Consider the following 288,358-nt stretch of genomic DNA (forward strand, 5'->3'; position numbering starts at 1 on the left):
TGGCTTTTACATTTTTTTAATTGGCTATATAGTGGAGGGAAAAAAAAAAAAAAAAAAAAAAAAAAAACCCTTCCAAAAAAGACCTCGTGTGGCTCACAAGGCCTAAAAAGTTTATGGCCTGACCCTAAAAAAAAACACAAGTGTGTGGATCACTTCAGAGTGCCATCTTTTGGTAAATGGTATTGTTGAACACAGCACTACAGCACAGAGGTGGGTGGCTTCCTATTTGTGTTTCTTTCCAAGTCAAAGGAAATTTAAAGATGATTCTCAGAGCAGGGGGCGGGGAGTGTAGCTTGATGGTAAATATACTCCATGCCCGGGCTCCATCTCTAGGAAAAAAAAAAACCATATTAGCAACAGAATAGGAGCCAGTAGAAAAGAGCAACTGCAAAAACAAATACAAACCAGCAGACAAACAAAACCCCAGAAGACAAGAGGGATGCTAGGTACAGGTGAATGGTCCAGGCAAAGGGTCTCAGAAACTCAAGAACAGAGGGTAAGAAAAACCTTTTCTTCTATTTATCTTGGGTTCAAGGCTAAGGTCCCCGTGACAACAGACAGACCAACAAAAGAAAAACATGCAAACTCAATTATAAGTTTTGTAGGACCTAAGCACCTTCATGGGGGAAATGACTCATACAGTTAAGTCAGCATACTTATGTTTTAATGTTACTTGTGAAGAGTGGGCAGTTGTAAAGTAGTGTAATAAAGCTAAATGTATGTCTAAAGACCACACACTAGGAAAACTGGGCAAGGCCTGTTTGTTTGGATTCTCCTCTGTGCCCCTGGGTGGTCAAAGGTGTAAAGAGAGCCACTGTCACATGACCATCTTAGGAACGGCCTCATATCCAAGGGATATGATGCCTTCTTCTGGCCTCCAGGTGTGTGTGTGTGTGTGCATGCACACACACATACGCACACACACACACACACACACTTGCAAATATACCCAGGTACGTAAACAAAAATAAATAATATTATTTTAAGTAAGAAAGAAAATTTAGCAGAATGAAGTTAAAACTGAACCTGAAAGAAATAAGAGTCTGCCTATTAAAGAACGAGAAGAAAGGACAGACACCCAGAAGATTCTTGACAGAGAAACATTATCACACAGGGAAAGTGAGTACAGGGCCCCAGAGAGGCAGAGCATGTCCAGAACAAAGAGGCTGTAGCATGTGGTGTGAAGGGAGAATTCCAAATGTAAAGCCAGACAGATGGGCATGGGCAAGCTACGGCAGGCCATGGAGAGGCAACTTCCTTCAAGCAGACCTGACACATGACTGAGCTCCATTCCGTACAAAGGCACTCACAATCAACACTTCATCCGTGGCTTTCCACCCACACTCAAGCCCCCTAAACAGACAGAGTCCTTTGTGCTTCATGGTATATATACTCAAGTTAAGTAGAAGCTAAGAGAGCCATGTGTGCAATTTTAAATACTTTCTGAGCCTTCCCCTCCCCCCCAAAGGTCTGAGATCCTAGAGTTTTGTACTGAAATCCAGGGCTGCAGAGGGAAAGGGGCAACCTTGATTTTAGGAATCTGAGGGAGAGACTCCCATGAAAGCAAACTGGGTACTACAAACCTACATGACAGGAGCCAAATGTGATGGAGCAGCCTGTAATCTTAGCAGAGGGGGCAGAGGAGGGAAGCCTGCAAGACTGAGGTCATCCTGGGCTGTATGAGCAGACTGTCTGCCCAGGGAGTGGAGGGAGCCAGTGGATGTTTCTGTTTTGATATCCAAATATCAACGGGGTCTTTGCAAAAATGAATTGGAGGTGTTCAGAGCCACCTCAGCCCCTCCTGACTTCCCACAGACCTCTTGGGCAAAGTTCAGGGAAGAAGATTCCCTTAGCTTTCCCCTCTGCAGAGCACAACCTCTCCCACGCTCTCAGCCCCTGCGGGGAAGAGTCGCCAGGTCCAGGTGAGCTTTCTTGTTGACATCAGCAGTGATCTTTCAGTGGGGAGGGTCCTGAGAAAAAGCTGCCAGATAAAAGAGAAGAAATTAATCTGTCCCCTAGACAGGGCCAGCCTCAGCTGCCTGAGAGCTTTGTCTCCTCAAGGTTCCCAAACATTTGAGTACGCTAAGTTTTATATGGTACAGTTGGGGGGGGGGGCACAGAATTTTAGACAGTTGGGCAGTAGGAGCCTCTTTCACAGCAACAGTCTACAAATGAGATAATAGATAGGAAAAAGTGCATTAATTTTTAGCCACAAAAGGTAGTTACTCCCATAGGTTTCCTTAAGTAAATTCTGACTCCTTTATTGATTGATTGAGTGATTGATTTAATGAAAACTAAAGGGGAAAATTGCTCTCATATGGATTGCTGAGGTGCCAGGGCCACCTAAATGTTATCATTGAAGCCACCAAATTTAGCCCTACCCCCTCCTCTTCACTGCATCCCTTACCCCCCTCCTAAAAATATCTCAGAAGAGACTTTTCAGTGATTTTATTTTTATTTCATGCATCTCTCATTACTTTTCTCTAAGAATGGACAATTGTGATCCCAGAGTGAGGATTCCGGAAGCTGTGTTTCTTCTGTATGCTCTAACTCAGAGGCAACTGCTGAGAGTTTGGTTTGGTTTTCTAGGGCTGCATAACAAATCACCACAGCTGGCTGTTTAAACAACCCCTGATTGGAGCCCACAGTTCTACAGGTCGCTAAGTCCCAGCAGTGACTCCCAGAGCCTGTGTTCTGGGTCTCACAGCATGACACCAAAATGCCAGCCTAGGGCCTGGGAGAGAGTCCCTTCCAATCTCATTCAAATGGCCAACATTTAGTTCAGTGCAGCTACAAGACTGGAGTCCTGTTCCCTAGTACTGTCAAATATGGGTCACCAGGGAGTCCTGCTGGCATATGCGCCTCCCCCATCTCCAGGCTAGGAGCACATCCAGCTTCCCCCTCCTGTCAGTTCCTCTGACTTGCCCTTTTTCCAACTGTCAATAAAATTGTGCTTTTAATGTACTGGTGATTGGATTAGACCCACCCAGATAACCTCCTTTTGATTAGATCTAATTGAACTGATTAGTAACCTTAAGCACATCTGTAAGCTGTTTTTTGTTACTTAACGGAATAAATGGGTTTCCAGGCCCTTGGATTAGGACAGGAAGTCTGATTTGTGAGAGTTTTTCCTACCATAAGGGTATGAGAATATATACAAGAGCATGGGGTACAGGGTAAAAGGGTCCTGCCTCTGCAGCTTCATTTAAGCTTCCGGGTGTGGCAAACCCTGACTCGCTGGGCACCTTATACACAGAGCAGACAGAGCTGGTGCCTCCTCCTCCCACACACAGGTCCTGGGCTAGTCCTCGCTAGTCCTGGGCATGTCTGATGCGTAAGCCCAGCAGTCACACTGGAAAAGAGATGACACAGAGAAGGGACATCATTCTTTGTCCTTTGTTTTTGTTTTGTTTTTCAAGACAGGATTTCTCTGTATTGCTTTGAAGCCTTCCTGGAACTTGCTCCATAGATCAGGCTGGCCTTGAACTCACAGAGATCCTCCTGCCTCCAATCTTGGTTTTTAAAAAAAGCTATTTCTGGGCCAGTGAGATGGCTCATTGGGTCAACGCACTTGCTGCCAAGCTTGACTTCAGTCTGACTTTAGTGTCTAGGTCCACGAGGAAGGAGGGACTGTCCCTGTGAGTTGTTTCTTGACTTCCACATGCCCAAACACATATATAAATACATAAATATAATTAAATTAAGACGGCATTTCTCCTTCCACAACCTCATCCTGCAGATCAGTGGTCTCCCAGCCTTTGTGATGCTGTGAACCTTTAATATAGCTCCTCATGTGGTGGTGACCCCCAATCTAAAATTACTTTCATTGCTACTTCATAACTGTAATTTTGTTATAGCAATGGACTATAAGTCTGATATGCAGGATATTTGATATGCACCTAGATGAAAGGGTTATTGGACAACCCTAGGGGTCTCAAGCCACAGGTTGAGAACCACTACCTTAGAGCCTAGACTCTGCACTGGGACAAGGGTTCTTGAATGACAGTACTTGTTTTGTTTGTTAGCTGTTGTTTTTACGTGTGTGTGTGTGTGTGTGTGTGTGTGTGTGTGTGTGTGTGTATGCACAACTCCCATGCACCCCAAGTGTGAAAGTTAGACAACTTGTAGGAGTGCGTTTTCTCTTTCTACCATGTAGGTCCCAGGGATCAAACTCAGGTTCTCGGGCGTGGCAAGCACCTTTACTCACTGAGACATCTCACAGGCCCTGTTAGTTTTTGAAACAATAACTCTTGTGTCCAGGGATAGCTTCCAACTATCCATCCCATGGAGGATGACCTTGAACTCCCATTCTTCTGTCCCTAGCTTCTGAGTGCTAGAATTATAGATGTGTGCCTTGTGCTGCTTGGTTTATGAGCTGTGAAGGTTGGAACCCAGAGTTTTATTCCTGTGAGGAAAACACTCTACCAAGGGAGTTGAATCTCAAGCCCCTTGTTCAGGTTTTGGTTTTTGCTTTTGTTTTTGTTTTGTAGTGTTTAAGTAACTTTGCTCCATAACCTAGGCTGGCCTTGAATTGTACATGTACCCAGGAGGATGGACACCTTTTACTCCTTTTGCTCAAGCTCCTGGGTGCTAGACTGTGGGACTGTGCCATCTTACCTATACTGAGGGTCTGTGGTCTCTCAGACCAGTAATCACCACTCTCTACCATCCATGTCTCCATCCCTTCCCCTGTCTTGTACAGGAGCAGGCAAAGGCACGGGGAATCTCTGTGAGTTCAAGACCAGCTTGGTCTACAGAGCTAGTTGCAGGACAGCTAGGGCTGATATACAGAGAAACCTTGTCTTGAACACCCCCCCCAAAGTGAATTCTTTCTTCTCTGTGAGCAGGTACAGCTAGCCCACTCCCCACCACCCCACATCTATTTCTCTCCACAGGTTTTTCTCCTGGTGTGTAACAGCCATCCACACAACTGAACAGTGTTCAGTTGAAGACAGCAGTGAATGAATGAAAACCATGGTGAATGAGTCATCTACGATTTTAAAAATCATCTATTATCCCAAAATATCAGTACCTCAGGCCCCCATCTAATTATAGGATCCATTTATCCATATACTCATTTATCCATCCTTGGGGATCCAAAGATAAATATGAACAGGATAAACATTTTTACTAGACTGTTAAAGAACTTGTGCTTATTAGGGAAACTAGGACATTTCCTTCCTTTGGGATAAGGTTTGCCAGCCCCAAACATCTTTTAAAAACCAACATCCAGAAGTACAAGCTACTGTCAAATTTAATCATTAAGACTCAGGGTCTGCCAAGCCTAAAAGTGGTAGAATTCCTTTCTTTTGTTAAAAAACAGCATTCTCATTGTTTCCCACTCAAAGAGACACTTAAGTTTGCTTCCCACCAGGTTTGAAGCTGGTGCCTAATGTGGCTGAAAGCGCTTTGAGCCCAGAGAGGAAATCCAATGCCCCAGGGCTGGGGGCTGAATGGCTGCCTTGTTGCCTAGGGCCTTCTCTTTTGTCTGCCTGGGATCTCAAATGACATGTTTGGACACAAAGCCTCCTAGGTAGAAATGACTACATTTGCCAGTGCTCCTAATTTAGACCTTGGTTTATTATTTCAGAGTCTTTTTTTTTTTTTTTTTTTTTTTTTTTTCCATGATTAGATTCAGTGAGATTTTGCCGCTGAATCATGACCCTCGTTTTAAAAAAAAATGTGTTTATTGTGGTGTTTATTAGTATGCTTGCTCCCCTCCCCCACTTAAAGTTTCGTCTGACAGAGAGAGCTGTCTGGGCCTCCAGCGAAGATTTCACCTTCCTGCTGCCAAGGTCATTTTCCTAACCTCCCTGAGATATTCATCAAGAGGTCTTTAAAACTGTTCTGTGTGACAGGAGCAAAGTGGAGCCGGTTGAGAGGATGGGTGATGGGGGAGGCAGACTCTGGGGAGCTGAGGGAGAGAGGCCTCAGACCAACAGATTAAGTGGTTCCTGAGCCATGCACGACAAGGTTTGGACCAAGGGACTCAGGAATATGGGAATCGCAATTTTTTCGTTGGAGACGTGGTCTGTGTTCCCCACTCAGCAATCATGTTGTATTGTGTTTATTCTGGGATCAGTCGTGATGCTCTGGCCTCTGAGGTCTCACTGACTGCACTTTCAGCAGAAAATAGTTAAATATGACGTTACCTTCTGTCACCTTTTTACCACTGTAGCCCTTTACCAACAACTAAAAGGCTGAGGTGCCTGCTGACGTATCAAAGTTGATGCTGGCAACCAGGTTCTTCCAGCATCCCTCAGTCCATACCTGTTTTGTTTTTTGTTGTAGTTGTTTTTGTTTTTGTGTTTGTTAGTTTGTTTGTTTTGAGACAGGGTTTCTATGTATTGTTTTGGAGCCTGTCCTGGAACTCCCTCTGTAGGCCAGGCTGGCCTTGAACCCACAGAGATTCGACTGCCTCTGCCTCTGCCTCCAGAGTGCTGGGACTAAAGACATGTGCCACCAGCACCAGCTCAGCCCACACCTGTTACAGGGTCCTCCTAGCAGGCATACCCTGCACCCTAACTTAAACTTCTGCAGCTGGGCTGCCCTTCCCCATCCTGCTCTTCCCTATATAGCCCAGCCATTTTGCTTAGGTGGCCTTTTGCCTTTTTTTGGCTCTTTTTGGTCTCTTGGACTCCTGGCCTCTTGGCTCCTGGCTCTCTCCTCTTCCTTTCCCCCTCCTGTCACAGGGCCTGGCTCAGTTTGCTGGTCATGCTCAGTCTGAACCCTCCTAGGTGCCTTTGTCTCTGGCCATGCTCTCCCTCTTATCTTCTGTAAACCTTCTATTCGACCATACCTGAAACAGTCATGTTCTCCTTTTATTTCTTTTATTCATTTGCCCACTCAACAATGATGCTATTTTGTTGTTGTTTATAATACTCTGTGATCTTGTTGCTCTGGCCTCTGAGCTCTCACTGGCTGCAGAAAGATGCCTTTCCCAGGGATAGCCAGTTCTTGAAAGTAGCATCTAGCACACCTTTAGCAAGTACACTAACCAAAATAGATCCCATACAGGAAGCCACCTTCTCTAACTGGCTCTTACACTCCCGATGACTGGTGACAGCCCCCATACCTGAGGGCAATCAAACCTGCCTCTCCTGAGCCTATCTACCCTACTCAGACTCCTTGCCTGCCCTTCCTGTGAAAACCACTGGTCCCAAGTCTCCCGTGGGCCCAGGTGGTACTGCACCATACCTCCTGTTGCTAGGAAACCTTCTTTGCTTCCCCAGAATCCCTCATATCCCAGGCTAGCTTCAAATGGCTTCTGTAGCCAGAAGATGTCTGTCTTCATTTGTTTTCTAAGGCTATGATAAAAGACCATGACCACAAGCAACTTGAAGAGGAAAGAGTTTATTTGGCTCACACTTCCCCATTATGGTCCACCATGAAGGGAAACAAGTGAAACAGCAGGACTTCAATCTAGCTGCCAGAAACCTGTATTTGAAAGCCATCTTATCAAGCAGTAGAACTGTCATCCTGGCTGCAAATGGGCTGAGTTTATTCTGTCTTAGGCCACAAGCCACACACTGGTAGGCAGCAGAGCTGAGGCTGAACCTTGTTTTTTTGTTACTACCGAAGGGCAACCCAACTCTCATCTTTTTGTCTCCTAACCTGCTTTTTCTTTTCTTTCCTTGCCTGCTTTTCCCCTCCCCCCCTCCTGAGACAGGGTTTCTCTGTGGCTTTGGAGCCTGTCCTGGAACTCACTCTGTAGACCAGGCTGGCCTCGAACTCACAGAGATCCACCTGCCTCTGCCTCCCAAGTGCTGGGACTAAAGGCGTGCACCACCAATGCCCAGCTCCTGGCCCACATCCTATAGCTGTCATTTTATAAGGTGGCTTTTCCTCAGTTCTGTTCCAATATGTCTCTGCTGCCCACCAAATCATGTCCAGATTCAAGAGATGGAGATTTAGGGTGTCATATGTCCTTCTCTCTGCTAAACATGGCAGTCATTAACCATCGTCATCAAAAACAGTGGAGACTCTTAGGAGTGAGCATGGTGGCAGTCCCTCATGGGAAGAGGGGAGGTCACTAAGACCTTGCTGCTCCCTCTCAGCAGTAGCTTGCTCTGCCTCAACCTGTGTGGTCTTGGTAGGTGCTAGAGCAGTGGTTCTCAACTTGTGTATTGTGATCCCTTTTGGGGATCGGACAATCCTTTCACAGGGGTCACCTAGAACCATCAGAAAACACAGATATTTATATTATAATTCATAACAGTAGCAAAACTATAGTTATGAAGTAGCAACGAAATAACTTTATGGTTGGGGGTCACCACAGCATGAGGAATGGCATTAAAGGGTGGCAGGACTAGGAAGGTTGAGAACCACTGTGCTAAAGTATATATAGAGGCAAAGGCTACCTGAGGGAGGGACTCCTGTGTTTTCCAGCTGTGAAGAAGTCATCATGCATGCTGAGGCAAGGCTTTCCAGGTGGGGCTGCTTGGAGTCCCCTAAGCTCCCGACGTAAGCCAAATTCTCTGGTTTACCATGCTAGAGTCAGGTATAATTCTTTGGGTCTGTGCCCCCCACAACTCCTACCTGCCCTGGGGTAAATGGATACTTGTTTACATTTTTCAGGAAAAGTACACTCAAGGCCTTTAGTGGTAGTTCAAAACATCAGTGGGGTCTGCAGATATCAGTATTCTTAAGCTGTGCGAAGTGGGGCATCCTGAGCTTGACATGGTCTCTGAATACAGACTGTTCACTTTCTTAGTCAGGATCTACGGCTACAGCAAGAGAAAGACTGTAATATAGAGAAAGATTTAGTCAGATGACAAATTACATGGTTCAAAATATGCATGCAGAGGGCTGACAAGATGGCTCCGTGGGTAAAGGAGCTTGCCACAAAGCCCAAGAACCTGAGTTCCAACCCCACATGGTGGAAAGAAAGAACCAAATCCCACAAGTTGTCCTCTGAACTTGACACGTGGCCCTACCAAACACAAGTAAGTAAATGTGAGTTTTAAAAAATATCCAGACAGAGAAACTGGAGGAGACCATGGAGGACTGGGCAGGACAGAAGATTCAGGTTGAGACGCTGAAGGAAGGAAAAAGATAAGTGAGTGGGGATGTGGCTCAGCATGGATAATAGCACACTGCATAAGCCTGACAACCTGAGCTCAACATCCCAAACCCACTCGAAAAGCTGGATGTGGTGGCCGGTCCATGATGCCAGCACTCCTACAGCAAGACCGAAGCCAACTCAGGAAAACCAGCCGGAACATACAGGCCGTGCGGTGGGAGCATCTCATAGCCAGGACTTCATTGTGATTTGCATACGCGGAAGGAAATGCCCTCCAACGTTGCAAATTTTATCTTTTTAATCTTGGGAAGCGTGGCAGTTGGATTTTAAACGATGAGCCTGTTGTGAGAGTAAAAGTGTGTGGAGGACAGGTGATGGTGACAGTCGCTTTTAATCCCAGCACTTGGGAGGCAGAGGCAGGTGGATGTCTGTGAGTCTGAGGCCAGCCTGGTCTACAGAGTTGAGTTCCAGGACAGCCGGGGCTACAGAGAGAAACCCTGTCTCTCTGTTAACTGGAAGTTATATTATAGATGGCGTAATTTACAATAGAAATAGAGTTTAGAGCAAAGAACAAGAGCTCGTTTCTCATTTGTGCAAGAGGATTGGGAGGGGGAGAAAGAAAGAACAGTGGGGGAATCCAGAAACACAGAGTTGGCTTGCGGACCGGGCTGTGCTAGGGAAAACACTTGGTGCTCATGAACCACATTGAGCCTCCTTCCGAGTTAGCTCCCAACTTTTCTTTTCCCCATTTCCTATGCGATTTTCTATGCATCGCATTCCCAAGAACGGCATAAGAGATGCCAGAAGTTTCCTTGAATAGAACCGAGAGGAACATATAACCCAGCTCTAATGAGAGCCCTGGCTGCCTTCCCTAGAGATGATAAAATGCTCCCTCTAGCCAAATACAGGGAGGTCTCATTCATTTTCTTGGGTAACACTGGAAAATAAGTTTCTTCATTTAAGTAAGATTTCAGCCACATCTATCAGGGTGGCTGCTTGCAAAACAAACCACAAAACAGTGTCCGTGAGGCTGTGAGAAAAGCCACTGTTGGGAATGTTGGGAAACGCTGATTAGGAATCATTAGTAGTGGCCTCACTGGAAAGCCACTCCCATGTTAGGTACTTCAGAGGGCTGGAATACTGGGGTGGGAGGTGACTGGGAATAGAAGGGGCCATCTTGCCTCATGTATTACAGTAGTGCAGGAACCACTGAACCATGGTTCATAACAGGCAAAATCTGGGCCATCCTCAATGCCTGGCAGTAGGAGGATGAGCGAGGAGGCTGTCATGTATTCATACAGAGGAATGAGACCCAGCACCAGACACAGATACAACAGGTAAAACGTGAAGGAATGCTGAGCAAAGGAGGTGTGACTTGGTGTGACCCATGTAAGGATTCAGACATTATGCTGGCCTGCCCCTGTCACCTGGCAGCATGCTCTCAGGCAGTAACCTGGTCAGTCCAGGGTTCAGTAATTGCATAGTCTGCATGCACGAAAAAGGACCCCTTTAAGAGGAAGACCCCTTCCTCTTGCACACTCTTTCCTGCCTTCTTTTCAGCTCTCTTTGCCACTCCCCCCAGCTCTCTCTTTCCGCTCTCTGCTCTCTCTTTCTGGTCTCTCTTTTCGGCTCCTCTCCTTTCCATCTCTCTTCCTTGCAGTTCCCCTGGGGCAGACACGACCTTTCCTGTCTCCTCTTCCGTCCTCTCTCTGTCTCTTTACCTCTTTTCCCTTTCCTTTCTTCTCCTTCCCCTTTCTAATAAAACTTCTCACTTAAGCTCTGTCTGCCTGGCATGTCTGACCTTTTGCCTCGGTCACCCTCGCCCATCATGGAATCTGCCAAGGTCCCCCTCAAGCTTTATCATAACAATCCACCCATGTAAAATTCCCAAGCATTCGTGGGGGAGCTCAAGGTACTGGGAGCTGGTTTGAGGGGAACATCGCGCTGTGCATATGGTGCACAGGGTGGGGTCTTGGCCTGCAGGCAATAATCTATTTCCTAACTGTTGTATATTGTTGTAAGGTGTGTTACACGTGTGTATTCTGGAACATTTGTTGGACAATGTAAAGATGTGTTGCTTTTGTTTATGCTGCATTTGTTTAACTCTGTGAAGCTGGCTGACTGGCCAGAAGCGTTCTCTCCTTGTTCTCTCTTGATCATTCTTCTAGATTTCTCCTTCTATGTTTTTCTCTGTCTACCAGCCCTACCTATCCTTGCTTCTGCCTCTCTATTGGCAGTTCAGCTCTTTATTAGACCATCAGGCGTTTTAGACAGGCAAAGAATCACAGTGATATTGAGCAAGGGAGACTTGACCTTGATGAGCGATGACCTGTATTGGTTGATGAATAAATGTTGATTGGCAGTAGCCAGGCAGGAAGTATATATGGGTGGGGCTACCAGACTAGGAGAATTCTGGGGAGAATTACCAGAGAGATACCATGTAGCTTCTGAGAAGATAGGACACCGAGAATTCTCTGGTAAGAAAAGGCCATGTAGAAACACATAGGTTAATAGTTATGGGTTAATAATTACGAGAGAGCTAGCCAGTAAGAAGCCTAAACCATCAACCAAACAGTTAATAATATAAGTCCCTGTGTGTTTATTTGGGGCTAAAGGGCTGTGTGACCAGATGGGACATAAACTGTCATCTATATAACCTACTGTCACTTTGCCTGTATGAAGTTCCCAAAATGGAGCAGGAGAGATGGCTCAGCCATTAAGGGCACTTGCTGCTCTTCCAGGGAACCTGAGTTAAGTTAGCACCTATACCAGATGATTCACACTGCCCTTAATTCCAGTTCCAGGGGATCCAGTGCTACCTCCTGGTCTCTTTGTGAACCTTTACACATAGTGCACACATTGCCAGACATAGAAATAAATACTTTTAAGACTTTCAGTAACAAAACTAAGCATTATTTAGGTTCATCCCTAGGAAGAAAGTGACTGTGAAATTTAATATAATGGGATAGGGGAAGTAAGCAGTTCCTTTAAAAATTACCATTGTCAGCATGGCAGTGGTGGCAAATACATTTAATCCCAGCACTCAGGAGGCAGAGGCAGGAGGAGAAGCTTTATGAGTTCAAGGCCAGCCTGCTCTACAATGCAAATTGCAGGACAGCCAGGGCTACACAGGAACCCCTGTCTGGAAAAACAACAACAATAATAAAATTAACATTGTCATATGACCTAACAGATCCATTTCCCAATGTAATCAAGGCAGGGATTCACACAGGTACTTGTGGTGTACTGTAACAAATCTTTCTCTGTCCTACCAGCTCCCAAATAATGATATAGAGACTTATTATTTACAAAAGTCTTGCCCTTAGCTTAGGCTTGTTTCTAAGTGTTTTGTTGTTGTTGTTTTGGTTTGGTTGGTTTTTTTGAGACAGGGTTTCTTTCTGTAGTCCTGGCTGTCCTGGAACTCACTCTGTAGACCAGGTTGGCCTCAAACTCACTGAGATCTGTCTGCCTCTGCCTCCGAAGTGCTGGGATTAAAGGTGTATGCCACCATCGCCTAGCTATAGCTTAGGCTCATTTCTATCTAGCTCTTATAACTTAACCCATTTCTATCAATTTACATGCTGCCACATGGCTATGGCTTTACCTCTCCTGCTTCTGCTGCATCCAGCTAGTGACCCGCATTTCTTCCTCTGTCCTGCCTAGCTATTGGCCATTCAGCTCTTTATTAAGCCAATCACAGTGTCACATCTTCACACAGTATAAAGGAATGTAACACAACAGTATATGACAGGTCTTTCTTGTGTTATCACTGTGTCTCTGTATGGCAGGTCTTACCTGTGTCATTGCTGTGTCTCTATTCCACTTTATGAGCCTTTGACAGTCTGTCTCTTCATGCTGTCTGCTGCTAACTGATGTTTAGGATGTCTTGGGGGCTTACCTTTTACAAAGAATGGCTCAGTAGTTCCTAGACTTTGGTAACAGGCAGACAAGATGGTTGATTTTTACCTCAAATCTGCCTCCTTGTGTTAAAAATTCCTAAAGTACACCAGACTGCCTGAAACAGAGTACAAGCTGATCCTACATTCAAAACAGCTGGACAAAACAGCCCTACAGACTACAGCTAGGATATCTGAATCTTCTTCGAATCCCCCAAGACAGCGCCCCTTACCAGCAGGAAGTAGTTTGGAAAGAACGACGCCCAAATTCCCAAATATTGTGTATAAATGTTTGTTTTCATTTAATTGGACTTTGTTATATAAAATTAAATAAAAAATTATAAAAAAAAATTCCTGAAGTAGGTGCTGCTTTCTGAATGGGTCTTACTGTCAGTTCCAAATCAATGTCTCCCTAAGTTTCTAATGACTGGACTCATGCATTAATCATGAAGAGAGAACTAACTAAAAACACAAATTTCAGGATCCCTACCCCAAGCCTCACAAATCAGACAACCCTGGGAACACACCGAGAACTTTTTTTTTCTTTCTTTCTTCCTTTTTAATGCATTGATGTTTTGTCTTTATGTGTGTCTATGTGAGGGTTGTTGCACCCCCTGTCTGGAGTTACAGACAGTTGTGAGCTGCCATGTAGGTGCTGGGAATTGAACCCAGGTCTTATGGAAGAGCAGCCAGTGCTCTTAGCCACTGAACAATCTTTCCAGCCCGGGAGGCCTTTTTTTTTTTTTTTTTTTTTTTTTTTTATTCTTTATTCTTTATTCTTTTCTTTTCTTTTCTTTTTTTTAAGTGCTCTGATTAACTCCTGTCCACCAAGAAGCTTAGGAAATGCCCTTTCTTACATCCGGGTTACATTTGCTCTATCTTTTCTGAAAGTTTATCTCATCTACTAACTCACTCCTAAGCACAGCCTCACCATGGTCTCTACTAAGCTGCTCTCCAATCTGATGTTTAGCCCAGGCTGGTCCCAGACTCACAATCCTCCTGCCCCAACCCAAGTGCTGAGATTAAAGACCATGCTTCCACACCAGGCTTTGTGACTCTCTTTCTCATCCCTTCTCTCTCTCTTCTTTCCTTCAGAAATGCCCCTTTTATCCCAGGCTGGCTGCAAACTCACTGTCAGGCTGAGGATGACCTTGAACTTGTGTGCTTCCTGATCCTACTTCCTAAGTTCTGTGGTTATGGGTGTTTCTCACCAAACCCTACTTGTGTGGTGCTGGAACTGAACCCTGGGTTTATTGCATGCTAGATAAGTGCTCTGCCCACTGAGCTACATCTCAGCCATGACCTGTTTTCTTTATTCAATCAACTTGTCTTTAAAATGCCTACATCTGTTGCCTTCATTCCCCTGACTTCTACTCAGTAGTCTACCTTACCTTCATTGCTCTCATCGGCTTCATTAAGTTTCCAGAAGATTCTCTACTTTGACCTCTCTTTGGCCTTCACCCTCTTTTACACTTTGGCAGCATATGGCTTTACTGTCTCTTGCCCTGGCTTTTGGAGTAATTTCTTTATCAGATCCTTACCTTTCTTGTGCACTCACTCATCTGTGTCCTACTTAAAAAAATGTGTGTATACACATGTGTGTATGTATTCATATACACACAGAGATGTATACATATGTATACATATACATAGAGTATGACTATGATGTATGAATATGGAAACACATGTTCCTCAATGTGTATGGTCCGAGGACAATTTTCAGGAGTTGGTTCTCCTCCTACAATGCTTTAATGCAGGATTTCTCTTGTTTCTGTTGTGCTGTATACTTCAGGCTAGCTGGCCCATAAGCCTGTAAGCTTCCAGGCCACACTAGGAATGCTGGGGTTGCAGATGCATATCCAGCTTTTTTATGTAGGGTCTGAGTCATCAGGCTTGTACAGCAAGCATTTTCTTTTCCCTGCTGAGCAATTTCACTCACCTATTTTGTCCTACTACTTCTCTCTTGCATCTTACAAGTCTGGCTGTCCTTAGGGTTCCCTTCTTTGGGATTTCACTGATGGGAGATGCCAGTGTGTATATATGTTTCTCATACTGGTTAATGAATAAAACACTGTTGGCCAATAGAAAAGGAAGACAAGAGGGACTATGAGACAAGGAAGAAGTAAGTAAGTAGGGGTCAAGATGGAGAAGCTGGAGAAAGCAGAATGCCGGCCGGCTCCCCGGTAAGAGAAGACCACATGAAAATACATAGATCAACAGAAATGGGTTAATACTTAAGACAGAACTAGCTGATAAGAAACTAGTACCTGGCCAACAGAATTATATCTAATACAGACTCTCTGTGTGTTAATTGGGTCTGGCGCGGCTGGCGGGACCAGACCAGCGGCGAAAGGAAAAACCATACTGCTTACATTTCACTTTCCTGACTAATATAAACTACTAGCTTAGGGGCACACTGCTGAAAGAGGTTAAGTCTCGAACACTATTGCCCATCTGGCAGGTGTTCCTTTTGTACTGTCCTCTGACTCTGCTTCTCCTTACAGTAACTGACAGTGGGTCACCACTGTCAACAGAAATGGGAGGTCTGACCAAGCACACCGAAGCTGAGAAGCAAGTTGTATGTTTTGCTGATCAAATGCAACTCTGAGGATATTTCCATCCTCCTCCTGGGATAAATGTCATTAATCCACCCAAGTGAGTATGTGTCACTACTCAGACACATTCGGACAAAAACCTGGATAGAGCTGGGTGTGGAAGTGCACACCTGTATAATCCTAGCACTTGAGAAGCAAAAGCAGGAGGATAACTGTAAGATCTCGGCTAACCTTCTCTAGCATCCCTTGCTCTGTCATCTTTGTGATCCCTGCCCCTCTCTGCTCTGGTCACTCCTCCTTACAACTGCAGCTCTGGTCAGGCCATCCCTACTGCACTCCCATACTATCAATTAGCTGTGACATGTGGAGTATGCACAAGGGTGCCAGGGATTTGAACTCAGGCTGCCTCACTTTCACAGCTAATGTTCTTAGCCTCTGAACCATCTCCTTGGCCACTGCAATAGCTCTTTAACTAGTTTTCCAGACTTACTCTTTGCACCAAATAAGGGCAAAGTGTAATCTTTGTTGGCCATTGACTTTCCTTCCAGAAACATAGATACAAAGTCAGTCAGCCCTGTGCTCACAAGGCATGAGTCGTCATGGCAACAGAACAGGTCCAAATTCTTGTCACCATCTGATTCGGTTCCTCTCTTACCATCTTCCTGCCCCCAGCTTCATCCATAATCCTTAAGGGCTTTCTGACTCAGCGCAATAGCAAGCCTCCACATCCTCACACTTCTTTCTCCTTCTTGGTAGTCTGCCCTTCTTTGCCAAAGGAAACTGTATAATTCTCAGGTCCCATTTCCAATGTCTCATTGGTTAGTCCCACATCACTAGCTACCCACAGTTAATGGCACCCTGCTTGGATCCAGCATATTTGTTTGTACCTTGGATGGCCTTTGCATAAAGAGCTGGCAGCTTGCTTTGAAGGAGGCTGTGAGCAGCATGACTATGCTGAGTGTCTTATGCAATGGCCAAACTGTACCTCTCAGCAGCTAGCATGGTGCCTTGAATGGAGAGGCAGAATGTTTGCTAAGTTGAAGTGTATTGCAGATAAGTAACTGGATTTAGAAAGGGGCAGGCATGCTTCTAGACTCAATAAATTTAATATAATCACATTTATGAACACAGTCTATAGAGTAAAAACTTACTGGAGGAATTGGGAATATATTTTAACACAAAATAACCTTCTGTGTTCTCTGCCTATTTGACATATCCTTCCCACTGTGTGCCCACCTTTGTGAGCCTGCCCTGCAGAGGGAGATGCACAGCATCAGAAAAGCTGATATTCTCTATGAGATTTTCTTTTCTTCACCTCCTTGGCACAGGGAATTCCAATTGTTTAAGAAAGGAACACATTCTGGATCCATTTCTAATGTAGCTTTCATTGCTTTGAGTTATTGTTTATTATTGCTTAAAATTTCTTTCTTGGGGCTAGAGAGATGGCTCAGCAGTTAAGAAAACTGGCTGCTCTTCCAGAAATGTTGTGGAACATTTGTTTAACTAGGCAAAGATGTATTACATTTTTTATGTTGCTGAATATTACTTTAACTATGTAAAAATGTGTTCCATTTGTTTATGTTGTGTTTATTTAATGGTGTAAAGATGTGTTGCTTTGTCTGCCTAAGGTTCCTGATGGGTCTAGTAAAAAGCTGAATGGCCAGTAGCAAGACAGTAGAGGGATAGGCGGGGCTGGTAGGCAGAGAGAATAAGTAGGAAAAGACATCTAGACTTGAGAGAATGAGGAGAGAGAACGAGGGGAAAAGGAGATGCCTGTAGCCAGCAAGCCAGGCAAGCTGCCAGACATTCAGACATGGAATAGGACCTACAGAAGGAAAGAAAGGTAAACATCCCGGATGCAAAACTTGGATTGTTGTGGAATATTCCTTGATACTGTGTGAAGATGTATCACTGTGATTGGTTTAATAAAGAGCTGAATGACAATAACTAGGTAGGAAGAGGTTGGGGGGTGCATTTGGGGACAAAGAGGACTCGGAGAGGAAAAAAGACAGGGTCACTGGCCATACCAGAGAAAGCAACATGAGCAGTACAGAGAGATGAAGCAAGAAGTCACACAACAGGCTGTAGATTAAAGTAAATGGTTAATTTAAGTTATAAGAGCTAGTGGAACAAGCCTATGTTAAGGTCAAGCTTTCATAACTAACAGTAAATCTCTATTATCTGGGAGCTGGTGGTTCAGAGAAACTTGTTACAATAAATGAAGAGAAACAGGTTAAAGTAAGTTATAAGAACTAGTGGGACAAGCATAAGATAAGGCCAAGCATTCATTATTACTAATAAGTCTCCATGTTTTGATTTGGGAGCTGGTTGATTGGTGGCCCAAAAGAAAACCTAATACACAGAGAACTCAAGTTCAATTCCCAACACCTACATGGCTGCTCACCACTATCTGTGATTGCAACTCCAGAAATTCCATCAACACCTTCACACAGACATGCAGGCAAAACCAACAATGCACATTAAAAGAAATTCTTTCTCCTGAGTTGGACAATCACTGTACCTACCTCACAAGCATTCAACATGCTGCACTAGGTTTGCATGGACACATGGGTGCATAGATAGAGGATGAGTGACATCTCAGATGAACTAGTATGCTTCTTTCCAGCTATACAGTCAGAAGGACATGGCTCAATTTCCAGGATAACCGGAAGGGCCCACATGCCACAAACCAGTCCATTTCTACTGTAGCCATACATCAGAGTCATTTGAGGGATCTGTCCAGAGAATATAAACTATAACCTTAGGGGGAGGGGGTTCTCAATTGTATTTCTAAAATCCCTCCTGGTGATTATAATACATACCCAGAGTCCAGAACACTGCTAATCATGATGTATACCTGCAATCCTACCATTTAAGAGGTAGAGAGAGGAGAACTATGCAAGTTCAGGGCCAGCCTGGTCTGCCTATTGAATTTGGGGACAGCCAGAGCGGCATAGCAAGCAAGAAGCTGAGTCACCCTGCAACTCCCCCACCCCACGCCAACCCTAACCCTAACCCTTTTACATTGTTACTCTTTGTTTTGTTTTGATGTTTTTTCAGAAGCACATCTCAGAGGTTCCTCTCTATCTCAGAATGTAAGAATGGGCTCTTTGAACAGCTTCAAAACATCCCCCTGGATGGATATAACTTAGGGTCCATGGTCTTTAGTAGCACTCAATAATCTTGTTCGTACAAATATTGCTGAAACAAATATTCACTAGATTGGCTTTTGTCAGACCGACACAAGCTGGGGTCATCTGAGTAGAGGAACTTTAGCTGAGAAAATACCTCCATCGGATTGACCTGTAGACAAGCTATGAGCTGTTGCCTTGAACATGATTGATACTCACTGTGGGTGGTGCCACTCCTGGGCAGGTGGTCTTGCGTTGTACAAGAAAGCAAGGTGAGCAAGCCCGTAAGCAGTGTTCCAGGTTGCTGCCCTACCTAGGTTTTCTTAAATGATGGTCTGTGACCAAGGCAGGTAAGCCAAATAAACCCTTTCCTTCCTGAGTTGCTTTGGGCTAGGTCTTCATCACAGAAATAGAGAACTGGCTAGAGCTGAACAGTTGTAGTGCACGTATTTAATCCCAGCACTTGGGAGGCAGAGATAGATCTGAAGGCCAGCTTGATCTACAAAGCAAGTTCCAGGAAAGCCAGTGCTGTTACACAGAGAAATCCTGCCTTGAAAAACCAGTGAAGAAACGGAGACTAGAACAGTTATCGTTTTGCATAAGCATATATGTGCCTATAAGATAAAGTCCTAAAAAAAAAAAAAAAGATAAAGTCCTACAAATACACTTAACAAAAAAAAAAAAAAAAAAAACCATGTTTAATTTGCTATTTGTAGTTATGGTAAGTATTTGACACTTATTACTAAACTGCCCTGTGAGGACTTCCCAAATCCAAGTTTGGAAAGAAATTTGGGGGGAGGGAAAATGTGCTTACATATTAAAGACACATGTACTAGGTCACAGTTCCTGTACTTGGGTTTAAATTTCAAAAAGTGAGCAGAGAATACAAACACGGATTATCCACAGTAGCCAAGGCTCCCAATGTATTTCTCCATAGCAATCATTGGATGGAAATTCCTAGTGCCTCTCCTGACAGCCAGGATCCTTGATCTTTCTAGTCATTGTTCTCAAAAACTGCTATGGGCGAGCAGTGCCCAGGGAACTTGGAGTGCTTCTGCTTCTTTCTGAAGGAGCTTCTCATTTACAAAGACAAGAAGCAAAGAATGGAAACTTTACATGCAATTATGTTCTCCAGGATGGGAAGAACTTTCTAGCCCTAGCAAATCTTTACTTTGAGGCTCTGCCAGGAGCTGAAAACAATACAACCAAGCATTGGATTAGAAACACACTCTTCTACAATGGCGAAGGATTCCTGGAGCAAAAAAAAAAAAAAAAATCCAAAACAAAACAAAACAAACAAACAAAAAAAAAACCAGACACTCTTTTGGGAGGTCTTTGCTTATACATAATGGGAGATTTTACTGTACAGCCTTCTCTTCTGCTTCTGTTCTAAATCCTTGGTCCTCCTCCCAGTCTGATAGACAGAAGTAAAAACAAAGCTAAAGCATGGAGCTACAGAGGGAAGCAGAATTCTCTGTTTCTCTCCCTCTTCTCTCTCACGGGATTTTGTTGTTGTAGGAGGGATTGTTGTTTGGTTTGGTTGATTTGGTTTGAGATATGACTTTGTTGATCCCTTGTTGGTGGGAACTCATCATGGAGCCCACACTGGCCTCAAACTCACAGCAATGCTCTGGCTTCAGCATCCCAAATACTGAGAATATAGATATGCACACCACACCTGGCCAGAGTTTTCTTTTGACTATGACATGGTTTTTTGTTGTTGTTGTTTTCCCTTTATTTCTTTGCTGTTTATCTATTTGTTTGTTTGTTTGAGAAAAGGTCTCACTAATCTGTAGCCCTGGCTGGCCTGGAATTTGCTATATAGATCAGACTGATGTCAAGCAGAGATCCGAATCTGCCTGCTTCTGCTTCCTGAGTGCTGGGGTTAAAAGTATGACAATGACATGTTTTTATAAAAGCTGTCAGGACTTCCTAAGAGAAACAAACCATTAAAAAAAAAAAGTGATTTTCATGCACAGTGAGTTCTCAGAGATTTCTCTATTTCTTGATGAAATTCAAGCATCTGTCTTTGAAGAGTTTATCAGCTGAAGGTCTTTCATAGAAAACAAAGTGAGTCACAAGAGGGAGTCAGAAGCGGTCTTTTCCGTGCCACGAGCATCTTGTGGACTCAAGAGCCCTAAACAGTATAAACCTGAAATTCATAGCTTTGGAGGCTTAGAAAGTGCTTGCAGGCTTCTGGGACTGAAGATAGAGTGAAATCTCACCTAGCATGCACATGGAGCTCAGAGAACACACTGAGAAAAGTGGTTCTCTTCTATGTGGTTCAAGACTCAAACTCAAGTCTTTAGGCTCCTTTACCTGCTGAGTAGTCTCTCTGGTCCACCCTTCCATAATGATTAAGTTAGGAAGAATAATAAATCTCATTCAAGGGATAAGGCACTTTAACCACATGGTGAGTGACCAGTCATTAATATCTAGATGCTCAGCTGGGACAGAATCGAGCAGCTATGATGTCAAATCCAAGGTTTGAGACCTAACTTTCTAGAAGATCTTGAAGTGATCCAAGAAACCCAATGGAGATCCGACTCGAAAGGCCACACATTCCCTACCATACTCTCATAAACACTCCGAGTAGTTATGCATGCTCTGCCCAGGCTGTGGGTGCTTCCCAGGTCTGGATGTTTCCCAAGGTCATGTATCTGCAAGCTCAGGCCCACTTCTGCCGAAACCTGTCCTCATAAGGAGACTCACTGTCTCCTGCCTGGAAAATCACTAAGAGATCACCATGCAGGTGGATCTGGCAGTCCCGTCTGTGCTGGTTGGTGGTGAACACTGTTCTTGGGATGTCTTGTTGCTAACTCTGTTAGCCCTGTTTGGTGTGTGTTTGTGTGTTGACTTTTAGACAGGATTTCTCAGTATAGCCCTAGCTGTCCCAGAACTCACTCTGTAGACCAGGTTGGCCTTGAACTCAGAGATCCGACAGCAGCCTCTGCCTCCCAAATGCTGAGATTAAAGGTGTGCACCATGTTATTTCTTTATCCCCTGATGCATTGATATGATATGGGAAAGGGCTTCTAGATGAGAAACTAAACTTCCCTTCTGGAGTAGTGAAGTTCTAAAGGGTTTGGAATTACAGGGACCTGTGTAATTTCTGAATTTGATCCCAGGAACCCATGTGGTAGAAGAGAACCAGTTCATACAAGTTGTCCTCTGAGCTCTACCTGTGCTACTTGGCATTTACACACACAGAGAGAGAAAAAAATCAAGTAAATAAACATAATAAAAATAAGTTAGGGGTGCTAGAGAGATGGCTTAAAGGTTAAGAGCATTGAGTACTCTTTCAGAGGTCCTGAGTTCAATTCCCAGCAACCATATGGTGGCTCAAAACCCTCTGTGATTGAGACCTAGTGCCCTTTTCTGGCCCACAGGCATACATGCAGACAGAACACTGTACGTAAATAAATAAAGTAAATTAGGAATTGCCGGACTAGGGAGATGTCTCAGTCGTTAAGTGCTACCTGCTGCAAAAGCGTGAGGACCTGAGTTTAGAAGCCCAGTGCCCATTAAAGAGCTGGGCAGAGTGGCACATATCCGTAATCCCGCACTGGTGAGACAAAGACAGGCAAGTCCCTGGAGTCTGCTGGCCAGCCAGACTAACTGAAATGGTGGGTTCATGGTTCAGCGAAAGATACTGGCCTTGAAAAATTAAAAATGCAAATGAGGAAGATAGCGAGTGAGTGTTCATCTCTGGCCTCTGTATCCCCTTGCACGCTCATGCACCCACACTTCAATGCACAGGTGTATATGTACACACGCATAATATTACACACACACACACACACACACACACACACACACACACAAAACTGGGAATTAACCCATGAGTGTACCTTTCACATCTAACCCTGTACATTCCTTGGCTACAGCTGCACGTGCCCTTTATCCAACTCTCACACCAAGCCAGTGTTTCGTCTGCCCTAAGTCATCTAAGAGCCAAGTACCAGCTAGCTGTCACTTCTTCAACCCAATGCCTGCTGAAATTGCTCAAACACTCTCGCTCAAAGCTGGTTACCATGCCCTGCCTTAGCCCTTGGAAAAACCCAATAAAGGCTCTGCCTCCACACTCAATGCCCTGGAGTTAGCTCTTCCGGTAGCCAGGGGTGGCCTTGGTACCTGACAGCAGGCATTTGTGGCATAAAAAACCACTCATTACAACCAAGTCAGGCAAGGCTTCTTTACTTGAACCCAAACTGGTGGACATCAGTTCTAACTGAAAGGGTAGCAGAGATAGAAAGGCCGGCTGCTATTCACAGGGCCAAGGAAATGGCAGACGCTTGCCGGTTTTTCCTAGTCCATCAAAGTTTGGTGATTGCCTAGTGGTCATGGTACAGTTCCTCTTCTCTATTTACACTATTTGTTTGCTTATATGCTTATTTAGAGATAAAGTCTTACTGTGTAGCCCAGGTTGGCTTCTAATTCACTTCAATCCACTGCCCCAGCCTCACAAGAACTGAGATTACAGGAATGTGCCATAAGGACTGGTTTAAGGTTTTCTTGTGTGCAAGCATTCTAGCCTGGACATTTACAGGCCAAGAGCCATGACTCATCTCAGGAACTGTTGCGTGGCTCCTGGTGTTGATGCCATCCTCTTTCACAAACATCCTGACCTGGTTTGTTAGGGCCTTAATGATAAGGCTGAGGGACTGTCTTTGCTTGAGCTGTTAAGAAAGCACAGAGTATGGTGCTCATATCAACAGCAGTGACAATGGTCAAGTTAAGCTTGTAGCACGCTGGGCATGACGGTTCAAGCCTGTTAATCCCAGCTCACATGAAGCTGAGCAGGGGCATCACCCTGAGTTATATAGGTCAGCCTGTGCTATAAGGTGAGATCCTGTGTTAAAAACAAAAACTGTATTGTAGTCTCTGACAAAATGTGCAAGTGTGTGTGTGTGTATGTGTGTGAATTGTATGTACTTGTTAGTGTAGGTGTGTGTGTGTGTGTGTATGTGTGTGTGTACAGGATGTATGCATGTATGTGAGCACAGGTGTGGAGATCCACAGCTGATATCAATGGTCTTTCCTCCATGTGTGCTTTTTGAGATCGACTAGGATCCCTGGCTTCAGGGATCCACCTGTCTCCACGCCACAATGCTGGAGTTACAGGCATGTGCTTCCATACACAGTTATTTATGTGGGTTCTGGGTATCTGAACTCATGTCCTCAGGTTCACAGGGCAGACACTTTACCAGCTGAGTAGTCTCCCCAGCCCTTGGAAATGATCACTGTGTCTACGTGTAAAGCTCAGAAGAATTTGACCCCAGGGTTAAGGAGCAAAGGGAAGGAACACAATATAAAGACAGATGCCGAGCCTTTTATGTTATTTTAGTCATTCATCAGATGCTATCTGTAGGTTACAGTGAAAAGCCAATGTTTATCAAAGGGCTACTTCAGGTTCTGAGATGTAACCTAGGCAACTGTTACCATAACCCACATCAGAGATCTTATCTCCTGCACACCAGTGGGAAGTCAATAATGTATTGCCCAGCTGTGGGACCTCCAAAATTAGGAATTTTCAGGTCAAGAAAGAGCAAATGCTATGATTTAGCTTTGACAGGTTGATATTGAAGTTGGTTCTAGAACTTAACAAGGGTGTTTCATGGCACAAGGATCTTCTGGTTAATAGTTTTTCCTGCTTTCTTCAGGCAGTTGTGTGGCTGCCTTGAGCCACACTGATTTTAACTTGGTTTAGTCATCTAGGCCCCCTTGTCTGTAAACATGCTATTGAAAGTATGCTTTCAGTACAGTTCAGGAAGGGTCCCTTGTGTCCCCTGTGGTCCCTAACTCTTTCAGCACAGTATGCCCCATTATAAACTCAAGGGTAGGCATTTCTAACACTGGAGATGTTGCTCCGTTGGTAGAATGCTTGTCTGGCATACACAAAACTCTGGATTCAATCTGAGCCATGCAGAAACTTGACATAGGGCACACACGTAATTCCAGTTTGCAAGAGGTAAAGGTAGAATGATCAGAAGTTCAAAGTCATATCCAGCTACATGGTGATTTCAAGACCAGCTGGGCTAGCTGAGACAGATACCACACAAGATTATTTTATGCTATTGGGGTTTACAGGTTGCTGGGGTTGGTGGGCAGTTGTTGTTTTAAGAAAAAAATCAAAATTAAATACTGTCTGGCTTGATGTGCTTTAACCTGAGCATTTGGGAAGTAGAGGCAGTAGGATTTCTTTGAGTTTGAGTACCAGCCCTACTTATATGATGAATTCCAGGCTAGTCAGGGCTATAAAATGAGATTCTTCTCAAGAGAGTCTGGAGACTAGACATCCTGATTTAATCCCGGAGGAACTGATTTGGAGGCTTCCTCAGAGTGAAATGGATGCTTTCTCTGGTTCTCTTTTATTTGGTCATAGCAATGCTTGACCAACATAATGCACAATTCAACCTTTTCCCATTCATTGGGGGAACCTATAAACCCCAACAGCATAAAATAATCTTGTGTGGTACATGTATCTGTCTGTGGTGTGTTCATGGCATGTATGTGTACAGGTGTGCCCACTCATTTGTGCACCTATGGACACCAAAAATCAATGTTAAGTGTCATCCTCTATGGCTTTCTGTCTTTGTTTTGTTTTTCCAAGACAGGGTTTCTCTGTGTAGCCCTGGTGGTCCTGGCACTCACTCTATCAGGCTGGCCTTGAACTTAGAGCTATGCCTGCCTCTGCCTCTGGGTGCTGGGATTAAAGGCTTGTGCCATCACCACTTACCTTTTTTTTTTTTTAAAAAAGTACTAATTTATTTCTAGAAGAGAGAGAGTGCATGGGTGGTGGGTGCATACATGCCATAGCACACATACGGAAGTCAGAGGACAACCCATGGGAAGCAATCCTTTCTTTCTACTGTATGGGTTCCAGGGATTGGACACAGGTCATTAGGCTTAGCAGCAAGCACATTTGCCCAGTAAGCCATCTTACTGTTCTTCTATCTTATTTCTGTTATTGTTTGTTTAATTTGTTTGGGTTGTTTTAAGGTTTTATTTATTTTATGCCAGATGGTGTTGGTGTACATCTTTAATTCCAGCACTTGGGAAGCAGAGGTAGGCACCTCTGAATTCCTGGCTGGCCCATACGATCCACTACTTCCATTGTACTGAAAGTACTGGAGTTTCATGTACTACCATGCCTGGCTTTCTACACAGGTGTCAGGGATCCAAATTCATGTCTTCGTGCTTGCTCAGTCGGCAATTTACCCACTGAACCATAGCTGTAGCCCTAATTGTTCTTTAAAGAGCTGGGTGTTAGTGGAGCACACCTTTAATCCGAGTGCTCTTGGGAGGCAGAGGCAGACAGATCTCTGAGTCCAAGGCCAACCTGGTCTACAGAGTGAGTGCCAGACAGATAGGACTGTTTCACAGGGAAACCCTGTCTCAAAAAACCAAAAGAAAAACAAAAACTTTTAAAAAGAACTAAGGTAAGGCTTGGTGATAGAATGTTTGCCTAGCATATGTAAGACCCAGAGTTTGAGCCCCAGCTCTGGGGGAAAAAAAAAAAATCATTTTGAATATAAAGTTGTTCCTATTAAAGTTTTTTGGTTTGTTCATTGGTTTTCTCAGTCAACATCTTGGTGGATTCGTGGAACTGCAGAGGTCCAGAACATTTCCGGAACCTGTTATAAAGCAGACTCCCAGTACCTAGCAAAGTTTGCTCTTCTCATCTTTCCTAGCAATAAAAACTTTAATGGTGCACATAGCCACCCAGAATGGACGTGATTCCTGGCTTCCCTGTGGAGCAAGCAAAGTCAATGGACTAAGTTGGGGCCAGCGGGGTAGATGAATGTGAGATCCCTGGAGTTCACAACCCTTCACTTTGTTCTTCTTTTTCTCTGTCTTGTTTGTCCCTTCCTTACTTTCTTCCAGTTGGAATATGATGTCACTGGAAGCACTGGTCCCTAAAGATTTTCCAAAGCAGACTGATAGTGTTCAATTTGTCTGTTTTGTTAAGCAACTGTTATTTGGAGTTTTCTTTCACTTACAGCCAAACCAAATCATTATTACTAATTCAGTGGCAAGTGGTGTAGATGGAGCCATGGAGGAGGTGGCACTTAGGGACAAAATTAATAGCTGTATGGCTTCACTGAGGCTGCATCATATAGGCAACGAAGACAACACTTTGTAAAGTGCATGGTTTTAATAATTTCAAATCGTTTCTTCGTTAGATCTTCGCAGTAACTCCCTAGGTCAGAGAGATGAAAGGACCACAGGGATACCTCTAAACTGAAGCCTTCCTCCATCTGCTTGAGGGCCTGGTGTGTGTGTGTGTGTGTGTGTGTGTTGTCTGTTCATTTGGTTTTTGGTTTTTTTGAGACAGGGTTTCTCTGTGTAGCCCTAGCTGTCCTAGAACTTGCTCTGTAATCAGGCAGGCCTCGAACTCAGAGATCTGCCTGCATCTGCCTTCTGAGTGCTAGGATTAAAGGCATACACCACCACCACCCAGCAGACCAGCATCCTTATAAGAAGAGAAAGATACTAGGGATTACACACAGAGGTGAGGCCCTGGACGTCTACACCTTGACCAGGGACATCAAGCTTCCAGAGTTGTGATAAGGTCAATTCTGTTACTTAGGCATTTATTTTGTGTAGAGACCTCAATTTGAGGATATGGGGACTGTATAATTCTGTTCAAGACATAATCTTGGCCTCTCCTCTGCCAACACTTGGATTGTAGCCCCAGGAAACAACCTGCTTCCTCATGGAGTCTATCGTGACTACTGACCCTACTGGACACAACTCCCAAGATCCTGCATTACCACTATATGAAGACAAGTCTCCTACCAGCCCAAGGCTGGATCCTGTAGGTGCTGAGGGCTGGGTCTAGAGAGAGATTTCAATTGGTTGAGTGCTTGCCTACTGTGCATGAAACCCTGGGTTTGATTCTCAGCACTGCATAAAACCGGGCATGGAGCCGGGCAGTGGTAGCACACACCTTTAATCCCAGCACTTGTGAAGCAAAGGCAGACAGATCTCTGAGAGTTCAAGGCCAGCCTGGTCTACACAGTGAGTTCCAGGACAGGTAGAGCTGTTACACAGAGAAACCCTGTCTCAAAAAACCAAACAAACAACATATACACAACACACACACACACACACACACACACACACACACACCACTTGGTTTAAATGGCAGGTGATTTCAGGTGATTTGCACGTCAGAGCCAGTCTGCCCTGTTCTATTCTAACAGTATTTTGGAAATTTGTTCACTTTGGAGTTTATATGTTTATATATGCAGGCTCTAGGAGGATCAGAGTGAAATTTTGTTTGCTTTGTGACATAATCTTGCCCCGATCCTTCTGCCTCAGACTCTCAAATGCTGGATGACAGGCGTGCATCACCAAACTCACACCACACTTGGCTTCAAGCATCGTGCCATTCATTTTCTGTTGCTGTGACAGACACCATGAGCAAGACAGTGTAGAAGAAGAAGCACTGGGCTCACAGAGGCAGGGGAGACATGGCAGCAGGCAGCCAAAGCAAGAAGCCTAGAAAGCACACCTCTTCCTTCAAGCACGAAGAAAAGAGAACAAATTGCATGTGGGGTAAAGTTATAGACCCGAAGCCTGTCTCCAGTGATGTCCCTCCTCAAGCAAGGCTCTACCCCTTTAAGCTTCCTTCTTCTAACTGTCCCAAATAGCACAACCCACAGGGGACCGAGTATTCAAATTCAAGAGCCTATTGAGTACATCTTTCATTCAAACCACCATCTGGGGTGTTTTTGTTTGTTCATTATTTGTTTGAGACAAAGTCTGACTATGCTGCCTAAGTTGAATGGATCCCTCCCTGGATTCATGAGCTGGAGCCTCTTCAATAGGTGGTACTGCAGTCAGAGACCACCATGCCAGGCTTGAAGTGTTTCTGAATTATAGAAAATGTCGAGCATATACAAAATTCTAAAGCACGTTGAAATTTCATGTATTATCTGTCTCCCAGCTTCAGCAATGATGGATTCAAGGCAACATTGAATCCCCTCTCCCTGCTTCCCTTTGTCCCAAAATTATTTTGAAGCAAAAACTCAGACCAGATTGTTTCATATGCAAATATTTTGACACGATTCTCTAGAGGACAAGAAATACTATTGATCTTTGTTTACTTCTACGTTGATTGGGTTTTCGTCAACTTGATGTAAAGGAATCTCTATCAGGTTGGCCAGTAGGCAAACCTGTGGGTTGCTGTCTTGACTGATGATTGAGGTGGAAAAGCCCAGCCCACTGTGTATTGTGCCATCACTGGGCAGTCCAGAGGGCTCTAATAAAGCAGGCTGAAGCACACCTTTCATCCCAGCACTGAGGAGCAGAGGCAGACGGATCTCTGTGAGTTTGAGGCCAGCCTGGTCTACAGAGCAAGTTCCAGGGCAGCTAGGGCTGTTACACAGAGAAACCCTGTCTTGAAAAACCAAGAAAGAAGAGGTTGAGCAAGCCAGTGAGCTGCATTCCTCCAGGGCCTCTGCCTCAGGTCTTACCTTTAGGTTCCTACTTGTGTTCCTGCCCTGACTTCCGTTCATGATGGAGTGTGACCTGAGAGTCATAAACTGAAATGAATCCTTCCTAACCCTAAGTTGGTTTTGATCAGTGTTTATCACAGCAACAGAGAAGCCTAACAAGGACAGTTTGCTTCTTTGGGCCGCCATAGCCTGTGAGCTATGTGAGAACCTGGCTTCAACCCCTTCCTCTTGTTTTCATGGAGCCAGGGCTGGGGTTTGCTTCAAGCAACATGCTCAGACAGAGAACCCAGCACTCAGGGATTCCCTGCTGTAGTTGCTATCTTTGGAGTTTTAACTTTGGAATTAGGGCTTTGCATTTTCAGTTTTTATGATTATATTTTTATTTTGAGTGAGTATGTGTGTATGTTGGGGGGGGGCGGGAATGCATGCCACAGCATGTTGGGAACAACTTTCGAGAGTCAGTTCTCTCCTTCCAGCATGTGGGTCCCAGGAACTGCATTTAGATAATCCGGCTAGGTGGCAAACAACTTTACCTGCTTGAGCTCCCTATTTATTTTCATCCTGTCCTGGTCTTCAGAAGTCATGTTTCTGGTTCTGGCTGTAGCTGCTCGTGCAGTAAACAGCTAACAGGCTCTCAATCAAGGGAACTAGCACACTCTGGGTTTACCCTAAGCTGCCCCATCCTGCTCAAGGGTGGCACCATTGTCCTTCCAAATGGGTAGATCTGAAGCACAGGAATTAGACTGGAGATATAGCTTAGCAGGAAAGAGTGTGCCTTGCAATGTACGAAGCCCAGGGTTCCATGCCCAGCACCACACAAACCAGAGGCAATTGTGCCCACCTGTAACCCCAGCGTTAGGTAGGTGGAGGCATGGAATCTAGAGTTCAAGACCAACTTCCGCTACACAGTTAAGTTCAAGGCCAGCCTGGGATACATGAGATCAAACCTCAAAATTAATTAATTGAAATATAAAACCTGGTATCATTTTTGTCTCCTTCCTCTCCTTCAGCCTCCCATGCCAGTTACTGTCATCTCCTGCCAGCATCTGTGTAAGATGAACAGGGAAAGAGACAGTTTTGAGCTGTCTTCGCAAGGCAAGCTCTCTATTTGCTCAGGTTTCTACTTGCTTGAGCGGACTCCGAAGTTGTGCCTTAGTTTTTGATTCCCTCAGGTACTGGTGGTTTATTTGGGAGGTAGCTCCAGGAAGCACTGTGGGTTTAAGGGGAAGTGAAACAGGGAACATAACGGAGTCAGTAGTGTGTGCGCCTTGTGGTTACCTAGTTACACAGCTGGGGGATGGGGAGGTCTCGTTCTCCTAGGAGACTATTAAGGCCTCATAGAGGATTGTCCTCTAGACGGAGAGGAAACTAGAGGATGTATCCACCCACTCCTGTGTCCTGTTTGGTTTATTGGGGTTTTGCTGGGTGGTGCTAGGGGTTCATAACCGCAAAGCTCACATCCAACCACTGGGCTACCCCACCAGGCCCCTAAGGCCTGCGTATTTGTGTTGCTCTGGGGATCTTAATGCAACTTTTCCATCTGTGTGCATGCTAGCCACATGCTTCAGGCTGGGAGGCAAAGGGCCTGAAGCAAGAAGCCATAGGGAGGCTGAGGATGAACTCAGTTGGTAGAGTTATGACTCCCAGAATCCCATAAATTGGTTGTGCAAAACCCCAGCATTTGTGAAGTAGAGGCAAGGGGGTCATCCTTGGCTACATAGCAAATTTGAGGATATCCTGGGCAACATGAAATCTCGTCTCAAACACTGAAATCAAACCAAAAGAAGGCATTGGACACAGGGGAACCGTCTCATAGATCCGAGTGAGCTTCCGTGGGCTGAAACAAAAGGGAAGACCCAGCATCTTCTAAAGAAGGACGGATGTCAAATGCAAGACAACCCCATCTCTCCCCTCTTCTAGAACTCTTTTCAGAGACTCACCTGCATCTGCCTCTGGAGTGTTGGGTTCAAAGGCGTGTGCCACCACCGCCTGGTTCTAGAACTCTTTGAGGTCATAACTTTTCATTTCTTTTCACTGGCCATATCCTGGGTAGAGCCAGCAAGTCTCCACCATTTGCCTCTTACCAGTATGAACAGTGGGACCAAGGTGGCAAGGAGATAGTTTAGATATTCATTGGAGGTGGCAAGGACGAAGTTTAGACCTCCGCTGGGAGCGTTTCTTTCTGGACTAGAGAATATTTCCCTTATCTAGAAAAGGGTCCTGTTGTGTTTAGCCCCAGGAAATTCCTCCACTAGTCAAAAACACAACTGAGATCTTTGCAGGACAATATGGAGGAAATTGCAATTTTGTTCACTCCTTTGTCTAGCTAAGAATGTCTGAGCCATTCCAGCATCCCTCTCATAAGGAAAGAGTTGGCATTCACTTTTACTAGATTTGTGCACACTCAAAGCAGGTACCATTGCTGACTGGAATAGTCTACATTTATCAGAAAACAAGGAAGCTGTTTTGGAGTTTTTATTTTATTTATTATTTGTTTGTTTGGTTGGTTTTTTAAGACTGGCTTTCTCTTTGTGACAACACCGGCCATCCTGGAACTCTCTTTGTAGACCAGGCTGGCCTTGAACTCACAGCCTGCCTCTCTGCCTCCAGAGTGCTGGTATTATGATTTGGGGGACGTTGGCGGATTCCATAGCGAACGAGGAACAAACATGCCAGGCAGAGTTTAAGTGAGAAGTTTTATTGGAAAGGATAGAGAGGGGGAGGAAAGAGAAAAGAGGTAAAGAGATACAAAGACCGAGAGAGGACCGAGAAGAGGGAGACAGGAAAAGTCCTATTTGTCCTAGGGGGACAGTGGGAAAAGAGAGTGGGAAGAGAACATAAGTGGACAGGAGTCTGTCTTTTAAAGGGGTCCTTTACACCTGAGTGTAGATAGTTCTCATGGAACCTTGGGCTGACCAGAGTACTGCCTGAGTGCATTCTGCCTGGTGACGAGGCAGGCCAGCGTAATGCCTGATTCCTTACAGCTGGGATTAAAGGTGTGTGCCACCACGCATGGCCTGTTTGGGAGTTTTTAAATGGTAATTTTGCTGTTTGGTTTGAAGACAACATCTCTGTTTCTTTTTTCTGTATTATTTGCTTGTTTACTAAGACAGGATCTGGCTGTCTAATATAGGTCTGGCTGATCAGGATGGCCTCAAACTCACAAAAATTCACATTCCTCCTCTCCCGAGTGCTGGGATTAGAAGCATGTTCCTGACTTTAGGGGGGGAATATTAATTACATTTATATATTTATTTTTATTTATTTGCATCCCCTCCCCCAAGTGGGAATGGATTTCAGGGGACAACCTTAGATAGTCATCCTTTCTTCATACCTGGTTGGTTTCAGGGATCAAACTCAGTTCAGTGTAAAAGACAAACAAAGCTGTGCCTGTTATGCAGCACCAGCGATCAAATCTGGGATCTCAAGCAAGTAGGAAGTCCTCTTACAGGGAGCCATCGCCAGCGCTAAGATTTTGTTTCCTGCCAAGTGTCTTTTCTTTCTGTGTGTAGGTGCCTCTGGAGGCCAAAAGAGAGCAGCAGACCCCCTGCGGCTGAGTTATAGGGATTTGGGAGTTAACGATGAGGGAGCTGGGACCCAAACTCTGGTCCTCTCCAAGAGCAGCAATCGATCTAGCCAGACAGCAAAGCAGCTGTGGCAGATGAGCAAGCAAGGGCGTTAAGGTGAGTGTCACATCTCTGAGTTCCTAAAACACCTGCTGGGACGAAAATGCTGGACCCGTCCTCAGCTAGTGTGGCTCAAACCTGTGGTCATTCACACCAGTTTTGTTTTTTGGTTTTTTGAGGCAGGGTTTCTCTGTAGCTTTGGAGCCTGCCCTAGCTCTGTAAACCAGGCTGCCTCTGCCTCCCGAGTGCTGGGACACACCAGTTTTTGTAAAGCTAAAATGTGCTGACTGTACTGTGCCACACTTTTGGAGTTTCAGATGAGTTGTGTGCATACACAGATGACTTGTGTTTTGAGCCAATGGCTTTCTAATGAGCAACATACATGTCACCTCACAAGAAGAAATTGAAGGTGTCTCATTTCTGGGACATTGTTAGATTTTTTTGCCTGGTTAAATTCAATCTTCAGCTATATAACTCATGACACCACTAAGAGACCCACATTGTATGATATATTGGGCAGGACAGCCATGTAAAATATTCTATCATGCATTTAAATTTTTTATCACATTTATTCATTTGTTTGTTGGCCATGCCGCCGTGCGTTCGGGCATGCGTGCATGTACGCATGTGTGTAGACAATTTAAGGGAACCAGTTCTCTCCTTTTCCATGTGTTCTATGGGGATCAAACTCAGCTCTCCTGGCTTAGCAGCAGATACTCTTATATTCTGAGTCATCTTCCTGGCCTCCATCATACACACACCATTTTTTTTTTTTTTTTTTTTTTTTTTGTCATGTCAAGGTTTTTCTGTGTAACAGCCCTGGCTCCCTGGCTTTCCTAGACTTTGTAGACCAGGCTGTCCTCAGATCCGTCTGCCTCTGCCTCTCTCCCTCTGGAGTGCATGTACCACCAACACTGGGTGCCAACTAGATTTTCTTAGAGGTGGTGTTGAGTGTTAGACACATCAGGGCAATGAGAGGTGAACAGAACCTTTAGGAAGTTCCTGGGAAATGTTTTCTTTTCCTGATGAAAGGGAGCAATCCCTGCTTCAAACTTTCCCCTTTGTCTCTGTTCAAGAGGGGACGAGAGGTTTGCAGCTCCAGCAGCTCCTTTCAACCCGGATAGGGTTCTGGGCCCTGCCCTGGGCGTCAGTCCTGGTTGTGTGCTGTCTCCTTTAGCTTGGATTATGTTGCCTGCTAGACAGAATTACACTGTTGCTGACCTGATGTGAGAAATTTAGAGGGGCTAGAATTACCTAACACTGTAAATATCCCAGAGACTGTCATAGACTTTACTGTCACAGGCTTCAAAATAGCTCCAAGCTGTGTTGCAAGCTGCTCGCCAGGACAGCCAGCAGACTCACCCATAAGGGCAGGACTTCTGTGTTTAGAGAGGGATTACAAACCTCTGAACTGGTCTGGTGGGCCTCACGACCATCCCATGGCCCTTCTGAGCCCTTTTGAATCAGACCTTGTCATCTAAAGAAGGGAAGAACAAGCAAATACATGGGGTTAAAATGAAAAAAAAAAAAAAAATTTTTTTTTTTCCCCTCTAGGGTTTTTAAGCCAAGTTCTGAGGTTAAGACTTGTTAGTGGGGCCCACCTGCTATCCTTTTAAGCAGATAAAAGACTGCATCCACCGTGGCCCCTTGCACTCTCTTCCAGTCCACTCCCCCCACGCCAAAGCCTATAATTAAAAAGGCTCTTTTCAGACTGGGATACAATTCAAGCACCATCATTATGAAAGCTCTGCCCCGTTTCTGTGGTTACTGACAACCCCCTTTGTGCAGATCTCATTAAATCAAACCAGGGATTCCTGATTAGGGGATGTGCGTGTGTGATAATTTCTTGCAAGAAAAAAAGCTATGTTGCTCTAAGAAATAATGTTGCAAATACAGGTATGACACCACTTTGGATTGGAAAGTAATATTATTTCTCTTGCTGGAGCCGCTAACAAATCAACCATGAGAAATTGATAATGGTTTTTGTCACCGTGCCCTTTCTCTGCCCTGGCAACGTTCTCTGTCATCACTGAAAGGGAGACATACAGCTTTCTCTGAAAAGCTATTTTATTGCCAGGCCTTTACAGAGATAAATGAAACTTTACTTTCATCCTATACATCTTGGGTTGTTAAGAGTAATTTACTTCTCATAAAGAAAATGACTCTTAGTCAAACCATAAGCAATAGCAAGTTTTCCTTAAACCTTGAAAAGTGGAATGTGGGTTGGGGAGACTGTCCCGTAGGTAAAGGCGATCGATACCATCAAGCCTGAGAACCTGAGTTCTATCCCTGCTACCTGCATGGTGGAAGGGGAGAGAACTTCCTACACGTTGTCCTCTGACTTCTACCTGTGCTAGGTGGCACACGCGCATGCACACAAACACACACACACACATACACACAGAGGCATGAATGCACATGCATGTACAAAATCAAATGTAATTTCAACTTTTAAATTGCCTGGTTTGTGTTAGCTGCTGTCATATTTTCCCACCTTAAATTTTTGCCATCCTAGAATTTCTAAAGTCTTTGTGTTATTTTTCTTGTCTCTGAAACTAAATACCTGGGAGAAACAGCTTGAGGGAGGAACAGTGTGTTTTGGCTCATGGTTCAAGAGACATAGTACAATGTGTTACGGGGAAAGGGACAAGGTGCCCCCATCCATTGGCAGCAGAGCTCAGGCAATGGATGGTTTGCATCTCAGTAGTAGCAGACAGAATACAGAACACTCTGGCTGGAACCAGACTCATCTACAACCTTCAGGACCAGCCCTCCGTGACCTAGGTAGGACCTAGTCTCAGTTTTCATGACCATCCAAAATGCTGTCAACAGCTTGGGACCAAGTGTTTAAACACCTGAACTTGTGCATATCATAGTCAAATGAAAATCTGGATGTGACACGGTGGTGCACACCTTTAAACCTGCTGGGGTAGAGGCGAGAAGATCTCTATGAGTTCAAGGCCAGCGTGGGTTACAGAGTGAGCTTCAGGACAGTCAAGGCTACACAGGGAAACCCTAGCTCAAAACAAACAAACAAATAAAAAAGAACTAATTAACTCATTTTCTTCTTAATAAAAAGGACTCTTCCTTATCATAAAATTCCTGAATGAGCTGGGTAGTGGGGGTGGTGCATGCCTTTAATCCCAGCACTTAGGAGGCAGAGGCAGGTGGATTTCTGCGAGTTTGAGGCCAGCCTGGTCTACACCAGGCTACACAGAAAAACCCTGCCTCAAATAAATACATAAATAAAGGCTCCTGAATGATCCCTTTGGGAATGCCAGGCCTACTCCTGACAGAGATGTGAACCAACCTTGCATTTCAGTCTCTCAGAGTCTTTGTTCTGCTTGAACCAGGGCTCTTCTTTGCTTCGGAACCTAGTCTTAGTGGCTGATCAAACCTCCACAGAGCTTCACTTTTTTTTGTTTTTGTTTTTGTTTTTTTAAGATTTAATGTAAATGAGTGCTCTGCCTGCATGTATGACTTCATGCCCAAAGAGAACATTAGATGCCACTATAGATAGATGACTGTGAGCCACCATGTGGTACTGGGATTTGAACTTAGAACCTCTGGAAGAACAGCCAGTGTTCTTAACTGCTGAGCTATCTCTCCAGGACCTAGAGGACTTTATTTAAACATTTAATTTCCACAGACCCATTGCTCTTTAAGGGATATTTGTGTTCTGCCTCTGGAAAATTCATGATTCATGCTTGTTTCTAATTTGCACCCATTTGCTGCAGTCAGTCACAGGAGGACATGTAAAGAAAGAAGGAGATAGCCTGTTTAAGGATGATGAGTGTGGCTTGGAGTGGAGCTCAGTGGTAGAGCATTTGGATGCTGAGTTTGGTCCCCCAGCACTGAGACTGAGGGTGAGGGATGTCAGGTGTGATGATAACTTGGGAAGCTGAGGAACTCGGGGTTTGCAAAGAGTTCAAGACCAGCTTGGGCTATACAATAAGTTTCATTGTCCATAGCTCTCTCTCTCTCTCTCTTACACACACACACACACACACACACACACACACACAGAGTTATGTTTATTTTGCTGTGCACCTTATTACAAACCATGTCAGAGCGGAGCACGGTCCACAGTCCACGAATGAAACTGTGTGAGAATTCTGAGGCTGTGAGAAAACTCCAAGTGTCTCTAACAGTGTCTTGCAACCTTGGAATGTGCTTCAGTGCCCCCCCCCCCAGGTGTAGCCAACAGGAGAGGGTTTAATTTAGATTACCCACCATTATTCAGATTGACCCATTATTATTCAGAATGATGTTTGCAAGCTCGAGTTGTCCTCCTGGCTGTATACAGACTAAACTCACATGACCTTGCCCTTGTGACTGTATGTATGAATTTAAGTGAACTTGGCTTTCATGACCTTGCCTAACCCTCAGAATATAATTTGTCTGATGCTCTTGAATAAAGATGGCGATTACATGAGACTTTAGTTTAGGCTCTACTCTCCCAGATTCACACTGCCCAATAGAGTGGCAGCAGCTTTCCTGAATTTTTTTTTTTTTTTAATTGTATGCCACATGTGTGCAGGACCTACAGCAGCCAGAAGAGAGCATCAGATCCTCATATAATGTAATATGATATAATATAAATTCTCCTGGATTTATAGGCAGTTGTGAGCTGCCAAGTAGGTGCTGGGAACTGAGCCCGGGTCATCTGCAAGAGTGACAATAGCTCTTAAATGTTGAGACATCTATTCAGCAACACTCCCCACAGGGTCTTGGTGTGTCTCAGCTAACTGGAACTCACTGTATAGTCCTGGCTAGATTGGAATTTGGAACTATCGATGGGATTACAGATAGAGGCCACCATGTCCATAGCCTGCTGCTCCATTTGTCTTTCCTGGGCTCTATGCTTCAATGTGTCCTGCTTCTGGGTGGCTCCCAGCCCTGGCACCATGCTTGGCAAAAATGCGCTATGATGATGGCATCCTCCTTCTCCATCACAGGGAGTGTCTAGAAGTACAGATGCCCAAGCAGGGCAAGGAGGTGCACGCCCATGCTTCCAGGACTTGTGACACTAAGGCAAGAGAATTGAGAGTTGGACGCCAGCCTGAGCCACACGGTGAAAGTGCCTTTTAAAAGAAAGCAAAAATATGAAAAAACAAAGAAGCAAAATAAAGAGCCATACAAAGGTGTTTTAAAAAGATAACATGGGAACGAGAGAGATGGCTGCATGGTTCATAGCATTTACTGTTCTTCAGAGCACCCCAGTTCAGTCCCCAGGACCTACATCAGGTGGTTCACAGTCTGTGTGATTCTAGCTCCAGAGGATCTAACACCTCTGTCCTGCACAGTCACATCACATACACACACACACACACACACACACACACACACACACACACACACACACACACTTTAGAAAATAGATCTTGCTGGATGAGGTGGACCCACATTTAATCCCAGCACTTGGGAGGCAGTCTGAGGCCAGCATGGTCTACAGAATGAGTTTCAGGACAGCCAGAGCTACACACAGAGAAACCCTATCTTGAAGAACCAAAATAAATAAATACAACAATTTTAAGGCTTTTCCCAATATTTTTGAGGCTGAGGCAGGTGGATTTCTTGTAATTTTGTGACCAGCATGGTCTGTACAATAACAAGTTCCAGGCCAGCCAGGACAGCATAGTAGGACCTTGTCTCAAAAGAAGAAATAAAAATTTGCATAGATGCCTGAGAATCTGCAGCTTTCGGAACCTGATCAGTTGCACTTTGCAGAATGTTAGCCACCTGGTAGCCATCTTCTGATGGAGATAAATAAAGCAGGCTTTAACTCATGAACCAGAAATATCTTTTCCCTGAATAAGATGGTGAAGACCTGGAGAGACGTTTGGAGGCTTAGGGTTGGAGGGGGAAAGTGTTGGGCAAAGGGAGGAGGGAAGAGGGAGCAGGAGGGAAGAGAGCAGGGTTGCAGGAGCACATCCTCCTGATTAGCCTGGGGACGATGAATATTTATGAGAGTGGCACTGACTGTTTTGCAGGGCTTCATTTGAATAATCATGAATATGTTTCCATGCATTTGCACCTAATGGGATGGTTTGCAGTCTGTACAGAGCCAGGGAGGGAGTGGGAGCAAGAAGACGGGATGCAGCGGAGTCATCCCCCCCTCGACACCTCGATCTGAGTACTCCCCTTATCCCAGCCATGCTGTTCACCTAGAACTAGGTGGGAAAATGTCTAACATTGTGTGCCTGGTGCCTAGGAATGAATAAATGGATACATGGATACTGGCTGCCATCTCTACTGAACCTCTTTTGCCCAGGAAGACAAGGGCATCTGGGTGCTGCTGTCTCCTACTCTGGTCTTTATGGTTTCCAAGCTGATACATCGGAATTTCAGGGTTATTGGATGACTTTTCCAAGTTCACCAGGCTGTCTGAAATGAGTCAAGGCCACTTCTCAGGTCTCTTCCAAGGGTCTGGGTTGGGTATGTCCCCTCTGCTGGGGTCAGTACTGGCCTCTATCTATTGTTCTGTCATAGTTGGTAATGAACTGCCTGCCCCTGGCACACTCAGTAATAGAACAGTTGGGATGTTAGACCCTTCAGTTTGTTCAGTGTTTTGAGAAAAGCAACCATTTATTCCCTTTACCCTCAGTCCTGCATTAGTTTTCCTGTAGCTGCAATGAAATACCTGACCAAAGCACCTTAATAAGGAACAGGAACAGGAGGTAGTTAGTCTCATTGTATCCTCATCAGTGCAAAGAGATGGTGCTGGTAACAGGCTTGCTCTTCCTCTTTATTCTGCCTGTGGCTGTCCCCCACCCCTGCTCCCCAGCTCCTGAGACAGGAACACTCAAACATTCAGAGTACATGTTCTCTTCTCCACTTTCTGGAAACACAGTTACATCCAGAGATGTGTTCTTTCCATGGTCATTCTATACTCCATCAAGTTGGCAATCAGGATTAAGGATATCAGGTACCAATAAGGGATGATGCTTGTTTTGAAGGAATTGATGCCAGGAGAACAGGGTGGTGTGGGCAAAGAAGGCAGAAAGATGGGAGCATGGCTGTGTTCCCATGAGCTGTTCCGAGGGAGGGAGCAGCTGAGGGCAGAGGAGGAGAACTTCAGTCTGCACGTACTGGAAAGGAAAAGCAGATGAGAAACCTCCCACAAAAGGCATAAACCAGAAGGAAGCCAACTTAGTTATTTTCTACAAAACATCCAGGCATTATTTTGGTGGTAGGGCATGCCCAGAAGAGGAGAGATCATCCTGTGACTGTAGCTAGTGGGTGTGAGTCCAAACTGCAGTTCTAGCCTTTTCTGATGCTACGGATGTTGGGCAAGCACCAGTAGCCTTCCAGGCTCCCAACTCCACCCCAAGCTGGGCTGAAAGGCAAGGAGTGTAGGCCAGGGCCTAGCACAGATGCAGGCCAACACGTGGGAGCTATTATTAGGCAATCCCTATGGGAGGAAGCGAATGGCAATGGACTTGCCGGCTCCACCGGAACTGGAGTGGGGGAGGCAAGCCAGTGAGTCAGCTGTCATGGCATCCTTCCTGTGCCAGGCCACACCTGCCACATCAGCCTGCCCCTCCTGCCTGGGAAAGTCTACATAGGAGTTGCAAAAGCAAGATTCCAACCCGGAGTTTGTTTTCCCAGATCCCACACTAACCCATCCCCCTCTTTGGGTTTACATTTTCTTTCATTGGCCATGATAATACCTTCAATTACATCATTGTCTCCTCTTAGTTGGCCAGCAAGCCTTTGTCTTTTAAGGATTCTTCAGCTCTCATGGGCCTTGTGCACTAGGATTTTTTTTTTTTTTTTTTTTTTTTTTTTTTTTTTTTTGCAATTCATCTGTAAAGAACCATGTTTCCAACCTGTCTCTGAGTGCATTCCTCCGTGGGTATCTCAGTCCGGATGGTCCCATCTGGGTTCATCCAGAGGTCCATGTATTTGAGTGACTTTAGGTCAATTTGTTTTTACCTGAAAAAGTTACATCTCATTTTCCTAAACTAACGTTAGTGCATCCATATAGGAAAGTTGTTGTTCTCCCCAGTGTATGCCAGGCTCGCTGGCCCACAGGATTCTCCTTTCTCCAGCCCCCATCTCATCATAGGAGCTCTGGGATTACCCTTGCACTACTTGATTCAAACAAAGGTCTTCACGCTTGCATGGTACCTGTTGACCCATCTCCCAGACCTAGTTTTGTCTTTCCTTTTGAAATTTTATTATATTTATTTGGATTACATGTATTTACTGGGGAGTACCTAGGCGTGGCACAAAGAAATGGAGGTCAGTGGACACCTTGGGCGGTTGGTCTTCTTTCTACCATGTAAGGATCACGCTCAGGTGATGGGATTTGGGCAGCACAAATCCTGTCCTCACCTGCTGACACTGGTTCCAGTTGCCTTTCCTGCCTTCATCTTTCCGAGCCCCGTGCCACTGTTGGGAAGAGAACAATCTCTAAAAGTCCCACAAAGAAACGCACAAAGGAAAAGTAATTCAGCAAAGCAATTTCTTTTTACAAAATGGTTGTGCCACAACACACACCTGGCAAGTGAGCACGCCCAGGCAAAATGGCTCTGTCTTTTATCTCTGCTATAGGTGGTAAATTCATCTCACTTACTATTGGCAAGAGCTAAGGGTTACAATCTGATGCAACCAGCTGATCAGCACAAAGGGGAAGGATTCAGGACATATGGGCTAGTAGTAGAAAACAATGTTTTTCACACCACCATGCTGCTATGGGCTTTTGAATGGGGAGCTATCCTCCACATAGAGTATAGAGTCTATGAAGGATGAAAATAAATTAGCCAATCCCAGTGGTTCCAAATAAGTGCAACATCAGGGAAAGAAGGAGGCAGAGTGCAGCGGAGCTCCCAGCATCTGAGGTGAGCTATCCCAGTGATAGCTTCTCTGTTGCTCCTGGGAAGAAGTAAGCACCACATGACATCGCTGAGCTATAGCTACAGGTCTTCTCAGAGCTTTGTTTTTATTTTATTTTATGTGCATTGGTGTTTTGCTATAGGTGTCAGGTCCCCCGGAACTGGAGTAACAGACAATTGTGCGCTGCCATGTGGGTGCTGGGAATTGAACCCAGGTCCTCTGGAAGAGTAGTCAATGCTCTTAGCTACTGAGTCATCTCTCCAGCCCCTTTTCTCTGAGCTTTTTAAGACAAGGACTCACTAAGTTGCTTCAACTGGATTTAACTGAAATCACTCAGTAGCCCAGGAAAGCCTTGAACTTATGCGTAGCCTTCTGAGCTGGAATTACAGGTCTAAGCAGCCAGGCTTGATTGACTCAAGGCTTTTAGACCTAGAGATTCAATTCAGCAGGAGACATGGGATCACAGCTCTTGCTGCCTAACTTGACTGATACGGATGTATGTTGAGACATCTACTGTGTCTGAGCTGCGCATGTCTTAAGTCCCAGCACTCAGGAGGCAGAAGCAGGCAGTTTGAGGCCAAGCCTGGTCTACAGAGCAAGTTCCAGGACAGCCAGGGTCACACAGAGAAACTCTGTCTCTGGAGAGAGAGACAGAGACACAGAGAGAGACAGAGACTTATTGTCTTGTTTCTTTTTCTGTTGTTTGGTAAAATATCCTGACAGACACACTTAAAGGAAAACCGCCTTGTTTCAGTTCACAATTAAAGGGTGCGTCCATCATGGTGATTAAGTCAAGGCCTCAGGAGCTAGAGACAGCTGGTCACATGACATCTGCAATCAGGAAGCAGAGAATGATCAACACACTGCTACTCAGCTTCCTTTCTTCATATATGCAGCCTTGGATCCCAAACAGGGGCTGATGCCACCCACAGCGGGCTGTTTTTTCCATTATCAAGTAACACAAGATAATCCCTTGGATATTTGTCTAGAGAGACAGTGAAAAAACAAAGAGATATTCCCAAAGAGAAAGTAGCAGTGTTTTCCCAGCAAACCTTGACTTTATCCTCACTGTTACAATTCCTGGAAGCCATGGACCCTGTTGGGCATCTGTTAGGAATAGAGGCGGGGATGTCAGCTGCAAACTGATTCAAGATGGCAACCCCAGACTTTTAAGTTATTCCTTTTGGTTCTTGCAAACTACCATGTTTCCATGGCTGTTCAGAAAGGGGGAGCTAGGGCTAGAAAGATCTAGAAAGATGGCTCCATGGATGTGGGTAAAGGCAGTTGCCCTAATAAGCCTGACAACACTTGTAAAGATGAGGGGAGAGAATAGACTCCACAGAGTTGTCTTCTGACCTCTTCTGACCTCTATGTGCACCTTAGGTCTTGTTTACATCCCTGAAGAAGCTAATGAACCAAAAGATGTGACTTGGGGAGCTGGATAAGGAGTTCTACCCCATCTCTAGTTCCCTACCTTGAGGAAAGTGGCTAAGAGTAGAATGCTATATCTCGCAGGAGTTAGTTAGCTGACTAAATAGCCATGAATGATTGGTAGAATATTCCAAAGTCCTCCCAAGTAACTGAGGAGTCCAAGCTGACAATACTGAGTTGTCAGAACATTGGCTGAGACTCTCCTAGTTATCATCTCATGCCCACAAATGTTTTAAAGGCTAGCTGTCAAGGAGAATGTCAAATGGTCACCATTCTCTTTCATAGCTTAGAAGAACAGAACATCTCCATGCCAGAAATACGGAGGTTCTAGGTGAGAATATTCAGCAAGGCAAGATGGAGAAGAAAGGGGATCAAAACCATTTTCATGGCAACTTGCTGGCTCTATTCTGTCTTGTGTTGATGGAACTGTAACTGTCCTTTGCCTGGAGTTCAGTTGTTCAGTATGTTCTGGTAGTAGACCAGAAAGCAATACTTGTGAGTCCTTGAAATCTCCATGACAACTGGGAAATTTCTGAGGAGACATTGGAGGCTAGAAAGGAATGTGGCTTGGATTGTTTGGTTATTGCTGTTAACTAGGCTGGTATGGATTGCCTTCTACATTCTACCTTCAATCTCAACATTTGTGGGTGCTAACCAAGCCTGATGATGCCCAACACTAGATGACCGGGATTTATAGCAACAGATCTAATATACCATGTTTGCATCCTCACAGTTTGCCTTCAAGTGGGAGAGAAAGGAATTGAACACAGACTATTTCCATGACAACAAAAAATAAACAACAAAGAACCCAAGATGACTAGTTCAATCGGAATTTCAAATAAACAATGGATGATTTGGGGGGGAGTATCATATAAGTATGTTCAAGGTTTATTGAAGTCCTGCTGCCTCTAAAGTACTGTGTAGCCAAGGTAACCTTGGACTCCTGATCCTCCTGCCTTTTATGGTATGGGCTGTTTATGTGTTGCTGGGGATTGAACCCAGAGCTTTGTGCATGCTAGCAGAACACTCTGCTAACTGAGGGACATCCCTATATGCCTCTGGCTCTTGAGTGCTTGGATAATGTATATGCATCATCATGTCCAGATGCATTCTGTTTGGCTTTGCTGTGCAAAGCTTGGTCCTGGAGCCTCCTCTTTGCTACCAGTGTTTAACTGAGCTACATTCTCATCTCACATTTAATATATAAACTGTGGTTATCTAAGGGCTATTTGATGAAGAGCAGTTGGGTGAAAACTGTATGATAAGAAATCACTGTAAAAAAAAAGGGGGGGGGGAGGGTGCTGGACATGATGGCCTTTAGTACCACTAGGAGGCAGAGGCAGGCAGATCTCTGTGAGTTTGAGGCTAGCCTGTTCTACTGATCCAGTCTCAAAAAACAAACTAAAACAAACCCAAACACCAAAAAACCCAACAAAAAAATAAACAAGGAAAGAACTTGGGTGGGAAAAGTGGCTTCCTTAAAACACACTGACTTGGAGGCTGAGTGTGATGGCGAAAGACTTCAATCCCAGCACGCAGGAGGCAGAGGCAGGAGGCAAAGGCAGGTGGGATCTTTGAGTTCAAGGCCAACCTGGTCTACAGCGTGAGTTCCTGGACATCCAAGACTACACAAAGAAGCCCTATCTCGAATAATTTACAAACAAACAAAAAAAGGACATTGACTTGGCCAGGTACAGGGCTAAGGTACTAAGGAAGCTGCTAGAAGAAATGTGAAGGGAGGAAGAGATGGGAAGAACAGTGTGAATGGCCTTGAATGACAAGTTGTGGTGGAGCTGGCGGCCCCTTTTGGTCCTCCTGAGCTGTGCAGTGGGGGAACACATATGTTACTTGGCACCTCACCCGTGTAGGATTAGAACAGAGATCAAAATCTAAACCTTCAGATTTTGGGAGTCATCAGATGAAATCTGAAGCCCTGAGAGCAAATGCATTCCTTTAAGAAGTACAGATTTAGGAATGAAGAGAGCCAAAGATAGAACCTGCAGCAAAATTTGTATTTCAGAGAGGAATGCAGGAAATGAGCCAAGAAGAAAGGCTGGGCAGGAATAGCCTTATGGAAGGAGAGAAGATGTCACAGAAGCTAAGAAAGGAGAGACAGGAGAGGGCCTTCCACAGGCATGCAGTGTCCACCACTTAATATTTCATCAAGGAAGCTAGCCATCAGTGGCCAGACTGTTTACCTCAGGTGCCAAGGGAGAGGGGCTGTATTCCTTTTTATTTAAAAAAAAATGTTTTATTTTAATTATGTGTAGAGATAGGTGTGTGTGTGTGTGTGTGTGTGTGTGTGCTCAGTCATGTATGGATGTGGGTGTGGGTGTGGTCTTTGTGCCTGTGTGGGGTTTGCACACATGTGCATTGCCAAGGAGGTGCCAGGAGGAGGGTGTCACATCTCCTGGAGCTGAACTTGCATGTGGTAATGGGTACTTGAAACAAAACAGTACCTGATCTTAACCTCTGAGCTGTCTTATCAGCCACTGTATTCCTTTTAATTTAGTAATTTATGTTGAGAACATGGGAGTCAGGAGGACCATTTATAAGGGTAGACAGATGGGCAGCATCAGCAAGGGCTTATTAAAGATTCCCTCTGCCAGTATCCTAAAGATTGTACTTGGTACTGGATAGGAGTACTTAAAGGGTACCTAACAGGTGAGTATGCCCTATATATTTTTTCTTTTTGTTGTTGTTGTTTATTTTTCAAGACAGGGGTTCTCTGTCTTGGAACTCACTTTGTAGACCAGGTTGGCCTTGAACTCACAGAGATCCTCCTGCCTCTGCCTCCCCAGTGCTGGGATTAAAGGCATGCACCACCACTGACCGGCTATATTTTCTTAATATGTTATAGTCAAATTGACCTAGTATCTGGGACAAACATACTCAAAGGTGAGAAGCTTGGCATGATGGCTCATGTCAGTAATACCAGCACCTGGGAGGCTGAGGCAAAAAGCTTGGTGTGAATTCAAGGACTCTGTTTCCTGAAACAAAAACAGCTGGGGGAGGTAGCTCAATAGGTAGAATACTTGCTTAACATTTGTGATGCTGAGTTTTGATCCAAGCACTGTACAAAACCAGGTGTGGTGGCTCACACCTCATCTGTGGTCTAACACTCGGTTGGGGGAGGCAGAAGTAATAATTTTCTACTACACAGTGAGTGTCAGGCCAGCCTTTTTTTTCTGTTCTGAGACAAGGTTTCTCTGTCTAACAGGTCTGGCTGTCCTGGAACTCACTGTGTAGATCACGGTGGCCTTGAACTCTCAGAGATCCACCTGCCTCTGCATCCTGACTGAGTGCTGGGATTACAGGTGTGCACCACCACCACCCACTGAGATCCTTTCTTAAAGAATAAGGAAGGAGAGATTGGGGGTAGGAAGAGGAGGAGGGACAGAGAGGGTGAGAAGAGGCATTTCCAAAGCAGGTGGCCCAAGAAGCCCTCCACACATGGGGACATCCAGACTCTCCATGTGTCTGCTTAGAAGATGTTAAGGTGTTGTCAGTTACTTTTCTAAGTGGTAGGATTGAATGACTGATTCAAAACAAAACAAAACAAAAAAAAAAAAAAAAAAAAAAAAAAAAACAGCTGAGGAAAACCACTGCCTCTCAGCTGGCTTTACTTTTTCATTTTCTTTTGTCCAGGCCTTAGTCCACAAAATGACAGGTCCACACTTAGTGTGTATTCCCAACTCCAGTTAGTCCTCTCGGGAAGCACCCTCACAGATCAAGACATGGGTCTGTCAGTCCCCTGCTCTAGTTTCTGTTTTTTTTTTTTTTTTTTTTTTGTGGGGGGGGAAGGGAAGTGGGTTGGACAGTGCCGTCTTATGAAGTCCAAGCTGGCCTCAAACTCACTGTATAGCTAAGGATTTCATCCTTCTGCTTCTTCCTCCCTAATTCAGGGGTTACAGACTGCACCACCAGGCCCAGTGAGGCTAAGTGATTCGGCAATGGAAATTAACCATATTAACCATCACACATCTGATTGCCAGCCTGCCAGGATCTAGAATCACCAAGAACTCCAACCTCTGGGCGTGTCTATGAGGGAAATTCTAGGTTCGGTTGACAGGGTAACTCATCCATGTTAGCTGTGAGTGGTACATCTCATGGGGTGTGGTCCTGGGTACATAAAAGGAGCGGTGAGCTGAGCTGAGGACCAGAGATGCTGTCTGCCTCCTGCCTCAGGCTCTGCTTTCTCCACCATGACTACTCTGATACTGAGCCAAAAGAACCTTTCTCTTTCTTTGCCACAGAACAGAGATTTTAGGGCAGCTCTAGAAGTGCCTTGGATGTTGTGCAAGGGGTTCAAATGTATCTTTTACTGTAAATGGGGTTTCTTGTGAGAGTCCTAGAAAACTGCAGGTTTATAGCTGAGAAAGGAGAAAAGCTTACATGGTTCATTACTGTGTTAACACTTTCTTCTTTCTAAAAACAAACAAACAAACAAACAAACAAACAAACAAAAAACCGGCTCTCACTGGGTGGCCTAGAACTCAATCTGTAGATTAGGCTGGCCTCTAGCTCACATTGATCCACCTGCCTCTGTCTCCTGAGTGCTGGATTAAAGGTATGCAGCACCATCTCTGGCCCTTATTCTTTTTGAGACAAGGCCTCTTGTTACTGGCTGACCACAGAACCCCAGAGATTGTCTTCTCTGTCCTCCATCCCCACAAGCCTCAGATTACAGACATGTGGTACCAAACTCAGCTCTTATCCATGCACCAGGGAACCAAACTCAGGTCCCCCACGCTGTGAGGCAGCCACTTTGCTGACTCAGCTATTTCCCCATCTCTTGTTACCATCCACTGTTTCTAACATCACCTCAGCCCGTAGTGAGACCCCCAGGGTGGGGATGGGGAGCCCAGAAATAGCCAAGGTTTCCTTAGAAATATATGGCTTTCATTTAATAAGACCTAAAAACAGACTTCAAATATTTATCAAAAAGTTCAGCAGAAAATTATGATCATCTTAGCCACACACATACATACATCTATCCATCTATCTATCTTTCTATTGATTGTTTTTCAAGACAGTGTTTCTCTGTGTAGCCCTGGCTGTCCTGGAACTCACTCTGTAGACTAAGCCGGCCTCAAACTCACAGAGATCCACCTGCCTCTGCTTCCTAAATGCTTAAAGGCATGTGCTACCATTGCCTAGTCCTCGTCTTTTATCTTTAAAAGCTAGAAGAAAAAACAAAACAAAACAAAACAAAACAAAACAAAAAGCTTCTATAGAGGCTAATCTAATGCTCCAAATGACTACTTTAGAATGTCAAGCTAATTGTGATTGCATGGAGTTGTGGAGAGTGGATGTGTATGGGGGAATCCAAGGAGATCCATATGTCATCATCTCTGTCCTTATAGGTCTCTTGTCTCATGGTGACAGAATCATACGAAACTTACATGCCATGTAAAAAGGCAAACTGTGTGTTTAGAGAGATGGCTCAGCAGTTAAAATCACTGCTGCTGTTCCAGAGGAACCAGGCTTGATTCCTGGGACCCACATAGCTGCTTACAACCATCCAGTTTCAGGGCATCTGACACCCTTCTCTGGCCTCCACAGGAATCAGGCTTCTCCATGGTGTACAGACAAAATGCATGAAACAAAATTAAAGAAAAGCAACTTAGGAGTAAGTGTGTTGGGGGTACTCCAAACCTGAGAAGCAGGGAGGCCTTCTCTGAATGACATAACATTTAGACATGCAGGCATTAGTGGACAAAGCCAGAGACTTTCAGAAAGAGGGAACAGGAATGGCATGTATAGACTTGACAGCAAGGAGAAGTATGTCACATTCAAAGACCACAGTGTTTACCAAGCCTGGTTCTCACAGCGTTCAGAGGATGAGGCAGGGGAGGTCTTGGAATGGGCTGCATGATAGAAGCCCTTCTAAATTATGTTCACAGAGTCTTATGAGGAGCAATGCAGAGGTCTGAGCAGAGGGATGGTGGGATGTTGGCCTCAGAAAGACTCCCAGAGCATTATTGTGGATGGAGTACACCATGGAAGCTGGCCAGATTGAAGAGGTAGAGACCTGGCGGTGACTGGATCTAAATTGCCCTGAGGGGCTGGAGGTTGAGAGTTAGGCCATGGAATGTAGGATGATGATCAATTGTTGGGGATGGTGGTGGTGTAGGGTTTCTCTCAGCCTTTGATGATGGGGTGGATCAGACACTTTTAGTGAGAGCTGCTTCTGAGGAGTTATGCTGGTGAGGGCCTTGAGATACAATTACCTAGAAGGAAAGGATCAAACAAACAACTGTAGACCACATTTGTGGGGGCATGCACAAGGTAGGATTAGAAAGTTCACCCCCAGTACTGCCCACGGTGAAAGGTCTCAGTGGATAGACAGGGCTGTGGAATTAGATGGCTCTTGGAACGAGGTATGGTCAAATATAGACAGAGGGCCAAGTCTTCCTAGCAATCCTTACGCTGACTTTGGTTTCTCTGGGGAATGTATCATATACCCTTGTGCCTAAGGACCGTCATTAAACAAAGACTGAGACCATTTGGAGTGAGTGACCAGAAGTCAGAATTCCCAGAAGTGTCTAGAGAGCTGGCTCAGGGGCTAAAAGTGCTAGCTGTGTAAGCCTGATGACCCAAGTTGGAACCGTAGAACCTACCTCAAAAGCTGGATATTGTGATGTGTATGTGAAGGCCCAGCACGCCTACAGTGAGTGGGAGGCTGTGTCAGAAGAATGGTCAGAAGCTTGAGGGCCAGCTAGCCTGGAGTATACAACACAGTACAGTGGAAGATATGAGAGACCCTGCCTCATCAAGGTAGGTAGAAGGGGAACAGACTCATGAACGTTGTCCTCTGATGCTTACACTTGTGTATGGACACTCATGTCTCTTCCTCCCTGCACATTCTTGGCAGCTAGAGGTTGAGGTGTACACCCCGAGGAAAACAACAAAACCCTACAGCATCCAGGCCAGTGGCAAACGATCTTAGTTTTACTGGGAACATATTTGCATACTTTAATGAGTTCATGCCACCCATGGGATGCACAGAACACTGACATCTGCAGATGGTGTGGACATGGACGGAGGGAGAAGGCAGGATGGTTAAGATGAAGATACAACATGGTACCCAAGCCTCATCCTCACTGCAGGAGACCCACTTACAAGATCCTCTCTAGAGAGGAACTGACTCCAAGGCTTGAAACCCGGGAACCAACCCCAAGGCTTTTAGCTATAGGAGTGTGGTGGGGTGATGGTGGTAGAGGGTGGGGTCATATTCAAGGGATGGAGTCCCATGGTGTTTTCTTTCCTCAGATGCTTTCTCAGCTTTTTCCCTACTCCTAGACTCAATAGTTGGAAACAAGCTGGAGCATGGGTTCTTGCTATGGGAGTCAGGTGGAAAGGGTCAGAGGTCTCTGGTTCTCAATAGAGTTCTTCCCACCACTGTTTCTGAGCAGAATTCTTAACTTTCCCCCAAGTCCTATCCTTCTGGCTTGAAGGTACAGCTCACAGACACCACCCCCTTTCTCCTGTCACTACCCCTTTCTTTCTTTGACTAAGGCCCAGCTAGCATCAATTTACCAGACAGGTGGAGTTAAGCATTAAGGTATTTAGCCACTCCTTAGGACCTAGGAGGTCATTCAAACACTTAGGAGCCCCCTAAGTGCTGCCCAATGGGAAGGAGCAACCCCGGCCCCCCTTTCAGATCTTCTAGTAAAAGATCTTTAAAGCTCCGGAAAGGGAAGGAGGTGTTCCCACAGAAAGTCTGAGGTCACTAACAAAGAGCAAGTCTGGGATCTGTTTTTCAGTCCAGGTCTGACGGATAACAATGACAAACTGGTGATGACTTCTTTTGTGTGTGGGGGTATGTTTTTGGAAATATATATTAAAAGAAAAATCCCAACTCTATCAACTTTGCTGTTCTTAATAGGAAATGCTCCCCGACTTTGATGTGACCATCTACACATCTGCTACAAATCACTAAATTACTATTCTAGGGCAAATACTGAAATGCTTCCTTTAAAAAGAGGCTAACAAATGGTACATGTTAAATGCTCTACAAACTACACATACCTAGGCCTATCTTGGTTTTGAATTTAAAAAAAAAAAAGTGCAGCTCAAAACCTGCAGCCGCAGTTGAGGAGTTCGCCTACCAGGCCTTTGATGCTGAGATAAAGAAAAGGCTTTTCTCCCCACCCTCCTCCCTCCAGGAACACACCTTTTGTGTGCTCTGCCTAACAAAGGAATTTCCCAATTTCAGAGTGGAAGGAGGGAAAGTATAGTGGCTACAGGCTTTTACAGAGTCAGCTTCCAACCACAAAGGATTAAATAAAAACAAAAAGTAGAAAACGAAGCTGGGATTCTCCGATACACTGGAGGGAACACCAAGGCATTCAGTGTTAGTAATAAAAACATCAATAACAGAATCCCAAAGGACTTGGGATTCTTTTAGTTTCTATCTGGCATGAGAAAAGGGTATGTTTTCTTTGTCCTGTCCTTATCAACTGTATTCAGACAACGGTTTTACTTCTTCTTCTTTTTTTTTATAGTCAAATTACTATTTTATTGCTGCCCAAAGTAGAACTGTATATAAGGATCTTACACATGTAGAATATTCTAATGTACCTTTTTATAGTGGTTGTTTTGGATGAGCTTTCGTGTCCCCTCACCCCCAACTCAGAATCTGGTCTCTTCAGCTGTGTAACTCAATGGTTTTGCAAAATGGGTTCAAATGGCTTCTTTGTTTTTAACTATCGGTTCATCTGGCCAAGAGGTTTCTCTGAAACCCTCATTGTAAAAATAGAAATGAGAGAATTTGCTAGAAATTGTTATCTTTTACTTTTTGGTTGTTTCTGGCTTAAAAAGCAGATGCAATGTTAGCTAGCTCCTTCCTGTCTTTTGTTCAAATTCCCCCAGCCAAGGGTTGACCAAGATACTGGGCTTGACAGATCCCTGCTCACAAAGTTTTTGGCATTACAAATCTGTGGGGCAGTTGCACAGCTGGATTCCTAGGATAAGCAAGTTAGACTTTGTTTTAGGGGGCACAACTCTTGTAACCATTTAAACGGTGTTTCCCTAAGCTTTCAGGGCTATGTAGGGAGTGGGGGAGGGGCAGGAGAGCACTATTAGTACCTTCCTATGACATTTGCACACTCAAATTCTATATATTGGGACAGGGCGCTAGCCTATCAGAGTCTCAGGTTAGCAGGTCCTTGTATTCTCTTCAGTGCACATAATTTTTTTTACATGCATATTAACAAGGGCCTACCTTCAGAAAAAGGAAAAGGCTTCCTTTCAAATGAAATCAAGTCCAGGGATGAAACTCAACACACAGAGTATGTTGGGTGGCATTGTTCTCTGGCTCCAAGAAGAGGAGAGTTTCAGTTTCATCGCCTTGTAACACTGGCAAACATGATGCTGTCTGTGGTTGGCAAAATCTGCAGGCTGCCTAGGTCTTCCCAAACCTGGGCAAATATGCATTGCACCTTGTGTGCATCACGGCACAATTGCCGGTTGAAACTAAAGAACTCTCATGTGAGACAATAATTCAAGTCATTTGCATGGAGAGCCTCAAAGAGCAAAAGATCTTTTACAGTGTACATCCTACAGCGCCCTATCGCAGAGAACAATGGCTTCCTCAAAGGAAGTTAGTGCAATACTGAGATTTAAAAGGAACACTTCTCTGTACACTTTGCAGACATCCACCAGCCTGTTTTAAAATAAAGCACACAAGAGTTCTTCTGCTGGGATTCTTCACGGCTATTCCAGTGATAGTGTTGTCTTCAGAGCACAAGCAAGCAGGAGGGGAGCCCTTTTAAGGAGGTAATGGTGGCAGCAGCTCTTTTTTTTTTTTTTCAGATCCTTCCATTTTGTTGTACTTCCAGTCAGCACAATTAGCTCAACATGGAGGTTTCTCTTGTTTAAAAAAACAAAGCAAAACCCAAAACAACAAAAACCCTTCAGTGTCGAGCTCGACTGTGCACAATGTGCATTAGGACATAGGGCTGGAAAACAGCATACTTCATCTGGCATAGAAGGAAAAGCTGCATCTCCTCGGATGGGTTACGATTTTCTCCCTTCCTGGCCTTTGGCTGGGTTCTGTATGTATGTTTTTGCCTGTGTTCTGTAAGCCATGACCACCTGCTGTATATACAACTTGTGCGTTACATTTGTGCACCATTTCCCTTATAGAACTTAAAGACCCAGCTATTACATCGTGTTTACTCAATATCATTCCCCCAGTTTAAAAAAAAAAAAAAAAAAAAACCACCCTACATGAACCGAACATGCCATGCTTCAATCTGGCCCTAGTGGCTTTTTCTCTGAAAGCAAAACGTGTGTCTTTTACACCAGGGCTTTCTCCCCACCCCAGGGGTGTCTTCCATTCTTTTGTGGCTCAGTTTAAGGCGAAAAGGGCTCCAAACCACTAACTAACAGAAGGGAGCCCTTTCTTCCACCTCTTGGGAGAATCTCAGATTGAATTTATCTGAAGATAGCTTGCTCTCTTCTTACTTATTTGCCACCATTACGAGGAGGACAGCACAACCACCACCTTGGCTTCAAGATCCTGGGTAGAGAGGCTCACGGGCAATTTTTTTTTTTTTCCAACCATCTTTGGCGAGGCCTTGCTTCCTTCCACTCCAGTAAGTCGCGGCTTGGGGCCATGGAAAAGGACTGGGTGAGAGTCTCAAGTGTCGTTTGAAAAAGACAGCAAAACAGCCCCCGCTCGGCCCCGTCCCCAGCACCGCCACCAGCACCTCCGGGCCGGGCCGGGCCGCCGTGAACCCGGGCGAGGCGCCGCGGGCCGGTGGGGCGTCGCGGCCGCGGGCTTCGCGCTCCGCCGCCCGGCTCAGGCTCCCTTCCCCCACGGCGCCCCCTCCCCCTCGCCGCGCTCCCTTTTGTTCGCTTGCCGCCCGGGCGGCCCGAGCGCTAGGCCCCGGCGTGGCCCGGGCCGAGCCGCCGCCGCGCGGCCTAGAGCCCGCGCCCGGGAGCGGGGCCGGCGTCCGGGCGCACGGCGAGGCCGCGGCGGCGGGGAGCCCCGGGGCGGCGAGGCCCGGCTCTGTTCTCGCACACAGACCCCGGCGGCGGGGAGGCGCGACACGCCCGTAGCATGGAAGCCGCCGCCGCCGCCGCTCGCACTGCAGCGGGCGCAGCAGCAGCAGCCGCCGGCGGCGCGCGGAGCAGAGGTCGCCCGAGCCGCGGCCCGGACACTCGGGCTTGAGCGCTGCGGAGGCCCGCCCGGCCAGGGGGTGGGTGTGCGCCTGGGACAGGGGGCCGCGGGGGTACGGGCGGACGCGGGCGGGAGGGGGCATCGGGCCCCTCGTGCCACCCCGCGGGTCACGGCGAGCGCGAGGCTCAGGCCCCTTGGCCTGAGTGCGGCGGCCTGTCCCACCCTGGCCTTGGGGACGGCCGGCCTTCGCGCCCAGCCAGCTTCTTGAGGGGGGGCCCGAGGCAGGGCCGGTGTTGCTAGGCCCCACCGGCTCCAGAGGGGGCCACGTGAGCACGGGCTCGCCTCCCCCGCCAGGGCTGGTTGTGCACAGATGATTTTCCCAAGGCCTGGGTGCCCCCACTTCCCTGCTGCCCCTTGACTCACTTGTCCCCTAGCGCCCCACACCTCACCAGTGTACTACCCAGAGGTGAAGGGGTTTGGACTTCTACCCCCCCCCCCAGGTGCTTGAAAGAAGAGAAGGTTGGAGGAGGAGGAGGAGACTGGGGGGGCTGCTTGCTGCTGGTGGTGACAGGACTGGGAGAGAGAGGAGAAGGACGGAAGGGAGGAGGGGGCTGGGTGGGGTGGGGGTGACAGGCAGAGAGGAGCCTGGTCAACAAGCCAGCACCACTCTGCTAGGAGGCCAGGCCGGCTCCTGCAGCCGACGCATCCTGTGTGAGGAGACACACATAGATTGCTTTCTTGGGGGCTCTTTGTCAGCCACCAACACAGAGAACACACACTGACACACACGTACACAAAGATCTGAGCCAGGTTGTGGGAGGTAAGTGGGGGAAAGAGAAGGAGGGGGAAACAGTGTCTGCGGTGGGCTTTGGGGTGGAGGGGAGGGGGATGAGCCCTGCGAGGCTGTGGGGGGCTCGTGAGGTGAGCATTTCCAGGGTTCTCTGCTTGTGTGGAGGGGGCACACACAATGACCTTTCCCTCCTCAGGAAGCCCTAAAAGGGAGAGGCAGCCCCCAGCGAGCTCTCACCCCGTGCAAATGATTTTCAGGGACTTGTTGGCAACTCAGCGAGGGTTGCCATAGCTTTTTTATGTAGGGTGACCAGAACCGGCTGAAACTGGTTTGAGGCAGATCAGCTCCTGAACACAATGCAGTCACTGAGCTACTACAGTGGGATAGCAGCTTCCTCCCTTCATGGCAGCCAAAACCAGAGGAACTTGCAGGAAGGTACCATCCCAACACAGTATGTAAATGCACACTTAGACACCACACAGCACTGGTACGTGACTAATGGAACCCTAAAAGAGCCTGTGTAGAGATGATGGGAGAAAGGTGCAGGTTCGCAGGATCTCAGATGAGCTGGGCTTTTCCTGCCTTTTGCTCTTGCTTAAGGGATGGACAAGGAGCTGAGATTTATGACCCTTATTAAAGAAAAAAAGTATGTGCCTTATTAGGGTGGGGACACTTGGTTTGTGCAGTCTCTCTCTGTTTTTAGGGAAACAACCAGAATGAACTGATGGATTTGTAATGGTAGTTTGTTACTGGAGAATGCTACTTTGCATGCCTTTTTTTTTTTTTTTTTTTCTCTCTTGCAGGCTATGTTCTGTTTTGTGCTTTTCCTTTTAGATGCTACTAAAGGGTGTTGGGGATACTTGGGACTATTATGAAGGCCAAAAGGTAACAATATTGTTCTAGGAAATGAGCATAAATGTGTTCCAATGATGCTGTCAGCCATACATGCTGTCTTTTTTTTTTTTTTTTTCCTTGTAGGCCTGTTGACTGGGGCTGCTTTTAACCCTTTCATATTTGCAGAGAATGCAACCGTGTGACAGTAACTGAGCACTGGTCCAAAGTCTTTTCAAAAGGTCAAGGTTCACAAGGTGAGATATGCTATTTTTAGCATGAATTTAAATACTAATTTGCACATCCATTCTGACACAGACCGACAGTGGATTGGTACCCTGGAGAGGAGTGGGGTTCAGAGTGGAGACCAAATACCTTTCATGTTATCCATGTTTAATGGATCTCACTGACATTTTTGATGCCGTTGCTATCAAGGCGAGATCTGAATGCCTTCATTAAATCGCATGTGCCTGGGCATTTGAAAGCGTCAGGCCTGGAAAGGCTTGTTCAGAGGGTGGTAGGCGGCTGGGCCTTGTAGAGAATGCACTGGTTTTGCTGAGAGGCAGTCCACATGGCACATTTTGCCCACAATTGTAAGAAAAGGAAGGGCTTCACCAAATCCAAGTAGCCCAGCCAGCTTTTTAGGATTTGAGGAGCCTGGAGGTAGATTCCTCTTTTGTTCATCCCTCACCTCTCCTTTTTCATGCTCTCTGTGTTGACCTGAAAGGTTTTTCAGTCAAGTGGTGGAATGTCTTTTATTGATTTTGGGGGACTGTCGACAACGAGTTTCGCCATTGGATTATCTGTGACATATATTTTTCAGTGTGGAATACTAGCGAAGGAGTAGGAGGAACCCAGGTCTGTCCGGTTTTATCTGTGCAAAAAATGACTGTTAGCTTGCAGCTTTACTGAAGGGGGGGTGGTGGGAGAAAATGTCTAATGCTTTACTGCAGTCAGAATTGGGCTGGCAAAACAATGTAAAGTAGAGCTTGGAGAGGAGAGGCAAGGAGAAAGGAGAGGAGGGCAGCAAATTAGTGAAGAACAAAGGCTGTGGGAGCTTCCAGGAGAACACTAAACATTTTGCCTTGGGGTTTCTTGTGCAAAGAACTGCAACTTCCCCAAACAGGAAACCAGTCGCACCAGAGTCAGGTCCAATATGATCTCAGCAACAAAGCTGGTTTTGCCTTTCTGCTGTGTTGGTAAAAGTACAGTCAAGACGAGCCCATGGGAGACCTGATTGCAAATATATTTTCTCTTTGAAGTGCGTATCATGTTCCTCTCCGGCTTCAGCAGACTAGTCTATTCAGAAATGCAGAGGATCTTAGAAATTGGTGAAGTTGTGTACTGGCAGTGGTGGGCAGTCTATCAGCAGTGAAGGTTGTTAAGTATGCAGGGGTTTTTATTGTTGGAATTGTTTTTTTTTAATTTATTTTTTGGAGGGGGTGCAGCAGAGTTGTCTGTGTTAGCAACTGGCAAAAGGGGGGGGAGACTAGAGTGCATGGTTAGCTTGGAATACTTTATGTAGTATTTAATAGAGATAAATGTGATCTTAGACGGATATACCAGCAAATAGCTTCCACGATGAAACAAGGTTCTTTGTAAATCACTGGGCAAAAATTGGTTTTCAATTCCACCTCATTTTCGCCTGGTAGAGTTCTGCAGATGATTGTGGTGGAAATAATGCTTGCCGAGCATATTCCAGTCTATACTGCATGGTGTGTTGGCCCCTGCATTTTTGGTGCCAACTAAAACTCAGATGGCTAATGTGATAAGCCTTAATTAGCTTAATACAATAAGCTATTCTATCATGTAGTCCTTCATTCCTGTCTTTCTAGGGGCAGGGGTTTTTATTTATTTACCTTTCACAGCTAGCCCTTTGCAATGACTGTTTCTTGAGAATGTGTTTAAAAAGCCCTTTTTAGGTACTGCATGTCATGGAATGTTCTGGTCTGATGTAGTAGTCTCTTGGTGGTTTTTAGCTTTGTTCTTTCCCCTCCCCCCACCAGAAGTCTCTCCTGAAAATAGCATTTGTTTTGCATTTAGGCCAGTCTTTCCAGCTGCAAATGCTATTGGAGGTTGGGGAGCTGGTTCTCCCAGGCAGCAATCATGAGCTCATCTTGGATTGGAGATGGCCTCAGGTGTTGATCTCACGCTGGGCTGTAACAAGGTAGCAGGCTCAGGTCTCTTGTGGGGGAGAGGGACCCAGAGCGGTCTGAAGAATAAGCAAGGGCATGTTCCTTCCTGAGAGCCAGGAGGGAACACCGTGGCACCCATCCTGGAGCTACAGCTGGCGCCTGCCTGCTGTTTTCCTGAGGCGGTCTCTGAGGAGGGCCTTGGGGCCTTCCCTGTCTGCAGCAGGAATGTGCGGGTTTGGCGAGAGCACACTGGAAAGAGAGTGTAACTGGGTGGTGAACACTTGCTTGTTTTCATCCTTTGCCTGAAATTGAGTCATATTTTCCATGTTAAGGAGCACTCAATCCAAGGTTGTTGATTTTTTTCAGTTCAGTCCAACCTGGTTCAGGATTTCATTCTGTGTTCATAGTCTCACACTTTCCTTCCCTCCCGCCCTTCCTCCCACCCTCTCCTCTTCGATCTCAAGCACCTCCACCCACCTTGGAGATGGGGTTTTGATATATAGTCCAGGCTGCACTCAAACTTCATCCTTCTACCTGGATCCTGAGTGTTGTGATCAAAGGCGTGTGCCACCACACCCAGGCCAGCCATGTGGCTCATTTTTAAGGACAGTCTAGGAAGGAGGTATACCACATTTAAATGGATTTTTTTTTTTTTTTTTGCTTATACGCTTATACTTTTGACTAGGCTGAGTTCCAGTGTCAGGGTTTGGCCCTTGCCCCCCTTTCTTTGAAATCCTTCTTAGCCTCTGTGTTCTATGGGTTTGGAGTAACCTTGCTCATGTCCTTGGTAGAAGTCAGCCTTGCTGAGTACGGCTGGTGCAGAAGGTGCCCTGATAATGGGACCTTCAATGGAAATGGTAGGACAAGGTGACAAGGATCTGAAGGACATTTGGGCCTGCTGCTTCCTCAGCCCACAGAGATATCCCCTTCACTTCTCCAATTGCCCTCACAGGCAGCAGCCCAGATGTTAAGTACACTTCAGGGATGGTCACTAATCAAGGTATGGTTAAAGGATTTAAAATGATTCATTTCTACCCAGTGACATTAGTTCAGTGTTCAGTTTGTTAGGTTTTGACACGGATCTCGAGCCATGTATGAGTTGATGTGATCCATGCAGATGGAACTTTTGCTGCCCATTTGAGCAAACTCTCCCCCACCAGAGCCCCTGGCACCACTTCCTGGCCATATTGGGTTTTCCCAGGATGTCCTATAAATGGCATCTTCAACTTGGCAGGATGGACCTGGATTGGTCCTTATTGCTTTGTGTATCAATTCTTGATTCTTTTTATCGCTGAGTATTATTCTACCGTATGGATATACCACAGTTTGCTCATCCTTTCTCTGGTTGAAGAACAGTGTGGTTTCCAGTTTCAGGTGATTGTGGAAAAAAAAAAAAAAACTACCACAAATATCTGTGTCCGGGTTTCTGTACCGGCCTTTTTTGTTCTTACTTTTTGAAAATACTTGGCATTATTTGGTACATGTGAATAAATTTGAAGTTATAAGTGAAATGAATTCAGCTCACTGTATCATACAGAAGAGGTTCGATCTTGACAGCTGCAGTTAAGACTTCCCAGAAAAGAGAGACGGTGACCGTGAAGACGCTGGAGAGACGATCTTGATAACAGAGCACTATAATGGGATGACATGCTTTATCACCCTGAACTAATCGGAATTAGCCAAAATGGAAACAAAAAGCTGCAAGTGGTAAAACAGCCTTTTATTTCTTCAGGCAATTATTTTTTAATCTCAAGACTATTTTGGCATTTTCATTTGTTTTCAGTCCAGTGAAACATCACACAATAATAGAATTGAAATTTTGGAAAATGATACTGAAGATCTCCTTTGAAATCTTGCTTGTCTATAAATAGTTTTCTTAAAAAATGCTGGTTGTGCCTACCATTTGAAGTCATTGGATACCTTGTAAGGAGGTGAATGTATTTGGGCATTGTCATGGCAACAATGGAATGGAGAAAACAAGTCCTTTTTGTTGTTGTTGTTGTTGTTTTTTCTGGAGACAGGCTCTGTGGTGTAGCCCAGACTGTTCTGGAACTCATTATGTAACAGGCTGGTCTCTAGCCTTTAGTGCTAGGGTTTTTTCTTCTTGTTTTGGTTAAAATCCTTTGAGTTCATAAGGGAGGAAGAGAGGGCTGAGGATAAAATCACTTCCTGGGTCAGGAAGAATAGACCAGGCAGTGGTATTACTGAGGGAGGTGAGCCCAGGAAGCTGTCAAGCCATGCAAGTGTGAGGGTTCTTGCTGCCAAGTACAGGAGACTTCATTGTGTTTTGAGCAGCAGACATCTTGCCAGGTTCTGGGGATATGCAGAGGAAAGGAAACCAGAGAGCAAAGAGAAGAGGTACCCCACAGAGCTGTCATAGAACTGTGACTGACCATTGTGGGGGAGGGGGAGAGCCCTGAAGGGGTGGCTTTGCAGTTGAACCTGGAAAGCCTGTGAGTGTGTGAGGCTGGCTGGGGTTCAGGAAGAGCATTTGAGCAACAGAACAGTCATAAGAAGGTAGGCAGAGAGCCTGGTAGGCATGTGGTAGCCATATCGATGCCCAGGAGGCAGAGAAGGGCAAGCAAGACTGATCAGGATCTTTCTGGACAGTCTCATGATATGGACACCAGTATTAGCAGAGAGATTGAGCCTTCATCCCAAAAGTCTTGTGGGAATTCCTGCGAACGGAATGGAAGCTGCTGAGGCTAGAGGCAGGGAGATCAAATGGGTCACCTGCAGCAATTTAGGGGAGAAAATCTACCACTTTACCTTGAAGGCTAGGCTTGTGAGAATGGAGTGGAGGAGTAGTTATGCATGGGGCCAGTCGCATGTGGTGGTACCTGTCTGGATGTGGGATCCTGAAGGTAATGTGTAGTTTTCTTGGCAGCTGGTCCTTTCAGTTTTGAGGTGACCAATACAGAAGGCAGAAGAGATGAGAGCCCTGATGTGCTAAATTCAGGTTTGGGCACAGTTGCCTGGGATGGGGCCTTTTTCTTCTCAGCTCTTTTGGTGTGGCTAACTGGGCTAGAGGTCAGGTTGGGTGGATGGCAGCATCACAGCTCTCAGTGGAGGAACCAGTTCTAGACTACCTGCGTGTGCCTAGGACTCAGAGTATTGGACCTTCTGTTTTGTAGGTGTTTTTCTATTCATATGTACCTGTGAGAAAATGAGACAGTTGTCCTGGGCAAAGTGGAAACAGGAAGGAATAGACAGATGCTTTTGTCTTCATGAACTTTGAAAATAAGAGATAAGCAAGATGAATCAAAAGTGAGACAAGAACAAGGGATTAACAAGAATCTTTAATAACAGGACGGAACATTTGTAACACTAATAAAGGTTATTTAAAACAGAAATTGTTTATTTTCTGAAGTTTTCAGTTTAATATTTTCAGACTGTTGACCTTTGTGACTACAACCTTGAAGAGTGAAGTCACAGATAAAGGAACACTATTATCACTATGCTAGCAAAGAACAGTGGTAACAGGAAGACAGGTATGAACAGTTTAGGGCTCCCTAAGATAATGGCTTGTGCAAGTAAAATCATGGAGTGGGCTGCAGAATTTAAGATGCATTGTTTCAAAAAGCTGACATATAGCTTAGTGGTGACATGCAAGAAGTCCTGATTGCCATCTTTAGCACCGAAAAGGGAACAGTTGGAGAGAAGAAGATTTAGGAAGGTGCAAAACAGCATCCACAGTTAACACCTGCAGGCACCCAAGCATCTGGTTGGGAATTTTGTTGTTGTTGTTTGTTTGTTTGTTTTTGATACAGGGTCTCACTCTAGCTCTGACTATCCTTGAACTCACTGTATATCAGGCTGGCCTCCAACTTGTAGATGTGCTTGTCTCTGCCTCCTGAGTGCTGGGATTAAAGGCCTGCGCCTCTATGCCCTGATTTTATCCAATGAGTTTTAAGTTTGGATGATTTTAACTAATGCTGTAGCAATGAAATGAGCCATCCCTTTGGACAGTGAGGAAACTGAGGCGAAGACTCTGGCTAAAGGATCCCAGATCAGGAGTGGTGTTAGAGGTAGGACTTGCGACAGACTCCCTACCACATGGGTAGTGTTTGGGATATAATAGCTCAAAGCAGGATCCCCTAGGCATAGTAGGTGCCACAGAATAGAGATACTGAGCTGCAGAGGCTGGTGGGTAACTGTCCCCTGAGCTGCTGAGGCTGGTGGGTGACTGTCCCCTAGCTGCTGACGCTGATGGGTGACTATCCCCTGAGACTGCAATGATGAGTTCGGAGATACACCAAGAGCCTTCCTTACCAGTCAGCTGGTGTTCTCTGTACCAGAGCAGGCTCTAGAAATAGCACACTGGAAGGACGGAAGTTCTCCTGGGCACAAATTGGAAACTAGAAGGAATAGATGTTTTTGTCTTCATGTGCTCTGAAAATAAGAGAAAAGCAAAGTGAATTGAAAGTGAGACAAGAGTAATCCAACCCTAGAGAAGCATAGCTTAGAGAATTCTCTGAATCATCTTTTTCAGGCAGGACGTTCCGAGAGGGGAGAGCAAGTTCTGTTTAATCGACACATGCAGACAGAAATACAATTTTAGAGAGATGCCGGCTGGCTTTCTTAGCTGTCATGCGCCTCCCCACTAAGGCTGCTGTCTGCTTGCCTGTGTTTTGGCCCCACACACCAGCACTGTATGGTTTTCCCTAAAGTTGATCATTACACCATTACATAACTGAATTTGTGACATGTAGAACAGTCCGGGAGACCTAAAGAGAAACAGGAGTCTGCTCAACTTCACCCTTTTCTCTTTGAGACGTGGACTCATTTTGGAGGCTTGAATCTTGGGGCTAGTAATGGGCATTGGTTTTTGTGATTTCTCTTCAAAGGGATAGATTGTAGGGCTCTGAATGCTAAGGCAAGAGTGTTGAAAAGCTACATAGATTAGATCATTCAAAGCCCACTGCTTTAAAGGATATCATTACTGGACATAGTTCAGATATAACTTATACTTTTTGCCTCATTTTTTACAGTTAACCCAGTAGAGGGTGGTCTTATCAAGTAGTTTAGAGCAGGTGGGATCCGGAACCCAGCATCTTGCCACTGTGACTTTCTAATGTATCCCAGAGTCTTATGTTTTGCGGCAGGTATATAATTCTGCTCACATTTGAAATTTATATCCGATGAACCTGAAATTAAGCCTCCATGGGGACTCTGGTGAGATGAACTTTAACTGCGTAGTCCTGAGTGGTAAGGCCATGGAAGAGTTGAAATGCCTTTGTCAAATTCTCTGAGATGTCCTATTTGTGCAGTCCTCCGTGATACAAACTTATGTTCTTCTCTAACTACCTGAAGCTGCTTCCTTAAAATCCAAACCAGACTTTCCCCAAGTGTGATTATGTACATTACAACAGGGTACTTGGTAAAGGCAAGTGCGAAGTCCTCCTTCCCCAACATGTGGCTGGTACTCTGTGTTCCCTGGTCTTCCATTTGAAGAAAATGATGTTGTTTTGTACTACTTTGGAGAATCTTGTGCTTCTGTACCTCATCTGCAAGAAGACATTTAATTTTGACAAAAATACAGAGAATATGTATCATCTGCTTGTGTCTAGGGCTTCAACTACAGCTACCTTATGTATGGTTAGAAGTGGTTAAAACAGGCAAGATGATGGTGTGCATGTCCCAACTTGGTTGAACTTTCATTTTAGTTGGAGTTAGACCTTGTATGACACCTGTTTTCCCTCATGGAACATCTCAACTAATTCATTAACTGTGGTCAAGACCTCTGTTTCACCTTGAAACAATGAAACTTGTGCACAAAAATATGTCAGCTTTGCCTGCAGTCTGGGCATTTAGGAGGGAGAGGCAGGCTGATCTCTATGAGTTCCAGGCCAGCCAAGGTTACCTAGTGAGGCCTTTAATAATCCAAAGCGACAGCTTAGCAAATGTCTTCCTCTGGAGTTCTCTTCACATATTTATATACATGTTCGTGCCTGCACATGAACCATAAACATAAGATGAACCTGGAAATTGGGCTTGGTGTACCTGCCTGTAACCCTAACACTAGGGGTTGAGGTAAGTGGAGTGGGCTTGAGCTCATCCCGTTATATTTGGAATTCATTAATAGCCTGGGCTACTTGAGAGATAGAGAGAAAAAAAAGGTACATGATGTAAAGGCCTAAACGAAATGTGAACTATCTCCTTAATTTTTTACATTGGTTATATAGCGAACGAATAATATTGTGGTTAAATATCCTTATACATCCTGCACACAGTCTGCCCACATCCCACAACTTGGTATTCAGATTAATTTTACTCCTCTCCTGTTTGTCTCTCAAAAATACTACTATTAGGAAATTTGAAACTACATATGGTTTCTATATGTTTCTTTTGGACAGGATGGTCTAGGCTGTTGGGTGGACATCTATCAAAATAGTTTCAGTGATGTAACTTCTGGTGCCTTCCATCCGTGTTTATTTAGTGGCCCTTTGTTTGGAAAACAGTGAGTAGAATGGCTGGGTTAGTGTCCCCTTGTGAGAGGAGTCTGCCCTTTCCATGTTCTTAATTCATCCCTTGGTTATGGGGTCTGCACAGCTACACCTCAGCGCGGGTTCCAGCATGGGAAGGAAAGCACTGCTTGCCATAGTTATAGGTGTGTGCTTCATGCCTAAGACTGATGTCCTGGCCATCCCTGTGAAGACTCAGCAGGAAAGTGACTAGCTAAGATTGCACTGTTCTGCTGGCTGTGGTGGCATCCACCTTTAATCCTAACACTTTGGAGGCAGGTAGATACTTTTTTTGAGTTTGAGGCCAGGGTGAGTTCCAGGACAGCCAGAGTTACATGGTGAGACCCTGTCTCAAGAAAACAAAACAAAACCCAAAAAGATTGCACTATGCCGAAGTGATGAATGTATAGATTTGAACTTGGGTCAAGTTGTCCTGTACTCAACACACCCTCCCCCTACTCCAGGCACTACTTCCTCCTGAATTTGCATGTAAAATCTCTTGCTTGTACATGCTGGTCTGTAGCTGTCATTCATGGCTGGGTTCCTGTCTAGTTGTCTAAAGTCACTTGTCACACTTCAACTGATACACAAATAATGGAACAATCTTGTTAAAGTATTTGAAATTGTGTGATTGAACCCAGGGCTTGTGCTTACCTAGCATTCACTCTAGGAATTGAACTATATCGTTTTTGAGACTGAACTGTAGTCTGAGCCGGCCTTGAACTGGTGGCAACCCTGCCTCATCCTCCTGAATGCTGAAATTATAGATAGGTGCCACCACTCCCAACTCCCCTTTATCCCTTTAGCACCTGTAGTCTGATAAGGCAAAAGATGTTATAGGGCTGTCAGGCCTTAGGCCTGAGCAATGCCTGCCAGTTTAGTTGGCTCAGTGATTTGGGATCTAGGAGAAATAAGAATTCAGAGTCTATATTCAGTCACCATTTCTGTCTCTGTCACTGACAAGGAATTGAAGTGATTGATGACTTCTGAGAGTGAGCTCCTCCCCTCCCCTTCCCCTTCCTTTCCCTTCCTCTTCTCCCTTTCTTCCTCCCCTCCTCCTCTTCTCCTTCCCTCCCTTCTTCCTTCCTTCCCTCCTTCCTTGGACACAGGGTTTCTCTGTGTAGTCCTTGCTGTCCTGGAATTTGCTCTGTAGACCAGGCTGGCCTCAAACTGAGATTAAAGGCATGGACCACCACTGCCTGGCTAGCATGCTTGTTCTTGTCCTCCTTCCCTTCCCCTCCACTGCCCTCCTCCTTTTCTACAGATGCTTTTTTTTTTTTTTGCAGTTAGCCTTCTCTTGTCTAGTTAGCTCTTCTTGATACATTTACGATTCAGTGCTTTCTAGAGAATACACAAGAGCTAGAAGCTGTCTTTGTTTAGATCCTGGAAAAACCATTATGTGAACAAGTCCAGTGGTAAAATGAGCTACATGTGTATTTTTAATATGTTTAAAGTTTTAATTTATGTGGATGTGTGTCCCTGTGGGTTTGTGCACATGCACGATGCCTGAAGAGGGCATTGGAGTTGCAGCTACAGCCTGTAATGGGACATGGGTACTGCTGTTCCACAGCAGGCATATGAAGATCAGAGGACAACTTTGTGGCATGTGTTCTCCCGTGGCTTCCTTTCATGGGTTCTAGTTTTCTGAGCCATCGCACTGGCCTAGAAGGTGCTCTTGCCAATGTATAAGAGTGACATTGTGGTTGGCTGCTAGAATTTCTACGAGTAGAAGTAGATTTCTTGGTTCATCAGGTCAGTTCTAACCTCCAGCATAGGCCTGCTGCACAGTAAGTAGATCTGACTTAAAGGTGACTTTTACAGCTTTGCCTTAACTAATTTCTGAACCATCAGAAAAATAACTTAATGTGGGATGTGGTGGTACATGCCCTTTATTCCAGTACTTGTGAGGTAGAGGCAGGTGGATTTCATTGGATTCATTTGGCTGGCTCCAAGCCAGCCAAAGCTATGTAGTGAGACCCTGTCTCAAAACAAACAAACCACACATACACACATACACACACACACACATACACACACACACAAACTTCCCTATGACAAAATTGAATTTTCTTCTTTTGTAAAACTCTTCTGAAATGTTCTCTTGGGCTCTAGAGTGAAGGATGCAAAGGAGGAAAGGGTTCTGAGGAAGATAAGTTTGTGGAATTGTGAAGAAGGAATTTGACAAGGAAGGGTGATCCAGAGAGAAATGATAGAGATAGAAACTGCCTGCCACAAGAAAATGTGTGCAGCAGGTACTGAACATAGCTGCTTTCTACGAGAAAGGTTTTGCTCAGAGATGATGAAAAATGCCAGGTGTGGAGGTGCATGCCTGTAATCCCAGCACTCGGAGGCAGAGGCAGGTGAATGTCAGTGAATTGGAGGCCAGCCTGGTCTACAGAGAGAGTTCCAGGACAACCAGGACTGTTGCACAGAGAAGCCCTATCTTGAAAGAAAACAAAAGAAGAAATGATAGAGCCGGGAAAACCAGTTGGAGCCACTTGGTTTCTAAGTTGTTAGGGTGCTCAGCATCTCTGAAGGGTTGGTGTCTTTCAATGGCATGCATAAGGAATTGAGGCTCGGCAGCATTAGGGATGAGGTTGTGTTGGCATCAGACCCGCTGTTCTGCTCACCTTCACCTTTGTTCAGGAGCTGAGCTGCCTGAGCTCTTTAGTTTGGAACTTGAGTCTATGTGCAGCTGGGTGAAGGCCCAATGCCTGTAAATCACGGTATTCTAAAGGATGAATGAGAATGTCAGGAGCTTGAGGCCTGTTTGGACTAGAGAGAGCCCAGGCCGTCCATGCCATCCTGGGCTACAGTATGAGGTTCACAACCAAAACTGAGTCTGTTGTCTCTACTCAACAGTATAGTAGGGCAAGTGAGATGGCTCAGAGGGTAAAGGCCCCAAACTGCATTCAGTCTTTGATGGAAGGCAGGAGAGGACTGACTCCCACAAGTTGTTCTTCTACCTTTACATACAAAATAAATAAGTGAATTAATAACAATAACAATAACAACAACAATAATAATAAAAAAACCATGCAGGAAGCATTTCACCTGCAGTGTTAGCTTCACAAGGGCACGGCTGGTGAGTAGTGTCTTGTCCTCAGGTGTTGGAGGCAGGAGACTTGGTGGAGTCACTGGAGGAATTGTGTGAACCCATGTTTAGGGTCTAGCATAGGCACATCAGTGTATATTGTAAGCCGTTCTTATAGAGTCTATTTGTATGTATGCATGCTGGGATCCTCATAGGCATTTACAATATCTAGTAAAGTCCATGTCTGGTGATCTGGCCATTGTTTGTTTGGGGGAATGATAAATACTTAGTTCTGCACTTGACCCTTTCATGGTTTTATCGAGACAGGTCAGAATTTACATTGTTCCTTTAATCCTGAGCATTAGGTTATCCTTGACTCCAGCTGGAGTTTCAATTGAGCTGTAGTGTCTTTGGTTACACTGTGCTCCAGTTTCAGGTCATTGAGGGTTGGAACATTCTTCCTCTGTTTTACTTCTCAGAAGATGTTGCCAACATGTCTATTTGGTAAGGGGTTTTAAGGACACTCTTTGTTACCCCTGGATTGCTGGGAATTCTGGTGGCATCTGCCTTCATATTGACTGTTTGGAGCACCACCACTGTGGCTTAGTTTGCTCTGGGACTCTCTTTTTGCTAGAATCCCCACACTGGCCCTTTGTTCTTTTCTGCCTTTGCTTTCCAGTGAGGGTTTTACTGTATAGCTCTGGCTAGTCTTGAACTCCTGATCCTACTGCCTCTGCCTAGTTGTGTGTCACCCAGCCTGGTTACTGAACTTGTTCTCTTGTTGGAGTAACACATTTAGACAGTGCTGTGTTCTGGGTACTGTGGGCGAGTGTCTACTTGGTTTCTTTTCTTGCTATTGTTTAGACTTTATGTGATGAGTATGGCTCTTTGCCTGCATGTGAGTGCACAGTGGGTGTGCACATAGGCCAGAAGGAGTGTCAGATCTCATGGGCTGGAGTGACAGACAGATGGTAGTAGGCTGCCCTGCTGGTGCCTGGGCCTTCAGCAAGGTCAACCAGTGCTCTTAACCATTGAGCCATCTCTCAATGGTTGGTTTCAGTTAACCCTCACAAAAACTCTTTTTAAAAAGAGTACATTTTTACTAATTATTTGAGAATGTCACACAATATATTTGATCATATTTACTGCACTCCTCCCAGAGTCAACACTACACCTTTAGATGCACAGAATAACTCTTAACAGTTAGGTGTTCTTATCTGTATTGTATATTTGTGGATTTTTATTTTTATTTTTTTAAATTTTTGAGACAGGGTCTTGCAATGTAGCCTAGGCCAGCTTTGAATTTTTAGTGATCTTCCTGTCTCAGCATCCAAGTGCTTGGATTATAAGTATGCAGTACTGTCCCTGCCCTCTACTTCTTCCCCTCTGGTAGGGAGCCCATGGAAGTAGACATTGGATCCCCTGGGACTGGAATTTACAGGTAGTTGTGAGCCACCCTGTGGGTGCTAGCAACCAAACCCTGGTCCTCTGCAAGAGAAGCCAGTGCTCTTAAGCCCCGAGTTATCTCTTCAGATCTAGAATTCTCCCATGTTTAACAAGAAAAAAAATTTAAATTTAATTTTCACGTCTTTATTTTATGTGTGTGCCTGTCCTACTGTGCATGTGGAAGCTAAGGAGAGCTTGTGGGAACTGGGTCTTTCCTCCTCTGTAAATCCTGGACTTGGATTGATGGTGGCAGATGCCTTTCCTTAGTGTTGAGCTGCCTCACTTTTAAATTAAGATTTAAACATTGTTAAATTGTAGCCTGGCAATGGTGGCGCACACCTTTAATCCCAGAACTTGGGAGGCAGAAGCAGGGAGATCTCTATGAATTCAAGGCCAGTCTGGTCTACAGAGTGAGTTCCAGGACAGACTCCAAAGCTTCACAAAAACCCTGTCTTGAAAAACAAAACAAACAAAACTATTAAGTTGTAAAAGCGTATGAGAAGACACAAGTATGAACATCTTGGGAGTACTGGCTTCCAATCGGGACCTGTGGCTTAGATAAAAGAAATTCAGAAGGTCTGTTCAGGTAATAAAGGGAGTTACTTTGAAGCTGTCATTTCTGCACTCAAAATATCACTTCTAATTTAGGAAATCTAATTTTACCTCCAAGTAGAATTGTGGAGAAGCCACTAAAAAGCGCATATGGCATTTATAGACAGCAGAGGATTGCATCCAGAGTCTGGCAGTGTGTGAGCTCCCTCCTGGTTCAGAAGTGTGCTGTTGTCCACTTTTGACTTAGTTTGAAATACTGGAATTGACAAAATAGGTTTTATTAACTCAAAGGCAGTGCATATGGATGTATGAGGAAACTTAGGGAAAGTTCCATTGTTTTCATTGTAAAGCCACTTGAAGAGAATCTGGAATGGACCAGGTGACTAGTGCTTGGGAAGTGGAGGCAGGAGGATTGCCTCAAGTTCAAGGCTGAAAGATGATGGCTCAACTGACATGTGTGTTTAAGGACTTGAGTTTGGATCCCTGTCTTCCACATTAAAAAGTAGAAATGCTGGGCACTGTAGTGCACGCCTGTAATGATCCTGGTGTTGAGGAGGCGGAGACTGAAAGAGGTACCTGGGGCTCAGCAGCCAGTCAGCACAGCTGACTCTGTGAGCCCCAGGTGTAGTGAGAGTGGGTGACTGAAGTCACCTCCACACTCGTGCCTGTACACATGAACTCCCCCACACATATGCAAGCACGCAGAAACACATGCACACGGGATTAATGAACTTTTCTGAAGTTTCTTTATGGAAACAGGCCTAGCCCAGGCCCGTTCAGTGTGTAGAACACAAAGAACGTGGTCTATCTGTAGAAATAGAGATTGAACAAGCGCACCATCACCAGAAGCTGTGATTGAAAGTCCTGCTGCTTCCCTTTATGTAGGAAGAGTTTGGAAGCATGAAATTAGTTTATATAAATGAGCTTCCTGTTTTGTTTTAGTCTGAGTCGAATTCGTGTCACTGCTTCTGCCTGAGCATCCTAAGTGCCACCACAGCTGCCTGGGTTGTTTGTTTGTTAGTTAGTTTTAAGTTTTATAAGGACACAAAAGGAACTTGAAGAAGCTAAGTACTTCTGATCTATGTGCTTACAAATGGCTCATGTGGGGCTTTGTGTGGCCCTGCCTTTAATCCTAGCAGAGACAGGCTTGTCTTTGTGTTTGAGGTCAGCCTGGTCTACAAGGAGAGTACCAGGCTAGCCAGAGCTACTTAGATCACGTCTCATAAACAAAACACAACAGACATGGTTCAGATGTGCTGTAGCTCAGGGTTAGAATACTGGATTGACAGGTCTGTGAGACTCACCCAAGTCAGTCTAAACACCACAAAAACAGGATGGTTAAGATTGTAAAGGTTTCTGGGCATGGTGGCTCCCACCTTCAATCCCAGCACTGGGGAGGCAGAAGCAGGCAAAACTCTGTGAGTTCCAGGACAGCTAGAGCTGCATAGTGAGACCCTATCTGGGTGGGATGGGGTGGGAGAGAACAAAACCAAAAAGAAAAGGAAAGAAAAGAAGAACAAAAAATATAGTAAATGTTATTTGTATTTTACCATAGCTTATGCTTTTTTCTTCTTGTTTTACTGATGGAAATTTACATAATTTTTAGTGTTTTTCTATTTTACAAATAACACTGTTCCTCAAATATTTCTGTATAGATGCTCTCCTTTTTGAATTTAAACAATGCCCTTGTACCACAAGATCAGTGGCTTGTTACCCTGATGTAAATAGGGGTCCTTGCTGTCCATTTTTCTTTGGGACTAACTAAGAAAAGAACATTTCCCCCCCTTTTCTGGATTTTAAGAATTTATTGGTTCCAGAAGTTGCTGGAAGAGAAACTGCCCCATCATAATCTCCTTAGCTGAGGATTTTCTTTAATTAGCTAATGAACTCAGTGAGTCTGGGCAAGTCCTGCCCTGTACACTTCTTACTGGTCCTATGCCAAGCATGTGCAAATGTGGTCTTTCAGGTACGGTAGTTCATGGAGGCAGGATGAAGGACCCTTGGGAGAGCACAGTTATCAGGTATTCATGGCTGGGATCTGTGTTGTGTTCCACAGCATGTTAGTGAGGAACCTGGGGCCTGGGGCAGACCCTGGACTTGACTCTGCTTCCATGCTGTAGTTTGGTATTAAGTTCTTGTTCATCTCTTGCTCTCCCCAGTACTGGAGATTAAACCTAGGGCCATCCATATGTGTAGGAGAATCATAAGAAAAGGCTCTGCCACTTAGCTGTTTTTTGAGCTCTCTCTCTCTAATTTTTGAGACAGGAATTTCACTAAGTTGGACTCACTCAGTAGCCCAGGCTAGCCTCAAACTTAAGATCATTTTTTTTTTTTCCTGAGTAGCTGAGATTTCAGGCTCTCACTCTTCTCTCTGGAAGATCAGCAAAAACAAACACTCAATGCTGAGCTTCTAACCCCTCAGCTGTAAATTCTTAATGCTGTATTGAGCTTTTCTTGCAGACTATTTCCCCTTGAAGTGCTAACCTGAGGGTAATCTTATGCTTTAAATTCATTGTTTTCTACAGGAAACCACTGGAGAGGTATTTTTGGACACTGTTTCTTCAATGAGTAGATATTGCCTGTTCAAAACCCTTTGTCTCACAGCCAGTCAGCACAGTTCCATTTCTGAATGGAGCAGGAAAAGAAAACCTGTCAGGATGATGCTTACTCTGCCACTCATGGGCTTTGGGTGGGTGCTGTGGTCTGAAGGGCAGGGTCTGGCCTATCATCTTCCATCTGGGCTGTGACATCTGCTCTGGCAGGCATGCTCAGGACTGCCTCCTTGGTCCCCAGGCTTCTGGGGCCTGGTGTTGGAGATCAGTCTAGGGGAGCAGCTGTGGTTGTACTTCTTCCTGAGGAAGTGACAGGCAAGCCCCAGACTCTGGGAAGCTTTACCCCTGAGTTCCCCTGGGGCTGGTGGGGAGTAGAAATAATATGCAAATAGCTTTCTTTGAAGGCTTGGAAGGCCTTCTTCAAAGCCTCCGCGGTTGGGTCAGTGCTTGGCTTTTCATTATCTCTGACTGTTCTGCTCAGCTACTTTCAGACAATAGGAAGAATTGGACTTTGTGTCTTTTTGTAAAGGAGTTCTGTGCTCTGATAGAAGTGTTGAAAATGTGTATTTTAAAAGAAAGGAACTTAGTTGGCTAATAGCACATAGCCCCCACAGAGTATTTTCTGTAAGCAGAGTCTTAGTGAAACCACAGGATGGTTCATTAGAAGGGAAGCAAGCATTTTGAGACTTGGGTGTGCCTTTTAGAAATTACTAATCAAATCAAATATTAAATTGATATTCTTCATGTGGAAGAACCCTCAGTGAACTTTAAAGCTGACTGCCTGCCATACACTCCCTGATATTTAAGATGAATAAGAAATTGACTATTTCTATTTCGAGTTTTCTTTTCCTGCTTCTATATATGGAGGATCCTGTCTTGCTTCTCTAATTTTTCCTGCCTTTCCCAAGCATGCTTAGTAGTTAGCACATTTGAGTTGAAAGCTGTGAGGTAGAGGTGGATAAACTCACCATGGCTACCACAAGGAAAGAGGCACCTGTTTCAGGTGGACCCCAACTCAGCAAGTTGTTCATCCATGGAGGGTACATATATCCACACCCCTTCTGTTTTCTGTAAAATGAAGTTTGGGGGCTGGTGGTGGAACCCAGCACTTAAGTTGTTAACTTGTACCTTTTCCCTAAAAGGGACTTGCTCCAGAAGTGGAGCAGGTACATCCGAGAGACACTGTGCTAGCTATTTAGGTACCTGTCCTGCTTCTCTGCCAGTACCTGGGCTGATGCAGCCATTTGCTTTTCTTTTACCCGAGGGCAGTTATTCTGTTTATGAACCCAGATTATTCCTGACTTTTTCAATATTTGCTTTAAAGTTACAGGATTTATCTATTTTTGTTTGTATGTGGGTGAACACATGCATGTGGAGGTCAACGGACAATTTGTAGGAACCAGTTTTCTCTTTGTACTATGTGGATCTTGAGGATTGCTTGTTTTTGACCTTCATGTGTGGCTGAGGTCTATGAGCAGGTCTCTAGGTAGGTCTGCGGTAATGACTGTGAGAAATTGAGGTCTAAGGTAGGGAAGCAAGCTGCTTGTCTAGTGCTACCTATATTCCCTCTAGCTCCTGGGTTTCAAAAATTGTGTATGTGTGTGCTGTATGATCATTTGTGTGTGACTGCCCTGCTGTCATCCTCCTCGTTCTCTTGGGTGTGTGTGTGTGTGTGTGTGTGTGTGTGTGTGTGTGTGTGTGTGTGTGGTGGGGGGTGGGCAAGCTCTCTCACTGAATCTAGGCTTCTCACTGAATCTAGTGCTTCTCCCATTTCTGCCCTCCATAGCACCAGGGTTACAGGCATGGGAATGACATGTTGCTTTTTTTCAGGTGTTTTGAGGATTTGAACTTGTCTTCATGCTTGTATAGCAAGAAGTCATACCCCTACTGAGCCATCTCTTAAAACCTCCAGCTACTGTCCTGTGAGCCCTCTCTCCAACTTGTATTTTTTCCTCTTCCTTCCCTTCTCCTCTCTCCCTGAAAGCTAAATGGCTCCTCTCTTTCCCTTTAAAAGGGACCTAAAACTCCTGTGCTTATGAACTTTGAAAAACATCACCAGATAAAATGTATCACGTTTTATAACCAAGGTTAAAAAGATATCTAAAGCTGAGTGTGGTAGCATACACCTTTAATCTCAGCAATCAGGAGGCAAAGACAGGTGGATCTCTGTGAGTTCAAAGCCAGCCTGGTCTACTGACTAAATTCAAGGACAATCAGGGCTATGCAGAGAAGTCCTTGTTTCAAAAATCAAACAAACCAAAAGATGTCTCATGGTCTGTTTTTGCAAAAGTTTTAAGGGTTTCCTATTAGGAATCACTTAGACTAGAGGTTCAGTAAAATGCTAGCTGCCATTCCCACACCCTTCCATTTTCTGCTACTGGTGATGAAACCCAGTTCTTCTGTCAACCTTTTCTTGACTGGGAAGTAGTTCATTATTTCCTTTAGGACATTTCCCTCAGGCTAAGATCCTTGAGGAGGGAGAAAATGCCAAAATGTCAGGCTCTACTCTGAAGTTCAGAGTGCATGGTCCCTCAAGATGGCTTTTCCTCAGGCTGTTCCCTGAGACATGCTAAGCTTAAATGTTGGGTCTTTTGTTTTGGGTTTGGTACAATGCTGGGATTTAGACTCATGCATGCTAGGCAAATGCCCAACCATTTAAGCTGTTTCCTTAACCCTAAAGGTCATGATTTACAGGTGAGCTTTTTTTTTTTTTTTTTTTAAAACCCAGACAGGGTTTCTTTGTGTAGCTTTGTAGACCAGTCTGGCTGCCTGCCTCTGTCTCCTGAATGCTGGGATAAAAGGCATGAACCACTACCACCCAGTTCAGGTAATGAGCTAATTTTTAAAAATGTATCCATTTTCCTAATCTTTCATTTTGTCATGTGAGTTAAAAAATATAAATCTGGATTTAAAGCAAATGTATGAAACTCAGCACTTTGCTAATTGTTGGTTGGTTTGGTCTTTTTTTTTTTGTTTTTGTTTTTGTTTTTTTCTTTGGAAGAATTCCGAGGAAAGGTTCCTTGTGTTAGCATGTCTCCCTTTGAAAAGGCTTGGGGTCTGAGTCTAACAGGTGCTCTGGGATAACTGCTAGTGTCACATCCCCACGGAAGAGTGTGTAGGGCATGGTGGAAGCATTCTGACATCCCGAACTGTGCCTGTGACACGTGGATGAAATATAAAAACGGCTGTGATGCAATCCAGCGCTCGGGACTGAGCAAGGAGGACTGTATTTAAGGCTAGCACTGAAATGAAGAGAGGTCCTGTCTCAAATACAAAGCAGCAACACAGAGTTTGAGATGTTAAGAGTTACACAGGTATGCATATTTATGCTCATGTATGTGCTCAGAGCTCTCTATCCCAGATGTTACCACAGCCTCTCACATGAATTGGCATCCACTAGGCCTTTTGCTGGGTTTTAGAGTATTGGCAAAGCTCACATTGTTCATTGGCTAGGCGGTCCTAAATCGGGGCTTAGAAAGGGTGCAGGATCACCCAGGCTGCAGAATGAAGAGGTAGATGCGGGTCCTGTCATAAGCAGTGGAGAGGGTGATGTATGGCTTGTGGTTTCGAAAGTGCTCTATGCACATGGCATCATAAGGAGCGGGCCCATCAGATAACTGCAAGCAAGGCATTGCAGCTTATTGACATAGATAGCACTTTCTGATTTGTACTTCAAAGGGGGAGAAAGAATAATTAGAAGTTTCTATGAACTGCTTTAGACACCTGTGACTATTTCCCTATTATTAAGTTAATGGTTAGCTTTTAGAAATGAGGTAATTGAGAAGCTACATTCATTTTTGGGCCTAAATACTTACTGCTTAATATTTTGATACTGTGATCTAACTACCTGTGAAATGGTATGTGGTGACCTTGTTTATACTCTAGCAAATAAAGCTTGCCTGAGGATCAGAGGGCGGGGCTAGCCACTAGTTAACCGTAGAGGTCTGGAGGACTAGGTCTTAATAATACAAGTCAGATATGGGGTTAAATGCTGAAAGATCAAAGGGATAAACGAGCCACACTTTACCTCCTCAACTTCCCAGCCAAAAAGAGACTCCTCCCGGCCATATCACTTCCTGTCTGTCTGTGGTTAACTAGTGGCTAGCTCTGTGCTCTGATCTTCAGGCAAGTTTTGTTAGAGTATAAACAAGATATCACCACAATAGTTGCTTTGGTATTTGTCTATGTTACACATATATTTGTGAATGATATTTGTGTATGTCTGAAGGGTTTGCCTTGTGTTGTTAGTGTCATAAGCCAGAGAGTTGTGATTCTATAGGGAGAATGGCCCCTGCCTTTACCTGTAGATCCTTTGGGTGATACTTGGTCCTTTAGGAACACCAAAAAAAGTGTTACTTGGGTTGATGGCCTGTGATTGCAGTCTTTGGGAGTGGGATAGAGGATTTTGTCTCCAAGTGTCTGCTTGTTGCTCTGCTGTCCCATTTTGGCTTCTCAGTCCTTATGTATTCATTGTTGTTCATTTTTTCTTCTTTGAGACAGTCTTGCTGTATAGTCCTGGCTGGCCTGAGACGCACTATGTAGACCAGGCTGGCTTTGCACTTGTGGCCTCCCAAGTGCTAAGACTACAGGTGTTCACCACCAAACCTGCCCAGTCCTGTGCACAGATGTGTGCCTGCGTGATTTTCATCTCACCATTGAGAATGGAAAGAATTCCTCCTGTCCAGGAGTTTACATAGTAGAATGATGAGTAGGTACTATTCTTACTGTTCCAGCCAGGAACCCTTTGCTCATTCTGGGTATTAGAGTTGTAACTTGCTGGGTGCATGCATACCAACCTCCTTATTCCTCCCCAAGAAAGTGATTATCATTGACCCCGTTGAGCTTTGGTCTCACTCTTACTTTTAGAAAGTGATTATCATTGACCCCGTTGAGCTTTGGTCTCACTCTTACTTTTAGAAAGTGATTATCATTGACCCCGTTGAGCTTTGGTCTCACTCTTACTTTTAGAAAGTGATTATCATTGACCCTGTTGAGCTTTGGTCTCACTCTTACTTTTTCATTAGAAGCTAGCTTCTCAGTAGATTTTCAGGCATTCCTTGGAACTTTATGAACAGAACTGTCCTACTAGCTACTCCCCTCCCCCAATTCAATTTTGTCCCTTATTTGGGCGTTTTAGAAGCTAATGTATATATACACCAAGGCTTTAATAGCCCGTTGAATCCTCGGAGCCTGTGGCCTTTTAAGTATTATAACTCAGGGCCAGAGAAAAGGATTTGTTCATGTCAAGAGAATTGCTTGAGCCTTCCCCTTCCTTCTCCCTCTGGATGGCATGAAGGCATTGGCAGAGGCTTCTGTTGGACATTTCTCTCTATAAATGGTTCTATGGTTTGACCCATACTGGCTTGCTCACTTTGACCTATCCATAGGATGCCAGACACAGAAGGTATTGATGGCTAATACTGAGCAGTTGCCAGGTCTTCTTGTAGAGACCTGGCTGCTTCTGCCATGGTGTGTTTGGCTGCAGACTAGCAGACCTATTTCTGCAGGGTGGTATTTTCCCTGCCCTTATTAGGTTACTGTTGCTCTGTTACTTTTGCTCATGATGAAATGTCATGAGTTTATTTGATTTACTCCTCCACAGCCCTGTTCATCACTGAAGGAAGTCAGGTCAGGAACTCAAACAGGGCAGGAACGTGGAGGCAGGAGCTGATGCAGAGACCATAGAGGGGTGCTGCTTACTGACTCATCATGGCTTGCTCATGATTTCTTGTGGAGTCCAGGACCTCCTTGCCCAGGGGTGGCCCCACCCATAATGGACTGGGCCCTCCCCCATTACTCACTAATGAAAATGACCTGCAGGTTTGCCTACAGCCCCATCTATGGAAGCATTTTGTTAATTGAGGATCCTTCCTCTCAGATGACTAGCTTGCATCAAGTTGACCTAAAACTAGCCAGCATACCTCCAAAGCACAGTTTAGCCTGAGATGCCTTTAGAGTGAAAGGTCAGCTAGATTTGCCAAGCCTGTCATCCCTTAGCTCTTTTCTGCCCATCAGCCTGCACATTGAAACTTTAGAAGATCCAAAGGGGAGTGGAAGAAGACTTGGAGAATACCATTAAGAAGGCAAAGGGTGCAGGGCTGGAGAGATCACTCAGCAGTTAAGAGAATGACCAGGTTCAGTCCCCAGCATCCATCCAGCAGATCACAACTTGCCTATTCCTGTTCCTGATCTTGTGTCCTCTCATGCTAAGCTGCAAGTTTGTACCACTGTGGTTGGCAAAGCTCAGCCTCTCTAGGCAGATGCCCTTTTCTTTATTTTTTGAGATGTTAAGGAAAACCATTTCCTCCCCTGTATTAGGTAAATGAGCTATCACTGAGCTAGGTCTGCAGCTCTGGCTGTTTTCTGTTAATTTTTTGATTTTGAGATAGGTTTTTTTGTTTTTGTTTTTGTTTTTGTTTTTGTTTTTGTTTTTGTTTTTGTTTTTGTTTTTGAGACAGGGTTTCTCTGTATAACAGCCCTAGCTGTTCTGGAGCTAGCTCTGTAGACCAGGCTGGCTTCGAACCCACAGAGTGCTGCGATTAAAGTTGTGTACCACTACTACCCAGTTTGAGACAGTCTTATTGGGTAGCTGTGGCTGGCCTCGAACTTAATCCAGTGGTCTCTGCTAGTGGTGTGCCACTATATGGTCCCACTTAGTGTGTTTGGTTTCTTTTTAGATAAACTTGGTGTTTTTGAGACAAGGTTTCTCTGTGGAGCCCTGGCTGACCTGGAATTTGCTCTGTAGACCAGGATGGCCTTGAATTGACAGATCCACCTGCTCTCTTCCAGTGCTGGGATTAAAGGCGTGTGCCACTACCGCTCAGCTAACGGATGATTTAACTGTGCAGTTTTTCTGGGCAATAAATAATCTAAAAACACTTAGATTTTTATAGCTTTCCCTCCTTTCCCACCTCCTTCCCTTTATCACCTCCTCCCCCCCCAAAAAAAACCTTCATTTGGTGAATGGGTTTTAAATGCATTGAAGTTGGGAGGGTAAATACGTCTAATAATCTTTTTTACATATTCTTTTTCTACATATTAATGAAATTTAATTTTGTACCCTAAAATCTATTTCTGAGGTGAATCAGGTACTTAACATTGTTTGACAAATAGCAAAATTTGTTGTCAGTTTTGAGACAACACTCAAGGGGGTAGAAGGGGTTAATTAGTCATGGTTGGATTTGCATTTGTGCTAGGAAAAAACAAAAGTTCCCCACTGTGTTTTGGATGGCTGAGGTTCATAAGCAGTGTCTTTTAAGTGTTTTATACGTTAGGTATCTTTTCAGCACATTGTTTTGGATAGGAATAATGCATGCATGGCTATTAAAAAATGAATAAAACATTCCATTTGTAATTCCCATAAGTGGTTAGTTAGCTCATTGTCTTGTCATTCTTCTGTTTGGATTTGATTTTGATGTCCCTGTGATAAGCCTGTACTGAAGAGGAGGAAGACCGGATGTTCAGCCATCCTCTGTCTCTTACTATGTGTCCTGGAATAAGAGGCCTCCTCTGCCTCATGTGTTAAGTAAGAATCATAGGGACAATGACAGTAATAGTCTGCCTGCCAGCTTGGTCTTCATATGACCTGGGGCAAGAACACAAATGGAGAGCAGATGGCTAAATATTTAAACAGTGTAATTAAATATTTAAAATGAACATTTAAATATTTAAAAGGTATATACCATATTCCTAAATATTTAAAAGGTTTAAATCATGCTCTGTTTGGTTGAGCCTGGTGTCCATCCAGGGGCTAGAGCCTCCTTCCCAGGCAGCTCCCTCCATGCTAGGGTCTAACTTCTGATGTCCTTAGGCTGCCTGGATCCCCATGAGCTGGAGTGGCTGTGGATCAGCTGGTCAGGACAAGCCTTCCAGGGAGCCTGGATAGCTAGAGTTTCCCTCAACTTCTTGTGTTTTCTATACCTTGCACTTCAGCCCAAGCTGCATCTCCATAGTGAGCTCCAGTGTAGCCAGGGCTACATAATGACACTCTGTCTCAAAAGCAAAACGAACAAAATACCCCCCACAACAATTCTCCTCCTCCCAGAGCCAACCCCCACCCCCCACACACAATGAAGATAAACTCTGAGCTTGAGGTGGGTGGATTGTCCAGAACAGGGTGGGAATCTGTTTGGGCACATTTCCCATGTGTGCTTGGTGACACCTAAACACCCCTTACAACTGTGTGTGCGACTAGTTGGACCAGAGTGCAGAGAGGATTGTGCCATGTGCTGTGTTGCTTTGTGTGCTGGGCTGTCAAGTTACCAGGTCGGGCAGATAAAGAGTACAAGATGCCCACATGAACTAGAGGTCACACTTACTACAAAGACCTTATCTGAAGTGCTCATGTCTGTGGGTTCTTCTGCATTTTCTCTGGTGGCAACATCCTGACCTCTTCAAGTTGGCTTTGGCCATGAAGCTATTCTTTAATTTCTGTGATATCCTCCTTCCTGTACTTTTTATTTTCTAGAATACTCTAAACTAGCTGTATTCAACTGCCGATTTTCATCCATTTTCCTTCCTTCCTTCTTTCCTTCCTCCCTCCCTCTCCCTCTCTTCCTCTCTCCCTTCCTACCTCTCTCCCTCCCTGCCTTCCTTCCTTTTTAAGAAAGGGTTTCTCTGTGTAACAGCCCTAACTATTCTGGAACTCACTCTGTAGACCAGGCTGGCCTCACAGAGACTGTGCTTGACCATCCCTGGCCACCATTTCCCCCTCTTATTGTCTGTTATTTACTTTCCTATTGCTGTGATGAACCATCATGCCCATAGCAGCCTGTAAAAGGAAAGGTCTGTTTTATGGTCCCAGAAGGATAGACTCCTTCACCCTCACAGCAGGAATCATTGGAGCAGTCAGGCTGGGGCTGGAAGCTGAGAGCTGAGGGTGCATCTTGAACCACAAAGAGGGAGCAGAGAGAGGAACGGGACATGATTGAGTCCTTTAACTCTCACAGCCTGCCTCCAGAGATGTGTTTCTTCCAACCAGGCCACATCTCCCAAGCCTCTGCAAACAGTGCCACTAACTGGGGACCAAGTGTTCAAGTGCCGAGCTACGGGAAACATTTTATTTAAACCCCACACTGCCCATATTTCTTTTAGGGTCCACTCTCAGAGACCCAGGCTTCTCTGACCTAGTCGTCGCCCCTCCCACTCCCGTTTTATCTTTCATTTCTGTTATTTTCTTCAGGGGATACTATTGTGTGTGCACTATTAGTCAACATCTTGGAGCATTTGTTCCCTTCTCTTTCCTACCTTTTTATTTCCATCTGATGTTCCCTGGAGGCTCCCTCCTGTTGATCATCAGTTTCAGGGACTGGGCTGTGCAATCCTGCTGGGAGCTGCACCCACAGGTAGGCTTCTCTGTGGTATCCAGGAACTGGGCCCTCTTACCTGGAGGAAACATGGTATCTCTTCACCAGAGCTGTGTTTCCTAGGATCTAGGAGATATTTTTGGTTCCTGCCATGGCTTTGGCTTTTGGGGAAGAAATGGATGGTGACTTCCTATGTTCTTTCTCTTTTCTTTTTCTTGTAGGGCTTCCTTGGCTTTGGTGAGCTAAAGAGTCAGTCCTCTCTTTACTCTCTGCTTGGGAGCAGGAATGGGCTGCCGAGTCCGTTCCAGTTCAATCCATTTCAACTCTCAGTCCCACTCACTTCCTTCTTCCGTACTTTGTTCTGGGATTAAAGGTGTCTGTTGCCACACCCAGTCTTGTTTATACCTTTTCTCTATTTAGTTATTTTTTATTTTTAATCAAGCTATCCATTTCCCCCATTCCCCTTCCCTCTTTCCACCTTGTTTATAACAACAACAGCAACAGTTTTCAGTATACTCTTGCATGCGTGTATGTCTGTCTTGCCTTTGGAGGCCAGTGAGGTACTGGAACTAGAGCTACAAATTGGCTGAGCTGCCATGCGGGGGCTGGGAATTGAACCAGGTCCTCTGCAAGAGCAGCCAGTGCTCTTAAACTTGTTTATGTTTAAAAAAAAATTGTAGGGTTTTCAAGAGGAACAAGAAAGTAATCTTGAGGGGTCCCATTGGTAAGAAGAAGGGTGCGAAATTAATCAGTTGTTACTTGAATGGTTTAGAACCCATTTTTTCTTTATTTTATCTCTTCCTTACCTTTTCTCCATTTTCCTTTCCCATCTCCTTTCTACTCCTTCCCTTAGTTAAAGTCTCTCTCTCTCTCTCTCTCTCTCTCTCTCTCTCTCTCTCTCTCTCTCTGTGTGTGTGTGTGTGTGTGTGTGTGTGTGTAGGTGTTTTGCCTACATTTGTGTCTGTGTATTGTGTGTGTGCTTGGTACCTGAGGAAATCAGAAGAGGGCATTTGATGCCCAGGACTGAAGTTACAGACAGTTGTAAGCCACCACGTGGGTGCTGGGAATTAAATCCTGGGTCCTCTGAAAGAGCCGCCATCTCTCCAGTCCCATTCCTTTAGCTCTTTTCCCTTCCTTCCTTCCTTCCTTCCTTCCTTCCTTCCTTCCTTCCTTCCTTCCTTCTAAAGGCAGGGCCTTTCTGTGTAGTTGGGGGCCCAAAAGGAACTTGCTGTGTAGACCAGGGTGGCCTCAAACTCAGAGAGAGCTAGCAGCCTGCCTCTGCCTTCCAGATGGTGGGATTAAGGCCTGTGCTACCATACCTGACCTCCTTTAATCTTTTGAGGCAGGGTCTCATGTTGAGCCAGCTGACTTTGAACTCACTATATGTGTTTAGCTAAGGCTATTATGAACATTTAGTCACATGACCCCTTCCATTGCATTACAGACACACGTAGCACTGCTATGCCTGGCTTTAGACATGGTTACTTATTTCCATGGCCCTTTGCCCACCTTTCTTGGGAAAGAATGTTGTGGTTTAACTTTGCTTGACCTAGAGCTCCTTGCCCTTTCAAGCTCCCCGTCCTATTTATAACATCCATATTCTTACGAGTTAACCAAAGCCCATCCTTTCTGTGGATTGCCTTTATTTTAACCTTGTGTCTTTTTTTGTTTCTGGAACCATCCATTCTCAAATCTCTGTAGACTCCTCTGGGTTTAGACTGTCAGAGTTGCCCAATTCTGATGCCCCTGATAGTTCTGAGGAATGGTCAGAGATTTTATGAGTGTTCCTTGGTGGCATTTGTCTGATGCTTAGGCTAGACACTGTGCTTCTGGGAAATAATGTGTCATTCTTACCGGAAGAAGACCCTGTAAATGTGACTTGTCCTGCTCAATGTTGACCTACCTTGGTCACCTTGCAGGGTTGTGTTGACAGGTATCTACACTGTATGTTATCCCTCTTCCCCTTTCCTCTTTCCATGCTGAATTATTTGGAAGAAAGTTATTTAAACATGGGTAATTGTTTTCTGTAAGTGGGTTTCAGTATTTATGTTATTTATTTATTGGTAGTTTTATTTGTTTTTTGTTTTGTTAGTCCTAGCTGGCCTGGAACTTGCTTTGTAGACCGAGCTGGCCTTGAACTCACGTGGAGCCATTATGTCTTGCCTCCTTAATGCCAGTATTAAAGGCAAACACCACTGTGCTTTGTGTTTTATTTTTATTTTTTGGTAGTGCTGGATATGGAACCTAGGTTCTTCCACAGGCTGTAATTCTGCACAGGAGATAAGTCAACTTTGAAAAATTAGTGTTGTAGCCGGGCAGTGGTGTTACACGCCTTTAATCCTAGCACTCTGGAGGCAGAGAGAGGCGGATCTCTGTGAGTTAGAGGTCAGCCTGGTCTACGAGTGGGTTCTCGGATAGGCTCCAGGTCTACAGAGAAACCCTGTCTTGAACCATGTATGCACTAGGGATGGGTGTGTGTGTGTCCATGCATGAGATGGAGGTCAGAGGACTACAGAGAATAACTTCTAGGCTTCTAGGCATCGTTTCTCATCTACTGTGCGGTCAAGAGGTTGAACACAAGTCAGCTGGTCAGGCTTGCACAGCGTGCCCTTTGACCTGCTAAGTTATTCTGACCTCATTTACTTTTTCCTTTTACTTCTTCAGTCATGTGGATTCATGGCTTCTTAGTGCATACTTGGGACATGTTGCCTTGTCATTCTTTGTGGTCCAAGTTGGTGTTGTCTTTTGTGTTCCCTATGTAAGTTTTTTATTTTTCATTTGGGAGGTGGTGGGTTTAAGTACTGTTTAAGTGTGTATGAGTACTTTGCATGTATGTCTCTGCACCACACAAGTGTCTGTTGCTGCAGCTTATGGGACATTTGTGTATTCTGAAGGGCTATGTCTCTGTAAATTCATAATTTAATCATGGTTTAGGGGCCGCAGAGATGGGAGCTCTACTGTGCCCACTGTCTGAACATCATCTTCCTTTTTTCTGGTTTGACTTGGTGGTCTGGTCCTTGTGTTGCAGCCTTTCTGGTCTCTGCCAAGGCTCACATGGAATTTCCCCTGGTCCTCATTTCTGGTCTCCCAGGATGTTGTTTGTGCATCTCTCCTTCTTTTGCTCAAAGCCAGATCTGTCATTGGGCATCATAGTCTTGGTCTAGAATGTGGTCCTGATTGTTGGCCTGGGTCCTTCTGTGGTTATGGGATGGATGAAAAGGGTATTGGCCTTCTTGAAGTTCTCTGACCATTGGTCCTAGTTTGAGTTTTGTTTATTGCCTTTTGGTGTATGTGTTCAATCATTACAGATTCCTTCAAAGACCATTATCTATCTCTATATTCCAATGTATGCTGTTATTTCCATTGTTTATTTTTACTTTATGCATGTGGATGTTTGTCTACATATGTAGATATGTCTCATGTGTGAGCCTGGTGCCTGTGGAGGTAAGAAGTTGGATCCTTTAATACTGGAGTCCCAGACAGTTGTTAGCTGCCGCGTGCTCAGAGCCCTCTGCAAGAGCTGCCTCCTCTTGACCGCTGAACCATCTTTTTAGCCACCATGTTTTTTACTTACATGTGCTGGGACAGTCTGGCTATATGGCCTAGGTTAGCTTCAATTTCCTTTTGTCTTGGCCGCCTTAGTTCTGGAGATTACAGTGTGGGCTTACCATACTCAGCTTACTTAAAAAAGAAAAAAAAAATCCTTATTTTTCAAGTAAAAGAGTTTGGTTAGGAAGTCAAGGAGTGAAACGGGTACTGGAGTGGACTCTTGCTGGAAGGGGTGCTGGGCCCTCTACCTGCCTGCTGTGCATGTGTTGGTAGCTGGGACATTTGAGTGTCCCATCCCTTTGCTAGGGTTTGTTCACAGATGCTCGAGGCTACATTGCATTGATGGGTGGTGAGAGTATAGACTGGCATGCTCTACTGAACCTCGGAACTAAGGAAACAGGAAGTACATCGTGTCCATTCCCAGAACAAATAATCCTTTTACAGCCAATAAGCCAACGCAAGGAAGAAGTTTTAGCTTTTACAAGAATTACATTTATTTATTCATTTTTTTGTGTTTATGTGTGGGCACACTGAGCTGTGGAGGTTCAAGGACAATTTGCAGGATTTGGATTTCTCTTTCCACTATTCGGGGCCCAGGGCCTGGGCATTGAACTCAGGTCCACAGGCTTGCATGCAGGGCGGATGCCTTTACTCACTGAGCCATCATGGCAGCCTAAGTTTAAACAAATAATGATCTGGACATTGAAATATAAGGCATCCTTTGTGGCCTTCAGCATTACCTAATCAGCATTTGGAAGTTGGGGTTCAAGATGCACTGAGAATAACTGATGCACACTGGCAGTATCATTTATATAGCCTTTTGTGAAGTCATTTTAGTATTTGTGTATGGGCCTGGATAGATGGCTGACAGTGCAGCCCACATCAGGGAGCTCTTGGCATTCCTCTCAGGAAGATTCATAATGTTCAGGAGCACAATAGAGGCTGTGAATGAGAGCTGGTGAACTCAGAAAATTCAGCATGGCTTTTATAGATCTCAGTGTCTTTGTGTAAGCCCCAAAACACCCTTCAGAAAGGAGAACCCGAAAGCCTGACTGAGGGTTCAAGTGCTTTCCTAGAGAAGGTAAATGTCATCTGCAAGGCACAGGTATGGCTTGAAGGGAAGAACAGATTTAGGGTACACAGGAGCTGCTTATGTAAGCCAGAGAGCTTGGTGTAATGTCCAACTGGCCATTGGTAGGATGGCTCATGTTAGAAGGGCTGTCCACAGCAAGGTGTGAGAGCCTGTGAGATTGCTGGGATGGTGCCGATTGTTAAGGTTGCCTTTGAACAAGGAGAGAGAGGCAGTTGAGAGACTGGACAGACAGACTCTTGAAGTGGGAGAAGGTCAGGTTTCCAGAAAGGTTGAAGAACTAAGCAGGCCCCTGGCAGTGGTATGAGGCTACCAGAGGGAAGCATTGCTGGAAGACAGAACTCTACAGAAAGGCTATAAAGATTCAGAAAGATTGGGGCAGTAATAACAAAGACAAGAGACAAGGGAACGTACACACACATTGTGCCAGGTTTTTTTCAGTGTCATGTTGGGGATCACACTAGTCATCTCCCCTCCCACTCACCCCCCAAACTAGGCTCTGCTTTACTCCAGCCCTTTTCTAACTGTGAGACACTGGCTGTACTTTTTTTTTTTTTGCAGTAGCTCTGCGATGTAAATCGGCTATCCCTGTCTCAAGTAAATATTTGACATCAGAAATGTTTCAGACTGGAACTTCTTGGGTTCTGTGATATTCATGAACTATGCTGGTTTGAACACCCTCATTAGTCAGCTTTGTACTGCTGTGATGAAATACACAAGAAACTGGATGTGATAGGAACAAGTCTCATTTTGGCTCATGGTTTAAGAGGTTTTTGTGTCCATGGTCCCATCACTTTGTTCTTATGATGAGGAGGAACTTCACAGCAGGAGCATTGGGGCAAAGCCACCAACCCCATTGTGACCAAGAAGCAGAGAAAGAAACTATCATGACCCCAAGGACACACCCCAATGACCTAGTTCCTCCAATTAATTGTCCCACCCTGGAGGTTTCTGTCCCCCTGAAAAAGTGCCCCAGCAGGGGGCGAGTCCTTTCCACATAGCCTAAAGTTTCTCCTACCAGGTGGGGGTGACTCCTCCAACACTTACAATCTAAGATAATATATTTCTAACCTTAAAACCACCATCCCGAATGTGGTCAGCAGCCAGTGGGAATCAGGTGAGATGAGCGGAGGAAGCCGAGGAAAGCCCACTGGAGCTGGCATTCTGTGCTTCCTAGACACCACGGTTAGCCTCTTCCTTGTGCTTCGGCTACCATTGACCCAGCGGAATGAATGGATGGAGTCCAAGACTGTGGACTAAAACGTAGCTTGTGCAGAAGAAACCGTTCCAGTCTTTTGCCTGATGGTGAAAGACGTGGAGGGGTCACGCGTGTCTGAATTTGTTAGTGCCGCCTTGGGGGACAGCCTGGGAGGTGAGGAGGCCATTGGCTTGCAAACTGAGACTTTTTCTTTTTCAGTTTTTGAGACAGGGTTTCTCTGTGGCTTTGGAGGCTGTCCTTCAACTAGCACTTGTAGACCAGGCTGGCCTCAAACTCACAGAGAGATCCACTTGCCTCTGCCTCTGCCTCTCTGCCTCTGCCTCTCTGCCTCTGCCTCCTGAGTGCTGGGATTAAAGGCGTGTTCTACCACCACCCACTAACTTTTTCTTTTTAGAGTGAATTTTACTCATAGAAAAGTTGTAGAAATAGTTTCTATTGTACCCTTTACTCAGTGCCTTGTATTAATAGTAATACATTTAGTAACAGCAGACAAATGTAATTGTGTACTCCTGGTAGCTGTACTCCAGCCTTTATTCAGATTTCACTGGTTTTTCCACCAACCAGAGGATAGCATCTGCACTGGGTCCTCTTTTTAGCCTTGCAGTCTACAGTTAGGATTTAGTTTGGTTTTCCAGGTGACTTAGATCATTCTACTGTGGTCATACTATTCACTTGTGATAGTCAGGGTTTCTCCTTCTCCTACTCATTCTTGATTTTGTTGTTGTTTAGTTTTGTTTTTAGAGACAGGGTTTCTCTCTGTAGCCCTGGATGTCCTGGAACTCACACTGTAGAACAGGCTGGCCTTGAACTCACAGAGATCCTCCTGCCTGTGTCTCCTGAGTGTTGCTATTAAAAGTATGGGCCACTACCACCTGGCTTGATTCTTTTTTTTTTTTTTTTTTAATTTGCAGGGTATGAACTGTATTCTAGCTAGTTGCTTAGGTTTTAACAGATGTATAGAAGCTTGCTTCCATTACTGTGTCTCTGGAATATATAACAGTTTCATCATTTCCTCTTCCCCAAATTTTCTTATACTGGGTTTTCTGGAGAGTGAATTACCAAGGGCTGTGTTGGGGTTGAGCAATAGAGATAGAGACAGCTTGACAAGGACACAGGGGACACAAGTCGTGAGTTGTCAGCTGAGGCAGGGAGCCCTCTCTGTGCCAGCAGGTCTGGTGACAGAAGGAGAAGGGGGACAAGGTTCACAAGAGGACTGACCCGAAAGACCAACCATGACATTTCACTAGAGGCAGGAAGTGCCTGGGGAGCTCCTGCCTGATGACTTATTTGAGTTAACAGTGGAGAGACGGGTGGAGTCCGGAAACGGGAAGGATTAGAAACAGCCTTTTCTGTGGTAGGATGAGTTAATAAGGAAGACAGAAAGGGACTTGGCCCCACGTGGTCTTCCTTTCTCTGTCCTCACCCAGCAGCTGGAAACAGCACAAGAGGCCTGTGCTTTCAGTGGAGGAGGGGAGAGACCCTTAAAAAGGGCCGGAGGGCAAGTGGGCCCAGCATTGTTGACCTCTGGGTGGGCTAAGGTTTGTCTGGGCCTTTGCTTCTGTGGAAGGTATTTTCCTTGCTGTTCCTGAAGAATGGGTAAGGCAGAGCTTGTCTGTAGAGGCTTGAGGGAAAAGTAGATGACTGCAGGGAAGGGTTTGGGGTGATGAGTGCCTGTTTCCCAAGGTTGTGATTAATGTCTTTAGTGAGCAGCCCTTTGTGTGTTTCCTGCAGCAGTTTGAAGATCATGTCTGTCAGGGTTAAATCAGGGATGTAACTAAGGAAAAGCTGTACACTGCCTGGGCAGTTGGTATCACCTGACCTGTGGCCAAACCAGTGGTCCCTGAGGAGAGGCAAACTGACTGACTCGGTGTTGGGCTGGCGTTAGAGACCAAAGTCAAATAGAAGCAAGAGCTTGGTTCAGTAAACAGTGATTTCTTTCCTTTTTTGATGGAAGACATGCCATGTGCTTATCTCTGAAAACCGTCACTTGAAAAGAGATTGGGGGTGGACAGGAGCTCAGATTTTCCTGGTGGCGGGAGAGGAAGGGAGGGTGTAGAGAATGTGGGTACACTGTTCAGGTTTTGGGAGGAATTAGGTAAATTTGAAACCTTGCATAATATAAGCACGTGCTGTTAAGAGCATTTTACAGCTGAAGGAGAATGATAAAGCCATGTGTTAGGCTTGTTGGTTTAATTTGGTTCCTCTGAAAATTCAGTGGAACAGAGAACCATCATGATCACAAAGCGCTAACAGGAGAGTAATGGCCTATGTGGTCACTGTTTTATGGGGAGTTTGTAGAACCTGTGAACAAGTCAACTAAATCTCCCTCCCTCCCTCCCTCTTTTTTTTTTTTTTTTTTTTTTTTTTTTTTTTTGAGACAGGGTTTCTCTGTTTAACAGCCCTAGCTGTCTTGGAACTCTGTAGACCACACCAGCCAGGAACTCTCAGAGATCAGCCTGTCTCTGCCTCCTGAGTGCTGCTGGGATTAAGGGCATTCGCCACCGCCACCACAACCACTGGGCTGAATTTTTCTTTCTTTAAACACCACATTTATGAGCCCGGCATTGGTGGCACACACCTTTAGTCCCAGCACTGGGGAGGCAGAGGCAGGTGGATCTCTGAGTTTGAGGCCAGCCTGGTCTACAGAGTGAGTTCTAGGAAAGGCTCTAAAGCCACAGAGAAACCCTGTCTCCAAAAAAAAAAAAAAAAAAAAAAAAGAGAGAGAGAGAGAGAGAGACACTCCTCTCCCCTTTTCCCCCAAAAATACCCCACCACAGTTATGGTTTATAGTAGTCACTGACTTTCATTAAGGGGAATGTTAGGTTTTTTTCATCATGTGGGGAATCTGACATGTGGGTGCTCTTTTGGGAGGAAGTCAGAGGACAACATTGTACATGCTGATTCTCTTGTTCCATGCTGGCTCCAGGGACCCAACTCTGTGGCAGGCTGGGTAGCAGCCACTTTTATCCAATAAGTCCTTGTTCATGTTTATATGTGGCTGGATCTAATGATTTAGTCGTAGGATGTCCTGAGGCTTCTAACCTTGATTTTCTCTAGCTTTTGCCTGCCCTCTTCTCTCTTTCCTTTTGCTTCTTTCCTTCCTTCTTTGATTTATTTTTGAGGTAGGGTCTCAGTATGTAACCCTGGTAGACTGGAGCTCACAGAGACCACTTGTCTCTGCCTCTCAAGTTAGGGAGTGAGTGAATGGCTTTGTTTTGAGCTTGGGTCTCTTGAGCTAGACTGGCCTGATCTCGATGAGTCTGCTGTCTTTACTGACAGAGTGGCAGGATTATAAGCAGGTTCCATCATGCGCTATGAACATTTTCTAGTTGGGAACTGCAAAGCTGCTTTTATTACAGATAAAAAATAGTGTCTTTTTTTTTTTTTTAATTGAACAGTTTTTTTGTTGTATAAACAGCGTGATTACGGAGTAAATAGGTGTTTTTGAAGTTTTTCTTTTGAAGATTTTCCTGTAATTCCAAAGGCTTTAGTAGGAAAGGAAACATGTTGGCTTTTTAAAAATGTAAACTTACCATTTTTTTCCTGGCATTAAATATTAAGTACAGTGCTATTTTATGGGTATTTATAAATAATTATGGGTATTTATAAATAAATGACCATTGGTTTGTGTGTTTATGTGTGTGTGTGTGTATGTTTATGTGTGTATGTGTTTATGTGTGTGTGTGTGTGAGAGAGAGAGACACAGACAGAGACATGACAGGGTTTAGAGAGAGAGAGACAGACAGACAGACAGAGACATGACAGGGTTTCATCTGCCTGCCTCTGCCTCCTGAGTGCTGGGATGACTCCTGAGTACATGTGACACCATGTTCAGCCGGGTCATTGGTCTTTGTAAGGAAGGCACATGATTTTCCTTAAAAAGGAACACACCCATAAGCATACATATGCAAGAAAATGTAACAAAAGTTAAAAAAAGGCAGAGATTTGTTTTTTAAATGATTTTAAGCAAAATAACTGGTTGTTAAGGTGGTAATGCTTAGGTGAGTGGAAAGTGAAGGAAACGGAGAAGGAGGCTTCCCCTTGGTAACAAGCAGTTTCCCCTCTGAGCTGGTAGGACATTTGCTTTTGCCTTCCAGAATATAGGGTGATGAGGGCAGTGATTGTGGGTGTGAAAAAACATGTTTATCAACCAAAAAAGAGGTGTGAAGTTACAGAGTGGCATTTATTACATTACTTATACAACCCAGAGAGGTGAGCCTGCCTGCCACAGGGGTCTCGGGTTTCAGGTGGTGACATACTGTCCATTATACTTGCTTTGCCTTTTTATCTTAGCATTAAGCTTGGTGGAAGTGAGCCGATGGTAACAAAGCTTTAAGTCTGCAACATACAAATCTTTTACTGTTCCCAAAAGAGGGTGAACTATGTGAAGGGGACAAGAAGCTGGGTGTGGCTGCTTCCTGTGAGGTCAAACCTTCTCTTCCCCCTTCCCCCATCCCCTGAGAAGGGCCCAGTCTGTGTGTGAGGTTGTCAGACCTTAGCTGTGCTTGAGTTTAGTATGTAGGGAAACATGGGGAATGTGGGGACAAGTTATTGATGTCCTTTGGAGTGGGTGAGGTGGGTCCCTTACGTATAATAGGAGAAGGGAATGATGACAGATTTGATTCTTAAAAAGACGCCTAAGAACACCTGCCACAGTACTTGTGAACACCTGTCAGTTGCTTTGGTTTCTCATGGTGACCTTTTATCATTTCTTGTCATTTTTCTGTCTTGGGCCTGTCACCCAGTGAGTAATTGAAATATCTCCTGCTGTTGTTGTTTCTGATAGACAACGTGCAACTGTGATGTCTCTTTATGACATCATCATAAAGAAAGGTGAGACACAAATCTCATGAAGAAAGTGAGATACTTAGGACCCAGCTACCACTGGAGTTGACTACGGCTCAAGTCCTAGTGTTTGTTCTTTTAAAGATTTGTCTTTCAACCATGGTGCTGGGTGGAAGGGGGTGGTTCATGATTCCGCTTTTTTTTTTTTTTTTTTTTTTTTTATGGGTGGCATTGGGTAGATATCAACCTTAGCATGCTGCCCATGAACCCCAGCCTGATTCTATGTACTGAGCTTTCAAAAAATGGAGACCTAAAACATACAGGTGCCTGGTTAGTGGAGCTTCATTTCGGGGGTTCAGTTCACAGCAGCAATGTGATGCTTGGAGGTAGGGGTGGTGCCATTTAGGGGCTGTACTCAAGGGGGTGGATTCTTTGATATGGCCACGGTAGATGTTTTTCCGTCCCCCATTTTGCAGTGCCATTTAGAAAAAGTGGCAACCACAGGCTTTGTTCCCGTGGGTGACTTCTCAGGGACATTTTAATGTCAGGCTTATTACTCTTGGAGTGTTTCTGTTTCTTGGGTGCAGCCTTTTTGTTGGGGATGTGTCATTCTTTGTCTGGTCTGGCAGTAAAAATATAGTGACCATAGTTTGCCTGAAGGTGAGGAGATCACAAGGATAAAAGTCCCTGCATCTTTCCCAGCTGTGTGTAACTGGGATGGTTTATGCTTCCACACCCGTTGAACTGGTATTTGTCTCTTCCTCAACAGAGGATTTCCCCGAAGTCTTAGTGGTAATATGCTGAGAGTCTTTTGAGTCTTTTGAGCTGTGGCGTATCTGAGGCTTAGGGTTTTCCTAGACCTTTATTCTCATTTGTGTTGCATTTTACCTTAATCCCAAGATTATTGCTCTCCTCAGGTATTTGTGACCTTTTATGGGGTATGTAAGAAAACTGTTAAATACTAGCCAGGTGGGCATCGGTCACTCCCGCCTTTAATCCCAGCAGATGGGTCTCTGAGTTCCAGGCCAGCCTGGTCTACAGAGCGAGTTCCAGGACAGGCTCCAAAGCAATACAGAGGAAACCCTGTCTCGAAAAAGAAAGAAAACTGTTAAATACTTGAATAAAATGTGGAAGACAGTGTCTCAGAGACCTGTAGGGTAGATTTAAGTGAATACTAGAGAGAGTACAGGGGTGAGTGCCTACAAGTCCTCTAGGCTGATTGCCCATCACAGGTTCCAAATCAGCCTCAGCCCCATTCTCTTCTGACTCCTTTCTTCCTGCTTCCCTTTTCTCCTTTCAGTTTTCCTTCTCTTCTTAACTGCTTGCCCTTACAGCTGAAGGAAGGGCCACGTCCAAAGACCCTGTTTATTTTTCGGTTCAGAACTAGTGAGTGGCAGAGCTGAGGCCAGGCACTCACTCTGTTACAGATCTTGTCTTTGGTTCCTGATGTGTGTGTGGCTTGTTCATTCTTTAGCATTTATGATGTAAAGATGAATGACACATTGCCAGTCTTCAGGAAGACAAATGACAGGAGACAAGTGTACACATGGTGGATATGATATACCAGAACATAACAGAGCCCCAAGGTGGAACTGTCCAGGTTCAGAGATGGGGGTGCCTCCAGTCCCACTTTCTTTTTTCCTGAAGAACGACCCCAGCACGGCATGTGTTTGCATTGATTTCATCTCTGTAATGGCTTAACTTGCCTTTTATTCCCTAAAACTCTGCCTCCTACTCTTTTTTTGACACAGCAGGGAAAGCTAGAATTAAAAATGGGTGGGATTACTTCCTTAGAGATTAAGAAGAAAACAAATCCCAGATGAATGTAGTGAACACTTGTGGTGGGTTTATATGTCCATTTCATTTTTCTGTGGATGAAATTTGAAACTTGCAGTTGTTTTTATTGTCACCTTCCGTTAGTGTATCATCCCAAAGCTGATGGTAAATGAAATGATCATTATTAGTGTTAATTGCTGATGGAATTCTTTTCCCCTCTTTAACAGAACATCTGATCAAATTCATGACCATGGGGGATATGAAGACCCCAGACTTTGATGACCTTTTGGCAGCATTTGATATCCCAGATATGGTGGATCCCAAAGCAGCGATTGAGTCTGGACATGAGGACCATGAAAGCCACATCAAGCAGAATGCTCATGTGGATGACGACTCTCATACTCCGTCATCCTCAGATGTTGGCGTCAGTGTCATTGTGAAGAATGTTCGCAACATCGACTCCTCTGAGGGAGCTGAAAAAGACGGCCACAACTCCACAGGCAATGGCTTGCATAACGGGTTTCTCACAGCGTCCTCTCTTGACAGCTATGGTAAGGATGGAGCAAAGTCCATAAAAGGAGACATGCCTACCTCAGAGGTGACTCTTAAAGACCCAGCATTCAGCCAGTTCAGCCCCATCTCCAGTGCTGAAGAGTTTGATGATGATGAGAAAATAGAGGTGGATGACCCTCCCGATAAGGAAGACACACGGTCCAGCTTTAGATCAAATGTATTGACTGGTTCAGCTCCCCAGCAGGACTACGACAAGCTGAAGTCACTCGGAGGGGAAAACACAAGCAAGACTGGAATCTCTACATCAGGCCATGTAGAGAAGAACAAAGTCAAGCGAGAGACAGAAACAAATTCCATAGGCCTGAGTGTTTATGAGCCCTTAAAGGTCAGGAAAGCAGAGGATAAGTTGAAGGAGAACTCTGAGAAGATGCTTGAGAATAGGGTCCTTGATGGCAAGCTGAGCTCCGAGAAGAATGACACCAGCCTTGCTGCTGTCACATCTTCTAAAACAAAGTCGTCCTCCAAGCTCTCTTCGTGCATAGCTGCCATCGCAGCCCTGAGTGCTAAGAAAGCTGCTTCAGACTCTTGCAAAGAAGTCATGGCCAATTCAAGGGAAGCTTCTCCATTACCAAAGGAAGTGAATGACAGTCCCAAAGCTGCCGACAAGTCTCCTGAGTCCCAGAATCTCATTGATGGCACCAAGAAAGCCTCCCTGAAGCCATCGGACAGTCCCAGGAGCATATCCAGTGAAAACAGCAGCAAAGGGTCCCCATCGTCCCCTGTGGGGTCTACCCCAGCGATCCCCAAAGTCCGTATCAAGACCATCAAGACCTCTTCTGGGGAGATCAAGAGAACAGTGACCAGAGTGTTGCCAGAAGTCGACCTGGACGCTGGGAAGAAGACTTCTGAGCAGGCGGCATCTGTGATGGCATCTGTGACATCACTTCTGTCATCTTCAGCATCAGCTGCTGTCCTTTCCTCTCCCCCCAGGGCACCTCTGCAGACGGCCATGGTTACCAGTGCCGTTTCCCCTGCAGAGCTGACACCCAAACAGGTCACCATCAAGCCGGTGGCAACTGCTTTCCTTCCTGTGTCTGCTGTCAAGACGGCAGGGTCTCAAGTCATCAATCTGAAGCTCGCTAACAACACGACAGTGAAAGCCACAGTCATATCTGCTGCCTCTGTTCAGAGTGCCAGCAGTGCCATTATTAAAGCTGCCAATGCCATCCAGCAGCAAACCGTTGTGGTGCCAGCATCCAGCCTGGCCAACGCCAAACTCGTGCCAAAGACTGTGCACCTTGCCAACCTTAACCTTCTGCCTCAGGGTGCCCAGGCCACCTCTGAACTCCGCCAAGTGCTAACCAAACCTCAGCAACAAATAAAGCAGGCAATAATCAACGCAGCGGCCTCCCAACCACCTAAAAAGGTGTCTCGGGTCCAGGTGGTGTCATCCTTGCAGAGTTCTGTGGTGGAAGCTTTCAACAAGGTGCTGAGCAGTGTCAATCCAGTCCCTGTTTACATCCCAAACCTCAGTCCTCCCGCCAGTGCAGGGATCACGTTACCGATGCGTGGGTATAAGTGCTTGGAGTGTGGGGACTCCTTCGCCCTGGAAAAGAGCCTGACTCAGCACTATGACAGGCGTAGTGTGCGCATCGAAGTAACGTGCAACCATTGTACAAAGAACCTTGTTTTTTACAACAAATGCAGCCTCCTTTCCCATGCCCGAGGGCATAAGGAGAAAGGAGTGGTGATGCAGTGCTCCCACTTAATTCTAAAGCCAGTCCCAGCAGACCAGATGATAGTTTCTCCGTCTAGCAATACCACTTCTTCCACCCAGCAGAGCTCTGCGGGAGCCGGCACACACACTGTAACGAAAATCCAGTCTGGCATAACTGGGGCCGTTATTTCAGCGCCTCCAAGCACACCCATCAGCCCAGCTATGCCCCTAGACGAAGATCCCTCCAAGCTGTGTAGACACAGTCTCAAATGTTTGGAGTGTAATGAAGTCTTCCAGGATGAGACGTCTCTGGCTACACATTTCCAGCATGCTGCAGATACAAGTGGACAAGTAGAGTATCATTTAAATTTTGGTGTTTCGGTGATGAGTCTGTAGCCATAAGTACTCCATCAGATACCTTGAAATTAGGGGTGGCAGCACAGTTATGTGGAGGGCTGTGTGTGTGTGTGTGTGTGTGTGTGTGTGTAAGTGTAAGCAAGCATGGGGAAAAGATTGTTTTCATAGTATGGGTGAATGAAGTGTTGAAATACAAGGATGATTTTTTTAGTCAGGTAGAAAGTGTACGCTCTGGTTGAATTATGTAGGTAATTGTTCAGGCATTGGAATATATAGTGAAAGTCTGAGATTTAGCGGTAAATTTAGAGTATCATCCCATCATATTGAGTGTTTAGTTTGGATTACATTGGCACAGTGTGAGTTTTTACTCATGGTTTTAGAATTTTGACAATTACTGGTATGTATAACTCTGACATGACTTACAAACATACCCACCAGGCACCTACTTTAAGGCATGCCTACTTAGGTATTATGGTTCAATAGCATGTCAGTAGTGTTCATGGCAGTGGATTTTAACTGTGAATTAGAAACCATCTGGCACAGTAAATCTTTGTGTCTTTGCAGCTTTTTTGAGATGAGGTACAAGGTGCTGTTGGTGAAACATATTTTATAATTTGCATCAACTCATTATCTTGCTCATTTACTTTCTCCATGAAGCAACATTTGTCGAATACATAGTTTGCGTAGCAAGCATTCCTAACATGCTGAGTGAAATAATTCCCAAGTAGAGAGATCATGGTATATATATTGTTGGGTGAGAAAAGCTGTTTGGCTCAAAGGGGGTGGGGGGATCTAGGTTGAGCTCCTGTCTGAGGCACCTCAAAGTCATGCATCTCAAGGTCATGAAGGTCCACTAGCAGGCAGACTTTCCTTTGTTTCTCCCAGTATTTTGTTAACTCTGAGCTGTGGTCAGAAGCCTGAAACTGTCTCTGTAATTTTTCAATGTCAACTGCTGACTTCAACTATTTGTAGGATTGTGAGTTTGGGAAAAGAAAAGATAATCATACCTGTTTTGTTGTTGTTTTGTATATCCCCCCCCCCCCCCCCGTGTTTTCTGTCTAGTTGAAGTAGAAGCAATGAGTTTTGGCCATATTTTTGTAGATGTGGGTGTTTCATGTATCCCGGGAGAGGATATGTTGCCATAGCAGCTATGGCTCTCAGAGCATGACTTAGTAATGATAGTTGGGTTCTGTCAATGCACATACCCCCTTATGTTCTGACCAATTCCCCCTAAGGGCGTTCTTCATCATATAATAAAAGCCTCAAAGCCATGTCCTGAGTGGTTTGTGCTATTGTGTGCCAGTGAACAATGGGGTGGTGGGCCCGGTCCTGGCCCAGAGTTTGCATACTGTCATGTTTGTGGGTTCTGCTGTTGGAGCTGCCACCAGTTAGCCATTTCTTTGGGACCTGGAAGGACATGGGTAGAGTAGCACCCAGTGCTCCCCAGCTTTTGTTCTCAGATAAAACTTTTCAGGATTGACATTCGGGATGGGGTCAAACAGCTGTGAATCACTCTCCCCTGGGGGAAAGAGATGACTCTCGTTACTTGATCATCATTTTCCTATATTTTGCTAGGACAAGTAAAACCTGTAGATCACATACATTACCTGGAATGCAAGGGAATGAGTCATGGCAGATGTACTTAAGTAAAACATGTATACCCTTTCTCCAGTTATGCCTAGGCCACCCGCCCAGCTCCCCCAAGAGCTATCTACTTAGTAAGCTTTTGCCAGCTGTGTAGCCAGCTCCTCAGGGCTGGTGTCAGTGCTGCCCTGTGTTACACTCTCCTCCTGGCACTCACTTTTTTGCCTCGTTGCAATCATGGCCTGGATGACCTCCAGTACAGTCTCCAGTGATGCATACATGGAGGGCTCACCTGGTCAGCGGCTAGGGTCTGTGCTAGCTTTGCACAGTTTGAGCCACTTTAAAACTTTTGCTGAAGCTGGAACAACACTGTAGCCCTGTAAATGGAGTGGGAGCTTGGGTGGTCCTCCACCATTGCTAACATAGCAGCAGAGGGCGGGGCTGCGGTGTTCGAGAAGGGATCAGAGTTGTTATCCACATTTTAGCTTGACAGCCACATGAATTTTAATCTCAATTCAGGAAATACCTAACTATTGAAATAGTATCCACTTTGAGAATGGTACTTAAAATTGTTTCTCTTAGAAAATTTGGGGGTTAGACCAGGGCGCCTCTAGTACCAAAGGCTTTTCCAAGCCCGTTTCCTGTTCTCTGCTATGTCCATGGATTCAAAACCTACTTACATTTTCCCATTAATCTCCATACCCTTGGTTATTTATTGGTGGATTGAGAAACAGGATTTCTTCATAGTTGTAAAAGCGCCCTTGCTCCCATGCCCTAGCATGCCCTCTGGAGCAGCTTCCCAGTGGCATCAAAGCCCGGGCTTTCAGCTCTTCTTGGGCCCCCTCCCCTGCATGTTAGTCTTAGTTAAAGACTCATCCCTAGTAGATTCCTGGGGCGACCCTGCATCTGTTAGATGCTGAAGGTTTGAAAGTTTCCTTTGAGGGCCCTCAACAGCAGTGGCTTACACCGTGAGTGTGGCCTTTCAGTTTGGGTTAGATGGGCCTGGAGAAGGGGACACTGCTTCTTTGGTAGCAGGGTCTTATTTCTTTTATTATTTTGATATAATTGTCAATTCATGTAAGAAATATGAGAAGTTCTATGCATACACTTCATTCAGTTCCTCGATGGCAATTGCTCACAAAAACAGCACAATATCACAGTCAAGACATTGACATCAGCATGGTCAGGCAGCACAATAATAGTACCCTCATGAGAATAGCTCTCACTGATACTCTGCTGTGTCCCAACCCCTGGCAACTGCTACCTGTTTAGATTTCTGTAATCTTGCCAATTCATGAACCTTAAAATAAGGCTTGGCCTTTTTCAGTCAGTACAGCTCCCTGTGAAATGCACCTAAGTTATTGCCAGTATCGTACAGATGATGTCTGACTTTGGATGCTGTTATGGTCTCAGTAAATCCATCATAAGTTGAAAGTATAAGAAAATACCCAAGACAAGACTAAGTATCCTAGCTTTGAGACATAGCACACCATGGTGTGTTGGTTGTTTGCCTTTGTGATTGTGTGACTCCATGGCTAACTGCCCAGCTTGCGCCTGGGGAAGGTCAGGATTCAGGGTTCCGAGTGTGCTTTTACTGGGTGTATTATTTCCCCACATCCGTATTCTGAGCCAATCGCAGGTAGTTTGGGACCCTCTATAGCCCATTCCATTTCACTGCTGTGTGTTAGTGTAATCATATGCTTGTACCTTAGTTCTGGGTTCTTTTATTTGTTTGTTTTTAATTACAAAAATGTTGGGTTAAAGAGACGCCTTAGCAGTTAAGAGCACTTGCTGCCCTTCCATAGGACCCTGGTTTGTTTCTCACTCACATGGCCGCTCACAGCTCTTTATTCTAGTTCCAGGGCATCTGATGCCCTCTTCTAACCTCTGTGAGTACTGCACACATGCAGTACTCATACAACACGCATGCTGAACACTCATACACATTAAAATTAAACATTGAAAAATGTATGTGTTCATGTACATGCGTGTGCATGCCATCACAGGGTTGGCATCTGATGCTTTATGTACACATGCATGTGTTTACCTCATGCCTGCCTGGTGCAATGTGGGTGCTAGGGATTGAAACTAGGTCCACTGCAAGGGCAACAAGTGCTCTTAACCAGTGAGCCACTTTCCAGGCTCTCCACTTGATAGTGTGTGTGTGTGTGTGTGTGTGTGTGTGTGTGTGTGTCTGTGTCTGTCTGTGTCTGTGTGTGTGTGTCTGTCTGTCTGTCTGTCTGAGACAGGTTCTCTGTATGCAGCCCTGCCTGGCCTGGAACTTGTTAGTATTCCATCTTGAACTCAACAGAGATCCACCTGCCTCTGCCACATGATGCAAGGATTAAAAACGTGTGCCACACTGGGCGGTGGTGGTGCAAACCTTTAATCCCAGCAGTGACAGGGCAGGCAGATCTGTGAGTTCAAGGCCAGACTAGTCTACAGACTGAGTTCCAGGAGAGCCAGAATTGTTGTTTAGAGAAATCCTGTCTTGATAAAGCAAACAAAAGAAAGACATGTGCCACATGCTTGATACCCTATAAAGGATTTTAGTTCTGTCTCACTTTGTGTCTGATCCATTTTGAGTTTTTGTATTGGTTTGACTGGGTTGTGTGGTTTTCGGCCCATGCATGTCCCCTTCTCTAGCATCAGGTGTCGAAAGGCTGTCTTTCCTCTGGGAATGGTGTACACCTTTGTCCCATGTCACTGTGGGGCAGCTTTTGGTCTGTGTCCACCTCTCTCTCCATACACCCAGGCTCATGATGCATACTACCGTCAACAGAGTAGACACTTCTCTCTCAGGGTGCCAGGCTGGCCTCGAACTCAGAGTGACTCTACCTCATTGCCTTCCATGGGGATCAGGAATAGCCTCATTTGCATCTCCAAAGCAATCATGTCAGCCCTGTGATAGGAACCATGTGAAAGGTAAAGGTAGTTTAAGGGGAGAAATTGGCATCATTGTGTTCTGAGTCTTTTAGTCCAGAAACACAGCCTCACCGCATTTATTTAGGTCTTTAATTGCCTTGTGTGTTCCAGTGTGTAAGTTCTGTTCATCTTTTGATAGGTTTTGGTTGTTTGATCAGTTGATCAATCAGTGTTTGTGGTAGTGGGGATGAAACACAGAGCTCCAGATGTACTTGAAGTTCGTCTAGAAATTTATTTTAAAACAATATAATTTTGGTGTGCACAGATTCATTGATATATGTAGAGAAATTAATTTGTTTATTATTGTATATCTTGCGGTTCTCTTGAACTTACTGGTTTCAGAGTTTGAGGGGTTCAGTTATTGGCTTCCCAGATATGGGAATAGCCACACCCCACAGAGTACGCATGCTTGGTCTGGCTGCATGACCCTTTTGCTGTAATGTGAATATTACTTTGTTGGGCTCCTTTGCATCTGTATTCATATAGATTTACACCCCCTCCCCATTCTTGTCTGGCTTTGGGTAGTTTGCTAATAGCTTTGTAGCGTGAACTGAGAAGTGTTTCTTCTTCCCCTGTGTTCCGTAGGAGAGCAAGTAGAATTGTAGTTAGTGCCTCTTTAAACGTTTGGTAGGATCTCCAGTGAAGCCATCTGGGCCTGGGGATTTCTTTGCACACTTTCCATTCTCACTGGGCTGGTGAAGGGGCTCGTTTTCTTGTCCATCTTGCCTCCCCCTCTTTTGACTCTATCTGGGTCCGGCCTCTGGGACTCATCACAGTTTCAGGAGGTGGGAATTTGGCATGGCCTGGCAGCCACACTATTTCCTGGAGGCTTGGTAGTCACCTAGGTTTCTGTCCCTGCCCTGACTCGACCCTAGAGAGCAGGTTTTGGGGTGGGGGTTTGTCTTCACTCTGCTTCACTAGTTACTCCCGTCTGCGTTGTGAGGTAAGCACAAATGCACATTCTCCCAGCAGGTTCTTCACCTCAGGTCCTTGGCCAGCCTGGCTTCTGCTCTCTTCAGAGTCTTCCAATGGGTAGCTTTTAGGTTCCATTTTTCCTGGAAGCAGAAGTTGTTACACATTCCTCTTTCTTGTTTGTTTTGAGATTGATCTTGCTTTGTAGTTCAGGCCGGCTTTGAACTCAGGATCCTTTGCTTCCCAGTTCTGAGATTGCAGGAATGCACCAGTCTGCTCTTTGTCCTAGTTTTGAGGCTGGGTCCCTCTATTAGCTAGTTCTGGCTGTCCTGCAACTTGGCTATGCTGATGAGGGTAGCTTTGAACTCACAGAGAACCACCCTCAAGTGCTGGGATTAAAGGTGTTCCCTTCTGGGCTTTGTGTCCTGTCTTTAAGGTGAGGTCTGGAATCTTCTGTTTCACCTGAGACTTTCCAGCAACTCTTATAGGTGAGAGTAGATTCCTGTTGGTTCTCTCTCTCTCTCTCTCTCTCTCTCTCTCTCTCTCTCTCTCTCTCTCTCTCTCATTAGATTAATAGTTTTTTGATTAGCATACAAAGAAATAAATTCACTGTGTGGTTTTTTCAGTTCTGGTTGGGTTTTGTTGTTTCTCTATAGCCCTAGCTGTCTTAGAACTCACCCACTCTGTAGACCAGGCTGGCCTCAAACTCACAGAGATCTGCCTTCTCCGCCTCCGTTGTGCTGGGATTAAAGGTGTGTGCCCATGCCAGGCTCTCTGTTGTGTTTATTTGCCCCCTTCTTTGCTTCATTCTCCTCCCATGCTTATCCATCTCCTCCTGGCAGATGGTCCTCCTCCTCCTCCTGTCACATGTGTCCCATTTGGGCTTTGTCTTTGACTGGCCATTCTCTACGCAGCGTCAGCCCCGTCTTCCAGAGACAACTTCCTCTCTTCCATCTCATGGCCTGTCAATGCCCCCCCCCCCAGCCTTTCTCCTCAAGTCTCAGCCATTTTGAGTAGCTGAGCCCCGATCCCCTTCATTCTTTCTCTTCAGAGCTGGGGATGGCAGCAGAGCCTCCTCCATATTAGGCAGTCTCTCTGCCCCAGTGCCGCACCCTTTCAGCTCCTCTTCTCTCTTACTTTTTGTCTCGTGTATTTTTAGAACAGACCTTGTGTTTCCCTGTTCTCTGAACCCAGAAAGACTTTCTTCCTGAGAACACTGCTGTGGCAGGGCTGACCACGACTTTCCACTGAGTCCTGCTTTCAATGCTCAGCCTTTGGAGACCGGACCCAAGTCAGCTTGTGACATTTGCTGAGCTTGTGTCATGTTTTATGAATACTCTATAGGAGCTGGTGCCACATTCAGTTCTGCCTGGTAGTCTGGGAAGAGCTAGCTTGCCATGTAGAGCTTGTGTATGCTTCTTTGCCTAACACTGCTCATGTCTACACTTGAGTCGTGGGATCTTACCTTATGCTGACAGGTGATGTGGTCCAGGAATCCCGGCATGTGCTTGGGTGGGCTGTATAGCGGAGGGAGAGGACGGTGTCCCCTCACTGTAGCCTGGAACCAGGTAGTGCAATGAAAATGGAGCTGTGGGTAAGCTACACAACTTACACACTTGTGCTCACATCACAGTCAGACACTCTTACACTCACATGCACATTCACGGATTCACACTCATTCCTGCGCTTACACAGACACAGACGCATAAACTCCTGTGCTCACAGACATTCTCAGGCTACATACAGTCTGGGGCTTTTTTCCACTGCCCGATGCCTAGCACCTGCTTCAGGCACCTTGAGGAAGGCGGTGGAGAGAGGCCAGAGAAGTGCTCCTCTTGGGGAACTGACCAAGAGCTACTATCTGCAGGTTTAGTAATTGGTGCTGAGGTACACTGGGATGCCATGCTTCACCTCTTAGTAAAACATGGCTGAATTTAGTCAGCAGCAGGCTGGAAATGCATGATGTAAGCTCCCAGCTGTGTGAACATCTTTTCTTTCTATAGGTTCCACGTTTCGGTATGCAATTGGAAAAACAAACTTCCAATTAGTGGCAGAGCTGGGACTTGGCAAGTGTCCTTCATTGCCAGCTCATCGTCTCTCTCTCCTTCATTATGTTGCTGCCCTAGGACACAGAAGCTTAGGACCTAGAGATGGAGACCCGAGGAACCCAAGAGTGGACACTTGGGCTTGCACCTCCACTGTCCCCAGGAGTGCAGCAGGTGAAGAAAGTGTATCTGCTTGCTCCTCACTTTTCCAGACTGATTACTCATTTCAGTTTCAAGAACTTTCTGGGCATTGAAATTTTTCTTTTTAATATTTAAAATTACATTATGTGTACAGTATTGGTGTACCACATACATGCTTGATGCCTACGGTGGTTGGAAGAGAGTAAAGGATCTCCTGGAACTGGAGTTACTAGTGGCTGTAAGCCCACATGGGTACTTTTAACTATGGAGCCACCTCTCCAGCCCCTCTGAGCAATTAAAACAATTATTTTAAGTTTTGGAACTGATGAGATGGCTCAGCAGGTCCTGCCACATGGAGCTTGAGGATCTGAGTTCCATCCCTGGGACCTACATACTAGAAGGAGAGAACCAAACGTGCAATTGTTCTCTGAGCTCTACATGAATGCACATATTCCTATACCTACCGTGTATGTGTACGCATGAGTGTGTGTATGTGTGTGTGCTCGCGCGTGCACACAAGTGTGCAGGTATAGCTCTCCCTGGCCTGATACCTCACCTCCCCCAGCTGGAGGTACAGTCAGTTGTGAGCTGCCCAATGGGGGTGATGTGGGTCCTCAGCAAGAGCAGTGTGTGCTCTTAATTGCTGAGTCATTTCTTGAGGCCCCTTTCCGGCAGTCTTTAACCCAGCGTACTATACATTCAGTTCTTTTGAGCATTTCTGCCTGTTGTCATTTCTAGATAAACCTTCTAGAATCCTCAGCATCCCACCCTACCCCATCATTATCTGAGGACCGAGTCTCCTTGCTTCCATTCTTCCTTTCCACCTTCCTCCCTCACTGCCGAGTTGTACTCACAGCCTTTGGGTTTTATTTTTATAGACAGGCTCTTACTGTTACCCAGGCTGGTCTCGAACTCATGATCCTCTCACCCAAATGCAGGGATTACAGACGTGGGCCACTGGCTTTCAGCTGAAGACTTGTTGGCATTGCTTCCAAAACTGCCAGTTTTGTCTTGTTCGGACCAGTCCTGCCCCAGTTCACACGGTCGGTCGTGTTACTGATTCTTAACAAATCTGTATTCTCTAGAAGTAACCCTTAAGTAGATTGTGTGTGCTGCCATACAGCGTCCTGTGGGTGAATTACCTCATTTAGCCAGCTCTTGCTAGGGATTCTGATTGTGGCAAGTGGCCTGGGAACAACTGCCAACTAACTAGCTCTGGGAACAAAGGATGCATGTAGTCAAGATGTGACACGTGCCTTGTGTCACTCCCATATAAGTGAGATCTGGAGGAAAGCATTTTCTAGTTGTGAAAACATGAAAGCCAAGCTTTATTATGACCACGAGGACGTCATCTTACTGTCCATGCAGTCATGGAACTGTGGTAAAGGGTGCAGTGATTGAGTTAGCAGCTGGGCCCCACTGAGCTGCAGTGGTCGTCTGGCTTTTGCAGGCCTTGCGTCTGTTTGGTTTACCTGTGACTGGGTGCTTTGTGTGTGTAGTTGGATTCTCTAGCCTCTCTCACCCTTCCCCTTTTACTTTTCTCAGGCTGTATTTCTCCCTAAAAGAACAGATTGAAGCAAAGAATTGTTTTCCCTGTTGCCCAGGTAATTCCTCACTTCTGCAAAGTCCCACAGTCCAGCTTCTTAATTGGACATCCGGCCCCACCCCATCCCCTAGCCTGTGATGTTATGCCAGCTGTCAATTTCAGGTTACTGGCCGCTGGCTACTGACTACTGACCCACCAGGCTCAGGAAGGACTGTGACCTTCCTTTTCAGCTCCCTTTGTCTAGTTTTCTAATGCTGCTTTGCTATCGACAGGTAAACTTAATTGAAAAAGTCATCCCCTGAGCAAATGAAACTGTCCCAGAGAATTAGCTGCTTCTCCTGAGAATCAAAGCCTTTCTGTGTATTCTGATGGTGTTAGGCCTAACGTCCAGAGACATAGATCCATGTACATGCATTTCTTCTCTTTCCGAGCCATGCACTACTGGGTTTAACTGTTGCTTTTCCTGCCGAGTTGCCCAGCAGCCTTAGTTTGTGCCAATTAGGAAAATTTCTTTGACTTAAAAAGGAAGCTAAGGTCAGACCACAAAGAATCCATGTACTGTCCTGTGCTCATTGTGCCCTCTGAGCCCGGACAGTGCATTTTTTTTATGAATTCGAAGCATCCCAGGGAGCTGTTGCGTGGTGCTGACGAATCCCATGTCCACTGTCTGTAGCCAGGACAGTTATGCAGTCTGAGGCAGCACAGTGTCATGTGAGTTCAGAAACATGGGTGCAATGCAAACATCAAGGAAGAGAGAACTAACAACCAAAATGGAATGGAGGTGAGGCCTGCAATGGTAAGCCAAGAGAGAAACACAGGAGTAGTGTGGGCTATGTACTCAGATGTGTGTGCACCTGTATAAACTGAAGGTAAGATCACTGCACGTCCACTGTGACCCATCGGTGACCGCATCCTCCCTTTTCAAGAGCTCCAGGGCTGAATGTGTTTGATTTGAGGCTGGAGTCATTCTCCTTTCTTCTTTACTTCTGGGTCTGATATGGGTGGGGAGCCTCAGCTGATGGCTGTGCATTGGTTGGGAGAGGAGTTGTGATAATGGTGATGTCGGTGATGGTGATGAGCGTATAAGTTGTGCATTTTGTATGTATTGTAAAGAGCAACCATTGTTATTATTTCTTCATGGATGATATTGTAAGACTTTTTTGTTTTGTTTTTTAGCTTTTGCGAAACATATGACCTTTGTTTTGATTTTCTTTTGGCTTTGTACTGTTACAAAAGTACTATAATCATGTTGCTTTAGATTTGGGAGAAGCTGTGGGGAAAGAAACTCATTTGTCATCCTAGCATAAATGGGTCATCTTTGACATTCAGGGTTATTTGTTGACATCCTTCAACTCCTGTGACCCCATCCCCTCTTTCCAATGCTCCTCCACCAGAGCCTGATTGGATCCTGGTTCTTGCCCTTACTAACAGTGGGGCGTAGAACACATTTCAGTAAGTCTTATTTCCACTTCTGTAAAACAAAGGTGTTACTTACTTCCTAGATTAAGAGAAATAAATGATGCAATGTATTTAAATCTTAAAAGTTCCTAATGTATTTAAAGGACTTAATTCACTGCTTGGCTCATGGTAAAATGAAACCAATTCATACTAACTCTATATCTATATACATACATGAGTATGTGTGTATACACCTATGAATGTGTGCATATGTGTATGTGTAGACATAAATGCATAACGTGTTTTGACTTCTCTTAGAATTGAAAGTATGAGTTTTCTTTCCAAGTAAGTGCACACTAAGGTGCCGCCATAATTCTCACCTGGGATAATGGCTTGTGGAGAAGGTGGAAGATTAGTTTGTAGAACGAGTGATTGCCAATGACTATGTAATGATAGCAGGCTCTTGTAACTAGTACTCTGTTGACTGGTTTCGTTGTTGTGGCATGTTTTAACCTTTGAAGATTGCATTACTAGGAGTGAGATCTTTTAATGATGTTAACCTCATCAGCACTGCCTGTAATGCTCTTATTTTGTGATTACAATAAACATTTTATGGGATGAAACTTGTATTTTAGTCCTTTCAGGAGAAAAACCAAGAAATAATTTTCTTCCTTTCTTTTTTTGTTTTTTGAGACAGGGTTTCACTGTGTAGCTTTAGCTGTCCTGGAACTTGCCCTGTAGAACAGGCCGGCTTTGAACTCACAGAGATCTGCCTGCCTCTGCCTCCTGAGTGCTGGGATTAAAGGCATGCACCACCACTGCCTGGCAAGAAATAATTTTCAAGTGAGTTTTCCTTTTTCTTGGTGTATGTTACTTCAAAACTTAAATTTTTGTACTTAATTTGAAATAACTATGAAAAATTAAATTTTTTTAAAAAAAATTGTTATCAATCTGAACAAGTGTTTTTATTTAATCTCAGACAGATCTGTAGTTTGAGGCTTTCTTTAATGGTTTATTTTAGAATAGAAAAGGTACTTGTTTTTGCACAAATGTCTGGAAAGGGTATGGATCTTATCTCACACTCTTGGACTTGCTTTGAGAATGTAGTCCATTTATACTGACTGAGCATTTTTTGGTTTATGTTTTAAGTACATATTTATACTTATACCTAAGGGGATCAAAAATAGAGTATGTGGGGTTTTTTGGTAAGTATTTTTCTACAAAGATTTCAGTCTTTATTTTAATACGGTCAGATTCTTAGCTTTGTAAAATTGCTTATGCTCTGCAAATTTCAATTTAATGTCCAAATTTATGTATCTGACCTTGAGGTTTTTATTTTAATTATTAATCATATTATATGGCCAGTTCATCCATTTGAAGGCCAGCTTAGGTACAAAAAGAAAACCAATTCCTAAGCCATCCCTTTTGTGTTCCTATATTTAAGATTTAAAATAACTGAAGTGACTGGGAAATACAAAGAAGAAACTGGATTAACCTGGGTAAATTTCTGTTTTCCTGAAGCAAGTTCTGGAGTGTGGGAACAATAGTTCCTGTTGGGCTCGTGAGCTCAGCAAGGTGTAGCAGAGTTATCTGTCCACACTGTTTGCAAGAGGACCTTTGCTCTGGACAGAAATGCAAAAGAAACAGGACTGGAAGCATGTAAAGCTGGTGTCTCCTTTAGCTCACACTTGGGCGCAAGCCTGCCCCTGTAATTCTAACCATTTTATTTCACAGAGTGAAAAGTTTCCATTAAATGCACAATCTTCAGGTTTGCTCTGCCCTTGGACTTTAGAGTCTTTTATAGCAGTGTTTGAAACGAGACGCGTAACTACTGTACAGCTTACTAAGGTACTTGCATATAGCCATGCTTAGCAGGACCAATTGTGTTTCCCCCTTTGGTTTGTTTAGAAGACTTGCACTGTCTGCCAGATGCTGCTTCCTAACCAGTGCAGTTATGCTTCACACCAGAGAATCCATCAGCACAAATCTCCCTACACCTGCCCCGAGTGTGGGGCCATCTGCAGGTCGGTGCACTTCCAGACCCACGTCACCAAGAACTGTCTGCACTACACACGGAGAGTTGGTTTTCGGTCAGTATGTTGTTCACTTCTGAGCAAGTTGTTCACTGATACCTGCACTACGGTTTGAAGGGCCCGTGCACATACATAGTTCTCAGGGTTATCTGGTAACACTACAACTCACAGACCCTCTGGGAACTTACTTATCTCATTCGTAGTAGAATCCAGGTTTAAAGTCGAGTTAGCCTTGCCAGTCCGTACAGATGAGGATAAATGGTAATCCCTTTAGGTAAATGTGCATGTTATGGGGCTTGGCTGTGACTGACAGACAGCCTTTACAACCTTTCCCCCACCCCTGCACGTATGGTCTCACTCCCCATATTTATCTTCTGCAGGAATACCGTGCATTTCTGCACCTCTTATTGTTTCCCTTCTATTAAATACAAACACGATGACTTGCTGTAACCACACAGAAGGGGCAGGTGAACATCTTTTCTCTCATGAGCCTTTGGAGCTTCCCCTCCAAAAGTCCGTCCTTTCTGCCTTTCCCAGTTCCGGCCCTCTTATCTTCTCACTGGCTCTGGAGATTTCCAGATGTGTATTTTTTGACATCTGGCACCTTTGATGTTAATTTATCCAGTGTTAGGTGATGATAGACTTTGTTCTCAAACTTTGTTACTTTCTTAAATGTGCTCCTATCCCATTTACACTCGACCTGATGAAAAACCCTCAAGGGACTATGTCGCGTCCTATGTCAAGGGTGACATGTCTTTGTTTTAGCAGATGTTTCACCATGGCATGTGTTTATCTTATTATGTGTGCTTAGTCGTAATCCCGTCACACGTTTTACAAAGATGAGGTAGCATTGGTATGGTTTGACTTCATTTCATTTTAGTTTATATTCTGGGATCACTAATTCCTGGGTGGCTCTGCTCAATTATCTTTCTGTTTCTTCCTTCTCCTCTTAAGATCTGTTTCTTTTCGTTTTTTGTGTGTAGGTATTTTGCCTGGATTCATGCATGTCTGTTCACCATGTATGTGTATTGATTGCCCGAAGAAGCTCAGATCTCTTGAAACTTGAGTTACAAATGGTTTTAGTTGCCATGTGGGAGCTTGGAATTGAACTCGGTCCCTCTTGAAGAAGAGCCAGTGCTCTTAACTGCTGAGCGATCTCTTCTGCTCCCCTCTGCTCTGTTTTCTAACTTCTAAAATATGAGACAGAGTCCTGTTTTCACTCTTATGCCTTCAAATGCTCTATGGATTGAGGTCTAACCTGGTAGGAAACCTTTAGATTAGGAAACAAGAAACCAGGTTTTTTTCTTTGTGCCAGATTTGCTTGTCATGATTTGTGTGTGTCATGTATCCTCTGTCCTGTGTACCCTGTTACTTGAGGTATGCTTGCCTCCAACCCTCTGAGATGTGACAGTTAAACAGGATGGTTACAGACCCACACAGAACAGTGCTTTATTCTTAGCACTTGCTTGGAGACAGTGGATTCTGTACACAGCCAGGGAGAGCAGCTGTGCCTGCCGCGTGTGTGCTCGCCGCTGTTCTGTGCTGAATGCCGTGTTCTCACAAATCTCCTCTCTCAGGGAAAACAAGGCTAGATGGAGTGAACAGAGAACAGCCTTCTGCACTCAGGCATATCCCTGATTCCTTCCCTAGGTTAAGACAGCCTTGCTGGGAGAAGATTGCCCCAGGCAGACTTGCTTAAATTGGGTGCTTTCAATTTTACAGTTTGAATTTTATATAGTTTTTATTAACTGTAGATTTTCCCCAGCTAGACTGGAGGATATACAGACTATGAAAACATCATGCTTGTGGGTTTTCTATATTTGCTTTTGACACAGGGCTACTATGACACCCTGACAGAACTTGCTGTGTAGACAAGGCTGGCCTCCTAAGTCTAAATCTTCCAGATCTAGGATTATCGATAAAGTATCACTGCATCCATTCCTCATTTTTGTTTTTTGTGAAGTTTAGTTCATGTTGACTTCTTTAGCAAAGATATAAACTCTTAAACATTTTCCCTGCCCACCTTTTTTTTTTTTTTTAATGAAGTGTTTTATACTGTAACTCGGCTGGCCCAAAACAATTCAGCCTGGAATTAGAAACCAGTGTTAACATATCTAGTCCTCCTGCTGTTTTAAATAATAGGGGTAGTTGATGCTTCTTGCCTGGACTTGGCAGCCTGTTGGTCCTGCCCCGTTTCTCTGTTTCTGTCTCTCTGTCTCTTCTCTGTCATCTTTCTCTTGTCTCTGCAGTTAATCATTTTGTGTATGATCTTTCTGTAGCCAGAGCAGATTTTTCCTTCTTAGGCAGGTGCTTGCTTACCTTTGGTCCTATTTTATCTCTTAAATATGGCTATGCCTGGATCCTGCTTAGCTTATAAATGTCAAATTATGCATAGAAGTCAGATATTTTTCTGAATTTCCTTGCCTCCTGATACAGACATTTAGGAAGAGATTATTGTCAGATTGTATGGTGTAAACATTTTTTAAATTAAAAATAAATAATAAAGAGAGCTAGGCATGGTGGCACATGCCTGTCACCCCAGAACTTGTGAGTCAGATGTTTAGTAGCATTGTGGTACCATAAGGGGTCTTTGAAATCCCGTGGTCCATGTGCCTGAGCTTCACTTGTAGCTGTCGTTGGCCTCTGTTGCACTAACCCTCCCTGTCCTTTCTCATCTTTCCTTTTGGCTTCTGTGGGCCTGGGTCTCTGTCATGTCTCCTGCCAACTCAAAAACCATTCATATTTTAGTTTATTTGCAGCCTGAGAAGCTTTTCTCTTGCTGCAAGTAGCTCTGGAACATCTGGGTCATCAGTACGCTTCTCCTTGCTTTTTTTTTTTTTTTTTTTTTTTTTTGGTGTTGGTTCTTTGCATTAGATAGCGTCTAGTCCTATGTTTGGGTGTGTGGTCTGTGATGTAGTCCACCCTTGGGCAGCACTGGAGAAGGTGGAAACATCAGGCCCTGGTGCCAGATTCTAGCATCTGTCTATGGTTATACTTCCCAGATGTGCTTGATTTCATTAGATGGACATCCTCCCTAAGGCCAGGAGCCAGAGGACCTTGCAGGACTGGACCTCACCCCTCTTTACCTCTTTACCTCTTAGTCACCAGCTTTTAGGGGAAGGTGGGACTAAAATGATCTGTTCAGTTGTTCTTATTTTACAAACAAGGACCTGCAGACAGGTGCATTAGGTGGCCCAGAAGGATCGTGTTTGTTGGGAGGACAGCGTATCTTTCTTGTTTTCCACTCATAGTATTTTAGTTTCTGTGTTGGTGAGCTCTGTGCCTTACTTATGGCAGTGACACTGAGAATTCACCATGATTTTCTGAACATGCCTGCAAAGCCTTCTAAGGTATGCGCTGTAGGACACTCATCCTCAGTGTGGCTTTACAGGAGGTATCTCCATGAGTTCATGTGTGCCTCGAAGCCCAGAAGGGTAGAAATGTCTGTCTGCCATGGTGTCCTGGAGGGCAGGCCCTATCATCAGACTTCTTTTGCAGGTGACTAGCACATACATGACTGAGAACATGAACGTCCAGTCACATGCGAGGCATGTTCTCTCCGATGGTTCCCAGATGTTTTCTGTGTGTGGATCAGGAAGAGCCCATCATTTAATGGAGGTGTTACAACTATTGCTGCGGGTCCTTGTGCAAAGAGGATGCTCTGGGGGTGTGAGGCTAGTTTGGAGCATTGTCTGTGGGATTAGGTTTTAGCGGGCAATGAGCTAATTGTCATCCTTAGGAATTCAGAAGCTTGGAGCCAAGTTGTTTTTGGAGATGCTGATTTTTTTCAGAAGCTTGTGTTGATGTAGGTTAAAGACAAAATACCAGCACAGTCAGGTTGTTTTGAAGCAGAGAGAACACAGGTGCTGACTTCTACTACCGTCTGGGTCACCATGCAGTGTAAATGTATTGACCACACCAGTGTGCCCCATGCCCTCTTCACGTGCCCCTCTGGGTCCCTGTGTTGAGGACTTGTAGTTGCAGATCCCGAGGCCTCTTCCATTGGAAAGTTCTCTGGTGTGGTACTAGGACAGGTGGGGACATCAAGCCCTGGTGTCAGTCCAGCACATGAACATCATTCCCTAGTTCAGGATCCCCCAAGTTCTTCTTGCTATATACATCCTTTCTCAAAATGTTGACGATGCTTCAAACACTGACCATTTGTATGTTAATTTTCTCTGCGATCTTTCCTCTTAAACACACAAAGTTACCTTTACCCTGTTGCAAGCAGAAAAGGCAAAGTACTTTCCAAAAGCCACGAGAAAGCTCTGTGGGCTGTGAGATATGTTCATTTCACCCTGTTCACACAGTGATGTCACTCACGGTGTTCAGTGGTCTGTGCTAATGACAGTGTTGTTTCTCTAACAGATGTGTACATTGCAATGTTGTGTACTCTGATGTGGCTGCACTGAAGTCTCACATTCAAGGCTCTCACTGTGAAGTCTTCTACAAGTGCCCTATCTGTCCAATGGCGTTTAAGTCCGCCCCAAGTACACACTCCCACGCCTACACGCAGCATCCTGGCATCAAGATAGGAGAACCAAAGTAAGTTATCCATGGCTGAGTTTTACTCTGCTGCTATATAGTGTCCTTTAGAGGAGGTTGTCATTGCAGTAAATAAAATGTGAAGGTCTGAACATTTGCTAGCTATGTTGGTTTTTGATGTGTGATGTTCTGCTTGTAGCCCACCAAATCACTCTACTTTTTCCAGGTAAATTCTTTGTCCCAAAATGTCACCTGTTATTCATGCTTTAGCATCAGTTTCTGCTCAACAAATGAATACTTACCCATTTTATCCTTAAAATGGTTTTTAACAAGTAAGTTTTAGGAAAATTATAAAATATAAAAAACAGAAAACCCAAATGATGTTACATTCAAATTTTCCTTTGCTTGTTTATTGTAGGGTACACTTTTCTCAGCAGTATTCCAACGGTGAAGTCAGCTTGAGACACTCGTTACTGACTTTAACTTTATAGCTGGGACAAGCCATTGATTAGTGGGAGTGAATCTAATTTTCCTGAGTGTTGTTCTTGCTTTAGGGCTGGGCTACTTACCTGTCTGCTCTAGGAGTCATTCAGCAGTGGGGAGGCGGGGAGTGTGGGTACAAGGGCTGGTCAGAGTTCCCCAGCTGTCAGCTGTGAGGCCTGGGACTGTTTACCTGCCTCAGCCTGTCCTAGAAGGGTGGCATGCTTGTGCCCAGGGTCTGAGTAAGATTCTAATAAGGTGATGTGGCTGAAATTTGTGGGCTGAGGAGCCTGTTTGGGTGTAGAGGAACTCCATAGCATTGTTTTCTGTATTTGCTTCCTCCGTCTTTGTGTCCATGCAGTATACCTGGTGGTGGTCATTTTATTCCTGGGTTCAGTGTGGCCATGTGAAATGTGATGATTGATGATTATGGAGGCTAGATTGGCTGTCCCAGGATTTTGATGCTCTCTCTCTCTCTCTCTCTGTGTGTGTGTGTGTGTGTGTGTGTAACTTCATTATCAAAGGTCCATTAGAGAGAGAGATGCAGATATGCAGTAGCATACTAGTGCTTCTTTATATGTCCAGTTTTTTTCTTTTAGTTTTGAGGAAATATGATTTAATATATACAAATGCCTCTTTACTAAAATAATTTTAAAGTCTATTTATTCAAATAGGTTTTTAGCCTGGCGTTTTGTGTATTGATCCTCAAAGAGAGGCAAATTACAAATGAGAGGATTTGAATTCCACTGGAGGCCTTCACTCAGCGACAGGGATTAGTGAGATTAACAGATGTGTCTACAGTGTTCATGATGGGAAAATGTGTGCATGTTGTCAGCCCTTGCCTTGTGGTGAATACAGCCCTTTAGTCTTCACTCAAATAAGTCACATTCTGTCAGTTGGAATAGAGGACAGTAGATTATTAAGATAAGACAATATTGCTTAAATTTAAGTACAGTTGATCTAGGATTTTTATAGCTTTACTTAAGGAAGCTTGTTACAGGGTGCAGTAGTCCTCTGCCCTTTATTCACAATTTTAATTTCTATTAACCAAGATCAGAAGTGGACTGAAATTATTAAATGGAAAATTCCAGAAGTAAACAATTTGTAGGTCTAGATCATACACCACTGTAGATAGTCCCAAAGTCCCTTAGAGTCCTGCTTCATCACAATACCAGCATCCCTTTGTGCAGTCTGTCTATACTATGCCAGTTAGTGACCAACTTGGTTATCTGATTGGCTGTTGTAATGTTGCACGTGGTACTGTCTGCAGGTGGCTTTGAGTGCGCGTCATAATGGCCCAAAATGAAAGAGTAGTTGTGCCAGCCCTGCATAGAGAGGAGTAAAGTGCCCTGTGTGAGTAAAAAAGCTAAAGTTCTAGATCTTAGTAAAGGAATGGGCTAATAGTCATACGCTAAAATCCACGCGAAGAGCAGATGTTCTACCTGTGAAACAGTGAAGGAGAAAAACAAAAGCAGTGCTAATTACCTGTTACCCCCAACAAGGAGAAGTGACAAGTAAGCCTCAGTGTTAGACTGTGAGACGGTAAAGGCAGCACATTAGAGTGTTCAGTGTTTCTGTGGCTTCCAGACCCAACCGGGGCTCTTAGGATGGATTCTCCCTAGATAGCAGAGAAATTACATAGGAAAATATTACCCCCTCCCCCGACTTAATTTAACCGTGTAGCCCACGATGACCTCCAGCTTACCACCCTCCTCCTACTTCAGCCATTGCAGTGCTGGCATTGCAGGCATACGATAAATAACACTTCTAGCTTTTTCATGCTCTCTCTCTCTCTCTCTCTCTCTCTCTCTCTCTCTCTCTCTCTCAGGGTTCTTTACTAAGCAAATACCTAGAGACAGGCCTTAACTACTGTGTTTTGCATTATACAATAAATAGCAAACTGATGAAATGGAAGGCAGCTCTGCGTCAGCAGCATTAGCCTGGTGCTCATCCAGACCTCTGCCCTCAGCTCTAGGCTGAGTCCAGTCCTGCCTTGAAGCCTGGCTCTACAGGGGGGTTCCGCTTTAACTCTGTGGGCTCTTCAGTTCCATGGTACTGTGCCTGAGGTAGTGCCCTTCGTACCACCTCACCCATTCAAGCTACTATACAACTTCTTATCCTGTGGTCATTTGGGGTCATTTTGGAATTAGCTAAAAACAAGCCAGTGGCCCTCTAGTCAGAGAGTCTTTAGTGCTGACCCCTGGCAGCAGTGTTTGGATGGCTGCGGTTATACGAGTGATTCAGAATTACCCAAATGACGTCTGTCATTTTCCACCACACTCCCATTTTCTGCACTGAGTATATATAGATGTCTGGACACATACCAAATATCCTACAGTTTTAGCACCTCAGTTTGCAAAGTACCAGGCAAGCAGTACCATGTTTGCCATGTCCCAGATACCACTGTAAGTATTTTTGTTGTTTTCAGTATTTGAATGAATATATTTCCCCTGCTCTCTAAAAGGGCACTTTGAACTCTCTTTAGTAGTTGCTGGGTAATTTGTGTCATTTTGAGCATGTGTCTGGCAGAAATGACAGTCCCCAAGTTAGGAGCTGTATGTAAGAGGTAGATTTGGAAGAAGGCTCTGAGAAGTAAAGCCTATGGCATTACACTATTAGTGTGGCAGGGGAAAGAGACCTTAGCACTGTGACCTACTATTTATTTACTATGTATCATCTGTCATTTAGGTATTTATGGCATCAAACAAATGACCTCATGTCTCTGACTGTCTCTATGCCACTTGGGGCCTGGAAGTAGTGTCAGTTAACCTCGCCAGGCCTGTGAGGCCCAGCCACATTGTGGAGATCAGTGCCTCATGCCTGCTGGGTTTAATCAGTTGCTCACACTGTCAGTTCCAGGGCTTAGAGCTCCCTACTTAATTGCCCACCACCCACAGTGGCCTGGCTGTCCATCCACTCATGTTACACACACAGTTTTAGAAGTATTCTTCCTTTTTAGTTTTTTGAGACAGGGTTTCTCTGTAACAGCTCTGGCTGTCCTGGTGCTAGCTCTGTGGACCTGGCTGACCTCAGGGACTAAAGGCGTGCGCCACTACCACCCAGCTTCCCCACCCCAACACACACAAACTGTGGACTTGAGGTCCCCCCTTTGTATCAAGGGGGTTGTCCTCCACCCCCAGTTTGGAAAACCTCACCTTTTCTCTTGTAGCGGACTGTTCCTCTCATCAGGAAGTTTACTTCACATTCATGATATGTCTCTTACGTCATACTCATGAATTTGTGGTAGTTTGTTACTTGTGGTTTCTAGTTTTTAGCCATGGCAGTAGTCACTGCTGCTTTAATGGTTCTTACCCCACGAAAATTTTGGCAGCATGCACAGAGAACTCATGGGTGCTCTCCCCTCGGAGTCCCTGGCTGCTGGGATTTATACACGATCTGGTCCAGCTCCTCCTTGGGAGTAGCAGGGTGTTATGACCTGTTGCTTCAGTGTGTTCTTCCCTTTACAAAAGCACACTGGGAAAAGTCAGGAGAGCACAGCCCCTGTCCAGGGCCTGCCTCCTCATTGGGGATCTTGGAGAAATAAGGCTGTGCCTCTTCTCAGTGGGTCACAAAGGGGGCTCAGCCAGTAGTCACCTCTCCTGATAGCGCTGCTGTCGGCTGTGATTGAGCCTGATTGATTGGTTTCTGCCATATTTCTCACCTCTCCCCCTTCACATTCCTTAGTGTTTCTGTTTGCTTCGCCTTTTAAGATGAGATCTCAAAATCCACCGCCTTTGCTGGGGTTATAGAAGTTCATCGGCGCTCTTGGTTCATTAGTGTTTCATGGGGGAGGGTTATTGATAACACATCAACAACTTGTTCCTTAGTTTCCTCAACAAATGCTAAGTAACTCTCACATCTTTGGTTTTATCTCTTTCCCAAGAGAATGTACCATGAAGAAAATGAGAGCCATATCTGTTGTTTTCTTTTTTAAAATTTATTTTTAATTGTGTGTGTGTGCGTGTGTGCGCGCGCGTGTGTAGTCTGTATGCACATGAGTGTGGCTGCATGCATTACTGAAGGTGTTATTTCTGGAGCTGGAGTTACTGGCAGTTGTGAGCTGCCTGATGTGGGTGCTGGGAACTGAGCACAAGTCTTTTAAAAGAATAGTATGAGCTCTTAATTACTGAGCCGTCTCTCTATTGCCCCCCCCCATGCCTAATTTTATGAAATAGTGAGAAATAGAACCCTAAGTGCATAATTGATCCAACTAGTAAATCTTTGTAATGCTTCTCTTACACACTCACACCCCCTCCCCTGTTTAGTTCATGTATTTTTTAAATTAATCTTTAAGTGGCAGGTTTCATCATTATGGAATGTCCATGTAGACACTATCATGAGTCTATTCCTTTTAAAAGGTTTATTTTTAATTCTGTGTCTGTGTGTATGTGTGTTTGTACACATGAGTGCAGGAAGCTGGAGATCCCCCTGGATATAACAGGCAGTTTTGAGCCGCCCGACACGGGACCATGCTGACACAAAACTTGGGTCCCCTGCAAGTGCATTACATACTCATAACTGCTGAGTCATCTCTGCATCCTAGTCTCATTTTTCTTCAAATGGTTGTACTTTCATTATAGGAAGGCCATAAAATAAAGATGAGCAGAATAACAGAGGATGCACAAACTATCCATCCCCAGAGGCGATGATAATTTTACGCTTTCCTCTACCCATTAAGAAATGTCAACCTGGGGCTCTAACCTTACGAACACTTCCTGCTCTTGGAGGACCCAAGTTTAATTGCTGGTGCTCGTGTCTAGGGGCTCCCAACTGACTATAATTCCAGGTCTCAGGGATCCAGCACCCTCTTCCAACCTCCAGGGACAGCTGCATATACATATACATGTGGTGTACATGTACACACGCACACACGCACACACACACAAACACACACAAATAAAATCATTAATAAAAAGAAATGTGCCTGTATTATAATATGCTGCCTTGTTTTAATTTTTCTGAAAATCTTTTAAAGCAATTTCTATTAAACATATGCTTACGTAGTTTCTCATTGTGATGCTTTATTTATTTCACTGGACACTGAGGTCGTTCACCATGTAAGCTGTTTGTTTCAAACAGTAAGGGAATCAGCATCTTTGGGTACCAGTTGCTGTGATGGTGAAACATCACAGGGTCCAGTGCTGGGCTGTGTGAAGAAAGCCTGCCAGCAAAAAAAAAAAAAAAAAAAAGAAAGAAAGAAAGAAAGAAAGAAAGAAAGAAAGAAAGAAAGAAAGCCTGCCAGCAATGAACTGCATCTTTTCCCCATCTTCAGTTGAGGATGAAAAGTGACTAATTTGGCAAGATCTTGGAAAAACATGTGGTCTTCTGGTTACATTTGAAAGTCTTCTGTGAAAGTTAAAGCCAAAGTTAAAGAGCTACAGCTATAATTTTAAAAGAAATTAAAGTGTTTGCTGATTTATGTATTTACTTATTGTCTTGCTGTTTAGCTCTGACAATATGGTATTTGCAGTATACTGGACTGCCCTTGAGTTCATAGGAACTCCCCTGCCTCATCTTCTCAAGTGCTGGGATTATAGTTTTGTTTTGTTTTTTTCTGGACAGCATTGCCCAGTAGGGTTTGGAGCTCTGTGAGGAGCTATCTTAAGAACACACTCAGGAAATACAGGTGGGCTCATGGGCCGCCTTCCACCAGCTTTGCCGTACCGTTTTTAAATTGAACTTCTTTCCCACTCTGGCCTTTTTCTTCAGCCAGTTGCCTAGGCTGTTTGTGCCTGTTCTACAGTTCTTCAAAGGGGACAGGTTCCATAGGCCCTCCCTGAGGACAGAATGACCTAGAACAGTCCTAAAGAAGGGATGACTGCTCTGTCCCTGCTACATACAAGGGGAGTGTTGCACACACGTTTCAGTGCCATTAGACACCCATCCCCGAGCTTTAGGAGAGGTCTAAGTGGGTGGAAGAGGTTTGTTTAGAAGATTCTAGTCTGCTCAACTTTTGGATAAGGCATTTGGTATGGAAATAGTGTCTAGCGTATGGGGACTGTGGTGTGGGAATAGTGTCTGGTCTACAGGGACTGTGGTGTGGGAATAGTGTCTGGTCTACAGGGACTGTGGTGTGGGAATGGTGTCTAGCGTATGGGGACTGTGGTGTGGGAATAGTGTCTGGTCTACAGGGACTGTGGTGTGGGAATGGTGTCTAGCGTATGGGGACTGTGGTGTGGGAATAGTGTCTGGTCTACAGGGACTGTGGTGTGGGAATGGTGTCTAGCGTATGGGGACTGTGGTGTGGGAATAGTGTCTGGTCTACAGGGACTGTGGTGTGGGAATGGTGTCTAGCGTATGGGGACTGTGGTGTGGGAATAGTGTCTGGTCTGCGGGGGCTGTGGTGTGGGAATAGTGTCTGGTCTATGGGGGCTGTGGTGTGGGAATGGTGTCTAGTGTACGGGTGGTGTTAGCCATTTTTGGGAAGCATTGAGTTTTCCTGTGCAATGTGTTCTTGTCTTTTTATTTCTGTAATTGTGTACTGGCGTACAGTTTTCAGTGTTAAAATTGATATAGAGAGGTGGATATTCAAGTGTGAAATTGCTAATTTTAAATGTAAACTCTGGGGTAGGTTGTCCAGGCATTAGAGTTTGGGTGTCTTTAGTTTATTAATCAAGTTCTTTTTCTGGTTAGGGGACCACTATGGTGCTGTATTATTTTGTTTGGCCTTGCAAAAAATAAATCACCCCCACATCCTTTTCCAGGTTAGGGTGCTACTACTGTTCAGTTCTGTTGCTTTTTTCAATCTTTTTTAAAGACAGGAAGGAGGGAGGGAGAGAGAAATTGTGATTGTTTCTTGCTGTGTGTCCCAACACTGGGAGGTTTTGTACAAACACTCATGATAGCCTCATGAGGCAGAAAATGGTCACCGATTGAGATTTCTAAACAAATGTCGCTAAATGTGTCTTAGAATTGAAGCCTTATCTGTGATTGAGTGATACCAGTTGTCTTGATAAGTTTGCACCACTGCTAAAATGTTCTTTTGTTTGTGTTCTTTCAATGGCTTCTACCTCCTGACTTCCTTAGATGCTAAGACGTAGCTCCTTTGACCGAGACGAGGCTGACTGACTGTATCTCGCTGCGCTTCTTCTGTTCTAGAATAATCTATAAGTGTTCCATGTGCGACACTGTGTTCACCCTGCAGACCTTGCTGTATCGCCACTTTGACCAGCACATTGAAAACCAGAAGGTGTCTGTTTTCAAGTGTCCAGACTGTTCTCTTTTGTATGCGCAGAAGCAACTTATGATGGACCATATCAAGGTGTGTGTGCGCGTCTCTCCTCCCATGTCAGCGAGCTGCAGATACATGCATGGTCATAGGGTTCTGGCTGAGCTGCAGGTTCCAGTAAAGCATGCTACTATCTAGGGAAAGAGATGGACACTGGCCCGTGCCACATGCTGTCCTCATGTTCAGTTGGTTTTGGGGTGCCATTTATCCAGGAGTCTTGCTGTGTCTCCCAAAGACTGGTAAAAGGAATTGGTGTGCATGCTCTGGTTTAAAAGAATGAGAAAGTTATTAGGGATCTTTTTTATTTACATGAAAATGATGACTGTGAAGTTTTCTGGAGAAAAATGAGGTTTATTTTTGTTTTACTTATGGATATATGTCTGTATGTGGGTATGTGCATTTGAGTGCCCTTAGAGACCAGACATTATAATTCTCCTGGGTCTGGAACAGGCAGTTGTGAACAATGTGGCATGGGTGCTGGGAATTGAACTCAGATCTTATGCAAGTGCAGTATGTGCCCATAACAGCTTCTGTAGTCTTCTGTTATGAGAGTTCTGTCATATGGGATTAAGAAATAGGAGTGTTTGATGAATTATGCTAATTTTTACAAGCAATAGTACATTCAGAAGAATTGAGGTTTCCCCGTTGAAATTATATAAGCACTTAAATTTGCCTTATATTTGATTTAGTCTTTCATTTTTTTCACCCTATAAAAATGGCATGTAATTTGGGCATGATGGCACATATTTTCAATTGGCAGAGGCAGGAAGATTCCTGTGAGTTCAAGGCCAGCCTGGTCTACATGGCAAGTTCCAGGCTAGCCAGGGCTGCATAGTTAGAACTTATTTTTTTTTTTTTAGGATATGTGTATGCACGTTTTGTCTGCATGAATGAATGCATACTATGTGATACCCTCTGAGGTCAGAAGTAGGCATCAGTTCCCCTGAAACTGGAGTTATGGATGGTTGTGAGCCACCATGTGGGTGCCTGGGACCAAACCCAGGTCCTCTGCAAGAAAGCAGTAAGTGCTTTTACTCACTGAGTTGCTGGTTTTAAGTATTTAAGGTAGACTGGGTGTTGGACCCGGTTTAAGTGTCTTGTTTGGATTCTTGACTCCACTCACAGAAGAGGCACCATGCTCCATTTTCAGTCTCAAAGACGGTTCTTAATCCTTCCTTCCTTCCTTCCCTCCCTTCCTCCCTCCTTTTATTTATTTATTTTTTTTTATAGGCAGACTTATGATGACACCCTAGCTTGCCTAGAATTTACTATGTAAACTATGCTGATCTTGATTTTTCAGAAGTCTTCCCACTTCAGTTTCCTAAGTGATGGGATTCAAGGCTGGTTCGCACATACTCAGTTCTAGCTTCTTACACCCCTCCCCCATCCCCACCCCGCCTTGTGATCAGGAGGCAGGCAGGGAGGGAGAAATTACCTCTTTTAAGGCTGCTCGTGAGATTTGTTTTCTGGAACTTAGTCTTGGTATTAGGAAGTGGTGTGTGTAGGAGGTTCTTCTTGTAATAGTGAGTGTGGATGAATATAGGCCCCAAGGAATCAAGATTGAGGGAGAATGGTATAATCCTGTGGCTATAGGAGGAGGAATTGTTTTTAGTTATCTGAATTTTACCAGCCTATATGATAAGAAAACTGTGGGACTGTTTTTTTTTGAAGTACATTCTAGTGTCTAAACTCCTGCTACATTGTGCTTGGTAGGTAAGAATAAATTCAATGTTTTAGGGGCATTTTTGTGTTTAAAATGATGCATCTCTTACTTGTTCCCTATTTATCTTGCCTGGTATCTGTGATGTAGTCATAAAGGATACCTGGATTGGGGATATTGGGGAGGGTCTCTCTCTCACACTCACATACACATGCACTCTCTCACACACTCACCCTCCCCCCAACACACTTTTGCTCTCCCTCCCTCTCACGCGCTTACTCCTGCTCTATTTTCTCTTTCTGTCTGTCTCTCAGGTGGCCCTTTATTCTTTATTACCTGATCCATATCATGTCTGTTCTCCCAGAGTATATATTTATTTCATTCCTTCAACTCCATATTGAGAATCTTTAACTTATAGTCATCTAGGTTAGCTGCTGTTACGAGAGCTAAGGGAAATTATTTCTGAAAGAATTAAGTTGTATTAGTATTTCTTTTAAAATAGTTCTGGAGATCAAGTGTTGGACTTTGTGTGTGCTAGACATTATTGTATTCCTTTCATTAAAAAGATAGCTGATTTTTGCATTACTTTTAATTACAATGTACAAATAAACATACAATAAATGACTTAGAAACCTGCATTTCACACATGTCCCAGTACTTTTGTTATCTTGGCTGAATCTCCACTTCTTGGTGACTTCTGTCCCCAAAGTCATTTTATGGAGAAGAAATACGTTTCTGCTCTCTCTTCCCATTTGCTTTGGAACTTTTGGAAAGTTTAGGGCTTGAGGATTTATCCCTTGTGTTTTAAGTGGTTAGAAATGTTAAAAACCCAGGGACTGAAGAGAGAGGGGTCTCAACATGGATACATGTGAACCTTACACACACACACACACACACACACAAAAGCAGGTAAGTTTTGTATTGACACAAACTAGCTGTTTTCTCTGCACACAGAAGTCTGGCATGTACATGGAGAAATGCAGATGTGACCAAAGGGTAATGTCTTCCCTGCTTTTTTTGCTCAAAGGGTCTGGTCAGATGTTGCTCTCAGCACCATGGATGGGCTAGTTGATGCTTGTGTGCATGGAGACTTGTAGCCTCTCCTGGTGAGACTACCAAGCAGTTCTCCTTTCCTTCTGGGAAGGATAGTGTGCAAGAAAGCCACTAATGCACTGCTCTTAAGCTAAGCCCTTCTTTTTAAGATTTATTTATCATGTATACAGTGTTCTGCCTGTGTGTATGCCTGCAGGTCAGAAGAGGGAACCAGATCTCATTACAGATGGTTGTGAGCCATCATGCGGTTGCTGGGAATTGAACTCAGGACCCCTGGAAGAGCAGCCATTGCTCTTAACTGCTGAGCTATCTTTCTCCAGCGCCCCCCCCCCCCAGCTAAACCCTTCAAAGAAAGCATCCTGGGGAGTTAGAATGATGTCTCCTCCTTAACAGCTCAGGGGAAAGTTTCGGACAACCAAGCCTTCCACAGAGCTGGCCTGTTAACCACTGGGACCTAGGTGTCAGAGTTCCCGAGGGAACTCAGAAGCACAGGGCTTCTGAGGCAAGCCACCAACCTGCTGCCTTATCAGGAGAGAAGGTCCCACTCACAGATTACCCGAGTCTTTAGCCAGACCCACTGCCTTAGGAGACAGACAACAAAAAACAAGTCTTTAGAATCAGTTGGGGTTGGTGGGACTCGCCCATGACTTCAGCTACTGAGTCTCAAGTTCAAGGTTTTTCTGAACTATAGAGTAAATACAAGACCAGCCTAGGCAACTTGTGAGGCTGTCTCAAAATAGAAAGTACAAAAGTACATATCTCGTGCAATGCATGCAATCCTAGACGCAATGCTTAGGACTGCAGAGGGTCAAAAAAATCAAATTGTACTGATTTTATCCTACCCACACTTGAAATCCTGTGGGTTTTGGATGGCTGTTTGTTGACTATTGTATTGATAATAAACAGCTACACAATTTTAAAAGACTTTTGGAGTACCCACTGGGTACACTCACAGAGGCGGTACACTCCTCCTAGTAAAGGGTGATTGAGAGGTGAAAATTACCCAAACCCTGGCAGTACCTGTACCTAAAGGCTACAAGTATTCCAAGAATGTGAAACAGCAGCATGGCTTGCTGAATCGTGGGCCTTGGGTACATCAGCCGTCTTACACAGTTCTGCAAGCAGGAAAGTGAAAAGCCATCTCCATAAATGGTCCCCATACAGAGGACTTGCTCTTGGCCAGGAAGTAGGGGAGGTACTAATATGTTCCAATACAGAGTCCTGTCTTCAGAGAGTGTTAAAATGGCACTGATAGGTAAGCCTTTGAAAGTTATTTGGAACTATGGCCAGTGGGATGGCTCAGTGGATAAAGGCACCTGATGACCTGAGTTTGAGCTCCAGGATCACCCTCAATATATGGAGAATGAGATGCTCAGCTCCCAGGAAATCCCTGACTTCCACAGGTGCACTGTGACATGTGTGCACCCATGCACATAAACACACGCACACAAAAGAAATAAATTCAAATAATTGAAACTGAAACATAGCTTAGAGTAGCTAGTAAAGTTATTTTTCATACTTCTTTAAGGGGCTGGTGAAATCGCTCACTGGGTAAAGGTGCCCGCTGCCATCCTGATGGCCCAGAGTCTCATCCTCAGGACCCACACAGTGGAAGGAGAGAGAGCCAACTCCTGCAAGCTGTCCTCTGACCTCCACACATATGCCATGACATGTGACTCCTCCCTCCAAATAAAAAAGTTAATGCTCCTTTGTCTCCCCACACACCATTTTATATTGAGTTAGGGTCTCACTATATCATCCTGGCTTGCCTAGAACTTGTATGTAGACCAGTCTGGCCTCAAATTCACAGTCATCTGCCTGCCTACCGCTCCTGAGTGCTGGGTTTAAAGGCATGCACCACCATGTTTGGCTCCATTGTTTTTAATTCATCCTGACTTATTTATTTATTTGTTTATTTGTTTGTTTGTTTGTTTGTTTGGTCTCATTCAGTAACCCAGGCTAGCCTGGAACTTGCTGTGTAGGGATCCTCCTCCCTCTGCCTCCTGAGTGCTTGGGTTACAGGTGTGTGCCACCATATCTGACTGTTCCTTTATGCTTTTAAAAATGTATAGTTTTAGTTTAGGAAATATTCTCTGAATGATTGTCATTCTGTTGAATCGGTGTGATTTGTGATAGGCGTTTCTTTTCTTTTTATAATGCAGTCTATGCATGGAACATTGAAAAGTATTGAAGGGCCTCCAAACTTGGGTATAAACTTGCCTTTGAGCATTAAGTCTGCAACTCAGAATTCAGCAAACCACAGCAGAGAGGATGCCAAGGCCATGAATGGGAAAGAGAAATTGGAAAAGAAGTCTCCATCTCCTGCCAAGAAATCCACAGAATCTAAGAAGATGACCAGTCCCGGGTGGACGTGTTGGGAGTGTGACCGTCTGTTCACACAGAGGGATGTGTATCTCTCTCACATGAGGAAGGAGCATGGGAAGGTCAGTGAGAGTGACATCCATGCTCCAGCACCTGGAGGAGCATCTGTGCTGGCGATCTTCTGCGGTTCAGTCTGTGACTCTGTGAGGAGTTAGGATTAGTGTGACCTCCGTGTCTGTGTGCCCCACTTTCTGTATCTGTGGAATGGACGCTCCCAAATCCTCCCAAATTCAACTGCCTTCCCTTGCACACTCAACGGTAGGAGTAGCTTGTCCATCATGTCTGTTGATAGCTGAGGATGCTGTGACCAACAAGGAGGAGAGGGGGTGGAGAGGCAGTAGTGATGCTGAGCACTACCGGTAGCCTTGCCCATCACCCATCCTCCCTTGGGTTTGTAGTATAAGGATGAGCCTCATCCCTTATGACGCTCTGCAGTCCGACTCCTGAAGACAGTCACCAGGTGATTGTATTCTCTCTTATGATTTATTTGATTTTACTTTATGCATACGAGTGTTTGCCTTCACAAATGTGCATGCAATGTTCACAGAGGGCGTGAGAGGGTGCCAAGACCCCTGTTGTGAGCTGCATGTGGGCACCGGGAATTGAACTGAGGTTCTGTGAGAGCAGCCAGTGTCTTGACTGCTGAGCCATCTCTTCAGCCCATGGCCTTTCTTTTTAAAAGAGTAAATACATGTTTGTAACTGATAAGAATTTATAAAAACCACCTAAAAGGGCCAGTGAGAAGGCTCAGCAGGTGAAATACTTGCTGCTGCGTCTGGTGACCAAAGTTCAATCCCCAGGGCCCACATAGTGGAAGGAGAGAGCAGACTCCTGCAAGTTGCCTTTTGAGAGCCACACCCATGGACACATGCATGTGAACACATACATAGGACAAATAAATGTAAAGATAAAAAACAACATCTCACTTACTATTAGACTTAATGAGATAAGCAGAATTATTTTTTATGTTATCTGTTACTGTATTTGGATACTATATTAGGCTGTGTTTACATTTTCTGATTGGTTGGGACCCAGAAAGAATTCTGTTACATTCTCTTGATTTTAATTTTGAGTGTGCTGTTGAATTATTGTGAAAATTAGTTGTTTTGGTTTTTTTGAGACAGGGTTTCTCTGTGTAACAGTCCTGACTGTCCTGGAACCCACTTTGTAGACCAGGCTGGCCTTGAACTCACAGAGATCTGCCTGCCTCTGCCTCCCATGTGCTGAGATCAAAGGCATATACCACCACCACTGGATGAAAATTAAGTTCTCTAACTGATGGGTTATCTCTGTTACTGGATTTGAAATCTTTGGGCGCACGTGTCTTCCACTTAGAGTGTGGGTTTGCAGGTGCCATGGTTCTGACGTAGAGGTCAGAGGACAGCCTTGGGTGTGGTCCTCTCCTTCCCCCTTGTTTGAGACAGTCTCTTGCTCACTGCTGCATACACCATGCTAACTGGCCATGAACTTCCAGGAGTTCTCCTGTCTCTGTCTTCATCCCAGCTCACCCAGGAGTGCCAGCAGACACACTACTGGGTGGAGCGCTCCATGGGTTCCAGGCATCCAGACTTGGGTCCCTGTGCTTGTTTGGCAAGTGCTCTACTCATTGAGCCATCTCCTGAGCCTTGGGTTGAAATCTCTAGATAAGAATATGTTCTGGGTACTTCACTATTTTATATTGCATCACGAGGAATAATGCTTGTCTTACTTTTGATGATTCTAAAACTGATTTGTGAGTTCAAAGGCATAATATTTTTAAAGACAAAACATCATCTTATCTCTTTAACCTTTATGTTGCTTTGTCCTTGGGAAACTGTATAAATAATTATTTACAGGAATTGATTAGCAACTAGTTTATAATGGACCTTGGAGAAGTTATTCATATGTGGTCTTAGTCACATTTATTAATCAATCTCATTTATCTATTTGAGCGACTCATAAAGCAAATGTGTTACTTTTTGACCACCCAAATGCTATAAATTCTTTACCCCTCACAGGGATAAAGTTGTGCAGCAGCATTTTACTCCATTTGCCTTAGTTCATTGTCTCTTTAGATAAGGTAAGTGTTCCTTGTGGGATGTGTCTGGCTTCATCTAGGCAGCTGTTCTCATGTATTATTCTTCTCACTGGCAGCATTGAACATCTTCTTTCTCTTTTTCCCCCTGAGAACATTTTCTAAGGTGGACTGTGTCTCTTTCTTTCATAGAACATTGTGTTCCCATCACTCTTGAGAGTCAAGTCTTTGTACAGTGCCTTCCTGGCTCTATTCCTTCAGCAGCTCTGTTATGTCTTCATAAGTTGCACTTTGAACAAATGAGATCCTTCTGGATCCCGAACACTAATCATTTGCCTCTGGATCTCTTCAGGGATAGTCTAGTGGTGAGAGGCCACACTACTCTTGGTGGCTGACTTCTTGTCCTTTAGGTCACAGCTTAGCACCTCATCTAGGATTCTTGTTCTTGAATGCTTCTATGGTAGCCCTTACTTCTTTCTCCCACTAAATGTCCTTCCATTCCTCGTTGCATCTGTGGGCACTCTGGTACCCACTGCACAGCAGGTTGAAAATGTTTCTTACATTAATGAGAATGAAGGAGGTCTGTCTTTGAAGGCATCTCACCCCTTTCACACTTAATTCTACTGAGTTATACATACTATCCTCCAAGTATCCTGTGCTGTAGGAACCTAGGAGTGTGTGTGAGGTGACAAGCACCCTTCAGTCCTTTCAGGCTAAGATGAACTGAGGCTTTGAACTCTGCTGTTCTTGTATGGGAACAATTTGGAAAGGAAAACATGGTTGTCACTCTTGTCCAGCCAGAAGCATCCAAGTTTGCTAGTTTACCTGATGAAAGTCACTGTACATTGTAAGTACCAACCAAAATGAAGGTATACTTGACTACAGCTAGGACTGGGAAGTAAATATATGTGTGTGTGTGTGAGATAAGTTTTCAGTAGCTCAAGCAGCTGTGCTGGCCACAATACAGGCACTGCTTGGCTGTCAGTGATGATAGAATGGTTATTTTAACAAGGTTTGGGGAAAAATATCTAAGTTAGGGGTATCTTCAACTGGTATAAATTAAGATTTTTTTATGTCACAATCTACTGCCGTGTGTGTGTGTGTGTGTGTGTGTGTGTGTGTGTGTGTGTGTGTGTATATGTGTGTGTCTTGGCACCCACATTTTGACATGCATGTAAAAATGAGGGTCAACCTTGCAGAGCGCCTTCCTCTTCTACTTGGTGTTTTACTTTCTATTGCTGTGATCAACTACTCTGATGAAAGCAACTTAAGGGAATAAAAGTATGTCCTAGCCCCATCATGGCAAGTAAGTCCTGGCAGACAATAGTAGCTTGAAACAGCTGGTCACATCTCACCATATACTTGAGAAGCAGAGTGATGGGTGCTCACTTCTGTTCAGCTTCCTTTCTCTATACAGTCCGGCATCCTGGTGAGGGAATGATGCCACCCACAGAGGATAGTCTTCCCTCTTCGGGTAATATAATGAAGACAGTCCCTCTCAGGCGTGCCCAGAGGCCTCATCTCCCAGGTGACTCTATATTCTTAAGTTGGCAGTTGACACTATCATTCTTGGGTTCCAGGGATTGAACTCAGGCAGTCAGGCTTGCATGACAAATGTCTTTACCCACTGAGCCACTTTGCTGGCCCAGATAGTATATATTAAGAGTTTAATTAAAAAGTTGTAAACTTGCTGAATTTTCAGAACCTTTGCTGTTTTAAAATTTTTAAAAAGTATTTTATTTTTAAGAGGAAACGTAGTTAAAAATAAGACCGTCATAGGAATTCCTCAGATAGACAGCCAGTAAAAAGGTGGGCCATTTGCAGAGGTTGGTGTCATCATTCAATGTGGCTGGATTTAACTTGCTCTTTGGTGATGAAATCTTTCCTTTTGAAAGCTTTGTTATTATTGTGTGTGTTTGTGTGTGCATGGTGGGGGGGTTGATATACATATCAGAGAGCCTGTGGTTGTCAGTGTGTGTGTGGAGCGGGGGTTATCCATGCCACAGTCAGCTTGTGGAAGTCAGAAAAGAACTTTCTGGAGTCCACTCTTCCTTCTACCTTTCTGTGAGTTCTGGGAGTCCAGCTCAGGTCTTCAGGCTTGTGTGGTAAGCACCCTTTCCTGTTGAGCAATCTCGCTGGACCCTGGTAATGAATGCTGCTTCAGGGTGAGTCCTGCCTTGCTTTTGTTATTACTCAGTCCTTTGTCTTATAATACAGTGCATTGCAGAGTATCTCTGAAGTCTCTTTGGATCAGTACTTCCTGTATGGTAAGAAGCTTTTGTGGTATTAACAAGCAGAGTTGAAGTACATGTTTGTGAATCTAAATAGTTTTCTTTTTTTGAGACATGGTTTCTTTGTAGCTTTGAAGCCTGTCCTGGCTGGGTTTGAACTCACAGAAATCCGCCTGCCTCTGCCTCCAAAGTGCTGGGATTAAAGGCGTGAGCCACCACCGCCTGGCCTTAATAGTTTTCTAACCATAGAACACTTTTCATCTTTGGGATCTCTGTACTCTTTCTTGTAAAATTAGCTGCTCAGTGTCATTTGCCCAAAGATCTCCAGGCTATGAGTCCTTCTTCCATTTCAGGTGGGTTATATACCTCTCGTGGGGTCCTTCGAAGGACCTAACCTTAAATTAGTATCTACTAAATGAGATCATGTCTGAGTCATTCTTACATATCTATTATGGAGTTATAAGAGCAAATGCTATATAACAAAAGAAGTAAATTGTCTATATTTGTTCAAATCTTTAAGACTGAAGTGTGATCTGTGATAATGCCCTTTTCTCGTTGATTGTCTGGTAATACAAATACAAAGGAGCTGTTACTAACTTGTTGATACAAAGTTTCTGAGGCAGAGGAGAGGGCCAGGTATAGATCACAAAACTCAGACCTGTCCAGATGAAGTTAAGGGCCTTAGAGTTCTGCCATGTGGGTATGGTTCTGTTCTCTAGCTTAGAAGGGGCCTAGCAGACTTGGGTTTGAATGGCGCATCACCACCTACCAGCAGTTTGGTTTGTGGAGCAGTAACTACCCCGCTCTATCTTACATGGCCTAGAGAATGGAAGCTGTAATGGTCACCCACATAGGCTCTTTTGAAATTGATGACATGACATTTCATGGCTTGAATTTGTAGTACTATACCTATTATTTCTTTGAACCCTATATTAACTTTAAAAATTATTTACTTTGTGTGTATGTGTTCACTGTGGTCTACATGTGTGTGCGCACGCGTGTGCTTGCTCCTTCTCACATGTGAGGTCCAGGAATTGAACTCTGGATATCAGGCTAAATGGCAGGTGCTTTTACCCACTGAGCAATTCTGCCAACCCTAGAATCCCTGCCCCCTTCCCTTGAAACATGGTCTTGCTGTATATCCTGGCTATATGTCCTGGGATTAGTGGGTTTGTACCAACACAACAGCTTTATATTTTTAAGAATTTAAGTTTGCACAAAAGAATCTTTTCATGACAAATGGTTTTCTCCACCCTTTATTATTGCTGAGGAAGGTCTCACATAGGCTAGCTAGTCTTCATCTTGACAGGTATCCAAGGATGGCCTTGAACTTCTGATCCTCTTGCCTTCCTCTTGCCTTCCAGAGTCCTAGGATTACCAGCATGCACTGCCACAATTGGTTTATGCAATGTTGGGAGTTGAGGTACATCTCCAGCCCTAAACCGTGCTTCATATACTTTATAAATTTGTAACATTGGAAATTTTTCATTTTGAAATGATTTTAGACTTGCAGAAATTGGGTAGAATGTCCATTTGTCCGTTACCTGACTTGGCCTCCGTTAACATCTTTGTGATTAGAGAGTGTGATAGAACTTGGGTGTACATCATCATTGATGAAGTACAATTCATAGACCTTCAGACATACTCTAGTTGTTCTTTCTGCAAACATGCTCCTACTCGTCCTCCACCTCGTCTAGGCCTTATGTTTGTGTTCAGTTGCTTGGTCCTCCCACTCTACTCCATCTGTGACCATTTGTGTTGGCTGGATGATGATTTAATATGATACCCTGCAGTTTGGGGATGGCCACCGTTTCTCTTGTGATTGGCTCTTTAGTCTTGGTAAGAATGTGAAAGAAGTGACATTGTACTCAGTGCCTCCTGTTAGGAGGTCCCTGGTGGCTCTATGACTCACTCCTGGATTTGCCAACCCTAAACCACATGGCTATTGTGGTGACCGTCAAGTTTCTTCACTGCATATTGCTGTTTTCCCATTGTAATTAATAAGTGCTTTGTGCAGAGATATTTTAAGATTGTGCTAATATCCTGTTTCCCATCATTTTTGTACCTTTTGCTGTGATCATCTACTTAATTCATGTTGGTAGCAGAAGCTGTTGCAAAGTTTGCCTTGTGGGTACTTCCTTCTGTCATTGTTTTTACACTTACTCATGGAGATTCTCTTGTTAGAGTAAACTCAGTTTTTATCAAGAGCTGTATGGGCTTATGACTGCTTTTCCAGTGAGTTCGAATCTGCTGCTGTTACCCCTCCCAGTGGCTCTAGGTGCTGTGGCTTCCAGGGACTCTGCCTGGGTCTTTGGGCAAGCCTATTCCAGGAACGTTCCCTCTGTTACAGTGTGTACTTCCTTCCCAGCTCTGTGGCCAGCCATTCCATTGGGAGCCTGGGTCCTTTTGCAAAGAATGGCAGCAATGTGTTTTATTTTTTATTATTTTTATGTGTATGAGAGTTTTGCTTTCATGTATCTCTGTGCATCACGTGCGTGAAGTGTCCACAGAGGCCAGAAAGAGAGTGTCAGATTCCCTGGAACTAATGTTCATACAGTTCTGGAGGACCTGTAGGGGCTGGAACCAAACCTGGGTCCTCTGCAGGAACAGCCAGTGCTCTTAGCCACTGAGCCATCTCTCCAGCCACAGTAACAAGTTTTAAAGAGACTCCAGTGTGTGTTTTGAGCCTTACTGAGCATAGGAAAGTATACTTGGGAAACTTGTGCATGGAAAGCCTAACAGTAGGAACTCAGTTATTTAGTGTGAGACAGTGACATGTTGAGCCATTTGTTGTATATTCTCAGAATGAGAAACCTTGGGGAATTTGCTGCTATTGGAAGGGGTGCTTATTTAGTATGATATCCTACAGCTTGGACTTGTCTAGTGCTACACACACATACTCTCTCTCACTTTAATCTTTGTGTGTGTGAATGTGCTATGTGTAAGTTCATGTGCATATGTAAAGATTGTGGACAACCTCTAGTATTGGTGTTGGTCCTCTTTTTTTGACCGTATTTTCGGCAGAATCTCAAGTTTACTGCTGTGTTGACTAGGCTGTCTGGCTTGGGAACTTCTGGGTTTCTCCAGTTTCCATTCCCATTTTGCCCCAAGAGAACCACACCTGGCTCCACGTGGGTTCTGGGGATCTGAGCTCAGGTCCTCACTGTTACTTCAGCCCTGGGAGGAGTTTTTATAAAGTTGTTGAGTCATAAGGAACACAGCATGTGCATTGTTGTGAGGAGAAGCAGGGGTTGCCTGCAGCTAACAAAAGGAAAAGGAGTCATTGTTATCACATGGGGTCTAAAGTGGTCTTGAGGCTCACCCCTGCAGTTCAGCACTTAGAGAGCAGAAGCAGAAGAATCCATGCATGTTGGAAGCTGGCCCAATCCGAACATTGAGTTTCAAGTCAAACGAGGTTGCGGTGTAGTGAGACTGTCTCCAGAAACAAATGAAAATGGCTGGTTCTTTGAGCCCTACTGTCTCAACAACATAGGCATTAGTGCAGGTGTTGGACATCCCATCCCTTGTTTTGGTGTGATGCGGTCAACAACCAGGGTCTCAATAGGAAGCATTTGTTTTCACAGTTAATCTAACCTATGGATGGAAACCGCTTCTAGGAAGAAGCCATTGTGCACAAAGAGCAGTGAGTCTGGCTCAGGGCCTCCTTGTTAAGAGTCTCACAATACCTGCTTCCCGAGCCAACGAGCAGGTGTCAGTGGGAGTGGAGCTTCCAGGTGGTTCCAGTGAACTGCCAGGGTTTAAAACACCCGAGGTCCTCCTTGCAACATCCCTCATCCCCTGCCACTTGCTCATGTGATTTTCATAGCTCCAGGCACCTTTGCTGATTTATACTCAGGAAAGGTTCATCGCAAGCACGTTTGTTGGTAAAATTCCACTTGCATTTCCTCTTGTCGGAGAATTGGGAGACCCAAGCCCACAGAAGTAGGACATTTCAAAGGTGGTGAGTAAAGTAGTTGGGCTAAAGTCTGAGGCCATCTAATGCCTGATTATAGGTGATCATAGGGTGCCTTAATGTTGTAAGCCCCAGTTTAAGGTAAGCTAAAGACATCATCAAATTTTTTTTTATGTGTATGTGCATGTATGTATCTATAGGCATGCATGTGCTACTGTGCATGTGTGAAAGTCAGAGGACAATTTGTGGGAATCTCTTTTCTCTTTCTGCCATGTGGGTGCCAGGGGCTGAACTCAGAACATCAGGCTTGGTGGCAAGTGCCTTTACCCACCAAGCCATCTTGCCAAATACTACAGATCTCGCCTCCTGTGTCTTCTGTACTGTGGGTGATTTGAGATACTTAACTACGTTTCAGTCTTTTGTGGAATAGGCTCTCAGATGCAGCCAGAAGAAAGAGTAATGGGTGAACGGTAGGCGGAGTGCTGTGGCCTTAGCAGAGCTGGGACAGTGTGTGCTGTCCTGTGCCTTTTAAAATGATGGTTGAATTTGTTGTTTTCCAGCTTGCAGCAGCCATTCCCAAACTTACCATAATCCTTTACAAACTTCACACTTGCATTGTGTGTGTGTGTGTCTTTCTGTCTGTGCATGTATGTGTGTCTGTCTGTGTATGCATGTATGTGTGTGTGTCTGTGCATGCATGTACATATGTGTGTGAGATATGTGTGTGAGATATGTGTGTGTGTGTATACATATATGATCTTTTAAAAGTCATCTATCCAACCTTGGGCCCCATTCATACTTAAAAAGAGACAGGGCACAGTTTTCTCTCTCAAGCATTATTAGACTGTAGATTAAATATCACGCCTTCCTTTGTCTGCTGCCTTTAACTGGATGATGACCATTGGCTAGGAACAGAAAAATAATCATCTTGCTTGCACTTTTTTGGGGGGGAGGCAGATGGTTAATGGGTATGGTTTATGTTGTTGCCAAAAGGCATGAATTACTTTAATGTAAATGCAGGATGAAAGGGTTTTTTTTTTTTTTCTTCTTTTTCTCAATTTACCCATAAATTGTGAGGATATTGACTTTCAGCCAAAATCATATTATCTTAACAACAGGATAAAAATTCAGTTTTCCCCATCCTTCGATTTGGAATTTGTGATCACTCAAAGGTTAGGTGTAGTGGTAGATATGCCTGGAGTGCTTACCCCAGGTCGGCGTCCATGGCCAGCTTGGGAAAAAATGTGACAGCAAGAAAGTTGCTGTGACTCAGCTCTGAACCTGCTTAGCTATGGAACAGGGACTTCCTGTTGGGACTTAGGTTCCCAGACACATAAATTGGTTTGTATGTTAGTGCTTTGTGCTGGAAATATGTATCTTATTTATGCTGGTTTTATGAAAATTCATTCATTATGACCACAGACCTTGATATTTTATTTTAATTTTGTTTAGATCATTTTTACAGTATATATAATTAATTTGTGGTTAAAATAATGTTTAAGGATTGTTTTAATTTATTTTATTGTATGTTATTGTGGTAGAGTTTATAGAAGTTAAAATAAGTTAAATAGTTATATCCTTTTAAATATAAGTATATAAATGCCTTGCAATGATGATACCGACAATTTTTAGTTTAAAGAGCACAAGATACACCTAGCTATTGATTTTGATACCTTGTGACTAAGTTAAAAGGGAGTAGTTACTGTGACAAGAGCCAAGACTGGTGGAGGCTGCTTTTGCAGACTGGGAGAGCTTGGGGAAAGCTGAGAACACCCCTGCTCCTGCAGCAGAGGCGGGTCTGTCTGCCCTGGGTGGGTTTCCAGCCGCTGCTCTGGTACCACCATACGGTGCTGAGCAGTTGCAGATGGGCAGGCTAAATCTTGGTGGTGAGGGTTTTCTCACTGACGCTGAGTAGGCTGTGACCAATTAGCAAGGACACCCGCTCTGTCTGTTTTTTACTGGGGTGTGGGGGTGGGGACTGGGGTGGGGTGGGGGGGTTGTCTTTTTTTTGTTTTCGTGTCTAGCTTTTAATGTTAGGATACAAAAGCAAGAGCTCCATTGTGGCATTTCATGTTGATATTCTTTCCTGCTCCTCTCCTCGCCCTCCTGCCTTTGCTCTTGTCCCACAGTTGCTGCATTTCTGCTGCCACGGCATGTGTTAGTTCCGTACTTCTTCCTGTCTCTTTCCCTTTTCTCCTGTCTCTTCTCTTCGCCTACCTCAGGAGCTCTCCCTCTGCCTCCACAGCTATCTGGTTTCGTGACCTGCATGCCCTCACACAGGGATCATGTGTGAGAGAACACTTGGGAGTTTTGTCTGTCTGGGTCTGGCTCCTTTTTCTCGACATGACCATTTCCCCATTCCATTGGTTTGGTTGCAAACTAATCTCATTTTTCTTTACAGTTGGATAAAATTCCATGTGTGTATGCACCATGTTTTCTCTGTCTACCCAGCTGTTTGTGGAACTTATACTGTTTGTGTTTCTTAGCTGTTGTGAATAATACTGGGAGTGAACATGGGCATGTTAGTATCTCTGTGATGGGACTTCATATCCTTTGGGCACATGCCCAAGAGGTGTAACTGGGCCGTGTAGCATAGTTCTGTATTTAGTGCTGGCAGGTTATGTTGTCCATCACCGTCACCAGCAAGCACATGGGTTGGGTTATAGTTTCCAGAGTGCCTTGGGTGTGATGGCCTACTGTTCTCTGCAGGGGCCCAAGGCTTTTCTGGGGTTATTTGCAGTTGTGGTGAATAAGCACAGTTGGATGTCAGTTAACTGGGACAGCTCCTATAGACTCACACCAAGTTTTAGAAAGGCCTATCTTTCTTAGCGGTTGCCCAGGATGTATTTATATGTTGCATGGATTGTGGCCATCCTAGCTATGGTTTTGAGTAGTTTCTAGAGAAAGTTTGAGAACCCTAGAGAAATGCACCAGATAGCCCCAGCCTAGCAGCAGGAGCTCCCTCTCAGCAGAGGGAGGCCCTGTGGTATTATCTCTGTCATTCTTTCTGATGGTGTGGTTGTAGGTGTTAGGGGTAGGGCTGGGACACAAGGCAGGACATGGGTGAGAGCTTTTCGTTGGTCCACGGATAACTTCATACTCATTCTTGCCCTCTTCTTTTCTGAAGGACTCTGCCATAGGAAATAGGTCAGTTGACAATGTGTGGTAATTAGCTAGCTCTTCATCTGCAGAGCTTGGAAATCTGTCCCAGTAGGAATGGGGTTTTGGAGTATGGCTTAGGTTTTAGAATCAAATAATAAGTATAATTTTGTGTAGTGCTGAGAGATGGAACACAGGGCCCTGAGTTGCGTTGGGATTATCAGCCTGAATCTGGAAAGCCCCAGGCTTGCCTGTATGTTGCTGTGCTAATCTAAACAAAGTGAAGGTACAGAAAGGGGCTCTGAGTACTGAGGATATAGCTCAGTAGTAGGACACTTGCCTGGTTTACACAGATTCCTGGGTTCAATCGCCAGCCCTCCACCACCACCACCAAGAGTGCAGCTGCTGAATTAACCTCACCCAAGAGGAGAAGCTAGGAGATTAAGAGCACTAAATTGAAAGAAAATGAAATGACAAGCAAATGACCAACTTCTGCTTCTAAGATACACTGATCCTTGTGTGAGACCTAGAAAAACAAAACTAAGTCTCCCGGGAAAGATGAAGTTATTTGAAAATGTGGCACAGATAAGCCTGTGGCTCTTATTCCATGTCTTGTTTGTAGCCAGAAAGGCTGTGTGTCAGACTGGGGTGGGGGTTACCGTTGGGATGAACTGTCTGGTAAGACGTCTGCTGGAGCTGACCGAGAGGCATTTCCTACAAATGCATGTAAGCTTGTTGCAAGCCACGTTGAGTGGAGTTAGATCTGTCTTTACCAGCCCTCACTGTGTGTTCTAAAGGAAAGGGCATGTCTTTTTTAGCTGATCATGGCTGGTTATGATGACACTGTGTGAGGATTTATATCAAAGCCCACTGAATGGGTAATTGAGCATAAAACCCCCAAATCCAAGGATGTGCAGCCAAGTTATAATACAAAACAGTAGAGCAGATTTGTTAAGTCCTAGTCATCAGTCAGTACCTTGTTCTTAGGGGCTGGGGCGCCCAGAGCTGGTATAGTCGGGGGTCCCAGTAGGATCCCCAAAAGAACCAGTCCCTTGTGATTGGAACTCAGTATGGTGGTCCCTCTGTATCCATGGGAATTGGTTCTGGAACAGATTCTGCTTTTTCTACCAAAACCCAAGGATGCTCTAGCCCCCCCAGTCAATGTGATGCAGCACCTGGGCTTTTTAAATAGTCTCAGGATGATGGAAAAGAGCCTGTATGGTGAAATAGCATGCAATTTGTTGTTCCACTAATGGTTGTTATACTATTGCTTAGGAATAGTGACAAGAAAAAGTGGCTGGATTTGTTCATTAGGAACAGCTACCCCCCCCTCCAATTTTTTTTTTTTTTTTTTTTTTTTTTTAAATTCTGTGGTTAGTTGGATCGGTTACTGAACCTCTTTGGGAACCATCACCAAAGAACCCATTGTAAATTCCCCTCGTAGATCCAAGAGTGCTCTCTAGCCACTCAGCAGAGCTGCCAGAGTAATTCTATAGATCCTGGCACTTCTGCATGTGTGAAACACCTCTGAGGCCTGGGTGTATGGACCTTGCCTTCTGTGGTGTCTGTGACAAAGCACTAGCTGTCGCCTCCTGACACATACTATTGTCTTCATCACCTTTACTACTTTAACTTGCTCTAAGCTCACTGTGGCCACCAGCAAGCTCCCCTCTTCACTGTGTACCTGCTGTAGCCTTAGGGACCTGGGATGACCTCCCAGATTATGCTTGCATTCTCTTTGCAGATCACAGTGTGCAGGGAGCACCTGTGGATTAAGATGACAGCTCGGTAGATGTGGAAGGGAGCAGTCCAGATGTACAGCTGTTGTCTCTGTGGTGTGCAAAGCTGATGAAGCTGATTTAGACTCCCAGTTTGGTCAAAGTCTGTTACTGTGGCCGTTTGTCACCCTTTGGTAACCATAGCTTTGCATCTTTAATTTCATCTTCCTGCAGACTGAGGCTTTGGCTAGAAGAACCGGCTAGAAGAACTGGGCCTGGATGGCACAGTGTGGGCTCACTTGGCAGAACTAGACAATTCCTCAGGGCACTCTGCTTTAGGTACCTCATAGCATCTTTGTACATGAAGAACAGAAGCCCACATGGCACTCCCTGAAGAGTCTGCGCCCTTGGAGGCGTGGAAGTAGTAACTGCTAAAAACTGGGAGCTTTCAACACGAGTAAGATGTTTACAGACAGACATCCAGACTAGCCTGCTGCGGTGCCCACAGGGTTGATGGAACAGGCTTCCTCCCCGGGCTTTCCTGTTTATTTCTAGTATGCTCAGGAGGTGGAAGATGTCTGGATTCTGGGTGGGTGCTGGTGCCCAGACAGGCATCCTGCCATAGTCTGCTCTGGGTCAGCGTTCCAGGCAGGACTTGCTGGCGTAAGAACAGTCTTATTAAAAACACCACCCACAGTCAGGCACTGAGTTCAGCTCCTTGGCACAGACTGCTGTTTATTTTCAGCCTGCTTTGTAGCCAGTGGCTTCATCTTCTTGGTGACCTGGTAACTAGAGCTTGGGTTTTGCTGTCTATATGTTGTGCCCCATTCTGGGAGCTAATTACATAGCAAGGCCTTAACTTCTCATTCTGCCAGATAATATATACCAGTATTTCACCTAAACCTCACGTCCTTCCTGCTCCTGAGACCCCTGCAGTGTAGATCGCATAGAGTGTAGGTGAAGGAGAGTCTAGATGTTTGTGCCTAGAAGAGCTCACTGTTACCTTTGCTGATGAGCTCAGTTCCTGAGACGGTTGTCCTCCCTGTTGTGTCTCAGGATTAGGACTCTGCCACAGTTCAAGAGGCTCACATTAATTTGTCTAAGAATGCAGCCATCATCTGTCATTTCTTCAGGAAAATGTTCCTACGTCCTACTGGTAGACCAATTTTTAAGTCTGTAGCATTTAACACATTTCTGCCTATAGATCGATCCATACTATGTTGGTAATCTGATGTGCTGATGTGCTGTAGTGGGGTGGCAGAGGAAGTGACAAGCTACTCTGGACCACGGTTGATTAAGTATGGAGGGTTTTTTGTTGTTGTCTGTGGTAGTTCATAGATTCCCACTCAGCTCCATTTTATAAATAGGGAAAACTTTGGACCCAGGAGCATGCAGCCCTTGTGTAAAAGCCCTGGTGAGTTAAAGTGACTGCCCTGTTAGGAAATGTTGAAGAAGGGGTGGGGTCTGTGGATAGGCTCAGACTCTGAAGTTCAACAATGACCAAGGGAATGTCTGGCTGTGTCCCAGGGTGATTAGGGGGAGGAAAAGGAACCCCATGGAGTCTCTCCCCTACAAAGCCAGGTAGTTCCTTTGCAGGAGTCTACCAGAGCCATTGCACAGTCATCACAGAGAATTCTCTCATAGGGCACATGGCACTGGCCGGGATCACCTCCGGGTTCCTGTTTCTTTACACCTAGCATGATGGTTGGTTGTACCTAAATAGTTCATTTAGACAGTTGGGAAAAACTCCATGGTGTAGGCTTTGAGTACAACTTGTGGGCATAGTCTGTCACTGACCAGTTTTAATGTTCTCTTTGGGACATTCAAATTTACTTCTTAAAGCCATTAACAGATGTCTACAGATCATCTGATTTTAAAATGGTGATTGTCTTTAAAAGGAATGATCGTTTCTCTCCTGATTTGAAGATGAATACTATTTGAAATCTACATATATCTTTAGACATACACAATTCTATTTAGATCTTTTTTTATTAAAAAATATGAAAATTATTATATGAAGACTTGTATTAGAAGGCAGATAGGAGATGGATATGTAGAGTGTGTACCTGGCATGCCCAAGGCCCTGGGTTCAGTCAAAGCCACATAAACTGGCCTTGGCACATACCTGTAATCCCAGTTGGAGTTGGATCCAGTAGGATCAGAAGTTCAGGGTCTAGCTACATTGTGAGTTCAAGGCTTGGTTGGGCCATAAGAGACTCAGACTTAAAGAAAAGAAAGGAAGGGAAGGAAGAGAGGCGGACAGTTTCTCTGTAATTCTTTCCAGCAGTTCCTCTATGAAGATGGGTTCTCTGAGAATAGACATAGAACACACGTTTCCCACCTGTAGGCAGACATTGTAGAAACAAGATGACTCAGAGATAGGACCAACCCCTGTGTAGAGGGGAAATAAGACTGGAAGGTGAAGAGATGATGGGCAGTGGAGAGAGAGACTTCATGGTCTGAGAGTTCAGAAAGCGTGCAACACATGCCTGGGTACCTGTCTGTGCTCCAGCCACATGCATTGTTTGAATGTTCACCTGAAAGAGCCTTGTGGGGAAATGTCAGTCCCGTATACAGTGGGAGGCCTCCTGACAGGGGTCTGGAGGAAAGACATACTCAAGCTGATGGCAGGAAAAGGGGCCCAGGTTCCCTGAGAGGCAGAGGAGATATCTGTTTAGTCTGAGGGACCTCAGGCCCTTCTGTGCGCAGGACCGTTCAGCAAGAGAAGATGCAGGGAGCCCAGGCAGGCATTGGTAGTTCTGTTTATTGCCCCAGTGCCCAGGACTTCTGGGAGTGAGTCCTTCTCTCTGCTAAGTGTCTGGTATTGCCCTGAGCTTGAATGCTGTGGGTCCCCATGCTTCTAGTCTCTCTGCCCCGGACTTGGCCTTTCATTATTGAACATTTATCAGCATTTTTGCATGCAATTTTTCAGTTGTACAATGTCACCAGTGTGTGTGTGTGTGTGTGTGTGTGTGTGTGTGTGTGTGTGTGTGTGTTTGCGTGCGCGCGCGCGTGTACGTGCATATTTGCACGTATATATGCCACAGTGCATATGGAGGCCAGAGAACAACTTGTCTGGGTTCCTTGTCTACCCATTTCAAAGCTCCTACTTCCATAATCTAGGTCACTTTCAAAGATACTCTTAGCCTTGGAATCTGTTTAGAATGTGCTATACAAAACATTAAAGCATTATCCTTGTAATTGTAAGTTACAACTTGAGTTATTTTTTTTCTAACTTGGAGATCACAATTTGTATCCAGGTCAGGGCTGGCACCTGTCCTCAATAAGACAATTAAAAGGTCAAGTTAGAAGTGAGAAACAGAAAATGATGTGTTCAGTTTGGCCACATTGGGAACAGAGACAAAGAGATCCAGCGAATTCCCCAAGTCTGTCTTTGTTGGAGGTCCTGAAGTGAGATCAAAATTTAAACAGGGCCTAAGATATGAACCTCTAAGCAGTCCTGGTCAAGGTGTGGTCCCACCCACCAATGACCATCATCATCTGGGCTTTGGTCTTATTTTATAAGGTAGACTGATAAATTATTAGAACTTTATAAAGTCTTTGGGAGACAAACTCCTCTTCTGGCTGGCGCCTTTTCCTTCTTCCAGCAGGAGATTGATTCCTGGAGAAGTTTCCATGGGGAATGATGCTCCATTGTGCAGCAGTCTGTCTTTCAGAACCAGAGACAGTTATCTCTGAAAACCCTCATTCTTGCTGGCCCTCTATAGTACCCAGACTGGTTAGCCACTTTGCTAGTAGGTTTGGTTCTGCAGGATGTTTTCTATTGAATGTGACATCACCATCTTAAGTTACGGAACAGGAAACCACATTTCACATTTGGAAGTAAGTTCCTGCCATTCCTGTCTCACTGCTGCTCTCAGACTGCATGCAGAATCAAGCGGTTACAGTGGGAAGAGTATGGCCTGAGACGCCTGATATACCTGGAAAAACTTGGCTAACCTGCAGTCTGAATTCACACTGTTCTCATGTTTCTCCAGAACCACTCATTTTTAGCTTGTAGAAACCTTGGCAATGTGATTGATTTTAACACTCTAAGTAATTTTCTCAAAGCTTCTACATGTATGCAGTTTGTACTGTGTGTATCAAATATACTTTTTGGTCTGTTCTTGGAAATGATGGAATTGGAACAGAAAAGTAACATCAGTTGCCAGGGTACCAATGTCTCCCTATGAGGTTTAGGAGTTTATTTTTCAAACAACACTGTCTGTCTGTATGTCTGTCTGTCTGTCTGTCTGTCTGTCTGTCTGTCTGTCTACCAATTGTTTTTCGAGACAGGGCTGTCCTGGATCTCACTCTGTAGACCAGGCTTGTCTTGAACTCACAGGGATCCTCCTACCTCTGTCTCCCAAGTACTGGGATTAAAGGTGTGCACCACCACCACCTGGCAGTTTGAGGGTTTATGACTATGTTCCAAATGTTAGGAGAAGGCTGTTCCTTCTCTGTGGAAAGAAAGGGTCATTTGCCCAGTGAGCAAGGGTCACAGGGTCAGCAGGTCATCTGGTATCACTGGTATCAGTAACTGGAGATAATATTATGTAGTAGGGCCCAGCCCCTCCCCCACAAAAAAAGAATTTTTTGTTGTTGTTTTGTTTTTTTTCGAGACAGGTTTCTCTGTGTAGTCTTGACTGTCTTGGAATTTGCTTTGTAGATCAGGCTTGCCTCAAATTCATAAAGATCCTTCTGTCTCTACCTCCTGAGTGCTGGGATTAAAGGTGTGTGTCACCATTACCTGGCTTGAAAAATGAATTCTAAAACACAGACAACATTAGTTTTCACTTATCCAGATGTCAACCTTAAAATTGAGTAATAATTGTTATCACTTATTCAGTTATAGTAACAATTTCAAGTAGATTTTAAAATGAACTAAGGTAAATCTCAGTGCCTATCTTGTAGAAAATTTCATTTTTAGGAAATATACTAGATTTAGACTTAAAAAAGAGACCAGTTTGGGTTTATCAGTACACATCACAGGTTGGGATTATCTAAGCATGTTTCCATTTTGGATTTTTGTTTCATTCTGTTCTTACATTGGAGTATTTGTATTTTCTTGGTTGATTTTTCAGATTGGGGATACTCAGTCTTTTTCTTTCCCTCTTGAGTACTTACCCATTCTGGGACTGCATAAACAGGTCATTTACATGCCATGGGAATGTTAAACTTGCCAGCATTTCTCTTACGTATGTAATACCACTAACTTCTGTTCAGTCAACATTTACCATATTGTGTAGTACCTGCTATGAATAGTATAAGTCGTGAAAACCAAACCCAGTTTGTAGAGGGGAGGCATCTTGGAGCAATCACAGACAGTGTGAAAGTACGCATTCACTGAGGGATACTTTGAATTCAGATTCCAGCTAGTGTTTGCTTGTTGAGGCCCCATGAACACAGTGAGACATAAAATACTAGCTTGCTTAATGAGGACAGGATTCAAAATTAAAATCCCTAGTGATGATTAGAGGAGAAGCATTGGATTTGTATCTAAGGGAAACAGAGCTGAGGGCCATACCTCATTGGAGATGGGTGGGGTTTGGAGACCCCAGGGCAGGCTTCTCAGAGGAAGGACTTCCCAGAGCATCCTTGAAGGATGTGTGGGAGGAATGTGAGTGTGTGTCAAGAGCACGTGCATGTGGCACAGACGGGAAGGAGCTAGTGGCTGTCACCAAGGAGTGCTTGAAGGTGTGTGTGAGAGGAGATTGGGATGGGGAGGGGTCAAGTTCCAAGGCCTCAAAGCTAGAGAGCACACCACATGGGCAGAGGAGAGCCCTGCTGTGTGTGGTTTGCCTGTAGCTAGCTGTGCAATATACAGAGGAAAGGAAACAAGTACAGGGACTGCAGAAACCTGGAAGACCCTAGAGCCGAGAGTGAATTCTATTAGCCTAGAAAGGTTTTGAATGGGCCTCTGGGAACCTGTGCAAAGGCAGGGTGTATCACTATCTCCAGTAGCCAAAAGGGAAGCTTCTTGGATTTTGCCCTGCACTTAAGAGATGGCCATGGAAACACTCCTGCATCTGAATTCACATACTTGGTCCCTTCTGTCCCAAGGGTGATGGTGTCCATGTCTCCAGCCCCTCTGTGGACTGTTCAGGGACCTCACAACCTTATCCACCCTTATTTGCATCTTCAGTTTTTTCCATGAATTTGCAAAATCATAAAGGAGGTGACACTATCTCATACTGTAATGGCAGAACAAAAATCCTAACTTCTTGGCTGCCCGTTTGTCTCTCTGTCTCTATCTTGAACATGACTTACACATCACAGAAAGGGGCAGGTGGTCAGGAGTTGTTCTCAAATGCAGTTTATTATTCCCATGAAAAGGGGAAGCACCTCACAGAAAAATCTAGCAAACCTAAGGGCAGAATTCACTCATGGACAGTGGATGGAGTTAGCACTTAGCTGGTGTAAGTCCCGTCTCCCAGTGCACAGCAAGCCACCATGTCCCCATGCTCTGTTCCAGGAAAGGCAGTGCATGGATGCTGGCTGTATTGAAGGTGTTCCTTGAGAGCAATGGAGCTAGCTGGCCATGGCCTCAGTTGTGTTTTGCCAGGTTAACAGGGTGTCAGAGCTAGGCCAGAGGCAGGAGATCCTGGTGTGAGATTGGTCACTGGAAGGGTCCCTCGTTGCTAGAGTGCCAGGCACCTGTGCATTCAAGTGTATTGGAGACCAGTGGAAACCAGTGTCTGTTGAGTTGCCTGGGGCCTGGGTTTTTCTGCCCTTGTTCTGATTGGTGCAGGCTGCCTGCTCCCAGGGCCTTGCTGGTTATACCCTGTGACTGGATTCTGCTGTTAGCACATTGGTCAGGAGTGCCTCCATCTTGTGAGCCACACCATTTTCCCCCTCTTGTTTTTGTTCTGAGTATTTACTAGTGTCCCGTTACAACCGGTCTCCTCAAAGTCAGTTTTTCTCTTCATAAGTTCCATCCTTTCTGCTAGGCCTGGTCCTCCCGTCCCATCCGTGCTGACCTGTGCTTCCATGGCTTTCTTGCCTCTTAATCTCTTCGTGATTATGCCTTGTCTAAGGCAGTTGTCTGACCTTCAGGATGCTGTTTTCTCTTGGTCTCTTCCTTGTTGTCAGCCCCTGCTTAGTCCTTCCTATCCAACTACAAATGATGATCGTTAGTTACTCTCAGGAAGGTCTTTAAAAAGAGAAGCAAACATATATTTATTTTGTGTGTATGTGAATAGGTACAAGTGTGGAGGTCAGAGGACTAAGCATGGGAGTCTTCTTTCCTTCCACCATGCCGTTCTGGGAATCGAACTCAGATTGTTAAGTCTTGCTGCCGTCTTTCATGTCATGCATCTTGATCCCTTCATTTCCCTGTTTCCTTCGTACCTTCCCTCTGCCCTTGCAATGCCCCCACCCCAGAAATAAAATTTAGGAAAAAAAAAAAAAACAGAAAAAAAGGAAAAAAAAAAATCTCATCATGGAAGCTGTGGTGTAACACAGCTAATCATGTAATAAACCCTTTTGTCCATACTTGTGTTTGTTGCAGAGTCATTAGTCACTCAGAAGGTTCTTATCCAGCCAATAAATTAGACCCTACTGACCCCAGATATGAACTCCTGATACTGCTCTCTCTCCTACATCCCAGAATTGACCATCCACCCCTTTCACAGTGTACCTAAAACATTTAAACCCAGCCCCTCCAGAGCATCAGGTATATCCTATCACTGAGCCACACCTCCATCCCCAAGTGTAACTTGGATCCTCTCTGTTCCTAACTCTATTTTCTTCAGATCTTCCTTAGTTTCTAAGTAGGAATTCTCTCCTGCCAGGAGCCCAGGCCAAAGAATATGGATGGATGCTTAACTTGTCCCCTCCCCATTGTTCAATTCAACCTATCCACAAAGGCTCCCAGCAGCTCTCCACCTTTGAGAACTCTGCTAAATCCAGCCATCTTCCTTTCCCTCCTTCACTTTCCAAGCCGAGGGCCCATCTTCTCTTCCTTGGAGTCCTTCTTGCAGGATGGCTCAGGTTTCACGCCTGGCAGCCAAAAATGATCCAGACCCATTTACCTTACATTAGTCATGATGAACCTCACATCACGCTATCTCTAGCCCTCACCATGGATCTGTGCTCTTCCTTCTCCCCTCCCCTCATTGCATGAAGGATCTGATTGGTCATCAAAGTGTAGGGTTGTGTGTTCAGCTTTTCTGAGCATCCAGGGAAACTGAAACCTGCTTCACTGATCACTAGTCGCTTTTGAGAGCAGGGGTCTGTCTGGGCTGGAGATGGGGGCACAGCACTCCTTTACGTTGTTGGTGGGATCTGAGCATTGTTAAGTAGTATCCAAGAACCTTGATGTCTTTCACAGCTTACAGGCATACACCAGCTCATCTGGTCCTTTTATATATGATAAAATCAAAAGCAAGTGCAGGCCAGAGAATCTGGGTGTTTCACTTGGGGATTGAAGGATGGATGGGTGTGAGGTCCAGATGGCACGGGGGATCTGTGTGTCCCCTCTGTGTGAGCTTTCCTGCTCCCTGCTTCTCAGCTCCTCCTGCCTCTGCAGTCTCTATGTCCATGCCTGGCACACTCATACTCTCCTGTTGTCTGAACACTACGCAGTGCTTGCTGTGGGCCCAACACTTCATCCTGATTGTTGCCCTGTAGGGCTTACTGGTGTGTTTCTAGTGAATACATATGGATTATTGACATAGTTAATATGACCCCAGTATTTGTGAAGACCAAGGCTCTGATAATAAGTAACAGGCAGCTGCTGTTCCCAGAGAGTTTATGGGGGATAAAAACACCCAGACACTCCTTTAAGAAAACCCAGAACGTTAGGGGACAGATACACCTGCAAGTAAATACCATACCTATTAATTGAAAAAATTTGCCTTGGACCTACTGTTTACAATAGCATTATTCATCATTCCTTCCAACTGATAATGTTGATGTCCACCAACTGGTAAATGGGTCAGTGACCTAAGGTGTAGCCATAAGTGGGGCGCTTCTGTGAAGTGAGAAGGAGTGCATTGTGCTGGGAGCCCGACACCCTGTGGAGTGGCCTGCTTTATGACAGGTACACAAAGCAAACCAGAGGTGTAGAAAAGAGGGCATGGGTGCTAGACAGGGCTGACCAGAAAGGGCACGTGGGAATATGGGGAGTAACATACCTGTTTTGTATATTAGTTGACATGGCCTAATGGAACTGTGTGTTATTTTAATATTTATTTGAATTCATGTATGTGTATATATGTGCCTACTAGGGCCAGGCAAGGATATCAGGTTCCCTGGAACTGAGTTACAGGCCCTTGTGAGCTGCCTAATTTGGATGCACTCCTAACCACTGAACCCTCGCCCCTCACTCCAGCCTCTACAGTGTTACATAGTCCATGCTGGCCTAGAACTCCCTCTTGCCTCCCATATGCTAGGATTAGAAGTGTGAACTATGACGTTTAGGACTATATGAAATATAAAATGCACCCATATAAAACTTAATAAACTTAATTTTTTTTGAGGCAATAGGTCAAAAAAAAAGGGGGGGTTTGATTTCCATGTGTACTCTGTTGACATGCTCCACAAACTGAGCATGAAGGAGTTCAACGGAGTTTTGTTCCTACCCCCACACCTCTAGATTTTTACGGATCTTAAGTTTCTTTATAAAAGCACCATGTTGTCCCATCTCTGTGGTTTCACTTTCTGTGTCTTGTCACCTGTGGTCAACTGCAGGATGAAAGCACTAGGTTGGAAATTCTAGATATGAACGACTCCTAAGCAATATTATGAAATCTTGTACTGTCCCGGGCTCTGAATCATCCCTTTGTCTAGCATACCCTCTGTACCTGCCACTCACCATGAGTCATTCAGTGCCATAGACCGCCTTGGTGATGTTCAACTGACCCTTGTTTTACTAATGCTGTGTAGGATGCTGCCAGTTCAGACTGGCCACGGAAAGGCGGTAACACTCTCTCAATGCAAAGCTAGGAGTACTGTGAACTCTTTTAACTTAGACACATTCTTGGAACTTAGAGAAGCATGCGTAATAACTGTTTATCAGTTTATCAGTTCATTTTTTATTATGCTTAGTTTGCAAATTTATCCCAGGAGGGTATGTACAGCTTGTCCCCAGATTGCTTTAAGCTTCCAGCTTTGTAGTGGGTTTGTGAGGCTATTAAGTTCACTTTCTGTTTGTGGAGGGTTTATTGAGATTCAACTCCATCGTAAGTCATGGAGCACCTGTCTGTACACAAAGGAGCAGAACCCACACTGGCTTCCATACTGTCTGAACATCAGGCATCCTTTGGGGACTTAGAATGTTCCTGGTAATAAAGTGTTGGGATCGGGGTGTGCAGGCGAAACGGTGTGACTGGATCAGACCCTAAGTGGACACATTCAGTGTTTAGAAATTAATACCTTGTGAGGGGCTGCTGCTATGACGTTTCTTGGAAAATATTTTGATTGAGTTGACAGTGTATGTCAGTGTGGCTTGGGAACAACTGGGCACCGTTTAGTCAGTTGGCATTTTTCTGTTTCTTGATGGCTGTCAATGGGGCTTATTGAATGTTGGCAGAACATGGGCCTTGCCTTATTTTCATTAACTTCTAAACCCCTGGTTTCATTTAATCCTGAAAGGAGCTTTGGCCACCCCATGCTAGTTGCTAGCTCTGTGAAAATGGGCTCAGCATGGCTGCTTCTCACATACTGTCCCCTGAGGTTGTCCCCACTGGCACTTTTTAGGAGTTTGCTTTGGTGTTAATATATAGGTGTGATGCAGGAGAAACATTAAATCCATGGCCACCCTAGAAAGTTCAGTCCCCTCCTCGTGTGTCCTCTTCCTTGTGCTGCACCTGGCATGTGTACTTCTGCTCAGAGTCTGTTATGTGACAGAGCTGTCCCACTTTTAGAAAGCAGTCTTGTGTTTTTGCTGCAAGTTCATCTGATAAGTACAAAATTAATAGAGGAGTGGGATCTTTGGCTTTCTAAATACTACTTTTGAAACAAAACCATTTGTTGATGATTCTTGCTTAAAGTTTTATCCTGAAATGGACATGTGTTGCCTCTTATTCTTTGGCTATATACATAGAGTAGGGTTTCTAATGCTTTGCTTTGTGTAATCAAAAGTTGCTGTGGCCTGTAACCCAGAACTCGGGAGAGTGAGGCAGAAGAATTGTGCATTTGAGGCCAGCCTCAAGCAAGAGCTTATCTCTTTATGGGGAAAGGTCTTGGGAGATATCTTAATTACTTTACTGTTACTGGACAAAACACCATGACCAAGACAACTTATAAAAGAAAGCATTGACTTGGGTTTAGGGTGAGAATCTGTGATGGTAGAAGACAGAAACAGCTGAGATTTCACCTCCTGATCCATACATAGGAGGCAGAGAAAGGCACCCTGGGAATGGTGCCTGAACCTCAACGCCCACCCCCAGTGATAGCCTTGCCTTCTAATCCTTGCCAAACAGGCACCAATTGGTGACCAAGTATTCAAGCAAGTATTCCAAATGGCCTCTGGGGGCCATTCCCCTTCAGACACCACAGTTTACGTCAGAGGCAGTGCATGGTTATCTCTTTATTCTTTCTTTCCTCATAAAATGTTGATACTTTTATTGTTAAGATGGAGATGAGAATTCTCTCCTTCACCTTTGTCTGGGTCCCAGCTGCCTCTGAACACTCTCCAACCCTTTTTGTTTAATTTAAAAAGCCTGACATGATAGTGAACATTTTTAACCCTAGCACTAGGGAGGCTGAAGCAGAAGGATCACTGAGCCCAAGCTACATAGCTTATTTCATAAATAAAACAAACCTGTCTCCCCAATGTTTCAAAATGAAGCAGGGACATGTAACCGCTACTATAATGAAAGAATGGGAGGATTTTGTGTGTCTTAGTTAGGTGCAGGGTTTCCACAGTACCCCACAAGGAAGACATGGCTGTGACCTTGGCTCACAGTTCGGGGAGTGGCTGCTGTCAGCTGAGTGTCTGCTTGGGGCCACATAGTTGTGAATCACAGAGACAGGGTACCAGCCCCCCTCTGGTTCTGCAGAGCAAGACTCACCAGTTAAATGGGTTTGCTTGGCAGTTCACATGCGTCAGATGATTAAGTTTAAAAGGGTATTTCTTCATCATTTGTATGCCTCTCACATGAGAAGTGATTCTACACAGCCCGACTTAGTGAAGGCAGAGCCAAACTGGTTTCATTCTGGAGAATGGCAGCCCTGTTCATACGGCAATGTTCGGTTTGGGGTCGCTTGTTACTTATCATGGCCAAGATCTCTTTTAAACTAAACTTCCAGTTTGCTTCAAGGGTTCTGCACAGAGGGACACCTAACTAGCTAATATAACTGTGTCCCTTGGCAAAGTAGGAAGTGTGTGTGTGTGTGTGTGTGTGTGTGTGTGTGTGTGTGTGTGTGTAGCACTTGGGGTTGCCTTGTGCTAGATAAGCATCCTATATCCCCAGCCTGAAACTTCTAAGAGTTGTCTTTACCAGTAGTTTTAAAGTATTTTTATCATGTGTGATAGCTCATATGTAAACATTTTCCCATACACATTAAGAGGCAGGCCACTGAAGGAGCCCTTCCAAGTGCTATATTCCCAAGATTACCACATGCATTGCTCAGGGGTCTTGTACTTACTTAATCATTGAGGAGCAAAGGTTTTAAATGTTTAAAGTCAGTGATTTTCACATGGCACATTGAAAAAGGCAATCTCCCATTTACAACAAACCAAATGATGGTTTTACTTGGTAGATATTGAAGTAGTTGATATTTCACATATTGTCTGCTTTTTAAAATAGTAACTTTCATGAAAATAATATTTCTATAACAAATAGAAATCTGGATATATATATATGTGTGTGTGTGTGTATATATATATACATATATATATATACATATATATATATATATGTTGAAGATTAAGTATTTAGGGGGTGAAATATTCTACAATCTTCTACAATCCTAAAATTCCTGGATGGCCTAGGACTACACTGTAGTATTTTTTTTGTGTGTGTGTAATAAATGTGTAGGGATGTTTTGCCTGAATGTATGTCTGTGTACTGTATGTATGCAGTGCCCAGAGAGGCTAGGTTAGGAGAGAGCATCAGGGCCCCGGGAATGCAATTACAGACAGCTATGAGCTGCCCTGTGGGTGCTGGAATTGAACCCTGGCCTCTCAACCACCCAGTGGTTCTTAACCGTTGAGGCATCTCTCCAGCTCTGCAACTATATATTTTTAGAGACCTTTATAGTTTTGTTAGTTTTATTTTTGCACTGTTTTAGGGCCGCCATAGCTCAGTGGCAGAACAGTTTCTCAGCATGTGTATGTATGTCCCAGCATTGGTCACCAGTGCTGCAAAATGCCAGTTAAAGTATATCGGGTGACTTTTACTTCCGAGGTCTTAAGGGGCCCTTTCTTTTCTCCTGTACAGCAAATGAAGAAGCACCCTTGCCGCCAGTGTGACAAGTCGTTCAGCTCCTCCCACAGCCTGTGCCGCCACAATCGCATCAAGCACAAAGGCATCAGGAAAGTGTATGCCTGCTCGTAAGTCTCAATCTGCTGCGCACACAGAGAAGGGATTGTGGCCACAAAGCCTCTCGGGTTTTGTCATTTACTTTTGATTGCTCCTCTGCTCTGGTGTCTAGCCTCTATGTCTTACCTGTATCCCCCTTCAGGGTGTGTATTTCCGTTGTCACGTGTAAAGTGAGCAGCATTTCTTTATATGCGCTTACGCTGTATTCTGTTACTAAGTGGGACATGTTTGTATTAGAGTGTGGTGGACTTCCCAGGTGCACAGTGGATGAGATGGCTCTTATATAGTGATTGGACCATGTTGCCATGTAGATTTGGGGCTGATTTGCTCAGATTCAGTGGAAGACTAAGAAGGGGACTCACTTAAACAATTAGCTCTAGCCCAGGCCTTGAGCCATCTGGCTACAGCCTGCCACCTAAATTAGAGACACTTTGACTGTTGGCTGAGTTCAAATAAATGTGATGGACCGAGAGGCCAGTGTGAACTCATCCACCAGTAGTCAGCCCTAAATTGCCTCTTTGTATGAGATGACCCAGCTGTGGTTATCGTTAGTGGGAAATCTGTGTCATCCACTCAGCGCACACATGCACAGTGAGTAGATAGGACAAAGGTCTGCTCACAAGAGACCACAGAGGGACTGGAGAGATGGCTCAGCACTTAAGAACGCTTGTTGTTCCTGCAGAAGGCTTGAGTTTGATTCCTGGCACCTACATGGTTGTTTACAACCCTTATAACTCCAGTTCCAAGGAATCCAACACCTTCTGCTGAACTCCTCAGTCACCAAGCACATGTGTGGTGTACGTACATATATGCAGGCAAAACACACATAAAAAAATAAAATGAACAAATTGAGAGGGGTGGGGGAGAGCGATAGAGAGAGAGAGACTGACTGACTGACTGACCGACCGACCGACCGAGACTACAAACTATAGAGCCTATATGGAATGCAGTTGACTTGGTCAGAGCCAGGCCCCATAGGCTTCATGGTGAGGATACCATGACGTTGGCCATCAGATTAATGGAAATTTTCTGGGCCTTAGGTATTTAGGGAACATTTTCTGAGTAGGAAATGAAAGTGGGGAGTGCTGTGTGTGATGACCACATTCCATAATGTCTGTGTGTAACACTAAGAGCATCAGGCACACCATATCCTGGTTGAGAAGACATGACAGCTGCTGCTTTTTTGTTTGGTTGGTTTTTTTCTGTTTTTTTCCCCCTTTTACTGAAAGGCAATAAAATGAAGAGAATTTTTCCCCCCAGCTAATTTACTACTAGACAAAACCCTCACGGGGGAAGCAGTTGTTGCCTCAGTGAATCAAATTGCTTCATAAACCTTGCAGTGCAAGTTCAATCCCCAGAGCCTATTTAAAGGTGAAAGGGGAGAACTGACTCCACAGGGTTGTCTCTGGCCCTACACACATGCCATGGCATACACAAGCACCACACACAGATGCACACATAGACACACACACATTCACAGACATACACACAACACTCACAGACACACACATAGTCACAGACATGAACACACACTCACAAAAACACACACTCACTCAGACAACAGACACACATAGTCACAGTCAGACACACAGACACACACACAGTCACAGACATACACACAACACTCACACACACATAGTCACAGACATACGCACAGAGTCATAAACACACACACACACACACACACAGATAACACACAGTCAAGCATATAGACAACAGACACACACAGTCACAGCCAGACACACACAGACAACACACACAATACACACAGACACAGATGACAACACACACACACAGAGTCACTCTCAAAGGAAAAACCACATTTGTTGTAAGGCTGGCTCTTGTTGCCACCCCACATAGTGTCTCCTAATATGAAGTCACCAGCATTTGGGGACTGTCGTTAAGATATCCCTGTAAGGTGTACGGTTTTTCCGCCCGCCGCCTGGTCTTGTCCTGCCGCCACACCGCCAGCCCCAAATAATGCACAGAGACTCTGTATTTGATATAATCCTGTTAGCCAGGTACTAGTTTCTTATCAGCTAGCTCTGTCTTAATTATTAACCCATTTCTATGTATTTCCACGTGGTCTTACCGAGAGCGGAGGAATGGCGGTTCTGTTCTCTCCAGGCTTTCCATCTTGACTCCTCCTCTTTACTTCCTATTTCCTCCTTGTCTCCTAGTCCCTCCTATCTAGCTTTCCTATTGGCCAACAGTGCTTTATTCATTAACCAGTATGAGAAACATATACAGAATGACATCTCCCATCATATCCCCAGATGCCTTTTCAAAGTAACAAATGTAGTTCTAAAAACAGGAGATGCTATCGCCCTTCACAATGCAGTGGGTTTTATGTTTACTTGTTTGTTTTTGAGGGGGGTTGCTGCACTCCTTAGCCCAGATTGGTATCAAACTCGTAACCCTCTGTCTCTGTGTTCCTACTTTTAGAATTACAGGTATGGACCAGCACATTGGGTCATTTCAGTGCTGTTCTTGAGGTCTGACATACAGCATCCCGAGTCACTATGCTCATTAACTTGTTTAAATTTGTTTCTAGACTATTTTCTTAGGGCTGTTTCTTAAATTAAAACCTTCCCAGGAAATCATCTTTGCAGTGTACAAAATTTAAATAATTTACCTCCAATGGATAGCATGCTTTCTGCATTTTAATCTACCCAATGAGTAAGCATTTCCAGGTACAAACACTAGTTGCATTTGTGCTTTGAGGAATCTAGGCTAACATTCCGTCTTGAAATGCAGAGGGGACAGGGATTCAGAAGAGGCCTCCTGCAGCCTGAGATAGTTCTTACATAAATTCTGAGGGCTGTTCTGAGTCACTAAATAAAATTTGGAAAATTTAGTATTCTCTGGTTTTTTAAGGTTGAGGCCATCTAGAATTACAACTGAAATAACACTTTAGCCAAATATAGAAAAACAAATATCTGCCTGAACCAAAGTAGACTTGTGAGGACATAAAATACAAAAGAGGGCTGGAGAGATGGCTCGGCAGTTAAGAGTTCTCCAAGCCCTTCCACACCCACCTGTAGTAACTAGGTCCAGGCTGCACCCGTATGCATGTGGCATACACATGTATACATTACATTCTTTTTTTAATCAACAGCTTTTACAAAAGCCTAGGGGTAGGAGCTTTTCACCATAGGGAGTGAGAGTCACAGCAGCACAGTTTATTTTATTTGGAGGCCCCAGTGTTAGTTCGCCTTTCTGGGCTTCGTGCACATGCAGTTAACCCTCTGTAGTGAACGCCACTTGGCAGCCACAGTTCCGCTCTCAATCTTGTTTGTGCTCACAGACACTGCCCAGACTCCCGACGGACGTTCACGAAGCGGCTGATGCTGGAGAAGCACATACAGCTGATGCACGGGATCAAGGATCCTGATGTGAAAGAACTGACTGAAGCTGCTGACGACGAGGAAGAGACTGACATAAAGGAAGACGCCAAGGTCAGACATCTCAGCTCTGTCCTTTCGATGTGACCTGTGCTGACTTGTGTTTCCTGCTCATCTTCATGTACATTTTGGGTAGTCATAGCTTAAGTTCAGACTGTGTCAAAATTACAGTAAGCCCCTTGCAGCCCATCCCAGCTCCTAGCCACTCCTGAAAAGTAACCTTTTCTACGATTTTTCTGAATCCTTCCAGAAATAACACACAGGATCTCCTCATATAACTCATAAAATTATACACTGACTTGGGGAAGTTATCTCTTCATCCAAGAAATATAATAAGCCGGTGGTTTTCACTGACTGTATCAGGCAGGTGTTCTGATTCTCACCGGAATGGCAAAAGATTAAATTGCACAACCATGCCTTATTCTTGTCTGCTTGGGTAATGAACCTTGGTCAGTTGACGGTGTGCGTATCCATGAGTCAATGCACAAGGTCCTGAAGGTTCTGCTTACTGTTGGATGTGCAGAAAGCACACATAGCAATCACTGCTGGCTTTGGTGCCATGAAAAGTCTAGAACATACTTGGGCTAAAGCAGTTTCTCAAGATATGTGTTAGTGGGTGGTCATTGAGCGTGGCCCCCATCCAGACAGAGCTAGGTGTGGCATTAGGAGAGGTCTTCTCAGAGGAAGTGAGGCGTGTGTAGAGGCAGCTGCAGGTGTAGGCCATCAGAGCGGCGCCCTCGTACAGAGGAAGTGAGGGCTATTGATATACAAAACCAGGGGAAAGGAAGAAGGCAAGTCCAGAGAGGACCTGGTGTGACAGGGAGGGCCAGAAGGACAGTTGCCAGGAGCAGGTGCTGGGTCCATGTAGTCCCCTCTGGCACATGAAAGCACGTGCCCGTGTTCTGTCCTGGGAGGTGCTCCGCTCTGCCTCCCTCGGCCTTGTCTTCTGTACTTCTGTCTCGGTCCACCCTGTCATTCTCTGAGCACACAGGACTTGCTCCCGCCTGGGGCTTTAGCACTCAGCTTCTGGGATCTGAACCAGACCCTTGTCCACACCATAACCTGTCACTGTGGCCCTCCATGACCATGCCACATCATCACTTGCCCCCTCCCAGTGTTTTCTTACATGAACCCTTTCCATGCCTTATCTTTGTCTTCCGAGGTGTGAAGGGCCTGAGGTGCTACTCCCCTCTAGCCCAAGATCATGAGCTCCTCATTCACTGCTGTGCACAGTGGCTCCTGGAAGCACGGGAATGTTTCCTGCTTGGGGGGGGGGGGGACTTCAGCGGGGATTCTCACCGTTAAGGCCACCAACCCCTCTGTATCTAGTGTCTGGTTTCCTAGCAGCCCCAGCATTGCTGGTCAGGCACAGAGCCCACCACCTTCAGTTGCATCTTCTTTTTTTTCTTCATTCCCCCCAACAAAGGTTGCCAGTCCCAAGAGGAAGTTGGAAGAACCAGTTTTAGAGTTCAGGCCTCCCAGAGGAGCCATCACTCAGCCACTGAAAAAGCTGAAAATCAACGTCTTTAAGGTTCATAAGTGTGCCGTGTGTGGTTTTACCACCGAGAACCTGCTACAGTTCCATGAACACATCCCTCAGCACAAGTCGGACGGCTCCTCCTACCAGTGCCGCGAGTGTGGCCTCTGCTACACGTCCCACGTCTCCCTATCCCGACACCTCTTCATTGTGCACAAGTTGAAGGAGCCTCAGCCCGTGTCCAAGCAGAACGGGGCTGGGGAAGACAGCCAGCAAGAGAATAAGCCCGGCACCGAGGATGAGGCTGCTGAGGGTGCGGTGTCAGACAGGAAGTGCAAAGTGTGCGCCAAGACTTTTGAAACGGAAGCTGCCTTAAACACGCACATGCGGACACATGGCATGGCCTTCATCAAATCCAAAAGAATGAGTTCAGCTGAGAAATAGCCACAGATCTTCCATAAGAAAAGCCCTATCCACATAGGAATTGAAAACAAGACTTTTTTGTTACCAAAAGTTTGCAGTATCACAGAGTTAACAGTACTGTCTAAGCTGTTGCAATATATTCTCTGTCCTGTCCCCTCACCTCCTCAGATGTGTCCCTCCCCATAAGTATTAAGGCAGTATTTGAGTTTTAAAGAGTTTGTATATATTTAAATAACTTTTTATACTCTTTGTTACATGTTTGTATCAGTATTGGTGGAAAATGTTTTGAGTTTTGTCTTTTTGGGTTAGAGTTTTCCTTTTTTTGTACTGTTTCTTTAAAACAGAGTTCTTCGTAACAGGGGTAGTTCCTCAATTCAAACCAACCATTTTGTATGTTACAAATTTGAGTGAGTTCAATAATTACAGGCTAACATGCCTTTTTTAGTGTTTTTAATTTTTAGAACTCACCACATAACTTGTAGGTGATTGTGAGTCTCACAACACTAGCAACTCTTAAGTGTCTTAGCACCACACTTAGCGTGCCTGTTCCTAGCAATCGAGGGCTCCAAGGACAACAGCACCCGGGTAGGGACATGGCCCGAACCCTCCCAGACAGCATCTAAAGCAGCCTTGCAGATCCCTTCATCCTCCAAAGTGAGTAAAAGAGGCCAGGAATCCAACAGGGAATGCAGGCATTCTTAATCCATCTGGAAGAATGAGGAAGGAGGGATCCATAAAGGGGAGAAAACAGCTGGCGATTTCTGAGTGAATTTGCAAGGTTGTCTTAAAGAGCATGATGAGACAGGCTAGGAAAAGGCCAGCCTACTGTCAAAAGTTGAAAGGTAGTCAGACCTGTATGTAGTTCTCTAGTCAGGTTTTGTCATGCAGCTCACCAACTATTGCAGAGACACATCTTTCAGGAATATCGAATATTTCTCTGGCTCTTGATAGGAACATGAAGGCATGGTTGACTTTAACCCTTTGCTGACTACACAGTTGTCGTTCCTGTTCTGGGTGCTACTGCCAAATGTCCTGGTACTTAGAGTTGGGATGCACAACTTTACCACCGACCTAGCAATGCAGCAGCCTGTACTCTGCAATTGGCCATAGACGAAGCACTGAGCCGCCAGGCTTCTAGAGTTGTTTCAGCACCCTCTCATGGCCGCCTGATTGGAGCACTGTAGAGGTGCTCTCTGGTCACTTCCCTGTATAGTTCTCTGGGAAAGCTCTATGTTTTGGTTATTGTTTTGTGTTTTCCGTTGCATTTTATATCTTGTATTTATCTTCAGATATGTTTTGTACTTTCCTGTTTTGTTTTCCTAAGCAAAGAAATCCATTTGTGTATATAGACTTGCATGCTAGACTGTAGTCAATGTTCAGTTCCTTGAAAGGTCTTGCTGCTGTCGGGTGTGCTCACTCCATCCATTGTGACCGTATTCAGCCCATTTCACATGTAAATAAATGAGGCACATCTGGCCCTTGAGTTTCTTCAGGAGAGTTATTGCTGCGTCTCTGACATCTGGAAGTATGGGAAGTGACTCGGTACCGGACAGGCTACAGAATATTGCAGAATTCCTTCCACTCTGAAGAATGGCTTGCTCGTTCTCATCAGTGGCCAGCTAGCTCCTCTGTCACTCCCTGTTGACTATATCGGTACAATCCAAGGGTGTGAAAAGATTCCTCAACTTGAAATTTAATTGCCGTTACTTGTCACATCTGTATTGCTCCCAGTTGTGTTCTTTGGCACTTTCATGTGTTCCTGCATCTGAACCTTGCAATAAGCCTGTGTGGTGGCCACGCGGGTCTGTACAGCCTACAGTCGAGGAAGTGCAGTTGAGGAAGCTGAGCTCGGGTTCAGCTCTTCACCTGGGCCCTCATAGCTGGTAAGTGGCTTTGCATATTAGAACCCAAATATTTTGCTCTCAACCTAGTACTTGCTCTTTGTGGTTATGTACATATTGACAAATATTCATTTATTCAACAAATAAAGTTATGTGCGAAATACGATAGTCAAACTTTTGTGTGGGGCACCGTGGTTTTTCAGAAGTTTTATTTTTACTTATGTGCTTGTGTGTGTGTGTGTGTTGTGTGAGAATAGCACACAAGTGTTATGGAGGCCTGAGGTCTCAGGTCTATGAAGGTGGAGTTGCAGGTGTTTGCAAACCAGTTATCTGGTGTGTTGCTGGGACCCAAATGCATGGTTCTGAAATACTTAGCCAACTCTCCAGTCCTGCACTAAGTTGTAAGATAACTGGAAGTGTTTCTGCTTTAATAACCAGAATCATTTGATAATGTGGAATTGATATCTGTTAAATGTTTCATTTTGAAGGGTTACAAGAAAGGCTTTTTAAAACTCCCAGAGGTTCAAAACCAGAACTTTGGTCACAAATCATCACTCAAGTGCTGTACCCTGCAAGGAAAACTGGACAGTCAGTACCTCATAATACAGCAGTGATTGGGAGCTGGAGTTTTGTGGTAGTCGGGGGAGAAGTTAAGAAGGACAAGATGAGAGGACCCCGTGTTTGTTTAATAGACATCCCAGAGGAGAATAGGGACCTGGAAGCGTTCTCTACCATTAACTAACTCATGCACATTTGAGTTCACACAGAATGCTGACCAAGAATCCATATGCTGGGTCCTGTCCATCATTCAGGTACTGCTAAGTAGTGTGGGTGTTTGAGAGAGAAGATACAATGAACAAATGGCTTGTCTTAGATTTTTTTTTTTTTTTCCCTTTCTCTTACTTCCAGTGTCCACTGTGAGTAGATTGAAGGAGGTATGGCTCCTTATTGCCGGTCATTTTCCCACTGGGACAAAAACTGAAAGGGGAACATGCAATTAAATGCACTGTCCTGGAAGAAACAATAAAAGCAGTGTATCCTCTAAGTCATTGACCAAAACCGAGGTAGGAAGAGTATCTCCTCATGTGTTTGGAAGGCAGCACAGTGACTGTGACAGGAATCAGTGCTGGAGCCATGGCACTAGCTCAGGCTGAGGACTGGACACAGCTACGCAGAGTCAAGTCCCTCAAGTAGGGAGGAGAGGGTTTCATGCAATGAGACAAAGAGAAAAGAACCCTGATCAGAAAGTTCCAGTAGAGGTGTTTTCCAGTATTTCTCCTGGAGGCTTAGGTTCAATATATTGAGATGAGCTTGAGTTTTAGATATGTGTTTAAGACAGAGGTGTGCCTCTCGTTGGGCAACTTGGTTTTACCAGTAATAGTAACAGCGACCCCCAAGGGAGAATAGCAGCAAAGTGATACAGAACATGGAAAGGAAGCATGAAGGGCTCTGTGCACATGGCCACATTCCCAGCAGATCCCTGCCTCCTCCCACAGTATGGAGACTGCTGTACACTCCTGCCATGGCTTTGGCAGTGATGTCTCACCAGCGTCTCTGGGCCTGTGTGAGCCCATCTCACTGTCTGACCAACACCGGAATTTCTCCTTGACTGCTTGGGGCAGCTAGGATGAGCAAAAACTATACTAATAGACTCAGGCTGTGAGCGCTTAACCAAAATGCCCACTTGGAAGGGGAAATAAAGAAAATGTGCTGAAGAGCTTACTGTGACTCAAAAGTAGAGCTTTTAACTCAGGAAGACAGCCTGAAAATACAGTGCGCCAGTGCACGGGGTTTCTCAGGCTGTGATGCACACAGAGCAGGCTACCAGATGGTAGCTCTGAACCTTGGGTTTTCTGGTAGAACCTTGGCCTCTTTAAGCATAGTTTGACCTTCCTTAAATGGCTCCTTCAACCTGTTTCTCCTTGGTGTTCTACTCCCCCATCCTCCCCCCACATGAGCCTCACACTGTTACTGAGTCAGTTGTAAGCCTAATGGCATGATTACATAACCTGCAGATGCACAAAACATGAATGGGCATCCAAAGTCACCACAATGGAAAACCACTAAACCACAAAGGAAGACAACAAGAGGAAGATCATGAAATAGAACTCCCAAGCCAGAAGACACATGAGCCGCTGTGACCTCAAGTGCTTAACTATTACTGTTGCTGTGTCTGCAAACTCATCATATCCTTCAGTGAAGCAGCAAGCTGAGACATTTTTGAAAGCTCACCTGTAGGCTACCTACAGGAGAATCACCTTCACAGGCACACAAAGACTGGAAGTGATGGGAGTTCACTCAGGAGAATCGAGAGAGGCTGCAGATACATAGGCAAAATAGGCAAAGTAAAAAACTAAAGGGACAAAAGACATTCTGTAATAAAGCCAGTTCATCAACAGATTGTACCAGTTGTAAATGTAACTGCACCCGCCACACTGAGCCCCTACATATATTAATGAAATGGTAATAGATTTGGAGGGAAAGATAATTATATTATAAAAAGAGCAGGGAACTTTAATGCCTCGTGGTCAACAAGGGCCATTCCCAGACCAACCAATGAGAAAAACATTGGACTTTAGTTAGTTTGGACCAAACAGACCTAAAAATAGACATCTACCATACATTCCATCCAGCACCATCAGAGCACACATCCTTTCAAATACTCAGGAGGCAGTTTCCAGGACAGTTACTATGTTATTAGCTCCAGATGAAGTCTGAGTAAAGTTTGGAAGGAATGAAAACATCAAGTGTCTTTTCTGGCCACCATGTATGAAGAAAGTAATAGAAGTCTTGAAATGTTCAGTTAGAAATTAAAAGGGAAATCAAGAAGTTGGGAATATGAAATGAAATTAAAGCAAACTCTGTGGGCCACAGTGAAAGGAGTTGCAAGAGGGAAATACATACATACATACATTTCTACTGTTCCTAAAGAACTTCTAGACTAGCCAGGAATTTTGTAGTTATCACCACCCCAAAAAAACTTATTCTGGATCCCCGAGCCTTGGTCCATGTAGCTTGGACTTGAGATTAATTTGAAACTTGGTTACTATCAGCCCTTCCCGAGTGTTCTCTTTTTCACGCCCACTTTAACCCTCTCTGCAGTGCTGATGGGTTCTCCTGATTATTTTAGTAGGCATTCAAAACAACACACCTATAAGGCTGGAACTTGGAAGGTCAAGGCAAGAAGAAAGTCATTGGTTTTTAGGCTGATCTAAGCTATATAATGATTTCAAAGTCAGCCTGGGCTACAGAGTGAGACTTTGTCTCAAACAAAAACAAAAGCCCTCAATATGTTATGTGATGAAACTTTTATAACCAGCTCCCTTTTTTTCCCCTTGGCTATCTGCTCATTTACATTCTGTCTTCTTTGGAAGGGCAAATCTAGGATGTGCAGCATAGATCTTACTTTAGTCGATTTCCCAGCAGAATACAGCATTTAAGGTTTATCTCTAATACTATTTGAAAATCGTATTTTAACTTTAAAATTAATTACATCTATATGTACAGGTTTGTGCATGTGAGTGCCATGCCAATGGAAACCAGAAGGCAGAATCCCCTGGAGCTGGAGTCATCTGTGGGAGTAAGCCTGGCGTGGGTGTGGAAAATCAAACTCAGGTCAACTGCAGGAGCAGAATATTCTTTGTTCCCAGTACTGGAAAGGGTTAACTTTTAAGAGACTTCAGAAAGGGCTCTACAAAGCTGTGGACTGTGCAAGGGATGCTGAGTCCCTTAGTGGCTAGCCAAGTGCAGATCTGCCCTCAGGCATGAGAAAACTAAGCAGTTTGGGACAGACAGCCATGGACCAGGGCCCCCTCAGTAGCAGGCATAGCAGGAGCAGGCCATGTCCATTGCCAGAACAGAGGCAGGGGTTGGAGGCTACCTGTTTTCTTGTCAGCGTGTCTTGCATTTTTCCTGGTGGCATAAAGATGGATGAAGTTATCGCCTCACCAAGTTTGTTCTGGAACTATAATATCCCTCGACCGAAATGGAAATTTTCACTTGAGGAAATAGAACAGTGCTTCCCAGAAAAACATCCTTTGCCAGCTTCACTTGTATATTGCAGTGTTTAAAGGAACCGTTATTAGGCTGGCTGTTTCTGCAGCAAGTTGTTTATCCTGGAGTTGTTCTCAGAGTCCTACAGTGTGCACTGCCATGTCCCATCTGTCTCTAAACACAAAAACAACCACCTCGCTTGCAAGACTGTGGGAAAATACTGTCTTTAGAGTCCCCCATGATAAACATTCCCCTTAGTTCCAGAAATTGTAGGCTTAGTCCAATCTATTCTTTGATCTTAGTGTCATCTTAGGCTTAATCAGACCAGTTATTTCTGAGAGTATCGTGTGTGGCAAAGAACAGGGCAGGCACAGGTCTGCTGATTGGAGGGAGATTAATAAGGGCTAACAAAGAGGAGTTGCCCTAGGGAGCCTGGTGTAGTATGGATCTTGAGGCCAGAAGATCACTCACCTGGCCCTCATTCTGCTTTGCCTCTCCTGTAGAAGCAGGGGCATTTGAAATGTACCCATGTTGGTGGCCATGACTGTGGTGGCTGCCCTTATTTGGTTAGTGGGAAAGAGGCTGGCCACCCTGAAGGGATCTATGATTTGGGGTTGGAGAGATGGCTCAGTGTTTTTGTTGAGTGGTTGCTTTTGTACAGGACTTGAGTTTGGCTCCCAGAACCATATGTTGGGTGGCTCATAAACACCAGCTCCAGGGAACCTGATAACCTCTCCTGGTCCTCATGGCCACCTGCACTCGAATGTGCATAGTCTCACATGAATACAAACATACACATATTTTTAAAGTAAAAATAAATTCTTAAAGGGATCTTTGGAGCCATCTTGGATGCTCACATTGTGAGACACTGAAGTTTAAACTCTGTTGCCCTTTGAATAAGATGTCTGCCAAGCAACATACCAAAGCTGGCTATTTTAGAAGAGACTAATTGGGATAGCTGGAAATAAAGTTGATCCCTATCTCCTTCCCCCACATCCTGTCACTGGAAGGACCTCATCTCCCACAACTTCCCCCAACCCAGTCTCCTTCTTTGCATACATCCCTCCAGGCTGTTCTGTCCCTCCTCTGCCATGCAATGCTCTCCCACAGTTATTCCCAGGAAGTCTTTACCCATCTCTATTCAGCTCAGAAGAGTTCTGCTACAAGAGCTCTTTCTATTTCCCTGGCTAAAATGTGAGCCTGCCAGTGGGTGGTTGTGGTGCAGTCCTGAAATCACAGCATTTGGGAAGGAGAGATAGGAAGGTCATGGGTACTTAGCAAGATCCTGTTTTGAAGAAGAATGGATGGATGGATGGATGGATGGGATGGATGGATGGATGGATGGATGGGTAAGGAAGAAAGGAAGGAGGGAAGGAAGGAAGGGAGGGAGGGAGGATGCCAGTTAGCTGCACACATCCTGCCTACACTAACCTTCTTTGCACTATTATTTTTCTCTGCAGCATCACCCCTGCCTGATGCTAGTTCTCTCTTTGCTAACTGTCTGTCCCACTCTGGATGAGCGTCCTCAGCTTTTCCATAGCATTGTTTGTTTCCTAATCCAAGTCCCATTTCTTCTTTCGTCCCCACCCTAGAGCAGTAGAGACCAGCTACACTTTGTCCATCACATTGACATGTACTTTTGTCAAGAAAGACAGGTCCTTGTTTTCCCCAACCCATCTCCAAATGATTAGGTCTTGTGGCCTTTCACTTTGCATAGTCAACTCTAGAAGGAAATGACCTTGGCATTCAGAACATTGGTCAGCTGATGGCTGCTGCTTCAGGAAATGATGAGGGCCTGTTGGCAGGAAAGGAAGGCAGTGTTTATTTTCCGGTCCTATTTTTGTGCCCAGTATGGTGTCTTACAAAATCAGGGGCCTAAAATATCCTTGTGAAATGACTGGGTCTCCTTAAACCTCAACTAATCATAATTTTAATTTTTTTAGGGGGAAACATTTGGAAGGACCTTAAACCATTAATTATCTAAAGTAAGGTTTCATTTCTTTGTTGAGACTGTCTCATGTAGCTAGGCTGGCTTTGAACATTTGATCCAACTACCTTTACCTCCTTGGAGCTGGGATTCCAGGCATGTGCCGCCATGCCTGGTTTATGTTATGCTGGGGGTTCATTCCAGGGCCTCCTGTATGCTAGGATCCTCCCAACTCAGCTGTAGACTCAGCCCCAGTCATTCTGATTTTTGATGAGTATATACCAGCAACTATATAATGAATAAATCCAATGTTCAGAGACATTTCTGTTCAACCATTCATAAATATTCAAATTAGCTAAGCCAAATTTTTATTTTGTTTGTTTGTTGTCACCATCGTTGTTTCCAATTTCCTCTTCTCATTTTGGTGTCGAGACATAGTACTTGGTATTAGATCTAGGACATCATTCTTGCATAGAAGGAAAACAGTCTTCTATGACCTCAGCCCTGTTATACACTTGAAAATAAAACAAAAACTAGGGAGGTGGTTAGCAAAAATAAAACCAGTTGGCATCGAAAACGAACTGTAATATGTAACATGACTGATGACTTTAAATGTTCCTGTGTCCTGAACGCTTAACTCCATTCTACAAACACCTGTGGGAGGCCAGTGATTACATGATTTTTACAGACAGCAAAACTGAGCTAGCTCCTGATGGACCTGGACCGCAAGCTTCTGAGAATGAGGAAGGTGGACAATTCAAGGACTGCTTAGGTTACAGAGTTCAAGACCAGTCAGGGCAACTTGGTAAGGACCCTCTCTCAATATAAAAAGTAAAAAGAGGGCCCACTAGTGAAGTGCTTGCCCATCAGGAATGGAACCCTAGGTTCAATTCCCCAGAACCATGACAAAAAAGATTTAAAAAATTAAGCCAGCATCTGACAGAGCTAGAGTAAACCCTGTCACATGGACTAAAGAGTGTGCAAAGCCAGTGGGCCATACAGGAAGCGGCTGTTCTCATGGGAGGGAGCCCAGGACGGTTTCCTAGAGGAGCCACGAATAACATAAAGAATAAGTGGAAACTGAGCTGTGAGGTGACTCAGAGGGTGACATGCTTGCCTGACAACCTGAGTCTAAGCCCTGGGACCCTCATGAAGGTGAAAGGAGTGGACAGACTCCTCTGAAGTTGCCTGCTGACCTCCACATGTGTTCATACACATATCACACACACACACACACTTTAATTTTTAATTTAAAAAATTTGCAGACAGGGTCACACTATGTAGTCAGGCTGGCCTTGAACTCACAGACTCACAGATCCATTTACCTCTGCCTCCCCAGTGCTGGTGTTAAAAACATGCACCGCCATGTCCAGACATAAGCACTATACTTTTTAAGTTTTCTTTTATGTGCATTGGTTTGCCTGAATGTATGCCTGTATGAGGGTGACTTAACTGGAGTTACAGACAGCTGTGAGCTGCCAGGTGTGTGCTGGGAATTGAACCCAGATCTTCTAGAAAGGGAGTCAATGTTCTTAACCACTGAGCCATCTCTCCAGCAACTGTCTCCCCTTCCCCCCGTTACAGCTTCATTAGCCTGGGATGCTAGAAGATACTTTAAACATGTAGGGGGATATGCACCCGAGTCTTGACTACCCACAGACATATTTGGGCAGTGTAAGGTGTGGGGACATGCCACTCTTCAAGTGGAGACACAGCAGCTACTATTTAAAGTCAGCCTTTCTCCAGTGAGAATATTTACCTGGGGCCCACACATTTTGTTTTCTTAAAGTGCAATCAACAAACAGCATCGCTTCCTTTCCCAGATGTGTATTCTAAACCTTTGTGTGTGGCTATGAGTGAATCTGCCTGGAGCGAGAGCACCCTCCTGTAGGCACTCATGTCACACCCAGGCTGACACTGCTTTCAGAGTCCAGTAAACTTGTTAAGAGTTGTATGACCCTTCCTGCTGCTCACAGAGAAGCCTGGCTTTGCTTAACATGCAGCTGGTAATTTTACAGGTTGGATTTATCATCACTCTTGGTCAAAAACCAAATATTGCTACTTCACATCATCAACATATTTTTTTTTTAAACCCAGAGAGATATAACAGACCATCTATCCAGAGACAGCCTAAGTGAATCTTATTCTTGTGTGCTGGACTTGTTAATCTGCATAACTAAAGGAAGCCAGGTGGCCAGCGGCGCCACGTCCACAGCGCTGTCTCACTGGACAATAACAAATTGTATATAAACTGGTTTCCATGGTTTATCTGTCCGCTTTGCAGGTGGCGGAGGAGATGCGGTTTGTCTCTTTGCTTGTTAAGCAGTGAGGGGCGTCACATTTACTCCCAACACATTACAGACAAGAGCTTCATAAATATTAGGCTCTTTGTGTAAGAAAGGAGTCCGATCTTGACAGATTGAGAAATGATTGCCTTCACTTTGCTGGCTTGCCTGCACTTTATGTTACCTTTTGTTTCTCCTGCAAGAAATATTTCTCTCAAGTGCATGCGAGACACTGCTGAATTCCTTTCTGATCTACATGCACTGAAGCCCAAAGAATACGCTCTGAGAAGTAAGTAGGTACTTACTTCTTGGTACCCTCTTGGTAGCCGAGCATAGAACAGTCTGCCATATTTGCTAGAAGCATTCTAGACTAACCCATGAGAATTTTAAAAGGCACCAAGCAGGAAAGAGAAGATGAACCCAAGGGCGGGTGAGGAGCATTGTCATTGTAGAAGGCTGTTAATGAGAGAACTGTTCCTAAAAACTGTGTGCCATACTAATGAAATCAATAGCATTTACATTGTACCACAAGCCTGGGCTTGTTTTTGAGACATTTGATGTGCTTCTGATAGTGAGTTGTTTTCTTATTTAGTGAAACCAGCTCATCTGTTCTGTGCTGATAGTAGCAAATTCGAAGATGTATGTGGGAAAATGCATGGGCTCAGCTGAGCCATGAGACCTCTTTGCATGTTCCTTGTCTGGCCTTCACATAGTTGCAATTTGGTTTTTGTGTGTTTCTCAAAAGTATATGCATACCTTTCTGTCAGAACAGAAGCTGAAATCAAGGGTACCTTCTCCAGGAGTGAGGGTCATTGTTGTTGCTGACGGAGACCATGAACAAGAAAAATGTAAAAACCCCTGTTAGGGCCAGATAGACTAACGTATCCATTTCCATTTCTATTTAGAATACAAAACCACCTGTATCATAATAGAGAATAAAAGTAGATCATTTGGATAATCCAAAATGCCATGCCATTTGAAGCAATGTTGTTCTACATGGGGCCAGGATTTGATGATATGGTGGCAAAATATAAACTCAGTTAATTCAACAGATATTTTGTTTAAGTCCTACTTTGGAGTTGATTATGTTTCATAACAATACTTGGTGATAGTAATAGGGGATGTTACAACTGAGCCAGGCAACTGGCCAAGAGACTCCAGAAGGTTTGACAGCAGGCACAGATTTTTGGGACTGAGATGGCAGCACACAACAGTCACAGTCATGTGATCACTGTCAGCCTTGCAAGTCTCTCTACCCATGTGCTCCCTACACATGTTCTGTCTACAGGTACCTGGGAATTTAAAGGTTTCATTTTTCTTTTCATTAAAATAGAAATTTTCCAGGCTAGGGAAACAACTCAGTTGTAAGGTACTTAACTATGCAGTTCGACCCCAGCACCCACACAAGAAAGCTGGGTGTGGTGGTCCACACTTGAAATTCCTGTACTGAAGAGGCAAAGACAGGTAGATACTTGAGGTTTGCTGGTCTACCCTGGTCAGTGAGTCCTCGCCAGTGAGAGACCTGTTCCCAAAGTCAAGATGGATTATTCCTGAGGGACAACACTGAGGTTGACCTTTGGTCTCCGTACTTCTGTACACACATACACCTGCATACACCTGAACATACACCACCCCCACAAATGTGAATGGAGAGATGACTGTCGGTTTACTGCAGTGGATAAGTGTGTCTGTCTGTAGTGGCTGTGACTTGGCACAGTTGCTTTGACATTCGTTTGAGAATTTTGAGCACAGAATGTGCTATTGACCTTGGTTCTCATCAGGATTTTCCTGGTGGACGTTTGGAAAGAAAGTAAGTGAAGAGTGAGTACTTTGACATAAGTAGTAAATGCCCTTTAGAGCCTTGTATAGGAATTATCCCTTTGGGGCTTTTCAAATCCCCTTTATGGAAGGGGAGAGTTATTGCTGTCTAGTTGTTGAACAAGGAAATAGAGTCATGGAGATGCAAAGGGTTTGGGTGAATTAAGTTGTGGGATTATGCTTTGAGCCTATGACATCTGATTCCAAAGCCCTTCTGTCTCTGTCCACATTATATATCCCTTCTCAGTCTGCACGATGTTACTTGTACTTACGTTTTGAGGGCTGACCATTTGGTATTGAATGACTAGTTGGTGTGCTTATCCCTGGGGAAGACTGTTTCTCCTGCCCTCAATATTTCTTAGTTGCCTGTAATTCTTTGTGTAGGGTTCAAACAACTTTAGTGCGTCTATTGGTATCATCTGTGTTCTTCTCATGTTTAGGCGGTCCTGCTGCTGAGATTTTATGAGTGTAGCTTCTGACATTATTAGAAGACACAATCTGATAGCAAATTTCCTGACCCTCTGGCTATTACAATCTTCCTGTCCCACTTCCACAATGTTCCCTGAGCTTTAGCTCAGGGAGTTGTTTTGTAGATGTATCTGTTGGGCCTGGGCTCTACAACTTTGCATTTTGATTTCTTTTTTTTTTTCTTTTCTTTTCTTTCTTTCTTTTTCTTTTTTCTTTTTGGTAATAGTTTCCTTCTATTGCAAAGAGAAGTTCCTTGATGAGGAGTGAAGACTACAGTTATCTGTGGGTATAAAGACAAATAGTATGTACTATATTGGTTTAGTAAAATGGTGGTTGTAGGTTCTCCTCCTCCAGGATCCATGACTGGCCCTGAGGGGTTGGCTTGGTTTCCAGCACTAGGTCTGAGTTCCCACTTTTTGAGCAGGTATGAAGTCCAATCAGAGGGCTGTTGGTGACTGTAAAGGCACTCAAGCCAATACTGCACCCTGAGGGTTATAATGCCATGCTGGCTCTTACTGTGGTTCACAGGCATCACAGCTGGGGAGGACGAGTGATTATTTCCTTCCTTTGGAAGCTTGCATGGCACCTTATAATACCATGAAAGATAGTCCTCCAGGAGGAGGCTTTCAAATCGACAAGTCCTTACCTTTGATTATTGCCTAAAATATGCAACCAGAAAAGACAAAGACAAAATGCAGCCACAAAAAGGAATGGGTGGTACATCTATCAATATCCATGCAGCCAGAGAAATGGCATCAAGAGGGAATACAGTACCTAAATTTAATCCAGTTAAGGAAATTAAGGCTGTCTGCTGCTAGTTGTATGCAGGTGTAAATATTAAGGAAGGTATTTAAATAACAGCATCCCCCTGTAGTCTGGGTAGCATGGAGGCGGTGGTGAGGGTGGGGTACAGCTGGGGTCACACTCAATTTCAGATAATTGTTCATGGTTGTTTCAATCAGAGTGGCGAGAACACAGGTATTTCTGTTATTTGCACCTTCTATTGCATAACTACATTTTAAAACACTTTCTCCAATCCAAAGCACAAAGATGGTAATGGGCTTGGGTTGTGTGAGGCTGGATAACATGCCAGGGCCTTGGAGAATGGTATGGCAAGAAGGTCCTTGAGATCTATGTAGAGATGCTTGGTTCTTGTAGAAAATAAAAGGTGGTGATTTAGAGCGACTCTGAGTGGGAAGAATGCGTTAAAGGGTATATTCCTTTTCTTTTTAGGAGCCTCACACAAGCTAAGCAGGTGCTCTACCACTGGACTACACACATTCTTATCTATGATGGGGAAGCTTTTGGCTTGGACTGTGTTAGTATAGTGGCAATTCCCGCTGAGCTGCCACACTGGCTTTCTACCTCCACAGTTGGGTATAGCACATCGGGAGGCAGAGTCAGTATGTTAGGAAGGAACTGAGCAGTTGCTGCGAGTCAGGACTTTTATTTTTCAATACTGAACAAGCAAAAAAGAAAAATGGGAACGCTTTTTTGTAATCAATCTGTTACTGGATTCAGGACGCAGCAAGTTGCTCAAGTCACACAAAAATGCATGCAGTTTTGTCGTACATTTTGTTTCAACTTTGTATTGCTTATCAAGGCAAATGAAACAAGCACCAATGTTCATGCTGGGATCACACCTGTTGGTGAGCAGAAACCATATGGTGTGGCTACAAGGGATAAGAGGACATTCATTGAAAGCAGTCTACTTTCAGAATTTGTACTGAGGAATATTATAGAATTCTTTTTTATTTGTAACCTGTGGTGTTATAGATTGAATTGTGTTTCCCAGAATTCATATATTGAAGTCCTACCCAAAGCATTGCAGTGTGTCACTTCGTGTGGAGATAGGGGTCTTTAAAGAGACAATTAAGCTAAAACGAAATGAATAGAACTCTAGTCTGTTGCTAGGTTAGGACACAGACATGCTTGGAAGAAAGACTATGTATGTGAAAATATGTGGTGTATATATGGGCCCATCTGAACCATGGGGAACAGCCTCAGAAGAAACCAGCCCTGCCCACATTGCCATCTCTGATGCACCATTTTGCAGAACTATGAGGAAAAGTATGCCTGCTGGTGAAGGGGCCGTGTGGCACCTGCTGGTAAAGGTATCATGTGGCCTTTGTTATGACAACCCTTGCAAACTAATCATGCACCATATGTCCTTTGTACCAGTGTAAACTATAATATGCCTTTCTTGAAAGACGTGGGTTGAATCGTGTCTTCACAAAAATGTTTATAGTGCAGGGAGATAGCTTAGTTAGTAAAACACTTTCCTTGAGGGACCTGTGTTTAGTAGTCCATGCTTATAACCCCAGTGCTGGGGAGGCCAAGAGAGAGCTCTCTGGCTGGGGCTCACTGCCCAGCTTGTGCAGTCTATTTGTTGAATTCCAGGTTAATGAGATACTTTGTGTTCTCTGGCCTTTTCTCACACATAAATGCATTTACATACCTGTGCACCTGCACACACATGAACATGCATGCACACACAAAAGTATGCTTGCTTACACCTTGACCTCTAGTACTTACTTGGAAATAGCATCTATGTTGTAAATAGTCAAATAACATAGCGATCAAACAGTGAGATTAGAGTGGGTCCCAGTGTAAGGGCCATTGTCCTTAAAAGGGGGAATCTGGTCACAGACAGGCATAGGGAAGAACGTGACTTAATGGCAAAGGTTCCAGCAGCCAGAAGTTAGCAGATGCCTGCACTTCCCCAGGTATGAGCTGCCCTGTCCCTACTTCAGACTTCTAGTCTCCAGGATCGGAGGGTAGGTTTCTAAGGTTTAAGCTACTCTAGGTGTGGGAACTGTCAAGATAGCTATAGAACAAGAAGACAGACGCTAATATAGGCTGTTTTGACCTCCCAAACGAACTTTGCAGAATTAAATAATCTGTTTATGGCCTGGAGTGGAAAGACAAAAGCCCATATATCTCTGGCGAGCAGTCCAAGCCTAAAATATAGTGGCACTGTTTGCAGCCATCTGTCAAAGTCCAAGCTTGCCCATTGCTGATGCTGACCACAGCTGAGGCCTTGAGTGGAAGCGATACCATATGTACATCCCAGGACTTCTGACTTTGCCTCCATTTCATTTCTTCAGACAGAGTGGTAGGGGAGGATGGGTGGCCAAAAGTTCCCAAGCAATCTGCAGGGCTTTACATGTCTGGCTTCTGATTATCTCATCCTCACCACATTCCCGAATGGCCCTTTTCCTCTAAATAATGTTTTAACCCTGCACACCCTTGGTCCCCACCTCAAGTATCTTAGCCCAGGCTATGATAGGTTGCCCAGCTTCCTATTTTGAATGCATAGTCTTTTTGGCTTTGTTGCTTACTTACTTCCTGTAGTCACTGTTTTATCTTGTCTGTATTCCTAGACACCAAGCCCCACAGGGGACCTTTGTCAGGGGAGGCAGTTGATAGTGAACACTCCACAGGGCAGCACCAACCTGAGCTAGCATGTAGGTACCCTTTGGGAAGAAGTCTGTTGCAGTCTACCATAGTATGTGGGAGGGTTTTGTTGCATTGTTTGCACACATCTGTGTGTGTGTGTGTGTGTGTGTGTGTGTGTGTGTGTGTGTGTGTGGTGTGGTGTGGTTTTGGAGATTGAAGCTAGGGCCTTCCATATGCTAGGCAATGGAGGTATGGCCCAGTCAGTCTATTTGACTGTTCAGTGTTTGGCTAGTGTCTGTTTTACCCACCCCGCTGTCTGTTGGGAAGGGATTTTGTTTTTGTTTTTGCTTTTGCTTGGACCAACACCACAGAGACCAAGAAAACCTCCTACTAGAGAGAGGGTGATCTTGGAACTATCAAATGTCCATGCAGGACTGAAGGTGTGGCTTGGTGGCAGAATGCTTATGCTACACAAAACAATATCAAAACATCCATACTGTGATAGGATAGTGTGATCCATCCTAAAAGAATCTGCATCCTGGGTGAGCATGGTGATGCAAGCTGCAATTCCCCACCCTTTGGGGACAGAGGCATGTGTCTGTAATTCCCCCGTGGTCAGGGAACGGAGGTAGGAGGATGAGTTCCTTAGGCCATTTAGAGAAACCTTGTTAAAAATAGCTCAGTAGCAGAGTGCATCCTCATTTCTACCACACCCTGGTCTTAATCCCCCCAGAGCCATAGGGAAACAAGCCCAGAAAACTGCATTTTAATACCTACATGTCATCATCACCACTGCAGGAAAAGGAAACATCTGCCAGTTAGGGCAGCTGATTGAAACTTGTTGCTCTCAGTCGTTTGGACATGAAAACTCAGAACAAGTGTGGTGATGTGCAGTATTGTGCCCTTCTTCCTGATCCACTCCTCCCTCCCTAGGATACAGCGTTCTGATCTGGACTGTGCTGGCATCCTTATGTTGCTTAGGTTCTTGATGGAAACTCTTTAGGGTGGTGCCCAGAAAAGGGCAGTTTGTCATGTGAGCCCATAGTCAGAAAGGAACGCAATGCAATTTGAAAACCAAATCACATAGCTGGAAAACTGCCAAAATTATCAGTAGAGAAGGAAGCAAGAACAGAAGCTTCAAACAAAGAACTGGGAGCTCCAGGACATGTGTCTTGCAGACTCTGCCCCACCAGGGCTTAAAGCCCAACTGTGATCCCATCCTGTTTCCTTACTTGACACTTACAAATCCAGACCCTTACACTTCAGGATACATAGCTAGCTAGGGAGATCTGTGATGGGAAACATGATTGACAGCTCTGGATGTCCTAGAACTCACTTTGTAGACCAGGCTGGCCTTGAACTCACAGAGATCCACCTGCCTTTGCCTCCCAGGTGCTGGGATTAAAGTCATATGTCATCACCACCCAGCTGAGAAATGTAATTTGGAAACCACTCTAATCTATTTACAATGAACACATGTTTCTAGTGTTTTGTGACGCAGGGGAAACCTCAAAATAATATTTTGGAGCTGGATTTGAGCATTTGGACTAACCTTGTCAAAATTTAAGCCAATTCAGCCAATATCCACAAAGTTCTACCTCTAAGATGTACACAGTGGTGACACACCTGTCAGTGTGACACACTGACAAGCTGGATTGTTTCCTGGGAGAGATAGGCCTCTAGCCCAGACTTGAAGGATGACTCAGTTATTACCAGTGGACTGGGAGGAGGGACAGCCCAAGCTGGAAGGCCAGCAAGTGTTAGCCTGGTACATCTTCAGACTGGTGCAAAGGGAATGTTCTGGCAATGGCTGGGAGGGTGAGACCAGAGGGCAAGTCAGGACATGAAGGGCCCTTTGAAGCCCTGCTCAGGAGTCCAACAGAAATCTTAGTGGCCAGAGAAGTCACACTCGGCCTCACATTAGTATCACCAGGGAAATATTCTTGTCCAAGCATCACCCTTGACCTCTTCATGCTTTATCCTCTTCCCACAAATGAATGAATAAAGCGTAACTAAAACATGAATCTGAGTTAGTACAAAGAAAAAGAGAAGGGGCTGGGACTGTATCTTAGGAAGAACGCTAGCCTTGCCTGCAAGAAGGTCTAATTGAAAACTTGTTTTGTTTAAAGGGAAGGAATAAAGGAAAGGAGGAAGGAAGGAAGGAATAAAGGAAAGGAGGAAGGAAGGAAGGAATAAAGGAAAGGAGGAAGGAAGGAAGGAATAAAGGAAAGGAGGAAGGAAGGAAGGAATAAAGGAAAGGAGGAAGGAAGGAAGGAAGGAAGGAAGGAAGGAAAGTTACAGTTAAGAAATTGATGTCAGCATTGTGAGAAGCCCCTGAATTCTGCAGGTTGTGCCTGGAGTCCTGTGAGAGGTAGGTGTGTGTGTGTGTGTGTGTGTGTGTGTGTGTGTGTGTGTGTGCATGTGTGCTGATATGTGCATACTTGTATATGCATATGTGCACATGTCTCCCTGTGTGCATGTGTTCACTTGTCCTCCCAGGAGTACAGTCATCTTCCATCTTCAAAATGAGGTCAAAAGCTGCTTGCAAAATGGAGTCTCTCAGGGCAAGACACAGCCTGGAAATACACCGTTTCCCACGGTGTGCAGTAACTTAGAATGGGGCATAGCTTGATCTCAAGGAACAGATAAGTCATAGTGAAAAGCAAGGAAAAGAGATGCATTCAATGTGGCCTTATTGGGCAGAGGGACAAAGTGGTCCAGTGGCCGCTCTCCCTGTGCCCGCATCGTCTGTCTTCAGGGTCCTGATATAATGTTTAGGTTTAAATAGAAGGTAAAACGTGAGCCCAGCTCAGGGTCTTGGTCCTGCTCATTATCATTGTCCCTGCTGTAGTCTCCCCAGCAAGGTGGTCAAACAAGTTACTAGCTGTGCGAAATCTCTTTCTAGGAGACACACTCCCCCTTACTGCCACCCACCTCCAATGTTTTCCTTCTCTCAGAATGAGATCTCTGGGAAAAGTCTAATTTCTCAGAGTCCATTGTGTCCATAGTCTGATAGCTGAAGCTCGGGACACAGTGTCTCTTAATATTTTAGAGATGGGACCACATGTCAGAAGTTTTTCTTTTTAAATTTAAATTTTTTTTAAATATTATTTTATATGTATGGGTGTTTTGCCTGCTTGTCTCTCTGTACCACACATGCGCAATTCAGGAGGAGGGCGGAAGAGGACTTGGAATGCTCTGGAACTAGAGTTACAAACAATGTGGGTGCAGGGAATTGGACCTGAGTCCTCTGGAATCCAGTGCCCTTAACTGTGAAGCCACCTCTCCAACTCCACAAACCTGTACTTGGTGTCTCATAACTTCAACGACAGTTACTTTTTTTTTTTTTTTTTTTTTGAGACAGAGTTTCTCTGTGTAGTCCTTCCTGTCCAGGAACCCACTCTATAGACCACACTGGATTCAAATTCACAGAGATCTGCCTGCCTCTGCCTCTGCCTCCTGAGTGCAGGGATTAAAGGCGAGAGCCACCACTGCCTCGATCAGGTACAATCTTTTGTCTTCAAAGTCCTTTAAATCCTGAGGGGAGGTCCACCTGAAGTCTGGGCTGTGTACATCCCTTGCTGCACAAAGGGAAGTGTGCAGAGACCACAGCACAGAAAGGCCTGGGGAGTAAACACAGAGCAAAGTGATAATGAGCTAAGCACATCTGTGTGGTACATGAACTGGAGCCAAAGGGCTGCCGTGGATTAAAAAGAAGCAGATAAACATGCCCACAGTGATGAAGGAATATTGGAAATAAAAAGTTATGCATCAAAGGTAGACAATAAAGACATAAAAATAGTGCAGTTGATACATAATACATAGAGTAATACTAAGATGGAGAGAAGTGAAGAAAATTTGGTGAGCTAGCTCCATTTGATAGCCCTCTCAAAATAGAACAGAAAAGATAGATGGAAAGTGTGTGTATGTGTGTGTGTGTGTGTGTGTGTGTGTGTGTGTGTGTGTGTGTGAAGAGACAGGGATTAAAATGGCTACAGTGGGATGATAATATAGAAATAGAAATATAACAAAGGAAAGAGTATTTGAACAAGTAATAGCCATGATTTCTCCAGAGTAAAAAGGGGAAGAGGCTCACAGAACAAGACAGATAAAAGCCCTGGTTGGTGGTGGCATATAGCCTTTAAACGCAGCACTAAGGAGGCAGAGGCAGAGGCAGGTGGATCTGTGAGTTCGAGGCCAGCCTGGTCTGCAGAGCAAGTTCTAGGTCAGCCAAGGACACACAGAGAAATCCTGCCTGGGAAAAACAAAACAAACAAAAACAAACAAACAAAAAAGAGGGGTGGGAGAGATGGCTCAGTGATTAAGAACCCTTGCTGGTCTTTCAGAGAACCAGAATCCCTCACAACTGCCTCTAACTCCAGTTTCAGGGGATATGAAGCCCTCTTCTGGCTTTTCCTGGGGGGGGGGGGACCACACACATAGTTTCAAGTACAAGCCCCCTCCCACTAAGCTTTTCACATGGGCTCTGGGGATTGGAACTCAAGGCCTCATAATTCATTTCTAAGTGGCCTAGGAAAACTAATTATGCAAACTTCTGCTTTGGAATTCAGTGTATGACTCGGTGGGGAAGCTTGGAAGCAACGTTCTTAATGGCAATGTGGACAGGCTGGGATCCTACAGCGAGTGTCTTTCCACCCAGGGCCCTGGGGGAAGTTTCCGAGGTCAGTACTGCAAGCTTCATATATTACAGGTGAGTGGGGGGTACCCCCTGTGCTCGATCTTGAAGGGCGGGTTTATAAGCTACAGGTCATGATACTACTCTATCAATTGCTTTTCCTAACTGAAAACAGAAAAGAAAAAAAAAAAGAAAGAAAGAAACTATTAAAACGCCTCGCACGAAGCGGCGACTAGATTTTTGTTTATTCTTCTGATGCTTTTGAGACAAGACTCGGAACTTGCAAGTTAGCCTGAGGTTGTCAACCTTCCTAATGCTGTGACCCTTTGATACAGTTCCTCATGTGACCCCAACCATAAAATTATTTTCGTTGCTTCTTCATAACTGTCATTTTGCTACTGTAATCCCAGCACTTGGGAGACTGAGGCAGGAGAATTAAGAAATCAAGAACTTCTTGAATTACTAGAAGCCTGGCCTCTGAAAACAAAACATGGTTCAGTGTGTCAAGGGACTGCTTCAGAATCGTGGAGACCCCTGGGCAGATTCCTCAGCACCCATGTAAAAGCCCAGCTCCTGGGTGGTGTGTGTGTGTGTGTGTGTGTGTGTGTGTGTGTGTGTGTGTGTGTGTGTGTGTGTGATGGGTGTCAGACACAGGCAGATTCTGTAAAGTTATATCTAGCCAATCTAGCCAAAACTGGTGAGCTGTAGGTTTAACCCTACCTCGAAAAATAATGTGGAGAGTGATCAGGGAAAGACAATCTATGTCAATATCTAGCCTCAACATTCACTCTCGAACACCGCCCCCCATCCCACCCTGATGAGCATGTGTGTATACATCAAGCGCTAACATTAAAGGGCATTGTGTTTCCCAGGATGGAGCAGACTATAGTGTGGGTGTGTGTGTCCCTGATTCTTGTGCTGAAGAGGATGTGACCATGATGTCTCAGCTGGGTAAGTACAAACAACAACAACAAAAACCCACAGTCAAACTACTGCCTCAGCATGAAGTTTGAAAATTCTAGCTGGTTAGAGTCAACAAAGGCGCGCACCTTCAGGGTTTTCATGACCACACCAAGTCTTCATCTTGGTCCATCAGATTAACTAAGAATGATGCAGGGGAGGAAAATTGGGAACAGAGATAGATGGGGGGGGGGTGGAGAAGACAGGAAAGGAGGGGAAAGACAACTGCCACATGATAATTGCTAGATCCTGATGTAATAAAGATGGAAAGTTAAATAGTCTCCCTACAGCTGCCTCATTAGGCCTGGTGACAGGAGTGGGCAGTGTCCAGTTTCCATACTGTGGATTCTCTCTCTGCCCGTGTGTCTGCCAAATTGCAGGGTCAGAAAGGCCATTTGGAACTTGGATTGTGTGAGGCCAATAGGTTGCAGTGGATTAGCACTGAGAGCCCAGCATTTGGTTCTGGTTGTCACTTCCCAGCCTTGTGACCCTGAGCAAATCATGTAATCTCCTGAGCTTTGGTCTCCTGTCTCTGCAGCAGGGGACTGACAGGCTCTGAAGTTCAGAGGCTCCCAACAGCCTACTGCCTCACAATCATGTCTGACCTCTGGCCATCGGAGGAATACATTTCAGCCCATGGAAACTGGTTTGATCTTTTACAGGTATTTCAAAAATTTCTAAGCAAGAGCTTTAAAGCCTAAAATTTATTTATATCTCTAGTGATTAATACTAATTTTGGTCATTTCAAAAAGAGCTAACAGCTCATGACTGAGAATCCTCCTTCAAAGTGTTGATAGTGAAGCTATTCTTAGTAATTTTAACTTGCCCTCTGAGTTTATAATAACACTCACAGCTTTGGGTACATTATCTGTCTAGTCTAGTGTTTCATATACTGTTTAAAGACAAACAAACAAAACCAACCAACCAAACAAACAGAAAACCAGGCATGTTGTCATATGCCTGCAACCCCAGCACTCCTGAAGATGAGGGAGAAGGGGTCATGAATCTGCAGTCAGCCTGGGCTACAGAGCAAGTCTGAGGATAACCTGGCCTGCATAGTAAGACATTATAAATCAAAGATAAAAAACCAAGAGCTGGTGATCTGTCTCAGAGGCTTAGTCCTTGCTCAGTGTCTGTGAAACCCTGGCTTCTAGCCCCAGTACTACAAATGAAATGAAACATGTTATGAATCAAAGCCAAATTTTGTTCTTGATATACAAGTGATGGATATAATAAAAACAAAGACAGGTGTATAGCTACTATGAAATTAGCATTTCAAATGAGTAATCAGGGCCCCAAGTTTAATGATTTGCCTTGCTACAGGAGATTCATCAGTTCGTCTGATTTTTCTGGCTAACACCAAGCTGTCTAGCCAGAGTTGGCCAAATGAAATGAAATCCTGACAATCATTGCTAATGAGAAAAGATATTTTTATTCTCGGAGAGCCATGAAGAAGGTATTTTCTGAGAAACCAGAAGAACCAGCCCCTGCTGGGGTGATCGAGGAGCTGACATGGGGCGGTGCTGGGGAAGTTGGGATTGGCCAGCAGAGCCTCTCTCCAGCTTTGGCACAGAGGCAGGGCTTGAGATCAGAGCATCTTTCCCCCAGGGGAACAGTTCCCCATCTGGAAAGGATTTGTCAGCTATTTCTTAAAGCCTTTTGATGGTGTTGCTTTTATCTCCCCTCCAGATGCGAGGGCAAGCAGTTCAGGAATGCCAGGTGGCTGCTGTTGGCACAGGCGCAGTCAGTGGAACAGGAGAACAAGAGCAGCCACAGCAGCCAGGCCAAGGGAGATGATCAAAGCATGGCAGAGAGAGACAGAGAGACAGAGACACAGAGACAGAGACACAGAGACACAGAGAGACAAGAGCAGCCACAGCAGCCAGGCCAAGGGAGATGATCAAAGCATGGCAGAGAGACAGAGACACAGGGAGACAGGCAGACAGCCAGACACACACACACACACAGACCCTGGATAGGTAGGAGGGACAGCCTACAGTCTGAGCCTGGAGGATCTGTTGCACAGTGATTTCCGTGGCATATTGGAGAATTCCAACTAACAGACATTAATCTTCGCTGTCAGCTTGAAACACCTGGGAGACACACCTCCAAGTGTCTGCGAGGGTGTGTCTAGGGGTCACAGGAGGACTTATCCTGAATTTGTGGCTCTAGTCCAATGTGTGGCTCGGGGTGTAGACCGATTAAAGGAGGGAAGGAAGTGAGATGGGTGCAGGCATTCTCTTCTTCTGGGTCTGCAGAGGTGTGAGCAAGCAGCCTCTTGCTGCTTCTGTCACAGCGGTGAGCTATCGTACACCGGGACTTCCCTGCCACAAGGGACTGGGTCAACTCATGAGCCAAAATCAATCCCTCCTGCCTTCAGTTACATCTTGTCAGGCGTTCAGCCACAGCAATGTGAAGAGTGCTGAATGTGTGTGGGTTCCTGAGAATAAGATCATGTCATCCCAGGGTATATAGACTCTAGATCAACCTGGACACTAAAAAAAAAAGTGTAAAATCCAGTGCAAATCTCTTACTGTATTTATTTCTCAAGGCTCCTGTCACCAGGCTAGGGACTTTAGAATTTTATTTTCTAACAGCTCTGGACAGTAGACATCTGAAATCTGGTGTTGATGAGGTTGATTGCTTCTGGAGCCACCTAGCAGGGTCTAACATATGCCCCTCCCTTAGCTGGGGGCTGCCACCAGTTCTTGATACTCATTTGCTTATAGCTATACCTTGTCTTCTTGGCTTGTAGACAAACTGTATTTATTTGGCTATAGACACACCATGTTCCCTTGGGTTGTAGATACACAGTGCCTCCTTGGCTTTTATACACACCATGTAATGTTTAACACCAGGCCAGCAAATTTTACCTGCCACCAACAATAGGGGGTTACACATTTCCATTCTCAAGGGCTCACTTTAGATCTGTCCTTCAGAAATTTTCTAACATTTTATAACGTTCACACTATCTGTTTGGCAGGAGCCAAAAGGATCGAGATCTGGGCTGCCGGGCATCAAGGTCCACCAGTCTTTCCCATCACTGTAAACTGTCCTCTTTGATGGTTGGCTGGTTTTGAATAGCCTTACCTGTTAAAGAATCAAGCTGACCGGTGGCTCAGCAAAGGCTGTCTTCCTGAGCTCTCTCATGACTCCCCATTGCTTACTGAGAAGCTGTGATTGTCTAATAGCAACTACTTGAATTAGTTAGCTACAGGTTTTTCCTCTGGCTAGGACTCAAGAGGATTTTTTTTTTTTTTTTTTTTTTGGTCCAGTAAACTTTTATTGAAACATTTTCTCTTGTTGCTTCTTAATTACAGAAGCACTCCACTGATATCATCTATGATGTCAAGAAGGTGGCAGCTCATCTATGATGTCAAGAAGGTGGCAGCCATCCACACTGCAGGCCCCAGGATCTTTTTTACTTTATTTTATTTATATCTTATGTATGAGTGCTCTGCATGTACACCTGCAGGCCAGAAAAGGGCATCAGATCCTATTATAGATGGTTGTAAGCCACCATGTGGTTGCAAGGAATTGAACTCAGGACCTCAGGAACAGCAGTCAGTGCTCTTAACTGCTGAACCATTGTCCCAGCCCACCCCAGGTTCTTTTTAATAGTTCCTGAAAGTTCTTTGGCTAAATACTGGTGAGGCACCTGCAAGGAACTATCGACAACCTTATCAAGAGTGTTACTTCCAATGTGCTTACTGTTTTCTGGATGTTTCTGTGTCCATGGCTTCCTGTGAGCTTTGATGGTAGGTCAGAGGCAGAATGTACAACCTTATCTGGGCCTGTTTGTCCTGAGTGGTCAGTTTCACCATCATCCTCAGACCTTTCCAGTCATTGGTTGCTATGGCAATGTCATCAGCGCCTTTTCTTTTGCTGCTGCTGGGAATTGAACCTGGGTTCTCTAGAAGAACATTGTGCTCTCACAGGCATTCCTCCAGCCTCCTGAAACTGTACTCTTCACTAGTATGTTCAATTTGATGAACTTACATGAGGCAAATTCTCCTGTAAGTAGGATAAGATGAACACATCTTAAAGGTTGGTAGAAGTTACACACAGAGATGGAGCCACACCTCACGTCTCATAGTCACTTAGTGAACTGTAGCGTTAATAACTGTATGGCCGTTTTGTGGAACCACGAATCCTCAATGTTTGCCAGGGCTTGAGCAATGCTCAGGTCCCGATTCTGAGTGTGGTCCTGGGGAGTTTCGAGAGCGTAGATCCCAGATCATGCCCAGACTTCTAGATCTGAAGCCTCCAGGAAGGGGCCAATAGTTCTCCCTTCACCCCTGGGTCACTCCAGCTTGCTTACTAACATTTGAGAGGGAACACGAATCTCATTGGTATAATCTTTATGTATCCATTCTTCCAAGGACTCATCAGATCTACCCTGAGTTGGTGTTCCTGAGCTTGAGTTTTGGATGGTGCCCGTCCCAGAGTGGCTGGCTTCCATTGTTTTGGTCCATCTTTTATTGCATGTTTTTGTCTCTCTTGCTCACTAATAGACTTGAGTCAGTACCAGCACCTTTTTAGATTCAGCGTTCCCAGGGCTGTGTGCCAGAAGGGATGTGAGAGACCAATGGACTAAGAGTTCAGAAGACGCTGGTCCATTTCCGCCTGGGTCAAATGTCTAAGTTCTGTGGTGTACTGTCAGCTTTTGTGTGTCAACTAGACATAAGCTAGAGTCATCAGAGAGGAAGGAGCCTCAGCTGAGGAAATGCCTCCATGAGATCCAGCTGTAAAGTATTTTCTCAAGTAATGATCAATGGGGGAAGGGCCCAGCCCGTGGTGGGTGGTGCCATCCCTGTGCTCAAGATCCTGGGTTCTCTAAGAAAGCAGGCTAAGCAAGCCAGTAAGCAACACTCATCCATGGTCTCTGCACCAGCTCCTGTCTCCAGGATCTTGCCATATTTGAGTTTCTGTCCTTAACTTCCTTCAGTGATGAACAGAAATGCTGAAGTATATCCCAAAAAAAAACCCTTTCCTCCCCAACTTGCCTTTTGGTAGTGGCGTTCCATTGTAATAATAGGAACCCTAAGACATGTGGCTTTCAGCACCTTTTTATGCTTTAAGCATTTATCTTTTTAAAGGTGTTTGTGTGTGCATGCGCTCATACAGGCGCTTGTGACACCAAACGAGGGTGTCAGCCACCCTGGAGCTAAACTCATAGGAAGTTGTGAACTGTCTGGTGTAAATGCTGGGAACTGAACTCTGGTCCTCTGAAAGGATAGTATTCACTTTTAATCCCTGACTCCTGTCTCTACTCCCCTTTGGCATCTTTGTTTCTCATTTCCCTCCCACAATTCATAAAGCAGATAAACTTGGTCTTGGTATCCATGGTAGACTCCATGGACCCACAGGAGACCAAAATCAGATGCTCAAGCCTTTATATAAAATTTCATAGTGTTTGCGTAGAATTTACACAACCCTCCTGCTCACTATTAACCATTTCAAGCTTATTTATAACACCTAGTGTAAAGGCCATGCATATAGTTACTGTGTAGTCATAGAATATAGTTTAAAGAACAATGATGAAAAGTCTGTAATTAAAAATTACTGTCATCCTTGGAAATCCAATGCACGTTTAAATGCCAGCTCTGTGTGCGACGGTGGGAATATACTTGGGAAGGTCTAAAGCAGTGACATGGCCTCTTCTTCTCTCTTGGTAGATATTCTGAGGCTCAGAAATACTTCCATTTTGGCGCCTTCCCTCTCCCTCTTCACAAAAAACTCTTCCTCCTCTCCTTGTGAAAGTGTGGCCAGATGTGCTGGCGGGGTGTTTCGGCTGGACACGTTTGCCTCTGTGTGTCTGTAAGTATGGGCATCTGAGGTACCCAGCTGGTATCTCCCTCACAAACTGCACTTAGTGTTGAATGGTGACTAGACAATGCTGTCTGGCTTCCAAGTTCAATGTTCTGAATTTTTGTGTCCGTATTGAAACTTAATCCTGAACATGATGTGGTCAGGTGGGACCTTGAGTAGGTAACCAGGGCATGTCAGACTGCCCTTACAAATGAGATTAATGTCCTCTTAAAAGGTACAAGGAAGGTTCTTCACCCCTTCCTTCCTCCAATGTGAGGTCATCTAGAAGGTACCAACAACTAGAAAACTGGCCCTTTCCAAACTCAAAGTCTGCTGCTGATTTGACTTGGGGACTGCCTTCCAGAATAAAAAATAAATCATGTTCTATTGTTTACAAGCCACCAACCCATGCCATTTTGTTACAGCATCCTACATTGACTAAAATACAGGAAGATCACCGTTAAACAATGAAATGTGAAAGCATTCCAGGGAAGACAGACCAGGCCCACATTTGAGTGGGACCCAGGACCACCACCCACACGCATCCATCTCTAAACATTCCTGGGCTGAAAACCCCTTTCTTGTTGCTGTTATATTTTTCTTTTTGAGACAGCCTGTCTCTATGTATATTAGCTAGTCTTGAACTCAGGACCCTCCTGACTCAGCCTCCAGCATGCTAGGTTTACAGGAGTGCCTCCATACCCAGTTGGTGATTTTGTTTCTCCTGGGGTTGCTTTTTCTGCATCTTTGGTTCTATGTGAAGACCTGGCCAGGTGTCTTCTTTCTGCAGGTTCGTCACCTTGCTAGGCCTTGTCCTTCCTGTGGCTGGGACTGTTTACATGGTGGCCAGGGGCTGGGGCTTGGACCTCAGGACATTGCCGGCACATGGGACTCCTGCAGGTTGTGAGAGTCTGCCTTTGAGAAACACTGAGAGCAATGGGCAAAGATGTGCAAGCCCGAAGACCAGTTGCCAAGTTCACCTCTCCCCACCAGGACCCCCAAGCAGAGGAAAAAGTAAGCATTTGAAACTAGGACCACCCCAGAGAAATGACCTTGAGAAGTGTATGGTTGGAAAATAATTCCTCCAGTTTGGATTCTGGCGAATGCCCAGCAGCTCCTAAATGTCAACGGAGGCTGGATCCCCACTGTTTTCAATTCAGTCTTTGTTTAGCATCAGGGTGATAAGGCAAGGCGAAGTCACCAACAATGATGGTTTATGTTGTGTACAATTATCCAGTGTGTTTCTGTACTGACAAAAGCCTGGGTCAGCAGAGAGTTAAGGGGTTCACTGTAGTTATGCTGTGATAGTGGCTATTTTTAGTACCATAGATCCATGTACAACTCTGAAGCCAGCAAGCAAAGCTAATCAATGTATCTGAGTCAGAAATAGGTAACTCCACCCAACGTAGCAAAATGATGATTCCATTGGGGCCCACTGTGTTAATGATTTGGTGAAAAATTAAGAATATTAGTTTGAAGGGCCATGGTGGCATACACCTTTAGTCCTAAAATTCAAGATGTAGAAGCAGAAGAATCTTCTGTGGTTCTGAAGTCAGCTAGAACTACATAACTATGTAGTGTGGCTCAGAGAGAGAGAAAGCATAAGAGAGAGCAAGAGAGAATTCTTAGCTTCATTTCTATCTGCTATATGGAAGGGAAAACATAGATAGATAAATTGCTAGATAGGTGATAATATTTATCATCTATTTATCTTAATCTATTATCTACTTATTTACTATCTACTTACCTACATATCTGTCATCTGCACATCATTCAGAAGTTGCCTGTTTATGAAAATGCCTTTCATCTAGATGGAGTAATTTTCAACAAATTACCCTCAGCTCTTCAAAATGTTTTTTTCTTACTCAAAAAAGGGCCTTAAAAGCAAAACAAAAACAAAAAAAAAAAAAATGAAAAAAGAAAAAGAAACCTTCAAAAATCTCAGGGGGTTGGCAGGGTAAATATGAATATGTAATTAAGTAGCTTCAAGGAGTATGTCCCACATGGAAAGCATAGCAATGATTTTTCTTTGATCTTATTTGAATTTTACACAAAATCAGCATTGACAGTAACTTAATTACAGTAACAGTTGACATAAATGCCAACATCAAAAAAGCAATAAAAGACAGAGATAGTCCAAGAGGATTCTCAAAGGCTTTAGGGTTCTGGGAACCAGTTCCCATGCAGAATGGCATACAGATCTGCCTACCAGGGTGCTATGCCTGTCCCTGCTGCCCCTCAGTATCTACACAGAGCCCTGGAGATAAACCACTCTCTGTTTGGTACATTACATCCCCATCACATTTTGAGTACAAGTAACAATGGGCTCACCCAGGTTCCAGAAGCCTACAGTGACCTCTTGTGATGTGGCTGTAGAGTTTCTCTGCATCTGGCTGACCTGTAGACAGGTTCAAGTTCAACACGGTAGAGAAAGGAGGTGCTTAGTCATTTCCAGTCAAATCTGCCTCGACTTCTAACCATGACCTTGGTTGGATCGTTTGGTCTCTATGAACCTCAACTTCCATATATGTAAAATAAGAGACAACATGGGGTAAGCTGATGGCGTTCAATGCAATTATATGTGCTTGCCTCTTAAATTCACCCTTTCTCTCAGTCTCTGTAGTTGAGCTAGAGGAGAAGGGAGAAGCATGTGCCAAGACCTCCTGCTGGGATCTGATCTTTCTGAGCAACCCAGTATGAGAAAAGTGCCCTGAAAGCAGACAAAAGAGCCAGGGGCAGCCCCTGCTCCCACTGTAAGGTGTCCCGTAAGAAGACCAAGCTGCACAACCATAACGTAGGTGCAGGGAACCTAGTTTGGACCCGCACAGGCTCCTTGATTGCTGCTTCAGTCTCTGTGAGCCCCTGTGAGTCCTGCTAAGTTGATTCTGTGAGCCATGGTCTTGTGGTACCCTTGACCCCTCTGGTTCCCACAATCCCCCCCCCCCCCCCCCCCGTCTTTCACAGGGTTCTTCAAGCTTCTTAGCATTTACTTTTTACCATGGTTTCAAAATAGTTGCCATAACAATGTTTTCTTTTGTATGTAACACCATCAAAGACAAAAAAATATGTCCCTAAATGTTTGGAAGTTACAAATCAAGATGGAGAGACCCCAAAGATGCATTGATTTCCCCCCTCTCCACTTTAATATTCCCCTGTAAATCAAACCAATAAGACCAATGTATCATTTGGAAGGCTAGAGTTCAACTGGACAGTTTGGATTCTTGATTCTTTAGCCTCTTCATAACTGTTTTTTTTTTTTTTTTTTTTTCCCTGTTGAGTGAACCTGCCTTGCTATTTGGAAAAAAGCAATACAAGGGATCAAAGGTGTGAGAAAGGGTTCATGGATTAAATAGCTATGGATTTCAGCCATGAGTAGGCTATGGCCTGCTGCCTAAGTGGGACTCTTGAAATGATGGCTGAGAAACATGAAGGGCTTCAAAGACTGTGAAAGCCTGTTTGTGCCTGGTGGTTCTTGAGTTTTGGAAACATCAGAATCCCCTGCAAGTTGTCAGGTGCTAGGCACTAACCATGAAGACTGTGTCTCAGCAGGATTGCTCAGAGCCTGGGGATGAACATATCTAACAAATTTCCCAGTGATGCTGAAACCACTGGTCCAGGAACCCCGACTTTGAGGGTCAATAACCACATGAACTTAGCCCAGTGATGGCCTCCAACTACCCTGTCTCTATAGTTTATAATTCTTTTATCCACAAGTGAGCAAAACTGGACTCCAAGAGGCTGTCTTCCCTATAGAGTAGCTGTTTTCAGAAGATTTTATAAAGCACTAATGGTTCCATTCACTCAGAGTAGGACTTATATGGAAAAGTAACCCTAAAGAACACAGAGTGCTTGCTTGCCAAGGTTAGCATTGAGCCAGAGATGTTGCTTTGGAATCTTCATAACACTGCTCAAAATTATATGTATTCTATATGTGAGGCAATGTGGCCCAGGAGGTTGGAGAGCTTGGCTGAGAGTATTGGTCCTATGCCTCTCATCACAGGAACCTGGGGGAGGAATCAGGTGACATCAGATGCTGGACAATGCTGCTCACAGTGCTGACTGCCAAGGCTTGGGGAACACAATTCCTGCAAATAAAAGACTGGCTACGATGCCTGCAGCAGGGAGAGCATCACAGGGAAACTCAGACTGGCTGCCAGAATCTCAAGATGCCAGGAAATTAAACTTAAAACAACTGACTTAGATTGCTAGTGCATGGCCATGAGCCAGCTGTTGTTTGTGAATACATTTTAATTCCATAAGGACATACCTGCAACCATAGTGTTTCAGCTTTGCCCAGGAGAGCATGAGTCCCTCAGGGCTGGCTTGGACTTTGGAGAGTCTTGTGTCCCAATTCCATTCATTCAATTGGCTTCTGGGTTAGATTACATACTGTGGGTATAGCTATATACAGCATTTAGGAGATGGAGACAGGAGTCCTGCCATAAGTTCAAGGCCAACCTGGGCTGTATAATCACACTCTTGTCTAAAAAAACAAAACAAAAACAAACAAACAAAAACCAAAGATAACAACCATGACCACCACAACACCACCACACCACCAGGATAAGCTCACTAGACAAAATTAGCCATTCTTGTGACAAATACTGATAATTACAAAGACGATCTTGCAAATGCTCATTACTGGGTGGTCTCTATTCAGAGGGATTTATAAGCATTATCTCATTTGATATTCATAATATCCTATGACTACAAGATCTTGACTCTTGGTTTGCAGATGTGGAAACTGGAGTGCAGCGAAGTTAATTCCCTTGCCAAGGGTTACAAAAAAGACTTAGAGCCAGGAGGATCTTACTTTATGGGCAACCTAAATTAACATATCACCTCTTCCATCCCAGTGTTTGTACCTGGTCTGTGTTGGAGACATTAGTACAAAGTGAGAGTCCTTGGGACAGCCCTGGGACACTATTTCAAGTGAAATGCCAGTTCTCTGGACCCACTGGTCTCATACATGTCTCACTTTATTCTGACCTTTGTAAAGAAGGCCTGGGGTCAGGGATTGGCTTCCCTGGTGCCTCAACTTGGGCAACACAAGGCATTGTGGAACACCAATGTCAGGTCAAGACAGGTAGGGAGAGTCAAGGTCCAAAGCAGACATGAGAGCCCAGAGATGGGCCTTGAGGGGGCTGTGGAAGCCCTAGTTGAGCACTCCAGGTTTTTGAGGTGGAGCCTGAGGTCTCTGTGTGAATTTTGGTTCATTTAAGGGTGGTGTGTGGATGGGTCTGGTTTTCATGAGGGCTCACAATAGCACCACTCTTGCTCAGGGTTTCTAGGAGCCATGGATGGAATTCTGCAATGCTTTTCTTGGCAAAAGAACATGCCGGCCATCTGCTCCCCAGAGCTGCCGGGAGGCACCTGCCAGACGCTCAACGGGATCCGAGTCCTGAGTCTCCTTTGGATTGTCTCGGGACACACTAGTCAGATGACTGCTTGGCTGTCTTTGGGTATGGGGAGCTGACTGACTCCTTCTCCCGTGTCCATGGGAAAGAGCGCCTTTTCTATGTGGGCTAGAGGTGGGCATGGGGTGGGAACCTGACAGTTGTCTCAGGAATAGCCAGCCTTCCTTCTGTTCTGGAGACACACTGACATTTGCCATGGCATGTGACCTCCTATGCCAAGTTTCCCAGGACTGCAATCACTACCACTCTCCTAGGTAGAGAGGAGGTACCAATGATGTTTAGCCATTGTGTGTTCCCTCTGTCTACTGGGAGTGACAGGAAGTAGGTTTCCCCATTACTGGAGACTAGGCAAGTACAACCAAATGTGGTGCATCCACAGTAAATCACCATTTCTGGACATTGCCATGCCCTCATACATAATTCAATGTCCATCACTCAGTAACAAAGGTCATCTCTCAGTAGGGGACCAAGTAGGTGAATCAGAACTAGAGGCCAGGCCACTGTGGGAGCCTCTGATGTGATAGGCACCTGTCTTAACTCTGTGAGAGTCTCAGAGCACTGTGGGCATCATAAGAGCCCAAAGGGAGCCCACAGCCTGGGTGACAGGGACCTCAGTCACCACTCTTATTCCCACTGTAAGTTCACCCCCAACACCGACCGTTCTTACAGCTCTCCCAGTAGAAACAGAAGTTGAAAGTATACCTCTTGCTTTTCCTCAAAGTGAAGTCCTCTGACTTCTTTTAGCTGAGCTAAAAGACCTTGCTTTTCTACATTTGTTTTATAGATAACGTGCTTGAATGGAAAGCCAGAGTGCCTGTAAACCCGCTGTACCTCTACTCTCGGAGCGGCCCGTTCTATCTCGGGGTGGATACTTTCTTCCTGATCAGGTGATGAGGCTGACGTGTAGTGTCTGCTGTTATGCTTGTTAAGGGATGCATGGGTGTGTGTGTGGGAGGGGGTGTCAGTCTCACCTTCCTAAGAAAAGGCACATGGCACACATTAATTCAACTGGGACTTGGCTTCTGTTTATGTTGTCTAAATAGTGCTCTTGTCACAGCTACTCTCTGCAAGGTCTTCAGTTTGGTAGGTGAGTTAAAATGATGCCAAGAAATAGTTTTTTTTATAAAAGTTGAAGTTTTAAAATGTCTTTATTACATTTTATGTGTTTATGTGTGTTTGTATGATTATGTTGGTGTATGTTTGTCATGACACACATGTACTGGTCAGAGGATAGCTTGTAGAAGTTAGTTTGCTTGTCACCATGTGGGTTTCTGGAATTGAACTCGGGGTCATCAGGCTTGGCGGCAGGCACATTACTCTGCTGGATCGCCTCAACAGCCCACACAAGTTGATTTTATTTGTTAAAATCATTTATTTCAGTGGTTCGCAAGCTCTAGAAAGTAGTGTAGATTCATACTAAAATTTTCAATTCTCACTCCAGCAAAATGGGAAGGAATAAGCATAACACAACGGTATGAGGGATCACAGCATTACATTCTCTTAAATTATCAACCAAAAATTTCCTAACCACTTTCTTAATTTCATCTTCTTAAAACTATTAAGAGTTTGAGAAATGGTACAAGAAACCACCAGGTAACGTAGGATCCACTGGGTAGTCCATGGCAGGGTAGTACGGGATGTTGCAAGCAGAGGGAGAAGCTGTCTGCTCATCCATACTGGTCGATGTTGAGCTCTTGTCCCTGGAAGGTTGCTGGTGATACTGGCTCACAGGCCCTCTCCCCCAGATGCATGGGGTCAGCCTTTCTGGGGTGAGAGCAGCATCTGGGTTGTCAAAAGCCCTCCAGATGATCCTGATGCCCACTGGGGTCTGAGAAGCACAGTGTGAACCCTGGTGGTAGGAGCCAAGGTTAACAGAGGCAGTGGGAGTGAGTACACAGACCCTGACCTGGGTGAGAAATGAAGAAAGACATTTCTCTTTGCTTTGTCTCTATTTGTTCCCATTTCTCATCATCAGTCTGCGATTGCCTTTTCTTCCTCTAGCTTTTATTTTATTTTATTTTTTTGTTTTTGTTTTTTGAGACAGGCTTTCTTGTGTAACAACCCTGGCTCTCCTGGAACTCTTTTTGTATATTAGGTTGGCCTTGAACTCACAGAGATCCACCTCTGCCTCTCAAGGGCTGGAATAATTTTATTACTTCAGATGGTTCCCATATTCTTTCATTTCAAATTTGTATGTATATGATGTGTGTGTGTCTGTGGTGTGTATGTGTGTGTGTGTGTGTGTGTGTCTCCCTGGGAGAAGGATCTCTGGTTAACAGACTTGTTCTGCAAGCATGATGATCTGTGATAAAATTTCATGAAAGAAGCCAGACAGGGGATGAATGCACTAGCCTTTATATGAGTACTTGCACTTCATGCATACATACACATACACATACACACACACACAAATCCCACACATACATATCATACACATATATACATATACTGCACACACCACACATATACATATATAATGCACACACACCACACACATGCATAGCACACACACCATACACATATATTACATATACATGTGCACAATATACATATACAACATCCCACATATACACATATACATATATACACACCATACATCACATACATATATACCATACACACCACACATAAAACACATCATACACATAAACACACACACATACATCATACACATGCATTCGACACACCCATTACACACACACCATATACACAGCATACATATAATATACACCGTGTATACAATGTATACCACACACCTCATACACAAGACACACACATATCACACACACACACACACTTTATTTAGTCCATTTTTATGTGTATGGGTATATTTTTTGCCTGCATGTTTGTCTGTGCACCACACATGTGTCTGGTGCCCATGGAAGCCAGAAGAGGGTGCAGGTTCCCTGAAACTGGAGTTACAGACGATTGTGAGCTATCTTATGGGTATTAGGAATTGAACCCAGGTCCTCTGGGACAGAAGCCAGTGCTCTTAACCACCGAGCCATCTCACCAGTCCTACATATTTACTCTAAAAGTTATTTTAAAATTATGTTTATGAGTGTTTTTCCTGCATGTATGTTTGTGCACCACGTGTGCCTGAGGAGGACAGACGAGAGAGCTGGAGTTACAGATGGTATGAGCTGCCTTGTGGATGCTAGGAATTGAACCTTGGTCTTCTGGAAGAACAGGTAGTTCTCTTAGCTGCTGAGCCATCTCTCCAGTTCCCATCTTCCACAGTTACTGTTGAATAATAGAGCATCAGCATCTTTTTTGCAGATAATAAATTCAAGGTCCAGAAACAAAATAATTTGCCTATACTTTTAAGGTCAGAAACAGAGCTTTAAGTAAGAATATAAGTTAGAATTCCTGGAAATCTGAAACCCAAAGTATTTCAAAATCTGCAGCCTTTTAAGTGTTAACAAAATACCTTAAATGGGAAATTCTACAGGTTACAGACAAAACATAGCTGTGCTAAAAATATTGTCTACAATTATCTTTAGGCTATGTGCACAGCAGTGTATGAAACAGACGAACTTGTTCTTAGACTTGGGTCTCATCTCCAGCACCCCATTAGATGTATGCAAACATCCCCAAATGCTAAACCACACTGGGGCCCACACATTTTGGATTAGGGCTCCTCAGCTTGCAGTCTGTTTCATGGGTCTCATGTCTTAACCACCCCATCACTGATACGTACACACTGATACACAGAAAAGGCAGGGTTCCAGTTACCCTTGGGGAGATCTGTGGGCCACTTTCCTCCCTCTTGGTACTAATCTGCAATGCATGATTTCCCTTTCCCCAGTCCATTCAGGACTCTGGGACTCACAGCCTGTTTCCCCTCTTTTCAGTGCCCCCTCCTTGTGGGCTAAGCGGTACATTCCCACACATGGAGCAAGACTCTGCTTAGCAAAGGCTGCCTGCCGGTGGGTGGGTGCCAGACACTCTGGGAAGAAAGGACGGCCCAGATTCACCCTTTCCTGAGATGAAGAGGAGGCCAGCATCGGAATTGGCTGCCCTACTTCCAGCTCTCAATGGCTTCATTTAGATGCCTTTTATGCATTTGGTTCCTATTATAAGGAATCCAGCTTGCTGCTTTTCAAAGGAAGTCTAAGAGGCATTCCCCAACCCACCAGGATCCCTTCCAAGTAGGGCCCAACACAGGCATTCTTGCTGTGCAACAGGAAACACATTTGCTATTCCTAGGAACTCCCAGAAGGATCAGTGGGCTAAACGCCAAAAGGTCAAGGAACTCACAGGCCTGCTCACCACCAAGCTGCAACTCAAAGCTGAATACTTGGCTGGTGAACTCACCATGACAATGTGCCAGTTAAGAGTTCCGTGATCTTCCTGCTATCAGAGCACTTGAGAGGTGGAGGCAGGAGGACTGAGAGTCCAATGTCACCTTCAGCTACATCAGGGGTTTGAGGCCACTGGGGGCGATGTGAGACCATGTCTCAAAAGCAAAGAAACAAAACTGGACTTCTGTGCTCGTGAGCAGCCTGATTAGTAGTCTGAGTCTCAGTTTCCCTGTTTGGAAAAACAGGGATAATAATGTTTCCTCTTTCTCCTGGTAGGCTTCAAACATCCATCTGGTTGCTTGTTTTCTCAACACATGCTTATTTAGAAGAAGTTGGGTATGGTTTAGAACTGGGGGGCAATCTCATTAGGGAAATCAGTTTGAAAAATGTTGTGGTTGCCATGGCAATTGGAGTCCTTCACAACATTTCTTTAAAAGACCAATAGGAATGCAGCGATGGCTCTGTGTGGAAGAATGCTAACCGTGCAAGCCTGAGGACTGGAGTTCAAATCCCCAGCATACATCAAAAATCTGGGCATGACTGCATGTGCCTGAAACCCCAGCATTGAGGGGCAGAGAAGGCAGATTCTGGGAGCTCACCAGTCAGCCAGTCTACCCCAAATAGTGAACTTCTAGTTCAGCAAGAGACTCTTCTCAAGGCCATAAGGAGGGTGGTGACAGAGGAAAACACTAATGTTTTCTCCTGACTTCTGCATGAGCAGCATTGGGGACATGTACATTGCATACTAACATGCATGAACCACACAATCAGAGAGAGAGATAAAGACACAGAGACATAGACACAGACAGAAAGACAGAGAGATAGAGAGAGAGCATACACGCCATGCAGCTATCAATATTGTTAGCCAAATATTCCTGACCTTCTGTCCTCTAGGTCAGTGTTTCTCAACCTTCTTAATGCTGTGACCCTTTAACACAGTTCCTCATGTTGTGATCACCCCCAACCATAAAATTCTTTTGTTGCTACTGTTATGAATTGTAATGTAAATATTTGATGATGTACAGGATATCTGATATGAGTTCCCCATGAACAGGCAGGTCAGAACTCCCCCACACACACACAAAGGGGTCACAACCCACAGGTTGAAACTCCCTGCTCCAGATGCTTGGATCTATGGATGGATCACATTACTAGTTCCAATCAACAAGTAATATCTCATATTGTCTTATGTTAGAACCCTTGAGCCCTTATGCCAACCACTTTCATGTGTCACTTTAGGCTAGAACATTGAATTGTTGTGCTGTTAATTGCTGTGGTCATGGTCATTTGTGAGCACTCATTGTCCCAGTAGCCAACAGTGAAGAAGACACTGAGTCTTGGCCAATAGTCTATGAATACATTGTATGAGAAAGACAGAACCAAAGTAGAATGAAACAAATCAAGAACCAAAAGACTGCCACATTAAGGTGTGGGGTTACCTTGTCACTGCAGCATCACTTAGCCTGTCCGACTGAGATAACTCACCGATGAACTATATTATCTCCAAGTAACTTCAGAGGCTACTCTTTTCTCTCTCTCAGTGGTTGGCTAAGTGCAAGGTCATTTCTGAAGATGCAGCAGAATACAAACACAGGAATAACCCCTACAGTCATACTCAGATACTTTCTCAAGCGTTTTATAAGGTAGGTTTATTTATGTAATTTTTCAGTTCACTATTGTTATGAAATAGGTTTTCTCAATGTTTAACCTTGTTTTGAAAGATTTTTTTGAAAGAAATTGTTTTCCTAACTGTGCTTTGATTTGGCGGGCTTAAAAATAGTTCAGCTTCCATGGTGGTAAAGGTCATGAGGAACTGGTACCTTCCACCAGTGAACACATTCTGAACTGGCTGGAAGTAGCGCTCCATAGATGGCCCATTCATCTCCATGGGATTTGTATTCTTCAGGAGAATTGGTGTAGCTGCAAGTGATCCTGGAAGTCAGAGTACCAGTGTGATGATAAATACAACACAACAAGAAACAGTTTGTGTTGATGCTGGTTTAGATGACAGAATAGTGATGGCTGTGATGGAACTAGAGAGCTGGAATTAAACAGAAGGGATACCTCAGCTCCTGCTTTCCAGCCCCTCCCTTTCATACCTTCTCAGACAGAGTTGACTGAACCAGAACCTAGCTCCTTGCTTCTTACTCTAAGTCATTTTGCTATATTACACTGTATAGTCAGGGTTCCCTAGAAAACAGGACCAATAGGATGTATATATAATGTTCATATATGTGTGTATATATATGATATATGTGTATATATCACATGTCACATATCTAAAGAATTTACTAAGCCAGCTTTTAATGAAATAGTAACGATAGTTGTCTCATGACTGAGAAGCCAGGCAGATGCTTGGTTCACGACTGGTGTCTAGGCAGCCCTAAACTGGTGCTGAGAGCCACTGGTCTTTAGTCTGTGACGGAAACCTGGAAATGTTGGATTCTGCTCTCAGTGAAGAAATCAGCAGCAGCTGCAACAGGGTGAGTTAACTTGGCAGCAAAAGGGAAGGCCAAGTGGGCTGATGGCCAATACCGTTCTGTCTGGCATGTCCTTTGTATCTGGACTTCTACCAGACGGTGCACCCCCATCTGGGGTGGATCTTCTGGCATAGTTAAGGCAGTCAGGACAATTCTTGAGTTGAAGCTCCCTTACTCAAGTGATTCTAATTTGTAGCAAATTGATATTAAAACTAACCATCACACTGTCATGAAACAGTTAAAACGGTCCTCAGGGCTGGGGAAAGGGAGTGGGCAGGAAGAGATACTGTAATTCCACTACTGGCCTGTGTCCTGGTTTAACTGTGCACCAGCTATGCGACAGTGTTGGCCTCTCTGTACTTAGGTTTTCTTATCTATAAAAATGAAATGAGGGACTGGGATGTAGCTCAGTTGCTACAGTACTTGCTTCAAATGCTTGAAGACCTGGGTTCAGTCTCAAGCACCACGTACATCAGGTGTGACAATTTATGCCTGTAGTCCCAGCTCTCTGGAGAAGAGCCAAGAGGACTGGAAGTTTAAGGTCAACCTCGGCTACATAGATAGCTTGAGGTCAGCCTGGGCTACTTGAGACTCTTTTTAAAAGAGAGAGAGAGTGGGAAAAGAAAACCAGGAAATCGAGCTGGTGGTGGTAAAACTAGAGTCACTTTGTGGGACTCTTGTGAGATGAGAAAATGTGCACAAAGAACTTAGAAAAGTTCGTAATGGACAGAAGCCCTCTACGAGGACAGCATCGCTGCTATTCCTGCTGTTACTCGAGCCTTTTTGTGCTCTTTTATGTTAAGAGTGAGGAGGGGCTAGGGGCGGAGCAGCCCTGCTTCTTTTCAGTGTGGTTTTGTGGTTTCTTCTGAGCTGTGCCAGTGCATCCTGCTGCTGGTGCAGGGGTTTGTGCAGGATTTCCGAGTCTTTTGGGTATGAGGCTCTGATTAAGTAATATGTCCTGCCTGAGGTTTAATGGTGTGGTGAGCTTGACACACAGGCCAGAAGTTCAGAGCAGCTTAGCTTAGTGGTAGTGGTGGTGGGGGGGGGGACCAGAAGCGTGGTAGGTTAACCTGGAAAACTTGTTTGGGAACAGAACAACTTGGGAAAAGTAAGAATAAGTTATTTATTTATTTATTTCTGGAAGAGAGCACCAGCATTGGGGGGCACAAGGAACACTGGGTGGGAACGGGTGATGATGATATGACTTGTGGGCAAGATGAGGTGTGGAACCCAATCTGGCCACTGGCAGTGGGAGCAGGGACAGAGGAACTCACAGGCAAGTGAATTTCCCAACCTGAATTACATGGCAGAGCAGAGGGTGTGGCATTGTTCAGACAGCCCTGGAAGTGTGGGGATTGGAGTCATCGAGGAAGAGAATGACTCCAACTTGAGCCAAAACTTTATTGAAAAATGGAGGTGGGTTGTACCAACTGCTTTCTTGCCTTGCCCTTTCCAAGATCCGCAGGGACAGGATAGTCATGTCATTGGCAATTGGGATGTTCTCATTTATGAACTCAGAACTCACTGTTCCTATTCATTTAGGATTTATCTCTTTAAGAGGACAGGTGATGTGCTGGGCATGGTAGGACACTCGGGAGATGGAAGTTGGGAGATCAAGAGTTCAAGGTTAGCCTTGACTATTTAGTGAATTTGAGACCAACCTGAGCTACTTATGAAAAAACAAAACAAAACAGGAGATAAGATGGCTTCACCATTGATGGGTCACTGTGTATAAGGCATGGTTCTAAGCTTTGATGCTTGAATATTTAATAACCCAACAAAAATAAAATCCTTCCAGTGGGAGGTTACATTCTAGTAAATACAGATACATGATAAATAAATAGCCTATCATTAATGTATAGCATGCAAATAAACACAGAATAGATCATTGATCTGAGGGCCATAAAATGAGGGTTTAGAGACATGAGTGAGGTGAGCCAATGTCCTGAAGGGGAGCCAGGGAATGTGACTTTTGTCCAAGATCTTGAAAGAAACAAAGGAATGTTCCACACAAGGAAAATGCTATAAGCAAAGAGCAATCCATTCAGGGTTAACAGATGTGCAAACGTCCAGAGGACAGAGTGTGATTGGAGTGGCTGTGGAAGCTGAAGAGCCCCCAAGCTCTACGGGGAAGGGGGAGGACAGCCGGTGAGGTCACAGAGGGTGAAGAGGAAGGACTAGACCCAGGGGCAGACAAGCTCTCTCCATGTTCTTCTGAGGTTATTCCAGGACGGAATCCATCAGAGAGTGCCAGCAGAGGAGGCATGGTGTCAGATGTCCAATCTGCAAGCATCACTCTGCCTTCCAGGCAGCAAGGGCACCGGAATGGAGCAGGAGTGGGAAGTCAGGAGATGGGCTGGAAGCTTCTGCTTTATGAGAAAACCCAAGCCGGGAGTAGTGGCGCACACCTTGAATCCCAGCATTCAGAGGCAGAGGCAGGCAGATCTCTGTGAGTTTGAGGGCAGTCTGGTTTGCAGAGTGAGTTTCAGGACATCCAGGGTTACATAGTGAGACCCTGTCTGGGAAAAAAGAAAAAAGAAAAGAAAATCCATTCACTTTCCCACCTTCTAGACATAAACAGGATCGGATATTGTGGAGTGGGAAATAGAGGAGATGCCTGGGGTCTTGGCACTGCATGATCTCTCTAACTAGGAGCCACATTTAAATGTTCATAGCTAGGGGACAGGGGAGGTGGCTTAGTTGACGTAGACACCACCCTGTTCTGCTTGTGGCTTTTTTCATTTAATGTCACAGCACCAGCATATTCTCTGTTGGCAGGACCCACACCACTGATATGGCCAAGGGGACATTGTCTAAATGGACCATTGTGTGTTCAAGTTGACTCCATTGATAGATATGGAGGAAGTTCCCAAGATTCTTGCTTTCTTAGGTTAGAAGATGACAAGTGTGGCAGGTCTGGATGGGAAGATTTGGGTAGGCAGGATGGGGTGGGGAGGGTGGGATAGGCAGGCCTGAATGGGCAGGTTTGGGTGAGCATGTCTGTGGGGCAAATCCCTGCAAATGGAGTTGGTACATGTATGCTTTTTTCCTGTTTAGCATCCTACCCAACAGATATGCACATGTCGGCTTCTCACACGTCCATGACTCAGGCTGAGATCTCTCACCCTCCTGGTAACCAGGGCAAAAATGTAGCAGGGGTGTAATTCTGTGGCACTGGAGACATTGCCTTATTTGCCTCTCAGGACTCCCCGGGGATCTTAGGTATCGATCATCCCCCTCTTCATATTGGAGGAGAGAGACAAGAGTGAAATGACTTTTATACACGTGAATGGTTTAGGCAAACAGAACTCGCCTTTCTGGTCTGGTTCCCTAGACCATCTAATTCAGGTGTGCCACACACCCACCCAGAGGCTCAACCTCACCCCCCCCCCACTGGCTTGGAGGCTTCATTTTAACACCATCCTCTGGAGGGGTTGCCCAAAGGGTGGAGATGCTGGAGGCAGGGTGGGTGGGGTAGCATGCGCCCTCCCAAAGCGTGTGTCCTAATCCCTGCCTCTGAGAGGAGCAAGGACTGATTCTCCTTCAGAGAGGAGGAGACACGCAGCAGGAAGGAAATCCAGGCAGGTTGGAGTCTGAGTCTGCAAAAGCAGCCGCAGGGACTTCAGTCGGATGGCAAGCATGGTGGACCTCAGACTGCAGGCCTCAGGGAGACTGGCGCTAAAGCAAATGCCGGTGAGCAGGTGTAGGACACGGTTTCCTGCTTTTCCTCCGTGACACCAGTCAGTAATTCTAGCCCTAGCCCTGGACTGCTCTCTGGGCACTCTGCATGGAGGATGCTGCCATTGCAGGGAAGGGAAGACAACAGGTCCGCGCCCCCAGGTTGGTCCTCCACCGTGCTGGGCTGGTGGTGGGCACCTTTAAGTGGAGCTGTCCGAAGACCTGCCAGCTCCTTCTGTCATAAGGCACCCAGCCCTGGGCTCTCATCCACATGTGTGGAGGTGCTGTGGGACCATGCGCTTTGCCCTACTTGAGTGAAAACCACCCTAAATATTTTATTTATTTATTCACTCAGTGCTGAGATCTTGTCCAGTGTTTTGTCCATACTAAGTACTTGTTCTACCAATGAGCCAGTGTAGCTTAAAATATCTCTTAAAAGAGGGTTCCTGGGGCTGGGGACATGGTCAGTGTTACCTAAGTGACCGACTCCCTTGGGACCCAAGTAAAATGCCTGGTAAGCATGGCAGCCATCTGTAATTCTAGCCCAAGAAGATGGAGAAAGGGTGTTCTCGGAGCAAGCTGACTGCCTAGACTAACCACATCAGTAAGCTCTGGGTCAACTGATATATGTTGTCTCAATGAATAAGGTAGAAGAGTGATAAAGGGTAATTCTCCTATAATCTTGGGCCTCTGCATGTCCAGTCATACAAGTGCACACCAACCCTGACTCCCAAGTGCTCACACACATGCAAAAACATACATATACACACATGCATGCCTCACACACAGGAAAAATTAAACACTACAAAAGAGGGCTTCTGTGGGGCATGGTGATGCATGCCTGAAATCACAGTACAAGGAAGGCAGAGGCAGGAGGATCAGGAGTTTGAGGCCATCCTGGAATATATAAAAAAAGAGACTATCTGCAAAATCCAGCCAACCCAACCAGCAAGGGCTCTGACTTTAGCCCCAGCCCCATGCCACAACTTTGCATCCCTTCCAACCATGCCTTCTCTTCCAACTTCCCATACATGTCATCTAATCTGCAGTCAGCAGAGAGTGGTCAGCTGAGAGATACTGTGCACATAAAGTGCATGCTGGTCCCTGAAGATGTAGACAAAGAAGAACCTTAGGTTGTTAATATATTCCACATTGGGTAATAGTCATTAAATGATCATATTTTGAGTGCATCAGGCTAAAGGAACAATATTAAGGTTCTTTGTATTTAGTTTTTATTTTTTAAAAGTGGGAAATGCCCAATGAGTAGCAGATTGACTTATTCTATTTGTTTTGCACCCTAGTGATCTAGACTGTGTATGTGAACATGATTGGTTCATAGGGAGTAGCACTTTTAGGAGGTGTGGCTTTGTTGGCATGGGTATGGCCTTATTGGAGGAGGTGTGTAACCCCATTATTTCAGTCAACTTCCTGTGGCTTTCATATCAAGATGTAGCCAGCACCACAGCTGCCTGCATGCCACCATGCTCCCTGCCATGATGATAATGAACTGATCCTCTGGCACTGTAATCTGCCACACCAATGAAATGTTTTCCTTTATAAGAGCTGTCATGCCTCTTCACAACAACAGAAACCTAACTAAGACAGTATATATATATATATATATATATATATATATATATATATATTTCTTACTTTTCCTTATTTCTTTATTTGGGACAGGATCTCAGGTAGTCCAGACTGGCCTCTCTCTCTCAGTGGTCTTGAACTTGTGGTCCTGCTACCATTTACTGAGTTGTGGGATCACAGTATTGTACTAACATGACATATCCAGTTTATGTCGTGCCAGGGGATCAAACCCCAGGGCTTAGTGCATGCTAGAAAAAGAGTCGACCAACTGATCCACTCACCTAATCCTGGACCCTGTGTATTAATCATCAGTCTGTAGCTGTGTGAAATCCTGCATGGAAGGATGAAACGTGTACAGCAAAGAAGGAAGAAAGGAAGAGGAGGAAAGGAGGGAGGAAAGAAGTTTCTGTGTCACGGGGCACATGGGAAGAACATGAACTGGTACCCATCTTATGGAGTCACCCTGACTTCTCTGGGCTATAATTTGAGATGGGGTTTAGAGCTACCTGACAGGATTATCTCGAGTTTTAGGAGTCTATTTCAGTGGCGACATAAATGCCTTTCACAGTATGTGTGTCCATGGAGGTGAGGGCATGGCACTCTCTTGATGTCATCTTCTCTCCCATATCTCTCCTCCAGGTTGCAGCTTCTTCACCTGTACTCGGTGTGCTTGCTGGTGGGACTCTTCTCTTTTGTCCCCTGGGGACCTGTCTGGGAAGTTCCACAGTTCCACTGGGATAACTGCCGGCAAGTCTGGTGGACGAATCTGCTGTTGCTGAATAACTTCATATCTGTTCAGAATGCCGTGAGTTCCCAAGAGCCGATTTGCAAGGGCATATCGGTGGACACAGGATGTCTGAGTCACATGGTCTGGCCAGTTTCCCAAGGGCCAACCTAAGCCCCATCTCCATGAGTTTTGGGAGCATGGCAACACTTGATGGAGGGGTCCTTGTTATAAAGCAAGAAAGGGGTGCAGTCTGGGTGGACTGTCTGGGTCTCAGGACAGCTCCCCTCTCCACCAACGCTCTTGAACCAGTCCAGGTCACCACACCAGAAAGACGGTTTCTTTGCCTTCACACAGGGCACCTAAGCTGGGGTGAAACATCACAGCAATGCCCCACCCACACCCCACCTTGGTGAACTCTAAACAATTTCAAGCCAATCTGGACAGAGCTGGTTTGGAGCCACCAGGTCTATGCCTACATAATCCAAATCTTCATCATTGTCCCAGTTTGCTTTCTATTGTTTTGTTAAAACATCAGGACTGAAAACAACCTGGAAGGAAAGGGTTTATTTGGCTTAGACATCCTGTCCATCCCTGAGAGAAGGCAGTGCAGGATCTCCAGGCAGAAGCCAAAGCAGAGACCATGGAGGCTTGGTTGCTCATCATTTCTTTCTCAGTCTGTTTTCTTATGTAACCCAGGACCACCTGCCTAAGGCTGACACCACCCACAGTGAGACTGGGCCCTCCCACAGCAGTTATGAATCAAGAAAAATGTTTCCCAGGCTGCAGAGATGGCTCAGTGGTTAAGAGCATTGACTGGGATGGAAGAGATGGCTCAGAGGTTAAGAACACTGGCTGCTCTTTCAGAGGTCCTGAGTTCAATTCCCAGCAACCATATGGGGGCTCACAACCATATATACATATATAATCAGGTCCTATGCCCTCTTCTGGCATGTAGGCATATGTGCAGGTAGACCACTGCATGTGTAATAAAAAAAATTAATTAAAAAAGTTTTTTGTTTTTTTTGTTTTTTTTTTTTTTTAAAGAGCATTATCTGCTCTTCCAGAGGTACTGAGTTCAATTCCCAGCAACCACATGAATGGCTCCCAACCATCTATAATGGCATTTGATGCTATCTTGTACCATGTAGGTGTACATGTGGATAGAGTACTCAGATACATAAAGTAAATAAATCTTTAAAAAAAAACATTCCCACAGTCTTGCCTAAAGGCCAATATAATGTAGACATTTTCTCAGTTTAAGTTCCTCCCTCCCAGAAGATGCTGGCTTGTGTCAAGTTGACAAAACAACAATACAAATCTAACAGGACAATAATGTGTGAAAGAAAGCGAGGTAGCTATAACTGTCATGTCCTTAATTCTTCCTATGAGCTGAATGGCAGGTCCTTAACTCTTGCCCATAACCATTCGTTTATGAGATGGCCAAGCCCAGCAGCATTGACGAGGAATCCTCCATGACGTCCTCTTGCGAGTGAGGGCATGTCTGTGATAGGCTCCCAGGAGACAGGTGGAGCCATTTCCCTAGACACGGACTAGCTTGGGCCATTGTAGAAATCAAGGGCAAGGACAGGAACAGTTGCCTCTTTGAGCAGAAGCCTACCTTAGATTTTTGGAAGCCATGGCCCTCTAGCCTGAGCACTCATAATTTCCCCAAGGCCAAGATATCCTTTTAAATGTGACAATGTTTCCCTCTATGTTGAGGGAGTTTGGGCTCCTTTGGGCCCTGGGACCCATCGTGACAGGAAAATCATCCTTAGGAATTTCTTTATGTTGACAATGGCCAGCTTCATCTACTGCAAGCATGGAGAGTGGGTGTGCCGCTGTGGCTTTGGCCAGGCAGCCATGTTAGTTCTAGTGGGAACGCTGTTTGCAAGCCAAATGTTTGCTTTCAAAAGCACACAATTTCTCCACCTTGAGCTGGGAGTGAGAACCAGGCAAGGGAGAGAGCCTCATTGGCTTCTTGGAATTCCAGTCACACCATAGGGACAGCCACCTCCTGCATTCCTGAATCATGACTCCAGTCAGTTCCCATGGCTGTCCTAGGAGACAAGCTATATTGGTTTTTAGAACCAAGAGAGAAATGTGTCTGAATGTCCACGAGATCTGTCATCAGGCTTGGTTCAAAAACCCATCTGAGGACAGATGGAGGCTGCCTAGTTCTTCTTCCCATGGAAGCCGCCCCACCAGCCTGCTCAACTCTCCCCCATAGACCAAACAGCAGATGCTCACCAGCCCTCCAGCCCTGCTACCTGGAAGGGCGGAGCCACACTCACTTCTCCTTTTCCCCCAGTGCAACGGCTGGACTTGGTACCTCGCCAGCGACTTCCAGTTCCACCTCGTGACACCGTTGATCTTCTTCGTCCACGGAAAGTGGGTCTGAGATTCCCCCCTACCCCCACCCCACTCCCATGTGTCCTTTGGCCTGGACCTCTCAGAGATGTTCCAGCTTGGTAGAAGGCAGCTTTTTAAGAAGACCAACCTTCCAGAAAGGGAGGCACACCACTCCCCCCACTGCCCTCCTTCCACGCCCTCTTCTAGTTGTCACGCCCTCTTCTAGTTGTGCGTAGATCATGTGTTTCCCCAGATTTATCGCCAGAGTGTGTGGTAGCCAGTGCTTAGCATTTTCCATCCCAGCTGTTCACATAAACATATCCACAAACTGACACAGCCCGCGTTTCAGGATTTACATTCCATCTTTATGGTTGCGTATCTGGATGGTGCCCAATTTTTCACGATTGTAAATGGCACTGTGATGACTGCCTTGGAACACTCTACTTTTCCCTGTAGCTATTTCCACGGGGAGATATTTCTATGTGGAATTACCAGGTCAAAGGGTGGCAATGATTCCTAAGTGTTTGTTACATACTGGGAAATTATTCCCCGGAAAGAGGGAAGTAATTTACAGTGCCCTTAGCAATGTATCAATGTACCTGTGTCCCACAGCCGTATCTATCACCTTAATTGTGTTAGTTTTGGAAACACTTTATAGCCTCAATAATTCACGGGGAGATTTATAGTATGCCACTTTAAAAAAGAAATTTATTATTCTTTCTTGTTAAAATATGTGTTCAATTTAGGAAACATTAGGATTAAGAGAAAGGGAAAAATCCACCCCGGTCCATCACTCATGGCAAACTAGGTTCAGTGTTAAGTCCCTGATGCTGTCTTTCTGATTATTTTTCCAGTCCAGTTTTTAATAAAAGATGACAGCATGCTACTCCACAGCTTTTAAAAATAGTTTTACTGTATTATCTTACTGATTGTAAACATAACTGAAATGTCTGCCTAACATTCAATTTCCTGAATGAAGTATAATTTACTTGTTGTACCTTCGCCCATTGTTATTTACTTGGATTGTTTCCAATTTTATGCTTTCATAAATAACTTCCCATGAATATTTCCATGACAACCATTTGTCTCCAACTCCAGCATTTCTTCAGAATGCATATCCTGAGGGGAATTAATGGGTCAAAGGGCATGAGTGTCTTGCAGCTCTTGAATCACAATGGGGAAACTACTTTTAAAAAATGGAGACATGAGTGTTCCACATTTCTGTGCCATAGAAGATCCTCACAGTCCCCACCTGCCCCGTTCTGTCCTGAGTAACCAGACAGTGCCTCACTTAGAGCTGGTGTTCTCAGACGTTTTCCTTGCCGCAGAATCCTGCAGTATGACAGCTGGGACTCCTTTGTGCACAACCCCTGAGTGTACAGGAGTTAATGTGTGTAGCCAGGTATGGAACAGAAGATATCGGGAAATGCATTTTTTTTCCTGCATCCTCTCAGACAGTTCTGAGGCACATTACATAAAGTTATAGAACATTCTGGAAGAACTGAGTGGTTGGCCTCCCCCACAGCTTGGCATGTTTTGGCTCTCCCTGCCTTCCTGCTTGCCTTCCCTGCTCCCACAGGGGTCCTCCCACATCCAAACATTTGTGCATGGAAAGTTGGGTTCCCATCCCTGCTCTATTCTCCATCCCCTCCCCTGGAGCAGGTGTCTGTGTCCCATCCTGCCTTGAACAACTTACTTCTCTCCTATGTCAACCATCACTTATGTCCATATAGTGTTCTATAGATGACATCTATAGATGACAAGCAACATTCCCAATGTTCCCAAGAAACTGTGGCTCCTTTTGAGCCACAGTATAAGCTACTGGGCAGGGCAGGCAAGGGTGGTATTACTATCCCTGTCTAGAAGAGAAACCCAAGTTCAAGGTCCTGTCCACGGCCTCACTGCTGGTCAGTGGTCACGATCAGGCAGTTCAGGAACTTCCAGCCCACCCAGCTTTCCCTGCTCAGTTGAAGTCCCCTTTCCTCCCTTGAAAGGAAGGCTCCAGGGCTCCTGGGATTGTAGCACCTCTTTCATGTTACAGTGAAGGCAACTGACAGTAGCTCTGTGCTCTCTCATCTACAGAAATAAACGTGTCCTTGTCCTGCTCGGGGCCCTGCTGTTCCTGACATCTTTCACTCTCACTGCTCTGCTCACATTGGCTTATAAACTTCCCGTGGCATCTCCATCAGCAGCCAGGTAACACGGGTCCAGCGTGGTCCTCTCAGTCCCTTGCCTGGCCACACCAGGGCTGGGTTATCCCAGGGAAGTCTGCAGAATCATCAGGCTGTTGGTCCTGCACCCATCAACTTATGGAAAAATTGGGTTCCACAACTATCTGGATGAAAGGTGTGCATGGTGTGTGTGTGTGTGTGTGTGTGTGTGTGTGTGTGTGTGTGTGTGTACACTAAAAATGCATTCTGCTCAAGGAAATGCTTCTCAGAGAACAGGAGTGCCCCCATGTGGCTGAAATGGGGTTCTCCCATAGTGTAACAGACACCTTGCTGGATGGAGAAACTGAAGCCAAAATGAAGTCGCCGTTACCTCTTCAAGGTCATGCAGCACCTAAGGGGTGGCATAGGTGTTATTTGAACTTGGGTTCTAACTCCCTAAGCACTTTTGCCTCCACAACAAGCTACTTATGATCCTGCCATATAACCCGGTGTGTTAGAAAGGAGGGAGTCTTCCCAATTCAGCAGTCAGAACTGCACAAGTAATAATCAGGTGAGCCAGGCGGTCGCTCAAATTCTTCCAAAAGCCACCTGGCTGTAACCTTTTATTTGCTGACTTCAGATCAACCACACTGGTCTTCCAAGCCTATGCTCTGCTCTTCTCCCAGTCTAGAATGATCTTCCATTAGCACCTGAGATCTGTCAGGGTTGCTCCCAACACTTTTCAGATAATTCGTGCAAATGTCACATTTTCCGAAGCAGCCCTTCCTGACTTCCCAGTAAACCACCAGCCTAGTGGGGCTGGGAAGATAGCTCAGTCAGTGCTCACAAGCAAGCATGGGGACCTGTGTGCGTGCTCTAATACACACACACACACACACACACACACACACACACACACACACTCAGAGCATCATAATGCATGCTTGTAATCCCAATGCTGTGAGATGGAGACAGGTAGATCGGGGCTTGCTGGCCAGCAAGCCTAACCTACTTGGTGATTTCTAGGCCAATAAGAGACCATGTCTTAAACAAACAAACAACAAACCCAACTGCCACCACCAAAGAACATGGCATGGCTCAGACAGTAAAGGTGCTGTATGCCTGAGGACCTAAATTCAATCCCGGGATCCACATGGTAGAAGGAGAGAACTGATTCCCATTTGCAAGTAATTCCACTGCCAGCCTCCTGGCTACGAGAGCATGATCTCCTTTCCATGTTGTGTCATCTGCTTTTGTGGGTGTCCTGGTTGGCAGAGGAGGCAGCTTACTTATGCCTAGCCCCATGGTTCTTACCCCTAGGGGCTCATTAGAATCACTTGGGGAGTGTTATTTGTTGGGATATTTTGGTTTTCTATTCTGATTATGTTTCTTTTTAGACAAGAGTCTCACTCTGTAACTCAGGCTGCCCTCAAGTGCACGGAGCAGTGCGGGCTGGCCTTGAACTCATAGTCCTCTTGCCTCCGTCTGGGATTAGTGCTGGGACTAGAAGTGTGCACCACCACTGCACCTTTAGAAGTACACAATAGAGGCTTCCACCCTAACTTGGACCAATTGGCTAGACTTCCCAGTGCTAGCACCGGGAGATGGCGTTTATAAGAGCTCCTGGTCAGAGCTGAAGAGCTATCCATAGATCTTGCAACAACTTCCCCACCTCTGATTAACATGTGTGTGGGCATCGAGGGGACCTCAGCTAAATGCATCTTCCAACCTCCTTGGGAAAGGGTGAAAACTTCCCAGTAAGAGGTCTCAAGCTTGTCAGTACTTTGGAGTGCCAGGGAACTTTGATAATCCTCAGCCCTGGGTCCCATCTCCATTTGTGACAAACACTGTGGGCAAGACTTTTCAAGCTTGGGACAATGAGATGACTTGGAGGGTGTGTTACCACGCATGACCACTGCCAGCTTCTTCCTAGTCAGTATTCCTGGGGGAGGAGGCATCAGTCTGGTTTCCTAATAGGCTCTCAGATCTGCTGCTGCTGGCATTGGGGACATAGCTTGACAACCACAAGCATTGAATAGCATGGTTTCGGTCATTTATTTATTTATTTACTGAGACAGGGTCTCTCTATACAGCCCTAGCTGCCTGGAACTAGCTATGTAGATCAGGCTGGCCCAGAACTCACAAAGACCTGTCTGCCTCTGCTTCCCAAGTGCTGGGATTGAAAGTGCTCACCACCATGCACCAGCTCTCAAATGTCTCCCGCTGGTTTGGAACTCCCCTTCTTTCCCAGATTCTTCTGGGTACTAGATTCATTCCTAGAGGCCACCTCGAAAGAGGAGTGTTTAAAGCAGATGAAGTCACTATACGTCCTTGAGATCTAGGTACAGAGCCCAAGGAAATTTAGAATTTAAGCAAGCCAGCTGTGACCCAAGGGCCTAGAGTCTAAGGCCTCGGCGGTCACTGTGTGTAGATCGTTATTGGGAATCTAGCTCTAGATATGGGGATCGCCCAGAGGACAGTCCCTCTTCCTCCTCCAGCTCAAAACTGAGTGTCTGCCTTGCTTCCTTGTTTGTTTCCTTCCAGTGAAAAGGAATCTGTGCTGTATTTCTCAGAGTATTACACCAAGCCCTACTGCCGGTGTGGCCCATTCCTTGTGGGCCTCTTCCTGAGCATGTTCATGCATTCAGACCACCCTACAAACACTCTCAAGACTACGGTATGTTGTCCCCTTGCCTTCCTGTAAAGGCATCAGTCTGACTAGGATGGATGTGGCCTCTCTGACTTGTCTCTTCCAAGATAAGTGCAGACAGAACCAGGTTGCTGGATTTGTTACTGTGCTGTGGTGTGTTGTAAAGCTAAATCACGAAGGGGACTTTTCTTCTAGCCTGAGTCCAGTCCTCCCTTCCTGAGATAAAGGACCAAGAATCCAATTGCACTACTGGGGCACACCTGTTGCCCCCTCCAAGGGCTTTGCATGACATTCATTGATCTTGGCTTTATCATAGACAGTTCAGAGAAGAGGCTCTGGTCCTTGGGAAATCTTGTATAACTCACAGCAACATCAGGAAATAGGATTTTCTGGAGGTGGTGGCACACAACTTTAGTCCCAGCACTCAGGAGGCAGAGGCAGGCAGATCTCTGTGAATTAAAAGCCAGCCTAGTCTACAGAGAGAGTTCCAGGACAGCCAAGGCCACACAGAGAAACCCTCCTTTGAGAAATCCCCTCTACTCCCCTTAAATTCCCCAAACCAAACCAAAATAAAACAACAAACAAAATCCCCAAAACAAATCAAAACAACAACAAAAATACCCCCAAAACAAAATCACCCCAACAAGCAAGCAAACAAACAAAAAGCTTGGAAGAGTGTGTCCTTTATGTCAGCATTTTGATGTTCTGGAAATGGACCGTCCAGCTGTAGACTATAACGTCAAAGAGACCCTTGAACACAGCCCAGGTGCCACGGGGCTCCAGGGAAAGCAGGGTATTAGGAAAGGGGAGAAGGTAAGACAAAGGGGAAGCATGGGGGAAGCATGTCAAGAACAGTGTTGGGGGCGGGAACATGGAGCTGGGGATACAGACACACTGAGCTGGAGAAACAAACTGGAATGTTGGGAAGAATGAGGACTCCAGTTCCTACTGGAGGGAGCCAGGCATGCAGTGGCTTCCAGGAATGAGGCAGGGAGGGGCCTGAGAGCAGACTGGAGGGCAAGGAGCAAGGACGGCTTGAGCTCAGGTGTGTTTCTTGAGGTTGCAGGCCTGCTGACACTAAAGAATTAGCGAAGGGTGAGGCCCTAACACTGACTTAGTCCAAACTAAAAGAGTAGAAAACCTTACCTTCCTTCCCTACAGTCAATGGAGGACAGGTAGATGAGCTCCAAGTAGGCCTCAGAGACAAGATGGTAGACAAGCTTCTTCCTTCATTCAGCCTGCTCATTGTGGCAGCCTATGAGCTAGAGCACAGACGAGCAAGAAGGCCTTGGAAGACAGGTCTGAATCTGAAGAGATCAAGAGCTGTGGTGTAAATTCCAGGACTTAAACCAAGTCAGGCGATGGGACCTAACTCATCTGTTCTCCGAGCTAGAAGTTGCTCTCCTCCCATTCCTCAAGGTGCCTCTTCCATGCCATTGAGGCATCCTTTTGATTAAGGGACAGAGTGGAACATTAGGAGTGTTGGAGAGGGACATTTCTTCTGATTTTAAACTGATTATATATTTGTGGGAAATGGTAAAAACAAACCAACAAACCAACAAAAAACATTATGAGAGAGCCTGCATGTCCTTCAGCCTGGCTGTGCATTAGGCACTGAGCCAGGGAACCATGGTATATTATCCTCCCCAGGAACTGAAACCCACAGACCTTAGGCTGCCAGTTTCCCCTTACACACACACACACACACTCTCTCTCTCTCTCAATCTCTCTCTCTCTCTCTCTCTCTCTCTCTCTCTCTGTGTGTGTGTGTGTGTGTGTGTGTGTGTGTGTAGAGTTCTGGGAATTGCTGTCCTGTGTAGAAATCTGCAAACGACATTACAATCAAGGAACTGTTCTTTCCTGTCCTCATAAGCCCTTAATCCCTCACCCCCAGCCCTCCCTGCTTTTCTCTGATTAGACTGAGGCTTATTAAAAACCAAACATGTAAGAGTAGCTGTGTGACTATCAGGATGGGAAGGTGCCCAGAGGGAGGGGAGATGGGGTATGTGTGGATTGGGAGGAGCAAATATGATCCAAGCACATTATGTGCATGCATGAAATAACGTATGATGGTTGAACATGCAGAGTCATTGGGTCACTCAATAGGTAATTATTTTGTGCAATTATGTTTTGGTTTTTGAGGTGGGGGTCTCTATGTAGCCTAGCTGGCCTTGAACTCATAGTTCTTCTGCCTTGGTCTCCTGAGCAACAGGATTATAGACGGATGCCACAACACTGAGCTCATCTCATCCCTTTATAGTCACACACACCCTTCACCCCCAGTGTTCCTAACCCCTGCCTACCACTAAGCGATCTCTTATTTTAGAGAAACCTGCAGAGATTGAAGTTTACATAGAGAGATCTGAAGTGACAGAAATGTCACCAAAGCAGTGAGCATGTGTGAAAAGATGCATGATTCATGAACTGTGGGCTGCCGCTTGTTCCCCTCAGGTGCAGGCCGTGCTGGGCTGGACTTTCTCTCTGCTGACCCTGTTTGTAGTTGTCGCCCTGGCGTACACAGTGGATGATACCTCTCCAGCCTCTTCCATGGCTGCTGCCATCTACCAGGCCCTCCATCGGACCCTGTGGGCAGCTGCTGTGGGCTGGATCATCTTTGCCTGTCAGGAAGGCTACGGAGGTAGGAGGGGGCCACTGGCTCTGCTCTTGGGCTCATACCCTGTTCCAGAGGGTGACAGAGTTAAAAGTCAAGGTGTGCACCCAGGGGCAGGGAGGGACCATTGGTACAACGGAGAAAGAGCATTTTGTCTTTCTCCTTGGGGTAAATGACTCCTACATGTGATTTTTAATTTTGGTGTTGGTTTGAGTTCCTCTATAAAGCCAGTTAAGAGGTACATGAGAACTCTGAAAAATAGTGGGGAAATGATGTAGTGTAGTTACTGAGGACAAGGCTCTGACCACACCCACCTTAAACCTCAGTTTCCATCCAAAAAGAGGAAGCCAAAGAGTCACTAAGACCTCTTCCATAACCAGGGAGAATATCTTCGTGTCATTGGCTTTTGGCATGCAGAGGGGCCAGCAGATGAAGGGCATATATAGGAAGAGAGAAATCTCCTGATTAGAGAGAGATGGTCAAGATTCATGACATTCTCTTCCCTTTCTCTAATTGGCCTGAGGTAGGAATGAAGTCAAGAGGTACCACGAAACATCATTCAGGCACCATCCAAAAAATTCTGTTTCCAAACTTCCTTGAAACCTTAAAGCCATGGAATAGGGAGATGGTGTGGGGGTGGGCAGGGCAGCTGTGTACTGGAGGGACATCATTGGATGAGGTCAGAATTAGGCTGTAAATGAAAACTGTTCCGCTTCAGCCAACGTGGTGGGAACCCGTGGCTTAAAGAGAAAACGTGTTTCCCACTTGCTGATTGAACACACAATCTTCCAGGTCTTGTGGAAACAGTTGCCAAAGGGGCCACAGGTGTTACCAGTGGTTGGGGGCGGGACTATTTCCAGGTGATTCACTTAATTGGATAAAAATGTTTGTATATTTGTTTTGTGCTAGACAACATTCTATATATTTGGGATCCGGCAATAGATAAGGAGGGATTTTTCCCCCTGCAAGGCATTGCAATTGGGTGGTGACAGAGGAGGCTAGGAGATGTCAAGAGACAGAGTAGGGGTCTGCAGGGTCTGGAGAGATGACTCAGCAGTTAAGAGTGTTTGTTGCTGAAATACTTACGTTTGGTCCTAGCACCCATGTTGGGCAGCTCACAACCACCTCCAGCTGTAACTTCAGGGAACCTTCTTCTGGCCACCAAGGGACACACGCACACATTCGCGCACACACACACACAGAGGCATGCACACACAAATGCAGGCACACACGTGCATGCTTTGCTAAAAAGAGGGTACCTGCAATGTGTCAGGTAGCATCAGAGACAGGCTTGCTACTCTGACTCTATACCTCTTCCCACCAGGTCTGGTGAAGCGTGTGCTTTCCTGTGGCATCTGGCGTCTCCCGGCTGCTATCAGTTACGCTTGCTACCTCATGCATCCCATTGTGATCATTCTCTATAACGGACTGCAGGAGACCCTTATTCACTACACTGACACCAATATGGTGAGCAAGTGCCCAGCCTTTGGTCCTGTCTTAGCTCCACCACTCACTCTACTTGAGCAACAAAGCAAACAGCTTTAACAGGTCTTGTTAGGAGCTGGCTCGGTGCTGTTCTTTTCTAGAGTTGCTCTGCTCTCTGATGTAGCTGCGGGAGGGAGGGGGAGGGCTTCAGTCCAGGACAAACTGTTTTAATGTTTGGGGCTGTTTATTCTGCTTTGCTTCGTAGCATTGGGGCTGTGTACGCTCAGATCCAGACACGGGGGAACCAAAGGAATAAACTTTCCTCTGTGCCCTCTTTGTCCACAGTTCTATCTTTTCTCTGGACACTGTGTGTTGACCTTCCTCTCTGGGCTGGCCCTGACACTGCTCATCGAGCGGCCATGGCAGGAGCTGAAGTGGGGCCTGTGGGGACCAGTGTCTGCTGGGCCGTGAGTATTCCAACTGAAACCCAAGAGAACCACGGCCCACCTGTGGTTCTCGGAAGGAATGTGGATCTGGTTTTGTGGACATTTACTGTGGACAACGTGTACAGATAACCCGTGTTCACTATAAAAAGCAATTCTATCATGATTGTTTTTGTACTTGTACAATAATCTCTCCCCCCCTCTTTGCTTGGATCTGCTTTTCTGTGTCGGTGACCACACTGTTAAAGCCAAAGCCAAACCATAAAAAGCCACACAGTTGCAATCTTCCTCTTACATGACCTTGGCTTTGCTTGATTTGAAAACATAAGCAAAATAGAAGATGAACTACTTTGTATAAATTTGAATATTAATGAAAAACAAAAAATCAAAAGCAACCAATCAGAAGTAGACAAAAAAGCTTACATAACTAGGAGCTCTCCAATGGGAAGAGATGGAAGAAACAGCTGTGGAAATGTAACCAATCCCGTTGGCTTGGCTTCCATGCTGCCCCGATGAGTTCCCATGTGAAGGGCCTGGACCACATTGGGTTTGGAGCTGCCCAGGAACTATTAGTGTTTGCTCAAATAAATTCTGCAACTTTATTGTGCCTCAGTTAACATTTTAGCATTATGTAATCACCTAATGTAGAGCGCATATCATGATTTGAGTCCTAAAGCTCCTGGTTTATACATAAGGCTGTTATCCTCACCAAAGTCATGTCACATAGCTGTCCACATGTGTTATTGTAGAAACAACTAGCTTTGTTCACATGTTGCTATGATACCTGATAGATTTGTAACTTTATTTGGGTCTGCAGGGTGCTGTGACCTGCTAGCATTTATGTCCCATGAGACTTTGTCAACATAGGCTTTTAAAAGTCATCTTTCCTAAAACATGGTTCTGTCATGAGCTGAATTGTGTCCATTCCCCTAAAAGACCTGTTGAGGTTTTAGTCCCCCATACCTCAAAATGTTGCCTTTTTAGAGAGAGAGATTTCCAGGGTTCTTATGTTAAATGAGGTCTCTGAGACATGAGGACCCAATTTAATGACTAGTGTCCTTATAAAAAAAGACATACACACACATACACATTCACACATACTCATGAACACACTCACACACACGTACATACACACACTCACACACATGAGGGAAGATGATGTGAAGACATTGTACATTCTTTCTCACACACACACACATACTCACACATACTCACATACACACTCACACACACACAGAGAAGATGATGTGAAGACACTGGATAAAGATGACTGTCCTTCATCTCAGGAAGCATTAGAAGTAGCAAGTAAACTGTTTTAGAGCTCTAGAGGAGTGTGGTTCTATACACACACACACACACACACACACACACATACACACATGCACACACACATTTACTCACCTATACTCACACATTCATACACACACTCTCACATTTATACACACTTACACAGTACACTCATATAGACACATTCATACATGTGTATGATAGACATCTGGCTGCCAGCAGTGTGAGACAAGGACTATTTCTGCTGTTTTAAGCCATTTAGCTATAGTATTTTGTTACAGTAGCCCTAAGACACTATAGTGGGTGGTCCCCTTAATCTACAGAGACTACATTTCTGGAGTCCCCCATAGATGACTGAAGCTGGAGACTACCAACCCCAGTATGTCTGGATATATATATATATATATATATATATATATATATATGATAAAGTATAATTTATAAATTAGGTGAAGAAAGAAATAAACAATAACTGATAGTAACATATTAGGACAATTATAATATACTGCAATATACTAATTATGTAGCTATGTAAACAATACTTTACAATAAATGTTTTGTGAATGTGTCCCCTCCTCTCTTGAAGAAGTACTTTGTACAGTCTCTTTGGCTGTCTGAATTGCCAGCATCATTACTCTTGGACTTTGGGGCCGTTATTAATTACAATCAAGATCCCTAAACACAGACTCTATGACACAGAGGTTCTGATCTGCTCCTAAGTGGAAAACAGGAAGGCACCTGTTGGACCAAGGGGTGATTCATTTTTGGGGAGAATGAGGATAGAGATTTCATCATACAACTCAACTCGGGGAGTGAGTGCAAAAGGAAGTGTTTAGCATGTTCAGACAGAGAATAACTGTGAATAACTGAGCACTGGGAACACAAACACCAGGGACAGTGGACTGTTGGCATGTAAGTGCCAGCCAAAAGTGCCACGAGCGAAGGGACCTTGGAATGGCTTCTGTCTCATCCGCCTCAGTTTCTACCAAGGAGCAGATACAGGGAATAATACTTGCAAGGTCAAATGGAGAACCTGGGTCCCAAGGTTCCCTGTGTTGAGTCTTTTTCTACACGTGCAACATGGCATTGAGTGATGTCTAACACTGTTTATAACGCAGCTGCCTTTGTTTATGTAGTAATGGAAAGATGAACTAAGAATGATGGAAAAGCAAGCCAGTAAGTAGTGTTCCTCTATGGCCTCTGCATCTGTTTCTCTCTCCAGGTGCCTGTCTTAAATTCTGCCCTGACGTGCCCCTGGGACGGAGTGCGACCCGAGAGAATTGTAAGCTGAAATAAACCATTTCATACCTTAAAAAAAATAAAACAAGCAACAAAACAAAACACCAGGAGTGATGGGGCTACAGGGTGCTCACATCTGTATGTTCTCTGTTGTCTAGCAGATGTGTAAGGAAAACCATTGCCTGGTGGGAGGACTAAGTCAGCAAATCCTCTGATAAGACATATAGTAGCTAAGGTTGACCTTAGTCATCAAGCACTGTAGGGGACAAAGGATAGCTTCCTGAGGCCTGTTCCCTTCTGTTGGCAGAACCTGATCTGCACCAGGGAAAAGTCCAGCTACATCTGGGCATTTCATTCTCCCCTGTGATACAGCTGCCAAATTGGCTTTTAGGCAACTCTGACCTTCAGCAAGTTCCTCGAGTGCCCCCTGGTGGCTTCACAGGCTTCTGAACCCTTTTTCTTTTCTTTTCTTTATTCATATTTATTTTACTTTTTTGGGTGGGGTGGGGAGTTGGGGATTCCCCTTGCCAACTCCACTCTTATCAACGTCATAACCTCATCTTTAATTGTTTTCATTACACACACACACACACAGAGAGAGAGAGAGAGAGAGAGAGAGAGAGAGAGAGAGAGAGAGAGAGAGAGAGAGAAGCCAGTCACACACAAGTACTCACACATACAATCTGCCAAGACTATTTACTGTAACTTGTATGAGTATGTTTTTTAGGGCTTACCTCTTGGGATTGGATAGTCTAACAGGGGGCTAGTCCCTGGGGAAGACTGAGTCTCCCTTTCTCAACAGCCCTTAATTGCCTGTTGCCCTTCTTCTAGGGACGGGGCTTTGTGAGATTTTCCCATTCACAATGGAAAAATATCAGCAGATGGCCAGGGTGGAGGTCTTGTTTAGGTGAAAGTATTGTTGATATTTAATGGGTGCAGCTTTCCTCTCATATGTAGAAGATGCTGTCTTGCAGCAGAGGTCCCTTGAACCTTTTAGCGTAACACAGCCACATAACTTAATACAGAGCACTGGGAGGACTGAGGGCAGACTACCAATGTGGCTGCATTCCCTTGGGAAATGACTGGTCTGCCAACATGGTCTGCAGCTCAAGAGCCAATTGCTTCTAGTTGTGTAAGGCTCTAGACACACAACCCATGAGGATAGATTTCTAGTGACTAACACAGCCTTGGAAGACCTTTACAACAACAACAACAAAATATAATAGTTCCATAAATATAAGGGAAGAATAAAGAAACTTAATTTTGGATTTTGTTTCTATTTGAAAATGCAAAATTTCAAGAATGTTTGAAGTTATTTGAATCCTGAATCAACTGTGGTAAAGAATATGATATTTATGAGACAATTAAAATTTGATAGTAGGCATTTGATGATATTGAGGGCAATAATGGTATTGTGGTTATATTTATTTTAAAAGCCTTTATCTTTAGATACATATTGAGATATTTATGGATAAAAGTATATAATAAATCTGATTTCTGCCTCCCAAATATGACTGGAAAGAATTGGCATAGAGGACAGTCCATCAGCAAGATGGGTTGTGTATCTAGTTTTTGAAGCTGGCCAGTGAGTTTATGGGACTTCATTACACATTTTCTCCAATTTAGGCATGTTTGAAACTCATGCAATAACAAGAAAACAAATTTGTAGGAATAACACTTTCAAGGTGGAGGGTTAGTGTTTGAGTGCATCCATCAATTCTTCTAAGTTCTAAGTTGTTACCATCCACCTACCATCTATGGAGATGTGGGCAATGCTTCCAATCCCTGATGCTGTATCCCAGCATCTCCAGCTATCCGTGAGCTGGGCTAGCCTGTTGCTCAGACTCCAGGGTTCATTCCCAGTGCAAATGGTTTCAACAGGTGCCACATGCTGTGTTCTAGGCCTCACTTTGTATTACCCACATGTCCTCAGGTGGGCATGGAAGCAGCCTATTAATGTCCTCATGTGCATTCTGGTCTGCTTTCTGTTGCTGCAACAGATACCAGGACCAAAAGCAATTCGGGGAGCAAATGGTTTATTTCTGTTTACATTTCCAGCTAACTGTCATTGACAGAAGTCAGGGAAGAAGCCTAAGGCTTGAGTAGAAGCAGGAACCATGGAAGAAAGTTGTCCAGGGATGATGGCACCACCCACTATGGGCTGGACGTTCCCGCATTAATATCTGATCAAGAAAATGCCCCACAGACACATCCACAACCAGTTTGAGTTAGACAACTCTAATGGAGCTTCTTTCTTCCCTAAGTGTATCAAGTTGGCACTTGTGTTTAGCAAAGACACACTTATTCGGATGCAGTAAGCCTACAGGCATGGCTGTAGGAGTGGGACAAATGGCCACTGCTTTCCTTCTATCCCACTTACTTTTCTATTGCGGTGATAAGACACCATGGCCAAGGCAACTTATAAAAGACACTGCTTGATTGGGCTGATGGTCGAATGAAGGAGCAACAATTCCATTGGCTGTAACCTATTCCCAGTACTGGAAGCTTCATTTGGTGACAAGAGATGTCCAGTTGGGGCTCTGTGTCCTCTGTCATTTGGCCATTTTATTTAGGTTGCCTTCATATATATATATATATATATGAAGCCTCTACTGTATTAGGTTTCCATGTTACTCCTGAAGTGGGCCTTAATTTTAACTGTCTCTCCTCATATTCTCTACCTAGACTCCCTCTCCTCCCCTGTACTTGATCCTCTTGGGAGGTTCCAGCCCACACATCCATAACTATCTGTCCTATTTTCCTTTTCTATGGAGATGTATATCTTTCCTACTCTGTACCTTAATTACTGTGGTTATACCAATTGTAGCTTAGTTATCATTGACCTAATAGCTAATATCCACATATAAGCAAATACATACCATATTTGTGTTTTGGGTCTGGGTTATGTCACTCAGGATGATTTTTTTCTAATTCCATCCATTTACCTGCAAATTTCATTTTTAACAGCTGAGTAATATTCCATAATGTAAACGTACCACATTACCTTTATCCATTCACCTGTGCAGCAGTTACATGACTGAGCAAGTGTCTCTGTGGTGGGAAGAAGTGTGCTTTGGGTATATGACCAAGAGTAGTTTGGCTGGATCTTGGGGTAGATCGTTTCCCACTGTCCTGAGAAACCACCACACTGATTTCCAGAGTAGCTATACAAGTTCACAGTCTCACCCAGTAATGGATGAGTGTTCCCCTTACTCCACATCCTCTCCAGTAAGAGCTGTAACTTAATTTATTGATCTTGGCAATTCTGACAGGTGTAAGATTTGCATTTTCCTGGTGACTAAGAATGTTGAATATTTCTTTAAGTGTTTTTCAACCAGTTGTGTTTCCTCTTTTAAAAACCTCTGTTTAGATTTGTTTCCTTGATAATTAGTTTTGAGTTCTTTATCTATTTTGATATTACCCCTCTATTAGATGTGCAGTTGGCAACATCTTTTCCCTTTGTGTAGCCTGCTGCTCTGAGTGAATGATGATGTCCTTTGACATGCAGAAGCTTTTCAGTTTCATAAGGTCCCATTTATTAATTGTTGATCTTAGTGCCTGTGCTAACAGTGTTCTGTTAAGGAAGTTGTCTCCTGTGCCAGTGAGTTAAAGGCTATTCCTATTTTCTCTTCTGTCAGGTTCAGTGTTTTTATGTTGAGGTTTTTGATCCGTTTGAAGCTGAATTTCATACAGAGTGAGAAGTATGGATCTGTTTGGATCCTTCTACATGTAGCCATCCAGTTTGACTAAACCATTCATTGAAAATGCTGTCTTCTTTCCAGTGTGTATTTATGACTTCTTTACAAAAGAACTCATATGTCTATTAGTAAGTGTGTGGATTTATGTCTGGATCTTCAGTTCAATTCTATTGATTAGTATGTCTGTTTTTGTGCCAATACCATGCCATGTTTGTTACTATACCTCTGTGGTACAACTTGAAATCAGGGATGGTGATACCTCCAGCAATTCTTTTATCATTCAGGTTTTTTTTTTAACCTATTCTGGGTTTTTTGTTTTTATGTATGAAGCTGAAATTTGTCCTTTCAAAATCTTGAAGATTGTGTTGGAATATTGATGGGGATCGCATTGAATTTGTTAATTTTTTTTATATGATGGCTATTTTCACTATACTAATTGATGAGCATAGGAGGTCTTTCCATGTTCTGATATCTTATTCAATGTCTTAAGGTTTGTATCACACAAGCTTTTGCTTGCTTGGTTGGAGCTTGGTTAGATATTTTATTTTTTGAGGTTATCTGATGCTGGCCATGTTGCAGGAGCTGCTGTTAGCAATGGAGCTTATGGAATACAACCCACCAGATAGCAAAAATATGATGGTTGTTAGTATTTAGGTATTTGTACTGGCCTGCCTTTATAGTTCTGTCAAGATAGGCCCTCAGCTGCTGCCACTAAGAGACCACCTATGGGTATTCAATATGTTCCCTTTTAAAAGGGTCCTGCACACACCCCCATTTCTCCCCCTCTGTCATTTTCTGTTTCTCTCTCTCTCCCTCTCTTTCCTCTTTCCCACTGCTTCTGTCCCAGGAGGCATGTCTCCCTCCTCCCCTTTTTATAATACCTTTTCCTTAATAAAAAAGTAACCTCCTCAAGAACTCTTGTTGAATGGAGTCTTTCTCTCTCAAACAGCTTTTTAAAAACTACGACAAGTTACATCCTAGAGAGGCAAAGCCTTGTGGGGGATTATCCCCAGAATGCCCCTGGCTTCTACTTGCTACTGTTGTGCTCCTACTGTATTTGTCACAGAGTGATTACTATGTGAAAGGATCCTACTGTGTCAAGTATAGTGGGATTGCTTCATGGATTTGCATAATGAAAATGATTAGTTGGATCAATGATTTAATTGAACTTTCTGAGTCAGCCTAAAAGATACAAGTGGCTAAGACAGTGAAGATGATTAGGGAATTGGTTTGGGTTATTCTGTCAATTGCTCTAATAAGAGATCTCCCCACCAAAAAAGGTGCGGGAAGAGCTAGAACCCTTCTTCACCTTTGTTAGATGTGAGATTTGCAGAAGATGGAAAATAAGAACAAGGACATTTCATACATTATAGAGCCATGAACTCTGCCTGTGGAAAAACAGGCTAATGATCAAAGAAAGCAATTACCTTGCTACACCCAAGGTTAGGTCTGAGTTCCTCAGTCAGTCATGTAACTTACAGAATTAATCACAGGTTTTGGTAATGCACCTTGAAAAAACAAAGTTGTGAAAGGAAATTAAGTGACCCTATTGTGTGTAAGGAAAAATAGATGGCTAGCTAGACCGCTTGAGTAAGGTTTTGTAGAGTAGTAATGGGATAGAAATCTGCTACACCGAAACCACAGTCGCCTTCCAGTACAAAAGGAACCACTTGAAACTGCTTGCTTAAAACTTTGTTAGTCAACTATAAAGGGATCATTTATTTGGGGTGAAGATGTTACAATGGGAAAATTAATACAAAGAAAATGTTTAAGTAAGAAAACACATGCAACTTATGATCAAATATGATTTCTTCCTGTGTGAAGATTGTAATTTGTTTTTGGAAACTATGTACCTTGTGGTTGTGAGGTAATCTTTTCTTGCATAGATATTTTTGTCTTGGGTGTTATAAAAGGGATAAGGGGAAAATAGACAAAAGGAGGAGAAAGAGAGAAATAAAATTAAGAAGAAGAATTAAGCTTTGCCCCCTCAGATAAAGTCCCCTGTGTGTGTGCTTGTGTTGTTTCTGCCAACTCCACTTTTCCTATGCAGTTTCTCTAACCGGCTGGAGCTGGTTTCTTCAGCAGTTATTATGAAAGGTATTGTTTCCCCAATGTCTTTCTAAACCTGTTTGTCATTTGTATGCAGGAAAGCTGCTGATTTTTTTGTGTGCTAATTTTGTAACCTGCTACTTTGCTGAAAGTGTATATCAGCTGTAGATGCTTCCCAGTGGAGATTTTAGGATCATTTATGCATGCAATCATATCTGTAAATAAAAGTAATTTGACTTCTCCTCCTGTTTGTATCCCCTTGATCGCCTTAAGTTGTCCTATTGCTCTAGCTTAGACTTCAACTTCTACATTGAATAGGTATGGAGAGGGTGGACAACCTTGTCTTGCTCCTGATTTTAGTGGAATTGATTTGAGTTTCTTTCCATTCATGTAGAAGTTGGCTATGGGCTTGCTGGAAACTGCCTTTATTATGTTGAGGTATGTCCTTTGTATTCATACTTCCTCTAGAACATTTATGTGAATGGGTGTTGGATTTTTGTCAAAGGCCTTTCTGCATCTGATGAGATGATCATGTGGTTTTTCTTTCAGTCTGTTTACATGGTATATTACATTTATTGATTTATATATGTTGAGCCATCCCTGCATCTCTGGGATGAAGCCAACTTGATCATGGTGGATGATCTTTTTTGATGTGTTCTTGGATTTGGTTTGCAAACTTCTTACTGCATAACTTTGCCTCTATGTTCATAAAGGAAATTGGTCTGTATTTTTCTTTGTTTGTGTGGTTTGAATATCAGGGAAACTGTGGCTAATTGGGAAGCATTTCTTCTGTTTCTATTTTATGAAATAATTTGAGAAGTTTTGGCATTAACACTGCTTTGAAAGTCCAGTAGAATTCTGGGATAATACCATCTGTCCATGGGCATTGTTTGGTTAGTAAACTTTTAATACTTGCTTCTATTTCATGAGAGGTTATAGGTCTATTTAAATTGCTTATCTGATGTTGATTTAACTTTAATAGGTGGTATGTATTGAGAAATTATTCATTTCTTTTAGATTTTCCAATTTTGGGGGGGCAGTAAAGGTTTTTAAAGTATGTCCTTATGATTCTCTGGCCTGCATGTTCCCAGGGAATCAATTTCTGCTGGAGCTGGGGGCGGGGATAATGGGTGGGTCAGGGAAGGAAGGTTGGAGGGGGAAGTCTGCATCTGGAAGCTAGTTCTTTCGTCAATTATTTGTGTTGCACATACTTTTTCCTAGTCTGTGTCAACTTAGTATATGACATTTTTCATAGGCAAGTTTTATTTTAGATATTGTGGCTCATTGCCTGAAATCCTATTTTGGAGGCTAAAGCAGATAGTTTGGTTCAGGTTTGAGGCAAGCCTAGGCTACAATGTGAGTTTCAGGTTAGCCTTTGCTACAGTCTCCTCCAAATGTTTTATATTTTAAAGATTTTTATTATTTTTAATTATGTGTACCTCTCTCTGTCCTTCTCCCTCTCCTTCTCTCTCCTTCTCCCTCTCCCTCCCTCCCCCCTCTGTGTGTGTGTGTGATTGTATGTGAACACAGGTGGCTATAGAGGTCAGAGGCTGCAGGGATTGGATCCTGAGTTACAGGTAGTTGTGATCTGCACAATTGGGTGCTAGGAACTGAATTCAAGTCCCCTGCAAGAGCAGTGCATGCTCTTAACCACCGAGCTGCCTCTCTAGCTCCCAATTTTACCTTTTAATATAGGCAAAATTATCAATTGTTTCCTTTTGGTTTGTATGTTTTAGGATCTTGCTCCTGCAATCCACAGGCATACTCTTTCAGATGTTGTCCTTGGAAAACAAAGGCTCTGGGGAAGATTGATATGCCACTCGAAGCTCTTTGACTCATTGTGTGTTTGTAAGGCTAGCACCATACAAGATAGGGAAGATAGAGACTTGGAAAGGCCTCAAGACTTTTTTTTTTTTTAAATAATCTTTAGCATGGAGATGTCATGGACCCTATGCACAGGAGAGCTCCCATCCCTTCCTCAAAGAATAAATTAGTCAGGATGAAGGCCAAAGTGCCCAGGCTGAGAGGTTCATGTTAAAGCTCCATGCTAACGATCCCTGTGATCACTAGATTGGGAACACTCAGTAGACATCCTTAAACAAGGGGGACTTGGCAGTGCCTGTGGGGCTGTCAGTGTTGAGACAATACATACCCCTTCTGTGATGAACTCGACACATATCCCCCAGCCAAGTGTGACCAGTTTGTCAGGAAAAGCCTGAGTCTGCCAAACATGTTAGTATCTGTCCTGCTCATGACAGAAGGGAGAGAATGGCCTAGCAGCCAGCGCTTGATAATTGGACCCCGTTTCTGGGCCGATGAACCTTCTGTGCTACAGTATGTGATATTTTAAAGGTATTTCCTGGTACCAAGCAAATTGCCAGTTACCTTCCGTGTTCATTAAAAATTCCACGCTATCTTTATGGCTAGAGATGAAGTATACCCATGTCTCCTCCTCTGTAAAATTACAGACCTTGAAAAGGCAGGAGCGTGCTTGTTGCTAGAGCTTGGGGCCAAGGCATCTCCAAAAGATTTTTTTTAGGGACCAGGTTCCCAGGAGAGACATAGCAATTAGTGGGTTGTGCTAGGTCTTACACATCCTTGCACCCCCTCCTTCCCTGAGTAATTGTGTTTCTGGACTACTGGACTCCGAGTGATCCCGTTTGCTGTAGATGATGTCTGAGTTCGTGACTCTTACATGAAAATACCAGAGGCCTCATGACAAAGGCTGCCACTGGCTCGAAGCAGGCATTCTCAGGCCCACACTGACCCCCTGATTTGGGGAGCCACAGCCAGTCTTTGAAGCTGCCAGTGTGGCATGAGGAGTCATTTTGTTCCTTTAGCAGAATAATATTAGGTTCTTTCCCTAGGCCCATGACCCATGGTCCTTGGCCACTTTAGCAGTGTTAGGTATGGGTTCCATCTCATAGAATGAACATCAAGTCTAATTGCTTTTAAAAAGCTGTTGTACTCTGTATTATTTGTGCCACTATTGCATGTGTGTAGGCAGCTCACTTCTGTAGGTCACAGGGTTTGTAGTGGGTTACACTGACAATTACCTTTCTCTTCTGGCAACACAGAGTACCTTCCATGGATGATGGCCAGTAGGTGTGAAACTTTTAGTTGGGTACCAACTCTGCTTCTCCATGTCTTAGGATATAAGTGTCCTCTTTAGCAATAGGGCCTTATCATCAGGTTGTGGAAAACAGCCAATACCTTGGCAATAGCCTGAGGTGTTTGTGGGCCTGGGGTCCTTGGGATCTCTTTGGCCAATAACTCAACAAGATGTAGCTCATTCCTGGCCCTTGGTGGCATAAGATGTCTAGTTGGGGCATTGCCTCTCCTATTATACAGTAACTCTATTTTTATTATATATATTTAGGAAGCTTCTACACTAGTAGTTTTCCCAAAAGATTGTTAGTGTTAGTTGTTCCTCCTGTAGTTCCTCCTTTACCCTGACCTCCCATCTCCTTCCCCTTTTAATTCTAGTCTAGTTCCCATTATCTTTCCATACTCTATTTCTCTTTCCTTTGGATATCTTCTTTCCTCCTGCCCTTACTAGGTCCCTGACCTCTGTGGATATTTAGATTGTAGCACAAATATCAAAATCTTAAAAGCTAATGTCCCCATATAAGAGAAAACATGCAATATTGTTTGCTTGGACCTGGAATGTCTTACTTCTAGATCCACCCACTTACCTGAAAATTTCATTTTTTTTTCAACAGGTGAGTAATACTGCACTGTGTAAATGTACCACATTGTCATTGTCTATTCATCAGTTGATGGACATATAGGTTGTTCCCAATTCCTGGGTGTTATGAATGGAACAGCAATGAATGCTGATGAGCAAGTGTCTTGGCAGTAAGATATAGAATCCTTAGGGCATATGCCCAAGATTGGTATAGCTGAATCTTTAGATAGAGCAATTCCCAGATTTTTGAGGAATCACCACACTGATTTCCAAAGTGACTGTATGGGTTTGCCCTCCCCCGGCAATGAGTAAGTGTCCCCCACCTTTATTTTCAAAACAAGAAGGATTAGTAAGAGATGAGTGTAAAATCACATTAATACTGGCTTATCTGAAGACATTCCTTAAACCTGCTACTGCTTTCCCTCTGTTGCTAGAAAACCCTACTGTATACTTAGTACTGAAGGAGAGAACAAAACACAAGTGTCCTAATTATATTACACAGAGAATGTCTTTGTCTTACTATGAAAATAGTTTTGACTTTGTAGGTTCCTTGAAAGGCTCTCAGGGACCCCTGGGGCTTACTCAGACCACGCTTTGGGAATCCCTGCTCCAAGATGATATGCAAATTAACAGCAGAATAGTCATCTTGCCTGTGTTGGACTGAAAACAGGAGCTCTGGATGGGGATACTCCAATGGTGGTACAGCAGGAGCCTGCATTTCACACCACCAATGGGCAAGACAGAGAGCACAGGAAAAGACCGTGGGAGCCCCTGAGAGTCTCCTGTGTGTGAAAGCAGGCTGTGCATAAATGAACCATGGTGACAGTGTAAGGGGTAAGCGACAGGCCATAGCAGCCCAGGCATGTGCTGTGTGATGTGAACACCAGGAAAGACTGTTCTCTTCTTCTAAGTCCAGTTTGGAATGGGAAAGACCTTTGTCAGTTGTATCAGTTTACTGCGAAACACTAAAGCCCTGAAAGGCTGTCACCTCCCCAGATTCTGTCTTAGCTATAAGAGTGAATATAAGGCTATAAAAACCAGTGGTATTCAATGATTCTTCATTTCTCCTCTCTGCCAAAAGCATGGACAGAAAACACTGGCTGAAACAGCCAGAGACACATAAAAACCATCACCTTCACTCCGTTGATGGAGAAGCCCACTGTTGGGTTCTGAGCCTGTGGATTTGAATAAACAAAGCAGCGATATATCGGGAGGCTCCGCAGCATATACTCAGACGACCACAAGGGGGCAGCACCTGAGAGGGTTTGGAGGGCAGCCTGAGCGCGCCAAGGGTTTACTAAGATAGCATGTTAGCTTGTGGTTAAAGAGACAGAGGATAAGGCGGTTTCTTTTCAGATGGCAAGCCTACCCAGACATGTAGCATGCTGGAGGAAGGTCTGCGCTCAAGCCTTTGGAAATATATCTATGGTTCCTAATTGCTTGTGTTCTGCAGAAACGCTTACTATCTGCCATTCTTTTTCTGTGGCTCTTGAAATGTAACTTCTGGCCTTATTTAGTTATTAGTTTTTGTTTGTTTGCTTGCTTGAGGCACAATTTCACACTGTAGCCCAGCCTGATTTTGAACTCCTGGCAATCCTCCTGCCTCAGATTTTTGAATGCTGTAATTAAAAGTTTGAGCCACTGTGCCTAGCTGATGTGTGTGTATGTGTGTGCAGGTACATGTGCATAGGCATGCGTGTGCATGCGCGCGTGTGTTGGGAAGAGGCCAGAGGGCTATCTTGGGTGTCATTCCTTAGGTGCTGTCTTCCTTGCTTTTTAATTTTTTTGTGTCTGTGTGCATGTGTGCACAAATGTGAGTATACACATGTGTAGTAGCTGGAAGTCAGCCTTAGGTATTGATTCTCAAGAGTTGTCCACCTTGCTTTTGAGACAGGGTCTCTTGTTGATGTTGGGCCTACTGATCAGGCCAGGCTGGCTGGCTAGGAAGCCCCAGGGATCTACATACCTGTGTCTGCTTCCCCAGTGCAGGGATTTCAAGTGCACACACCACACTTGGGTTTTTAATACAAGTGATGGAGATGAAATGCAAGTCCTCATGCTTGTGTGACAAGATGTTTACTGACTGAGCTATCTCCCCAGCCTTTTTGAGAAAGGCTGTCACCAAGTAAGCTAGGCTGACTGGCCATTGAGTCCAATGATCTGCCTCTATTTCTACAGGGCTGGGATCAGGAACACTTGCCACTACATCCATCTGGGGTTTTTTGGGGGGTTGGGTATTGAACTCAGGGACTCTTGCTGGCATGACTATTGTCTTACTGACCAAGCCACCTCCCCAACCCCTTATTATTATTTTTTTTTTGTTTTAATTTTTAAGATAAAGTCAGGATCTGGGTCTGGCAGTCAGTCCTGGCAGGAGACCGAGGCACATGGACAGCAAGTCCAGGCCCTACCTGTGCTGCAGAATGAGTTCAAGGCTAGCTGGGAAGGTTAGGGAGACCCGTCTCAAAACAAGAAATGGAAAAGAAGGCTTTATATGTAGCTATGTGGTATAGTGTCTGCCTAGCATGCTCTGGGTGGCCCAGCGCTACCCCACCATTTGCCATTCTGGCACAATGCTGTCATTTTCAAAATTCACACTGAAATGCAATATCTCTCTCTCTCTCTCTCCCTCTCTCTCTCTCTCTCTCTCTCTCTCTCAGACACACAAAATCACAAAACCTTGTAATGTTTATGTTTGTGGAATTTGTCCTGTACTGAGTTCACAGGGCACATGCATCTCACGGACCTCACACTGGGCATCCCTACTGGGACTTTGCTTTCTGGTTCCATTTCTGGTACTACAAAAAGGAAGGAGGGAGGAGGAGAGGGAAAAGAAGGTAAGGACAGCTCAGCAGCCTTGACCTTGAAGTCCCTGGACCTTGAAGTCTCTGGATCTTTAATGCCTGGTATATCAGTCACACCAGATGAGGGACAATGCTCTCAGCTTGATGGAGATCCCCTTTGAAGTCTCTAGCAGCCCTGGATCATAGCATAGCTGGAGAACTGCTCAGTCCCAGCTTCTAGGAAACCTAATAAAATCATTTTGTTGTTAGCCTGCATATATCATAACGGTATTGACAAACATGGGATCTGTACCCACTTCCAGAGCTGAGCAAGGCCAGTGTGACTCCTGGGACCACTTGGGGATCAGATGCTTAAGACTTGCCTTTTAACATCATCAGGCTTCTCTCTCTGGAAGCTTCCCTGGTATGTGTGTTGGGATCTTGAGCATGCACTCTGGTATTAATAGTCAAGGTCACCTGAGAACAGCTGTGAGTCAAGAGTCTATTCGAGGATCATTGGCTAAGGCGAGGATGAAGAAAAAGTGGTCTAAGCAAGTCATTAATGCTGGTGTGGGCTCACAGCCTGCAGCACATCATCTGAGGACTCATTAGAAACCCACTTCCTTTATGGCCTCCATTCTGGCGTCTGAATCCTAGGCTAGAGTTCAGTAGCCCTGGGTAATTCTTACATACAGTAAAGGTGTCCTTGAGTGAAGGTGTGAAGGGCCTCTGAGCCAGCAAAGTTTGGGGAGTAAGGAGATGGTAAAATGTAGGGAAAAAGTTGCAACACACAGAGGAAAAAAATTGACAAGCAGATATAGAAAGATTTTCCTCTGCCCCAGCCTAAAGCTGAAAAGTGACAGCTGCTGCCCCAAGGTATTAGCAGAGTTTCTACTCTGCTGTGTTAAATTTACTTAGGTAAAAACAATGCTTGTGGTTGTGACCTTTCATTCAGCTAATATTACTCTCCTCAACGCTTCCAAAGCACACAGAACCGGAGGGCCGATGAAAACCCTCATCTGCTCCATACCGAAGCCTTCCCAAACACTGTGTACTTTCTGGAGGGTTTCTTTTTATTGGGATTTTAGATTACTGAAAGGTTATTTATCCCCTGTTCCTACAGGGACCACAATAAAACAGAACAGGTTGCTTTGTGTGGTGTGTACTTTCCTCCCTCAACAGGCCACGCCCACTTGATCCAGTGAGTGAAGCCTGAAGCAGAGGGCGAGGTCCAAGTCCTCCAGAGCTGAAGAGGCTCATGGAGGGGGGGGGGGGGGCGGCAGGGCAGCAGCTTTCACTAGAGTGAGAGATGATGCTCTGGTATTATCCAAAATGTCTATTCCCCCCATGTTTGGGCAGCTTGAATGCTGGAACTGCAGGGGACTGCCTCATGCCTCAGTTTCCTTTTCTTGGAAATGATAACCGCAGAGTCGTAGCATGACAGTTACAATGACTCTTTTAGCATCTTTAGCCCTCTGGCTTCCCCCAGCAGCATCGCTACTCTTTGGGTTTCTTTTCTGTGATTCGTGCATCTTATGTTGTTTCATAACTTTAATTTTCTTTTCATATAGTAAGCCACTACTTGCCTACTTGAGTTCCCTACATTTATATCTTATGGCAGAATGGGATTTCAAGTTAGAAGACCTTTTCCTTTTGAGACAAGGTTTCACTGTGTAGGCTTGGCTGCCCTGGAACTCACTGTGCAGATCAGGCTGTCCTCAGAGGTCCCCCTACTCGCCTCTGCCACCAGAGTGCCGAGATTAAAGGTGTGTGCCACCACACCCAGCTTAGAATTTTTTTTTTTCCTTTTTTACAGAGGGTCTCCGGGAGTGCAGGTTGCTCTAGAACTTGCTATGTAGTGGAGGATGACCCTGGACTTCTGACCTTTTCTACCTTGTCCCTAAGAGTTGGGGGTCACAGGTATATGGCACAAGGCTCTGTTTATGCACGTTAGACACAAGGCTTCCCATGGGCGAGGCAAGCGCCCTACCTGCTGAGCCACACCCCTGCCCATAACACTACATTCTTCATAATTTTATTTGTGAACATACAATCACAAAGAAGCCACGTCAATATAGATTGGCAACCATGAAAGTCCACGTGACAAAAAATGATATGGGTGTTTATTCACACAGCACCTACAATATCTAAAGTAACAACCACATCCTCTAAGTTATGCAATGGAAGATGGAAGTGCAGTTCAATCAACATGTTTTTTCAGTTCTGGAGCATTTTATCCTTTCCTACTGGTTTCCCCCAGATGTGTATTCTCTTTATGAATGACACATTAGAAGATGCAAATCAGCCAGAACCTGCGGAGAATAGTAAACATCAACACGTTGTTAAAATGCTCCATCTCAGTTAAATGAGACAATAAATAAAGCCTTTATCTGTGCCCTGTTAGCAGCACATAATATACCTTTTAAAAATGGAAATTAACTTCATGAAAATATTTGAACTGGTTTCTTACATCATCTATTGTTACTCCCATGATTTTTTTTCCCCCCAAGATAGGGTTTCTCTGTGGCTTTGGAGGCTGTCCTGGAACTAGTTCTGGTAGGCCAGGCTGACCTCAAATTCACAGAGATCTCCTGCCTCTGCCTCCCAAGTACTGGGATTAAAGGCATGTGCCACCACTGCCTAGCGTTACTGACATGATTGCCTTATGTGTATTCTATATTGTAATATATGTATTCTATGACAGTGATCATCTGGGATGTCTTAGTGAAGTATCAAGGGAGCTAACCTACTAGGGAAGCTATAATCTGAGGAGAGCCAGGCACGTGAAAAATTCATGACATGATACAGAATTTTGTGTGCTCTGGGGTTGGTGGATGTAAGGAAGGGAGTGGATAAAGGGGATAAAGATTGTGTTAGGAAATAAACCCTTAAGATTTGGCACCATACTGTGGAACCAGTATTTATCCCTAGTGCACAAATGGACTTTGGGAGCCCATTCCCCATGCAGGGACACTCTCTCAGTCCAGATACACAGAGGAGGGCCTTGGCCCTCTGCCAGATGATGAGACAGACTTTGATAATCTCCCATGGGAGACCTCATCCTCCCTGGAGAGTGGATAGAGATGGGATGGGGGAGGGGTCAGTGGAGGGCATAGGAGGGAGAGGGAACTGGGATTGATATGTAAAATAAGATTGTTTCTAAATCAAATAAAATATATAATAAAAGATTTGGCACTATACGTTGCTCTCTTTTTGTATATTCAAAGTAGACCCATCTAACGACATGAAACCTTGCGTTTTCATTATTGAAATGGAATTCTAATAATAAAGGAGACATCTGGTGAAACATGCAAAGTGGTGGGTTTTCATCACAACAAGTAACTAGCAGCGGCACCAGGTATTTCTCTATAGAGCAAAAGAAACTGAGCAATTAGGATGTGACCATGAATGCTCTCTCTGCTCTGCCAGGGTTGGTCTTGGGCTGCTCCAGCCCTCCTGGGTGCATGCTTAGAGACAAAAAAAAAAAAAAAAAAAAAAAAAAAACAAAACAAAAAACACCCTCATGGTTCTCATGGGATAACTGCAGAGTTGGGGTTGAAGAGAGCGAATGCTTGCAAAGTTTTCAAGCCACAGACACTCTGGTTCTCCAAGGGACAAATGTTTGCTCTATTGAAGATGGATCATGGGTCCATGTGGGGACAGGACAGAAAGTGACAGACTGTACATCGTTGGAATCTTTAGAGAACCCCTTGAAAGGAGCCTCGGTTTTCTGATCTATAAAGTGTTCGCCCTGTACCAGACGGTATTATCTAGTTTAATCCCCACAGTGACGCTTAGAAATAGGTAATAAACAATCGTTTCTCATAGTTTATAGTTTTTGCTCGTCACACTTTATAGTTGAGAGGAATTGTAACAGACCTGGCAGAAATGAAGGTATTCTCAAGGTGCACAGCTGTCTCTCAGTTTGACTATCAGATTATGCAAACAATAGGAACTTCCTCCAGGAATCTCATGCTGGGAGAGGAGAAAGGTGCCAGGGAGAGAACTTGTCTCCCTGAAAGATTTCAAACAGTTCCAGAAACTTGTTAGGTGCTCTGCAGAAGGAAACAGAAGCCCAGATAGTGATGCGTCAGCCGTGGGAGGGACCACACCTTGACTGCTTGAGCGCTTAGATGCGAGTATCCTTGGTCCTCTATTTAAACTTTGAACTTACTCCAGGATCCTGAACAATGGTTCTCAACCTGTGGGTCATGACCCCTTGGGGGTTGAATAATCCTTTTACAGGGGTTGCCTATCAGATTATCCCACATGCCAGATATTTACATTGTGATTGATAACAGTAGCAAAATTACAGTTATGAAATAGCAATGAAATAATTTTACGGTTAGGGTCACCACAACATGAACTGTATTAAAGGGCTGCAGCATTAGGAAGGTTGTGAGCCTTTGATCTGGAAGATGGACTTGCAGGGTTCACTCAACACTTTGTCTGTCCTTCCAATTGGCTACATTGAATATATCTTTTTGGTTTTCCTTGTTCCTTTTGATTTGACTCTTTTAATTGACTTATTGAGGATGGGTGGCTGGACCTAACTTGAGGTACACATTGTGACAGCCAAACTCAATAACAAAATGATGCTTAGAGGATCTCACACAGGGTAACTAGCAGACCTTGGATTCCTGCCAGGCAGTCTACCCAGGGACTTTGTCCTCAACACTGCCTGGCATTAGTGGGTTTTTCTTTCAGAAGGAATGAGGCAACATCTGTAAGAATCTGCTATGGCTTGAACATGAAATGTCCCTCACAGATTCATGGTTTTGATTCTAGTTCTCCATTGGTGGCGTTAAACCATAGAACTTTAGGACCTGGATCCTGGGCCTAGAAGGTTCTTTTGGGTGGATCTTTGGAGTTAGTACCTGGCCCTGGTCCTTCATGATGTGAGGTACCTCCTGATACCACAAACTACCCCCATCTCCCACACCTTCCACACCATGATGGACTGAACCCCTCGGAAACCATGGACCATTAGAAATCTTTTCCCCATTTGTTGTTTCTGACAGGTACTTTGTCACAGCAATGCAAAGTCACTACTACAGGACTTTCAAAGAGCTCAACCCACTCCATTCATGGAAGACAGGAGGCTGTATCTTTTAAGCCAGCAGGGAGCTTCCATTTATCATCAACCCCCTTTCCAGTTTCAGTTTCCATGTAAGTTGCCTGATCAGGTTCATCAGGCAAAGTAGGCAAGCTAGAAAAAGCAAAATGGAAATCAGTTTTTTACAAACACTAACACCAATTCATAAACAGAAGCCATAAATGAGTAAGGCCCAGGAATGAGGCAGGTCCCACTTTCTCACCGCAGCTACAGACATCCCATGCTGAGCCCACAGTTACCCCACCCAGGGGCAGGCTCTGATGCTGTAGGGACTGATGATAACTTATCCCAGAGGCTGAGGAGATGGCTCGGTGGGGAGAGCACTTGCTGTGTAAGCAGGGAGGACCAGAGTTCAGATCCCCACAACTCACACAAGCCTGATGTGGCAGCTGGCATTTGTATCCCACTGTGATGAGAAGCAGGCAGGAATCCTGAAGGCCAGCTGGCTTGCACTGATGAGCTATGAACAAGAGGCCCCAGCTTCAAAGAAGGCATAAGTGAAGACTGATGCTGCAGGTTGTCCTATAACTTCTATGCATGAACTGTGGCACTTGGAGAATATGCTGGAAACAAAAGGAAAAAAAATATTCAACATGAACAACAGAGGATAAAGCCACTCATAATTTTATTACCCACCTTGGGGAAAAGATGCTCTTTAACATGTGCACATAATTCTATTTTCCCCCATGTACACACTCATTTTGTGACAGGGCAAGACAGAGCAGAGGTTCCTCCATCTTGTATTCTTGAAGAGGCCATGTCAGGTTTAACTAGAATTTCATCCCCTTGATGGAGAATTCTGTGGAAAATTACCCAACTCTATTCTAGGAACCTGAGGTCAAGATGCCCCAGCTAACTTCGTTTCTGTTAAACTGCCTGCTTATGGAAGTTTCTTCCTGTGGCTAGAGTGAGATACCAGGATGTGGGTTTTGCCTTTAAAAATCCCCATGGTCTGAATGCTTGGGGCTACACTTAGGTCCTGAACACCTGAGTGTAGTCCCAGCTGGCTGGGCAGTGGTGATGCACACCTTTAATCTCAGCACTCTGGAGGCAGAGGCTGAGGCAGAGGCAGGCGGTTCTCTGTGAGTTTGAGGCCAGCCTGGCCTATAGAGCGAGTTCCAGGACAGCCAATGCTGTTACACAGAGAAACCCTGTCTCAAAAAACCAAACCCAACCCAAGCAAACAAACAAACAAACAAACAAAAACTCTTGTGTCTGAGTGGTCATCTCTGCTTTGTGCCCCATAACAATTTCTCGTCCTAAACAAAACTAATGTCCACTTAAATTTGATTCTAGAGTCACTGTGATAGTGACTCTGAAAAGTTCCCTTTGGTGTTACTACTCTTGTTGGCTGTGTGAACCTGGGAGAGTGGAGCCTACAAATGGGGCAGACTGAAGTCTTGTGCATTAGTCAGCTTTATTTGGGGCATCAGACAATTTACAGTCTAAGGGTTAGGCAAGGTCATGTGAGCAAAGCTCACATGAGTTTGTTCGTATTGTACAGTCACAGGGCAAGGTCCCATGAATTTAGGTTTATACAGTCACAAAGACAACTTGCACGTGGAAACAGCGTTCTTAATAATAATGGTAGATGATGGGTAATCTAAAGTAAACTCCATTTACTACCCCTGGGAGCGGCATGAAAGCACATGCTAAGAACAAATCCATGGTTTGGAGGAACAGAGGTTACAATACTCTTGTATGTAGATGTGTAAATTTGATGGTGGCTTTAGCCGGAGAGGCTTTGCCTTGTTTACTTGGAGTCTTCTCACAAGATCTCAGAAATCTCCTCAAGCAGTTTCATTCATGGACAGGGTTCCGACACTTTGGCATTAAAAAAAAAAATTTTATGCTTATGGATTCATAGGAAGAAAAACATTCCTCAACAATAGTATACATTTAAGAATATTGAAAGCTGACATCTTAAGAAAAAGGCTTTGTAACCCCCTAATGCTCACATACCTCCCACCCACATATGACCAAGTACATCCAGTGCAGGTACAAATGGGCTGGACAAACTTGTTTAGGGGAGTGAGAACAAAAAATAGCCTCCAGTATTTAACTGGTTCTCGAAACAGGCCTGTAGTGATTGACAGGCCCATGCATGGGCTGGTGGTCCTGGGTTCTGTACGAAAGCAGGTTGAGCAAGCCATGGGGAGCCAGTAAGTAGCACCCCTCCATGGCCTCTGCATCAGCTCCTGCCTCCTGTTTGAATTCCTGTCCTGACTTTCTTTAGTGATGTGGAAGCAGAAGCCAAATAAACCCTTTCCTTCCCAAGTTGCTTTGGGTCATGGTGTTTCATCAGTGCAATAGTAACCCTAACTAAGACATATGGTTTAGCAGAAACTCATGTCAGGACTGGGAAAATGGCTCAGTTAAGAGGAGTGGCTGCTCTTGTAGAGGACAAGGGTATGGTTCTCAGCACACATATGGTGGCTCACAACTATCTATGACTCCACCTCCAGGGGATCCAACATTCTCTTCTATCTATTGCTCCTACACAGCAATAGATAGTTTCATTTAAGTTATGCTTTATCTTTTTGTATCCACTCAAAACGTTTGTATAAAGGTTTCAGAAATGTGGTAATAAAGCTTTTATTTCTGTAGAAGCTTTCTATCTTGTCCTAGAGGTTGGAGGTTGGAAGTTGGAGGTTAGAGGTCAAGGCATCAGTAGAGTTGGGTGTTTCTGATGACTGGGTGGGGGCAGATCTGATACTTTGGGAAGTTTTCTGGCATACCTGGTATTCCTTGGCTTATAGATGCAATGCTCCATTGTTGTGTGCACTCTGTGCATTTCTCCAAAATTTCCATATGTTTTTGTACATATGTATCTATTGCTTATTCATCTATTTTTGTTTTATTGAGATGGAGGTTTGATATTTAACTCTGGCTTGTCTGGAACTTGTTATGTAGATCAGGTTGGCCTCAAACCTGTGGAGAACTGTTGGGAGCCAGACTGATTCAAGACTTTCTCAGGGGGCAATCTGGACTACAGACCCTGCCCCTACTCTATCCACACCACACCCCATGAAAGGAAGACAAAGGAGGAAAGATTCTCCTGGCTTACGTTTTAGTAGGTTCTGTCTATGGTTGCCATGTGTCTGGGAGGAGCATCATGGGGTCATGTGACAGAGGACAGATATTCACTTCATTGCTGACAGGAAATGGAGACAAGAAGGAGCCAGGGGCAAGATCTCCAAAACCTACCCTAATGACCTTCTTTTGGTGATGCCACACAAGCTAAGGTTTTCAGATCCTTCCTAAAAGAACACTGGCAGTTGGAGACCAAGCATTCAACATATGAGCTTGTAGGGGACACTTCATATTTAAAGGCCCACACCTTACCCAGTATGATTTGGGGCAAATCACATCAGTCATACTCTAAAGGTGACCATGCTTCAAAGTCCTGGGGGTTTGAAAATATGAATCTCAGGGGAACACAATTCAACCAGAATACTTTCAAAACTTTAGATTTCTAAGTGAGATGCTTTTAGAGTCTTTTTGCAACAGGGTTTTCTGTTTCTAAGACAAGTGCAGAAAAGAAAACCTTTCATCAGACAAAAGATAGTGGAACTGCTGTCTATCAGCTATCTTCCATTCAACATGTTAAATTGCACAATTGCCCAGCACGGACAGCATTCCCTTCATTCTGTGGATGTGTTGCCAGTCTTGGCATAGTCTTGGAGTGAGTGCTCTTTGTAGTTCCATCCTGAGGTCTTTTTAAGTTGCAATGAGTTTCAAATAGGCGGTAGAGACAGTAGCTCTGGTGGAAATTGGTCCCTTGTCCTCCCATCCAGCTCTGCTGGAGGCTCCATAATTGCGAAAGGAAAGCACTTTTGCTCTCCTCCTACACTTGTGGCCCCAACTCACTCTTCTGCCTTGCATGGTCTTGAGGGGCAGGCTGTGTCAGTACCCACAGGAAGTAGTCACATGGGTTCCACAGACTCTTCCACATGGTATACCAATTGCTAAACATATCTGCTGTTAGTCTGATAATTAAGTGGCACCAGGCAAGCCTGTGGCACGGGATGACTAGAGAGCCAATGGGAGGGCAGCCCCAAATGAAGGCCAAGAGTGACTCAGTTTGATGTTCCACATGGTAACTAGATCCATGTGGAAGGGACAAGCTGTCACTGCCCAGTCTTCCTAGTTGGAAGGGTTGGCATGGGCCCTGCTTCTTGGCAGTAGTGACATTTCCTTTGGCTTGTCCTGTCAATCACACCACAGGGAATGTGAATTTTCTCTTGTATCGTTCTGCTGGCTGACATTTTCCAGCAATGGCCCTTTCTGGAAATTCAAATCAAGGAGCTGTGGAGGTCTAAAGAGAGACAGACTGGGAGGGGAAGGGCTGGGGCTCCATGAGTGATGGGGGAGGAAGCTTCATTCTAAGTAAGGGCATATGACCTCATGTGGCCTAGGTAAGACCTAGGAATCGTGATGGTCAAAGTAAAAAGTGTGGCTACATCTTGCCTCTATCTCTATCTGCTGGAACACAGTCCAAGACTGGAGTCCTGTGAGGACATTTCTGAGAGCTTGTGAGAAAACTCCAAGAAACCGAGACAAGACTCTTAGGACCTCAGTTTCTTCACAGACAGAGAATTGTTCTTGGATTTTGTGTGTGTGTGTGTGTGTGTGTGTGTGTGTGTGTGTGTGTGTCCCTCCCAGGTGTATCCAATAGGAGTGAGTTGCTTGGCTTATTCTTTACAACTGGCTATGTTCAGTGGAAAAGCATTTTTTGGCGCACGTGTCTTGCCCACCACAGTGGCCTGTCCTTGTGACTGGACACTTTCCTCACGTGACTTCTTTTGCAGGAGACTTCAGTCTGCCTGCCACATTTTTAGGCGCCTTTTCCCAGGTCTCACTGGCATCTAGAACAGTAAATACGCACCCATCTTGGCCTTTTTTCATGGTCATGTGGACTCATGGCCCATTGCCTTGACGTTTCCTGAGAAAATTACACAACATTCCTCTGGTGAATTACACAACTATTATACAACTATTCCTAATAGGTAAGTCAGGGTCCAGGGCTTCCTGTTTTTAGCTTTCAAGGCTATGGGTCTATTCAATGATACCATGTGCACTGCACTGGAGATGTAGCCAGCTGTCCCCTTGTTTCCTTTTCTGTTTATTTTACAATGCTGGAGATGGGACCAAGGACTTTGTATATGCAAAGAAGCACTTTAAACACTGGGGTTCAGCATCAGCATCCAAATCCATCCTGGCTTTTTTTTTTTTTTTTAAGGCAGAAGGCAGAGACTCACTATGGAGCCCTGGATGGCCTGGAACTTTCTATGAAAACAGGTTGACCTGATCTGCCTGCCTCTACTTCCCAAGTGCTGGGATTAAAGGCATGTGCCACCACCCCTGGTTTCCATGACTTCATGATCCATTTCTCCTGAGTCCTGGGGGAAGCCTGGCCTCTCTGAGAAGCCCCTTGCTTCTCTGAGATTCCTCATGATGTTTGCATCCCTGTCTCTTTCTCTCCAACGCCCATGTCCTTTTGTTGGATATGGCACAATTATCTCCCTGGTTTCTGTAGAACCTCCCTCAATCTGATCTTTGCAAAGGAATGTGCCTTTCTGAAATTTACATATTATAAGCCAGAAGTTCCTTGAAAAGAAAGGCCATACTCATGGTAGGATACTACAAAGATTATGGATGATTAGAGCAACTTGATTGTACAAGTTATCTCAGGCTATCTTTCTTTAGTCTGCTTAAAAGCTACTTACTATTCAGTTCTGTGATTGACATCACAACCTACTGACTATCAGGTGAAACCTTTGGAAGGCATTCTTTGTTACCATCCAGGCAAATGCAAACCTGGCCCCGCCCCTAGGGGACATCTCATGCACATCACACAGTACTTGGCTCTGTACGAAGGTGCAACGGTCCCTTTAAGAGACAAGCTCTGCTTACTTTCACTCTCTCTTTCTGCTGTTTCTCTGAGGAGGCAGATCTCCTCTGTGTCTGTCTGTCTGTCTCTCTTTCTTTCTCTCTCCCTTCCCTTCTCCATTCTCTTCCCTTCCCCCAATAAATCTTTCCAATAACCTCTGTCTGCCTGGCATGTTTGTACCACCATTAGCCAAGATCACCCCCAAGTCATATTCATAACATTCTTAGCGACTACTAATTCCAAAGATAAGGATGTCATTAGATAGCATCTGAGGCTTAGGCTTAGGGCAGACAGAGATGCCCAACTTTGCAGTAACCTGCCTACTTGATGTTTCTAGTACATTTGTAAAATGCCTTGATTTATAACTGTCTTCCATGTTCGAATGTTATTCAGGGCATCGTGGATCTGCATTCCCAGGCCAGGATTAATCTTCCTCTCTTTGAGGGGATGGAGGTGTTGTTGGTTTTTTTTTTTTTTTTTAATCCACAATACTGACCAAACTACGAATGCGAGTCCATAGTCACTGCTGCTGATACCAGACATGGGAAGAGGACTTGAAAGAGGCTGGGATCATGAATGGCAGGGCCAGGTCAGGAAAAAGTGATGGGTGTCCCCAGAAAAGGCATAACTGGAAGAGAAACCTGGAGCTAGTGTTAGCCAGAGCTGGGGGCCTGTAAGATGCTACGTGTGTTGAATTAGGATGAAATGGGTAGACATTTCCTGCTGAAGTTAGGTGAACTAAACCAGAAAGTACAGTCGATAAGAGGCCATAAAATTAGCAGCCACCAAGCCTCAAGACTTACAAAACAGCCACTGCATCTGAAGCCTTGAATTTGGGATCCTGACTTTTGGCTACTTTCTCTTTCTTTGCTATTTATGGCTGATTTAAATGATAAACCACAGCACTTCACTTAGTTTACAGATGTGGTACAGGCTCTGAAGACTTGATTTTCTTCAAACATGTTATCAGCTTTGTGATGGCATAGAGCCTAACCAGTGATAGGGGTGGCACCACCTTTCACTTGCCCTGCAAATCATGACCTCTGGGAGCAAGAGTGTGTGTAGCCGCTTGAGCACACTGGCCAGGGGTGGGGTGCAAAGGGAGCCATGTTTCATGTCAGTCCTTTGGCTTTCTCTCTCTTAGAAGAGTCAGTACTGTGAGAGTCACCCTGAGGACCACACAATGTCAACATCGCCTGCCAGGTAGTACCTGGCCAGGCTGCTACTGGATTTTACTCTTCTGCTCTCGAGGGGGACTCTGTAGGTGAGCTCTTGCTTAATTTAGATCAGTGGTTTGTGTTTCTAACAGCAGTGAATAAGACTTATGAAGCCCTGGGATAATTTATTGTAAATGACTTTCTCATGCTGGCTGCACACAATGATCGAATTCACTGCTCACAGGTGCCCATAGGGGAGACCTGATCTTATTTTATTCTTTAAATTACAATTATTTATTATTTATTTGATGTGTGGGTGGGCAGTGTCGTCTACATGAGCCCTCCACAACACACACACACACACACACACACACACACATACACACATATTCACACATGCACACACTCACACCCTCCACACACACATACACACTCACACACACACTCACACATATACTCACACACACACAAACTCACACACACTCAAACACACATGCACACACATGCGCAAACACACTCACACACATACACACATACTGTCACACACATATACTGACACACACTCATACACACTCACACACACTCACTCTCAGACACATACACACACTCACACACTCATACACACTCACCCACATACACTCTCACACTCACACACACAGTCACACACATGCATGTACAGACACACCCACACACACACACACACACACATCCACACACACTCACATGCACACACACTTCAGGTTTCCAGACAAGCAGGTCATTGTAGTTAGAGTCTTCACTGCTTTCTGCCACCTGGACAAGTTCACTGTTGGCAGCAGTTGGTCCCTGTTAACCTGCTTGCTTCACTTCAGACCCCGCCCCCCCCACACACACTAATAGTCCTTTAACAGGCTTCCTGGAGACAAATCGAGTTAGAATGTTGCTGTTCTTGTCAGATAAATAGTTGAAAGGGTGTGTTGGTCCAGAGGCCTCTAAGGGGTGTAAATGATGGACAGCATGTCATTTTACAAAGGAAAACAAGGCTAAACTGGGCAGAGGAAGAGCCATGTGTGGCTTAGAGCCTTGTTCTAGGGATAGACGATCTCTGATCATCCCAAGAAGGTGTCACAGGTCAGTCACAACACACAGCAATCTCAGGTAAGGTTGACTGCTAGAATAGAAGGAAAGTTTATTTCTTCCTCCCACCCTACCCCCTCTCTCCTTTTCTCTTCTTTTGTTTTCTTTTCTTTTCTTTTGAGACAGGGATTCCTTACTGGAACTCAGTTTGTTGTCCAAGACGGCCTTGAACGTAAGATCTCCCCACTTCAGCCTTCCAAATGCTGTGACAAAATCTTGTGACACTGAGCCTGAGTTAAGTGTTTTCTAAGGAGCCCTACGCCACCCAGCAGAGTTCAGGAGAGAGCTTAAAATATAGATGGTTCTTTATTTATATGCAGCTCATTTGGTAAAAGCAAATCATTAACAATATCTCCTCAGATCTTTCTGGAGACCAGAATATTTGATGGAGGTGGGGAGTATAAACAAACAGATGTTCCTATCTCTGAATTTCACTTAACATTGCCCATCTGGGAGAGACTTCTCATTGCATCTAATTTAGCAGTTCTGAATTTGAATATGTGAACACAGGCTTACTAAAAAATAAGCAAATGCAATTAAAATTAATTTGTAAAAAAAGATTGCCTGTGTATTCCAAATGCAAGAATTGTTTCCTATTCCAAAGTTCTCCCTCCAAGCTTCTTTCTCAGTTGTCCCTGTCCCTGTCCTTGCCATTCGTGTGTTCAAGGGGCATCCACTTTCTGAGCTGGGCTAAAGGATGCCAGGCTTCAACTCATCTGGTATTAATCACTTGTTGAACAATTGCCGAAGGCTCAATCCCAAATTAGATGGCGTGATGAATAGGTGAGATAAGACACAGCCATTGCCTGCAGGGTTCATTGAGGCAACATTTAGACCTAATAACATGAGAATGGATGACTGCAATAAAGAATCGACCTGACAAGAGGGCTTCCCTTTCATCATGGTTCTGTCTAAGGTAATGTCTAAGCCCTCACATTGCCACATACAATGGTTACACTAGAGTCTAATAATGTGATTCAGTTTGATGCTTTGGGTTACACAGCATCAGGTTAACCTGGAGGTGGAGATGTGGGAGATTGGAGCTTGACCTCGGCCACCATGGGCAACTGAAAAGCTGGGATGGAGTCCCCATATAAACTCTGTAGCCCAAGCTTAGGTGAGTTGCCCTGGTTGATAATAATTTACATATTGTCCCATATAGAGCTTAGAAATGTCAGCTGAGGTCACACAGCTGTCAGTGCAAGAGCTGGACAGGACAAGAGAGGTCATTCCACCTTATCCTACTACAGTGTCACTGGGAAAAGCCTGGTCACTACCCACAGGGCTCAGCTCAGGGTGTGTGGGGTGGGGGTTGAGTCAGGGGAGGGCAGTTGGGGTCTTTCCTAGATTTTTGTAGTTGTCAAGTTATCTAAGAGAATAACTTAAAGGAACAAGTTATTTATTTTGGCTTACGGGTTTCAAAGGTTTCTGGTCATGGTTAACTGACTCCATGACAGAGCTCAGAATTTGTGGAGGTGTAAGCTGTTCACCTGTCATGGGGGGGAGGGAGGGAGGATGGGAGAGGTGAGAGCAGGTACCCCCCATCCCAGTCTGCCCTGGCTAGTTTTATGTCAATTTGACACATGCTAGAGTCATCAGAGAAGAAGGAATCTCAGTTGAGAAAATGTCTCCGTAAGCTTGAGATGTAGGCAAGCTTGTAGGGGCATTTTCTTAATTAGTGAGTGATGAGGGCCCTGTGTGTGTGTGTGTGTGTGTGTGTGTGTGTGTGTGTGTGTGTGTGTGTGTGTGTTGCCATTCCTGGGCTGGTATTCTGTGTTCTATAAGAAAATAGACTGTGCAATCTATGAGAGCAAGCTAGTAAACAGCACCCTCCATGGCTTCTGCATCAGCTCCTGCCTCCAGTATCCTGCCCTGTATGAAGTTCTTGCCCTCACTGCCTTTGATGATGAACTATTCTATGGAACTGTGAGTGAAATAAACCCTTTCCTCCCCAAGTTGTTTTTGGTCATGGTGTTTCAACACAGCAATAGAAACGCTAAGACACACACCAGCCTTCCCAGAGAAGAAGTGAAGAAACGTGCTGGATGTGGCGGCAGACCCCTTTAATCCCAGAACTCAAGAGGCAGAGGCAGTGAATCTCTGTGGTTTCAAGGCCAAACTTGTCTACATAGTGGGTTTCAGGATAGCCAGGGCTACATAGTGAGGCCCTGTCTCAAACAAAACAAAACAAGGCAAAAACAAAAATAGTAAGCCCAGAGATTTGCAGCCCTTTAACTCTATGGCTTGAAACTGGGTGATGCTAACAAGGACCCAAGCTGGGTTCTTACTCTGTTTGATTGGTTGGATAAAAGGGGATAAGCCTTATCCCACTTACATCAGACTTGGTCGTATGATTTACTTGGACTGGTGAAATGTGAGTATAAGGCCCATGTCCTTAGGTTTCTATTTCTGTGATAAGGACCATGACCAAAGCCACTTGGGGAGGAGAGGGATTATTTTGGGTTCATTTATTTATTCTATGTAGATTAGAGTCCACCTTAAAGAGAAGTCAGGGCAGGAACCTGGAGGCAGAAGCTGAAGCAGAGACTATGGAGAGGTGCTGCTTACTGGCTTGCTCCCCAGAGCTTGTTCAGCTACCTTCCTATACGATTCAGGGTTACTGCCCATGGTGGGCTGGACTCTCCCGCATCAACCCTTGTCTTAACTAGGGTTTCTATTACTGTGATAAAGCATAGCTATCAAGAGCAAACTGAGCAGGAAAGTGTTTATTTCATCTTATAACTTTCAGGTCACACTCTGTCACTGAGTAAAGTTGGGGAAGGAACTCAGGATAAGAATCTGGAGACAGGAAATGAGCAGAGCTATGGCAGAACACTGTTTATTGGCTTGCTTGCCTATGGCTTGTTAAACCTGCTTTCTTTTTTACATTCCAATCTCAGTTCCCCCTCCCTCCTCTTCTTCCACTCCCCCACTCCCCCCTCCTCTCATCTGTTCCACAGAGAAGGTACTGTCTCTCTTAGGAAGTCTACTGTCTGACCCATCATCTCATTGAGGCAGGTCCAAGGCACTCTCCCCCATCCCTTTGTCTAGGATGGGCAAGGTATCTCTCCATATAGTTTCCACTAAGTCAGTTTGTACATTCAAGTTAGATCTTGGACCCATTGCCAGTGGCCTCATATATTGTCACCTATATTAAGGGAGTCTAGTTTGGTCTTATACAGACAGATTCCCCATTTGTCAGACCGGAGTCAGTGATCTCTCACTAGCTTGGGTCAACTGACTCTGTGGGTTTCCCCATCATGTAAACATGCTTTCTTATGCAGTTCAGGACCACCTGTCCAGGGATGGCACTGCTTCCAGTGAGCTGGATCCTCTCATACAAATTACAGAGGGAGAATATGCCCCATAGGCTTCTACAGGCCAATCAGCTCGAGGCATTTTCTCAACTGATGGTTCTTCTTTCCAGATGAGCCTAGGTTGTGTCAACTTGACATTCATTGTTCCTTTGTCCTTTTCCCAGGAGATCAGTAGGCTCCAGATAGGAAACAACTCTACAAACTGATCCCAGGCAAAGCCTTCCCATGGTTGGACATATAACATTAGCAAGAAGTGACTCCCACTGCATGTCATCAACATTTCTGAACCTTTTGTTACTACATCAAAGCAGTCTCAGCTGACTGACATACCATTTAGCAATAGCCTCATTTTCTACATTGATTAGAAGATAGCTAAATGATCCCAGATGTCATCTTCTGGCATGATGACATCCAGAGGAAGAAGACAGAACTACCATTCCAGATAAGAACAAGGCACACCTCAGGAGACTCCAGTAGACTTTCCTTCATCATTATTGCTGCCCAGGGAAGATGGGGCAATCTACATTCTGTTACAAATGATGGCTGCTAATGGAGGTGGTGGTACAGACTGATTCCAGGCAGACAGCTAAGTAGCACACTGGCCTGCTGGGCTAAGGGTTGAGATTAATGTACTTCCTCACCAAGGCTCCTGTAGGTTGCCAAACAGTTCTCTGAGCCCGATAGTGCTCCTCTGTAGTGTTTCTACTATTGATAATAACAGTAACTAAGAAGCCAGTGACCTACAATAGTATGTGCTTGAATTATTCTTCCTAAAGTCAGATTTCTTTCCTGACTCAGAAGGAAAAAGACAGGAAATTGCATATTGAATTAAATGTTTATGTAACTGTCTACTTTCCAGGATGGAGATGAAACACAGTGGTTGTGTACCTCCCTAGAATGTGTGATGATCTGAGCTTGATCCTCAGTGACACAGACAGACAGACAGACACACACACCACACAGATACACAGATACCACACAGACACACACACACACACACCACACACAGATACACACATACATAGACACAAACACATAGAAACACACACCACACAGACACACATACACACAGACAGACACACACACCCACACACCCACACACATACCACACAGACACACACACACGCCACACACATACCACACAGACACACACACCACACAGACACACACACACACACACTAAAATGTTTATGGAACTGTCTTAGTAAGTGTTTCTATTGCTGTGATAAAACATCATGACCGAAAGCAACTTGGTAGGCCAGCATTTATTTCATCCCACATGCTTTGATCATGGACCATCATGTCATGAAGGTAAGTCAGGGCAGGAACTCAAGCTGGGCAATAGCCTGGAGGCAGGAACAGAAGAAGACACCATGAAAGGGCATTGCTAACTGGCTTGCTCAGCCTGATTTCTTATTAAAACTTCACATCACTCACCCAAGGGTGTCACAGTCCACAGTGAGCTGGGCCCTCTTACATTAATCATTAATCAAGAAAACTCATCACTCAGGCAGGTCTGGTGGTGGCATTTTCTCAGTTGAGGGTTTCTCTTCCTAAATGATTCTAGCTCATGTCAAATTGACATAAAAGTAGCCAGTGCACACACACACACCAATGTACAACTAATTGTCAGAATGCTGCTTGCGTATTGGCTGGAGGGTATAACTTATTGGGAGGACCTGATCTTTCTGTCTGAGATATGCTGTTGCTGAGAACCATGCTCAGACAAGGCACCCTTCCAAGCTCGGCCTCCTGCTCTGTAATATACAAAGAGACTGAACACTGGATGTTTGTGTCTTCCCAGAACCTTCTCAGTGGAGGTGGTGATGTCATTAGCCTCCAAGCATGGCAGTCACCACCTTCATCAGCAAAGCTGCAAGAGACCTGCAAGATTGGACCCTCACTTGGGATTTCAGTCACTCTCTTCAGGACCTTCTGGTGCTTACATGTGATTCTGCCTTAATTATACACAACCTTCTTGTCTAGGAGGTGCTAGAGTACATGGACTGTGGAAGGTTAATTGGAGTGGAGACTGCAGCTACAAGGAAGTTGTAATCCGTGCTGGGATGAGACTTTGTTGGTTTGGCTGCCTTGGTCCCTCACATGCTCCTTAAGCAGCCCCTCCCCCATGCTATGTAGATAAGCCCAATAAACCCATTGGTTCCCCTAGCTGGACTTGGGCAGAATTGTATTTTGTCCTGCTGCTGGTGCTCTGTAAAGATCAGGGAACTGTTTTCATCTCCCCAGAAAAATTCCTGCAACAGAGGACATTCTCTGCATGTGACCCTTTGCTCACTTGTCCACATTGACTTGCCAGTTAGGTCTCAGAGGGACAAATATCCGTGAGGGAGAGGGTCTTGAGAGTTCTTCCTGGCCCCATCTTTATCGCAACACATGAATTTCTTCTACTGTTTCCCAGGTTTCTGAGGACCAGGGACTCACACCCCTACCAGGAGTCCTATTTCTCTTCATGACTGCGGATTGCTGCATTTATCACCCTTCTAAAGTGACAGCTTCTACCTGCATGTTCTGTTGCTTCCTTCTGGGGTCTAATGTTATCCTCTCCAACTGGTTTAAGCCTGTTGTGGATCCACCCTTCTGCCTGCTCGTGCATGTCCTGTGATTCACAGCCTACACAGCTTCCACTCCTTTTACCCTCCCATTCCTACTGTGCTGTTTCATTGCAATCTTCCCGCTCTTTTGTCAAAGCTCCTCTCTCATGTGCTGTTATTTTCCAAGGATCTTCTTAAAACGCTGTGTTCACTACTGGAAACTTTGCTTTAGGCCTCCATTCTCAGCCCGGTGAAGAACAGGTTCATGGTTGTGGATTCTGCAGAGAACAATTCTACTCACGACTCTCACCCTGTGCCTTATCCCGTCACACTCATGATTACATGCCATTTCAGTCCTCGAAAGAAAGTCTCCTTAGTTCTGTGACTGAGAACAGGGCTCAGTGCACATCTAACTTTTTTCTCTCTAACTTCCGACTAAGCCTGGGTCCCCGGTCCACACATCCCTCCAGTTGCAGGCAGCAGAAGCCTTGATCTGGGGATCTGCTGCTGGCTGACCAGGGGTTCAAGTTCTGACAACTGTTTCCTGCCTTAAAACTGGGTTAGTGATTGGTTTCTTTTGTGGGAACTAGTTTAAGTTCCTACTCCTAAATGAATCTCCTTGAGCTCTGACAGGGGATAGTTGCTACTCTGATGCGTGCTCCTGGTCAGCCAGCTACCAGTTCCCCCCATCACCTGCTCCAACCTGTGCCTCAGCATCCCTTGCCTGCTTGGATGCTCTGTTCTGTATTACCACGCCAGACCACACCTGCTGTTCTCTCTTCTACCACTGGGGGTGGTAGGCATGTCTATACCCAGTCTCTCCCAAGATCCACCCATAGGGTCTGAAGACTCCAAAGGTGCCCTGCTCAAGCAGGTAGATTTATAGTCAGATATAAATCTTCTTGAGTAATTTCTATGTCTTTAAAAGCCAACAAATTTTATTATGGAATTAAAGAGAATTAAGAAGTAAGAGTGGTTTTAGCTCACAGGCTAGAGCAGTGTTTCATATACATCTTCATTGCACCTATGCTGGGAAAGAGTCTGTTTTCATATCCCTTGAATCTAGACTGGCTCTCTTCCTTATTCCCATTGTGCCCCAACTCCTACCCTGTGCTTTCTGTATGTGGTCATAGCCAGGAATGGTCAAATTATTACAGGTGCTTTTAAAAAAGCAACTTTATTGGCTGGTATGATATCTCAGTGAATAAAAGTGCTTGCTCTGGAGGCTTGAGAATGTGAATTTGATCCCAGAAACTCACAAAAGTCACACTTGCAATCCCAGTATCCCTGCAGCAAGATGGAAGGTGGAGATGAGAATAACTCTTCTAGAAGCTTATGGGCCAGCCAGCCTGGAGCATACTGCACAGGAAATATAAGAAAGACTTTGTCTCAAGGAGATGGTAGGGAACTGGCCCCTCAACTTATTTTCCACACACTCACTGTGGCACACTCTTTCCTGTTTGTTGTGTATCTGTGTGTTTATGTGCACGCGCATGCGCACATGTGTGTGCATGTGATCCCAATCACAAACTCAAAACTTCATGACAAATAGGGACTTAGAAATGCAGACTGAGGCTAACCCCTGTAACTCTTGAATAGGGAGGGCTAACAAAACTGTGTGCTAACACCAGCAGGGATCTGTTTCCCATTGTGTTGAAATGTGTGTTGAAATGTTGAAATGTCAGCTTGCTGTGAAGTTAACAACTGGCAAGATAAGTCTTACTTATAACATTTCCTTTTTTTTCTTCAATATTTAGTAAGGAAAGATAATACTGTATCAATGGCAGTATGTTTCTAGGTTAGTAAAAATTAACAATGTTTTCTAGCTGGGTGTGAATGCTGGCAACTTTGTCAATTCTGGCAGTTATTGCGGTAAATAAGGATCAGGATAAACAAATAGGCCGAATAGATGTTTATTCAGGGAGAAATAACTTACAACCTAGACAGATGAACACCAGGAAATTCAACCCAATCCTCTCCTGTCCGAGTCACGCCAGAAAGAGAGCGCCTTTTCTGGCCCCCTCCGACCTCCTTCCACAGGTCACTTCCGCCCATGGCTCCACCCCCCAATGTGTGTGGTCAGTGCCAGAGAAGGACTATCTCACTACAATTCCCCTTTTAGTCTAAAGAAAAGACCTCATCAAGACCTGAGAAGGAAATTAACAATACTAGAGTAGACAGGAAATGCGGATGGACAACTTCCAAAAGGTGCAGCAAGGACAGAAACAGCAAGCCACCTGAACAGTCACCCTAGGTCTCGCAGAAACGTTGGTACACCCAGATTTGGCTAAGGCCAAGAGAACTTGACAGACCACAACAACAGCAGGGAGGTAGAATGGCTGTCTTACCCTGACTTGGCAAGGTCAAGCAGTCTTCTATATTTGTCTCCTGCAAGCACATAGGACTGCATGTCCAAATCAGTGGTCAAGGTGGGGACAATTCTATGCCCAACAGGCCATTAGCTGAGGCGAGATTGAACTCCAGCAGGAGCAACAACAGTGTCCAACATATTTTTGGGAAAGTGTACGGTGCTGTCAGGAGCAACAGTGTCTCATGTCAATGGAGTACTAATATTAAAACATTTAAATGCCATGTTCTGCATGTCTATGAAGTGATTGAAGATTAAGCATCTATATCTGACTAATCTCATAGGTACAGGAAATGTGAGTGAAGATAATCTGTAATACTCGGGAACTTAGCTAAAAAGACTGATTAAAACTTTCCTGAGTAAAGCAGGAACAAATACTTAAACAATATAACTATTTACATATACATACATGTAAATCCCTAAAATAGAGGTAGAGTATAAGTGTCAAGACAAGAGGTAGAACTATAAAGGGCAGCAAGATAAATAGCCCAAATTGTATCAATATACAAAATGTCTTGAATACAAGAAAAGTATACATACATAGAATATGGTAAAAAATAATGTGCATAAAACATTGTAAGTGGAAATATTTAACACAATATAACAAAATATAAACTTAATTTTACATAGCTTACCACATAAGAATACACAACAATGTAAGCTGTAAAATACTATCTCATTCTTACTCAAATTCTCAAGAAAATAGGCTAATCTACCTATATCCCATCTAAACCATACCTTTCCCAACCATTCCCTATTTCTGTCTAAAAGATAAACCTGAGTGTAAGCATCACCCAATCCCAAATAACTAAAACCAACAGTTGTTTAAGTATGTAATGTTAACCTTAGGTTTTAAGAAGCTGGTAAATTGGGTCTTTGTTATTTGCAAGAAAGGAAGGAAGAAGGAGGAAGGAAGGAAGGGAGGGAGGGAGGAAGGAAGAGAGGGAGGAAGGGAGGAAAGAAGGAAGGAAGGAATGATGAAAGGAGGGAAGAAAGGAAGGAAGGAAAGAAGAAAGGAAGAGAAAAGAGGACTGGAAAGATAACTCAGCAGTTAAGAGCACCGCCTGCTCTTTCAGATGATGTAGGTTTGAGTCCCAGCGCCCACATGGCAGCTCCCAACCATCTGTTATCCCAGTCCCAGAGTATCTGAGCCCTCTATTGGCCATGGGCACCAGACATACACACCGAGCACAGTCATCTATGCAGTCAGATCACTCACTGGTTGGTGTGATATCTCAGTGGATAAAAGTGCGTGCTGTGCAGGCTTGATGGTGTGAGTCTGATCCCGGAGACTCACAGTTTTACAATTTAAAAAAATTAAAAAAGAAAAAACTCACGAGTGTGCATGGTGTGTTCTTTCATGGAGCGGGACAACAGCTTTAGGGGCTGAGCAATGGCTTAGTGGTTATGAGTATGTGTCGCTCTTGCTCAGGATCCAGTGGGTTCCCAGGACCTACACTGGACAGCTTACAGCCACCCATAACTCCAGCTCCAGGGGTCCCATAGCCCTCTTCTAGATTCTATGGACACCTGCACTCACACTGCTCATACCCCCCCCCCCGCAACACACACAGGAGTGGTTAAACCCAAATCTTAAAAAACTGGAGTTATTGAGACATAGTTTATTTACCATATAATTCACCTATTTAAGAGTACAATCAGGGGCTGTCAGTGTGCTCATAGAGTTGAGAAACAACACAATTTTAGAAAATTTTCATCACCTCTGAAAGATATGTCATAGCCTTTAGTTGCCAACACCCTCTGCTATCCAGCAATCGAAATCCTGCCTCTGGAGAGATCACAACACTGTTTCTATAGATTCACCTATTCTATATGTTCTTATAAAGGGCATCACACAATATATCTATAACTGGCTTATTTTGCTTAGCACAGTGCTTTCAAGTTTTAGCTGTATTTGAGCTTATGTCAGTATTGTATTTCTTTTTCATTGTCAAAGACTATTTTTGTGTGAATGGACACACTACAATTCATTAGTCTGCTCATTGATGGATAGTGAGTTTTGGATTATCTCTACTCTTTTTGGTGTTATGCGTAGTACTACTTTAAAACAGGGAAATTTTTGCTTGGATGTATGTGTTATGGCTTGGATTGGAAATCTCTGAGGTCTCATGTGTTGGGATAATTGGCTTTTGAAAAAATTTCAATCTTGAGAACTCTGACCTACTTATGGTTTAGAACCGGATGGATCTGTAATATGATGGCATTATTTGGAGGCAGCAGTTCATTGGAAAGTGTACCTTTGGAAGAATTAGCTTGTCTCCTGTCCCCTTTGTATGTTATTTTCCGTGTTTCCTGGCTGCCATGATAAAATCAGCCTTTGACTTATGCACATTCATGCTGTCATGATACTCTGCCTCCATCAAGAAAATACATCAGTAGAGCCATCTGACATGGGCTGACATCTCCAGAACTGTGAAGCAAAATCAATCTTCCTTTCTAACAGTACTTCATCTCTATTAGGTGTTTAGGGGTGAAAAAAATGAATTAGTATCTGTTTGACCTTTTGAAAAATTGATACATTTGTAGACAGTTTCCTAAAGTGGCTACACCATTTCATATTTCCATGAGCAGTGGGCTCTTTTTGTACCCAAGGAAGGCATTTGGCTGTCCCTTTCCTTGACTCTCTCTGATGAACTAGCTACTGCTATGTTTTGAATACCTGTACCTCCTGAAAATTCTTTCCAGACTCAGACTCCAATGTCACAGGATTGTGGGTGGAGCTGTTAGGAGTTGATTAGGTCATCATTGCTCCGCCCTGATGGATGGGCTCAGTGTCCTTATAAAAGAACTGGAGGGAATCTGTGTAGTCCCTTTGCCCTCTTAGCCAACCTGTCCCTCTCACTGTGTGGAGCTCTAGGAAGCACAGAGAGCTTTGATGAGGCATTCACTCTGCTGGTGTCTTCATCCCAGAATTCTAAATGCCCAGAACCTGCTACAGGTGGTTCCACCTTCTTGGCCACACCCACATGCAGGGGAGGGGGCTCTTCAGTCAAGCTGAACTTGGGTGGCTGATTTGGTTATGGTCACTTGTCATAATCTGTTAGTATTCTTACTGAGTGTTGGCAGCTTTTTCTTGAATAGACGTTTCTCATCATTTAGTGTAGTCCTTTGACACTTTACAGAGACTTGAATCAGTCATTTAAAATAAATCTCATTGCTTTTGTCCTTTTCACTAGGAACTGGACTCCAGACCTCCATATGTTATCGTCAGTCATGTAGGCTCTTACACTCCTCATAAAGACTACAGCCTCAGGATTTCTGATGAGCAATGTTTTTGTTGTTGTTTTGTTTGTTTTCTCTCCTCAGAAGCTTTGGTTTGAGAAGCAAGTGTCCAGAAATCTTGGCTGCTGGCTCTCCTTCAGTCCATCTGTGTTTTCATCTCCTCCAGACCCACCAGACTGCACTAAACACTATGCATGTGTGTGTTCATGCATGTGTTTTTAAGACAGTGCACCTTTGATGTAATTTTTTGTATGTCTCCATTACTCCTCGATTCGTAAGATTTTCATTTTCAGTGTTGGTATTGGAGCTAGAGCCAAATGTTTTACAACTGGGCTGTAATTCATATGTTCTTTGAGGACCAGGGCCATGTTTCCCACAGCACTTACCCTTTGAATGAATAACTGAAAAACGGTGTAAATGACATCTTGTCCCTTCTTCCCTTTTATCATCTTAATTCTGAAGGGTGCAATCTCATTAGAATGCACAGCTCTACCCAAATTCCAGCAATGTCTTTCTTCCTCCTGATTACTTACCCATCCTGCTGTTCAGGTGACTTACCCATCCTGCACAGATGGGTCCTACACTGTATCTTCATACTCTAAAACTCTTTTCTGTCTCAGGGTGTTTGTAATTGCTGACCCCATGCCCAGGATGTCTTTTTCTTAGGGTGTAGAATATCCATCTCCTCATCAACTGCATTTGAAATGGCTGAAATGACCTTTATTATTATTATTATTATTAGCTTGCCTACTGTCTTCCTATTAGAATCAAACATCATGCAAGCATGTGAATGGCTGAATCCTCAGGTTCTAGAACAACGTGAATGGAGATGACACATGCACACTTGTAACCAAGTGTAATAAATCCTTAACTGCAAACTCAGGGTCAGGTCACTGGGTCACTGGATTGTCACATTTGTTTATATATAGCCTTTAGGTGGTGTTTTCGGTGACATCTCTATGTCCTGTTGTCTTAATGCTGTCATTTGTACTCCCTAAAATACTGTCCTAATATTGTGAGCTACACAAGAGTTGGTCCATTTATCCCCTTTGGGGACAAGAGAGTCTTGCAAAGCCTGAGACTCAGGTGGTGGATTTTTTTACTTCGAAGGTCTCAGGTGCCAATCAGATCAAAGGGATGTGAATTGGAAAAATACCTAGAATCTTCCTTTTCTCTTTGAACCTCCTTCAAAGCTTTTGGAGCACAGGCACAGGGACGGGGCTTGGAGGGGACAGTGACAGTTGCAAGGGCTATCCTTGTGGCCTTGCTGCCTTCCAGCTGAGTCCCAAAGCTGGAACAAGCTATAAAATACCTGTCCTTGCCCCATACTGCATGAAAGTGCATCATTTGGACTTGTGGGTTCAGCTAGTGTCCCCTGAGCACAGCAGCGGAGGGCAATATGATATAGATGGGATTAGGACATTGTCCAAGAGAGCACACAGACAGAATGAGCCTACTCAAAGAGTACCACAGGTGAAGTCACCCATGATGCTTGTGGGTAGGAAGGCCAGATGCCCCAAGGACCTCAGGCACTCAATGAGGCAGCAAGGACAGGATGAGCTAGATGAAATAGATGAAAGGAAAAAACACAACAGGTCACACTTCAAAGGACAAATGAGCATAACAGAGGCTGGCCAGAAGTACAAGTCTGGTACAAAGAGTTCCTGCCCCATCCCTGAACTTCCCTGACACCTGGGAGCTAAGGGCAGTGAGCAGAGGGAATTTCAGTCACTCACTCTAACCCAGCTTTAGAAAGGGTAGTTATTGTATCTGACTGTTGCTACCCAGGCAGGAGACTTCAGACTTGCTAAGTTACCTGGAGGGATGCTAACCTCTGTATTTGGGAGGCCATGCTTGGGAAACTAGCCAGGGTGCATTGGAGACTACAACACTGTCTTAAAAACAGTCATTTTAAACTTTGATGCCAAGTTGGAAGAGCTCCTAGTTGTTTCATGACAATCAGGTATCGTGGTACATAAAAAGTATCTTTTGTTATTGAATGTCATTTTCCATTCCACCCCCACCCTTTGCTATTCCCGTCGCTGTTAGAATGGGAGGTAATCAGAGCAGTTGGCTGGGGTAGGAGAGAGTGGTAGTTTGAGCAATGGCTTATTTTGACAAGAACATTTAGGTTAGGGAGGGGCTGTGGGGGAGGGGGAGGAGCTGTGGGGGAGGGGGAGGGGCTGTGGAGGAGGGCCAGGCAGCCCAAGTCATTCCTCTCCTTGGTATGACAGCCTGTGTCATACCATCTGTGTATTTCTTCTGAGACGTAGACCTGTAGAAGATGGAGAAGGTAGAGTATGACTCAGATGGCTGGCATGTGGCATCATTAGCCAGGTGCTTGTGACTCACACTTGAGGTGATCAGGCTCCATCCTACCCGACTGGCTCCAGAGTTTCCACTCAGGCTGACTAAAGGCCCAGTCATTCATTAGTGTTCCTGTTAGTGTTCCATTTAAGAATGGACCTCATCTCTCTCCATCGGGTGCCTGCAGACCAGGACCCACAGTTTCTGTTGGTGTTTGTCTTTTAGTTCTTAGTGTGGAGGCACCAGCTTGACCCTGACAACTAGAAGTGGAACCCACCTGAGGCTGTGTCTGCTTATGTGGTCCTTGCGGTCCCAGACCGAGTAAGAACTGAGAGGGCAGTAGATACACAGTGAGCCTGGGTTTGGTGGACCTGAGTTCAAGTTCTAGCTTTGCTATCTTGCAGCCTATCATTTTGGACAAATAGGTATTTTATAAGAATAAAATTGACACTAAATTGAAAGATGCACTTGACTGATACAGAATTGCCTGTTTGTGTAACTCATCCTGCTAAAAAAGCAGGAAGATGCTCCAGGTTCTAGAGGATGCACTTTGATTATGGCCTACCTAGTTCATCTGCTACTTGATATGGTGATCATGTCTGCACGTTACAGATTTGATTGGTTCTAAGGACTGCCATTCATCTCTGAATCCTTAGTGAAGGCTGATTGTTTCGTACAGTGGTTTGCAACCTTCTTAATGCTCCAATCCTTTAATACAGTTCCTCATGTTTTGGTGATCCCTGACCATAACATTATGTCGTTGCTACTTCGTAACTGCAATTTTGCTACTGACATGAATTTTAATGAAAATATTTGATATGCAGGATACCTGCTTTGAAGCCTCAAAGGAGTTGTGGCCCACAGGTTGAGAACCACACTGATTTGATGCATCAAGGAAAGCTGAAACAGCTTCAAGTGAGAACTCTTGAAATTTCACTTCTGATTATCTCACCCAAGGAGAGTGGGAAAATTATTAAGAAAGGGTATGTGATGTCAGCCTGTGTTCATGGAGTTTTACAAGGAGAATCCATACACCTGTCTCCCCATAGAAAAAGGAGAACAAAGCAATATTGTGTGTTTTGGTAATAATGAAAATCCAAAACACAAAATAAATCAAAGAAACTGCTTGAACTATGAGGACCTAGATAAATGGAAGCATGTTTGATTTTTTTTCCCTTAGTCACACTGGTGGTCCCTAGCTACTAGTATTTCATTTCTGTGCTGGTCCCTGGAGGACATGGCCCACAGGGTGAAGAGCCTGAATGGGAGATCACAGTCCAGATGGAGATGGGGAAACTAAGTGCTAGGAAGACAGCCCGGTGCTAGAGAGAGGCTGGGCCCCTCAATGCTGGTGTGCAGGCTCTTCAGGTGCTGGCCAGTATTCTGAAACCACATTTGGTGCTAATGGTTTCCTTTATACAATCAAATAAGTCTGACAGAAATGGAAGTCCAGCAGCAACAAAAATTTTCTCAGTAGTAAACTCCAGTCTCACTCTTGCCACAGCCCTGAGAGCACACTCTGCAGACAGACGGACGGAGGCTGGCGGGATGGCCTCTTTCTGCTCTTTTAAAGGTATTCCCTTACTTACAACCAGTGTAAGCTCAACAGCACAGAACAACATTTTTAACAGGTGCTCTGTTTTCATTAGGGCATTTGGGAGTGTTCCATCAAATTGCATTAGGGGCCTTCTGACTGCCCAGTTTGCCAGAGGAGCTATTGGTAGAAACTTAATCCCAATGGAGTCAATCTCTTAGAAGTATTAGATGTTAAAGTCCTGAACAGGGCAGTTGGCCAATTGCTGGGCAGTTCAGGTTGTAAAGCCACCATGGTTCAACATACATAGGTTATTTGGCTTTAAATATGGGACTAGATTGTATGACATGAAAAAACGCTTCAGTTCCAAGTGTTATTTTAAATGTACCTCCTCCAACCGTATCCTCCCATTCCAGGCTGGGGGGGGGGCAATTGTGTGGCATTGGGAAGTCATTTCTGGGCCAATCTCCTACAGTCTTCCTCACCCTCCCATACCATCACTTTGTCTTAGCTCCCAACTCCCTCAGTCATTCCCTGGGAAGCTGGCCAGGGAAGCAGACAGACAATATTCACTGTTCCTCCTCTCCTCCAAACCCAATCCCCCAGTCTCGGTAACAGATCACCTGCTGTGACCTCTCCCCACGAACTCACTGCCCCCATTCCAAGGGGACTAACCAGATCCTGGTGGCACACCCGTGAACACTCTCAGCCTCCATGTTCTAGCTCATACCTATTCTTAAGTATGAGCTCTCAATACTCAGAAACAGGTTCTATCCGGGAACATAAGCCAGGATCTCAGAAGCATTCCCTATCAGGCAACACACAGCCACCACACCATCCTAAGAATAAGAGAGGGCAACAGAGACAAGACTAGATATCAGCACCTAGCATTACAGTCATTCCAACCCCAGATGTTTAGATACCAGCATGAAAGCACAATCTGGTAACTCTACTATAGTAGGCCTTAAAAGATGTGAGTATTTCTACTCTAGGACACTTAGCTTCTCTATCCATACAATCTAATGACCACATAGGACACTGAACAGTACCAGATAGGAAGACTGGACTGCATGATGATCTGAGGTCCTACTGTGTGAAGGGTTCTAACAGGCCCAAGCATGTCAAACATGGCACCGGCAGGCCTTGCCCTTTCCTCTTCCCTATCTCTTGCTAAACAATTAGATTACATCCCCAAAGCTAGGCCCCAAGGTCCATTCCCATATTTAATTTCTGTCTCTTTCCTGAGACTCTATTCCAAGGTCCATCTATCAAAATATTAAGGTCCAGCAATCCAAATTCATTATGTGACTATACTGGCTAGCCTGACTTACCAACTCACCCTAACACAGATTTCCCCCTTTTCTCTTAAAAATCCCCACTCCTGCTGTCTTTGTCTGATCCAGAGGCACCCCCACCCTGGGTTGTTTGTCCCTACAGGGCAATGAATTTCCTTTGTGCCTGGAGTTTGGTGTCTGGTGTGTTCTGTGCCAACTCTGAGGCCACTTCAACTGTGGGCTTGCAGGCTCTCCTAAGGATAAGTGGCAATCGAAGCTGCTTCTCAAAATGATTGTAGCTATACATTTTCCCCTAATGTCCCAAAGCCTCCTTCATTCTTTGCTTGCTAGTTTTCACACACCTGTTCTAACTGCCAGGAACACTTGGAGATGATGTTGTATCCATTGCATCCTGAGATGACAATGCAGATACCATATAATTTATCTATGTCTACCCGTGATAGAACCTAAGTTTTAACAAGGCAAGGATCTTTGCGGGTTTTTTTTTTTTTTTTTTTGGTTTGTTTGTTTGTTTTTCTTTTCATCGATGTTTCTCATATCTAGAATATCATCAGGCGCATTGTAGATGCTCAGTAAAAAATTGTCAATAAATACACAAAGCAAAGGATAAGTGAGTATGCGAGTGAATCAAAGATCACCTAGAACCAGAACTGTGGAAGTTCTGGACTTGAGATTTGAGGTCTGTTCCATACTCTACCACTTAATTGTGGCTATGGCATAGACAGACCCTTTCTGTAACTGTATGTATAAATGTATATGTATGTATAAAATGAGATGGTCACTTATTCCTTCAGTGAATGTCTGCTTTGATAACAACATCATGAACATCAGGGTTCACAGATTGCTCCTTTACAACAGAATCCAGCTAATTTTTTAATCGCGCTGTACCCCACAGCTTCCAAATTCCCGCCTCTCAAGGCTCCGCCCACCCGACGTGCCCATCTTTAGGCCCCGCCCAGATTTTTCCAAAGCCCTCCCGCAGGGCAGAAGCCCCGCCTTTCCTAGCGGCAGTCGTCCAATGACCAAGATACACGGCTAGGTAAAAGCGAAGAAGCTTTAGGTGTCCGGCTGGCGCCTGACCAGAGTCTTGAAGTTTCGCTCTTTTCGAGCAGTCACTTCTCCGAGTTTCCACCTAGACAAACGGCTCACCGGCAACCTCACAATCTCCTAGATGGGTCGGCTGAGGCTTCAGAGTCCGTTCGCCACGCTCCCCAGGAGCCCTGGGTCTTCACTGGCCGAGACTCTCAGCCCATAGCATTCTGGAAGTTGTAGTTCTTCTTCTCCCAGTTCCTCCAGGGCCTAAGGGTGAGCTGAGCCTCACGAGACTACGATTCCCAGAAGCCCACGAGAGACTCTGGTCACGTGGCCCTTAGGATGCGGGCTGGTGGGCGGGGCCTACCGTTGCTCCGCAGCTGTGTGTGACAGACGGAGCCGGCGGGCGGCGCGGGCCCCCAGAGACCCCGCCATGGTACGCGCGGGCGCCGTGGGGAAGCATCTCCTCACGTCCAGCCTGGACATCTTTGGGGACTTGAGGAAGATGAACAAACGACAGGTAACAGAGGCTCGGATGGGGGGGGGGGACGCGCCGGGTGCACCGGGACCCGCTGTGGCTGCAGGAGTTGGGGCTTCCCGGATGAGGCTCGCTCCAGCAAGAGCAGCTCCCTGGCTTCCAGAGGCCCTGGGTTCAGGTCTTCCCAGACACATGTGTGGGCAAGTGTTTGCATTCCTGCATTGACTAGAGCAAATTGGGGATGGGGTGCGTGAAGGGGAGCGCAGTGGATGTCACATGCGCTTGCGGAAGTGAAGAGAGATGGCTGGAGCGCAAGTGACAGCTGTCTGCGCGTTTTGAGGGCCACTCAGTGAAGAAGGAACAGCCTTCCTGTGGCGCCCCGAGGCCTGGCTGCGCGCTGTTGCAAGTGGCTAAGAGTCAGGCAGAGGGGAAGGGAAGAACTTTCTCATCCGGGAGCTGTTGAAGGATACCTCCCAAAGGGCTTTCTTCCGAGTTGGGGGAGGGGGTTGGTGTTCGGGGGGGGGGCGTGCATGGGGCTCAGTGATGCTTCTGCATTCCAAGTGGTGCTCAGTCATCGTGGACCGAATCAGCCTTCCTAAAAGGATTTCAGAAGTTTCTTACAACTTTCTAATTCCATCCTTCTTGCGGCACCGTCTGTATAGAAGGCCATTAGGGGTTGGGAGGGGTCCTTGGACAGTTGGGTTTCATTTCTCACTGCTCTGTAAGAAGCCCGCGGAGACAAAGTTTCTTTTTGCCTCCCCATCCCCCGCCCCCACTTCGTCGCTTACTATGCACCATCATTTCCTCCATCAGCCTGAAAACGTATGATTGGGCAACCTTCTAGGTACTGAGGTATCTTGATAGATAATAACCGATGATGATACACTGTGTTAAGGAATAGAAAAGTACTGTCCTTCTTGCAGAGGTAGTAGAACAAGGCGTTTTCATGATTTGTATGGCCTTCAGAGTTATTTGTCTGACTGTGTAGAGACGGGCGATATGAGAACGAGGGAGCAGAACTTATTTTTGGGCACATATCTCCCTCACCCCCTCTTTCCTCTTTCTCCTCCCTCCCACCTTCCTCTTCTTCTTTCCCCCCTCTCCCTTGCCTCTACCCCCCCCCCCCCGCTTTCCTGTAGAATTTCAGAAAAATGCAGCCATATGGGACAGTTTGGTGACTTGGATTTGCTGAAGTGATAAGAATTGGTTGTGTCTATATGTGCTGATGAGCTTCTGCGGTCTGTGTGATTAAGAGGAGTTTTAGTAAGGATTGTCACTAACTTGGAACAGCAACAACTAATGTCCCAAGGGCAGAGACACTGGTCATAGGAGGAACAGCTTTATTTTAATTTAGATTATTGGATAGAGTTTTAAATCTTTGGTACTGATTTCTAACGGCTATCAATGCAGATTATCAGAGAAGGCCTCAGATGAATGTATCAATCCCTCACCCACTTTGCCCACTGGATCACGTGGGTCAGTAGCTTGTGTTGCTTGTTTTGCTGGTCTACTAATTAAAATTCAGAAGCTCGGTTTCAGTACTGCCTTTTAATAGTTGGGGGTGGGAACAAACCTTGTCTTTTGCTTGCTTCTTATTCTTTCCCCTTCAATACAGGGTCCTATGACACCTTGTCAGACTTTGAAGCAGGACCCCCTTTCTCTACTGCCCCCACTTACTAAATAAGAGCCACATGCAAGACAAGGGCTCTTTGTATCTGCAGCAAGGAAGAGAGGAAGTAATACAGTGACTGGTGTTTTTGCTGCTCTGTGGCCAGAATAGCTGGCCCAAAATGTTTGCTTCAAACTAACTCCTTACGAGTGCCTGGTGGCAGTAATTGGGTGTGAATTTACATTAAGGCTCTGTTGGGGTCATTATTTGGTGAGCCAAAATGAGGAATAATAGAAGTCATCACGCAAATGTGATGAGGTGTATTTGGAAGGGGTTCAGTTTGTCTGTAGTTTGGTCAGAATTATGTTTCTAGATTCCTGGTTGTCAAACCTGTACTCAGATTTGTGGATGCCTTAATGGTAGGGGGTCTGAGGTATGACCCATGGTTTTGCTGTGAGCTTAATTGTTAGGTTTTTGTGTATTTGCTACCTTTCTAGCCTTTACCAAAGGAAGTGCTTTTAAAGAATTGATTTCATTACCTCACAGTGATTTGTTTTCAAGCATAGAGAATCATATTGGAAAATGTGTTCTTAACTCAGAGTTTTTAATTAAATAAGTGTTAAAGAGTTTGCAGTTTTCTTTTTGTCAAGATAGAGTCTAAAAACCTATCAACAATTTGGCGATCCTTATTTGGAATTATAGTTTGGGACTTTGTCAGTGAGACTGTAGTTCATAACGAAACAGCCGTTGTTTACACACACTGTTATCAAACAGAGCAGGTGATGGAGGTTTGTAGCCAATGACATCTGCTTTTAGAAGCTATGTTTTAAGGGGGTCCATCCACTTATCTTCCTTTTTTTTTGCTCTCCTGGGAATACTGTGCCAGTTTCGTAATAAGCAAATAGACACAATAGTCAAGTGGTTAAAAATGGCTCATGGCTTTAGTATTGGATTATATTTCTTTTTCTACTTTCATATTGATTGCACCATGTTGGAACTCAGTCCAAGACGGGAGTTATGCGAGAATTCTGAGTGCTTGTGAGAGAATTCCAACAAGACAAGAGTCTTGTGACCTGCTTTTGTTTTTTCAGAACATAGAGTTGTTCTTGGAATGTGTGTTTTGTGCTCCTCCCACTGCCAAGGATAGGAGTGAGTTTACTTCAGCTGTTGTTATTTATATTCCTCTATGGAAAAACATCTTTTTGCTATGTATGACTTGCCTTGTGATCGAAAACCTTACTCATGTTTCTTCTTAACCCTCAGAGTGTAAGTTGTCTGATGCTCTGAATAAAGTTAGCTATTGCATGAGACTTTAGTCCACCTCATTTTTAGGTCCCACTTTCCCAGGTTCACACGAGAGGAGTAAACAGCGCCAAAGTACCATCCTACTTTCAGTTGACTCTTTTATGGTTGCTTCAAATCACCTCTTTTGACCAGGTGGTCATATTGGCAAGAGGCATTTTTGAGTTCTGCTTTTCTTTTGTTACATCATCTCAATACATTTTCATGATTTATTACTCCTCTAAAATTATCATTTTAATAGCCATATATTAGATTTTGGAATCAGTCCACACTTACCATAGCAATTTTGAAGAAATGACTTGAGGAGGAAAGAATTCCTTACATCTTATAACTTGTAGTGCATCTCTAGGGAAGTCAGAGCAGGAATTCAGAGCAGAGAGTTACTCAGAAACTGAGGCAGAAGCCATGGAGGGATACTGCTTACTGTCTTGCTCAGCCTTCCTTCTACCATCCAGGATCACCAGCCCAGGGGTAGCACTGCCCATCGAGAGGTAGAGGTAGGTGTCCCCCCCCCCCGTCCCCCCCCCCCCCCCCCCCCGCGCATCAGTCATCAAGGAGGAAAATTCACCACAGGCTGCCCACAGGCCAATGTGACAGGAACATTTTTAACAATCGATGTTACCGCCTTCCTAATGGCTCTAGCCTGTGTCAAGTTGGCATAAAACTAGCCATCACAAGAAGAAAATCAATGCTTGGGGTTGGAGAGATGGCTCAGTCTAGAAAGTGCTTGCTTTACTCACTTTGACTCACCCCCATGCAAAAGATCTGGCGATGTATGCTTTACTCTGAGGGCTGGAGAAGCAGAGACAGGCAGATCCCCAAGGCTCTCTGGATAGCCATCCAACTCTAGGCTAGTAAGAACCTGTTTCCAAAAAACAACATAGATGGTGCCTTAGGGTTCTTAATGCTGTGAAGAGACACCACGGCCACAACAACTCTTATAAAGGAAAACATTTACTTGGGGCTTACAGTTCAGAGGTTTCATGTTGGGAAGCATGGTAGCCCACAGGCAGACATGGTGCCGGAGAGGATCAGCAGGCAGCAGGAAGAGATGAGTGACTGTGGGCCTGCTTTGAACATTTGGAAACTCAGTGACACACTTCCTCCAACAAGGCCTTACCCCCTAACGTGCCACTCCCTGTGACCCGACAGGGGCCGTTTTCATTCAAACCACCACAGATGGCACCCTGAGAAATGACACCCTGGCTCCCACACACATGAGCACCTGTACACACACACCCTGAAAGTCAATGACTTGAAACTCTACTTTCCTAAGACCACCTCTGGCTGTGCCTTGAACCACCTTGTGCTTATAGTTTGCCCAAGGTCTTATTGCAGCTGACATGCTTGGTGTTTGATACTGAAGTTGTTTACTCATTATTTGAAATAGTGGGGTAATCTACCATTTTCTACTTTTCCTCATTATTAGAAATAAGATTGATATAAATATCTTTGGAGCCTAATTTCTTACTGTTTTAGATGGAGTTCTTACAAGCAGGAATCCCAGGCTGATAGTACTCTCTTGATATTAATGCTAGTTGAGAGTGCTTACATTGACTTGCATTCTCCCTCAGTGTAGCCTTTGGTACTTGTCCTGAGTGTTAGCATTAAAAAACCTGAAACTTTATATTTGCAGGGAAGGAGGGGAGGTTATAGATTTGAACCTTTCAAGTGTTTACTTGCTGCTTATATTTCCTTATTGGAAAATTAACTGCTTTAAGTTTTACCTCTTGTTGGCATTCTAGTTTCTTTATAGGTGATTTGTTTGCATTCAGTGTTTATTAAAGGTGTTTGTCATTATTTAGCAAATTGAATGCTGACTGTTGGGAGACCTGTGTTGAATATTGAGAATATAGTTTTGAACAAGGTGTGAAATGATCCCTACCATTATAAAATTCACAGTCTAGAGCGAAAGACAGTGAGTATATGTGTAACTGGTAATGGATGTTGTAAGGCTCCAGTGAGAACTGGAACAGGAAGACGAGGCTGGTCTATAGCAAAGACTGGAAAGCTCCAGTGCTTTGACAGCTTTTATAAAGTTTGATTGGCACATAGCCATGCACATTCTTTTAGATATTGCCTGTGGCTACTTTTGCAATCTAATGGCAGAGCTAAGTGGCTTTGATAGTTATTATATAGCCTATAAGCTTAAACAATTTACTATCTGTCCCTTTAAATGGAAAGTTTGCTGACTCCTGGTCTAGTACATTGAGGAAGGCTCCCTTGGGCACCGATGTTAAGAGTGGGACTTGAGAATGAGTGAGCTTTGGGTATGCCAAGAGTCCAGGGAAGGAGCTTTTTGGGCAGAGCAAACCATTGACTGGGTGAAGGGCTTGAAGTAGAAAGGCATGTGTACAGCTTGAAGCACTGATAGATACCACAAGTGTGGCTGGCTGGGCATGCTGAGTCAAGCTGCGGATTGAGGATATCTGTCCAGCAGAAGGCCTCTGAGACTTTATAAAGAGAATGGGCTGCAACTGAAGGGTTCATGCATAGCACAAAAGTGACCAGACTACACTGAAAGCAAGCATGAATGTGGAGTGGTGCAGAAGACTTGTTGACACTCTTACAATGACCCAGTGGGGCTCTGTGGGTGACTTGGTGAGAATCATGGCAATGGAACTACTTTGCTTCTCAGAGAAGGAGAGGCCAGCTCTGACACGAACTATTTGAGTTACCTTTAAAGATTTGCAGTAATTCGGGGAGCTGGGGACCTCCATGCTGGGAGGTGTGAGCATGGTGCTCACGGCAGCATTTGAGGTGGAGGAGGAGGAAGTGTGCAGAGTGCATGGCGCTTCTGCCTAGTTCAGCAGCTCCTCTGAGACCCTCGGCTGTGGAGAAGGACATTGACAGTGGAGGACGTCATAATGTGGAGGGAGAGTTCACAGTGGAGTGGCAAGAGCTGAATGAATGGGAAAGATGAGGAACAGTGGGCGGGTCCCTTCCTATTCATCTGCCCCCCCCACATGCACGCATGCACGCATGCACGCATGCACACCAGAATCTCAGCTGGTATGCAGGAAACATGGAAGCTGGTTTGCGCCATAGATTCAGCTGGACTGCTGTCCTGAGCTTGCCCACACGATTCCAATATGTGATGTCGTTGAGAACAGTAGTAAAGTACAATGGCCCTTGTGAGCACAAGCTAGCAGCTTCTGTGTCACCTGGAAGCTTGTTTGAAAGGTTTCTCTTAGGCCTGCTAGATGATTGCAGTGTTAAGAGCTACTGCTGTGAAGGTTGGGATACACACTCAGAAATCAGGATCGTGTAAAGCCAACCAGCACTTCCCCATAGACCTTCCTAAGTGTCCTTGGCTGCATTTCTGCAGGCCATGTGCATTTTTAAAACTTGTATTTTGTTGTCTATTAAACTGTTTTTAAAGTTCACATTTATTAACTTGTCGACTTGTAGTTAGTGGGGTGTGAAGCTTCAGTTATGTTTACATTGTGTAATGATCAAACCACAGTGATTAGTGTATCTGTCACTTCAAACATGTGTCATCTGTTTGTGGTAAAGCTTTAAAAATCTTGTCATTATCTCAAAACATGTGATACACCTCACTGTGTTAGAACACCAGAATCCAAAACTAGTCCATTTCTCTACATTGTTTCAGTTAAAGCTAAATTTGAATATTTGAGGACACGATGTTCAGAGCCATGTGATCTTTTCCAAGCTCACTCCAAAAGGAAGTGTGCAAACTGATAGGTACTTAAGATAGGATTTAACTTAGCTAATTTCACTATTTCTGAAACACAGTAAAAGGAGATGCTTAGTCATCAACTATTTCAAGATAGGGAGTCTAGGCAAGGATATAATATCACCCAGGTTCTAGGAGCTGGAAGACAGGGAAAAATGATGACTGAAGTAGTCTGAGAAAGTAAAAATGCCTAGAGGCTCTAGGGAAACTGAGGGAAGATGTTGTCCTGTGACACAGAAGTCTTGGAAACTCAATTGCTTATAGCAGATGTCTCTAGAAATGAAGTAGGAAAGGAGGACAGGCTGAAGTAGATCATCTCCTTTCCCTAAAATCAAGTCATGTGAGATACCCAGTCCTATCCACACCACTCAAGGGGCTTCCTTTCCCAGATGGAAGGCTGAACTTTTATCCCCAGCAAAGATGAACAGAAGTGTGTGGAGAAAAGGTTGCCAGGCCTGGGGAAGGTGTGGTCACCAGTGTGCATGCTGTGTACCAATGACTGAAAGCCAAGGTCAAGTCGGAAGTCCTGGAAGAACAGCCCTTGGCTGTCAGGCTTTGAAGTAGTTTCCATTCCAGGGCAGATTGTCCAAGGGTAGGGAAGAAGGTTGCTGGAGATGGGTCCAGGGTTGAGTCAACAGCATCCACATGCTTCTGCAAATCATCTAGACACTCCCAGGGCTTGCGGGAGGAAGACTGAGGCAGATAGGTACCAAAGTCCAGTTCCTTCTTGCACCGCAGAAAGGTAGGGCCTGAGGAACTTTTATCTCTTGAGTAGTTTGTGTGGCCTCGTGAAGGATGGAGGGCATTCCGTTGACAGTTCAGCTACTATTGGAAAGGAGTTGGGATGTGTTCAGATGTTGGTTTTCCATTTAGTCTCCAGGGGTTGGCAAAGAGGAGCCAGGGTGAGCCATGCCTTGTTGACTCCTGTGTCTCCTGTATCTATGTTCTTAACCAAGTATTTAGTGTTCACCTTTTAAAGTATTTATAGAGCATTTAAACAAACAGGGATTTTAAAGTTTTGCTTCCAAACTTCTAACCCAGAAGCAGAGACCTGCTGGTTGAGCCCTGTAGTCTTGTTTAGCTTCCATTTGGGGCTGTGTTTAGCCATGGGCTAAGGTGCAGTTTAGGGAAAGTTACTTTGGATGTGCCACACTGTCAGGGTAAGAACATGGGGCTGCACAACTAACGGGTGCTAAGCTGCACCTGTACCAGGCTGCAATGGAAGCTGCCAGTGGTTGAATTCTGCTAGGAGAAATGTTTAGTGTTTGAAGTGCTGGGAAACCCCAGAGCTATTACCAGCCTTCTTCAGGGGAAATCTTCAGTCCATTTGAAGCCAGTGACAGTCTTAGGAGCCAGCAAGTAGGTGTTTAGGATGTTCAGTCCAGTGTGTGTGAGGTCTTTAGGCCCCATTGCCAGTGGCAATAGAGCCCCCTTGTTGTTCAGGGTTACTGAAGGTGAGCAGTGTGTAGCAATCACTTGGGCAGAGTCTGTGGCTGATGAAGCTTATGAAACAGACAGCTGTTTCCTCCTCTTTTTTCACCGACTGTGAGACTTGTCCCGTGAATGAAAGATGAAATGCTACCTGCCCTAAAGTCACACCTTGTTCATTTTTGTAAGTGCCTCCAAGCTCTGTTGTGTGAATACTGACTAGTCTACAGTCAGTTTTCACTTTGTGTTTGGCCTTTCTCATTCCAGCTCTACTACCAAGTTTTAAACTTTGCCATGATCGTGTCCTCTGCACTCATGATATGGAAAGGCTTAATTGTTCTCACGGGCAGCGAGAGTCCCATCGTGGTGGTGCTAAGGTAGGTCCTGATCCTGGCCCTCATCCCATCATGCTGCTTCCCTGGGACAAGGAGCCTGGGAGCCTTGCGTCCCTCCAGTTCCAGCAAGTGTCAGGAGATGCTGATGGCCTCTGTCTGCTGTTATGCTTATGAAAATGTATCTGCTTTAGAAGAGTAAAAATGGTGAACTTCATGCAGCTATAAAGTTACTCAGGGAAGAAACCTTCAGCCCATCTGAAACCAAATGGCCCTGTTTGGCATCCAGCAGGTGCTTCAGGGCATTCTGTCCAGGGGTCTGACATCATTAAGTCTCACTGTTGTAGCAATAGAGCCTCTTTGTTGTATGGGGGGAGGGCGATTGTGGTCACTTGATCAGTCATAGCTAACCAGTCCAGGAGCCAAGGTCACGCTACAGGGCTTTTGCTCCCAAACCAGTGCCCTTCCTTCCACTGGGGTCTGCTGCAGCCCATAGGGCTGCAGCTGTGTCTGTACTTCCCCGGGGCACCTTTGTGTGACTAGCCAAGGGAAGGGTTTGCAATTTCCCCAAGGGGTTCTTGACTCATCAGTGTTGACACAGTGTTTCAGGAGTGCCCTGGGATGCACTGGGAGGGAGAAGGGGGCCAGGCTCCTGGTCCTGGACACCATAGCTCTGCTTCAGTTGAAGCAGCCCCACTTTATGTACTTAGGTGGTTATGCTTCCGGTCAGAGGCTGTTTGAAGGGAGTATAGCGTGGAGGGTGTTCATTTTGTTTTGAAAGAGGACTTAGGGTGTCATTCAGTGGTAAAGCGTGTCAAGGTCCCGAGTTTGTCCTTAGCCAGGGAGCAGGAGGCAGGACGCAAGGGAAAAGGGAAGGAGAAAAAACAAAAAAAAACAAAACCTCAAGCTTTTTTAGGAGAAGGGGGTTAGGGACAGAGCATATGTGAGGCGTGTGTGAGGCAGGGTGTTCAGTCCAGATGCAAGAGGGAGAGGGGGACTCTAGGTGGGCGCTCTCATTTTATGAGCAACACTAAGTCAAAGATCACCGGGCCCCCTTCAGATCATGCGCATGCACACAGGTATTTCTGTGAAATTGCAGTACATGGGAACTTTTACAAAAAGCATCCTTTATAGTTTTTAAAGCAGTCTGGTTTGAAGTCATGAGCTGCCCCTGGGTGGCGTGGAGGTCCCTGGCCATGGAAGAAGAGACCTGCAAGTTTGATGTTACTGAATCTCGAGAGCTGCTGGACTGCAGTGCCTGGCCCCCTCACCCCGGGTAGTTTGGGAGGGGTATCTTTTGTCAGTGCAATCCGTTGTCACGACCTAGAGAGTTTTCTAACATGGCCTCCCTGCTGCTGGCTTTGCGAAATTTGTTGAAGAAATAAAGATGAAGCCTTTGATGGAGAAATCAGGCATTTGGGCTGTTGCTCTATAAATGAAAATGAGTCTGAAGAACAGCTCGCTTTCAGAGGAGGACACAATGAGATTCTATGTTGGGGCCAAATTTGTTTTACCCAGCTGTTCTCAGTCTCCCCCTTAGTCAGCTCTGTCATCAGCCCTTTCCTCTCCTTATAGCCAGAGCACTGGTTTCACTTTAACACAGAGCCCTGCAGGTGCTTAGTGACAGGCTATGTATCTCCTCCCTGTCTTCTGTCTGTTGGGAAGCTTGTGGGGCTCCCTGAGAAGGAGGCCCAACTTCATGAACCACACTTTCCTTTATAGGCTCCAGTGCTTCATTTAGCCTGTTTCTTTCTCCTTTCTGATGAACAGATAGTGCAAGCTCACTCTTGGTTGCCCAGCTCCTATGAAGTCATATTTATAGCTCTTATTCTTTTCCTATGCATTACACTTTAACTTTCTATTCCCGTAGATCGCAGTTTACTTAGAATACTTCAGAGATTTTGGCATAGATTTGAACTATTATTACCATGAAGATTATGTATCATCTCCTACACCAATATTACTTGTTAGCTCTGGTAGGACATGGTCAAAAGGTTGATGCTGCAAGAGGCCAAACTGGGGTTCAGATTTTGTTACAGCCCTCTGCCTGCATTAGAACTATATTCATTTGTTTGTTTCTCATCCCCTGAAAAGATCCTGCAGTGCTGTGGGTGCTGAGGCTGTGCCATGAAATGAAGGGATCACCCTAGACATTAGCCAGAACTAACAGTCTGCAGCTCCCAATGAAATGTGTCTGAGGAGGTGGGACAGTTTTTAAAGGCCATAAGTAGGCAGCTTTTACTTGAGAGTTGACACTATTCTTGGTTCAGCTCCAAGGCAGTTCTTGTTCAAGGAGTGAGAATAGGCAGGGAAAACGACCTGTTGTACCCTTTCCATACCTGACTCCAGCCATCTCCTTGTCTGAACTGGAGGGAAACCCTCCAGGCTTGGAGCAGCACCCTTTGTGAACGGGGATTCAACTGTGGGGGAAGTTGACTTTTACTGCCCTTTGGACAGTTGGTACCACTGATGGTGACTTTGTGTTTCTTTCCAGTGGCAGTATGGAGCCGGCCTTTCACAGGGGAGATCTGCTGTTCCTTACGAACTTCCGGGAGGACCCCATCAGAGCTGGTGAAATAGTTGTTTTTAAAGTTGAAGGAAGAGACATTCCGATAGTTCACAGAGTAATCAAGGTTCATGAAAAGTAAAGAGGCTTTATTTGCTTTTATTTTGGTATTGTAAATTTTGGTAGATGGTTTTAAAGATTAGTGAGAAAACCAAAAGAACCGGATTTGTTCTCGCTCTGCCATTTATTAACTGGGAAATGTTGCACCAGTGACCTGACTTGTGTTGTTACCCGGGAGGGATAGTATTTCACCCACAATAACTCCCAGGGTGATGATGAGAGCTAAGTGAGATATGTTTATCAAAACATGTAAAAACAAACCCAGATTGCTGCACAAATGTAAGGGGTGTGTTGTATTAGCTGTCTGAAGGAGTCTCAAAGAAAATCACACAAGCCAGATTGATTACTTCGATACCAGGATTTTCTTCTGACATGTAATAAAGCTAGCTGTTTCTATGTGTCACAATGGCATTTTTAGCAGTGACTTCAGCCCTTGGGGGGTAAAAAACCCTCCTTTTCCAGGGCACCTCATGATTTTGGCATAACATGTCCTGTATTAGTTCTGCCCCCCCCCCCATATCCACAGCCAGCCTCACCTTCCCCTTAGGTAGCAGGGATGGCATAAGACCTTAATAATGACTATTTTTGTTTAATGAAAACATTTAATTCTAGCTCAAATACAGGAAGTTTTCACATGAGAGTGAGAGATTTACATTTTTATATACCTGGTATGTACCTTTACCTTTGTGCAGCTTTTATAGTAGCATTTTTGAGTGCATGGTTTCTAAAATTAAATTTAGACATGGATGTCTGTTTTCAAAGATGGTGACCTTTTCACCGTGGGGGATGAGAAGGATAACGAGAGACAGAGTTTGAGAGCGACTTCTGGTGTTGGGTACTCACGCCCTTCGCTGCTTCCAGGGCTATACATTGACTTTTTCACTAATTCAGATTCGGTACAGACCGCTCATTCGCAGACATTGTGTGAATGGTTGCATGCCGTCTACTTGCTGACTTCCGGAGGAAGGAGCAGGGATGGTGTGACACGACTTTCACCTCATTCGAAAATCTTTAAAGATGAAGACGTGCTCAGCAATTTTTTGCTGTAGCTTCCACGGATGTGACAGAGGATGTTTGCCCTCTTGGGTCTACACAACCATGGCGACAAATCAGCTTGTTCCTTTACACATGGCTTCAGTTGCTTGCAGGCTTTGAGCCTCTCACCTCATTCTAACGGTGCCTATTTGCATTTGTCTTTCTGAAAGACTTCCTCTTTATAACTACACAGCGCTACAGGTCTGTGTTTCCAGTCCCAGGTTTACAGTGAGCGCCCATTTAGAACCCTTAGTGAATCCCGCCTGTCTGCTGACAGTATTTGTCTGATGCCATTCGTGACTGTTTCCCTACAAATAGGATTTACACCACTGTGCTTAATGGTGAAGGAAATAAGGCATTAATAGTTGTACATTTGGTAAGCTTAAGGTTCCTTGAAAAGCACAGCCACATTTAAATCACCTTATCCACAGATCACTGTGGTTTGGGCAAGTTCTTAAGTAGAATAAGAGTGAGAGCCATCCTAACAGACTTTTCTGTGAGGACTAAGAAGGGACAAGGACAGTTCAGGTGCAGGTCACTAAGTCAACTTTAGCTGAGTCAGACTTGAGAGGGACAACTGAAGGAAGTATGGAAAAGTTCATTGCCAATACCATCTTGAAGTGCTGTGAACCTGGACAGGACCTTGTCCACTGATAATGACACTGATACTCTTGTTTTTGGATTAAAAAAATAAGTTAAGTACCAGCCCTGGTTTCAGGGCAAGACCACCAGAGTAAGAAGTGATATTTCATAGCAGTGGCCAGTCAGTGGCGAGTCATTGCCTTCCCATTGCCCCGGCGTTTGCTTTGTGTTTCGGTTGTCAGGGTTACTTGAATGTTTTGGAATTTAAGCCTATGAAATAGTCATTAGATCTGTGCTTCAGCTCAGTGGTTATCTGTAAGCAATCAGCTTAGACCAACGAGAGGTCAAGTCTTCCTCGGTGCTTTCTAAATACTCGTGTCTGGCTGTAACGTCTGGGTTAAACTAATACGTTTTTAATGATGCCATGCTGAGAATGACTTCTGAGAGGACGTCGTTTTGCTTTCCAGAGATAATGGAGACATCAAGTTTCTGACTAAAGGGGATAATAATGAAGTTGATGATAGAGGCTTGTACAGAGAAGGCCAGAACTGGCTGGAGAAGAAGGATGTGGTGGGAAGAGCACGAGGGTAAGGATGAATTTGTTGTTACACAGAGGTTTCAGACACCAGGAAAACTCTTAAAAATGAGGAAGCAAAGCTTGTATGACAATAGAGTCATTTGTCACATCCACAGTGTTGTATGCAGTCTAGGCTGTGCTTTGAAGACTAAAAAAGAAAATGTAAGCCTGGGTGGGCTATACAGTATGACCCTGTCTCCCACCAAACATGTTCAAGGGCTGGAGAGATGGCTCAGTGATCTAGAACACTGACTGTTTTTCCAAAGGACCCAGGTTTGCTTCCCATCACTTCATGGAAGCTCCAGTCTGGGGGATCTGGCGTCCTCTTCTGGCCTCCTAGGGCATTGCACAAGTAGCCCAGACAAATAGGAAAAGCACTCACATTATAAAATAAATAATAATTTTTTAATGAAGAAAACTTAAAGAGATCTAAGTACCTAAAAATATTAACTGAATTGGAATATATTACCTATATCCTGAGTTTAAGTCTATTTCAAAACATACCTCCACCTAGAGATTTATATTCCAGTGACTAGAAATCCTCCAAGAAGAGATGGCCTCTGCTTAGCACTTCAGTGAATGTTCTGGACACTACTAGTAGATATGTACACATGTAACATATAGTTTTAACTGGAAGGATTATGTCTTTATAGCTAACCATAAGTAGAAGGATCTTTTTGTGTCAAAGCTACACCTTTACCCTTCTAAGTGGCTTAAATGCTATTCTTTTAGTACTCATAGTTTCATATGCAAGTGCCTTGAAGACTTTTTGTAATAGACATTTGGATTATTTTTCTATTTGATTTTCACAATTAGGAAGTTTTGTGGTAAAATTTTAAATGCATGATTATTTTAAGAATTAATTATGATTGACACTGTACAGAATGAATCTCACTTTTAAAAAGTAGTAAAGGAGATGCTTCCCCTCTCTCCCTGATGTGCTTATAAATGTTAATAATAAATGAAGTTTAAAACCCCTGTTAGAAATGCCTACTTGCCGTCTCATTCTCACTAGCTACACAGGCAGGACAGACAGCTTTTTTTCTATGTGTAAGGGTCACCTTTACTAAGCATGTAGCAACACAAGGGCTCTTACCAAGCCCACCCTCACTTTCCTCTGTTGCACTTACTCAAGTGTCTGCAGGGAGACCAGGGCGACTTCCTGCTAGCCTGTCCTGTATTTCTAATGCTGATGAAGGCCAGGAACAGGAGAGGTCACAGTGCCACCTGGAGGTGCTGTGAACTGGCACCTGCTTCTTATTAGCACAGATGATGAGGCTGGAGCTCACTGCTTACCAGTCACTGCTGTGAACTGTCTGTCCTCTCTGGGGCCATGGTCATGTTTGAGTCTGAGTTACAGGGTCCGCGTTTGTGTTCATTTCTCAGTAAACTCATCTGTTACATTTGAAAAGCACTGAAATTAAAGTCATGATGATTATTTAAACTCTGTGTGCTTTCAAGCTCTATTTGTTGTCTGGTTTCCTTTCAGGTCATATAAATCTTTTGCTTTTATTTTTGAAGCTTTTTTTTTCCCCTAGTAACTGTTTCTACATAGTCCACCTGAAAATACTTTTTTCCTTAAAAACAAAATTGGCTATGTTTATGAAAGTTGCTTATTCTACTTGTACAAATGGTTCGACTAACTATTTTAACGGTACCAAGAACAGCCAGAGAGTTTTGCTGTTCAAACCAATTAAAAATCTGCCTGGCCTTTAGCATTCATACGCTGTGCTGCTCAGCCTTGAGGAAGGAGTGAGAACTGGCCTCACAAGCTAGCCGGCGGTGTGCCATGGGAAGACTGGGTCCTGAGACCAAGGTATAGGTAGAGCAGTAAATGCTGTATTGTCATGGAGTAAACAAATTTTCTCGCTTTTCATTCCCACAATTTAGGTTCTTACCTTACATTGGTATGGTCACCATTATAATGAATGACTATCCAAAATTCAAGGTAGGAATTTGTGTGTGTGTGTTTACATAAGTTTTTCAATATTGGAGCTTTTAAATGTTGTACAGTTGTAAATAGGAATTTATCATAAAATGTTTTGCTATTGATTTTACTGTGGAGCATTTGTAATTTATCTACAAATTATAATAACCTAAATTATTAACATTTAAATTAGCTATTTAAGACAGCTATTTTTACCTTTTATATTAACTGTATTGTGAAGTGGTACTTACAGGATTGTTGATTATTATGGAAAAATTTTAACCTAAACTAAAGTAACATCAAAACTCTGGTCATATTTATCAACCAACTTCAGCAGAAATGGCATTTCTATTTTAGAAAATGGCTTGAAAGACAATAGGAAACCTACAAATGAATAAGCATTAACTGTGTTTGTCAGGTATTTGATCCCGAGTCATCAGTATATTTTGGGGTCTTTATTCAGTGTGCATTGAACAACTCGTTTGGAGAACTAGGCATGTGGGAGAGAGGTCATCTTTTGAGTCTGCTCTGAGCCCAGCATTGAGCAGGCTTCATCTGAATACATTTCTAAGCCCAAGTTTATTTGTAGACCTCACGATGATTTTCCATTGTGCTTTCTCTACAGTATGCTCTTTTGGCTGTGATGGGCGCATATGTGTTACTAAAACGTGAATCCTAACACGAGAAGCCGTCCCTGGGACCAGATTGAAATGAATTCTGTTGAAAAAGAGAAAAGCTAATATATTTGAAATGTTCCACTTTCTGTATAAAGGGAAACCAGGTGGAGATGTTTTTGTCTTGTCCAAATAAATGATTCACCAGTAAAGATGGCTTCCCTTTGTGGGCTCTGATTGGAGTCTGTTCAGTCTCTGAGCTGTTGGAGGTAGTGGCTCGTACAGAGCATGGGGTCAGCCTGGCCTGGAGGAGGGGGCATGGCACAGTCTGCATGATACAGTCTCAGTGACTAGTTTCAGAAATAAAGTTCCAAGTTTTCAGAGCGCTGTGTCTGAGGGAAACAAACTCTTCAAAGAGGATGACTTATTCATTCATGCGTAATCTGATAAACAAATGAAGTCCACAGCCTTTTAGAAGGAGGCGATGCAATCTGCTTTGTTTTTGTGGTATATTTTGGGATGGTTTGGCCAGCTATTTAAAGCCTTCAGTAAATTATAAAAACAGCGAGGAAGCTGGAGAGATGGCTCAGTGGTTAAGAGAGCTCATTGCTCTTGCAGAGGACCCAGGTTTGGTTTCTGACACCCACATCAGGCAGCGTATGCCCTCTGGCTTTCTCAGGCCCCTGCACACATATGGTACACATACATTCACAGGGCAGATATGCATACACATAAACAGACAAGTGAATACATAGATATAAAAGAGTGCATAAACCTTTGGGAAAAAATGCAAGAAAAAATGCTCCCTTTTCCATTTCTCAGGAATTTCTTTGGTGGACTTAGCTGTTTCTACTCTAAATAGCCCTGTATCGAAAGCTGTCTCTCATGGAAAGATGAGTAAGTATTGAGACTCCTGTAGTCTTAGGTGCTAGAGACAGTCCCAGAAGAGATAAACAAATCTGGAGTTTCAGGTGTTGATAATCACCTTGAACAAAGACTAAGCAGGAGAAGCAAATGGAAGGTATCAGATGTTACTTTTGAATTGTTGTTGTTGTCATGGGGTGGGGGCTGGGAAGATAATTCAGTCAATAAAGTGCCTTGCACCATAAGGGCCAGAGTTCAATCCCCAGGTGTAGAGGTACACACTTGTTAGCACCAAGCAGACAGATGTGTCCTTGGTGCTCACTGATCAAACAGCTTAGTCCACTAGGAGATAGCCAGATCCTGTCTCAAAAAAGAAATATAAAAAGAGAGAAAAGGAAAAATGTTGGATGATGCCTGTACCTGAGGACAAACACACCACAGGGCAGAAGGTCTGGGGAAATAGTTCAGTGGTAAAGAGCTTACTGCATAACCATGAGAATGCCTGCTAGATCACTAGAACCAACGTCAAGCTCAGCCAGATTTGGTGCTACATTTCTAATACCAGTGCTGGCAGAGACAGGTATGTCCCAGGGCTCACCGATATCCCAGTGTAGCCTATTGGTGAACTCCAGGCTCCAAGAGTAAGATGGACAGTACCTGAGGTTGTCCTCTGGACTTCACACACATACACGTGAACATGTACAACCTACACACTACAAATCTACTCTGCGTACACAAACATACATGCAAAGAGCTTATATGAAGAACAGGAAAGCTTCTCTGAAGGCAAGCTGCATCAATGTTACATTAAAAAAATGAAAACAAGAGTAACTTGATCCAAGATGGAGTCCAAATTTGAATTCTCTCCCTTATCCATCTGCTATAGTTTGTGGTCTGTGATCTGTCATGTGTGTTCTGTGTCTGTTCCTGTTGCCTATCAGTCCCTAACAAAGGGCTTAGCTGCATTTATTCATCAGCACATAAAACATGGTATGAGAAAGAAATTAAATATTTTCTGTAGAGATCTTTAGCAGTTTTACAATGAAAGAACTTACTTTACTGACCCAGAATAGCACCCCTAACCACACGTTACCAACCTATGCTGATGTTTCAACACGTCAGGATATTTTTTGTTTGAGGTTGCTTTCAACTTGGCTGGTTTCAGAAAATGATTACCACAACCCACACCTACACCTACGCATGTGCATTAGTCTGGGTCCAGGGCATGGAAAAAATACATAATGAAAGTTATGCACTTAGGTTAAAGCTGATTGCATGGGCGGTATAAGGCATACTATGTTGGTTTATATAACAGCCAGTTAGACTGAAACAGGCTGAGCACACAGTAGGATGCAGATTGAATACATAATCTGAAATTGTCTTAAAGCATATTAACTTGGCTGCAAAGTCTGGCAAAAGTTCTGTTTCTTTGAAGGCTCTCTTTGCAGACACCACAGCCAGCAGAGCATCCACCCGAGAGAGGCAAGAAGGCAGTTCAGTTCAACATGACTCAGTGGCTGGTGTTGGTTTGAAAGTCTGACCTTGGGTAGTTTATTTTAGGCACATTTAAGCACAGTTTCCTGGTGATAACTCAATCCCATGTACACAACAAAACTTAAGACACGACTATTTTGAAACTCCTTCTCAAGTGACATCTTCCATAAAGATAGGTTCTATAGATTTACTGAGAAAACACTGTAAAGTGGAAAAAAAAAAAAAAAACAAAAACAAAAACAAAACAAAAAAAACAAAAAAACAAAAAAACAACTGTCTGGCCACAGAGATGGCACAAGAGTCACCTGGCTGTTAACCATGTCTGTGCCCGGCATTCCGGGCCAGAAACAGGTCACAGATCTCTCCCTTTGAAAAGACAGCCCTGTGTGTCTAACATTCCTGGTTTCCCTAGTGCTTATCTGTGAGTATGAGGCCTCCTAAATGAAGGCAAAACAGATTTTCAGAAAGGTATTACTACAGCAAGCATTGGGTCCTGGAGAAGAGCGCTCCAGCCTACAGGAGCAGCAACTGTGAAACTAGCAGGCCAACAGAGCTCTTCTCAAGCCTGCTGGAACCCACAGGTCTCTGGCGGTGCTTATGGATTCTGGGTCAGAAGGTGTGTGATTCCGTATATGTTAACATGCTCCTGGGAGGGATGCTGAGGTGCCCGGACCACAGGCTGCATGGCCAATGTTAGAGGAATGAAAAGAGCCAGTGTGTTTGAATATGCTCCGTTGTTTTCTGGGAACTCTGACATCCATCTCTGGGTCAGAATTTAATCACCTTCATTCAGTCTTTGGGATTTCTCCGATTCTGATCTAAGAACTTAACACCCCTAAAGTTCTTTAATGACCTTCGTGGCCTTGGGCAAATTACTTAACTTCCCTCAGCTACAGATGGAAGATGCAAAGGGCATTTACCAAATCAGGCCGTCATAAAGCAGAGTGCTGGAAGCACAGGGTTTGACCTGTATAAACTTTTCCCTTAATAAGTGCTGACCTTTTGTCAGTGTTCGTGGTGGTTGCAAGCCAGAGGCACAGCTCAGTCATACTTTGTTGCTTTTATAATAGTCTTCTCGGCTGTCTGGCTGTCTAGAGGCTTAAGCAGACTCCAAGGAGAGGGATCTCCTCCTTCCCCAGCTTTCATGCTTTTCGCTCTTTCTGGCCTGCTTTCTTTTCAGTGCAAGCCTGTACCGTGTCATACACCAGCCCACTCCTTTCCCATGGGCTTGTGACATGTTGGAGACCAGCAGGGGCACTCTGTTAGGGGCCACCTGCCTTTCCATCCTTTCAGTCTGTTAAATAGGCTGCTGCAACAATAATGGGCCGCATCCTGTTAAAATCGGCCAATTGAAAGGGAGAAAAAAAAAAAATGTTTGCAGACTGCTCCCTGAAGATACTGTTCTCCTGTGTGCGCCCTTAAATAAACCATTGAGGAAAATCGAGTTTCCTTTCCTTACCTAAAAATAGATTTTGAAAATGTTGGGTCAAAACGTGATAATTTTATCATCTTCTTGGGGCTCTGGTTGGTTCATATAACCTTTAAAAGGGCTCTTATTACCAAGGTACTAGTAGTTAGATCCCTGGCAGGCAGGCAGGCAGACAGGGAAAAGAGGCTGTAGGTGGGTGGTTATACTTTCCCTCTAAAACATTTCAGGTGCCTGACTTCCTGCTTCTTCAAGACAAAGACTTCATGGGCTTTTTCCCACCAGGAAGAGCTATTCATTGGGACTTTCAAATCTCCCAAAGAGGCTCCTGTGGTGGTGGTGGGGCCCAACCAGTTCCCTTTTCTTTATCTGAGGGGAGAGGAAATCTCATCTCACTCTCAAAGATATACAGAAGTTTTGGCTGTGCCAAATAAAGTTGGATTCCCAGGTCTGGACTCTTCCCAAATCTCACCTATCCCTAGCCCTAGGATAACACTGTAGCTAGTTTCTCTCTCTGCGTGCCTGCCTGTGTGTGCTCATATGTGGTTCTGCTTTCAGTAGAACTCAAATGAGTACTGAGATTAATTTTTCTGTGTTTTCTTCTTTAACTCTGTAGAGGAAAAGAATCCATTCCCATAACCCTGGACAACTTCACCATCAATATGGCTAAGTGTTTTGGAAATTCTTAGAACTTGCTTACATTCTGAAACAACCATCTGGAGTCCTATCATGGCTTAGCTAGTGCCGTTTATTGTGGTGGGTTAGAAAGCTCTTGTGTGTGTTCATGTGGATTATGTGTGTGTGTGTGCGCGCGCGTGCGCATGCACACGCGCACATGTGTATATGTCTGTGTGTGCACATGTCTGTGTGTGCACATGTATGTGGAGGCATGTGTGTGTGTACGTGTGTGTGTGAGTAGAGGCATATATCTGTGTGCACATGAATGTGGGGGTATGTGTGTGTATGTATATATAGAGGTACATGTCTATGTGTGCACATGTATATAGAGGCACATGTCTGTGTATGGACGTATATGGAGGCATGTGTATGTATGTACATATGTGTAGAGGAACATGTCTGTGTGTGCACATGTATAATGAGGCCAGAGGACAACCTCAGGTGCTGCTCCATCAGAGGCATCCAATTGTTTTTTTTTTTTTTTTAAAGATGGTCTCTCACTGAGACCTGGAACTCAACAACTAGGTTAGGCTGGCCCACCAATGAGCTCAGGGATCCTCCTGCCACCAACCTCCCCAGGCAAACACCATCAAACCTGACTTTCCAAAGAGAAGATTAACTTGCACAGATGCTGGGGATTGGATTCAGTCCTCATGCTTGCGTGGCAGGCATGCTCCTGACAGCCGTGTCAGCCTCAGGTCTACCGTGACCTTTCCACACTGTTGGTCCTTATAAAACAGAAGGGATGAGAGTCAGCTAATGCTGGATTGAATTTATTTTACCCTGGATGTTCAGTTACAGTCTCAACATCTGAACACATCAACAAGAACCAGAACTCTCTGAGCTGGAGGCTCATCATTCAGGTAGATTTCCTCCTGGCACTTTTCTGATGCCATATGACTGGTTTCCCACATGGCTGTGTAATAGCGTAGAGGCATTGAAGTAATAGATATAGAGCTGGCAAGATGGGCCAGCAAGTTAAGGTGTTTGCCACAGATCTGAAAACTGAGTGAAGTCCCAGGACTCACATGGTAGAGGAGAGAACATATTTCTTCAGTTATCCTCTGGTCTCACACACGAATGTGACCCCAACCCAAGTAAAAAAGAAAAGGAAAAGGAAAAAATTAATGGATCAGTTGTAATACCCACAAAGAAGGGGAGAAACAGAATATAGAAACCAGATGCAAGGACTTCTGGGTGCCACCTCTGTAGGACAGTCCACAGGACCTGATGCTCCATGATACATTTCAAGGATACTTAGGACACTTACACACTTTGTTTAAGGTCAATTCAGGTTTTCACCCAAACTGCAAATTCTGCTGTGGAGTAAGCTTCTGGTTTTCCAAGAGGTTAATATGAAAACTGTCTCTAGCCCACAGGCCACAGTCCTGACATTCAAACCCTCCCACCCCAACAATCTGTGTGTTAATCTTATGCAAACTCTAGACAATGACTAAAGTGTGTGCTCATACACACACATGTGCCAATGCCAGATCACAGACACTAACTCCCTCTATTAAAAATCTGGACATATTTTGTCTTGACAAAGCCAGGCAAATGAACCATTGTGACAAAGAGGAATTTTGACCTTTACTTTTTTAAAAAAATTACCTGTATATTGGGGGCAGGGAGCGAATGCACATGCCACAATACACATGTGAAGGTCAGGGAACAACTTGGGAGTTGGCCCTTGCTTTCACCCTGTTTGACTTAGGGTCTTTTGTTTACAACTGTGTGCACCAGTCTAGTTGGCTGGTGAATGTCTGGAGACTACTGCATCTGCTTCCCATCTCACTGAAGGAAGACAGGGATTACAGATGCACACTACCACATCTGGCTTTATGTGGTATCCAGTGATGTTAACTCAGGTCCCCACACTTGAGTGATAAGAGCTTTACTGAGCCATTTCCCCAGCTGAATTCTGACCTTTCTTTCAAAACATTGTTTTTATTATTTCATTTTATGTGCATGGGTGTTTTGCCATCATGTATGTCTATGTATGTAGCATGTGTGTACAGTGCCCTCAGATGCCAGAAGGGTATTGGATCCTGTGGAAATGGAGTTACAGATGGTTGTGAGCCACCATGTGGGTGCTGGGAATTAAACCAATTTCTCTGGAAGAGCAGCCAGTGTTCTTAACTGCTGAGCTCTGTCCAGCTCCATGACCTTTCTATGTAAGCCAAGTATGAGAATCTTTGAGCCAGGGGAAGCGAGCCTGGACACCTGGCCTCCTAAAAGTCCATCCCTAGGTGGCCAATGTATAGAGTTTAGAACCACACAAACCAAACTTCTGTACATATTGGGAATAAATTGGGGTTAAGACACTTGGCTGTTCGGGTCTTCTCATCTTCATGAAGTCATTTCAAGGTTGTGTGAGAGGAAGAAAAAGTAGGCACACTGCATCTCCATACATTTTCATATTTTTCACCCATATATCCTGTGCTGAAGTATTCAGGTCTTCTGCCCATCTTACTGCTAAAAGTCCTTTTTATATTTTAACTAAGGGTCCTTTAAACAGAATTTTGTTTTGCAAGAATTTTCCTCCAATCGTTATCATTCTCTTGACATTGTCTTAAATTCATATTAATTTTGATGAAGCCTAGGTCACCAATGATCACCATTAGGTCATTTCTAAACCATCATTGTTGTATCTAAAGCCATTTAGGTCTTCATCTGTGTTATCTTCTAGGAGTTGTATAGTTTGTGATTCATTCTAGTTAGATTTGTAGCTAGGTGTATGGATGTCTGTGTGATATCTGTTTTTTGTTTGTTTTCACACTTATTAAGACTATTCTTTCTCCATTGTATTACCTATCCACCTTTGTCAGAAGGCCAGTTGGCTAAATTTGTGTACTTCTATTTTTCCATTGGCTTTACTTTCCTAGTGCCTTCATGTATACGTGGTGTGTGTGTGTGTGTGTGTGTGTGTGTGTGTGTGTGTGCATGTTTGTGTGGGTGTATGCTTGTGGAGGCCAGAGTTATTTTTTGAGATGGGTCTCTCACAGAACCTGAAGTTTATGGATTCAGTTAGATTTAGTAGCCAATGAGCTCTCAAAATCTGACCATCTCCAACCCAACCACCACCTGCCTGGTCCTAGAGTTACTGGTGCACATTACCTACCACATTGGGCTTTTTACTTGGGGGCTGGGTTCTGAACTCAGGTCCTCACGCTTGGGCCCAGATAGTTTGCCAATTGAGCCATGACCCCAGCCCCATCCCATTCTTGATTTGTAAGTAAGTGTCAAAGTCCAGTCCTCCAACTTTGTTCTTTTAAATATTTTGTGTTGGCCCTTTGGGTCTTTAGAATGGAAACTCCATATAAACTTTAGAATCTGTTAGTCATGTTCACACTTTTGAGTTTTGGGTAAGAATTTGTTTTCAAGAATATACTTTTCCCTTGACTTACTCAGTTGTAGGTTTTATTCTTGGAGCTCATGTATGAGGCAGGATTTTTCCTTTCACTGAAATGCCAGCTAATTTCTTCTCCTTTCCCCGATTTGCCCACTGATATGGAAACATCAATCTTTTCCTCTGTGGTACCTACTGAGAACTTCCTGTTGTTTTTTCTGATTCACGGTGACTTGCCTGCCCATCTTCCCCAGCATCCGGTTTCTCTGTTTTGCTGGGTAGACCTCCCCTCCTTCTTGGTTATCAGTTTCAAGCCCTCAAGATTAGATCAGTGGATTTAAAGTCAGACAGATTGATTCTATCTTCTCACTAGGGAGGAAACAGTTCATAACAGAATCAGGCTGCCACTTAGTGCTTCTACCTGGTGGTACTGGGAGTAGTCACTCAGAGCTCAAGAGTGGATTAAAGACCTGAAGGGAGCCTGGTGATTCACTTCGAAGCCTAGCAATCATCCTGAAGATGGGATAGTTCTGTCTCCCTGCTGATGCAAAGCTATGCCGTGTGGTCCTACGTCATATACACATTGTGCATAGGCCAGATGCCTTTTCAACCAACATGGGGAACAGAAACGGAAAATGGCACTGAGAGACTATTTTTCACATCTGTGTAATTGAATGTGATGTTTTCTACTTTCTAACATTTAATGGCTACAAATAAACTACTGGGAGAGACATTTGAAACTGAACATAGTTCCGGGAACAATGTGTCTTTGTGTGCATACAGTCTCAGAGCACTGAGCAAACATAGGCTCATTACTGGTTCTTTGGCCATAAGGAAGGCGAGAGCTTACTGTGTTCAAAGGTGTCAGGAGCATTCTTGTCTATGAAACTAAATGGAAGGACCGTGCATATGATTTTATGGTAAAGTGCTAGCTTGGAGTGAGCCCTCCGTTCAGTCCCCTATACCACACACATGAAAATCAAGAATGAAATTAAATAATTGTAGGAAGTTGATTCTCATAGAAAATTTTCTCTGTGGCTTTGATTCTAATTTCAGAGAACCTGTTGAAGCTGTTTTGCTGGTAATTTCTCTAGTATGTACAGCTCATGAGGACGCTGTTTCGGAGACACAGTTAGATCCTTCCCAACCCCCCACTCCCACCCCAGACAGATGCCAGAGGAGGACATTTTAGACAAGAATGTCTTTATATGCTCCCAACAAAGCATCATGGATTTTGGCATCAAATATATTACACTTTCTTATTTCCCAGGTACATTCTGACAGGGGAAGTATTGATCCTATCAGCAGAACCATCTAGAACACCCTCAAAGCAGTTGACTAGAGAGTGAACTTTCAGTCCTCACAGTAACTTCCTGTTTTCTGGATATGGAGACGATAAAACTTGGGACAGCGACTACACTGAAAGGGTGAGTAGAGAAGCTCATGATGACATGGATCCCTGGAGTAACAGGAAGAAGAATAAAGGATCAGGGAGGAGGGAGGGGGGAAAGAGGAAGAGAGCCAGGGAGGGAGGGAGAGGGAGGGGGAGAGACAAAATCATCAGTAGCCATGAAGATGAGTGGAAACAGGAAAACATTGACTAGGTTCTTATTGACTGGGGTAAGAGCTGATTTAATAAGTTGATGAGACAAAAGTTATGTTCTGACTGTTGAAGGGTGAATGAGGCCAGAGGCAGAGCAGTAGTGAAGCTTTATTGGGTGTCCTACACAGGGTGTTAAGTGAGACAGGTAGCAGTATTTCCTGTGTCCAGCTCAGGTTATTACTCCCCCATACATTTCTTCCACCCACCCACCCACCCACCCACCCACCCACCCATCCATCCATCCATCCATCCATCATCCATCTTCCCTGCAATATGCTTAGAGTAATGACCTTAACCAAAGCTTGTACTGTGGCATCAAAGCATTGGGGGGAACAGACCAAATGCAGCCACCTCGGCCACCTCACGTTTAGTAAGAGTGATCCATTACTACAAGCACACTTTCTTGTTCACACTTTAAATCATTGATCTCTATATTTAGTATTTGAGGATTGCCTTGACTTGAAGCAGATCTTCGATGCACACACTGGAGGTCTTTGGAAGCAGTGTCTTTGGGATCCTGGATGACCACACTGTTGAGGGGAGGTGGCTGCTGTTTGAATGAAATTGTCACCCACCCTGTGGGTTCATGAATTTGAACACTTGGTCCCAAGTTGGTGGCATTGTTTGGGGGAAGTTAGAGAAGCCTCTAGAAGGTAGAGAGCCTTGCTAGAGGAAGAATGTCACTGGAGATGGGCTTTTGAGTTTTATAGTCTAAGCCCATTTCCTGTTCTCTCTGTTCCAATGTGGGAATGAATATGCCCACCCTGCTTCTTGCTGCTGTGCTATCTATCCCTGCCTTGACATTTTCTGGACCTGTACACCAAAATAAACACTTTATCCCCTAGGTTGCTTTCTTTCAGGGATGCCATTACAGCATCAGGAAAGCAATACATCGACCTACAGCCATACCTGTGACTTTGGAGCACAGCATCTTTCCACTAATGGAGCCTGGATGGTTTCTTCCAACTCAAGGCTACCCTGCCTTGGTGTTTCCCAAGACAGTTAAGCCACCCTGATCAGAGGGTGTCTCGTGCCCCTAAAAAGCCACACAGGCAGGGCATTTGGAGTTTCCATGAACAGTCACGGCATGAAGCACAAGGAGGTGGTATGTGGTGATATATTATTTATGATTTATTATAGCTTGCCTGAGTATTCAGAAAGCAAAGTCAGCCTCAAGCTATAGAAGCCAGAAGCTAGGAGGTGGTGGTACACACCTTTAATCCTAGGACTCAGGACTAAGAGATAGATGGATCTCTGTGAGTCCAAGACCACCCAGATCTACACAAGAGTGAATCAGTCTAAAAGAGAATTATAGCTCACAGGAACAGATTCAGTATCAGGCATTCATTCTCCAGCAATGCTCAGGAGAGGTTACAGTCTGAGGCATGGTGAGACAGGATCAGCCCATTCAGCAGGGTAGAGGTATGAAGCTAGTGGCCAGCTGATTTGCTTTTCTGATCTTCAGCTTGAAGTTTGAACCCCAATATCAGTCTATGGGTCATTTATTTTTCATGGTGGTAAGTGGCAGGGAGCCTTTGCTTGGGGCTCTGAACACAAGAGACCGTGACACTGCCTTTTGCTACTCCATCAGTGGACAGGGTGCAGTTGTCATTTATTTCTGATGCTGTGTTCATCATCTCCTCAATACTCTGTGAGGACTGTGGTGATTGTCGAGGGTCAGCCCTAAGCAAACAATAAAAACCCACTAAACTAAAGAAAAAGTTAATTGAACATCCTCTCTGCTCCCCAACCTAGTGCATTTTGTCTCTCCTTGATCCTCTCTACAGCTTTATGATCTGAGTGCATCTCTCATGAGCAAATAGACAAGATGTAGCAAATTACAAGGCTTGATGTCTATCCTGCTCAGAAATATTGACACACACACACACACACACACACACACACACACACACGTGCGCGCGCACACACACACACACACACACACACACACACAGAGAGAGAGAGAGAGAGAGAGAGAGAGAGAGAGAGAATTGTGGGAGTTTACAACAAACAGGTCATTGCAGATACCTGTGTAGCTCAGGCAGGGGATCTTGGAATATGGAGGACTGTAAATTCCCCATCCATGGATTTGCTTTTTTTAACAATAGGAATACTAGCCAGTTAGCTGAGTTTAAAGGATGTCCTGTATGATCACATATACCTGTAGGTTCTGAGTCTTATAACCCTTTAAAATTAACATATGAAAAATGTCTCGATGCCTACCTTGCCGCTGTCACATGCAGGCGCAC

At 44.6% G+C, this 288,358-nt stretch overlaps 3 protein-coding genes across 26 annotated transcripts; all 3 read left to right on the forward strand.

Moving 5' to 3' along the window:
• Positions 1-53,429: 53,429 nt before the first annotated feature.
• Positions 53,430-159,859, forward strand: Znf532 (zinc finger protein 532). Of its 24 annotated transcripts, XM_051200938.1 has the most exons (13): positions 54,031-54,178; positions 55,693-55,774; positions 55,868-55,977; positions 57,764-57,887; positions 64,212-64,315; positions 93,855-96,208; positions 108,674-108,855; positions 113,167-113,343; positions 120,862-121,024; positions 125,867-126,148; positions 152,450-152,562; positions 155,859-156,009; positions 157,382-159,859. In XM_051200938.1, exons 6-13 carry the CDS (start codon positions 93,872-93,874, stop codon positions 157,874-157,876), a joined length of 3,900 nt encoding a protein of 1,299 aa, XP_051056895.1. In that variant the 5' UTR covers positions 54,031-54,178; positions 55,693-55,774; positions 55,868-55,977; positions 57,764-57,887; positions 64,212-64,315; positions 93,855-93,871; the 3' UTR covers positions 157,877-159,859. The 24 variants fall into 24 exon arrangements, with proteins under 24 accessions (XP_051056901.1, XP_051056894.1, XP_051056905.1 ...); XM_051200933.1 differs by lacking the exon at positions 64,212-64,315; XM_051200942.1 differs by lacking the exon at positions 57,764-57,887.
• An 8,051-nt stretch (positions 159,860-167,910) lies between these two features.
• LOC127234201 (O-acyltransferase like protein) lies at positions 167,911-214,875 on the forward strand. The gene is made up of 15 exons (XM_051201039.1): positions 167,911-168,190; positions 178,158-178,297; positions 179,095-179,173; positions 184,861-185,002; positions 185,784-186,007; positions 190,276-190,455; positions 191,195-191,297; positions 196,256-196,357; positions 203,099-203,264; positions 205,495-205,574; positions 207,618-207,731; positions 210,230-210,362; positions 212,787-212,973; positions 214,271-214,413; positions 214,717-214,875. Exons 1-15 carry the CDS (start codon positions 168,043-168,045, stop codon positions 214,840-214,842), a joined length of 2,067 nt encoding a protein of 688 aa, XP_051056996.1. The 5' UTR covers positions 167,911-168,042; the 3' UTR covers positions 214,843-214,875.
• A 45,965-nt stretch (positions 214,876-260,840) lies between these two features.
• Sec11c (SEC11 homolog C, signal peptidase complex subunit) lies at positions 260,841-276,907 on the forward strand. The gene is made up of 6 exons (XM_051200875.1): positions 260,841-261,008; positions 269,270-269,379; positions 271,829-271,978; positions 274,045-274,164; positions 276,045-276,102; positions 276,707-276,907. The coding sequence occupies exons 1-6, from the start codon at positions 260,922-260,924 to the stop codon at positions 276,758-276,760; spliced, it is 579 nt and encodes a 192-aa protein (XP_051056832.1). The 5' UTR covers positions 260,841-260,921; the 3' UTR covers positions 276,761-276,907.
• The last annotated feature ends 11,451 nt before the right edge of the window (positions 276,908-288,358 follow it).

Source organism: Phodopus roborovskii, unplaced genomic scaffold (genome assembly GCF_943737965.1).
Source record: "Phodopus roborovskii unplaced genomic scaffold, PHOROB, whole genome shotgun sequence".
NCBI classification, from domain to species: domain Eukaryota; kingdom Metazoa; phylum Chordata; class Mammalia; order Rodentia; family Cricetidae; genus Phodopus; species Phodopus roborovskii.

Bases quoted from the DNA above. Each gene is read 5' to 3' on its own strand.
- LOC127234201 (XM_051201039.1), top strand. From the start codon at position 168,043: ATGATTGCCTTCACTTTGCTGGCTTGCCTGCACTTTATGTTACCTTTT. The intron at 212,974-214,270 runs GTAGGAGGGGGC...TCTTCCCACCAG, and splicing joins CTGTCAGGAAGGCTACGGAG to GTCTGGTGAAGCGTGTGCTT. The intron at 214,414-214,716 runs GTGAGCAAGTGC...CTTTGTCCACAG, and splicing joins ACTACACTGACACCAATATG to TTCTATCTTTTCTCTGGACA.
- Znf532 (XM_051200927.1), top strand. The intron at 108,856-113,166 runs GTCAGTATGTTG...TTTCTCTAACAG, and splicing joins ACACGGAGAGTTGGTTTTCG to ATGTGTACATTGCAATGTTG. The intron at 156,010-157,381 runs GTCAGACATCTC...CCCCCAACAAAG, and splicing joins ACATAAAGGAAGACGCCAAG to GTTGCCAGTCCCAAGAGGAA.
- Sec11c (XM_051200875.1), top strand. From the start codon at position 260,922: ATGGTACGCGCGGGCGCCGTGGGGAAGCATCTCCTCACGTCCAGCCTG. The intron at 261,009-269,269 runs GTAACAGAGGCT...TTCTCATTCCAG, and splicing joins GGAAGATGAACAAACGACAG to CTCTACTACCAAGTTTTAAA. The intron at 269,380-271,828 runs GTAGGTCCTGAT...GTTTCTTTCCAG, and splicing joins CCCATCGTGGTGGTGCTAAG to TGGCAGTATGGAGCCGGCCT.